This window comes from Drosophila obscura, unplaced genomic scaffold (assembly GCF_018151105.1).
Source record: "Drosophila obscura isolate BZ-5 IFL unplaced genomic scaffold, ASM1815110v1 contig_73, whole genome shotgun sequence".
Classification (NCBI taxonomy): Eukaryota; Metazoa; Arthropoda; class Insecta; order Diptera; family Drosophilidae; genus Drosophila; species Drosophila obscura.
In genome coordinates this window covers 508,669-716,662 of record NW_024542865.1, presented here as the reverse complement: position 1 = coordinate 716,662, position 207,994 = coordinate 508,669, and the positions used below count along the sequence as shown (strand labels likewise).

At 45.5% G+C, this 207,994-nt stretch overlaps 7 protein-coding genes and 1 long non-coding RNA gene across 10 annotated transcripts; 4 read left to right on the top strand and 4 right to left on the bottom strand.

Moving 5' to 3' along the window:
- Positions 1–11,683: 11,683 nt before the first annotated feature.
- On the bottom strand, positions 11,684–12,760 carry LOC111065045 (protein CWC15 homolog). The gene is made up of 2 exons (XM_022353002.1): positions 12,513–12,760; positions 11,684–12,417 (listed from the first exon to the last, which is right to left on the bottom strand). Exons 1-2 carry the CDS (start codon positions 12,641–12,643, stop codon positions 11,805–11,807), a joined length of 744 nt encoding a protein of 247 aa, XP_022208694.1. The 5' UTR covers positions 12,644–12,760; the 3' UTR covers positions 11,684–11,804.
- A 68-nt stretch (positions 12,761–12,828) lies between these two features.
- LOC111065043 (von Willebrand factor A domain-containing protein 8) lies at positions 12,829–17,820 on the top strand. Its single transcript, XM_022353001.2, has 7 exons — positions 12,829–13,180; positions 13,268–13,695; positions 13,773–14,093; positions 14,167–14,738; positions 14,821–16,938; positions 17,008–17,442; positions 17,519–17,820. Exons 1-7 carry the CDS (start codon positions 12,973–12,975, stop codon positions 17,616–17,618), a joined length of 4,182 nt encoding a protein of 1,393 aa, XP_022208693.1. The 5' UTR covers positions 12,829–12,972; the 3' UTR covers positions 17,619–17,820.
- Positions 17,821–18,131: 311 nt separating this feature from the next.
- LOC111065223 (palmitoyltransferase ZDHHC9) lies at positions 18,132–53,934 on the bottom strand. Of its 3 annotated transcripts, XM_022353279.2 has the most exons (11): positions 53,730–53,934; positions 52,423–52,969; positions 35,738–35,856; positions 35,515–35,672; positions 35,223–35,395; positions 34,903–35,097; positions 32,641–32,950; positions 28,166–28,428; positions 27,806–28,063; positions 22,659–22,930; positions 18,132–22,563 (listed from the first exon to the last, which is right to left on the bottom strand). In XM_022353279.2, the coding sequence occupies exons 2-11, from the start codon at positions 52,512–52,514 to the stop codon at positions 21,527–21,529; spliced, it is 2,877 nt and encodes a 958-aa protein (XP_022208971.2). In that variant the 5' UTR covers positions 52,515–52,969; positions 53,730–53,934; the 3' UTR covers positions 18,132–21,526. The 3 variants fall into 3 exon arrangements, with proteins under 3 accessions (XP_022208971.2, XP_022208972.1, XP_022208973.1); XM_022353280.2 differs by lacking the exons at positions 18,132–22,563; positions 22,659–22,930 and adding an exon at positions 26,598–26,694; XM_022353281.2 differs by lacking the exons at positions 18,132–22,563; positions 22,659–22,930 and adding an exon at positions 26,598–26,694 and having other exon boundaries at positions 32,710–32,950.
- Positions 23,622–25,723, bottom strand: LOC111065224. Its single transcript, XM_022353283.2, has one exon. It carries the CDS (start codon positions 25,173–25,175, stop codon positions 24,225–24,227), a length of 951 nt encoding a protein of 316 aa, XP_022208975.2. The 5' UTR covers positions 25,176–25,723; the 3' UTR covers positions 23,622–24,224.
- Positions 49,063–49,496, top strand: LOC111067514. The gene is made up of 3 exons (XR_002607123.2): positions 49,063–49,103; positions 49,228–49,272; positions 49,382–49,496. It is a non-coding gene; the product is annotated as an uncharacterized LOC111067514 (long non-coding RNA).
- Positions 53,935–54,450: 516 nt separating the features above from the next.
- LOC111065064 (ATP-dependent DNA helicase PIF1) lies at positions 54,451–56,853 on the top strand. The gene is made up of 2 exons (XM_022353028.2): positions 54,451–55,507; positions 55,573–56,853. The coding sequence occupies exons 1-2, from the start codon at positions 54,554–54,556 to the stop codon at positions 56,611–56,613; spliced, it is 1,995 nt and encodes a 664-aa protein (XP_022208720.2). The 5' UTR covers positions 54,451–54,553; the 3' UTR covers positions 56,614–56,853.
- Positions 56,854–57,084: 231 nt separating this feature from the next.
- Positions 57,085–58,463, top strand: LOC111065065 (B-cell CLL/lymphoma 7 protein family member A). Its single transcript, XM_022353030.2, has 2 exons — positions 57,085–57,678; positions 57,754–58,463. The coding sequence occupies exons 1-2, from the start codon at positions 57,387–57,389 to the stop codon at positions 57,870–57,872; spliced, it is 411 nt and encodes a 136-aa protein (XP_022208722.1). The 5' UTR covers positions 57,085–57,386; the 3' UTR covers positions 57,873–58,463.
- A 2,124-nt stretch (positions 58,464–60,587) lies between these two features.
- Positions 60,588–176,934, bottom strand: LOC111065122 (low-density lipoprotein receptor-related protein 2). The gene is given in 15 exon segments (XM_022353117.2): positions 60,588–61,435; positions 61,503–61,750; positions 61,966–63,335; positions 63,337–64,153; positions 64,237–64,549; positions 64,621–66,125; positions 66,410–66,816; positions 66,913–67,124; positions 67,189–72,843; positions 72,970–75,288; positions 75,392–75,646; positions 75,720–75,995; positions 82,402–82,533; positions 82,720–82,908; positions 175,780–176,934. Coding segments are annotated over 15 exon segments (14,328 nt in total). The 5' UTR covers positions 176,183–176,934; the 3' UTR covers positions 60,588–61,208.
- Positions 176,935–207,994: the final 31,060 nt, after the last annotated feature.

The following is a 207,994-nucleotide window of genomic DNA, read 5'->3' as shown; positions in this document are numbered from 1 at the left end:
GAATAGAGAGACTAATTAAGAGCAAAACAAGCAACGGGTATAAACCTGAACAACTGTTGAGTTAATTTTTTACTTAAATGCTTGTCAATAAAGCAGCTCGGGGTAACAGTCGAGATCTACATAGGCCCGTTATAGGCTAACTATGTATAACTATAGGCTAGTTATAGGTAACTTCTGTAGGATGCGCCTAGCAAGGCTCCTCCTCGACATTGCCATGCGTTCCTTTTTCGTCTTTCCTCTCACTCTGACTCTCCCTCTCCCTACCTTTCATAATGTTTTCCATTCATTAGCTTTTCTGCCAAAAAGTGGACCGAAACAGAAATTAGTTGAAAAGTTCCTCTCAAAACTTTCTGTCGTTTCTCTCCCCTTCCTTCCCATAGACCCCATCCATCTCGCCCTCTCTCACCAACTACCTACATATCTATACTTGGGTCCGTTTAAGTAGCGTAACGGAATAAGCCCAAATAATGAAAGAAACGAACGGCGAAGCAGCAAGCAGCAAACAGCGAGAAGAGGAGAGGAGAGCGAAGGTTGAGTTACTTGCCATCTCACTCTGCCACGCGCCAGTCAGGTTGGTTAGTTGGCTGCCGACGAGGAGGGAGCGAATGTTTTAAGCAGGCACAAGCACGAATGTAAATGTAACTGTAACTGTAACTGTAGGGGAATATGTACCGCCTAACTGTAACTGTGCCACTTTGAGCAGGAATTTTGCTACATTTACACTCCCCCGCCTGTTCCCTCCTGCTCCACCCCCACCAGAAAACACTCGACTAAAAACCAGTTTAAATACATTTTTTGTTTTATGATTTTCTGGTGCGTGTTTTTAACAAATAAACCAAAAATTAAACTGAGGAAAACCGACAGACAGCAGCAGCAACAATAGCGGGAACACACTCGTACATACATACATATGTACACAACAAGAGAGCGACGTCCGTCTCGGGATGTCTAAGCGCCACCCACAATTGTGCGCAGCCAACAAGTACAAACACAACAAACACAACAAAAGAAAACTGAAAAATAGAGAAAGAAGTAAACCAACAAACGACAATAAAAACGAAGCCGACAACGAGCGCCGCAAAGGTACCACCCACCGTAAAAGAGAGCGAGTCTGCATCCGAGCTGAAAGAGAGAACCATCAAAGAGAGCAGAACCCAGAGACAGTGCGCTGACAAAGAGCAAGCAAAGCAACGCTCAGTTGTATCCCAGGTGGGCTGCTGTACACTCTTTACCAACGGAATATCTAACCACCAGAAAGATAACTAATTTGAGAGGCCATAAGGCAAACAAGTAAGTACCGTACATATTCCACATCAGCATTAAAGGCCAAATACTTACTTTTCTGTAGATCCATCTCTCCGCCTTTTGACGCTCAGTTCACAGAGACTACGAGAGAATAGGAAATCGGATTTTGTCTACAGACAAGCATTGTACGGGGAGGTATTAGGCCATTGATGCTGATATATGTAGGTATGTAGAGGCATATATTTTATACTATATATAGCCAGGTACTTCTTGGGTACCGGGTTCAATGATAGATATATTGAATTATCCGCTTTTGAACTACCTAAAACCGGTAGAACCGTTAACTCGTCTCAGCTACATGTGCCGAGCTCTTTTCTCTCTCTCTCGCTCGCTCGCTCTGTTTCCCTTAACCACTTGACCCGTTCTCTTCCTCAACGGCGCTCTCGCTTACTGTTTTATATTCAGCATACGCTTATAACGCTCTCTTAAAGTGTGGCTTTTGTCAGCAAAGTTCCGTTGAAAAGCGAAATGATTCATTGGATCGCGGAGTATTTGGTCGATTTTTGGATTAGTTACAGCCAACCCCGATATACATATGTACATGTATATATGTCCATGTTTATATGTATGTACGTGATCCTGCCTTTGATCAGCTGGTCCTCTGCAATACTGGATGCTCTCGGATATGCAGATTGCTTGTTCGTCATCTGAGTGATCGGCTGAGCTGGCCGTGCGGCGCACGAGTATTATTAATAAATATCGTATTCAACTGACTTGTTTAACCCAGATTGAGGGCTTTTCCTATCACCAGACCCATTAGTGACACTCACTGGGGCAGATCTATGACGTATGCTCTGGCCATGCCACCGCGTTGAGGGAGCACCCCGCGTATGAGTGACGTGACCCAGACTAACCCAGACTTAGGGTCTCTAACCTTGCTTTACTGCGGCTGGATAGATTGGGCCATGGAGGTCGGGAGTGCCTCTGCACCCCTCCCACTCATTAGCCTGTCAAAGCTGGCGGCACGCATGCCGACCGTTCGGCCATTTGGCCAAATTTTTCGACTACCACTGCAGTGGTCGATCTCCGCACATATTTGTGCCCTGGTCCTTGGAACACCTGGACCGGCCCCATGTCCATGTCCAGGCTTCGATTTCGTATGTAAATTTTTGTGCCGCCTAATTTGCCTTTTTGACTTTTTGTTGGGCAGCAAATAAAAATTAGTTGCAACAACAGAAAAAAAACACTGGCACATAGAGCGTCTGGCAGAAGGGAAGCCTCGGCCCGGCAGACAACAGGGCGGTTGGTGGTAGAAGGAGGGGCCAAGGCGGGGCATGCCACGACGCGACTAATGTGTTGGCATGTGTCAGACACGCATCAAACACAGCGACAGCGCACAACAACAAAAAAAAACAAAATGCGCCAGCATCCCAAAACAGGATGAGATGAAATTTACACAGGAATGGATTTGGGAATGGATTGGCATGGCACGCGGAATCACAGGGAATAGGTCGGATCGAGATAGCACCGTGATTAGTGCGGAATGGATTGGGATGGAATGCGAACTGGACTGAGGGGAACTGCAAAACGGAATAAGTAAACGGCATGTAAGATACACCAAAAAGCTGAGATGGAAATCTACAAAATGTACTTTGGGATTGCATTAAAGTGAACCTGCATAGGCAGGATCGAATGGAATAATATTCCTACCCATCAGATGCAATAAAACAAGCAAAAAATGATGATTTAGCAAGATAGAAAACGAAATGCAATGAATCATCAGATATGGACGATTTCGACCTGAAATGAAATGAAATCGAACGTAGGAAACCAGGCCAATACATATGTGATAAAGCTGATTATGATGAATCAGCGCCAAGGCATATGGAAAATAGCAATTGATTCATAGATTAGTTACAAATCAAAGCCCGTGGCATACACTCGTATAACTAACTACTATTTATTCAAAGCTAGCGAGCCCTAATCAGATCAGGTAGCGCCTTGGCCATCTCTAGGGGCAACAACGCATCGAATCTCGGACGCACTCTATTGCTGTTGTGGCAGCCAGTGCGGGGTGAAAGTGCGGTCGCTGTTGCCTGTCCCTGTTCCTGTTCCTGTTCCTTTTCCCCTGTTCCCCGTTTCCCATTCCAGTTCCTGTCACACGCCACGCAGCAGCACTCGATGATGCGTTGATGATGCCGCACCAGCGTCCGCAGGCAGCTGAGTTCGGGCTGGGTGGTATGGTGGGTTACCTGTGAACTTGATTAGCGGTTTGTTGTGGCAGCATCCAAAAAAAAAAACACGTTTGCGTTGAGTGATTAGTGCTCTGCGATGGTTGCCACTGCTGCTGCTGCTGCCAATATGCCACATCATTATAGCTACTTTATTAGCCTTTTGATTATTTTAGCACCAATTTGTTGTTCCCGTTGCTTCTCTCTGCTGCTCTTTTGGTGTTGTTTCCGTGTTGTTTCTGTGCTGCGTCTACCTCTGCCTCAGCGTTGTAGTTGTTGCTGTTGCTGTTGCTGGCGCCCGACCGCATTCGCTTTGATGTTGCTGCTGTTGTTGCAGGGATTGCGAAACCGCTTATTAAATATACGCAATGCAAATAAAATAACAAGCAGCACAAAACAAAATACAGCAAGCCAGCAAAAAAAAAATAAATAAATAAATAAATAATACAGCAAAAAAACACACAGGAATGACCAAAATGGGATAAACAAATTTATTTATTTGTTGGCTAATTGAAAAATAAAAAATTACTGCGTTTCCCATATGTTTTTGTGCGATTGTATGTGTGCCAATCTGTCTGCATGGGTATGCACATATGCATATAAATATGTACATATGTATGTACAGATGAGGCAGGTGTACACCCAGGTGGTATGCGTACATATTTATGCACTCATAGAAGGAATAATGATATCTGATAATAAAAGTGATGTAAACATTTATTGCACCACGTAAAACACACTATGTGTACATATGTATGTGCACTGAACTACATATGTGCAGTATATGACCTACAACAAAAATGTTACAAGCATTTATACAAGCAACAAAACAACCGAAACAAAGTTTACGAAATTCGATCCCACAAATAAATACAATAAACTGCCACTGAGCATACTCCTTCGGTGTTTAGAGTCTCTCCCCTGCGCTTCGCCAGAGGTTCTGGGCTCTCCTGTCTAAAGTCTAAGTACACAAAAATTAAATATGCTAAGATTTGGTTTGCAGGGGAGAGCTTTTACAAGAATTTAAACCAAATCGAACCCAATCCTTAAGTACTTAGCCGAGGGCTGTAAATTGAAAGGAATTTTTAACGAATTTGTCAATCACTTTCGATTTCCATTGACCACAAATAATGCTATGCCACAGCGGATGGGAGATGGCGGATGGGAGATGGCGGATGGGAGATGGAACAGAATCCGAAACAGTTAGCTTGCTCTGGTCTGTGGTAAGGAAGGGAGCTCTGTGTCTGTATCGGCCGAATCTGTTGCACGTTTTCCAAGCGGCCCATTGGGGCAAACCCCAAAGCGCATCAGTTTTTTTTTTTTTTTGGCACGCTCATTTGTTTATATGGCAAAATCAGGCAATAGCAACAAAAATAGGGAAATAAATAGGCCAGAGTCGAATAGCAAATGCTCTATCAGAGAGGTTCAAATGGGATGACTTGAGATGGGGGGGATATACCTAACAGAATATGTGTGTATATATAAAATAAAGTACATATGTATGTACACTTGTATAAGGAACGCAAGGGGAAGGGGGATCTGCTGACCAAGCAACGACCTCCCCCAATACCAGGCCTGTTGGGTAGAGACGGCCCATAATAGACACACGGGTCTGTTGCGTTGATGTTACAGTGAATCATCAGCCAAAGCGACGACAGCAGTGATGACGATGACGATGGCATCGTAGTCGAAAGCCCAGCTGGTCAGCCCAAATAAACCGACAATCCATTGATCCAACGAGCCAGCGAGCAAGCGATCCGACATTAAATGCTGCACGTAAGCCAAGAGCGGCTGCCCTGAACTTGGGGCTGCCTCATCAATATGCGGAGCCAGACGCGATCAATGGGAATGGAAACTCCAAAGCACCAACAGTAATACCCACAACCCAACAACGGCAACAGTGTTGTCTGTTGCAACAACAGCAACACAACAACGGCAACAGCAGCTGCCACAACGACGAGCGAACGAAGGAACGAACAATGCAAATTAACAATTAACGCAGGATATTTGGTGCAACCGCAGCCAAAAGGAGGGTGGAGATGACGACGACGTCCACGAAGATGCCAAATAGAGATTGGCAATTTGGGGGGCACCTCGCCACACCTAACCCCCAACAAAGAAACATAAATCCATAAATGCGTCCACGCTCGCAGCCAAAAACCGGTTCAGGCCGTGCATATCGCGAGCTTTGATGGGTGGTTGGTGGGAGGGGAGGGAGGCTGTATAGGGTCTAATACTACATGCGAGTACTATGTATATATCGGGGTTTTTAGCGAGTCTATAACTGGGGTATGTACTGGATACTGGGTACTGGGTTGGGTACTGGAATCTGTCGCAGACACTTGCACGTGCCAGATTGAGTCATACGAGTGTGTGTATTTGTGTACGGGGGATTTTCGTGTGTGAGGTGTGGGGAAAAGCAACAAGGAAACAGTAATCGCAATATAGTCGAGCAATTGGAACCCACGATACCCGCTAATCAGAGGTGATACTTGTTTTTTGCACCATCGAAAGTCGAAAAGAAAATAATCCCAGATTCCAGAGAGAATTTTATTCGAATTATAGTGAAAGTAATGGGTGGGGATGGGGAGGCTTAGCAGTGGGAGTAGTTAGCACTGTCACTCTGTGAGTACTGGGTACTGGGTACTGGGTACATAGATACGAGTATTGCTAAATGTTTGCACAACTTTCGGAGCAACTTTGACTTTGGTTCTGGAATCTCTCGCTTGGTTTTTACGCTCAAACATTCGTGGAAGCGTGTGAATTCCTCGAAACTGGGCAGTAAGTACTCTATTAATACCCAAAGAGCAAAGAAAGAGCAACGCCAGAGAGGCTAATAGGGCGCAGCAGGGCAGGGCAGTGCAGAGGAGGGCAGGGCAGGGCAGGGCAGCAGCCAATAGCCCTCTAACCCCAAAGCTGATTGACCAAAAGGCATTTTTCAAATTGAAAAGTGAGGCCTAAACCGCAAAGTTCTTAACTACCTCTATTTATTGGCTCACATAATAGATGCAGGCGGCGGTCACAGGTCCTTAGGTCCTTGGGTCCTTAGGTCCTCTCTGTCCTAAGGTCCGTCTCCAATTGCTGGGCCAAGTGTGGCCACAGCTCGAAAAGCAGAAACTCACCGGATGCACCGGAGCTGGTAGAGGCAGAGGAACAGGCACGGGCACAGACATTGGAACATGCACATGCACCCATCGGAATGACATTGCACCCATTCCAATCCCCATCCCCATCCCCATCCCCATCTCTATCCAATCCTCATTCTCTGCCAGGCTGGCCCTGGCACCGGGGCCTGGCCGTCCAGCAATCGAGCAGACGACAACGAAACCTACAATTTGATTATCGCAATGAGAATTGCAGCACTTGGCAACGACAACGATTCACTTGGGATACACTCGACCTCGACGGTCCAGGCTAGGGACAAGGACAGGGACAGGGCCACAGGCACAGGCACAGGCACAGGAACAGGCACAGGAACAGGACTGGGGCCAGGGCAAGGGCAAGTCACCGCACCCCGAGCGGGGGTTAATGGTACCCCCATCCCTCAGACTTCGCGTTCGCATTTTGTCAACATGTGTAGCTGTCTGTTTTAATGGTCAATTTCTCACTCTAAATGGATGCATGAGCCTGCAAGGAAGCCCCAGGCTAGAAAGGACCCAACGCACCCTTAGCCATCGAAGGAATACTTTGGTTAGGCAATGGCACTGGTACCATGGAAAAGGTAATCCTCCCTTTGAATCCCTTTGCATGGAACTCCCTTATGCTGATGCCTACCTACCGAATTTACGATCTGGTATCCATCTGGTAGCGTATCCATTAGTCGTTGGAGTCTGCAAGCAGTCCGATTTGTCCCGTTTTTTCTTGGCTCTTGGTCGGAGGGGGTCACCACCCCCCCCACCCCCTGGTCGTGTATGTGTCAGCAAAGAAAATGCGAACGGAACGCATTTTGTGGCCAGCCTACAGGTTCCTCGGTCTATGTCTACGTCTCCGCTCTGGATGCTGTTGCGACTGCTACTGCTACTGCTACTGCGACTCCAACTGCATGCCCCAGCGCACGGCAAGGCATGGGGCTGGGGCACACAACATTTGGTGACTTTTGCCGTTGGCCGGAAGTGTGACAGTACTCGTAGCAAGGAAGTAGTTAGCTTGCGTGTGTGGGAGATGGGAGAGACTAACCATGGACCCGTGGACCCCAGGCAAAGGCCTCAGGCCTTAGCCCTCAGACTGCTGTTCCTCATCCTCCTGATTTTAATGGCAGCAAATCATTTACAGATGTCGCAACATTTTGCATAAAAATTTCTATCACAGACAACAAGAGGAGCCGCCGCCCGGTCGAACCGAGCAGAATCCGGTCGAGTGGTGCCGTTAGACAGTGCACCCCACCTCCCAGTTAACCCTCCCCAAAAACAGCGCCCACCGGCCACGCGGCCATGGGGCAATGGCTTAAACGCTTTTCCAAGCAGGAAATGCATTTTCATTTAGCAGCGGAAGTAGCTGCAAATGAGCTTTTAGTTTTTGCTCACCTTCACTCCGGTCTACCGGCTCCCAGCTCCCAGCTCCTGGATCCTGGATCCTGGCTCCTAGACCAAATTGTGCAATTTGCATTTCCGGCGAGCAGAAAAAGCCACCGAATCAGCAGCGATCCCAGCCCCAGCACCACAGCACCACAGCACCCCAGCCCTTCTCCCGCCACCTTCAGCCCCACCTGTTGCCGAGCTGCTCAAGTCCCGTTGTCCGGCACTAGTCCGACATTAGCGACCAGTCAATGCCCCCGTCTGGTCCATCGCCTTTCTGCGGAAATATGCGTCTGGTCTGCCACACGTCCGCAAAAGTGTGCAGTGTGTGAGGGCTGCAATGAGTGCTGTTGATGTCCGTCATTGGTGCGTAGGCGAAATTTGTTTATAATCAAATTAACTCCAACTTGGAATTAGTTTGGTTTGCAGCTCCATTAACACAAGCGATGCAAACGCAGAGGCAGAGGCAGAGGCAGGCGCCACCACCACCAGAGGCATAGATTGGACTGGCACAGCTTTTGGATTGATGCCAACACCACCGCCACCACCACCACCACCACCATCACAATGGAAACGCTTCATTGTTGCATTGTGGCATTGGTTCGACCGTGGGATGGCCACACGGATTTCATTGCGGCGTATACGTCTCCGATGCGTATACTTGTTAGGACTGCAAGCAACAAAATTAAACGGAACGGGAAGCGACTCTACAGGGTCGCTACGAACGACTGACGCACCCTGCACGCACTTCTCATTTTCAATAAAAAACTACACCCACTTTTACCACAAACACAATATGCCCCTCATGCCCCTCTTCGAGTACGGGTATAAGAAAGCGAGTAGGAAAGCTACAACTAGGTAAGCTTACATGTTTGGGCATAACTGAAGCATGCAACGACAAATATCAAAGAGATCTTTAAGTTTTCAATATTTTCAGTTCTAACTATCAGTTGGGGGGAATGTATTGAATTTTAGAATTGATTTACTGGCACTAAGAACTGAGTACAAATTTAACAAAACTCCTGTAGTCCTGTACACAGTAGCCATTCCACTCTCAAGAGGCTCGCCTGTGGCCTCACGACCTCTCACCAGAACTGCCTCCTAAACGTTAACTGATGAACTCGCAGGGGTTCCATATCCCCCATCTTTATTCTGTTCAGTCATGTCCTGCCCTAGTCTGGTACGGCCTGGCCTGGTCTGGTCCGAGCTCGAAGCTGTGCAGCGGAGACGATTTACAAATGGTCATTGCGAGTAAATATGTCAAGTGCAGACCCCAAAAAATACATACAAATAAAAATATTCATGCTCCATGCTTCGTTCCACACTCCCCCCCACACACCATGCACCGTACTCGTACGTGTGGCTGGCAGGCAGGCAGGCAGGCAGGCAGGCAGGCAGGCAGGCATTGGTTTGCTAGTGTGCGTGCGTGTGGAGGCCACAAAATTCATTGGCTTTTTTGGTGCATGCGTTTCCGGTTGCACTCAGTGAGTGGCAAACGGTTGCAGTGTAAATTGGTCAACTAAATTATGCAGCATCAGTTACAGTTCCAGCAGCAGCAGCAGCAGCAGCAACGGCCAAGCTGTCGAAGCCCCGCCTCCCGGTCCAAGTCCCAGTGCCCGACACCAGGCCTAGACGGGATAGGAAAGACCACGCCAGCAACAGCTGAGTCAAATTTGCATTCTATAAAATTTTAAAGCAAAATAAAGTGTTGCCTCCTCTGTGTGTGTTGCATGTAGTTAGGGTGGAATATGATCCATCGAGCAGAGATCTTGACTATGGCAAATACTTATCTATGGTAATGTTTGTTTTTGGTACTCAATATTAAATGTTGAATGAAGCCAACATCCTTCTCTTCATTCAAAGATGACCTTGCTGACAATTATAAGCTGAAGTTCCAATGTACCAAAGATGTGTTTTACGCGTATACGTATGTATGTCTGGTTATGCTTCAATATTTCACAGTGATCACCGATAAAGTTTCGACCAGCCCCACCCAGATTCCTTCATGGTGTCTCGTCCACCCAGCTGCGGCGTCAGAAACATATGTTCGCGGTCTTTATTTGGTGGTCAACTGGTCTAGTGCCTCCGCCTCCGCCTCCGCCTCCCTTGCCCTTGCCCATCCCATCCCATCCCATTCGCTTGCCATTCTTCCCTGCAACTCCAACGGCCATCGTTCGCTGGCTATTTGTCACTTGCAACCGCGACGGCCATTTCCGCCGGACAGTCGCCATATTTACGCAGTTGTTTTTGTTGCAAGTTTATGCAGTTGTAAAATTGCTGACAATTGATAGGCCATGGCAATGGCAATGGCAGTGGAACGCCACTCCACTCCCTGGACCGACTCCAGCCCCAGACCCATGTCCTCGTCCATGGCCCCTGCTCGGTGGCCACAATTTAGCGCGCGGCGACTACCGAAAAGTGCAGCGCAGATTGGCTTCGCTGGCTGGGCTGGCTGACTCTTGATGAATGCACAAATAATGGGGATGCATAATGCAAAACAGGAAATAAATTATTCTTGTTGCTGCTGCCGCTGCTGCTGCTGCTGTTGTTGCAACCCAGGTCTTGCCACTGCCACTGTGCTGTAGGAGGCGGACACAAGACGGCAGACAGAAGCGGCATAACCCGCAGCGTAATAACAACAATCATCATGATTCTTATCATCCTGAAACTCATGATCATTGTCAATCACAATCCATACACTGGTCAACAAATAACTAAGACACACACCCATGAGGGGAGCTGCATAAAAGAAAATAAGACTGCGACTATTCTGTTGGGTAAGCCTCATGTATATGCAGGATGTTATAATGTAGTTGAAATGTGTGTTTAAAACCGAAGCCATAGCATGGTGGCTAGTGTAACATGATCATCGCTCTTCTGGCTTCGGCGAGGATAATTTTGTTTGATTTTGATTCTGATCGAATTAGCGTAAAATTGAGCGTTCGTCAACTTTGGGAGCGGGGTCGCGACTGGTCGCTGGCCCGTAGTTGTCGAACCAGACACCAGACACCAGACTGGGTCCAGCGGGGTCCGCTGAAACGTGGGCTCATTGACAATGTTAGGGTTCAGATGGAGCAGAGAAGGCCGCGTGCGGGGCTTTAAAGAGGCGTGGAAATTGTGGGACAAGCCTTCTTTGCCCCCAAGCCTGCACTCCCCTGCAAGCTGATGATTTGCATTTGTTGCTGGAACGTTCGGGTCGGAGGATCGGCGTAATTGACCAAGTTATTTTGCGCTCTCTGGCTATGGCTCCGGCTCTGGCTCTGGCTCTGGCTCTCGACTCCTTTTGGCAAATTGATTTTGCTTCGTGCCTCATCAGCAGCGACAATTGCCCTTATGATGATCGTCATCTGCACCGTCTCTCAGCATGATTGCTGTTGCCACTGCCACTGCCACTGCTGCTTCTTATGCGCTTCGTGTGCTCACGTAGCTGGTGCCCCTCGTTCCACTTTGACTTTGCTGCTGCTTCCCCTCCATTCTTTCGTCCCCTCCTGCTCGCGGTGGTGCTGCTGCTGCTGCTGGTTCTTCTGCCACTGGCTACCGACGTTTTTTGCGGTTTCACACTTTGGTTAAGGTTGCCTGCCCTTCGCACTCGTCGGTCGACCGATCGATGGTCATAGCCGCTGCCGTCGCCGCGGTCAGGCATTGGGTCAGACTCAGAGAACGTAACAAGGAACGAACGGTAAGGGGTAAGGGGTATACAAAATGTCGATTTTAATTAATTGCCTGCAGAAAGCAGCTGAAAGTTATACAGATTTAGTTCTTAATCATTACATTTTCAATTAAATCCTAGCATGGTTCTTAGTTCTTAATCCGTCTATTTAATGTACTTGTCCATAAACTTCTTGTGGAAATCAGAGCGCAAGGCGTCGTTGACAAAGTGCGTTTTTTTTTCGGGCGCCGATCTGGCGCAGTTTTTGAACACGACATCGTCGTCCCAGCGGCGCTTGATCTTGAGGTCACCGCCCAGGCCAGAGGCCCGTCCGGCTGCGGAGGCCGCAGTGCCCGGCTCGTAGTTAATCAGGGGATTTCCGGAAAGAATGTTCTCCATGCGGATACGTTCATCCTCGCGACTTTTCTCGGCATCTCGTCGGGCTGTCTCCTGCAGGCGCTCGTGCTTAATTTTCTGCAGCTCGGCCAGCAGGGCGGCATCATCGTCGTCAGAGTCGCTGTCCGAATCGGAAGAGTCGTTGTCCAAGGCCTCGTCCGCATCGAGATTGGCCTGCTGTTGTTGCTGCAGCACCTGGCCATCAACCTTGGCACGCTTGTTGGTGCTGCCGCTGGCGTTGTTTGCCTCGATGGCCTTGCGCACAATCGAGGGTAGGGCCTTGCCCGAGGTGGCCCCAGGACGCGCCTCGCGCTCACGCTCCTCCAGCTCCTTGCGGAAGTCGCGGCTGCGGATCTCCTCGGTTGTGCCCTGTCCTGGCTCCCTGCGAATGATTGACGGTCCCAAATGTTAAGTGAAAACAGCAAATTGCAGACCCAACAGCGACCCATGGGTGCTTTTTCCAATGCGCTTGCTTACCTGTACTTCAGCTTGGTGTGGCCTGGCAAATCGCGACTCGAGTACTGTTTGCTCAAAGCGCTCAAATCCTTCTCGCCACGCCCAGAGCCACCGCGGGCGGGATCAAACGTGGGACGTGCGGCTGTAGTCATATTTCGGGTTTGTTTTTTAGCTCAGCGGCAGCTTACACAATTAATTGTAAATGTTTTTCCAGAAATGCGCTGCTCGTTTGGTTGTCACAGCTGCTTGCTAGAGATGCGTAAGATGGCGTGTGGTTGTTTCCAAGGGAGGGTATCGATAGTATCGATAACTGTCGAGAGAGCAACACTGCTCTCCCAGCTGTTGCTTCTTCGGCACAGCAATCGAATCGTTAACACGCGCGGGCTTACTATTTAACGCTTGCTTTGGCGACTTTTCCCCAAACACCCAGCTAGCCCTCCCCCCCGATCAACGCAAAACAGCTGCCTACCGTGGAGCTGCTATGCTAGCCAATTTACAGGTCCGCAGTGGCCACTTGTTGCGTCACAGGCTCCAACGGCCCAGCCACTGGACACGCAGCTTGGCGAGCACCGCGCCTAGAGGCGCCAGCGACCAAGCGAAGACACAAGAGGACGATCGTCTGACCATCGGTGATGTAAGCGTGCGTCTAACCAAGCCGAAGCAGCCGCACCTGGTGCCCCAGCAATACGGTAAGCATCAGATCGGATCGGATCGGATTAGATCCCACACCTGATCAAAGGTCAATTGGTATTTTATCTGTCTGTTCCATCTGACAGTGCAATACGCGGCGGATGGTACCCTTCAGCTGACGCAATCTGCCCTGCACCATCTGCGCTGGATGCTGCAGAAGGATGCTCTCAAGCAGGATATGTTCCTGCTGGGCCAGCCCGGTCCGCTGCGTCGCCAGCTGGCCATGCAGTTCCTAGAGCTCACACAGCGCGAGGTGGAGTATGTCGCACTGAGTCGCGACACCACCGAGAGCGACCTCAAGCAGCGGCGCGAGATCCACAACAAGGCGGCCATTTACCACGACCAGGGAGCCGTGCGGGCTGCCATCCACGGACGCGTACTCATCCTCGATGGGGTGGAGCACGCGGAGCGTAATGTGCTGCCCATTCTGAACAACCTGCTGGAAAACCGTGAGATGCATTTGGAAAACGGTAAATTCCTCATGGCGCCCGAACGCTACGATAAGCTACTGGAGGTGCGTGCCCAACCAACACTCGACTTACATACTTCCGCCACTCTAATGCCTGCCCACCTACCTTTTTCACTCTGCAGAAGCATTCGCGTGAGCAGCTGGATGAGTGGGGCCTCCTGCGCGTCTCTGAGCAGTTCCGAGTGGTGGCCTTGGGTCTGCCCACACACAAGTACAAGGGAACCCCCCTAGATCCCCCTCTGCGCTCTCGCTTCCAGTCCCGCAACGTGACCAGCTACTCCTACGGCGAGCTCTACGATGAGCTGCAGCAGGTGGCACCGGCTGTGCCTGGCGATCACCTAAAGCAGCTCCTCACGTTTGCCCTCACCCTGCAGACGGCAGATGACAGTCTCCAGCTGCCCGACTTCCCCCTGCACAATCTTCAGCTGGGCGTTCAGATGCTGGTGTGTAATTAGCCCATGTCTCAGGTACTTGGAGCTCCAGCTGCCATCAATTTCATCTCTCTTCCGCTTGCAGGAGGCCAATCCCGCCCTCAGCCTGCACGATGTCATCACGCGCATATATCCGTACCAGTCCATGCTGAAGCCCGACCAGCAGAAGCGCGTCGAGGAGCTTCTTACTAGCCTGCATGTGCAGCGCCTGCCCGGGCAGACCATCAAAAGTATCACAAGCAGCGCCCAGGCTGACCATCTCGTCACTCTCCAGCTGGATGACCTGAAACTGATCGTGCCCGGAGGCGTCACGCCTGCCACGTCGAGCAACTTTGTGGATCTGCCACACCAGCGGCAGGCCTTGGCGTCGCTGCTGCAGGCCTATGCCGTCGGAGATGTGTGTCTAATGGGCGAGAAGGGCGTAGGCAAGCTCACCCTGACCAAGCAGCTGCTTGGCCTACTCCGCCAAACTGCCGAGCCCATGATGCTGTACGAGGACATGACCTCTCGGGAGTTGGTGCAGCAGCGCATCACCAGCCCCCAGGGCGACACTATCTGGCGGGACTCGCCTCTAGTGCGAGCAGCCAAGGCCGGAAATGTGGTGGTGCTCAATGGAGTGCATCGCCTCCACAAGAGCACAGCTACAATACTGCAGCGGTAGGCATAAGACCCCCACAGACCCCTCGCAAATCGCTAATCAGCAAATGGAAATTCTCAACTCAATTTTTGTCTCCCGCAGCCTCATTCACGACCGTGAGCTGCTGCTGTGCGACGGCACCACCATGCTTCGCCCGGACCGCTACCAGGCCCTTCTCCAGCAAGGACTCTCCAGCGCCCAGCTGACGGAACGAGGTTTGCTGCCGATACACGAGGCCTTCCGCATTGTTGCCTTGGCGGAGCCACCTCGCCCAGGCAGTGGGCAGCCGAATTGGCTCACCCCCGAGCTGCTAAGTTTATTCCTCTACCAGGAGCTGCGTCCACTCCACCAGAGCGAAGAGCACGAGCTTCTCACCCAGCTCTGCGGCGGCCAGTTGCCCCCCCAAATGGATCAACTGCTGAAGCTGGCCCAACTGCTGCGCTCCTCGCAGGATCCGCTGATACAGGGCCTGGCCGGTACACTGTCCACGCGGCAGCTGCTCAAGTTGGCCCGTCGTCTGGTGGCCTATCCCGGCAGTGAGCTGAGCGACGTGCACGAGATGCTGCAGAACACATTCCTGGCCAGGTTCATGCCGGCTCTGTCGCGTACCGCCCTGGAGCAGGCCATGCAGCAGGTGGGCATCCATCCCAGTGCAGAGAAGAGGAGCAGGAAGAAACCCACCGGACAGATTGGTGTTGAAGGGAACACCTTGAGGATTGGGGAGACCCGGATGGAGCTGGGCAATCCCAGCCAGGCGCAAAAATCGAAGGTGCCGAGCACCCTGTTCTACGAGATGCCCCAGCACGTGGAGCTGCTGGAACGCCTGCTGCAGGATTACCTAATCGGTGAGCACTTGCTGCTCGTGGGCAACCAGGGCGTGGGCAAGAACAAGCTGATCGACCGTTTGCTGGAGCTAATGCAACGCCCGCGCGAGTACATCCAGCTGCACCGGGACACTACTGTGCACAGCCTGACGCTACAGTCGACGCTGCAGGATGGCCAGGTTGCCTATGAGGACAGCGCCCTTGTCAAGGCTGTCCGCTCCGGTCATGTGCTGGTGGTAGACGAGGCCGACAAGGCACCGGTGAATGTCACCTGCATCCTGCGCACTCTGGTGGAGAGCGGGGAGATGGTCCTGGCCGACGGCCGGCGTATTGTACCGCATGGCGCGGCTGGATCGGTGCCCAACTGCATCGAAACTCACCCAGAGTTTCGGCTCATCGTCCTGGCCAATCGTCCCGGCTTCCCCTTCCTGGGCAACGACTTTTTCGCCGCCCTCGGCGACGTCTTCAGCTGCCATGCCATCAGCAATCCCCAACCCGATTCAGAGATCTATCTGCTTCAGCAGTACGGCCCCAGTGTTCCCCCCAAGACGCTGCGTACGCTGGTGAACGCCTTCGGGGAGCTGCGCAGCTTGGCGGACGAGGGGATGCTCAACTATCCGTACTCCACCCGCGAGGTCGTCAGCATTGTGAAGCATTTGGAGCGCTATCCCGAAGAGAGCATAGCGGACGTGGTCGGCAATGTGCTTGACTTCGATCGCTACCAGCCGGAGGCGCTGCAGCAAGTCATTCAGGTGCTGGCAAAGCACGGCATCGAGGCCTACGCTCTGGACGAGGTGCAAATGTTGCGCCAGCGCAAGACACTGCAGGCATCGGTGGAGCGGCATAGCGGTCTCGGGGTCTCTGGCCCGAAGTTCGGGAAGATCGATCCCAAGAATGAGCCGCACGTGGGAGGGAACACCTGGGCTGGCGGTAGTGGGGGTCGCGACACTGCCGGATTGGGCGGCAAGGGCGGACCCTTCCGCCTCGACAAGGGACACAAGGTGCATCAGCTGAGCGACGAAGAGAAAGCCGACGTTCCCGAGGAGATTAAAAAAGCGGCCCGCGAAATGAACCGAAAGGCCTTCGCGGAGAAGCTTAAGGAAATCAAGATGTCCGCCCACGACCACAAGTTGTACGCGCAGTTCAGCGAACCCAACCGGAAGCAGGTGCAGCAGCTGAAGGCCGTCCTGGAGGCTATGCAGACCAAAAGCAAGGAGCGCCAGTGGCAGAAATATCAGACGCATGGCGAGCTGGACGACACACGCCTGGTGGAGGGCATCACTGGCGAGAAGAACATTTATAGGAGGCGGGCCGAGGCAAACCCTTGGGCCGACCACGTCCAAGAGAAGCCAAATCGTCTCAAGCTCGTTGTGGATGTCTCCGGCTCCATGTACAGGTAGAAAACCTCAGTGTTGACTTTTAGTTTGACTTTTGTCAAAACTTGTCGATAATTTCTTTGCTGCAGATTCAACGGATACGATGGCCGGCTGGACCGACAGCTGGAAGCCGTGGTCATGGTAATGGAGGCCTTCGAGGGCTTCGAGAAGAAAATCGTATACGACATCGTCGGCCATAGCGGCGAAGGCTGGGAAATACCATTCGTAAACGTGGGCAGTGCCCCCAAAAATGATAAGGAGCGCTTCGAGACCATCCGCATGATGCACGCCCACTCGCAGTTCTGCTGGTCCGGAGACAGCACTGTGAAGGCGGCGCGCGAGGCCTGCTCCACTTTGGGCGCCGAGGACGACTTTGACAACGCCATTGTTGTGGTTCTCAGTGATGCGAATCTCTCGCGCTACGGCATTGCGCCCAAAGACCTGGCTGTGGCCCTTAAAAGGGGCGAGCCCAAGGTCAAGGGCTATTCCATATTCATTGGCAGCCTGGCCGAGGAGGCGGACAAGTGAGTCGAGATTATTGTTTACTCTAATTAGATACCAAGCCTGATCATATTTTCTCTTTCTTCCCCGCCCCCGCAGAATCAACTCAGAAATGCCGGCGGGACAGAGCTTCGTCTGCATGGACCTCACCAAGCTACCTCACATTCTCCAGCAGATTTTCACCTCCTCGCTGCTTTAGGACCGGGTGGGTCACTTAGTGCAATTGGGTATCCCCAATCCCGAATTTAGGTAAATGTAAATGTTCGTTCTACTATTTGTGAATTATTCCCATTTCAGTTTTTACCATTGCTTAAGCTGAATTGCATCTGTTATAAATCAATTGTTGCGTATACGAGTGTGTAGTGTAAATATATAAAATACAGTCAATTTATAAAAACGAACTGGTAATTGAATTGATTGATGCTACAGAAGAGGGCGTAAGCAGATGGTTAGATCTTCTCACAGCATTCTAGTTTTGTTTTATACACCGTTTGATATTGCGCTCGTCTAATACTAGCTCCCAGGAATGACATTTTAATGTTCGGGTGTGGAGGGGGTGTATATGTACCTACATACATATGTATGTAGTATGATGCGTACTTATGCCGAGTACTTACGGCAGGAACCGTATCTGAAGTGTAAAATAAATACACGGTATGCATTTGCATTATTATTTGTATTATTTATTAATTGCCTTGCTGTTTCTGTTTGCTATTTGATTACTTGTCATATCATTTACAAATTACATATTTAAGTATTGAATACAAAAAAAAAATTCAATTTAGAGCTCGTGGATTTCCGTCAGCATCCAGGATCAGGTTCTGGATCAGGATCATCGTGCTTCTGCTCCGTCCTGGACGGGGACTTCTCTTTGAGCCGCTCTCTCTCGGTCTCTCTCTCTATATACTATTTTCCTACTAGCATTGCGGGCCGGGGAAGGAGGAGAGGGCGGGGGAAGGAGTAGGGGGCAGGAATACAAAAATGAAACAATTCACGGTTTCGCATTAATAAAATTTGGTATAAAAATCTAAAACAATTTCGTTCTCCGCATCTGTACATTTTACATTACTTATATTTTTCTTGGTTTTCGTTTTTTGATGTATGTATGTATGTATGTATATGCATTTCTGTATGAATATTAAATATTGTTGCAAATTCATGAATTAATATGTTAGCAAAAACGCTTAAAATATGGTATATATAGCTATACATACTCTTGATCCTTTATATAGTCTATACAAGATTTAATCCTTGCAAATTTTCATGATCAATGTGGTGAGTGGCAGGGAGGGGGTGGTTGGGTCTGAGGATGTTTCCTTAAACATCTATCTATCTATGTATATATGTGTATATGTATCTTTCGCCAAATGCTGCAGTAAACAAACAGAATACAAACATATAAGTAGATACATACATACAGTCGCAGATTCCCCTTGGACCAGGTGTGTGCTTGGCGAACTTTATTACAATTTCTAGATATCTTGAATTTGTTCAGATCTTTTAACTGAATCAAAATGAATGCAAATCATAAATAAATATATTGTTAATTTATAATGGAACAAAATAAATGGATCAGCTTTCCGCACTTGAAATCGATCTACACGGACACGACTGGACATACATATGTAATTACCTACACACAGATCGGTATAAAAGCTAAGTTATCTTAAAAACATAACAACAAAGTTTAACTCTATGTATATACATATAATCATGTACATATGGTACGTACGTATATATATATAGTATATTGGTACGTACATGGATAGTCTGGAAGCTTGAACCAAAGAATTGTGTTTGCACTCCACCACGCATAACATATCTCATATAGATACACAGTACATACACAGTACTGTTACGTATTACGTACGTATACCCCATAAACTTACATACATATGTACACGAAAATCAAAACTTATTTGAATTGGACGACATTAAAGTTACACACAGACCAATGCGGTTGCGGATTCGGGTTTTCTTAAATTTAAAACAAATTCAAATTATAATAGAGAAATTTAATCTGCGAGTTGGCTGTTACCATATACAGTGCACTTCAGGGCTGTAGGGAAGCTCAAATGTTTATTTTCAACTTTCTATGGATTGTTAAGATACATGTATGTACATATATCTATAAAGCTATAGATTGCATTTTGTTAGCGAAATCATTACTTTAAATAGAAGTGTGAAAATGGGTGTCTGGCTTTCTTATTGATAAAGTACTTTTCGAACAATGAAAGAATAGGAAATTTTCAGAACAAAAAACTAATAAAATACATTTGTAAGCTGAATGATATTTTAAAATCGAACGTCATGTATTAAATAGAATTAATTATGAAAGGAAGTTTAATGCAAAATAACTATTTTGAAGAGGAATCAATTCTTTGCGAAGTTTATGTAGGGGAGTGCAAGGTATGGTGGCAAACACTTTGTTTTTTGCATCTCTCTCTCAAAAATCAATATTTTTGATGGTGTCACAGTCATACGGCGCGAATTTAGAAAAATAATAATACTGCATATAAAATGTCAGCACGATAAAAGACATCGACCACAGTGGTAATGCGTTTCAGATGTCCGCCACCATACCTTACACGCCACGATACCTGACACTCCCCTACCAAATTAAGTTCCATATGACATTTAGTGAACATTTGAATAGAACAGTTTTAAAAATTAGTTGGTCTTCGAATTGGTCATTATCGAATGAAGGCTAAGCTATGCTATCGTATGTTGTGATTTATTAGGTGTAGTCAGGTATTGAAAGGGAGATTTGGAGGGGTTCAATTGGTCAAAATAAATCAGTTCCTTTCCATAAAATTTTGCGAGTGATGCCAATTTAAAATCAAGTTGGTCTGGTCTGAATCGATATGAACAGATACATACATACATATTGTATGTATGCATTATGATCAAATTCACAGAAATCACGCCTTTCTTTTGGGTATGAAACGCCCTGCACACTTGGGATACACAGATATAGTATAGACATTTATACTCTCTAGATTCTAAGCAAAAAACGGACTATCATAGCACATGAGTTACACATATATATTACTCCTATATATACATTATATGGCATACATATATATGGTATACATAGACTAAAATTTCTTAAGACACTGCCTTAAATATACGTAAACTTGCTTTTTCGTTTGGCGACTTTTAAGAGTATGTACTCTGTATTTATGTACAGTACAGATGTACAGTTCGCTACACAACCATATGACCAAGCAGACCAAGTTCTGAGAGAACCTAAGAAGTACCCACAGAGTTTAGTCTGCTTTTAGCCAGTAGAAATACGATCATCTACCTAATCTAATCGTTCAACATTCTCACAGCTATGAAACGCCCTGTAAAAGCCATACGCATACGTGTACAAAGTATCTCAATTTTAGCCTTTCTTTTCTTTTCATGTTCATGTGCACGTTCGTATTTTGTTTTGGTTCCTTTTTGATATTTCCTTGCTGACTTCCTACTACGTTGACCATATAAATGCTAAAGAATGACGAAAATAATCAATTCTCAAATGAATCGTGTAAAACCGAATAATCATAAAAACAGAGCATAGAAATACATAATAATAATAGTTATAGCTACAACAGCAGTACGCAAGCGGTCCATATACACACATATCTGGTATATATGTACATATGTATATAACTTAGATATATACAATTAAAAAAACAACGAAAAAAAAAACTGGGCTCGATGACCAACTCAAAAGAAGGTTGAAAATTTGCGTTTGTTCGGCATTTGAGGGTTCTGGTGGTTTTGGTTGTGAATTTGCTGCGGCTGCGTCTGCGTCTGCGGATGGTGTGGATGCTGATGCGAATTGTGATGGTAGCTGCCAAAGCCGTTGCTCTGCTGATTTACGGGCAGCACTGGAACCGAGGCATAGGCCGCCGGCTCCAACAATTGCTGGTGCTGGTGGTGGTGCTGCTGCTCCGGCTGTGGCTGCTGATGCTGATGTTGGCAGAAGAACTGCTGGTTGGGAGCAGCAGTTGGTTGAGCTGGGGCTGAGGCTGCGGATGCGATTGTGGCTGCAGCTGGGGCAGTGAGGTTACTGCTTTTGGAGGCGGGTGGCATTAGGAGAACGGGCACAACCACGGGTTATACGGAGATCTCGTAGTTCATGTCGTAGATGCTGGCCCGATCGGGCGTTGCCGAATTGGAGGCATTCTGCAGGAGATGCGCATTGCTTTGTGGCTGAGACGCGATGGCGGGTGCTGCCACGCCGCTGGGCAGGCCGCCGTTGTTGTGCTGCTGGTGCTCGAGGGACTGCATCTCCATGGAGTCGGTCATCTCGAGGGCGCGCACAAAGCTCATGGGCCGTGTCGGGGTCTGCTTGCGCTTGATTTGTGGCGAGGGTTGCGTCTGCAGGGCTCCCGCTGCACTGCTCACATTGACACCGACCAGAGGATTAGGCGGGAAGACGGCGACACCTCCGCGGAGGGCTGGCTGATACCCACCGCCCCCGACTGGCCCACCTATTGACGGTCCACTGGCCGAGACGCTGGCAATGCTACCGCTGCTGCCTCCGGCAGCTCCCCCGTAGCGCAGGACGTAGCCCGTTTGTGCTGTGGAGGACTGCGGCATGGTCGTGGGACTCGTGGGGTTCGAGCGATGATATGAGGCAGCTGCTGCCGCCGCAGCCACAGCTGCCTGTTGGTGCTGCTGCTGCTGTTGCTGCTGAACTGCGTAGTCTTGCAGACGCGAGTGCGTCATGATGAGCGGATGCGTCCCTCCTCCAGCCGTAATGTATTGGGCGTGCGGCACCACACCGGACGAATTGCCGCTGCTCGGCAGCGTGCCAGCACTGCTGCCAATGCCGCTGACCGTGGCCTGCTGTTGCTGTTGTTGTTGCTGTCCGACGGGCCCGCCGGCGCTGTTGCTGCTGAAACCTGGTGAGGTGTCCTTCCACATGTAGACACCGCGCTGGGGGCTCCCAGCCAGCTCGCGTATGTTATCCACGGTGTTGTTGGAGCGGGCGTAGGACAGCTCGTTGCCGCCGCCCTGTCCCTGCCGCACCAGTTCCCCTTCGGAGAGGAAGCGGCGCTGAGGGCTGCCCCCGTAGGCGGTCTGAGCCAATGCTGCGTGCTGCGGATGTGCCGCATGAGATGCAGCCTGCTGTTGTTGTTGCTGCAACGCTGCAAGAACATAGAGAGAGAGAGAGAGAGAGAGAGAGAGAGAGAGAGCCATATTAGTTTGCTGCTTCTTTCTATTGTGGCCAGAGGGTACTAACCTTGCTGTTGATGCTGCATTAGAACGCGCTGCTGCTGGAGCAGGAGCTGTTGCTGCTGCTGGATGGTCGGCGCCTGGGGATGCTGAGGCGGCAGTCCGCTGGTGTACTCGTAGTAGGCTGCCGCTGCAGCCGCCGCTGCTGCCTGTTGTTGTTGCTGTTGTTGTTGCTGCTGTTGCTGTTGGGCCGCTGCTGCCGCCGCTACTGCCGCAGCCTGGGCATTCAGGCCAATGAAATCGGGACGTCGCGGCTGCGTAGGCGTGCCCGGGTTAGATCTGGACAGGGATGTACATAGCAAACGTTAATTGCAAATTGGAGCACACAGGAGGGGCGCAGAACGCAACGTTAGACTAACTGTTAGGCGAACATGATCGATGGGAAGGCGACAAATGCATTATGGATGTACGAGTACGTGAACGCACATGAATCTTTCTCATCTTCAGGGATGTGTGCATATTTATGGGTGGGGGTACGTAAGTGTGAGGGCGTGGCAGGTCGAATCTCCTCCGCCAAAAGAGTTAGCAGCGATCATTAGGAAGGTTGGTTAACAGAACATTTTATTCGATTCGATTCGATTCGATATGATTCACACACTTTTGTGTTTCTGTCACTAGAAAAAAACAGTTTCAAGTACAGTTTCAGTAGGAGATCCAGTTAGTAACAGTTGCAGTCACGTGCAAAATATACAGAGAATTACAGCGAGAGATTGACACAAAAAATGGTTACAGATTACAGATGGCAGATGACAGATGACAGTTGACAGACTGCACAAGTCCAGTACGTACGGAAATACATAGCTTCGATCCGCAAATTGCTAATCTCCGAGTGGTTAATAAATTGGAGCTTCGTACTCTCAACTAATCATGGACATATGTATATAATATATGTACCAATCTGTGCGCTTTATGTTTTTATATTTATGCGTATTTTTCATTCAATTGCACGTGTATACAGTAGAGTAGTTAATGTGGATGGAAATTAAGCAACGGTTATTTATTTAGATCGCATTCACCAGCTTTGGTATTACCCCCTTCAGGTTACATAATGTTGAAAAACCAGAGACTGGCGAATGCACCGAACAGATCGAACAGACTGCTGCACACAAATGACATTCACCATCCGATCTGTTTGTTGGGTTTCGTAGGAGTTATATATGCATGTATGGTGGCGCTATAGTGGTATGTGTGAATGCATGCCTGCGTGATCGATAGGTTAATCGCACGTTAATCGATAAACACGGGGAATATAATATAAGTATAAATATGCCTGAATGGTGAGCTTTATGCAGTTCAGTATTTGTTTTTTTTTTTGTTGATATTACAGTTACACATGATAAATGTCAGCACCACCTCGCAGTTTGGCAATCGGCAGCCCAACACCCCCTGTGTGGGCTATGGTTTGGTGTTGGGTGTTGGGTGGTTGGTTTAGTCAATGAACAGCGATTCCCATTCCTCGCGATGAACCACAGCCCACACATTGACGACAGAGAAAGAGCGAGAGCAGTGGAACAGATGGTGGGCATACTTGAATCTGGTGTGTGGGACGGGCGGTCCGCTCCAGTTCCTCCAGCTAGGCGAAGCGTTTACTCCCGGTCCTTATGCCGGCAATGGTACCCTGGAGGCCGCTATGGGCCACGGCCTGAACAAAGTCAACCACAGTACGCGGCACATCGGAGCGCACCACCTTGACCGCGACGTGCAGAATGTTGACCAGACCGTAGAGCAAGATGGAGAAGAGAATGAGCGGCGCCAGGATGAGCTTGGTCTGGATGGAGTGGCGGGATTCGTCCTCGATGTCGAAAAACTCCAACAGGTTGTCGTGGCCCAGCAGGCGCCTGCGTGTCAGCTTCATCTGCTCCTTGAGCCAGCCGAAGAACCAGCACAGGAGGAACAGGATGTACGAGGCCAGGTACCCCAGTACGAAGCCGACCAGTGTGATGTAGTCCAGCTTGGACGTGGGAATGCCCCCTTGGGCGAACATAAGTCCTGGACTCACTCCACGTCTTCCGCTGTAAGCAGGCATATAAGCGACTGGCGCCTGCCCAGCGCTCTGATCCATTCTGTCCCCGAGGTCGTTGGCGTTCTGGTTCTGGTTCTCGTTCTCGTTGACGTCGTCGTAAGAATCCTCGTGGTTCTCTGATGTAGATGACGCCACCGCTTCTTCTCCCTGGCTTGGTTCCCAGCTGCTGCGGAATCCACCTCTAGTGTAGTGCGTTTGGTCCATTAAACTCCGCATCCACCTGGCACTCTGTCCGCGGGTGGCTGACTGCAACTGAATCAGGGCGTTGTTAAGCACTGAGGCCCGAACGCCTGGCTGAACTCCACTGTCGCCGCCAGCTGCCTCAAAGTCAAGGTCGTCGACTTCTGCGCCTCCGCCCTGCACGCGACCCAAATTCGAGCCAAGGCCGCCCGCCACGTGAGGGCGCCGGCCAGATAGGCTCCTGCCAAGCAGACTCAGGGCCCGGAGTCGCGACTGGTTTCGCCGACTGTCGAACGCGTTCGCTCGCTGTTCGTTGTTCATCTCGTGGTTCGATGGTTGTTTGGTTTGAGTGTATTTTGGATAGAGTAAGTGGCGCCGAATCCGGTTGTACGATTTACGCGGAAAATTTATTCAAACTTGTAGTTCGGTCGGGGAAAAGTGTGAAAAGCCAAATATGTAAACTAACAATTGGAAAAACTGGAATTTTGTTTTTGCGCAAAGTTTGGGGAGAGCTCGGTTTTGAGTTCCGTTCTGTGTTGAAAACTGTATGGAATAGCCAGCCCAAATGAAATCAGTTCGAGCGACACTTGGGGCAGTCGGACTAGCTCTCTGACCGACCACTTGGATCGTCCCAAGCGAAGGCCTACTTCTTGCTACATATCCTACGTAAGTACTTTGTGGAGTTATCCGTTGCCGATAGGTCACATATTTCTATTCAAGATGCTTTAAGTCCAACGAAATCAAACCCACCAGAATACCCGAATTTATGTACATGTACATGTACATGTATGTAGTATGTAGTATGCTTCGGTAACTGCAGCTGCAGGTACTTTTCAATTTACAGAATGGTATGCAATATGCAAGAAAGAACACGAGTCTTGCCATAGCAAGGCTACACATTGCGATTCAGCAATGGCTGCTATGGATGGTTGTTCCTGGTTCCAGGAAAACGATCAAAAAGAGATGAGATGGCTCTCCCTGCTGCTCGTGGGTTACATATACATATGTACATATGCATGGGGATGTGGGTGTGGGTGTGGGTGTGTATGACTAAGGGTAACAAGCGGACGCAAACAAAACAGAATAAAGTAACTCTGACAATATTGAAGAATCAACGAAAATGAACGAAACGAAACGAAACAAAATAGAAAGAAGAAAGAAAATCAAACTCACCTCACCTCACGTACGGCACAAGGAGTGTGGTAGTAGAAGGTAGTTACAGGGTGCAGCACGTGGCATTTGGCACGGGGCACAAGGAGTGTAATAGTAGAGAAGGTTTATACAGGGTGCAGCACGTGGCTCGTGTTGATGGTTGCAAAGTAGTAGTAGTAGTTGGTAAAACAAGTTGGTAAGAGCGATAAAAAGAGAAAGAAAGACGATGACCACGACGAAGACGACGACGACAACGATGACAACGGCTTTGACTTGTGGTTTGCTCTGTGTCTGTGTCTGTGTTTGTGTGTGTGTGTGTGTGTAGGAGCTAAGTGGAACCATATTTATATATGTATGTGTGTAGGTACCCCTGGAACTAGAACTGAGTTGTCCCAGGTTCTGGGGCTCAGTTGATCTTGATGTTTTTCAGTTTCAGTTATGTTTCAGGTATTTTCTGTGATTCCCTCAGCGTTGTTTCACCTTCCGCTTTCGCTTAGCGATATCATTTGATCCTTGTGGGGGATTTTACTTATCTTTTCATTGACGTACATAGTTGTATTAATATTAGATTTATTGCTTTCGTTTCATTGATTGGTTTTTGTTGTTTGTCAGTTGGTTTTATCGCGGTTTCGGTTCTCATTAAGCTTAAGCTTAGGAATTAGTACTGTTCTCAGAATTTGAGTATTGACTTCGTACACAAATATATGCACATACATTAAAAGAAAACAAACAAAAATAAAAAACGAAAAAGAAAAAGTTGGAAAAATAATTAGTTCATAAAGGTAAGGTGCACACAGAAAAATCATGATATAAAAAGTTGGTGAAAGAAACCAAATGAGAGTGAGAATGGGCACACGCAAGGGAGGATACAAAAGGGTGGCCTACAAAGCATGGGTCGTTCAACCGATGGCCATCTCTGTCGCAGCCATTTCTCAGCCGAATAGGAAAGAGTACAGCCATCTCGCTTCTTTCTATGTATGCCCACGCCAAGGCTCAACTAATAGCCCGATTTCATATCAGGGAAAAAGAGATATTTGATATGGATGCCGCGAATTACATGTTTAGACCATTAAATACCATACATAAATGGTACAGATGAATACAGCTGGCAAATTTTCAATAAGTAATACTTGGCTTAGCTTATGGAGCTCATGGGCATTTTAAGGGAGCCTTCCGCATTCATATGGGAATGCGCTGCTGTGGTGGAACCTTGGAATAATATTAAGTGCGGGAGGGCAGACAGAGAGCGATACATTTCTTTCGGGAGAGCAGAGAAGAGCGATAGGAGACGAACGAAATGAAGGCGGTAATGAGGCGGTAATCTTCAGCAAAGTGAGTTGCGGGAGAGGAGAGCCAGCGACTAAGTTCCGTTAATCGACGCATAGAAAAGAGTAAGCGGGCGATGAGCTGAGCTAACGGAAATGCATACCAAAGAGAGAGCGACAGAGCTTCCAAAGCTCGCTGCTTTTGTCAGTCAGTCAGTCGGGAGAGGAGTGGAAGCACAAGAAACGAGAGGGGCAAAGCAAATGCAGGAGCAAAACAAACGCGAATCGGCGATTGATTATCTGCAGCAACAACTACTCCAAGCACACAAACATACAAGCACGCACACGAGTCGCACACACACACACGCACGCACACGCACACGCACACGCACATCTGATTAAAGCGATTAAAGGGGAGCTTACATATAACAAGAACAACAACAAACCACAGAAGCAGAAAGAAGGGGAGCGAGGGGAGCACTGGGTGAGCGAGGAATAGCACAAGGAGCGAGAGGGGGGAATGGAGAGACTCACCTTCGCACTGGACTCGCCATCACCAGGGGCGTTGCTACGCCCAGCGGCTTAATTCGTTGCTGCATGGTGGGTGTGGCAGTTGTCGTCCCGCTGCGTTGATTTTGTGCTGCTGCCGCCGCCACCGCAGCCGCTGCCGCCGCTATAGCCTGTTGCTGCTGGACACTGACGCCGACGCCATAGCCAATGCTGACGCCAACGCCACCGGGATGATCCGGCGATAGAGCATCGCTCGTGTAGCCGCGCTGTGGTTCCAGACCCCTGGGGAAGCAACAGAAACAACAGAGATCAGTAGTGGCTCCGCAGAGAGTGAGATACAGATAGATAGACCACATAGTCCAAGTGACCAACCCAATTGCTCACCTGGGCCGCGCGTGCGGACTGTGGCGCGGATGGTAGAGGCGCATGTGTCGGGGCGAGTCGCCTCCTCCGCCTCCGGCTGTGCTCTGAGAGTTGGGCATGCCCGTGGCTATGCTGCCGTTTACGCCACCGCCGTCGCTCACCTGCGGCAGGTAGAAGTTGCTCGAGTTGTGGCGCTGCAGCGGCGGCGTCGGCTCGCAGTCTTGGCTCTGTGAGGCGGGTGGCGGCTCCAGATCCGTGTCGGAGCACTCTCGACCGGGCGATAGCTGTGGATTATCGAAGGGATTGTCGTAGAGACGGAGATTAGTTATTGATTGACAGGTGGCGAAAGGGAGCAGCAGAGATCGACACAGACTTAGGCCTACATTTAGTTGCGTTTGTTTCCAAACAAAACAAAAAAAATAATACAAAAAACGGATAGAAAGTAGGAGAAATAAACGTAGACGTAGATATAGATGTATGTAGATGTAGACGGAAATGAACGAAAAGAAGGAGATAAAATGAGGGAAACATAAAATTTGTACACAAAATGTAGGAATGAGGGATAATGGGGGTTGTGTCGGTGTGTGTGTGTGTGTGTATGTATGTGGAATTCCCGCCGCGGAGGGGCCAGAATGGAGGGGAGAGTCCCCTCCCCCAAAGTGTGCCCAAAAAAAACCGGAGAGAGGCCACGGTGGAATATCAGTTTTTACTTAGTTCATTGGGAGGGGGGAGAGAGAAAAAAGAAGGAGAACGTGAATGGGGAAAGTATCGAAAAAAGCACTGCAAAACGAAAACAGTCAAAAGGGAAATCGAGAATGGGGACGAAACGCTGATTACCCTTGCAGATTCGATTCCGTGGTAGAATAGTGTAAGGACAGGGGAAATTATCATTGTGGGCCCATCCTTGTTCCCTAATGGATTAATGCATCCCCTTTCCTACCAAAACCTATACAAGGAGTGCCTTGGCTAAGTTTCTAACGGGAATCTAGGGACAACGGCATCATGCTTGTGAGTTCTGGTGGAAGTCTACGATACATTCCTTACCATAACGAAGTCGTAAAATTATTATTATTATTTTTTTTATTATCAAGAATATTGTTTCAATTGTACGCTCCTTTTCTGGTGATCATATGCATCATAGCCATCATATTATGTGCGTTGACCAGGGAACCATCGAAAGGATGGATTCCTGCTGTTCTTACTGTTTCGAATTTGCTAGTGTAGTGAGAAAGTGAGAGAGACAGAGATAGAACGACAGAACGGTAAAGTTTGAGAGAGAGCGAGAAAAAGACTGGGAGTGCAAAGGAGGGAGAAGAGTACCAAATTTTGACATAAATATAAATGTATTTTAATGGAAATCATAAGAGGAATAGACAAGAAGTTGAAATCAATACTTCTCGGGGGCAAGTCAAGATCAATCAATCAAGCAATCAATCGATCAATCATGAATCAAAAATAAATTAGAATAAAATTTTTGTTTTGTTTTGTTTTTGGTTTTGGTTTTAGATAGTTTTTACCTTTCTCGGTGCTTGCAGTAAGTGTAGAGTTTTTTTGTTCATTTTATTTCATTGTCTTATCTTTTGCTTTGTTTCGGGTTTCGACCAATTCTTTTCGATATAAGTATGTATGCTATATGGTTCTATATATATTTATGTATGTAGTACTGATGTAACACGACAGTTCTCGAGCATGTACGTACATACATACAATACGGAGCGGGCCAAAGCGGGCCGCCCTTCTGGTAGAACACGAAACGGTAACAGAAACGGGTTAAGATGCCCAAACGGAAGCGGGTCAACTAAATATGTAGGTGTATATCGCAACGCAAAAATTACGGGATTACGGCAACTCAACAGGTCCATCCGCATGCATGCAATGGTGGCAGGTGGGGGGAAGGTGCTGGTGCTGCTAGGCGGTGTTGGGTGGGGATGGGGCAAGGCGGTGGTGAAAACAACAAATGAAAAAAGAAACTAAGTGAAAACTAAAACCGCTACGGCTAGCCGAAGTTATCCCTCTACCAGTCGAAACTTCTCGGAGTCCGATGAAAGGTCCCATGGGACCCAGCAGAAACTTTGACCTGGACTCTGGACGGTCCAGTCCGGTGTTTGCTTGGAGGCTCTCAGCATTTTCTGTTGATTGATACGCATTGATTTTTACACGGCAAATACTTCATTTTACTTTTCATCAAGTTTAAATCGGTAACTCAAGTTTATGCGAACGAAATTTTATTTCATTGCTTCACTATGCATTATCGGGTTTTCATTGCATGGATTTTCAACATTTCAGCGGTCGGCATATATGGCTGGGTGTTTGCAGAAAAACCTACATACATACATATGTATGTATTGCTTGTGTAACATTCTACCATACAACATAAAACATTTGCCCATGACTAGCATATTATTTATTTTAATATTGATTTTATTATAGAAAGTTTCCGATTCGATCCGTTTTAGTTTTGGATAATTCAATTGTAAAGATATTTCCAGCACAACTCTCTGAGCATTACTTCATTTATTTAATGAAAATGTTAGCTTTACAAATTGATGATTAATATTAGGTTCACTTTACTTTAAGAAGTCTTTTTTATATCCTTTGGTATTTGTCTAGGAAATCGTATAATCGTTTCAGATAGTATCAGACAGAAATTATTCCGACCAGTCACGGAAATTGAGGTGCATTCCAAATAATCCAGAAATATTATTTGTGTTAGGCGAGAAAAATATTCTAAAAATGGAACCAACTAAGTAGAGGACCAAGGAATTTTACATGGATGGAGGAAACATGTTAAGGTATTTTACAATGTTATGGTACATATAGGGGGAGGTACTATATATGTGGGCTTGGCTATATGCTCTTGCAAAGAAGGAGAGCCAAATCGAGAGGCAAAAGCCACAGCGTTAGCACGGGCAGAGGGCAGAGAAAGCAGAAGAAAGTAGAGAGAGCGAGGAAGGGTGTGCGGTGTGCGTGTGGAGGACTGGTCTTTGTGTGCGAATCATTTGGTCTTACAATGGTCCTGAAATGGGTGTGGCACTAAATAACTAATCGTCCGCCAAGCCTCCCCCTGGATAAGCAGCGGGAAGGGGCAAGTGCAGGAAGGGAACGAATTTGGTTTCTAGCCCAAAGCAGAAAGAAAAGCACAAAAGCAGAGAAACAAAAAAATACGAGCGTATGTGAGTGCAGCAGCCAACAAAAAATGAACTTAATGTTTGCAGTGTAGAGTGTTGGGAAACAGAGGGAGAGAGGTAAGGTGCAGGTCTAGCAATGGTGGCACGACACGTAGGGCCCCAAGGATATAATTACATACAAATGTACATCTTTTGTACGGTAATCCATCCATCCATATCCTGATTCACTTTGAAATCCAAAATACAGTCAAGCTTTTCAATTAAAAATCAACTTTGAAGTGCACGAGTTCCGTCATTTGTTTGTATTTTAGAAGAAAAAAGTACCAAGTCTCCGCAGTCTGCTCTAAATTCTCCCCTTTGTGCATTCATAGTAATCGATATCTTCTCGATTGGATTACAACTTGGAAGCAGATGGACGATAATTCCCCAATGAGGAGACAGCACCAATATCTATTATTATTACAGGGCCCTCGCACATAGTATGCATAAAACATATTGGAAAATGCAAGCTCTGAAAATCATGTAGCCTGCCGAAATTAGACAGGAGCACAATGCTGGTCGGGCAGTGGCTACTACCCCTGCGGACGACCTTGTGTTAAGGTTGCAAGAATTAAGGTTTTCCCGTTTTTGTTTGTGTTCAATCTGTCCGCTCAATAGAGCCTCACTGCACACCCGTAGTACTATATTTACACTCGTACACTCGAATCGATTTGGTAGTTATTAGTTATTAAAATAATTAAAAGTTGGTCTGGCTGGGGGTCGGGCGGTATGGGGATTAGAGCAAATGATAAATGAGCAACTAAAGGAGATCCAAAGTAAGAGAGAACAGGAAGGAGGCGGAAATCATCGAGCGCGCTCGAAGCGAGAAAAACAAAAACAAGAAGATACGGAAACAAACAAACAGAAACAAACAACAGTTAACGGTTAACGGTTACAGTTACGTTTTAAAAAGAATAAAAACACCAATTACGATTACAACAACATTAGCTAATCAAAATAACAAACAACAGGTGGCGCCAGCAATCCCCCATTAGCCATAAAAAGCTCAGAATAGGAGACAGAGATGAAGGGAGAAAGAGAGTGGAGAGTGGAGAGGGAGACATTTTTGCACCAAAGAGGGAACGAGTGATCGTTTGGGATTGCTGTCGCCATCTGGATAACTAGGGGGTATAGTATATATTGATATATATTAGGTATATTAGTTAGATACAATAGATATAGGATACATAGATATATGTAATGGGAATCTGTTTTTGGTTTTTGTTTTGGCTTTGCATTAATTTGCTTGCTCTTTTCAATGAGTTTTATTTGGTTTGAAGTTTTTCGAAGATTTTGTTTTGTTTCAAAAAATGTATTTTGTTTACCCACCTTACTGTAAAGCGTTGTGCTGCCCGACCGTTGATTATAACCATTGCCCTCGGCCATATAAGTCTTTACCTGAATTCCACGCTTCTCCCGACTTGACTCGTAGTAGGAGCGGGGCGAATACTGCACCGCTGTACCACGCATACCGCCCCCGGCACCGCCGCCGCCAGCACTACCGACAGCAGCAGCAGTCCCGTTGCCACCGGCACCACTGGAGTTGTTCTGTTGATTGGTCCGATCGTTGCATATCGTGCTAATGGCCTGATTCTGGGTCTGCGATCGCCTTGATTCGTACTTCTTTGGGTTGAGTAAGCTAAGAGGGTGAAAGAAAAACACGGAAACGCATATTGTACGAACATTATATATGTATGTATATGTATCTAGTATTATATGCATGCAAGATATTGTTTAATTCTCTTTTTATTGATGGTATCAAATCACGTTGATTGCACAAGCCGAACTCGCCTGAATCTCGGCTGAATCTCCGCGGCTGGCTCTGCTCTGCTCTCTGCTGTAGCTCTCCTTCTACTCTCTTTAATGCATTACATGCATTATTTAAGAGCGTAATTTAAGGTACCAAGTAAGTTATCAATACACGTTGTGCAGATAAAATATTTGATTGCTACTTTAGCAGCAGCTCCGGCAACAAAATTTGATATGATTGAAATTGACAGGACAATCCAAACGCTGGACAGTTTGACAAGTTTAATCTAACGATTTAAATAAATTGTGTATCAACTTGTATGAATGTACATATGTAAATATATACATATATGAATTGCAACATTTCAGATTGTGTTTTATATTCGGTACCTATGTACATATGTAGGTGTGGGTGGCTGCGTCGTAATTGCACACGGTATTCGATTATGGAATTTATTGCATGATTGACATTTGTGGCTACCAATAAGCAGTGCGCCAGAAAGACAAGTGTTTCCATTCAAGCGTTCAGTTCAGCAATTAAAATTAACAATCACAAATCGATATCATCTCGAACACACATTCCTTGCGAATGGCAGAACAAAAATCCAGAGAGCCCAGCCAAGCCACGCCACGCCACCAATAGTGGCACAGGGGCTGGGGGGTTGGTAAGTATGGGTAAGCATGTTTGTATGTATGTATGTATGTTTGTATGTATGTATGTATGTACGAATGTATGTTTGTATGTATGTATGTATGTTTGTATGTATGTATGTATGTACGAATGTATGTTTGTATGGATGTATGTATGTTTGTATGTATGTATGTATGTTTGTACGTATGTTTGTATGTATGTATGTATGTTTGTATGTATGTATGTATGTATGTATGTTTGTACGTATGTTTGTATGTATGTATGTATGTTTGTATGTATGTATGTATGTATGTATGTTTGTACGTATGTTTGTATGTATGTATGTATGTATGTTTGTATGTATGTACGAATGTATGTTTGTATGTATGTTTGTATGTATGTATGTTTGTACGTATGTTTGTATGTAGGTATGTATGTATGTATGTTTGTATGTATGTTTGTATGTATGTTTGTATGTATGTATGTTTGTTTGTATGTATGTACGAATGTATGTATGTTTGTATGTATGTATGTTTGTATGTATGTATGTATGTATGTGTGTGTCTGTGTATGTATGTACATATGTATATCGACTTACCTTGGATACTTACTCAATGCAGTTCTCTAGTACCGATATTTGTATGAATGCATGAATGTATTCATATTAATATGAATGTATTCATGAATGCATGAATGTATTCATATTCATATGAATGTATTCATATTCATATGAATGTATTCATATTCATATGAATGTATTCATATTCATATGAATGTATTCATATATGTATTCATATAGTGATTCAGTATCAGGATCGAGATCATTACTCAATGCAGTTCTCTGATACGGACATTTGTATGAATGTATTCATATTCATATGAATGTATTCATATTCATATAAATGTATTCATACATGTATTCATATATGTATTCATATAGTGATTCAGCATCAGGATCGAGATCATTACTCAATGCAGTTCTCTGATACGGACATTTGTATGAATGCATGAATGTATTCATATTCATATGAGAGTATTTATATGAATGTATTCAAATTCACATATATGTATTCATATATAGTACTATTCATATACATATGTATGTATTCATATAGTGATTCAGCATCATGATCGGTCTGAATCAAAGCTAGGATGACCTCCAGCTCATAGTTTTGCACACTTTCTGTGTGTATGTATGTATGTCCACTCACCTTGGATACTGTGGTCCAAACTGTGTGTAGCAGCAGTTGTGCCAGCAGCCGCGCGAGAACGGATTGTAGCCGCCCTTGAACTTGCCCGTGACCTGCTCGTTGGTCGTGCGACCCCGTGAGACCAGCACCATGTGGAAGCCGGTCAAGCCAAATATGGGTATCGCCAGAATGGTCACAAGGCCCATCAGTATCATGCTGTGGGAGATATCGCAAAAGGGTTAAGGGAAACCACACACATATCGGAGAGAAAACTGGAACTGGACATTCCCCAAAGAAACTCTGCATAGATATTAATTAATGTTTTGCTTGGTAAAGGATACGCTACAATGGGCGCCGTGTCCTTGATGTTGGGCATTATCTTGAGCACATAGACCAGGCACAGCGAGAATATGCTCAGCATGTGGATGGAGAGTGAGACGAGGAAGAAGAAAAAGAATCGATAGTTCCTCCGGCCAATGCAGTTGTTGACCCACGGGCAATGATGGTCGAAGGTCTGTCAGGAGAGAAACAAATCGGAATCAAAATCACAATTTTGGGAAAGCAGCAAAAGGCTGGGGTTGTGTGTGAGTGTGTGTGTGTCTGTGTGAGGTATGGGGCGGGGTATGTACTAACCTCTATGCAGTGATTACATACGGAGCAGTGGGAGCAGCGGGGCGGGCGATAGAACTTGCAGGTGACGCACCATTTCATCTTGACGGTGATGCCGTTGATCTCAGCATTCTTGTAGAGCGGGGCGCGCAGCTCCTCCTCGCAGTCTTCGTCGGGTGAGGCTAGAATGCAGTCGAAGTTTAGGCTGTGCGGACTAGCGCTGGCCCTCGCTTAGCACGCTACATACCTTTGGGTATAATGCCCGGGTCCATGAATGTCGCCAGCGTGAAGTTGGCCAGCACAAAGAATGTGATCACGCCCTGGTAGGCCAGCACCCATGGATGGCTCTTCACGTAGTACTGGCAGCTGAAAAAAGAACGAATCAAAACAAAACAAAGAAACGGTAACACAAGTTTATTAAGCAGCTTAGGATCTATGTATGTACAAAGTACATACATATGTATGTATGTACATATGTATATTGCAATGGGAACAATACGTAATCATTCAAACCTGTTACAGAACTCAAAGCCGGTCACTTATATTCATATAAATGTATTCACATATGTATATTTATTCATATAAATGTATTCATATACATATGTATTCAGATATATGTATTCATATGCACATATGTACATTAAATTCAACGCAGAGAAGAAAGCATGCACGATCCTACTAAGCATTAATATTGGGTAATATTGTCGCTATCTTTTCTGTTTACATATATGTATGTATGTATGTATGTATGTACATACATCCGTATTTGGTCCAAATCGGCTCGACTACTTAGCCAGTACGAGTAACTCTCCCCAAGCCCCAGGGAGATGCATCTGTTGCATCTGTTGTTGCAAGGGTATGTGTGGCTCTGGTCCCTGAAGCGAGCAGAAAAGGCTTTCGCATTGGCTTCAGCTTTCTCTCTGGCTTTCTATTATTATGTTCTCACTTAATCACTCACTTAGCCTACTCCGGACTTGCAGGCAATTGCCTGCAGGGAAAGCTTTCAAGTGCAGGCAGTAAAAGGAGAAACGAGACGGAACAGCGCAGGAAGGAAGGAGGAAGGAAATGGCGGGAGGCCTCTCGGGGTTTCGAAGAAGATTTCCAAATTTCGCTCGAAGCAATTGCACACAAAATTTCACACTTCACTATCGCCGTCACCTTCTCTCCTCCTCTTCCTGCTTACCGTCTTACCGGAACTGCTCCTCTTTTTTTGATTTATTTCTGCATTCTTATCGAGTTTTGTTTACCGTTAACAAATGTAACGAAACAAGAACAAAAAGCTTCCCCTCGCCCTGTTATTCATCCTCTCTTCCTACCAACCCAACCCAGCCCACCCCACCCCTCTGCGGAACTACGTCCCCACCTTATTTGCATAGAACTTTTACAATGCTCAAATGAAACTGAGGCTGCCGCTGCCCTCCGACTGACTGCTGCCACACAAAGCACGTGCCAGGGATTTATGTTAATCGCCATCCTACTCCCTCCCCACCCAACGTAAAGAAGAATGAGTCAGGTGGGAGAGAGCGAGAGAGGGGACAGAGAGCCAGGTAGAGGGGAGCATGAGAGTGAAACAGAGGACGGGTTTGCGGTTATAGGAATTCATGAAATGCAGGCCATGCAATGTTTACATGCCTGTACAGTGGCAGCTCACTCGGCAGACATCGTTCTCTTGAGCAGATATGCATCTAACGAGATTATTAGAAGTGCTCTTTTATCTGAGCTTCTGTCAATTGCTTGAGCCTGTACACAAGAGAACGGACTTGAATGGTACGAACGGAGAAGAATTATTTGCTGCGAGCGGGATTCGGAATTTCTTACGATGCAATACATATGTATGTATGTAATACATGTATGCGCATATGCATGTACGAATTTGTGTATGAAAGTGCACACAATAAGCACGAAAAATAACAATAATTTGCAAGGCATGCGAGTACGTACATCATGCATCATGCATCATCTCCTCACCTCACCCCCACCCACTTATAAGCAGTGTTTGAATTGTTTGAACACAAAAATGTTGATTGCACAATTCCCGGTGGGCTACGGGCCTGGTCCCAGGCCCGGCAATGTGTGCAGGAATCTCTAATCGTTTAATCGACTCGACTCGATTGAATGGAATGGAATCGAATGTCAAATTGACGGGCCTCTTCTCCAGCCTCTCTGTCTCACTCTATCCTCTCCTCTCCACTGCCCACCCCACCCCACCCACTTTTCTTACCTCAGACAACGAGGGGAATGCGGGAGGAACGTGTGGGCCATAACCGAGTGACGGCGACGCCATTTTGTGTGTGGAATTGCACAACAGTCGGAGATAAGGGGGAAAGAGTGATCTCTAATCTCAAGGCTGATGCCCGATTATATTTAAACTGTATTTATGTATATGGTATATGTATGTACATATATGTATATGTGTGTACATATATGTATCCCGTATTCCGTAGAGTAATTTGCTCTCGGGGAATGGTTACTCCTCTATGCACTCCCTTTGTTGGCTTTGCATTTCAATTTTGCAAAAATCTGATTGTGGCTAATCCCACTAGTCCTAGTCCTAGTCCTAGGCCTGGAAGGGAAAACAGACTTTCTACCATTTATGAAAAGTCATAAAAGCCCACGACAGCGAGAGAGAAAGATAGAGAGAGAGAGCTACAAAAATAGTTGACCCAGAAATGACTAGGGAACATACACCCAGAGAAAAAGTGCTGAGAATCGAGTTAACTTTTAGATTTAAAAATGTAAGGATTGTCGATTAATCCGGAGTGAAATATTTCTCACATACTCATATACTCACATCTTCTGATTAAATTTGAATGTGAAAATGAGTTAATATTCTCGTTAATAGCTTCATACCCAAATGGAATCTTATCTTAACCATCCGAAGCGGCCAACAGAAGTAAGAGTGTCGGTAAGAGCAATATACTTTTTCACTGTTCCAAGTACAAGGATGCAGGAGTAGCAGGAGCAGGAGCACGAGCACGAGTAGGAGTAGAAGGAGAACATAGAAGCTTGAGCTGTGTACTGCCTGAAGGATTTGCCGCTTTTTTATTACAAATAATTCATTTCAATTTCATCTTCATGAGTTACATAGATGGAAGATGAAGGGATCCTCCGTCTCCGCCTCTTACTGGACCACCCCATAAACTGACTGGGTCTCGGAACTGTAGCATAAACTAGGGAACAAAAATTACATTACTGAGAGGACAATAAAAACTTGCTCTCTGCTTGCCCGTAAGGCCCGGCAATATCAAGGATGTGGTAAGGATCTGCGCATCCGAATATGAGTGCTAACAGCAGTTAGCGGGGCTCGCCACTTTAAATTGAGACGAATTACGGCGGGGTGAGGCTGAATCGAAAACAAATGGAAATCCGCTCAGACCTGAAGGAAATATAATTTCTGGAAAAGGCAAGGATGCGACGTGGTGCTCCTATCAATATCAATATCCATCTCAATCGCTTGGCATTTACTTCTTGACGGAACGGAGATAATCCCTGAATTCAATGTGAGCCTTCCCTCCTTCTCTCCACTGCATTGAGAGACGAGAGATATACGAATACGAAGGTGGAAAAGCGGAAAGGCGGAAACTCAGCGGGTCGTCTGATTCTGCTCCTTCTACACACTGAGCCCCCCGCTGAGCGGGAAAAATTGCCATGAACTTTGCGTGCAGCATTTTTCAAGAGCATTTCCGGCGCATTAGACAACCTCAGGCGGGGCGATAGGGAGAGAGCGAGAGCTTACTTGCAGGAAATTGAATTCCTATGTTATGCCGCATAAGGCAACTAGGCACTGCGAGGGGCGTACAGGGGGGCGCTGTACGGTGCACGGTGCAGATGGCGCCGGCAAAATGTCATATCCAGACATCCTCATATTGTACCAGCACCAGGAATGCCATCATCCTGCGGTCCTGTGGCATGTCATAAAGATGGAAAGTCAGTTGGAGGGAGCTAGCAAAAAAAGGCACCTGAAGGAGGACGAGGAGGAGGAGGAACTAGAAAAGGAGGAGTATAGTACCGACAAGAACAAACAGCAAAAGCGATTCCAATCGCCGATTAATTGACTTGGCACATTGACACCTGAACATGGACATAGACACACACACACACACACACATACGTCAAATACAGTGCGTTTCACTGTAGAGTGGGGGGCAGAGTGCGACTGGGACTGGGGCTGGGGCTGGGTCTGGGTCTGTGGCTTCCCCTTTCGATGGCAGCTGCATTAATTAAAATCTACAACAATATGTCGGCGCCAAAGGCATAGCTGAGAAAATGGTTTTCTACACTGCGCAACCAATACGGGGGATTTTAAATATTTGTAATTGGATTGGAACAGGAATTGGAAAAATCGACAACTACGACGATTCTTACACAGGCACAGGATACAAGGTGTACCAAGCCCAAGCCATAGAGCATGTCCAGTTCTATAGATGGAATTGCAGATACATATGTACATATATTAAATTTGTAGAGAAGCATAGCAGTGTCCGGTGTTTATCAATTAAGGTTTATTCAAGGTCTCCGCAAATAAACAGTTCTCTCGGTTCATTCTCCGACTCTCTGTGACTAATTAATGTAGAGTAATCTAAAACCCTGTAGTCGAGTGTTGGGCTTCCGATGGTGACGAAGGCTACAGCGTCGTCGCTGTCGTCACATTGCACATTGGTCGGAAATGCCGCCGAAAATTGTGATGTAATATTTACATAATATTATTCGTGGTCGCATCGGACGGAAAATGAATTCGAAATTCACTTATAATATGAACAGCCAATACTCCAAGTTCCAACTTTCTAGCTTTACCGTGGGAGGTTAAGGCAAAATAAGAACGGAATTTTCGCCCACTGTGCATTGGCCGAAGTCCCAAAGTTATATTCCACTTTCCTCGTTCCCCTTCTCCACCACACGCCCACACACACACACACACATAGAGTACAAAAATATCCTACTATCGCAAAAACAAAAAAAAAACCAAAGCGAAACAGTAGTGGAAAGAGAGGGACAGCCAGGCAGGCGTTAGTCATCCGCATTCGAGAACGAAGCGAAAAAAAAGGAAAAGAAAAACGACAAATTCGGACATTGCGACTGTGCGATACCCATCGACTCGGACAACGTACACACAAACTTAAGAGCGAGATCCTGAATCCTGAATATTGAATTCGGTTTTTATGTAGAAACAATATAATAAATTTGAAATTAAATATAATTTACTTTTTTTTAAACACAAAAGTATTTAAATAAATAAAGTTACACACAAATTCGTAATGGCTTGAAATCTAATGAATATATGTATGTACATACACACTAATTCCATATACCCAAGGGCCTACGACTACCGGGGTGTATGAAAAGAATTTGCTTCGGCCATGGGCAGCCGTCGCCTCGACTTTGCCTCCGACTTATCTCTCTCACTCTCTCTCTCTCTCCCTCACTCTCGTTCTGGCACTCTTTCTTTCTATGCAAAGGTGGCACATAGCCGCAGAAGTGTATATGGGGGCGGTGGGGCGCTATGGGAAGTACGATTTGATTACACATGTGCGTTGTCTCATCCGCATAGTTGGTTTTTGCTTTTTGGTTGTTGGCCTCCAAATGGAGCGCCTAAGCGTCCCCGATATAAGGTGCCAGCCGATAAGAAGGGAAATCCATCGGCTGAAAGGGAGCTGGGAAGTCACTAGAGGCAGGAGCGTGGGAGTGCAAGTGCGAGGAAGGTTGTTAGCTTGGCCCCAACTTTATAAGCTAGAAAAAAACCAGTTGCACGTTCCCGAGCATTACCGAGCATTGCGTTAGCGCAGCTGCCAATAACCTCTTTTCCCTTTCCCCAGTAATTGCCACACGGCAGCCCAGGTATGGGATTAGGATTCATCGAAAAATCGTCAAATGGATAATAACCCACTTTTAAAAAATAAAGCATAACTTATTTGGGACATGACTGAAGAAGCTGCTGTCCATCTCGAGAGGGTGAATTAGAGCCCTGCATTGGATATGACTGCCAAATGTTTATTCCGTTTTTCTCTGCTTACGGGATCCACCCGAACGTCCATCTCGACAGCCTGTGGCTGCTGTGTGGCATCACTCTGAAGGGGCAGACCTGACATCATGTCCATAGTCTATCCCACAGGTAAAAATAAAAACTGTTGTGCCAGTTTTGCTGTTGGTACATCGTCGCCTCCTTCATACCCCTGCTCCTCTTCCGCCTCCCCGTCTGTTTTATACGCAAATATTGGGCAATCTTCAGAGGGGCGGAAGTGGAGAAGGAGTGCCAAATGCGAGAGTGCGAAGCGACAGGTGGCGGCAGGTGGGCTGTGGTGCCATTTTTATCCCAATACATACAAACAATACTTATGGGCGCTATGAATTGTGTGAGGGGAGGGGGGGATTGGGGAGCGTCCTTCAGTCCTTCAGTTTGTCATGCGCCCTGTCAAAAAATTTATGTAACTAGCGATAGGCCGATGGCACCCCCATCCAGAGGGAAGAACGAAAGAGAGGCGATGCGGAAGGAGGGAAGGGCCAAGGAGAAAGTCCGACACAACAAATTGATTTTTTGTTTTGTTTTATGGACAGCCGAACAAATTTTTGGAAAAGTCCACCAGGGTAGTGGCAGGAAAGGTGCAGGACGTGGCAAGGTCAATAAACTGTTTTTTTTTTTATATTCGATACACAAAAAGCGTCCTTGTGCCCGCTCCAGGAATTTTCCCAAATCTAGAAGCCAGACTTCTTGACGCACTTGTGCAAATGCCATGGAATAAGCCACTCTTCAATGCTGGCTGAGAAACGGTGCCCGGACCACAAAGTTCACCTGATCGAATTAATCGAATGCCAGAATCACCGGATCTCAGTCCCAAACATTCCCTTTGGGGGATCTTAAACAAAGGTATTGGTAGCTAGGACATAAGCCAAAGAAAAGAGATGATTTGTAGCAAAAAGTTAGGTCCGAATGGCAAGCCATTAATTCAACCATTTTAAGTTTTTGGGCCCACCCATGGCTCTGTGGTACTGGAATAGTGTATGTATCTGCAAGTATCTTGAATGATAAGACAACTACGTGATTCTTCCCTCTCCTCGTCTAACCCAATTTTTTCTTTGCCGTTCGTTCGCTGCTTTAAAAGTTTGTTTATTTTCCATCTGCGAGGAGGAGGCGAGTCGAGTGCCTGTCTGGTGTTACAAAATCATCGAGTGAAATATATTTATTTAAAAGAAAAAACACACACAGACAAATCGAAATCGAAAATGAAAATCAAGAGGAATTACTTAATGTATGTTTGCCAAATCGAGAAATAATCAAAGAAAGAATGGAATGCTTTTTCTTGTTCTGAATTTGGAACAAATAAATAGTTGGCTGATGTGTGTGGGCAGGGCAGAGTATGCCTCAAAATCACTATTTATCTATGGTTGATCGCTTGAGATATATGAATATATATTTATGTGTATGTATGTATATATATATTACAGATAGTGGAAACTATATGCAGTTTCAGAGTTGCTTTCCTGCAGTTAGCTACCTTAATGGCTTTCAATTAACGTTGATTGCATTTCACGCCGATTCTCCTGATATTTGTCCGTTTTTCTGTATTTTGGCTCAATTAAACGATTAACTTGGTAATCGCTTCACTTAAGATTCACTCAAATTGCAGACAATTTTCCACAGAATTCGTGGGGGGGGAACAGACTGCACTTGAGCTTTGACAAAATTCCTGTAATCTCTTCCCCCTCTTCGAGAAAGTGAGCTCCTGCTGGGATATGCTCTCGTCTGGCATTGCGTGACGGCATCTCTGCCGCAAAAAATAGAATTTCAAGTCAACGGAGCACTGACAAACATATTTATGTCTTGAATCATTTGCATTCGATATATTCCGATGTCTGAGAAATTCGCGGAGTTTCCAGTTGTCTTTTTATTTTTTTTTGTGTTTTACTTTACTTAGCTCCTGCTTAGTTAACCCTTTCTTTGGCGTTGCCTCTTTTTGTGTGTGTATTTATGACGGGGCGAATGAAATTAAATTTGGATGGATGGCCTCTAGGGCGTATGCGTAATATATTTGAGTGCAAGAGTGGCAAGGGAGGGTAGGCAAGGCAGATGGCCTGGGTTAATGTTTAAAGTGGGACCAAGGCTGGGGGAAAACAAACAGTTTTTGTGCGTTTGTTTTAGCAAACTAAAAATACAAACTTTTTCCCCCTCTTTGTCGACGACATTCAATGTCGACATATTCCACTTTGTCTCTCTCCTCTACACATCCACCACTTCCATGTGGATTTTCCTCCCATTCCTCCCTTTTCATTCCCTTTTTACCAGCCAACTCTCACGCTTTCCCTCTCCCTCTCTCACTCTCTAGTACCATCATCATCGCATTTGGCAAAGTTTCTTAAACTTTTCATGACATTTTCCCTCGTTTTTTGCCTAATTAAAAATTTTAATTAATATTTCGTGAAAAAAAAGATATAAAGACAGGAAGAAGGAGAGGGAGAAGTCAAACGGGAACTTGTATTCAACTGGAAAATACCAGGAAAAAATATAGTTCCAAGAACTGTCACAATTAATCCACTCAATAAACAGCTAAGTGGCAAAAAAAATGTACTCTCTTTTTTTTTGTTCTGTCTCTCTCTTTCTCATGTCCTTGCAACAACAAAAAAAACCAACTCAAATTTAATGGAAAATATTCAGAGTTTATTTCTGTGTGGAGGATAAATCATTGTAAATAAAAATCACGAGAGAGAAGTGCTGCAAAAGAGGGAGATACAGAGAATGAGGGAGATGATGATGGAGAGGGGTGGTAGCAAGGGGTAAACGTCACTGACATTGGACAACAGTATCAGCAGTGGGGAAGGAAGGGGATTGCTAGCTTTTAATCTTTTAACTGCAAATGAGTAATCGTTAAGAAGAAAACGGTAAATGAAATGCCCCTGCACGTGAGGGTGTTCGTGTGCGTGTATGTGTGTGTGTGTGTGTGTAGGTGCAAATCGACAATTGAAATTTATCGATTTCACTGCAGACAGTGGCAAAGAGACAGAAAGAGAGAGAGAGAGCGAGAAAGAGATACAAAAATGACTGCAGATTTATTGAAATTCAAATAATAAATACGGCAGTATGTGAATTATAAATATATTATCGATCCATCCATCGCAAATACTGTGTACTACTCAACTTCGTTACCAAACATTGAAGTTACATAGATACATATGTACATATGTAATCAATGGGATTATGTATGTAGGCTTTCAATGTACTCGTATTATTAGTCCAGGAGGATAATGGCTTATGGAGGACCAAGCATCACAGACCACACATAGATTTCAGTATTGCCAGAAGGGCGGGGGTTAGGGAGGGGACAATTTTTAAACAAGATTGGCTATCCACCGCGGTGGTCTAGTCGGATTAAAAATGTGGAAATGTGGAGTAAGGACCTTGGCACCTGTGGAGGTGTGGTGGAGGTGGATTATCCTTTGTATCATTATTATAACCTTAACTATAACTTTTCTTACACACGAGATGTACATACACAAGCAATGGAACTCGTCCAATGGACTCTTTTGCAAGAGTATGAGTTTGTTTAGGGTTTTCATATTAGGGCTTCATTTACATATTTTTTTGGAAACTACTTCATCACGCAGCAGATCCAACAGGTGACTAGAACCGACTGGAAAGGATTTAACAGTTTGGTTCGGGAACAGCAACAGCAGGCAGGGTGCCCAGAAAGCGTGAGAGGATAGAGAGAGGATGGCGGGGTATTCCGTTTGTTTTACGCGTAGTCGTTGAGCCTAGATAGACACAACGACAGAGAGAGCCAGAGAGCGGGCATGAAATGCCAAACCTCGCATGCGAATACACCTTGAACTAGAGCAGAGCATTTCAAGGCACAGAAGAGGAGGTGTGTGGAGAGTGGAGGACGATAAAGGCGTGGCAATGACACTCGGCTCAGCACAGCTCAGCTCAACTCGCCCCCACACCCCTCCCTCCACCTCTTATTCACCTTCTTTCACTTCCTCTTCTTCTTGTGCTTTTTTTCGACTGCTACTGTTGCCGCTGCGGCTGACGTTTGTTTGCGCTTAGTTTTGCTTTTCGGATACCCTTTCGTTATTCAGTGGAGAGAATATTGATTAATGTGAGCCGCTGGTAATTCACATAACAATGGAGGGGGGGCAAACTCCGAGCATCCCCTACTACCAAATCTTCACGGAATATTTAGAGCTTTTCCTGAAGAAAACGATCTGCAAGATGGGTTCTAACGGGTTAAGTCAGAATTTCTCATGGTTCATGGCACGTGCAGGGGTTTTGCTGCCAGGTAGGGTATACAAAATGTGAGTAGCTCTATTTTGTTATTTTTTCTTGCTTTTCCGACTTTTATGTTGTTGTTTTTTTTTTTTTTTTTTGCTCATTGCTTTTTATGGCAATGGCCGGCGGATATTATCAACGGGCAGCAACATCTACAGAAACGACAGACACAAACAAAAAAATAGAGGCACAGGCACATACCTTTGTTATTATTGTTATTATTTATCAGAGCCCAGCGACGGCGTCAGAAATTTATTTTCATTAACAAGTTGGACACAAAAAGCACCGATCGCATGGCAATGGAAACGCCATAGAAAAGAAAAAAACAAAAAAAACAATAGACGAACGAGTACTACGAACGCCCCACCGCCAACCCGCTCGCTCGGGTTCGCCTCTCGGGTGGGATTTTGTGGAGTAGTACTAAAACTGAAATGCGATCCACTCAAGCATGAAAAGTGTTTCTGGGAACTCAACGGAACAGAAACAGTATTTGTCTATGTGCTTTCATTTTTGTTTTTGATTAATCAGTTTAAAGATTGTCCCAGCGGCTTTGACTTTTTTAGGGAATCGAATACCTAGGATCGAATATCTAAGAATATCTTGTGGGCAAAAAAAAATCGCAACTTGAGAGTGTTTCGGATTCAAAATGTCGTAATACAATCGAGTCACGCAGGAGAATGGTTTCTAGGAAAGAACGATTCCAAAGATTTCAGAGCTCAACCGAAGGAACATACAATTGATCAATCGACACTGCTGGACAATGGAATGTGGCTCCTTATCGCCCTCTCTCCCTTAGCCCAAGCCGGTTGCCTGGAGCACACGCAGAGTACACCTAATTATAGTTCCATATGCCATGGGTGGGGGGAGCGTACTTTGGGTGTACTTTGCAACGCAAATTGCATACATTTATAGGCACATAATTGCGGGGTGTAGATGACATAAATATCGATACGTTAGAGATGGGCAAAACTCCTAAGCGAACGGGCAGCGACAGGAGCGAACGAAGGACAAGGCGACACAGAGAAGCAGATAATTTGATAAAGTCCTTCCTGGGCGGAGGGGGGATACGATGCCATTAACTCGATTTCGAAGGGTTACGTTCCAAGTATGTAATTTCATTACAAGCGGTTGGATCTGATTAAAATCGAAATGGATAAAATTAAAATTGAACGCGCTGCGCAGTGGGTGAAACGGCCAATCTAGCTCTCTCTCTCTCCAGGGGACGGGGGACACTGCCAGGAGACACTGAGAAATGGCTCAAACGAATTCAAATAAGGGATCAACTGAAAATATCTGTGCGAACATTTACCTCATCGAATATGTAATATGCCCCGGTCTTTGGCGTGCTACGTACTGTGCACCATCTATATTGTGGAAATAGTTGACGGGTTATTTATAACAGGCATGCATACATACATGTACATACGAGTTTACTTACATACATATGTTCATATATATTATTGCTGCGCTGTTGCTTGTGGGGGCGACAGGTAGTCGAAGGTAGTTCAGCATGGGCAAGGGGTGTGGAGGGTGGAAGCGTGTGTGGGTGTCTCTCAGGTGCAGGCAAAGCTGCAATCAAGCCCCGAGTCCCCCTATTCAATATGCAGAATATTGTCATGTATGTATGAATGTACATATGTTCTTTCTATGTACATTTCTAGTATATGCATAATTTATATCGCGTGGCTGACACTAATTCAATTCAATTAGAAAATCTCGAGGAAAATGCTGGAAAAACGAAAAGAAGGGAAAATATGTGTATCCAGGGTGCTCGTCCAGGGGTTGTGTTCGTGTGCCCTTGTCTAGTTCCGGTACCGAAGCTCTAATACCCTTTCAGATGTATCGGTTCTATGGAAACTAAATAGATACATGATACATACATATGTACTTACGTATGTACTATATATGTTTGCATATAGCATAAATAAATGTAAGCATACAATTCATACGATTCAAATCTGTGGCTGTGCTGTCGGACTCAACAAACCGTTTATCACTGGCAGACTTCAAAATGTACTGTTCCCGACTAATTGCACGAAAATGTTCCGAAATATTCAGAATATTCACAAAGGAAACATAACTCAAGTGAACGAAGTGAGCCGCGGCAATGGCAATGGCAAGGGCTTCCATATACTACAACGATAGTATCGGATATATGTCTGTAGGTTCAGTTCGATCTGAATATGTGCAAATGGGAGCTGTATGATATCCATCCGTGTCCTTGGGAGCGAGCTATTGAATGGCGGATAATTGTACAAGTGACGTTTCGTTTTCAGCTCCTCTGTGGCTCAGTGTAATTGGCAGTACTAATTGGTACTACATATAGCAACAGGCACACACACGGAGAGAAGAGAACATCGAAAGCATACGTTGGGGACTGGAAAGAAGAACATGCACCCCAGAGCAAAGAAACGGAGAGAGCGAGAGGCGGTGGGGGATATAGTCAAAGAAATATGAAAAAATTAAATCCTTGAAATGCTTTTAGCGCAAGCTGCAAACCGCATTTAATAGGATTGAGCGGAGGAGGAAAAGTGGAGGGAGCTTTACCATAGTGACCGCAAATGCCCGCTCTGCACACCTCTCACCACCCCCTTGCCCCGTAGCCTTCTCTTCATCTAGACTAGCCAAAGTGTTCTCTCTCCCTGCTTCACCCCCTCATACATTAATTATTATATTTTTTTTATTTGCTTTGAAAGATTAAACCCCGGTTAACGCTCCCCTTCATGCTGCCTTCCCTTCCTTCTGCGGCTCCTACCAACCTGCTCTCTTTCCTCCTCTCTCACAATTTCATTTTGATGAGAGTTGCCAGAGCAACAAAATGGAAATTAAATTACATGAAAATTTCGTAATGAAAGTAACTTTCACGTGGCCAACGCACAATCTCCGCTCCGCACCCAACTCCCTTCAGTACCCACCACCAAAAACTCATCGAACCAAAAAAGATACCTTTTCCTTCTGCGTTTGCCCCGGAAGCCCCAGTGGGGGTTAAAGTTGCGGGAAGAAGGGTTGGAACTAGTTCAGGTAAAATCAGGAAGAAACTTCTGTGTTCGCTAGAATCGTAGAATTGTATGTATAAATATATTAAATACCCTGCAGTACCAGAAGTGAGCGATGACAAATGTCAACTACGCGTCATTCAAGATTTTTTCTCTGCCGCTGCAACAGACGAGTAGAATATGACGTCGACGTCGCGATCGACGCGTCGGTCTGACAACTCTTTTTTTTTCTTTGTTTCTTTCTGTTACGACTCGTGCCGTAACAGAATTCGGTTTTGCCGTCGGCATCGACAACGTTGTTAGAATTATGCGGTGAAAAGTGAGACGCAGGTTTTGTTTATTTTGGGAAAAATTATTATCAGGTAAGTGCAGTGTTTCATTTAATTAAAAATAGTCTATTGTGCGTTGTAAAAAATGAAGAAAATGTGATAGTGCGAAATTAAATGCGTTTTGGACGAAATTTTTCATTTCCAACAACGAAAACAGAAAAAAAACCACCCGATTGGTTCTTGCGAGTCTTGAGTCGAACAGGTACATATCTTGGCGAGTGTTTTGTTTTTGGCGCAAATGCACTGCTGATCTACTGAGAGCATTGTTAACAAATTGAGAAATATTTTAATTAACCCATCTTATTTTAAAGGCGATACAGTTGAATGACCACGACGACCTTACGATCATGAGCAAATCAAAAAAACTAAAAAGGTTCTGTGGAAAAAAGAACACACAGCACAAAAATGTGAATATGTATACATTTTTATAAGAAAACAATAAATAAAAGAAATTTAATATTTTAAAACAGAATTTACCCATGCCTTTTTCATCAAAATATCAAAAATTTTTACTTAAATACATCACTTATTAGGGCCTTACTTTTTAAGGGAAATTCATCGCTTATTAAGGCCTTACTTTTCAAGGGAAATTCATCGCTTATTAAGGCCTTACTTTTTAAGGGAAATTCATCGCTTATTAAGGCCTGACTTTCGGCTAATTCTCGCTTACTATGTCATCGATTATGCTCCTAGGACATCCCTGTGTTAAAGTAAACAGCCCATCGTATGGCAGGTCATCGCTTATGTCATCGAGCTGCATGACGTTGCCATCGATGTGTGGTTGCTTACACATCGCTTACCCGTACTGCAGGGTATATACATATGTATATTGTATGTGTTTCTTTTACCATTCTCAGCAGCCCAGAACGATGAGTCTGGTGTTGAAGTTTTTTAAATTTTAAATTCAGACACCAACAAGTGCTCGGAAGGAGTCTCTCTTTTCCGTTTCTTTTTTTTACAATCCCAGAAGTTTAGTTCCTAGAAGTATGTACGTAGGTGTTCAATGATCCTCGTTCTCCCTCCACGTGCTCCCAAGTTCACGTGTTTCATGTTTCGTTTCTTTGCCATTTGTTCCACCTTGTGCTGGTGTTCTGGTGTCCACCGGGGAGACAGACTGAAGATGAGCCTGTTGTTATTGTTTTTGTTGAAAGCGAACGGAACGACAAAGCGAAAACGAAAAACGAAATAACACAGCAACCATCGCTCAATGGCGAAGGCGGCTCTTCTAGAATTTCAATGTGTCCCAGAGGTGGTGGAGTGTGCGAGTGGGCGGGACGGCGGGTGGGTGGTAGTTGTGTGCTTCCAATTGGGGGGGGGGGGAGGTCATCTGGGTGTAGGTGGCTAGGGTATATCTAAAAAAACTATTGTTCAAGCGGCTGTGACGCAATGACTGTCATGTTTTACTTAATTCTCTTTTCATTTCGATTCGGCCGGGGGAGGGGGCGTAGGCAGGAGCGTGGTGGAAACAAAGACAACCTGTGGCATTGAGGCAGACCCCAAAAAAAAAGAGAAACAGACAGACAGATGGAAGGAGGGGGAAAAGCGCAGAGAACTACAAAGAACAAAGAAAAATAGATAAATATATATATTTGGGGGGAGTGGGTGGGAAACCAGCAGAAACCATAATTAAATCAACAAATTCCCAAAAACTAGAAAACAAAGAGCGAAAATACACACACACACACACACACACACACGCACAGACAAAGGTGCAAAAACTTAAGTTGTGCCCCCCGCCATTAAGTCTGCTTGGGCAGGGGAGGTGAACACAGAGAAAAGAGAAGAGCTGGCTGGGGAGGGGCTGACGAAGAGGAGGACGGAGCAGCAGGAGAGCAGATAGCTGTAACTTAACGACAAAAGGAAGCCCGAAAAAAACCACAAAAGCAACAAGATGTGGTAGACGCTCTCCTTCGGGTGTCGGAGCTTTTGATACCCTACCCTCACACAGATCTCCAACGTTCCCCAGAAAAAAGCCCTGAGAATCAAAAAGTTAAATTTAAATGTAAAAATGTAACCCAATAGATTTGCACAGAGACAATGTATCTGGTCAAAATGATATACACACGTATACCCATTTGAAGGGTATCCAAAGAGCAAGGCCAGCAGTCATCAATTCTGTGCATTGTCCTCCCAGGATCGCAGCAGGATAGCAGGGCAGAGCAGAGCTGAATTAGGTGACAAAGAGACCAAACAGATTATTCCGTTAGGCCGAAAAAGGCTTCCCATTTGAGGGAAATGCAAATGGAAATGAAAATGGCAATTTGAACTACAATTGACCACGAATATGCGTCATTAGAGAAGGCAACAAGAGGGTGAAAGAGAGAGCTACGGCGACGAGTGGTGAGAGCAAAAGAGACAAGACGACAGCTTAATTGCTATTTTGGTTACCCGTTTCATGTGCTAATTGTGAGCACGACGACCACTACGCTCTACGGAAAGTTATTGCTCTGTCCACTCGCAGGAACTGCCAAAAAATCCAAACACGTAGAGGGATCTCGTGATTTGGCATTGAAAATGCACTTTATTTCCACAGTTGGGTCGAAGCAGTAATGTGTTCTGACAGTCAGATAAGGGGCAAATATTTTAGAACTAGCTTTAACTATGTATGTACGCCTTAAGCTGGAAAATCGAATAGCACCCGCATAACCGATAAATGTGACCAGATGTACTATCTTTTCGATCCATTAGGCAGCAAGCAGCAGCGAGTACTTTCAGGCATTTCATAAAGTTAGTTCTTTTTATGGCTAAAACACATGAACAACATTTTTCGGCCAAAATAAAAGCGCAGAAAACAAGAAAACGTCTCACAGTAAAAACAAATGGCAAAAGGAGCGGAGCGGAGCGGTTGGAGGAGGGAAAGTGGCCTCTGGAAGATGACTAAGACATGCACTAAGAGTGAGAGCCGTCCCACATAATGCATTACCGCCCCCTACCCCACCGCGCTATGATCCATGGAAATTCGGGCAGGAAAAGCACAAGAGTAAGAGTAGAGCAGTTTGGTAGCAGCGTAAACGTAAGTATTGTCCTGGAGCAATAAATATTCCAATTCCAAATGAAAATTCATTTTGATAAGAGCATTTTTATTGTTTTGCAAGGAAATCGGCGTCATAACCAAAGAGAACGCCATGGCCAAGTGCTGGGATCTTTCGTCTATATCTTGAGTTATCTGTGCCAACCTTTTGGGCTGTTCTTTCAGCCAAGCTTCTCCCCATACAGATACATTCCAGATCATTGTTCCCATACATTCCATGCACAATTTTAAATTGCAATTTTTCTTATACTAAGGGGAGGGGAAAATAATAAGTAAGAAAAACTTCTATAATTATATAGAGGAATCGAAGAAATTACTCACGGATAAAAGAAGAACAGAAATGTGGTCAGAAGCAGCACAATCCAGGCGAAAGTCGCAGGAATGTAACGCGTTTTCACATCGCATTTGGGCATTTTTCTTTGCTTTTCTTTGTAGCGGCTCGCTGCAGTCTCCCTCTTTAAAGCGGTTTTTTTTAGTTTTAGTTGTAGTTGCTGCTGTTGTTTTTATTGTAGCTTCTATGTTGCAATGTCGTTGACCGTTTCGTCAGTAGTTGGCAATGAAATGCGTTTTCTGTGTGTTGCTGTTGTTGTTGTTGTTGCTGTTGTTGTTTGATGACGGATACAGTTGGCGTGGTTTCTGCCTGGGCCCCTTGGCTGCTGCTGCTGCTCGGGCTAGTGGTGCATCAGAGGGAGATGGCGACACACGCACACACACACACATGTGAAGAGTGCGAGACGGCGAGACGAAGCGGCGACGCGTGAAATGGGATCGACGGTGGCGCTGGCGCTCACACATACACGCGGACACGGGGGGAAAATTCTGCTCTCAATTTGCACTATTTCAGTGGAAAGTCTTGGAGAAGTCGCTGCTGGTTTCGGGGGGAGTTCCAGAAATTAGAATTGCAGTATAAACACAAACACAGAAAGAAAAAGATAGACACACAGAAATACATTTGGGTAAAACTGCTGTTAGCAGAGCTGTCAATCTAGCTCTTAACTGGCAAAAAAAAACGGAGTTATCGGGTCTTTCTTATCAAGCTATACACACACACACACACCCAAATATTTTGGAGAACGGATCATGATCCATCTCTAGCCTATTCCTGTGTGCATGCGTGTTAGCCAATTTAAGATCAGTCAAAGACAAAAGCAAATGCAAAAAAAAGTCACAATTTTCATTCTCATTTAATATTTCCTCTCGTATTTTCCATTACAGATTTATTGTTTCTTTTATGTTTGTAAAAAAAATGCATTTAATTTTCTCATACACACGCAAAAGCGAGCGCGTATTGGCCTATCTGTGTGCTACCATGCGTGTGTTTGTGTGGGGCGCAGCAGAGGCAGCGGCAGCGCAGTCAACGTTGACGTTCCCTACTTTTCATGCATATTTTGTTGTATTTCCAGCCAGCGATGGAAACGGTTTCCCCCCTCGACAAGACGCTACGTTTCGGCTCGTTTTCTTTGGCTCTGCTTTCGTTCATTCCTTCTTTCTATTTGCCTCTGCTTCCAACTGCTCCTCTCGACTGCTGCTGCCGCTGCTTCCTTAGCCTATCACAAACACACGTTGTTTCTGCATTTTTTTTTTTTTTTCTTTCTGTCGTATTTTTATTTTTTGCGATATTTCCTTACGCCTGCAAAAAGAATTATTTTTTATTGGTAGCACGGTTCGCGGATAGCGGGTCAGTCGGGGCCGGGCGGGGCAAAGGCGGGGACACGATCTCAATCGCCTGATTCGGAAACTCCACTTTCACACACTCGACGACACTTGCACGGCATTCCCAGCGATTTATGCACTATTCTGGCGTGTCGATTACGAAAAAATAAATTAAAAAAAGAGTACCCCCAACAATCAGTGTGACAGTGTATCTATCAACTAAATATACCGGCAGACCCTCAGAAGTATATCGAAATATATCGTCTCATTTTCAAAATATTCCGTAAATATACTGACGGACACGACAAGATGCGTTGACATTCTTCGAAATTGATATTCGTTTTAAAATTACCAGCTAGTTAGCCCTCTCAGCTCTAATAAAATAATTTTATCCAATTCATCATTCATTCATTCGATAATATCCATTTTTCTAAGGTTGGCAAATTGTCATCATTGTACTTTAATATAATTTAAAAAATAGATTGGAACTTGATTAAATATACTTTTATATACCGAATCGGTGGATCGGTATTACCGATATTTTGAGCTCGATTTCTTCATATAAAACTAGAAAAAAAATCGATGATTTTTCTCAAACAAGGAGTTTTTCAGTTACATAGAACAATATTCCATTGCTTTTGCGCTTAACAGCACATTTTTTCATTTTTTGCCTAATGTTATTTTTGGCGGGAGGTGTACACACTTTTTCTTTCCTGCCACCGACGCGGCATGTGATTTTTGTTTTTTCTGTTTGAATACATTTTCAAGTAAAATTATAACTCAACTCCGTGTACACAGCATGGACCTGAATGATGCTGTGCTCACCTGTGCGGTAAATGTACACTGGGCCAACGCAGTGGGAATCACGGGCCGTAAGCTGGCTTATAAGACGGCCACCCTGCGCTTGGTTCGCAACGATATCCGGGAGCTGTTTGTTGAGATGACGCCGGAGAAACTGAAGCCCCTGAAGTTCAAGTTGAAGGATCTGATGGTGCACAAGAAGTTTATGGCCGAGGGCAAGGCCACGTTCAACTTCAAGGCGGAGAACTGTGCCCTCTATCTGTCCAATGCCCCGCCCGGCACCCTGATGTTCTTTCTGCGCACAATATTCATCAAGATGAACGGCGCTGGTGGGCAGCCGGACGAGGCCACGATGCAGAAGAAGCTCAGGGAGCACTTGCTCTCGGGCAAGCCCAGCAACTTCGAGGACGTGTCGCCCGTGACCACAGCGGAGATGATTTTGGCGCGCAAAAAGGCGGGACTTGTTTCCAAAGGAACCACCACCACACCCTCGCCACAGGGTGCCAAGAAGCGGCGCTTCGACGAGCTCAAGGATCAGGATCGAGAGAAAGGCACCGTGCCGGCGGCCAAGAAGCTGTATCAATCCTCGCCACTGGCCGGAACAGACGAATCGCTGCGCCTCAGCGAGGAGCAAATGGAAGTGCTGCGTGCCTGCACCACGGGCAAAAATGTCTTCTTCACTGGGTCTGCTGGAACCGGCAAGAGTTTCCTTTTGCGCAGAATCATCTCTGCTCTGCCGCCGGATGGAACTATAGCCACTGCTTCCACGGGTGTGGCTGCGTGCCTCATTGGTGGCACTACGCTGCATGCCTTTGCGGGAATTGGCGGCGGAGATGCCACCATGCAGCGGTGCCTGGAGCTGGCCTCGCGTCCTGTCAGTGCCCAGACATGGCGGAAGTGCAAGCGACTGATCATCGATGAGATCTCCATGGTGGATGGGCAGTTCTTTGAGGTATGTGATGACTCCTATCCTTTAAATGACTCCCTTTATTGGAATCTTCTTGGTTCTCCTTGCAGAAAATCGAGGCAGTGGCCCGGCACATTCGTCGCAATGAGCGTCCCTTTGGCGGCATTCAGCTGATCCTTTGTGGCGACTTCCTGCAGCTGCCGCCCGTGATTCGCGGGGATTTTGGTGCGGCTCCCAGCGCCACGCCCCAGCAGCGCTTCTGCTTTCAGTCCAGCGCCTGGGAGACCTGCATTCAGTGCGTTTACGAGCTGAAGCAGGTGCACCGACAGTCGGACCCGGAATTCGTCAAGATCCTGAATCATCTGCGCATTGGTCATGTGAATGAATCGATTACCACGCGTCTGGCGGCCACATCCAGGCAGAAGATCGAGGGCAATGGCATCCTGGCCACGCAGCTCTGCTCCCACACGAATGACGCCAATTCCATTAACGAATCGAAGCTGGAGAACCTCAAAGGCGACAAGGTGCTCTTCCGAGCAGACGACTCCGATGCCGGAATGACCAAGCAGCTGGATCAGCAGGTCCAGGCCCCATCCCAGCTCTATCTCAAGGTGAATGCCCAGGTGATGCTGCTCAAGAACATAAATATATCCAATGGACTGGTCAATGGAGCCCGCGGTGTGGTGGTGCGCATGGAAAATGATCTGCCAGTGGTGAGGTTCAAGAACAATGAGGAGTACGTCTGCAAGCACGAAAAGTGGATCATCAAGACAGCCACCGGTGGGGTGGTCACCCGTCGTCAGGTTCCGCTAAAGCTCGCCTGGGCCTTCTCCATCCACAAGAGCCAGGGCCTCACCCTCGACTGCGTGGAGATGTCTCTCTCTAAGGTCTTTGAGGCGGGTCAGGCCTATGTGGCACTGTCCCGAGCCAAGTCCCTGCAATCCGTCCGCATTCTAGATTTCGATGCCAAGCAAGTGTGGGCCAATCCTCAGGTGCTGCAGTTCTACAAGGGCTTCCGGCGACGCCTCATGGACACGACAATGATTCCCCTGGGACCCAAGAACAAGGACAAGCGCCCAGGCGATGCCAACAGTGCCTTGGCCAAGATCAAAAAGAGTCTGATGAGCAAACCATTGGTATCCATTAGCTGATTAGAGGATGGCACTCGGCTTTTTCATGAATTTAGTTAGGATTTGTATAACCTGAAGACTGCTTTTCTTTTGGAGGCTTTTCCACAATATTTTTAGCATATATAGAGCAACTATCGACCCAAAGTGGGGAATAATACGAACAAACTAGCATTAACCAATAAGCTGACATTAAAAACTATGTACTGCAATTAAACGGAAAACGGCAACAAATTCCTCGCCGAAATTAATTATACAACAAAACGAATCTTAATTGGGAAATTAAAAAAATAGATGACTGATTGATGCATAGACATGGATTTGAAACCATTGGCAGTACAATTAAGCTTTGTGCTTTTTATAAATAATTTTTTTAAAGCCAACCTCAACTTGGATGGAGACAATTTACGCTCTACCGACTCATTTTTGCGTTTTAATAATGAGCACAAAAATACTGCAGAAATACCGTAAATATACCGAGCAAAATAATATTACTCAATTTAGATATTCGGCAACACTGGCACAAGTTTTTCGCATCGCGTCTTTGGAGTTTTTCTTTTCCCGGTAAAATCACCTAACCGCAAGCACTGCCAGCGCCGTCCATTGAGCTGGTTGTAACCGTCATACAACCGGAGAAGCGGTCGCCAGCGAGGAGTGCCCACCGGAGCAGCACAGAGCCTTTTATGCTTATCCAGGATTAGGTCAAGCAGACGCCATCGCATCGCACCGGGTGGTGGCTAGACAGAGACAGCGACAGCTATAGCCAGAGCGGGAGTGAGCGAGCGAGCGAAACAGCCATGTCGCGAAGCGTGCGGGCGGAGACGCGCAGCCGGGCCAAGGATGACATCAAGCGGGTGATGCAAGCCGTGGACAAGGTGCGGCACTGGGAGAAGAAGTGGGTGACCATCAGCGACACTACCATGAAGATCTACAAGTGGGTGCCCATTGCCTGCACCAGCGAAAAGAAGTCAAAGCTGCAGCCCCTGAGCACGAAGCTGAGCGACAAGGAGAACTCGCAGAAGGGCACACCCACGCCGCCACAGATTACGCCCAGCTACGGGGGCCTCACCGCCGAGGATTCTAATACCTGTAAGACGTGGACGAGCCGAGTCCGAGTGTATAACAGGCTCCAACTAATGACTCCCTCTCTTTCTCTCTCTGCAGGTTTCTCAGTGGTGTCGGATAGCCAGGGAGCGGACTTTGTCTCCAGCATGCCCTTCTCGGAGGACTCCAACTCGCAGGGCAGCGACGGGCCCGTGAAGCGCCTGAAAACGAGCGACTAGCTAAACATTCACAGCCGCCACAGCAGCAGCAGCAGCCGCAGCAGCAGCAGCCGCAGCAGCAGCAATTAGTCCTTAGCCCAGCCTCACCTTCACCTCCAGCCCGATTCCCGCTTAAGTTAAGTTCGTTTATAATCTGCCTCAGACAAAGACTTAAGCAATCCTACTCCTATTCTAGAAGTATAAGTCCAACAGCTGCCCCAGCTACAGCCCCTCCAGCCCCTCATCATGCTTTGTGCGGCCGGAGCAGCTCTACCGCCTAGGTCCTAGGTCCATAGCATTAGGCCACGATTGCGACATTTTATTTATTAGCACCCACCTGTATCCTTCAATCGAGCCCAAGCCAGTCTTCTCTCTCCGTATTGTACACGTTTTTAGCTGTCAATTCTTTATGTACATAGGCATACATATGTATGTATATATGTTTCATGTTCCATGTTCCATGCTCCATATATAAATGTTGTCATTGTCAATCTTTATGTATTATATTATGTATGTAAACGTTTGTCCTGTTCGCACTTTATATGCGCATATATGTATGTGTATGTGTGTACATATGTATTGCGTTATTTACATAAATGTTTTGTCGCTGGCAACCCAATGTATATGTACTTTATAGACACTTAAGGGGAAAGTGGATCAACATATGGATAAGTATTTATAAGAACAGAGATGGTATATATAGAAAAGGATAGTAAGAGTACAGAGATTTAAGAGGAATAAGGATTTAAAAGTCTTTTCCATTTTTTGAAAAATTTATGGAATCTTGGATTTATAAAAACAATAATATATACAGCTAAAGATTAATAAGAATTAAGACTCATAAAGATGGCGAAAAGCATTTATATCCTTTGATAAGTAATTTATCTTATATTATCTCTAAAAATCTGTACACAGGGACACTGGGGAGATGCTCTGAAAGCCATACGAACGTGCTCCATATATAAATGTTGTCTTTGTTGGTCTAGATGTGAATACAAACATTGATACATACATATGTCTCTATTTCTATAAGCATTTATACATATATGTAGATCCTTGCTTGTATGCCACCTGCTTGGGGATAACGATAGAAATTTTCAAACTTTACAGCCCCTCCTAGCCCTACTACAATTCATATATTAACGATGAATGATAATGTGTACTTGTCGTTTATAGCGATTTTTCGACATTTTGTTGATTAGGATTCTTTATTCAATATTTAGTTTTAGTGGATTTCCCCCCTAACCGAAAAGATGTGTAATAAAAAAAGATTTATTCTTTCAACAAATAGTTTTCATTTCGTTATAAGTAGTTTTACTCTTATTATTTCTGGTTTCGTATTCATTATATAGCTTGACATTAAATATACAATTAACTTCACAAATATATACATACATATGTACATATACATATCTGTATATTCATATGTATGTATATATATAGATTTATTTATTTATAGCAATGTGTATGGCCCGACTGGCATATACAGCTAAGTTCCAACGATCCTCCTCCTTCTTTCACTAAAATTTATGCTAAAACACGCTTAAATGAAGGGAAGCACAGATTTTGCACAGAGAATGAACAGTAAAAAAAATGTACGGCTTTCGACGACCAAAAATAAATCGTAAATCATAATACACATTCATAAATCGATGATATAATTAAAAAATAAAATATATTTATATATGTATATATATATATAGAAAATATGTACACACATGTGTACAAAATAAAACACGCGCTACAGGCTTTTCAACAGGACACACACACACACAAAACGGAAGCGAAAGAACGAAAATTGGTAGTGTGTTGCGGGGGAAGAAACCAACAATAAAAAAAAAACAGAGAGAGAGTGAGAGAGTGAAAAGAAAAAGCTACGCTTTTCTTTGCTGCAGAGAAGGGGAGGTTGCCGGTTGTCCATGTGTGTGTGTGTGTGTGGAATGTCTGGTTTTGAACCAAAAAGATAGCCACAATCAAAAGTGAAAAGCAGGACAAGCAGTTCCAGTGAAGCAAGCAGTTGATCTCTCTCTTCAAAAGCAGGCTATCTTTCGGCTTGTTAGCACTTTCATGTGTGTGTGTGTGTGTATGTGGGTGTTTGTGTGTTTGAGTGTGTGCGGGTGTTTGTGTTGGTGTGGGTTCTGCTCATGAATAAATTATTAAATTAATTATTATACATATGTATATATAAATATACATGCATACATATATATGTGGGAATGCATTTAGTACATACATACATATTCATCCAATAAGTATGTTCTGTTCTCTATATTTTATTATTTTTGCTTGGCTTTTTGTATGTATATTTTTAGGCGTTTTTTCATTAACTCTTGGTTTTGTTTTGTTTTTATTTAGAAAAATATAGGAAATTCAAGCTTTGCTGTGTCTTTTTGTTTGTGGAATGTTGCTTTAGTCGCCTTCATATATGTAGATACAGATATACATGCATACAAATGTATTTGGTGCATATATATTCTGTCTCTGATACACATACATATATATGTACATATATAGTTAATATTGTCATTTGGCTTTCAGAAAAATATATTATCTATGCCTTAATTTGAGTTTCTTTTTATACAAATTTCAGTTTTGTCGCAAAAAACATTTCAAGTAGCAAAAAAAATTACATACATACATTTCTTTTTTTTTTGTTTCAAAAAAATTACAAAAATTTGCTTTACAAAAGTGTTTGTTGTGTGTGTGTGTGTTTGTGTGTGTGGTTCTGGCAGAGAGAGAGAGAGAGCGGAAAAAGAAAGAGAGAGAGAGAGAGTGCTGGCTAAGCGATTCAGGAGCACTGATTGGTTTAGCCAGAGTGTCTTTCTCTCGCTCTTTTTACCTTCTCTGATCCTCTGATCTAGCCATATGCTCCAAGTTTGTGTGTGTGTGTGTGTGTGTGTTAGGTTTATACATATATTTTTATAGTGGTTTTTTTTGTTTATATATAATAATAATTGCAACAGATTCTTGTTTTCACCACCTCTTATCCATCGTTTTGGGGCGCTCTCCGCTCCTCGTTACTTAGTGGCTTGGATATGTCCCTCTTTCGTTTCTGAATCCTTATAGCTGCTCCTCCTCCTCCTCCTCCTCCTCCTCCTACTTATGTGTGTGTGCGGCTGTGGATTTGAGTCAAGGCTAGACCTTGGTGGTAAGCTTGCCGGTGGCGGCCTGCCAGGATTTGTGATGTCTACTACTAGTGCGTCCCTGTCCCTGTACCTGTCCGGGCTGCTGCTGCTGCTGCTGCTGCTGGATAAGTCTGTGTTATGTGTGCAGCGGATAGCTGCTATCCGGCTCGTGGGGACGCTGCCGCTGTTGCCGGTGCTGCGGGACGACGGCAGCAGCTTGATGGGCTTGATATCAGCACTCGGACTTGTCTTCCTCCACAAGGAACTGCGTGTCCTTGCCGGTGTCGGCGGAGGGGTCCAGCTCCCGTGTGCGCAGCTGCAGTTGCGGCGACGCCTTGTGAGTGATGCTGCTTGGGGCAATGATGGCGGAGGCTGGCTCTGTGAAGGAGCCGCCGCTCGTGGCATGCGGGTGACCCATCGCCTTGGGCTTGCCCGGCTCTCCGGGGACATCGTAGATGCCTGCGAGGGGGGAGCGGGAGAAGGATTAGTCAAGCAGCAGGGTGAACGGCAAGGAGAGTCTACTCACCGGATCCATTGCCCATGCCCGGATCCGTGGTGGTGCCCGACTGCACGGCATCGTACATGGGATTGGCAAAGTCGCGGGCCTTGTTCGCGTTCACCGTCTGCAGGTTGTAGCCCTCGATGGGCGCCACATCAGCCGCCCCCGGCGCCGAGGCGCCCGGAAAGCCGCTCTCGCTGAACTCCACGTTCGAGCCGTGGCGGAAGGTGACGCTCTGCGACGACGTCATTGCTGGCATCCGTGCCAGCTTGCCACTAGAAGAAAGCAGAAGAGAAAGCAGATTTTGAGGTGAGACACACACTGCAACAGGCGAAGCAGCAAGAGAGCCCTCATTCTATATAATCTTCGGTAGAAATCTCCGTTTGGGGGCATTCAATTGGATCTATCTTCCTGCACAACTGTCGTCTGGTATACGCGAATCAAGAATGGCTCCCGAGCAATACAAAAAGAAAGATCTACGGATACTTACAATGGACGCTTGCGAATGACATACCAGGCCCCAGCGGCAGCCATCATCACCAGAAGTATGACCATGATGGGTACAACGACGGCGGTGACGTTGGCCCCGCCGTGGCCGAATGCGCCCGTGGTGCTCTTCTCGCAGTGCTCGCCCCGGAACTCGGCCAGGCACTCGCAGACGAGCTCGCCCTGCTCGTTCTCCTTGCACAGTCCGCCGTTCTGGCAGGGGCAGATGCGCGGCGCAGGACGCGGGTGCTCGGCGGCGGCGTCGCAGATTACCTCGGCGGTGCTGCGGTGGGAGGGCAGCGGGCCGGAGGTGTCGGGGCAGGCGCAGCGGCGGCCGCCCGGCACCAGCAGGCAGAGGTGGGAGCAGGTGGCGTTGGCGCAGGGGTTCGGCAGCGAGGTGTTGTAGCGCTTGTCGTGGTAGACCTTGAGGCCGGACGGATTCACCAGGTTGCGGTGGAGCACCACCTGGACGCCGCGCCCGAACTTGTCCTGGCGCAGGAGCTCGCCGGTGTCGCGTGTGACCCAGAACATGTTGGACTCGAAGAGGTCCAGAGAGACGGGGTGTCGCAGCTGATCGCCCTTGACGATGGCCTTCCGCATGGACCCATCGGCCCGCATCGACTCAATGGCGTTCAGCTTGGTGTCCACCCAGTAGATAATGTGGTCCTGCGAGTAGTCGATGGTCAGGCCGGCGGGATGCCGGATCTGCTCGGTAATGAGGGGTCGCCGCTTAGAGCCATCCATCCAGGAGACCTCGATCTTGGGCGCCGAGCCCGCATCCGACCAGTAGATGCGTCCCAGCTGGGGGTTCACGGCTATGGAGGTGGGCACCTCCAGCCCAGCGTTCACGATGGAGCGCCGATACCGTCCGTCTGTCTTGGCCACCATGACGCGTCCGCGCGGCTTGGATCCCGTGCGGTCCATCTCCGTCCAGTAGAGGTTCGAGGCGAGCCAATCGACGGCCACGGCCGTCGGCTTGGAGCCGCCCTTCATGTTCAGGTCCTGGGCGAAGCCAATCTTGGCCCGCCCATCGATGGCGTTGACCATGTAGGAGCGCTTGATCGTCTTGTCGTAGCTGTCCGCCCAGAATACGATCTGCTGCTGGGCGTCGTAGTCCAGCGCCTCGATCCGCTTCTCCGCGGCAATCACGTCGAACTCCTCGCGCTTCTGCAGGTCCAGGCCGCGGATCTCCTGGCCGTTGGCGAACACCAGCACAACGTCCTCCTTTTCGGCCCGGCACACGCCACTGGCACCGTCCGCCAGACGGAAGCCCTCGCGGCAGCTGCACGAATAGGTGCCGTTGAGGTTGTGGCACTGGTGGGAGCAGGTGTGCTGCCGCGTGAGGCACTCGTCAACGTCCGCGCACTTCTTTTTAGTTGTCGTGGGCGATGATGTAGCCCGGATAGCAGGTGCAGATGTAGCCGCCGTCCGTCAGGTTGTGGCAGTGGTGCTGGCACCCGCCGCGGGTCTGCTCCGAGCAGCTCGCCGTATGGTGGCAGCCCAGCTCATCGCTGGCGTCGGTGCAGTCATCGGAGAAGTCGCACACCTGCGACCGCTCGATGCAGTGCTTGTTCGCGCACTGGAACTGGGTGTAGAGGTCGCAGGGCTTCTGCTTGCTGGCGCACAGGGTCATGTTGTTCTCGTCGCTGCCGTCGCCGCAGTTGTCGACCCCATCGCAGATCTGGTAGCGGGCCACGCATCGGTGGTTGGCGCACTGGAAGCGCCGCAGAGTGTCACAGTTGAAGTCGCTGCAGACGTTCGGGTCCTCGTCGCTGCCGTCACCGCAGTCGTCGGTGCCGTCACAGAGGTCCGAGAGGGAAACGCACAGGTTGTTGTTGCACTGGAAGCGGGACTCCGGGCAGTAGCGGCCGCCGGGGAAACGCGGCGGACAGCCCACCTCGTCGGACATGTCGCGGCAGTCGCGGTCCCCATCGCACCGGAAATAGGAGGCGATGCAGTGGCCAGAGGCACACTGGAACGTCCCGTTCTTGCACTGGTAGCCCTCGCAGTGCATCTCGTCCGAGTTGTCGCCGCAGTCGTCCTCGTGATCGCACTGCCACCTCGACGAGATGCACTTGCCATTGCCGCAGCGGAACTCCGACTCGGAGCACTCCCGGTAGCGACCCTTGCAGATCGCCTCGTTCTCGTCACTGGCGTCGCCGCAGTCGTCCGCAAAGTCGCACATCCATTGCCTGTGGATGGTGGTGAAAGGCGGATGGGGAAGAGGTGAGAGATGAAGGCTAGGACTAGGACTAGGACTAGGCAAGTTACTCACTTGGGTATGCATCGGTTGTTGCCGCACTTGAAATCGGTCTCCGCTGAGCATTTGGGACAGTTCTCTGGCAGCTCATCGCTGTTGTCGCGACAGTCGTCCTTGCCGTCGCAGAAGAGCCACTTGGGAATGCAGCGGTAGTTGGACTGTCCGGGACAACGCTGCCAGCCGGTGGTGCAGTTCCTCTGTCGGCACATGTACGCGGGCTCGTCGGAGTCGTCGCCACAGTCGTTGTCGAAGTCGCACATCCACAGCTGCGGTATGCAGCGTCCGTTCTTGCACGCGAACTCTGTCTTGGGGTCACAGGTGCGCTTGACTGGGAATGGGATGGAGTGGAATGGAGTTCATGGGTTCAAGTGGTAAAGGATTTCCGTTTCGACTACTTACAGCACACGGCGGGATCCTCATCGCTGCCATCCTTGCAGTCGGCATCCCCGTCGCAGCGCCAGCTGTCGAGGATGCAGCGCCCGCTGGACTTGCACTTGAAGTCGGAGAGCGGGCAGGGCAGCTCGCAGTTCTGCTCGTCGCTGCGGTCGCCGCAGTCGTCGACGCCGTCACAAATGGTTGCCGAGGGCGTGCAGTTGGTGTTCTTGCACTGGAAGGTGCCGGCGCGGCAGTGGCGCGGGGCACAGGTGGCCGGCTCGTCGCTGCCGTCCTTGCAGTCCTTCTCGCCGTCGCATTTCCAGAACCACGGTATGCACTTCTCGTCACGGCCACCGCACAGGTGCTGGCCCGCCGTGCAGTTGGCGATGCAGGTCTTGGAGTCGCGTGCCAGGTAGAACTGGTTGGGGCAGGCACACTTGTAGATGGGTGCCCCCTCCTCGATGTATCCCTCGATGTTGAGGTACGTGGACTGTGGCGGCGGGGCGATCAGGCAGAGGTGCGAGCAGCCGCCGTTGTTCGTGCTGCAGGGGTTCGTGTAGGGCAGCTGCCGGAGCGGGTGGTTGATATGTATGTCGTAGGGTCGGTGGGTGGTGTTCCTCAGGACGGTGTAGTTGGCTCCGTGGAACTTGTTGGCCCGCAGAATGGCCTTCAGGTTCCAGTCGCTCCAGTAGATGAAGTCGTCGAACAGACTCAGCGCGAACACGTGCGGCACCCGGTTGCCCGAGAGCACCGTGTGCCTGTGGCGCCCCTCCAGATCGGCGTACGCGATGTAGTCGAGATGGGCGTCCGCCCAGTAGATGCGTTCCGTGAAGTAGTCGATGGACAGGGCATTGGGCCAGGCGATGCCGTCGTTCCAGTTGAGGATGCGCGTGAAGTTGGATCCGTCCATGCCCATCTTGGCGATGTAGGCCTGCAGGTGCCAGGAGGTGAAGTACAGGTAACCGATGCCCGGATGCACGACAATCGCCCGGGGATCGACAACGCCACTGCGCAGGGTTGTCCGCTTGGTGCCGTCCAGCTCGGAGACGTCCAGGTTCTTCGAGTGGCGGTCCAGCCAGTACAACTTGCGGCCCACCCAGTCGATGGCGATGCCCTCGAGCCCGTGCGAGTCGTGCCTAATGACGGCCTCACGTTCCGGCGGCGTCTCGTCCTCGGGGCCCGTGTACTTGGCCCGGAATATCGTCTTGGCCGTCACATCGCAGAAGTACATGTACTCCTCGCGGATGTCAAAGTCCAAGGCCACCACGTTCATCAGGTCCTGGTGCATCAGGTTGTACTGGTGCCCGTCCACGGACATGTTCCGCACGTAGTACTTATTGGTGAAGATCAGCCACGGCGGTGTGTTGTCCTTCCGCTTGCACGTATGCTCGTCGTTCTGCCGCTCGTAGTAGGTCTCGTCGCACTTGCAGTAGAAGCTGCCCGGCGTATTCGAGCAGTGCTGCGAGCAGGCGCCCGGCTGCTCCAGGCATTCGTCCACATCCGCGCACGCCTTGCCATCGGCCAAGAGTCTGGGGGAAGGAACAATAAAAGGTACACAATAAGTAACTCTCCTTTGACTCCTCTAAGGCTTCTCAGCCCTCAGAGATTTGCACCGAATTTAGCCACGTTTTAGACTTTTACATACACATGTATGTACTGATTGGAAAATAAACGAGAAGGAACGTGTGAGTCGCTTCTATGGCCGCGACTCTACTCTTATGCCTGCTACTCGGTACAATATTTACATATTTCTACGAGTACTGTGTATAAAAGCGAGACGTTAAAAATTCATCCCCCTGTGGTATGCACTCACTTGTAGCCTTCGTTGCAGTCGCAGTAGTAGCTGGTGAGGGTGTCCACACACTTGTGTCCACACTGATTGATCTCCACCTTGGCGCACTCGTCCACGTTGCAGTGGGCGGGCTCGTCGGACTCGTCCGAGCAGTCCGGATACTTGTTGCAGACCAGGCTGTAGTCGATGCACTGCCCGTTGGTGCACGCGAACTGACCCTGCGGACAGGTGACGTTGTCCTTTTTGCAGTTAACCTCGTCCGAATGGTCGCCGCAGTCGTCCTCGCCGTCACAGCGGTACTGGTTCCGGATGCACTTGAAATTCTGGCAGGTGAACTCCTGGGGCGAGCAGGTCTTGTACTTTGAGTTGCAGAACTTGCCCTCGTCGGTGCCGTCGCCGCAGTCGTTGTCGTGATCACATAGCCATCCCTGCATCAGACAGACAGAGAGGGAGAGAGAGAGAGAGATAGAGAGGGACGCTCAGGGAGTGAGTGGGAGGCGGGCAAAGGGCGGAGGTAGACTTACCTTGTTGATGCACCTGCCGTTGCCGCAGGTGAACATGTCCTCGCCGCAGGGCTGCTGGGTGGCACAGTTGTGCAGGGTGGTGTTCTCATCGGCTCCGTCCACGCAATCGGGGTCTCCGTCGCAGATCCACTTCTTGGGTATGCACTGGGCCCGCTGCCACGACTTGTTCTCCACGCACGTAAATTCAGTCTCCTCATCGCACTTGCGATCATCTGAATGAAGGGGGAAAGGAGGTGTAGGTATAGAGAGAGTCAGGGACTTTGGCACTCTACTTACTGCACTGATGGCGATTGTCCTCGTCGCTGTTGTCCAAGCAGTCGTTGTCCCCGTCGCATATGTAGATCCTCGGAATGCAGTTGCCATTGTCGCAGGTGAAGAGATCCCCGAAGCAGGTGCGCCCCTCGGACTTGCAGTAGTCTGGCGGCTCGTCGGCTCCGTCGCCGCAATCGTCGTCGCCGTCGCAGTACCAGGTGGCCGGAATGCAGCGATGGTTGGGGCACCGGAAGCTGTTGGTGGGGCAGGTGCGCTGGCCGCAGTGCAGCGGATCCTCGTCAGAGTTGTCGCCGCAGTCGTTGTCGCCGTCGCAAAGCCAGTAGGGCTCCACACAGATGTTGGTCTTCTCGCACTTGAGGTGGTTCGCCGGACAGGTGGTGTTCATGGGGCAGCGCTCGTGCGTCTCGTCGGAGGTGGCGTTGTCCTTGCAGTCGTTCACCCCGTTGCAGACCTGCGCCTGCGGTATGCACCGTCCGTTGCCGCAGGTGAACTCCCCGTCCACGCAGGGCGGATACGTGCAGCCCAGCTCGTCGGAGCCATCCTTGCAGTCGTTCTCGTGGTCGCACTTCCACGACTTGAAGATGCATCGCCCGTTGTTGCAGCGGAACTCGTTCGGCGAGCAGGAGTGGTAGGCGCAGTAGTTGGGATCCTCGTCCGAGTTGTCCCCGCAGTCATCGTCGCCGTCGCAGGACCACATCCTCGAGATGCAGCGTCCGTTCTGGCAGTAGAACTTGCTCGCCTCGCACGTGTTGTTGCGCGGCGCGCACATCCGCCCCTCGTTCACCACCTTGGTGTTGTCGTCGCACTTGCACTCGGCCTTGCCGTTGGGCGCCGGATGGCAGCTCTGGGCACAGCCGCCGTTGTTTATCCGGCAGGGATTGACGTCGCACTTCTGCCTGTCGGCGCTGTAGATGCGAATGTCGCGGGGCGAGTCCTCCAGCCGCTTCACCATCTCGACCATGCTGGCGCCCGTGTGCTTTTCGGCCCGGTACACGCCGCGCAGCTGCAGGTCCGTCCAGTAGATGTAGTTGCGGAACACGGTGATGGCGAAGGGGTAGATGGTGGCGGCCACCAGCAGCTCCCGGTTGTGACCCTCCAGGTCGCTGCGCTCGATCTTCTCGCGCACGGCATCCGTCCAGTAGAGGCGCCGCTCGTCATAGTCGATGGCCAGGCCGCTGGGCTGCGACAGGTCCTTGTCCACGATGGCCCGCTTCAGGGAGCCGGCCATCGTGGTGCGGAATATCTTGCCGGAGGTGCCGAAGCGTCCCCAGTCCGTGAAGAACAGAGTGCCGTTGCACGGGTCCAGGACAATGGCTCGCGGCCTCTCCACCCGGGCAATCATCACCAGCTCTGTGCCGTCGAGGTTCATCGCGTATATGGAGTTGTTGGAGCTGTCCGTCCAGTAGATCTTGTGCTGCGTCCAGTCGTAGGCAATGCCCTCCGGATTGATGCCCTTGTTGAGGACCACAGTGATGTCGCTGTGGCTCGGCTTGTTGGCCTTCGTGTAGGCGATCTTGGCCCACGGCCGGATCTGGGTGTACAGCATCCGGTTGTCGGCAAAGTCAAAGTCCAGGCCCACCACATTGGTGAGGTTCGTGAGCGGCGTGAACGGCACCTCCGTGGAGTGGGGATCTAGGTTGACGGCGCGGATCTCTGTGCGTGTGGCAAACACCAGATACTCGTTGACCGACTCGCACTTGCGCTCGTCCGCCCCCAGCTTCCCGGTGGCGCACTCGCAGCGGAAGTTGCGTCCCCCCGTGCTGGCGCCCGAGTCCGGGGGAAAGCTGAAGCAGAGCTGGTCGCAGCCGCCGTTGCCGAGATGGGCGCACGGATTGCTGTCGTCCTGCGGCTGATTGTTGATGTTGTATATGGCAATGTCGCGCAGCTTGTCGAGATTGGTTCGCACCCGCGTCACCACCGAGTCGTTGCTGTTGTGCTTGGAGGCCTTGAAGACGGTCATCAGGTTGCGGTCCACCCAGTAGACGTCATTGAGGTACACCGCAATGCCAATGGGGCTGGGCAGGTCGCGGTGTATCACCTTGCGGTTGGCGCCGCTGTACGAGATCTTCTGTATGGTGTCCAGCTTCGAGTCCACCCAGTAGATGTCGTGCGTCTGCATGTCGATGGTGAGGTCGCGGGGCAGCGATATGCCCGAGGTGACCAGCGGCGTCCACTTGCTGCCGTCGAGCAGCGCCTTGCCGATCCGCGGATGCTGGCCGTAGTCGATCCAGTAGAGCAGCCGCTTGATGGGGTCCACCGCCAGCTCCCGCGGTGCGTCGTTGGTCGTCTTCACGAGCACCTTGCGATTGCTGCCGTCCAGCCAGCTCACCTCCACGTAGTTCTCGTGCGGATAGACATTGGTGAAGTACATGTTGCCGGCCACCCAGTCGATGGTGAGTCCCCGGATGCCGTTGCTCCCAATGCCGTCCTTGATCACGTGCTGCAGATCGGTGCCGTTCGGCCGGGACCGGAAGATGCCGTTCCAGTAGCCGCGATTGAACTCCGCCCAGTAGATCCACTGCTCGCGGTACATGACGTCCACGTGGAGTATGTGGTGGCCCGGCCCGCTGATGGGGACCATCGCCTCGGCGCTGTCGCTCAGGCTGTAGCCGCGGATCATGTCCAGCTGCGAGACAACGGCGAATGTCTTGTAGGCCACGCAGTTGATCTCGTTCTCCTTGCGGTACCCGATGCCGCAGGCGCAGGTGCGAGTGGCCGCCGGCCCCGGTATGCACAGGTGCTTGCAGCCGCCGTTGTTCGTCTGGCAGGGATGCTGCATCGTGGCCCGCTTCTTGTAGATCATCATGGAGCGCAGATCGGGCTCGTTGTCGACGATGGTCTTGCGGTTGTCGCCGTTCGGCAGATCCACGCGCACGATCTTCTCGTAGACGGGGTCCAGGTAGTAGAGCCGGTGGTCGAGGATGCCCAGGCTGCGGGGCTTGGCAATGGGATGGCCGTCGGTCATGATGATTGTGTGGTCCTCCCCATTGTAGTCCATGGAGCCGATGACCGGCGGATTGCTCGAGCTGTAGTACAGCATCTTCTTGTCAATGTCCACGGCGATGCTCTCCGGATGGGTGAGGTCCTGGAACAGCAGCTGCGCATTCTGGCCGTTCATGTCGACGCGGCCAATCTTGACGGGCACCTCGAGCACCCCGTTGTCGATCCAGAAGAGCTTGCCCTCGCTGGGATCCAGTACGATCTGCTTGGGCCTGGACACCGAGTTGGGGTAGCCATCGTTGGCCAGGATGATGGTGCGGTACTTCTGCTTGCCGTCCACCCGCACCGCCTCGATGTTGCTGGCCACCCGATTGCCGATGTACAGATTGCGGCCCAGCCAGTCGAAGGCGATGGTGTACGGCGCGCCCACAATCCCGTTGTCCGCCCCCAGGAAGAGGGTCTTGTTGCCGCCGCCGTAGGGGGTCGTGTAGATGGTGCAGTTCTCGTCGTCGTCCTCCCGTCCCTGCACCCAGTACAGGGTCTCCCCCTTGCGGTCAAAGTCCAGTCCGGTGCTACTCTCAATGCCAATGACGGGGGCCAGGGCGCCGGCCCGCGCGTCCCCTCCATTCAGGGGCAGATCGACGATCTGCGTGCCCTTGACGACCATCAGGAAGGGGTTCTCCTCCTCGATGCAGCGCCCCTCGCTGAGCAGCTTGAAGCCGGGCTTGCACTTGCAGGAGTAGCCCTCGGTGACGCTGGGGCTGAGCAGGCACAGGTGCTGGCACTTGGCCTGGGCGCACGGATTCGGGTGCATGGGCTGCAGGCTGGCGTGGTGCACATGGATGGACAGCGGCTGGCTGATCAGGTGCGAGACGACCGTCTGGTTCTTGCCCCGGAACTTGTTCGCCGAGAGCACGCGGTTCAGCTGGCGGTCCGTCCAGTAGAGCGTGTCCTCGAATAGGGACAGCGAGTGCGGATGGAGCAGGTAGTGGCTGCTGGCCAGCACCTGCTGCCGCCCGGTCCCATTGTAGTAGCAGAAGTCGATAAAGTCCAGCTTCGAGTCGGCAAAGTAGACACGCTTGGTGGCTATGTCCAGGGTGAGGCCGTTCGGCCAGTAGATCTTCGTGTTGATGATCGTCTTGCGCATGGTGCCGTCCATGCCGATGCGCTCGACGCGCGGATTCTCGCCCCAGTCAGTCCAGAAGATCCAGCGCGCCCCGGGACTGGGATCGATGCACATGCCGCGCGGCTGGGTGATGTTCTCCCGCACCAGGACCAGTCGGTTCGAGCCGTTCTCGGCAGACACCTCGATGGTGTTGAGCTTGCTGTCCAGCCAGTAGAGGTTCTGCGCTATCCAGTCGTAGGCCAGGCCCTCGACCAGGTCCAGCCCTGTGTTGATGATCTCCTGTGGCTCCATGCCGCGGTCCAGGCGCGAGATCTTCTTCAGCTTCATGTCGCTCCAGAAGATGGTGCCCGTGTGCATGTTCGAGGCGGTGGCCACCACGTTCTCCACGATAATGGGCACCCGCTCCAGGCCCTGCTCCTTGAGGTCCGCCACCAGTATGGAGTGGCGGTTGGAGATGATCAGGAAGGCGGCCGTGTGGTTGACGGCCTTGCAGGTGTGCTTGTTCGGCTCCAGGACGTAGCCGTCCGTGCAGGAGCAGAAGTACGAGCCCTTCGTGTTGGTGCACTGCTGCGAGCAGAGTCCCGGCGGATCGCACTCGTTGGTGTCGATGCAGGTGAAGCCGTCATCGCCGATCTCCGAGCCGGGCGGGCACACGCACAGCGCCCCGTTGGGCGTCTTCTGGCAGAAGCTGGAGCACTGGCCCGTCTGGTGCTCGCACTCGGCCAGGTCACAGCCCTCGCCCTCATCGGCCCCGTTGGGGCAGTCGGGGCTGTCGTCGCAGACGGAGGTGATGTTCACGCAGCGCTCACTCACGCCCGGACACTGCCATTGGAAGTGGGGGCACTTGAAGGGCGGCGGCACACACGCGTGCTCCGCCCCCTCGTCCGAGTTGTCGCCGCAGTCGTCCTTGCCGTCGCAGATGTACGCCTTGAAGACGCAGTTGGTGTTGTTGCACTTGAAGAAGTTCTGGGCACAGGTTATCTGGCCGCAGTCCTGCTCATCCGAGTGATCGGAGCAGTCGTTGGAGCCGTCGCAGTGCCAGGCGATCGGTATGCAGAAGCCCGTCGACTTGCAGCGGAAGTGCTTCTCCAGGTTGCACTGGTTGGGCCCCATCGAGGGGCAGCCGACCTCGTCGCTGCCGTCGTTGCAGTCGGGTATGCCGTCACACTTGTACGACTCCTCCACGCACTGCCGCAGGTCGGAGCACTTGAACTGGTTCGTCAGACAGCTGATCGGCGGACAATCCTTCTCGTCCTGCTTGTCGAAGCAATCATCGTCGCCGTCGCACACCCAACTCTGCGGTATGCAGTGGCCCGTGCGCGGACACGTGAACTGGAAGTAGGCGCACGTCTTCTCCGCACAGAAGTCGCCCTCGTCGCTGCTGTCGCCGCAATCGTTCTCGCTGTCACACTTCCACATGTTCGGGATGCACCGCCCGTTGGCGCACGCGAACTGCGAGGTGCCGCAGGTCACGTTGCCGCAGTCCAGCTCATCCGAGTTGTCCCCGCAGTCGTTCTCCTGGTCGCAGCGGAAGTTCTGCGGTATGCAGCGTCCCGATCTGCACTGGAACTCGTTCGATCCGCAGGTCGGCTCTAGGTTTTCGGCGGGAAAGACAAGTGAGAATTCATTTAGAGTTTGTTTTAATGGTCTTTGTTATCGTGTTGGGTGCTGTGTTCAGGGTTCAGGGTTCAGGGTTCAGGCTTCAGGGTGGGACTTACTTGTGCAGTTCTGCTCCTCATCGCTGTTGTCCAGACAGTCGTCATCGCCGTCGCAGACCCAGGACTTGGGAATGCAGCGCTGGTTGTTGCAGGTGAAGTCCCACGAGTTGGGGCAGGGCTGGACGGGAGGTTCGGCACTGGGGTCGGGCACGCAGCTCATCTGATCCTCGGCGAGGCGCTCGCCGTAGGGGCAGGAGCAGCGCGCCTGCAGGCGGCCAACCGACGGCGCAATCTCCCCCCCGGCGGTGGTCGCATTCTGGGGGGCGATGGGCACGGCGAAGCAGATCTTCTGGCAGCCGCCGTTGTTGCGATTGCAGGGCTGTGTGTCCGCGATGCGCTGCACCTCGTGGCTGTAGACCTTGACGCCGTAGAGGCGGTTGGTCTGCGGCTCGCGCACCATCATCTCCTCCTGCTCGCCGGTGAGCTTGTGCAGCCGGATGATGGCGTCCAGCCGCCAGTCCGTGATGTACATCCAATCGTTGTGGATGACAATGGAGAACGGGTGGCGGACAAGCCGCGAGTTCACTGTCTTGATATCGGTGCCGTCCAGATTGGCGTGCTGGACATGGTCGAGCAGGGCGTCGCACCAGTAGACGCGGTCCTCCTTGAAGTCGATGGACAGCCCGTTGGGCCAGCCCAGGGTGACGTTCTTGAAGACCAGCAGACCAGTGCCGTCCGTGTTGGCGCGGGTGATGTTCGCGGGTCGGTCCCACTCGGAAAAGAAAATGAAGCCCCGATTCGGGTGGACGACAATGGCGCGCGGGCGCTTCAGGTTCTTGAGCAGGGTGCGGCGGTGGGTGACGTTGCGGGTGGAGAGCACGTTGAGGGTGCCCTTGCGGGAGTCAATGTAGTAGAGGTTCTTGGAGGCCCAGTCGACGGCCAGGCCCTCGACACCCTCGTTCTGGGAGGCCAGCACGATCTCCCTGCCAGTGCCGTTCCTGTGCACCCGGTAGATCACGTCCTGGAGCACGTCCGAGTAGTAGATGAACTCGTCGCGCGCATCGAAGTCGAGGCCCACGAAGCGGGCCCGCCGCGACACCACCGGCATGATGGCGTCGCTGAATCCCTCGATGACCGGCTCCAGCACCTTGCCCTTGATGAAACGCTGCTGCGAGTACATGAGGAACTCCCCCACGGGCTTGCACAGCTTGAGGTCCGTCTCCAGCTGGTAGCCCGTGGAGCAGGCGCAGCGGAAGCCCAGCCCCGTGGGCGCCCCCTTCACGGCGGTCACGATGCACATGTGGTTGCAGCCGCCGTTGTTGTTGCCGCACGGATTCGAGACGCGCGGCTGACTGAGCGCGTGCACCGCGATGATGCCCTTCGGCTCGCGGATATCCTTGGCCTTGTACGTCACCTGAATGGAGCTGGGCCCCTCGAACTTGTCCACGGACATGATGCCCTGCTTGGTGGCGTCCGTCCAGTAGATGCGGTTCTCGAAGAGCGCCAGGCGCGACGGACTCGGCACCTGCTGTCCCCGCAGCACCATCACGCGGTGGGCGCCCTCGTAGTCCACGGACTCGATGTAGTCCAACAGGGAGTCGCACCAGAAGACCCGCTTGCCAATTATGTCCACGGTCACGCCACTCGCCTTGTACGCCGCCTCGGAGACGATGGACCGGGCGTGGGTTCCGTCCATGTGGGCGCGCAGCACCTGACCTCCGTCGGCGACGAACATCAGGCCGGCGGTGGGGTCGAGCGCCAGATCGGCAGGGCTGGTTAGGTTCGAGCCCAGGACGACAGCGTGCCACTGGCCGCTCAGCTCGAAGACGTCGATCTTCTGGCCCACCAGGTCAGCCACATAGATCTTGTCGCCCACCCAATCGACGGCGAGAGCCACCGGCGCCCAGGTGCCGGGCAGGGTCTGGTCGAAGGGGGACACGGCCTTGTTCAGGGGATCCAGGGGCAGGGACTGCACCTTCCTCGTCTTGATGTCCGACCAGTAGAGCGTGTTGCGGGCATAGTGGAAGGAGACGCCCGCTGCAGCGGTGGCATTGGCCAGAATGCGGGGATCGGCGCCATGGGAAAACATCCTCATTATGGCCCGATCGTGGGCGAAGATCAGCTGCAGGTTGTCGGCGTCCGGGGCGATGCACTTGGAGTCGTTGATCAGCGTATAGCCCTGGGCACACTGGCACGTGTACGAGCCCAGGGTGTTGGTGCACAGCTGGTCGCAGTGGCCCCACTCCGCGCACTCGTCCAGATCCACGCAGGTGCGGTTGTCCGGGGCCAGGGACTGGCCGGGTCGACAGTAGCAGATGCCGCCCGTCAGCGAGGGTCCGCACTTGAACTCACAGCTGAGGGCTGGACAGGAGGCGATAGCTGGTCGGTCGAGAGGGGGGCGGAAAAGGAGAACGAAAATGGTATAGAGAAAAAGGGAGCGAGGGGGTGGATGGCGGTAGGGGCGGCAGTGAGGGGTACTCACAGCAGTTGGTCTCCTCATCGCTGCCGTCCTCGCAGTCGCGTTTCCCGTCGCATAGCTGCGACTTCAGGATGCACTTGGGGGCCCCATTGACGCCGCCGCGTGGACAGAGGAACTTGTTGTCCGGACAGGCGATGGCCGTGCAATTGGCCTCGTCGCTCTTGTCCGCGCAGTCGTGGTAGCCGTCGCAGTGGAAGTTGTAGGGAATGCACAGGGCATTCGTGCACCGGAACTGGGCGTGATGGCAGGGAGGAAAGTCTGAAAAGGATATGGTGATGTGATGTGATGTTAAAGTGTGACGGGGTGGGGTGGGGGGTAATGCTGCACTTACTGCATCCTTGCTCGTCCGAATTGTCGCCGCAGTCGTCGCGATGATTGCATTTAAGGGCCGCATCGATGCACTTGTGTCCGCTGGCGCAGCGGAACTGATCCAGGCGACAGGCCACGCCGCTGCAGCCGTCCTCGTCGCGTCCGGTCCGGCAGTCGAGATAGCCATCGCAGCGCTTCTCCTTGGGCACGCAGGGTCCGGCCAGGCGGGTGCCCTCCGCGGGCGCAGCACCGTTGGGGGCATTGCAGAAGACGTCCGTGTGCTGGCACTTGCGATAGGCTGCGGGAAATTGCGATTGGATGTAATTTAAGAACACTTTCAGTCGTCACTGCACTTATGTACATATGTACATAGGTGTGATTAATTGCCTTTGCATATGGTAAACAGGAAGGACGTGCTTTCTAGGCCAAGGCCACCACCAGCCACTCTCCACTCCCCATACCTTAGCCACAGCCACAGCCACAAAGTTTGTGTGGTGAAGTGAACCCATGCATGTACATATGTATGTACATATGTATGTACATATGTAACACACACTGCTTTGCACAGCAGCGATCTGTAACTTGAACGCAGATCGGCGGCATGTTCGTGCATGTCCATGCATGTTGGTCCCAGGCAGAGAACACGCGCACTAATACTTGTGCGGCGGTACTCTCTTCATACATACATATGTATGTATAATGCGTGGGAGAGCTCGCGCTCTCTCAATCAAGCAACCAATTGCTCGCTCTGTGGACTTCTGATACAACAATGGATTTCTAACATAACATCAGCTCCATTGCCCGACTCGCAGCCACCCAGTGTGGAGGCCATAACTCAGTGGCCAAGAAAGCGAAGGCACAGCGGGCGTCCAGGACTCAGGACACTCAGGACACTAAGGACTCGGCCATTGTTGAAACGCTCTCTCGAATTGTCGGCTTAAAAATGGGTGCCAACAAAACTATTTGTGCTGCTAAAGACATTAAATTTTGATGCCAGACATTCGGCAGAGAAGTATTGCCTCTTCTCTGATGGAATGGCTTGGGTTGGCTCGGGTTGGGTCTGGGATTGGGTTTTGGGTTCGGGATGGGCGCATGGCGTATGGTATACATAATGCATAGTTGCTGTACAAATGTCGGGCGTGATTGTCTGTCTGTCTGACTGCCCGGGTGTCCATGTCCGTGTGTCTCTCCATCTGTCTGCCCGCCCCCGGCCACGGCCCTGGTCCCTGCCCCGTCCTCCCCCGCATTGTGCACTTGAGTTGTGTCTGTGTTGGCAGGCAAAAGTGCTATAAATTATCGAGTAGTTGGTTGCAGGACGCACCCTTTTCTTTGCCCCCAACCACAGCGAAACACACACAAGAAAATGGTGGACAGTGAATAGACATGGGACATACCCAGAAGTAATAGCTTGCCTCAAAATAGGTGCCTTGGTGAAAGAAAAGTACCTCTCTTTATTTTCTCTATTTTGCCTTTGGTTTGAGTGCTGAACCACTTCATCATTTGCCCTTCGCTGCAGCAGTACAGGCGTGTGGACTTGGGGGGCGTGTGGGCTAACAAGAAAGAGGCAGCGGCCCTGGCCATTGCTCAGCCAAAGTCGTGCATTTGAATGACTAAATTAAAGCCACTGTCATGGATCAGGACCTATAGAATATGATATATGTATGTATATACATATGTGAATATTGAGGAGTGCGAGTGGAGTACATTTCCGCTTCCTGATCTTCATCTGTTGATTTAAAATCTACGCCCAAGTTTACGCGGAGAGCCTTTACTGTGCCTCCATTTAAGGCTGTCCATACATATGTACATATGGTATGTACATATACATATGTATGTATGTATGTATGTATGGTTGGGCTTTGTTGAGGAATAAAGGCAACGATATAGTCGAGTTAGCTTGATCTATGCCCCTCCTCGGGTCGTGGCTTTAGACGTCATAAACTTTGCGGCGAGTATTTTATGTCCCCGGCTATACTGCTGGCTGCTGGGTGTTGGGTGCTTCTGCTTCTGTTCATGCTGTTGTTGTTTCGGTACAGTTGCCCAGCCACATCAACTCCTGGAACATAAGCGCGGAAGCCCGGCAATGGCAATACTCCTAGGAATAGCAATAGCAATGGGACTGGGTTCGAGCCCCCCCCCCCCTGGAGGAGCATCCGAGTGTGGCAGAGCAAACTTAATTAGTGCAAGTTAAACAGGCCAAGTTGTATAAATATTCCCCGGCAGCGGAAACTTTCCCTGGCACAACAATGGAATGCTGCGTATCCCTGTGTGTTCCTTCCCATCCCTCCCCCCGCCTCTTCACCTGCAGTCCCTGACAACTCTGTCTCGCTTATTCTCCACGTCTCCCCTCCCTCTCTCAGTCTGTATTGACAAAGTGGAGCAACAGATGGATGGGATGGGATGGGCTGCCGGCTGCCTTCTCGGGCTGCCCTCGACTCTGGTAATCATAAAAATGTGTCACGCACTCCTGCATCCATGAACCCTCCTCCCTTCACTCCCCTCCCCTCCCCTTCCCTACCCACCCTATGGAATTAACATTCTCCTCTAATCCAAGTCCCGTTCCAGTTGCAGTTTGTGGGCGTGTGCCATTGGGCAGGGATTTACGCCAACAATTTGTTACAAATTCGTCTGGCATAGTCGTTGCTCTTTCCTCCTCTTTCCTCCTCTGCCTTCCCTCTTGTGTGCTCATTCCTTTTCTTTCCTTTGCATTAAATGAGAAGCAAATCATAATGACAAACAAGGGGCGGGGCCATCTGGCGATTTGCACCAGCAATTTTGGTGTTCTGCTTTGTATACCCTTGCGGAGCGTGCCAGGAACCCTACTGCACCATCCTATACCTACTTGCCATACCTACTACTATACCCACAATATATTTTCGCATCCTGATCCCACTGATCATTCATGCTGGACCAACTACAAAAGCGCAGCTCTGCAAGGGCATCCAGGCTTCTGAGCTATGTATATCCTCTATCTGTCAAGTTTGGTGTCTGCACAAGGTCATAAAAATAAAGGTTGCAACTGCTGTTTCAGCTTCATTTTTCACCCGGTTCCGTTGGAAGGCAAAAGTTCGGCATAAAACTTTAGACAGCGGAGAGCGGTTAGCACTCGAAAGAGAGATAGAGAGAGAGAGAGAGAGAGAGAGAGAGAGAGAGATGGCAGAAGGAGTGGAAGGAGGGAGCTAAGAGCAGGGCGTTGCATTGTTGGCACTTTATAAACACCACGGACGACAACAACTGACATAGCTTTATCCCGCACTTCCCCCCGCATATCGCCCTTCTCTCCGTGCACTGCTCCATCTGCACCTCCTGGCTGAGCTTTTTTAAACCAAACACTTTCTAATTGGGTTCCGGGCTCTGTGTTCTCTGCATTAACTTTTATTGCAAGCCAGGACTTTTATGTGTGTATCGGGGATGAGTGAGAGGGAGACCGAGACCGAAACCCGGTGCGGTACAGTGTACCACTGGGTGCTGTGTAATTACGCGCGACAAGTGCCACGCCCAGCCATCATGCCAGCACACCCGCCCACACCCATTCGCGTCACGTTTAGCTGCAGTCAAATAAACGTCAGCTGGAATAGTCGGTACAGTCACAGTCACAGTCATAGTCGCACTGGCACTGGCACTCTGGCACTCTGGCACCCGCACTCAAACCACGACTCGAGCTCAGCTAGAAGTACGGCAGATAGGGGAATAACAGTTTATGGACAGTTGAATGGCTGAAGGGTGGGGGATGGGGATGGAGGAACACTTAAGTTCTCTGCCAGGGAGACAGACCAACGAACGAGCGAGCGAGCGAGTTAAGCTTTCGGCTTCTCTCTCTTCCTTGGTTTGGGTTTTACGCACTTTTTACGCAGCAATATCTGCCTCATTAGACGCTGCCTGCAATTAAAACGGGAAATGTTCCCCTCTCGTAATCCGCTATTCCACACCACGGTGTGGGGTTACCCATCTGCTTTGAGTGCAGTCGATGGCGATGCGTGGGGGAGCGGAGCCCAGGTAAAAGTAAAAGATTCCACCTTGTTTATCCAAGCTCACCAAAACTTTGCCAAGCAGCAACAGCAGTCTAGCAAAAAAAAAAAAACAACATTTGGTACAGAAGGAGCACGCGATAGATTCGACTGTGAGATGCCTCGCAACGATGTACAAATGTGAGTTGAGGATTGATGTTATTTTTAATGCTATCACGATTCGAGCACGAGTCGAAGAATTCAACATGAATTGGATTTCTGATCTGGCGCTCCATGACGCTGCTCATATGTACACATGTACATATATAAATACGTATACATACATATGTACGTAACTATAATGTGTAAGGTATTTTGTTGCATGTATGAATCTTCCCATGAGGCTGTACTTATTTACAAGTATACATAAATTATCATATATTTATTTGTCATCTTATGCAAATGGATTATCTTCCTAGGCCACACACCCCCATCAACACTCCACCACCCCCTGTCAAAGACACATATACACATCCCTAGCTCCTACCACCCCATAGGCAGCCCGCACAACACCTGAAGTAATTAAATAGTTGAAATAAGGCCGCTCTAATATTTATATGCCATAAATTAAGCAAACAAAGGCACAGCGCAGACGACCCCCACCCAACCGAAGGTCGAGATGTAGTGTGAGGAGCGGGAGGAGCAAGACCAGAGTCAGAACTAGTGCCAGAGTACCAGAGAAAATAATATGGATGCGTTGGGAACTGGAAGGGACAGTCTTGTCACTGACTGCGCGTTCTGACGTTGAAGAAGACGACGAGGACAGGACGACGACGACGACGACGACGACGACGGCAAGGACGACAAGAACGACAAGAACGACGACGACGCGTTGACACGTACGCAAAATAAATTTGTTAAGAACGCAATAAGAGTGAACATTTTGCCGCCATTTAAGCGTGATAAATTATTGCGGAAGGGCACAGCAGACACGGGGGGAGCGAGGGAGAGTGAGGCAGCTCTAGCTCTCTGTACGCAACGTCTTATTAAATTAAAATGAAATTTAAACTTGATCTTGTGCGCTCTGCTCTGCTTTGCCAGAGCTTTGGGTTTCGGCGGCACGACAAAGTTTTGCGCCAAAGGGGTCTGAAGCCCATGGTGAAGCCAACGGCCGTCGGCCTCTGCTGCTCGCTCTCTGTCCCTCCGTCTGTGTGTGTGTCTGTCTGTCTGTCTGTCTGCCCGTCGACAAATTGCCCATCTCGCTGAGCACCGCACCCCTCCAACCGTCTCGACGCGAAGTGCCACAGAGCTTAGAGGGCTGGCGAGCGAGCTACCGAGGGAGAGAGAGAGAGGTGTGGTGAGGTGAGGCGTGGCGTGGCGAAGGGACGAACTGCAGCGCAGGACAAAGTTGTGCTGCGTTTGTCTAGCCGTCAGAGTCGTCAAAGCTTTCAGCAGAAGTTGTACAAAAGGCAGAGAACGTTGCTCAAGGGGTACTTAGGGAAGAGGGGAGAAATTGGTCGCCTCAAAGATATTTAAATATTTGTTTGAGTGTCGGTGTGTGTGTTTGTGTTTGTGTGTGTGTGTGTGTGTGTGTGTGTGTGTGCGTTTGCTTGTGTTTGTGCATACATAAATCTTAAATAACAAGCAATAAATGCTCCTCCACAAGTCCTGGGCACTTTCTGGCGATTTGCATGTCCATGCAGCCCGCCCGCCGCTGCATCGCTTGCGCTCTCTTCCCGCATTTATTCTCTTGCCAAACTTTTAATCAAAATGTGCGGCACACTGTCTGCCAGCTGAATGCACTTGAACTTTATGCTAAAGAGAGTAGAGCGTGGGGTGGCAGAAGAGAGCGAGAGCTCTTGAAAATGCATTTAATTCTTTGCTCAACGAGCAGACAACGTGCCCAGAGGAAGCAATGGGTCGCGGCCGGGAATGTGAGGCCATACAGCGTCAAAGTCTGTCAGTGGATTATCAGAGTCATCATCGCTACTTGCTACTTAAAGGATTGCTCCACGCACATATGTATGTACATACATATGTACTGGACTGGGCATCCATCCTGGAATGTTGATAAACGGATTCGGTATGCTTTAAAAAATAAGCAAAATATTCAATATAGAGTGCGGTATGCTCAGATAATACTCAGCTAACATAAAGTGCATACCGATATAAATCGTATTGGTTTGATCTGTTGAGTTTTCGGCCCAAGCCTATGCATACCTGAGCTCCGTCCACAAGGACTACAATATAACCAATTTGGGGGGTGGTACTATCTATCTAAACATTCCTATATCTACATATATACATATACATATGTATTTAAACATATGCATGTATTTTTGTAGTAAAGGTTAGCAAAAACCAAAGCAACACAAGAGCAGCGGCCTGGACTCGGAGCATGTGAATTTGTTGAAATTTGCATAAATAAAATTGGTATAATAAAATGTAAACATTTCGCTAAGCAAATTGTTGGTCCCCTTAGTTCCATCCACTGCCAAGCGGGCAAGGGGTTCGCTCCCTGAACCACCACCGCCACCATGGGGACGAGAACAAGGATGAGCTAACCAATATTTGTCGAGTCAACAAATTTACATTGAAAGCGAGAAAGGGCACGCTTCTTTCCTCCGCCGCTCCTGCCCTTGACTTGGAATTGAATTTGGCTGTACGCGTTCTTTGGGGGCTACACCATCCCACAATCCCACCATCCCACATCAGAGCCTTCCCACTCTGTGCATACTCGTATGTATATGTACTTACTGCACTGCGCCTCATCCGACTTGTCCTCGCAGTCCTCGAACATGTCGCAGCGGTAGTGCGGGGGAATGCAGTAGGTCTTGTTGAACACGTACTGTCCGCAGTTCAATTGAGGCGTCTCGCACTCGGGCGGGGCTGCAACCGAAGATCAAATTGAATTAGGGTTAGAGTTAATAGAGTTAGAGTTATTGTTCCCATTACAATATGTACGAGTAAATAAATGTTTGGGCATTCCATAACTATTTTTCCTCATTGGGTAACGAATTGTTACTACAATTGTATACAATTGTGCTTAGTGGCTATTTGCTGATGGACACTTACGACATGACTGCATCTCGTCCTCGCCGTCGTCGCAGTCCTTCTGGTAATTGCAGACCCAATGGTGCGAGATGCATTTTCCGTTGTTGCAGCGAAACAGATCCGTGGGACAGTCCGCATTGCTAACGCCGCTGCTGATGATGCCGTCCAGGGTGCCGCCGCTGCTGGTGCTACTGCTGCTGAGGCTGCCGCCTAAAATGAATCCAGATGGGAGAGAGTGTGAGAACAGAATGCATTTCCCTTTCCCTCTCTAGGGAAACTTTGTAATATCCCGATATTTTATAGCTTAAATGCTATCTAACTACATATCTACCCCTGGTACAATCTCTTTTATTTTCCACACTGGACTGGATCAACATCAGTCCGTACCTTTTTGATTCATTAATCCACTGAGTCAGTGGGATTGATTGCCTTTGGTGACTTTATTAATCCCGAAATAGTAGTCGGAATTGGGAATTGGTTTGGTTGGTTAGTTTGTCATTTGATTTAACCGCAATTTGCCCAAAAGTTTGCTAATAACGCACGGCTCTCACGGCTGACTGTTGCGGCCGACTGTGGCAGTAAACAAGCTGCCAAGTGGCAGCTGCTGGCAGCCATATAGGGAACGGCGGATGGGCCCCCGCCCATCGGGTGAGGGGCGGAAACAGACAACAAAAGACTGTCATAAAATGGCAGCTGCAAGGCGCTCGGGCCCACAACTTTTGTGGCTGCCAAGACGCCATGGCTAATGGCCTTGTCACACACACACACAACCACACACACACACAGCCATACACATGAGAGAAAAGCAGCAGAAGACGAGACGTTAGAACGCGACCGGAAATGCTTAGCTGGGATTTCTTCTCGGTTCTCGGTTGGGCCAGGACACGACGCCTTGGAAGGACAGAATGGTAAGGGAATGCAGGGGGGGAAGAATGAATCGGAGTGGAGCGGAGAAAAGGATGCGAGCACGGACAGGATGGGGTTGGGGTTGGGGTTCGGGTTCAGGGGGCCTGAGCGCTGACAATGTCATTTTTTCCGGCTACGTGCACTTTGCACGTGCCCAAGTTCTTGCGGCCAAAAATACCAACAGACAGAGAGGAAGAATGGGCACAGAGAGAGAGAGAGGGAGAGATGGATCGACTGACTGTTGCAATTGCTTTTCTTTTCATAGCCTTGAGGAGATTTACCCAGCAATTATTTCCGATCGCATCGGCGATTCATATTCTCCTGATGTGCTATAAATGCAGCCCGCTGATATATTCTCATCCTCTGTATAGTACAAATATGTGAAAGATCGGTCTTCAGGGTATATCCTCTGGTTTGCTTACTGGCTACTGATGCAGATTCTGTTTCGGTTGCCAAACAGAACTTATAGAATTATACCAAAGACTATACAATACAAAGATGTTGCACGCTGCTCCGAGCCGAACTTGAACTGCATCGAATTGTGTCGAGATAGAAAAAGACTAAGGAGAAAATTTTGAGGTGGTTTTAGGGAATTTCCAGGCGGATCCCAAGCGTCTAAATTCTCTCGCAACCACTGAGTTAATGGTGCCTAGAACTGAGTTCAAGAACAGATTAATATCGAACAATGTTGTATAGTTCGGTTGCCGTATGAGGAGGATCGACAATGACATTTCAAGTAAACCCCAGAGCTGAGTTGTCTCCTTGAGTTTACCAATAATACCGCAGAACGCGTCGCGGTGCGCCGTTCATAAAGCGACAGTTGCGAGTGGTTTCGTGGTTTGGTCTGCCTTCTGCTCCGCCACACAAACAAACAAATATACACACACACACACACAGGACACACGTACACAGAGTGTTACTTCGCCCGTGGGATGCACTGAACAGCACGGCACGCCCAGGCACTCCCAGGCACGCCCCCTCGCTCTGCCTGGGCACAAACTTCAGGTCTAATTATGCATCTAATTAGTGAGTGCATTCTCCGTTTGGCAATTCATGCCGAAATTATTTTTGCCGCTTCTCTGGAGTAATAAAAGGCAAACCGCAGACGACAGCCAACACTCCCCTACCCAACAATAACATACCCATACCCATACCCACACCGCACCACACCGCACCACAGCTCGCAATTGAATTCAGAACATTTTAAGGACTCATCGCATGCCTTCATGTTTTATCACTGAATAAAATTCACATTTCAGGGGATTCCCCCATAAATTCACTTGGCGCTCGCTTATAAGCAAGTTGTGATCAGGGTTGAAAGATTTGCTTTTAGGCATTTATACGACTAGGCCTCCATAAGCCCCGCTGGGACAAGGAACTGTAAATCGTTAAAAAATTACCTTGTACTTGAAATAATTTTAAAGGATTATTTGTCCCGTGTCCAGGGTGTTCAGGGTACACTTCCGTGTGCCTGGGACGAGCCTGCATCTGTTTTGCACTATGTAGATATGTGTGTAAAACGGTATAGAAACTTTCGACTGCTTTGTGCTGTTTCGTGCTATTTTCTTCCTGGCTTGTTTCTTTGTTGTGGGGAAAAATCCTCAACTTGGAATAGTTTTTGGCTGCTGCCGAAGAAACTATTTGTTTGGTGGTCAGAAACACCCAGAAACTCCGTTGGATGCACGTTTGCCACACAAACACAAAAGTTGTCTGGAACAGCCCATTATATTGGTGGAAAGGAAGAAGAGGGGCGACCAGGAGTCCAATCACAGGGACTAAATCTTAGTCCCTGTTTCAGCAGCATTTTGCAGCTCCCATATCCAGCTTTAACTTTCGGCATTCCCCTTCAGCCACGACAACATTACAATGCACGTTATTAAGTATTATGTTGTTGGTGTTGGTTCTATTTGTTTTTACTGTTATGGGCCATGTTATGGCATGTCCTGGCTGCTGGCTGCTGGCTGCTGTCTGCTGTCTGCCCGCCCCTGTATCAACGGTTTTAAGAGCTTACAAAATATTTTGTAATTTTGTCACGTTTCAACTTTGGCGACGTCACTTAAAATTACTTTTAACAGCAACAAAAAATACACCGAAGAGGAAATAATGTTTGTCTGCGATTTTTCTTTGCTTTCCTTTCTGGGTAGCACTGGACTGGGGTTAGTATCTCAAACGTAGATGAATGTAAAGACGGATGCATAGATAGATGGATATTTGGATGGATGGATGGATGGATGGATGGATGGATGGATGGATGGCTGGCTGACTGCAATGATTTCCCTGACATCCTTCGTGTCCCTGAGTTTGGCACATACTGCAACCCCAAATGGGGGGAGCAGAATGCGTTTAGAGAATGCCCGGCTGCAGGCCAATACGCTGTCTAACAAAAAAGCTCGCTGGCAATCTGAAAGGTAAACAAAATTCGGAAAGAGACCTGCTCTTGCGTATCCCCTTGGTATGCCTTTTGACATACTTTAACCCTCCTGAATCGTCTGTCTACATACTTTCCCAGTCATTTAATGGCTCTAATTTAGTGCCCCCTAAGCCAACATGCAGTTGGGAGTTCCCTCCGCAGCCACACTCTTGAATAGTCGCCCTCTCTGAAGCTTCTGTGGCAGAGTATTTCAGAGACAGGCAGGCATAAATCAACGATTTGACTGGGAGCAGAGAGGAAGGATTTGAATCAAAGTATTCATTGAATCTATCCCTTCAAATAGTACCATTACATCTCTGATACTGTCTGTGCCCTCGGCCAGGGCTGGGCGAGAGCGGCAGAGGGCAGTGGGTAGGGGGCAGGGGGCAAGGGACAGGCGACTGATGCCACCAAAAAGTGCAAGCCGCATTCAGATTCCCTTTGTGTGCTTTTCCGCTTTCTCTGGGTCTCTGTCTGTCCCTGTCTCCGGCTCTGTCTCTGTCGCTGGCCCAGTCTGGATTTTCCATACATTGATTACCATGAATTTCCATTACTCACTTTAAGGGAGAGACGGGGTAGCTGGGACGCGGGGCAGTGCCGCAAATATGGCAGTCAGACAAACGCATTATGGCCATGTACATGCTCGTGGACTAGTAGGGAGGCGTGGAGCGGAGTGGACTGGAGTGGAGTGCAGAGGAGGACTTCTCGTGGAGATTCATCAATGAATTTATCAGTTTTTATAGGCAATTTATTATTTATTGATGGCCATGGAACGAGGAGGTGGCAGCTGGCAGCGGGACGGGCAGTGGGTCGCAGAGGGAGAACTCGAACGCGAAGTATCCATCTCCAGCCTCATATCCCCCGTCCATAGCTTACATTCAAGAGCGAGACAATAACTGGCAACAGCTTTTAAAACTCCAAACGATTCTCTCTATCCAAACCCTGCTTCCATCTGGCTGTTCCCTTTTACCCCCCTCGGCCAGTATACTCTTTTTTTCTGGGTTTTGAATAATGGCGAATGGCAGGCAGTTTGGTCGGGTGGAGAGTGCATTTGGCAGTCCTAAAGGAGAGGCACACAGCCAGCCAAAAAAAAACAATAAGCCAGAATCGCATACAAGAGGCGCACCCGACCCGACCCGACCCGACCCGAGTTCGAAATACAGTGATGGTAATGTGAGGTACAAAGGAAATTTAAAAAGCAATAGCAATTTCTGTTTAAGTTTGTGCTTGAGTAAAAAAGACAAGCAATGATCTGGTAGGTCTAGTTTGCTACATTTATCCACATGGAACATTAAATATTAAATGGGGCTAGACCGAGAACTAATACATAAGTTACAGCCTAAAATTGTGCAAAGAATGTAGAGCAGTTACAGCCTGCCCAGAGATTCAGATCAAGGTTTACCTACAGGCATATATGCAAATGCACAATGTTTTTATTTGGATTGCAATTTGTTTATGTATCCCATTTAGTGTCTCATTATCATTGTGTCATATATGTATTTACTCCACACTGGATTAGTAGTCTTGGCCACATCTCAGTTACCGGATGTTTGCCAACGGGAAATTGTGCCACATGCGGGTATCGATGACCACAGCGATCGATGATGTAGGCAGAGGCACAGGCAGAGGTACAGGCAGAGGCACTGGCAGAGGCAGGCCCCGCTTAACCCCAGACTGCGGCACTGCCGCTGCCGGACCGTGATTTTCGTACGTGATTCGATGGGACGGAAAATGTACAGCACAGCTGGGACAGATGAGGCGAGCAGCGTGTGATTAATTTATAATATTAAATAAATAATTAATTGCCCTGCAAAATGCGCCATAAAATGCATATTCCGGCATTAACTTATAAATAAATTCGTGACACTAAATCACATGACAAATTTTCCAGCATTGAATGTGATAAATTTCAAAGTGCCACAGCAACAAAAAGTTTCAATAAAAATCGCACCAATATTTATGCAAATGCATGTTAAAAAATACACAAAAAAAAGAAGATTTTCAGTAGCAGAAGAAGCATACATAATACTAATTTATATACATACATACATACATATGTATAAGTGCGCATTAAAAATGTAAATAAATAAAACATTTGTGTGGCTTAACCTGGCCAAAGACCAATCAGAAGCCGAAAAAATAACCCTAAGAATAAAATAAATATAGATTATAGTCAAGCATTTCGACAACAGGATACCCGCTAATCACATTATCATGTCACGAAATAAATAGTTACTTCTTTAATTGCAATAAGAGAGAGCCTAATGAGCCCAATGAGAGCCTAAAACGAATGTGATTCCGCCGACTTGAATTTGTTGGCCCAAACCTTAGTTTCCCCTCATTGAAATATTATTAAAACTATTGAAATATCATATAAGGTTTCTCTATGGATTTTTAGCGAAATTCTGGAATACAAAATCTCCCAAGAAAATAGTTAAGTTTTTTCCTTTCCCTTCTTGTCTTATGGCTATGATGGTTCCTAACAGTTGGATAAATAAATACAAATTTGGATATACCTTGCCAGGGAGATTTGGAAGCGCTTCCCGTTGAGCGTCTCATCCACGTGCGTACGCGCATACAATATACCCCTTGTTTACCAGCATCGACAATACGACTAAAGAGATAAATAAATATTGGGACAAAGGACAAAAAAATAACAAAAAAGGACAACAGCAAAACTTGCAACTTGAACAAATAAATAAAATGGAAAAGGACCTAGGGGAAAAAAAGATGACAAGTGGTAGGGCGGGCGGCTGTTAAAAGAGGGGCGGAGTGCCCCGAGGGTGGCAAAGAGATGCCGTTAATTATGCCACCAAAGTGAGATTCCTTTTTTAACGAGTAAATTATTATACGCTGTCATGCAAATAGTTGCAATAAAAAAAGGAAAGCTCAGACACAGACACAAATACACACCCACATCCACATACACATAGACACACACACATATACAGAGGCAACTAAAAGTGCATCCAGGCGCCAGAGCATGGCCATAAAAGAAAGGCTTGAAAGGTGCCAGGGGCGAGTGGTGGTGGCCCACAACTGGGATAATTGCATGCTCAAACCCAGCCCTGCCCAGACCAGACCAGACCAGCGCAGACCCAACCCAGCCAAGCCACATCAAACCACAGCCTGGTCTCTGCCGCTCCTGCTCCTGCTGTCGCGGCCACTGCCACTGCCACGTCCTGGGACTCATTTGTATGCACACAGGCGGCCTATTATTTTTAGCGCTGACGTGGGCGTCGTCGCTTACGCTTCGCCTTCTGCTGCTGGTGCTGCTGCTGCGGCTGCTGCCGCTGCTGCTCTTGCTGGCGCTGGCGCTGACGACGACCACCGAATGGCTGTGAAGGGTTAAGTCGACCGCCACAACAAGCCAATGGATGCGGATGTGTGGAAGAACGACGCTGACGGTAACGGTGACGTCGAAACGAACAGCGTCCAGACCGCGAGGGTAGCGATAGAAGTTCCAGACAGGGAAGACAGAGAAATGCATTTTTGGATCGAAACAAATCCAACGACCAAATGCTATCACATGGTACGACATACTCGTATATTCCATCAATATCGTCAGATTTGTGGGCATGTGTTAGATGGATTGTATTAGTGGAATTTATGAAATTGCTAGCGATGGATCTGCATCAAGAATTTTCGACATAACGCATGGCTGTTGCAATTAAATTAAATTTATTTTTTTATTTATTTCGACTGAATATATTGGTTGTCTGATCTTTGGGTAGCTGTCGATGGGTATGGGTAAGGCTAAATTCTGTTATTTTATTTTTCAGATACATATGTTAGCCGAGTGCTGCACAACCCCCCCTCGACGGCACCCGTCCCGCCCACACAATTTATTTTTGATGACTTTACGCACATTCAATGGGCGAAAGACGACTGAAAAGTACTTCAAAGAACCTGGAACTGGTCCTGGACTGGACCAACTCGACCAACGCACATATTAATAATAATCCCCCCGATCCGCGTCACAGCAGCGAGTTAAAAGCTCGCATAATTAATGGAACGCCACACGTAAAATACGGAAAACAAGAGAGCAACGAAAAAATGTTTCCCAAGAGAATACTGAAGGGAGGGCTCCATTTAAATGCAAATAATAGCTTGATTGTTGGTTGGCGGAGGAAGCGGAGGGACACATAGGTAAGTGAGAGACTTTTATCCAGATCTGCATCAGACATCGCTCTATGCCACCAACATCAACATCCACATCATCATCATCATCATCATCATCATCATCGTCATACAGTGGTAAAAGCTCTAAACAATTGCGGCTTAATTTGTTTGTCAATGACTCTGCTTCCTGCAGAGCCTTGACAGCCAATAAGAGGAGGCTGCAGCAGGTGCATGAAGCTACAAACTTCGTGGAGAAAGGGGGGGCAGCAAGGAACAGCATTGGCTCTACGTGCTGCTGCAGCCAAACAACTCTCAAAAGTGCCTCCATAAACACGTATAACAACGAAAGCAATAAACACGACATCCAGAGCAAAAATGAAACGATAGGTTGTCTGCGGTGCCCAAAAACTCTTCCGAGTACTCTCTTCGCGGCCTGACAAAAATCTGGTCAAAACCAGAATACCCCCAAGCACAGGGTATGGCAAGGAGGACGAACACGGGACCCGTTATGTGACACACGGGAGAAATTAATGCCTGCCAAAATGCGCGCCATAGCAGGCAGCCGGCTGCTCTCATTTCGAGCTCTGTCTCGCCCCGCACTCTGCAGCACCCGCACCGACTGTCGCTCACTTCGGCACGTTCTCCAAACAGCCGCCGTAGGGATTGGGACGGGCAGGAGGAGTCAGGCGGCGAGCCAAGGCCTCTGCGAATAACGTGTTAAAAGGAGAATAGCGCCAGCAAAAACAAAATCAAAGCGAGCTTTCGCTGCCCAGATTTGTTTTGGCAGCCAAACAACTTTAATGTACTGTAAAACAACGTAGAAGGAGAGCGATAAAGAGGGACATCATCTCCGATTTAAAATTTTATAGAGGGGCAACGATGAGCATGGGGCAGAACAAAAGGAATGCACCCTAAGATGTCAGAATGCCTAAATTATAGGGAAAAAAAGTCGGAGAAGCAACTGGAAGTAAACTGGGATGGATCCTATGCTACACAAAATTTCGCGTATTTACTCGTAAATTTTAAATATTTGTTTCCAATTGCATTGTTGAGATTTTCAGGTTTTAAAGTAGATTTAGTTAATTGCAGGAGAATTTCAGTCCCGCGAACCTTTTTTGTATTTGCATCTGCATTTTCTTTTCTGCTCATTCAATTTGTTTTTCTTTTGCCCCAAATTTAAAGTTGGCACAAAAGGAATTTTGCTCGCTTTTATTTCTGCTTGGGCTTACTCCGCGCTGTTGCTTTTCTGTGGCTTTCTGTGGGTTTATTACGGCTTCCTGCTGCCGTTGCTGGTGAAAATCCTTTTGTGCTGCCCAGAGAGACAATGGCACTGGCACTGGCAGTGACTCCACTCGGAGCTGCATTCGTGTGCATACTCGTATATCCAAAAACACAACAGAATTCAAGAAAACTGAAACAACTTAAAGTGTGACAACGAATGGGCACAGATCTTGGCTCCAATTCGCCTAATGACCTTCAGACGGGGCCTGCTTCCTGGCATTGTCTAAGAAAGTCCTTAGAACTTGGCGAACTTTTAAGATGAGCAAGAAGCCCGCGGAGGCAGATTCAAAAGAGGATCAACCTTTAAGTTTGAAGTTTGAATATTAATCAATCAATCTATATAGATTCTATCTATCTTTAGGTGAGTGCGAGTTCCTTGTCTCTGCTCGTTTTCCCCTATGTGGGCTCTCTCTTCTTTCCCCCTTTAGTGCACCTTCTTCCCCACTGCGTCTGTCGCTGCTGGTTCCGGTTCCGCTGGAACATTTGTTGCGACAATAATTTGAATTCGAAACGCGTTCAAAATGGAATCACGCGCACTTTGTCCGAGAAGGATGCAGTGAGGGGGGCTGGTGTGCTGGGTATGCTGGGTATGTTATGGGGTGGAGGGAGGGTGGGGACCATGGTATGGTGTGACCAGCCCTGATGTTGTTTATGGTGGCTGACCGCGCGAAATTAGCATTAGGCCAAAGGACGGCAAACAATTTTGCCAGCTTTTTGCGTCCGGCCTGGCGAGATGGAGTGGTTCCCAGGGGAGTGGGGCGGCGACTGAGGGCCGGGCCCCGTGGCTATTGGCCACTGGCCACTGGAACTACTGGACGACCCTTCTCAGAGCCGTGTTGCAGCATTATTGGAAAATGCAATTCGCCTTTTAATTGCCAGCAATTGATGATGGAAATCCTGCCGGAGGACCAACGGCAAAAGTTTAAGGTTTAATTCGCGTTAAAACCGAGAAGGGAGAACCCTGGACCCAGGACCCAGGACCCAGGACCCGAGGGTGCCGTTGGTCAATCCAAACCAAATGTGGGCCTCCCATTCCCCTCCCCACCCTTACGCGTAAATCATGATGGAGTTGTCACAGCCGCTGCAGCCACGCCCCTCCTTTTAACCTCATGCCTGAACTCTGCTCCACTCTCGCGCGCTCTCCCTCTCTCTCTCTCACTCTGTCTCTGTTGGCCGCTCCTCGGCAAGGGGGCGGGGGCCAGCGGTGTTAATAATCGATGACTGCAGCAATGTCAAATGCCCCTGAAGGGAGGCGGGCCGACGGGATGTGTAGTGGCAAGTGGCCACAGAGCAACTGTTGCCAGCGAGAGGCGCTCGGCGCTTGGCACTCGGCACTCGCCACAGCCGTGGCTAGTGATTTAGGGTCAACAGCACACGGCCAAAATTCAATGCATTCGGCCGCAAAATACAAAATGCGACCAGTTCCCCTTCCTTTTCTTTCCTTTCCTTTCCTTTCCCTTCCCTCCCTAATCCCTCGCACAGTTCGCACAGTTGGCCTGGATACTACGGGGTGGGGTGGGGTGACGTGGATCGGTCTTGTGGATGGGTGAGAGTTAAGAGCGAGACGAGGACGAGGACGGGGACGGGGACAGGGACAACCAACCAGCAACAATTACCAACGATTGCAAGAACAACAGCCGCGACAACAAAGTGCAGTAAAAGCTGCAGTGCCAGAGAATGAATGGATGAAAGAATGAAAGAGGAGAGAAGAAAAGGACTCCTTATAGTGGGCGCGGGGAGCAAAAAGAGAAAAAAAAGTGCTGATTGAAGGTCGCCGCTCGAATACCCTGCACTGGAAGAATGCAGTGGAATGGTTCTTTTACCATTCATTTATTTGCATAGTTTTCGTTTTTTCCTGGTTCAATCTTTTATCTTCCTCTCTTTCACTTACTCCTACAATTTGTTTGTATTTATTTATTTATAGCCCCCTCTGTTCCTTCCCATTATACATACTTTCTGGTCATCACTCATAGAGAGCTTCCCCTTGCATCTTCCTCTTTCCTTAGCATTAATCTGGCAGCTGGTAGGGGTACGTACGGCGAGCTATGTGGCATACATGGAAAACCTACTTGAATTGTAAACCTGCTGGAAACACTCGATGGCGGAACTTTTTCGAAAGGATTGCCTTTCCCGTTTGTTTTTAGATTCTCTCAAGGATCGCTGTCTTCTATTTCGGTTGGTTGATTTGCGTATTTCTGAATGTTCCCCTTAAATGCATAAATTTTTCTTTACCTGCAAAGAGAGAGAACGCAAGGGATCGATAAGTACTTAGAACAGTTGGCATTTCGCATTAGTTGTGGGCCAATTTGTATCTTTCCATATTGATTACAGATATAACGAGTCCCTTTCTATCAAAACGGTAAGTAAGGTGTTGCGTGCAGCCTTTAAAAGCTTTAAATTTCGAGCCTATGCAGAGAAAATGTCTTGCATCTCTTATCTCAATAATCTACTCTTAATGAGTATAATACATGCAACGATAGTTTTTGGATCTCGCGACATTCATTCGTAACTCATCGCAAACTGAGGGACTGACTGATACGTCAATGCTGAAGCTACAATTCCTGAGGATTCCCAATGCGTACCATCTCAACCCATATTTGTCATGACATTTTTCCCTTGAAGAGCAAATACAATTACTTTTCGAGTTGCAAAAACTTTCGATTGTCAATTGCATGCCGCCCAAATAAATAAGTGAAATGAAATAGCTCTGAGTGGACTAAAAGGAAACCTTTAATTAAAAACAAAAACAAATTGCTATGAATATTTTGTTGATGGCCAAATGAAATGTCCAAACACACACACACACGCACTTACAGACAGAGAGAAGAAGCTCCTCTCCGGAGAGACAGAGGAGGACTTACAGCTAACGCCATACGCCTCCTGCTCTTTGGCCATGCATTGTTGCCTGTCCGAGATTTCGGCCATCATGAAATATTCAAAACGCTTGAGAAATTTTCTTCCTTATTTCGTTCATTCCCCACTCAGTCTGTGTTACACCAAAAACAAATAACAGAATTTCACTTAAACTGCGCTTTTAGTGTAATTTTAGGCAAACACAAACATACATACATGTATGTATGTGGATACATTGAAACGAATTCATCTTCTTCTTCAATTTCACCATCTTGTGGCCATTTACAAAATGTCACATAGAGAAAAGAAACTATGTACAATTGAGGATGGAAAAGATGGAATTGAATTATTTGACAGCTTTTCATTTCTTTGACTTGCAGAAGTTATGTATAAAATATTTCAATTACACTTTCACAAGTGTTCACAAATTGTGAAGCTATCGAGTTATGGAGTGAACAACTTCGACCCTGACCCGATATCATTTCAGATTTGCCTCCCGCGCACCAATTGCATGCAAATTTACTTCGAATTGTGAAAGCTTGAAAATTGAAAAAATGAAATGGGAACCAAAATTTTACCAACGAATTATTAGTCTTTGTATAGTATTATGAGTACCTCCCAGGATTTTATTCAATGACCAGCTTGTCGCAATAGGGAATTGAGTTACAGAATGTTTTGCAGAATAGTTTCCCAAAGGTTTTTCCAAAAGATTCGCCAGGTATAAAACCACTCCAATGTTTAATGTTTAATGTTTTTCCACATTGGACTATTAAATATCTAAATGCAATATCTTAATCCAATTGCTGGGGGTCTCTGGGCGGAACTCTGCCAGGTCCTTTGGGGTCGATATTTGAACAACAATCGGTTCATGAGCTTATACAATTTTGGTATTTTTCGTGCATGCATATATCTTTATCTATAAATGTGCAAGGAAATGTGGTAAATAGGTGCACACACAAAGGGTGAGAGAGAGAGAGACAGAGAAAGAGTGTGAAGGAGACAGAAACTGCCAGAAGCAGTTCATAAACTTTCAAGTAAATTGCAAACTTATGCACTTTGCCTGGCACCTTTCGGAGTTTGTTTGCATGCAAATGGTGCCCAGACCCAGACCCGGACCCGGGCCCGGCTACCTGCTTACCTTTCCGCTACCCGATACCCTTTTGGTTCCCGGTTTCACTCTGCCATGTTTTCCATCGTCTCTCGAAAGTTTACTGACTAGTAGCTACTTTTCATATGTCGCTTCGTTTGTCATGCAATGCTCAGGGCTCCCTCTGCTTCTCCTTCTCTATCTCTCTCTACCTCCATTCTTCTCTAAATATACTCGAATGACAATATCCGAAGCCAACCCCTCTTGCAAATGCATTCGCCCACCTCCGCTGACTGCATTTCTATGCATAACATCATAATACGGCAACGATTCTATCTGAGCATATAAGCAAAACTAAATAGAAACATTAGCAAACGGTTTTTGCTACCCATACCCACCATGTCTGTAGGGTAGGGTGACGGCACCGGGACGCCATGGCAAGGGAGCGCAATAAAAGTTAAGTTGCATTTGTGGCTTTACTGCAAAAATGCCAGGGAACATAAAATGCAATAACAAAACTCAATTCGAGTCGACATTTTTATGCATATTTATGGCTGGCCCAGGCAGCCTGGCAGCCAGGCAGCAGTACTCGTAACACTCGCAACACTGGGTTGAGTGAACAGCGTACCTAATTTTCCAAGACGTGACTTGAGCAGTGTAAATGAGTGGGAGAAATTACCCAACACTGTTAAATACATAAGTCCAAACTGGCAAGTATAGTAGAGAGTATTGACAGTAGAACTGTCCTTAATATTGCCAGACATTACTGTATGTTAAGGCACTGTTGGCGACGTGCTTGTGACTTCTGTTCATGACTGTAGACTGCACCACTGCATCTAATTTTGTCAGACATGACTGTTATTCGGTTGTTGTTGGCTTGAAATGTTGTATTGAAAGGTGGACAAATTAGTAGAAGACTCTGCCCTAATACCAATACACCAAAGGGAGTTTATTGTTGTTATGTGTCGGTACTAGCCAGGGTTGCCCGACAGTGTAGTGACAGCGAAGCTGTTACATTTTAGTGCCCAGTACTGTGTGTAAATGCTGTTACTCCTTGTTGTTGAAACAAAACCGGTTTTACTTAAATGCAAAAAACTGAGTGCGAACAGTTAGAAAGAGTGCACCGAGCGAGAAAGTGCGAGAGAGCGAGAGAGAGGCCAACGATAAACGCTTAAGAGCGCGGCGGGCGGAAACAGCCAGTGGAGCAAAGAGATCCTTGACACAGAATGCACTGAGCGACGCGACTGTTGCTGCTGTTGTTCTCCAGGGCAGGCAGTGCAGTGCGCGTGCGAGCGAGCAAGAAAGCAATAGTGAAGGGAAGAAGAAAATTTCAGTTTGCCCTCTTTGCTGCTTTCTGCTTCTCTTTTGGAGAGTGTGAAGTGGAAGGGAAGGAAGCGCGGGCGGCAAATGAGTTTATTTATTTTTTTTTTACGATGTCACACGCCAAACAACAGGTACAGCGGCGGGGAGGAACACAGCAGAAAGTTAACAGCAAACGAAAGCATTAAGGACACAAGGAAGCTCCATGTATTTAGGTGGCCGAAGTCATTGATACCCTGTAAATTGATCTTTCTCACGGAAACTACCTCATATATGAAGAAGCTTCGCCTTATGCATATAACACTCTCCCTGCAAGGGTATAAGAATATGCAAAAAAGCAGCGTGAACATTGAATTTTCTTGCGTGGGAACGGGCTTAGGTGAGGCTTGGGGCTGGCGTTGCGAAACTGCTTCTGTCTTCTTTTAGTGTCGTTGCCTGTGTTGGAAACAACACAGTTCTGTCACCTCGACTCGGAATCGGCGGGAGAAGCCTTTCCTGGGCCCACGTGACCTTCTCAGCCCCACCTAACTGCGGATAAGGACTCTGCCGGACTCTGACACGGACACGTACCTTTGCACACTTTGCTCTTGCGGTGGGGAGTTTTTGGTTACAGCACTAATAAGTAAAACCAATACCTGTGCATTATGCGTAGTACTAAAACTAAGCAATGGGATGCAAAGAAGTTGAAAAGAAAAATACCTAACCTCTTTCTGGGAAATAATTAATGTCGCTTTGCCATTCAAACATGGAAAAATTTACGAAGCTGAAAGATTGTGGATTTATAAGTACGTAAATTAATTGTATTTCGGTTGAGGGTATCTCACTTCTATTCAGTTTTCGTTTGCTTCCAGATTAACTGAAATATATACATATGTACATACGAGTAAGGATGCATGTATTAATGTACATATGTATGTAGACAGTAGACTGCTGATGTTCATATTATATATTAAAAATATCCAGAGGAGCCAGCGAGAAATTACATCCACACTAGTACACCCAATAATCTGGAGGCTTTCCCTGTTCGTGTGACTTGACCCGCACCACACCAGAGCCGTCATTCACCTTTAGCCACATTCTCTCACTGCAATCTCTGTTCGTCTGCCGCATTGTTTTGCTAGTGCGAAGTTTGCATAGTAAAAATAATTGAAAACTCGCACAAAAAAACAAAGCAAGAAAAGCGCACTGGGGTTGGGGTGGGGTGGCTCTGTGTATGTATGTGTTTGTGTGGGTGATTTGTATGTATACATATGTATGTATGTATGTTGTTGTGTGTGGCTGTATTGTAAATTTCATTTAACTTCAAATTTCATTTGCTGGAATTTTGAAGCGTGTTCTTGCTTGTGGTTCAGTGCTTCTCCCATTCTGTCCATTCTGCCCATGCACCCCCTCTCTGCTATGTGGCATATTATACTTCTAAGCAAACACCTGTGTGCCCTGGGGGCGTGGCAGTTGTTAGAAGTCCTGGTGCACGCTTTTTGTTTTGTTGGTCGAGATTGGAGCGCGCTTTTGAAATATTTTCGCATGCAAATTAAGCCGAAAAACGGAGGGGAGCAAAGAGCAAAATGAAATGAATTGAAACGAAACAAAACAAAACAAAACTACAAAAAAATACAAAATGGAACATAGAGGAACATATTTACATATATGTATCTACTATATGTATGTATGTATGGATGGATGTACATATATGGGGAATACTCTAGGTAAAATATGTATAAAAAAATATACAAAATAAATAAAGAAGAGGGTATTTATTTATTTATCTGTTCCACGATCGTAAAGGAATGAACATTAAAATGCGAATTTTTAGAGATGAAAAGTGTCCGAAATGGATATGTGCAGTGTACCAATGCATGTATGTACATACATATGTATGTATGTATCTATGTAGGTACATACATATCTCCGGTATCATGCGGGTGGTTCACTCCACACTCAAGTAATTTACCAGCAAAAGATACTGATGGAAAAGGAACTAGCACACGCATATACAGGGTGCGCCAAATTTGAGTGCTGTGCTCCACGTAAACATTGAATGACTTTTCCATTTGACATAAATTTATGCAAATCGGATCACAAATGTCAAAGTTATTCAATGCTTACATGTTTACACTGAATGTTGGCGCACCCTGTACTCATCCATATATCCAGGCACCCACACACACACACACACGCAAATAAAGTGCCCACCCACAGTAAATGCTTTGGTTTTTGGTTCAATTTCGGGAGGGGGTTTCCAGGCTTTTAACAAATCTTCTCAATCAATGGCTACGTGAGTGCCAATTACACACACGCACACGCACGCACACGCACACACACAAACACACACACACTCTTGCAGTCTCCCCCCACACTCGTGTACAAATAGTCAGAGTGACTAAGCAGCTGTGTATCAAGCAAGTGCCTCAGTGATGTTGGTAGTTGTGATTAGGCATTAAGCTTGCCCACAGAACCATATACATATACGACCACTCTCGCATATGGAAGGCTGGTGGCGGGGGGACAGGGACACATAAATAAATTATGGAAATTAAACATGAAATTGTACAAAACCTCGACACGAATGCGACAGCCAAAAGGAGCAGGCGTGCATGTGTGCGTATGCACTGAAAGAAATTACAGGTAATACCCAAAGAAATAAATTTCTCTGAGGTCCCTAAAACGGGGGGTTTTCTCTTAAAATCTTCTCCAATGGATTTTTGCCTGCCTGACTGCTGCCTTCTGCCTGCTTTGAGGTGGATATCTACGCGACTACGGGGACCAGGGAACTTTTGGAGCTTCAGGGTTCATATGTAAATGCTTTCGACAGTATCTGGCTGCTGCTAAATTTCTTCGAGTGTTTTAGCCTAAGGCGGCATCTTAGACTCCCAGATAACGTTTGCAAATTGACGGAAGCAACACATTTGCTGCAAAAACAAACGGGGAAAGGGTAAGGGCAACGGTAGGGCAACGGTAGGGCAATAGGGTGACAGGAGGCAGAGGAGAGGAGGCTGCACTGCATCAACGACTGCCAGAAGCCAAGGAAAATGCATGCAAAGCAGCTGCTTCCCCACTACCTCTGCCTCTGGCTCTGGCGGCTCTCTGCCTTTCTTTCTGGGTCTGGGAATACCCTCGACTCAATCTCCTGGTAACTGCTAACAACTTTGTCAATGTGGCAGCACATCTGTGACCAGGCACACCAGAGCAGAGCAGGCAGCAGCAGGCTAGGCAGCAGCATGGAGCAATTGAGCAAGAGCCATTCCTCCTCCATTTTACCCGTCTCCAGTTTCTACTCCTTCATTTTCTTCTTCTTCTGTTTGCTGGCCCTTTTCTTTGGCCGCACCACAGAACTCCGTCAACGTGTTGACAGCAATGATGATGATGATGATTATGATGATGATGAGTGGAGACTGCCTTGCCTTGCCTTGCCTCATGCTCCCTGCCTCTCCACACTCTCACTATTTCTATCTCTCTTCGCACCATGTTAACAATGCACGACAAAAGCGCATTAGAGGAATTTGTGTATGTGTGTGTGTGTGTGTGTGTGTCTCTCTCTGTGTGCCTCTGCGGCTGCGGTGCTGCCCAATGGGGATGGGGTTGGGTCTGTCAGGGGGTTGCAGACCTTCGGCCCATATGTTGTCGGCGTGGGCATGGTCCGCTTGGTTGGCTGCATACAGCATGTCGCAACGATTTTTTGCAAATTGTCACACACACAGACACACAGCCACACACACAACACCGTACATGATATGGGGTTGCTGTGCAGGAGGGGTAGGAGGAGGAGGAAGGGGAGGATGAGGAGGGGGAGTGTGGTTTATTGCCACCTCGCTTCTGTTGTTGCATTTAATTACGCGTGTCTGCGCGCCAAAGTTTACTTTGTCTCGTCATCACACACCCACACACAGAAAGCGAGATGCACGTGCAACGTGAGGCATGAAGTGTGTCTGTTTGACTTTATTAAACATGCGCCAGCCACAGTCCACACATCCCGCCATCCCGTCATCCTGCCATCCTGCCTGCACTCGCAGAATTTCTTTGTGCCTTTCCTTTGACATGAAAATCCCCTTAAAAATTCTTTCAGCCACACTCTACGGGCAGCCCAAAATGAATGTCCGAATGCAGCCCCTACATGACACTGTTGCACTGCATTCAAAAACACTCAGTCTTTTGACATCTGTTGGGAGTGTCTACATGGGATCCGATCCTCTATCCAATTTTTTACTATTGAAATCGTTGGAGAAAAGATCCCATAATATTCATCAAGCTTTTCCTTGGTTTCAGTGGTGGGATTGTCCTCATAAAATAATGCTTAATCAGCACAAGAAATTCACTTTTTTCCTCTTTTTCTTCAAATGCAAAGGTGACCAAAATGATCACGGTTGACAAAACCGACTGAAACTTATTCAGCAATTAGCTGATAAAAAATACTAATCGAATAAAATATTAATGGGTGTATTGGGTATTATCAGACCGCCCTCCCGCACTCCATGGCGGGAGTGAAGGGTAACCAACTCACCCAACTGATCAGTTCAAGTACCTTGAAGTACATCTGCTTAATCTGCACTAAATACTCTGTATTTCCTTTGAGTGCAACAGATATTTCCACAAGAGTACTCTTCATATATTTCTTCATGTGCTCACACCGACTGTGGCTTGTGTGGGGCCCGGACCTAACCAAGAGCGGTGTGCGCCAACCGCCTTTGAGTGACAGCCTAGATTGGAGCCTTGTCCTGGCTCCGGCATTATCCTGCCGCCTGTCCTGGGCACGTACAATTGAATGAAATTGCCTGCACAACAGGGCGAAATGCCTGCCTTTCGGGACAGGACGGGAATGGGGAACGGGGACAGAGACAGGGACGGGGACAGGGACAGGGACAGAGACCAGGACCGGGACAGCAACACAATGTTGATGGTTGATGTGTTGCAAATCAAAATTAAACAAGACAGATGCGATCCATAGACACCGACCCGACCCCTGGTCTAGACTGGTCCAAATTGTGCAGTTAATTTAAAATGTCAGATTAATTAAATGCAAATAAATGTCAATCGTGACCAGCCGCTGCCCGGGCCAGTGCCAGTTCCAGTGCCAGTTCCATACTCGCACCTTTCGGTCGGGGCGGGTCAATTACAATATCCCTCAATAATTTAATATCAGCACTCCCTTCCATATCTGCCCCTATCTTGGGCCTTGGGCCATACCCTTACGACAGTTGTAAATTAAATTTGGCGACTGGTCAATGGGCCATAAAATGTGTCAAAGAGGGTTGGGTGGGGGGTAAATTATGATGAATGCTCCTTTTGTCAGTTTGTCAGTTCATTTTGTAATTAACGCAAGTTGGCAGTCCTTTTATCATCATCTCCGTTTCTCTCTCTTTCTCACTCTCGCTGTTTCTCTCTCTCTCACTCTCGCTGTTTCTCTCTCTCTCTCGCTGTCTCTATTTCTTGGTGTCACACTCTTGGAGAGCATATTTCAGCTGCTATATCTGTGCCTGTATCTCTAACTATCTATCTCTGCCTCATTCTTCGTTGTGGCCTCTGGCATTTCTCATTAGAGTAAAACATATTTTTGTTGCATAACTCAAGGCGTCCAAGCAGAAACATTGAAATATGCATGAAAGCGGGACTGGGACTGGGACAGGGACAGGGACAGATACAGAGCTAGAGATTGGAGCAGAGCAGTCGGGCAAGGCGAGAGACAGAGAGAGCATTGGCGGAAGAAATGTTTTTGCATACTTCATGGCTTTGCAAAACATTTTTTTGCTTTAGCTATATCTTTTTTATTGCATGCCCCATGGCGGAACGAGCACAACATAATAGCGATGCGAGCAGAGCAGAGCCGAGCAGAGCAAAAACAATTTATGACATATTTTTATCAAAATTATCGGCATAGATAAAGTTCTGTTCTGCTGGCCAGCTCCAGCATCCAGCATCCGACATCCGACATGCGACATTCCCGATGCTTCTTCCTCCATCCTTCTTCTGCGATGTCATTGCAATAAATAATAATTTGCCGCATAAAATCTCATTTTGTGTAAACATTTTGTGTTGTCGGTGGGCAAAGTATTTCCCAACAGCGGTGGCATGCAAAGCGGAATGCCTCAAAGGCGACCGCTGGGGGGTGTCCGAGGGAAAACAGCATCCCCAACAAGCCCGAAACAGGGGAAACTTTTTGCGTTACCCAGAAAAGAAAGTTACCTCGAATGTGAAAATACTCTGCAAGCAAGAGTCTAAAATTTCAAACTGAAAATGAATAGTAATTTACATTAACATATACTCGCATATACTTAGCAATACTATGTGTGCACATACATATGTTCATATGTATGCATGTACATACTTATCTATTCTCAGCTTTGTTTTAATGATTGAACTGGTATGCCCAAATACTAATAGGTATTAAGTGTCTTAGCTTCACTTGTGCGATTCTTGTGAGTTCCCCTTGGGATTCTTAGTGCATTTGCTGGTATATTCTGAGTATTTTTGTGGTATTTCATTGCCGTTACCTTTCAGCAACATTCTCCATGAAATGCAGAGCATCACACGCAGCCGAGAGTCGTCGGCAGCCCTGCGAGTTATGCCGAAAGGAAACACAGGGGGAAAAATGAAATATTTCCCCACCAAAAAAGTTGTGTGAAACTGTTGGAATGCAGGTCAAGCCGAGGCGAGCCAGAGCCAGAGCCAAGCATACTTTTAGGCGTTCGTAAAAACGCGCAGCATCCCAAAGAGGATGTGCCACCCGCATTTAAGCGCGGTGTGGAAATGAAAATGTCGCGGTCTGGCCAAGTGGTCAAAAGTTGTACCAAAAAAAATTCAGACCCGAAAACCAAACAAAAAAAAAAAATACCATAAGCCCCAGCAGGGGAAGGGTGTCTATCGTCGCCTCCGCTGGGGCAGAGAGTAAGGGTAGCCACGATTTATGGTCATGTGGATTGCTTAAAACGCTTGCCGCTGACCAAGGCCATCAACTGTAGATGCCTACGACGCCGACGACGACGAAGCAACAAAAATATGTTGTGAAATATTTTACAATTTTCGTATTATGCCAACCCTCTTCTGCCGTACCCTTTACAGCCGCATAGAGAGGGTATCATTTGGTGATGCTGTCGGGCAATACTTTTGCTTTAAGGATCAGCCAGGTTGTACACTCGATCTCCGCTCCCCTCTTCCGTTCTTAACAACCATTGTAGGGTATATTCTTGGTCGATTTTCGTTCTGTCTGCCCAACAAGTGTTGGATGTAATGTATGTTTTATGCTGCAACGCCAACTGCCACCATGCCATGAAAAAGATGCTCAGTGGGCGCCGACGGTGGTGGAGGGTGTGTGGTGGGGTGGGGTGGGGTATGGCCACTCGGGGCAATTGAAATGAATGTTTGCTGTGTTATCGGCTGCGATTTTTTTGTGAGCCTACTATGCCCTGCTCTACCCTGCTTCCTGCTCAATGGAAGCGCAGCCCTCCATTTGGGAGCCAGCTTATGTGCGGCAGTCGGAGTTGTGTAATTAACAGAGAGCATAGCTCTGTGGGGGGGTTGCGAGGATATCGGAACTGTTTCGGGCCAGTAAGCCAGACAAATGGCTTATTTAGGCAGACGCCTCTCTCCCTCTCTCTCTCTCTCTCTCTCGCATAGAAAGAACCGACTGTAATCTCTGCCAGGACGTTTTCACTATTTACCTGCTATCTATGCTATCAGAGCCTCCTCCTGCTCCTGCAGGGCTGCCTCTGAGTTTTCAATGGAATGTAAGCCGAAGAGCTTCCTAATCAAGTTGGTTCTATGAACCACGTGCGATTCATAAAACTACAGAGACGAGAGACTCGTACTCGTACTCGGAGAGACCGGAGAGACGGGGGTACATACGGACAGGGAGCGTTAGTGCATAACATAAAATTGAAATAAACATAAATACATAAAGCCAGTAAAAAGGCCAATTCCGGGCCGAACAAGAAACCACTGTGGGAAGGGAGGTGGCGAGGTGGCGAGGGGGCGAGGCCAACTCAGCATCCCAGCAAAGACCCAAAAAACCATAAATTCAATTTGAAAATTTACTGTCAAATGAGATCAAAGCGGACAGAGACGGAGATGTGGATGGGGATGCTGGGGATGTCTGGGGAATTTTTTGGTTGATGAGCAGAAAACGGTTCGTTCCGGACTCTATGGCTGTCAATACTGTCAATGGTGGTGGTTGTTTGCTGGTGTCGTTCCATGTTGCTGCGGGCCATAAAAATTTGGACATTTCAAATGCGACACTCAACATCAGCAGCAGCAAAATGCACAGCAGCAGCGGCAGCGGCAGCGGCAGCAGCCACAATGCTCGCACACTAAATATAAATTGATACAGTGGCTGAGTACAGTGGGCATGCCGTGTACAGGGAACTCCCATGGAGGTGGGACATGCGGAATCGCTGGAAACGGGCCACAGCTAAAGAGAGTATCTTCTGCATTTTAGTGTTGCCACATACAGCTGCGCGCCCCAAAAGCGATCCAATGCTGGTCTACTTTAGGATCAGCTGGCAGCAGCCATGATTTAATTTTGGTATATCGCCATTTCTGACATGGGCACGAACACGCAAAACTCCTTCATACTAGGTCTCGGACTGTGCGGCGGCGAAGCGAAGCATAAAATGTCCAAAAAATGTAGCTCAATAAATTTCAAAAAAGTTGCCCCGTTCCACCCGTCTCCCGTCCAGTACGAGTACTCGTACTCGTACTTCTGCAGTTGGTGTTGGCTATTCTATTTTTTGTTTGTATGTTCTGGATGAATTTACTGCCCAGACCTCAAACTGGGCAAACTGTCGGCTATAAAAGCATCGACTCTGTTGGGCTGCCCATTGACTGGCACAAGTGGAGACACGGAGAGCCTGCGGGGAGAAGGAGATAGCTTACGAATGTTTTAGCATGTTACATCGGTGGGTGGATAGAAGGGGTTGGGGTGTGGGGTGTGGGGTGCGTGTGTAACGTTGAATGGTTTGTCTGAATCGAACTTTGTCAACTTTTTGTTCCTTTTTTGGGGGTTATACTATATTGATATACTCGTAAATTCAGTCTGAACATATCAGCTGGCCTGTTCTGCATTCATTTTACCCACAAACATTTTCCAAGGTCTGATCTTTAATCAAATTTCATCCGCCTTATTTTTTATTATTTTTCCACAATTTTCAAGAAGTGGGATTAAAAATTAATAAAAAATAAAAATAAACCCATGAACGTGTGGGAGGCGGTGCGACCATTGTGCTTTAACAACAAAAGGTGGGGGCGTCCTGTCAGATGGCATCCTGCGTGTACCCGAGTCTACCTCTACGCTCGTTCTTTCACTCTGCTCTTTTGTCTGCCAGTGTCTACGTCTCTGTGTATGCAATAACAATCCGACAGTTGACATGAGCGTGACATTGCATGGTAACATCAACGCCATCATCACATGCAATCATCAGGAGCAGCAGGCAGGGCCTGCTCCCACGGAGGAGAGGATGCCACATGGCAAATGCCAGAAAGTGTCTGTTCCCTCACTTCGCTTACAAAGGACCCAACAACCCCCCACCAAACCCCAAAAAAAGTGAGAAATAAGTGAATGAAACACATTGAATTGTGCGTGTTGACTCTATGGATACCCTGGAGCCTCTAAGCTGCATTCAAATATATGGAAAGTGTCCCAATACAAGACTGACGCATTATAGGAGCAAGGTACCTAAGCAATGCCTTTCCTGAAGCACTGATATACCCCACCGTGCCACAGGCCAGTGTGCCACAGCAGCAGCAGTAGCAGGAGCAGCAGCACCAACAAAGCCGAATACTCACAAAGGACGAGCCCAAAACTGTTTCCTTCACGCGTGTTCTTCTTGAGTTTCAAGCTGGTTTTCAGTAGAGGATTCGGGCTCAAATTCAGGTTCAGGTTCAGGTTCAGATATCTCCCCTTTTGTTCCAGCCTGGCCAGCCCTTGGGCTCTCTGACCTAGAAATGGTTTTGCAGGCCATTTCGACTGGCAATTGTCATTATTCATACGCACTGTGGCACACAAAGTTGAAGCGCCACCAACAATAACAGTTACGGTAACAAATCGCTTTAACTGGGTTGAAAATTGTTTTTTCTATTATTTTTGTACACCCAGTTGCTGGTTGGTTTTTCCTGTGGGGGGATATCGCGAGTGTCTTAAACATTTTTCACTTTTTGAACCATGGGAAGATCCCTTTGTTGCTTTTTGAATTTTCCCCTTAAAGCGAATCTTTTATGTGCTTATTGTGCTGGCCCCCCACTTGTGTGGACTGAATAATTATGAGACGGGGAGGCAGACGGGCAGAAGGGGAAACTCCGTTTCTCTGTTGAGCTTTGCTGTCTGGCTTTCATGTCAAGAGCAGGACAGCTCAACAGCTTCTGTGCTGTGCTCTCGTCCGGGCGTGTCCTCTCCTGTACTGTCCTCTGCTACACTTCCTCTTTCCTTCCAGTCCATGCCCCGCAATAGCAGCAAAATCAAGATGGAAAAAAGCAGAAAAAAAATGTCCCTATTGGAGTCGTCCAGGCGAAATCAGAAGGCGAATGATTTGGAGTGAAGGGAGGGATGGGGCAAAACAAACTGGGAATACTTCGCATTGACCAGATGGGAGGAACCCTTTGGTTTGCAGAGCCCATGCACTTCTCTCTCTCTCTCTCTCTCTCTCTCTATCTCTTTCTCTGTCTCCTGGCTGTTGGCCATGTGACATTTGTTGCCATTACGGCTAAATTGGCTACCAGGATTGTCTCATTCCGTTTGAATGGTAAACGCTCTGTTATTGTTATTTTTCCCACTCTCCCAACTTCTCCCATGCTGTCGTTATCGTTGTTGACAGTAGTATCTTCCCTTTACCAGCCCCAGCCCCAGCCCCAGCCTCAGACCCATTATCCTCGTTCCCTTCGCCATTTCTCTGCAGAAAAAAAACTAAACAAACGACCTGTGAATAAATTGACAATTTCATCAATTTGTCGTGTAGACGTGTTAACCATTGAAGCCCTGTCCAGATGGCTCTCACCTAACCTCAATTTTAAGCAGCTATACCTATCTCTCTCTATCTCTCTCTCTCTCTCTCTCTGTATTTCCTTTGTGTGTCTGTCTGTCTGTCTTTTCTTTGGTGCACTTCTGCACACACATTTCTGACTTACACTCCACTGAGACCATTTAAGTTGCTGACCAGCTGAGAAATGCACTGGAAAAAAATGTTAGTCCGACGCGTAGCTATTTGAAATATCCGTAGAAATATGTCCCTTTGTGTGTGGAAAATTATTTGAGTTGAGTTATATTTTAATACGAGTCTGTGACCTTTCCTTCCCGCGTCCGTTGTCTGGAGAACACCACAATTTTCTGTTTGTGCTGAGACGGGGAGGAAACTAAATGCCTGACAGATTGCATAAGCCCGCCTCGACTGGTTTGGATTTCCGTTTGTGATGCGAGTCTCTAGTGCAGATTGTCCATAAGTCATGGCCCCAACTTTGTCAGCAGCAAGTCGAGTGCCGTCAATCAGGAGTTGGCTGAACTACATACATACATACATATATACATATCATCTCATGCACCATACACCATGCACCATGCACCACATCGTCGGACCGGACCGTTGTTCATGTCAATTAAAGGAAAACATCAGGTAAGCTTCAGGCAAATGTGCCCTCTATGATCGAGTTGGATGGGGTGACGGTTCCCCAAAAAACTGCTTTCAATAAAAAAGTTCAGTCATTTCTTTCACGGTTGCTTTCCCGATTTCTTTATATTTTATCCACAATTAATTGCCATTAAAACTCCTCATCTGTGGTCCGAGCATCGTGTCACGCCATCATAGCTTTGCCCGTGCCATTAAAAAAGAGGTCAAATCGCGGCAACGGAATCTGATGGCCGAAAACAAAGTTTGTGGGAAAAGTGTGCCGGAAGGAAGCCGCTGAGTTTTCCGTTGTCCCCATAAAATGTTATACATCCTAAACTGTGGCGGGGAACTGTCTGCATATTTAGCCAATGAATCTAGCTATCTCTCGCTCTCGCTCTCCCTCTCTCCCTCAGTGTGCGTGAGTTTTGTGAGTTTAAAAGCAGTTTTTATGACCCTATTGTACTTCCGTTTTGTTTTATTCATTCGCGCGCAATTTGCGTTACATTATTTGGTTTGTTGTTCAGTTACAAGCACACAAATGCGTATATGTTTTACATATACATACATATATTTAATTTACAGTCGATTTAACAATGGCGACAGGGAGTGAGAGAGAGAGTGAGAGAGAGAGAGAGAGAGAGAGCGGGCGCTACACCTTTTGCAGTCTGAAGGCAAAGAAGCACCGCTTCGTCCTTTTCCTTTCCATTCTCTTCCTCCTCCTCTCCCGCTGAAAGGTCAATTTTTAATTTTTATATTAAATGCGGAAAGGAGAACAGATGGAAGTGAGAAAAGGGAAAAAAAAAGTCCAAGGGGGCACTCAATAATGATGAGAATCAAGAGAGGTTTCCTTTTGGCTTTTGCAGGTGCAACCTTCCAATGACATCCAATTATTATTCACTGATCCAAACTTGTCATCTGCAAGTACATACATATATCGAAACAGATCTACGCACGAAGAACACGGCAGAGATTCGTTATGTGCTTCCAGGCAGCTGCTGCAGCCGTGGCGCAGCGTCGAAGCTGATGCTCCAGCTTGCAGCCTATGGAGATTGAAAGTTAGAGCTAAATCATTTACCAAGCTGCTCTACTGCCCAGCTGCGCTAAGATTTAAGGGACAGGGGACAGGGATTCCAGCAACGAACGTCGCGAGTACAATGGCGTCCACTTGAATGGGTGCACTGGGAGAAATCGTACGGAACAGCAGTTAGGAACAGATGAAGAGGATCCGAGTACAATTACTTTAAAATTTAATTAATGTGGAGGAGCTTGACAGGAAACTTTCCAGCTTAAAGTTTACACCTGCCATGCCCCACACCCCACACCGCCGGTTGCTTGTGTCTTTTTTGGCAAAGTTCCATTACGTTGAGTGTCAATTAAGTAATCGCTAAATTGAAATCTCATCGGAAGTGATTTTGTGCGCTTCGCCGGCATTTCTGGCTTTGGCCTCATAATGGGCCACGTTCCCGGAGGCGGCTCTAGTGGGGCAACGGACAGCGTACCGGGGGAGGCACTGTGCGAACTGCATTCCAACAAACTTCCGTTTCCGCTTCGCACACCTTCTCGCATAGACAGGTACACACACACACACACACACACACATAAAGATTACAATTCAATTTGGCGACATCAGCGTGTCGTCTATGAAGCCTCCGTCGCTGGCTCCCTGCCTCTCTGCCTTCGTCCCTGCCTCTGATTCTTTCCTTTTCAGCTTTTACCAATCGCTTCCTATAAACGGAAAATACTTTGTTAGAGACAACCACCTCCCTTCCCTTCCCTTCCCTTCCCTTCCCTTCTCCTACCCACCGTAACCATCAGCGCAAGCCTCGTTCCAACGTAAAATCCTTAATCCCCATTCTTTCAAAGGCAGAAACGAGCAAATTACCAACTTTGGCGGAAATTAAGTGGCACACTGACGGCAAAAAAATTGAATGAATGGAAAAACACGTGAAAGAAGGGGACCACCCCCCCACCACCCCAGCCACCGCCGAACCAGAGATTGGGAAGAGAAGGTAGAGAGAGAAATGGAGATGAAGAGGCAGAGACAGAGGAAAGAGACAGCTCAGCGATGGGGAACTCAAATTGACAGGCTTTGGGGAATCGATCATTAAAATTGGCCGAAAAACTGTTGAAAAACTGAGCAGGAAATGCTGGATAAAAATGTTCAAGATGAAATGTAAAATTTGCACAACGAAAAAAACAGAGAAACAAAGGTATGAGGAATTCGAAAAATTAGAAAAAGCACCATGAATAAATCTGCAGAAAATATTATAGCCCTTGAACCAAGTCAGCCGGAAAGATTTCAAGTTAATAGAGCATTTTATAGTAATAAGTGAATTAAAAAAATCCAATGCTAATTTAAGGAATGCCTTTCATACAAAAATTACTTGTACTCGTATTCGATTACTCGTTTATAGAATATTAAACAAATATAGAAAGGAAAACGATAAACTGACCACAGCGGTCAGTTGGTACTTGAGGGTTTCTCGGATTGATCAACAATGCCGAAGCTTTAATATCGTGAAGTCGCTTCTGGAGGCAGCCGATAGATACGAGAAACGTAGCGTCATTGAAAGGTTTTTAAAAATAAATATATTTTAGGGCTTTGCAGGCTGCACCTCTAGAGCTGTCGCCCAAGCACTTTCAATACAACGTAAACATGCATCTAATTCATATGTATACATTGTATCATATGTATGTAGTGCATAACGTTAATCTTAAGTCGAAGCCACCTGACAGAATCAAAGGGCAGTCTGAAAGTAACTGCGCTGCCGAGCGAGCTCAATCCCCGCTAAGCAACATGGATGAACCGCAAGTCCAATCCGAACCGAATGGTACCGAGCCGTGGAGTGGTGAGGGAACCGACTGCCACAGGCGCTTTGGGGTACCCCGAAGGTCTCCAGCCCCCCTTGACCTCAGGCAGGCAGTCAGACAGTCAAGGGAATTTAATTTTCCACACGAATGCGGCAACTGAGAGCAGGCAGCGGATGCCAAAACGAAAACGAAAACAGTTTCGGAGCGTTAAAGAGAGCGATGGCTGGAGAGAGCGGGGGCGGGAGCGAGAGCGAGAGGCAGGGAGCGGTTGCTGCTGGCATGCGTTGATTACAAAAAACCAAAGTCATCGTCAACGCAGGCGTTGCTCCAGGCGTCAGCTGCGGAAAAGTAGGCAATGGGAAGAGAGATGTCGCTGCTGCAGCGGCGATTAGTCTTCTCTCTTCTCTCTACTGCTTTTCTGCAGAGCTTTGAGTACTGTCTAAACGAGGCGGCAGTCTGCCTTGCACTGCTTTGAGTGAATAGTGTGGAATATCTAAAAAAAATAGCTCAGGGAAAGCAGTACATGAAATATGTGTACTTGTACCACTAACCATCTCTGATTAGGAAGAAGCATTTTTGATATTTTAACGAGAACTGGTTCATGGTGCGGAAAGAGTTGGAACAATCCCAAGACAAATTACTAGTATAAACATCTGACGCTGCCTTGTTTGGAAAGTACCTAAGCGTGGCTTTGTGGATGAACGTGGGTGAATTTGTGTGAATTAATGCATTCCCTGGCTCCTCCTCTGTCACTGTCTCTGCTCCTGCTCCTGCCTTAATTCATTTCTTTTCTTGTAGTTTTGTGGCCAACGCTTTGCACTTGCAACTTTGGTGGCACGCCCCCAGCTCAAGCAAGCACTTAATTTAACAATTTCCTTTTGTTGCACTCGCCAACCCCAAACCCCAAACCTCAAGCCTCCCAAGCACCAAAAAATGGGCACCTGCATCAATAGGGAGAAGGAGATGGATGGATAGATAGAAATGGAAAAAAAAAGGGAGACGCAATTGGTTGTTTTTTCCAGCTTTGGGCCAAGGCTCTTCAAGGCTTATGCTTTTAGGTTCAAAGTGCACTTTGGACAGGCAGCTGCCTCTCTTCTTATGTTGCTTCTTCGGCTTCTACTTTTCTCACCTCGAGAAGCTACTTCTCTCTCACTCACTCCCTCTCTCTCTCTCTCTCTCTCCACTGATGCTGGCAAATGCCTTCCATAGGGAAATGGTTGGTGTTGTTTCTGTTGAACTTTTTGCACCATTAAGGCAAGCAGTTCGTCTCAAGGGCTATTCCCACCTCTCTAAAATCACCCAACTCCTTGGCCATGTTCCTAAGCCTTGCAACACTAACTCTCCCCCTGCCCCTCCCACTACCGACAAAGCAGAAAACTTTCGAAAGGAAAGGCGTTTGCAAAAGTCTGTGGCGGGCCTCTCATAAATTTTAATAATATTTGACTTTGTTTGGGGACCGGTGAAGGGAGGATGAGAGGAAAGTAGAAGTATAAAGATGCGAGCGCTGAAGCAAAAGTTAATGAAATTGTTTAATCACTTTGCACAGGCCAGCGGCAATCAGCCACCGTGGCCAACAATACCAACACTTACGAGTGCGAGTAAACCAACGGCGCCAACAACAGAAACAGCAGCAGCAGCAGCAGCGGGAGCGGCAAAAGTTGCACCACAACTCAAACAAATCGTTGCCCCTGGCAACGCTGGGAAAGGGGGGGAAAGTTTCAATAATACACTAATTAAAAGGATATTTAATAGATGGATTGAGCATTAAAATTAAACCTCAATTAATTGAAATTTTCCTAGAGAGAGTCAAGAACCTCCCCGGGCATTAATCCAACAACAGCAACTGCACCAACAAAATTACCAGACTATTATTGGCCCAGACGCAACTTAAGCGAAAACCTCCCCAAAGAAAAGGAGAGCTCGTAGTTGTTCACACATTTAGTACACAAATAGTATTAATATTCTATATAAAAAGATTTAATGTGGGACTGCTTCGGGAGATTTTTTTTCCGAGGTGAGAGCACTAAATAAACGGCCAACAATATAATAAAGTTACTCATAATAGCACGAAAATTAACATAAGACATGGGCATTGGGGAGACAACAGCAAGAGCAGCAGCAGAAGCAGCGGCAGCAGCAGCAGCAGAAGCAGCGGCAGCAGCAGCAGCAGCAGCAGCAGCCACACAACGGACAGCAGCAACAAGAGCAGCAGAGCAGACCGCTGAGTGTGTAACAGCACCAACAATGGCAACAATCAGGAAAGCAACACAAACAACAACTGTGCAACAGCATCCAAGGAGAAACAACATTGGAGACTGTGAAGCAGCGGCAACAAAAGCGCAGCAGTAACAGCCAGAAACACTAGTGCCAGAACAGAACAGAACAGAACAACAGTGGCAACTTCTGGCTGGCTGGCTGGCTGGCTGGCTGGCTGGCTGGCTGCCTGGCTGGCTGCCTGATGGTGCCTCGCCTCGGTTCAGCATCAACATGAGTTAACTGTAGCAGCAACAATAACAGCGGCAAAAACAGCAAGAACAGCAGCGGCAGCTATCTTTCATCTCTCGTGCAACATCTGCAACAGCACCAACAATGCGAGTAGCCGCAGCAAGGAGACAATTTTTTGCCATTCCGTCCAACACGCAGAGCAATGAAAGGTATGAGCATTAGAGTGGTCTGAAATTCCAAAGTTTTTGAACATTAAGTCGGCCCGGCAAAAGAAAGTTGTGTTAAGGGATTCCAAGAATAAAACCGTCGCGCATATTTTCGAACCGATGCTCGAAAACAAACAACTTAAGATTAAAATATTTGTGGAATTTCAGCCCACTCTAATGAGCGTGCCGCCACGCCTTCAGAGCACCGTGCTACAGACAAAATATGCGGCAGGCAGCAGAAACAATAATGCGTATACGCCACGTGGGCAAAAGGCGGAAAAAACAAAGGAAAGAAATTGCCAACGGTTGCTGCTGCTGCTGCTGCTGGCTGGATTTTTATGTCCAGGGCCAGGGCCAGGGTTGATTTTCCTTTATTTTAATTTTTAAATATCTCTTTTAATTGATTTGCCTGGCGGCAAGCAGAAGACGTGGGAAATGAGAGGAGATGAGCACTGGATGGGACGGAAAATGTCTTCAATTTTGGTGTGAAAAGAATCGGTGGTTCCGTTTTGATGAAATTAAATCTCCTTTTATAGTTTTATTTTGCTGGATAGAGCGAAGAGTGAAAGAGTTTAGCGAAGTAGAGTACAGTCTGGGCAGTAGGCGGCGCACCGAACCTTTCCTCAATCAGCAGTAAATGCGAAGAGTAAACCGCAGCGACCGTTGCATTTGCAGAGCCAGCTGCCTGTTACTGTCGGCAGTTACTGCTGCCAGTATCCGCAGTATTTATGGTTGCCAATATTGATTCGTTCGGCCCGTTTCGTGCTGGCTCAAAGGGACCTCGGACCACACACTCCAATCCCCCCTCCCGCCATTCAGCGACCCTCCCTCTCTCTTATTGGCTTAAAGTTTTTTTCATTAAACATAATTAAGTTGGGTTTTTCTCCGCCATCAGCAGTTGAGAAGTGCCCTACGATGCTGAAACTTCAGCGAGACAGGCAAAAAGCAGACAGAAGCAATGGCTAACGAGGGCCCAAGCCCAAGCCCAGGCCCAGGCCCAGGCTGCGTATGCGTATGCTTAATGTGTCTGGGAATGAGTCGTGGAATTTTGATTGCACGCCATTGCCAGGCACTGAATACACAGTACAGTGAAGCTGCTTTGGCGTGAACGTGTTCTTTTTTTTTGGTTTGAAGATGAAAACATTTTCTTTAATGCACAAAAATGGTTTCATGCAAATAAAGATCGATGCATGGATCTACATACATACATATGTACATACGAGTATATATACATATGTACACTTACACATGCATGTACGTATAAAAGGTAGAAGAAAACCTGAAAACTATTTAAATGTTTATTCTGTGTTCTGTTTTCCTTGGGGACTCATTTTGACTCGAATTGATGCGATGGCATTCTCTGGTCTTTAGGGCCCAAAGTCTGTCTTTTCGTGTATATCACTTCTCCACCTAAATCTCTTTCGCTTTCGTTTTCGCTTTTGTTCTCTGTCTCCCTCTGTGTCTGTTTGGCAGTCTCTTTTGGTGGCCAGAACTCAATAAATCCGGCAATCAGTGCTCCAACTGCAACTGCATAAGTTCAAATCCCACATGCACTTTTAGAAGCTCTCGGATTCGCTGGCCCCACAGTTACCCCCAAAAAAACACCCACCACTTTTGCCACTGGAAAATCCCTTCCTACTGTCGCCGTCTACAATTGTCGTTGCCTCTTTTCCCGCTTGGTTTGCGGGAAGGAAACTTTCAAGTGGCAGAAATGCTTGCACCATCTCTGTCTCCATTTGTATCTCTGGCTCAGGTGCGTCGCATTGTGGCATTTGAGAGGGACTTGTATTTGTCCCCAAAAAAAAGAAGCGGAGAACATAGGAGAAAATGCATAAGAAAACTTTCTTTGAAGATGAAAATGGTTGTCGAAAGAGCGGGATTGGGATTTTAGGAGGGGAGGGGGGAGCTTGGATCAGGGTTGATAGTTGATAGTTTAGGGTTGAGGGGTTGGCCAAAAGGAACTCGAATTTGACATTTACACGTTCGCTGGCTGCCTGCGACACTTGTTGCCATGGCTCTGATGTGGCTCTGGCGCGACCCTGACGTTTAGCCCCGTCCGCTCATAGCCGCTCATAGCCGCTCATAGCCGTGTGGATAGCATGCATTAGCTTTATGGCTTGCACTAGCCAACTCCCTCTTCCTCCACCAGCCCCGGGAATGCTTCTGCATACTGTCGCACCCCGTCCACCCGTCCACCCGTACATCCGTCCACTCGTCTACGAAGCAATTTACAGGGCTTTTTATGCACTTAAACGAGACATGTGCGTTCCGTGGATATGGGTCACCGACGACAACAGGGGTGGGGACGGAGAACCAGCGCTATTGACAGATACCGTCGACGTCAACTGAAGCCACAGCCCCTGCCTGCCCTTTGCTGCTGGCGGGGACTGAGCGAGTGCCCGTTATTCATGTGAAAACACGAGGATGTCCTCGTTCCTTCATTGGCTCTTCTTCAGTCTATTGCCAAGGCATGCGTGCCAAGAGGAGAAATAAAAGATGACGGAAACAAGCAAAAAATGGAAAGCCGTTTACAAACAAAAAAGCGGACAAGTGGGGGCAGTGGATGCTCTTGCCCTGACTGCAGGAAAAGAACCCAAGAAGTCACGATAAACACATAGAATAACGAGTATTAACAGAGAGAGTATAATCAATCGATAAGATGAATAAAATCACCAAATAAATACCAAATCTTGTGACATTCCCAATAAGTAATCATACAATTGCGCATCACATAATAAACCACAAAATATGCCTAATAGCTGTGGTAATACCATCTCAAGGAATATTTGGTGAGAACTTCAAGGCAGTCTGCTGCCCGGGATTATTTGGAGTATTTTGATGCTCGATTTCCAGTCCTTTCCGATGTTTGTCATGTTCGAAGAGAGGCGTTGCCCATTCCCCCTGAAGCGTCTTGGCCATGCCCCCATCTAACTTTATCCTTCATTACTTTTGTGGCGTAAGGCGTAGGGATAAGTTTGCTTTTGGCTCAGGCCAACTTTTACTCACAAGTGAATAAGCCCAGCGACGACAACGATGACGAGCAAGAGATGCTGGTCTACGTCTCGGATCGGATTGGGGCTGCAACTGCAACTGGAACTGTGGCTGGGAGTCGGAGTAGGAGTTGGAGTTGGAGTGGGAGCAGTCGTTGTGGAGGACAAGAACGTATCTCAAATATTTGCACACGCTGCCAATATTTACCTGCAATGAGAGAACGGGAGAGAAGAGTTAGTGACAAGCAGAAAGTGGAGCGATGCTGTTGTATTGGGGGAGCATTTAAAATTAAATTACGCATACGCATCGTGCAACGAGCAACGAGCAACGAGCGACGAGCCACGAGGAGCATGCCACATGCAACTCTTAGGTCCAGGGCTCGCTTTAAGATCATTTTACATTTCGTTTCGTATCTTTTTGCCCGCCTTCTACTTTGGCTGCTTTAAATTAAAAAATGCCTGGCAGCTGCTACCCAATGATGATGATGCTGCTGCTGATGATGATGAGGGGCCACCACCCACCGCCCACCGCCCCCCGCCCCAAGATAAAAAGCTGCAGCTCGCTGGAAATTCAATCGAGAGCGGAGGCAGCCGCAGGCGAAGCAGGTGTGTCGTCATCGACGTAGTCGCTCCCCAGCCATCCGCCAGCTACCGTCCGCCGTAGCGCGGCCTTTGAGGCAATGCGCTCTGCTCTGCCATCACGTGCCGGGCCAGTCGCACAGTGGGACCAAACAAACCTGGAAACTTGGAACATCATTTGAGAGATATTTTTAAAACAAAAGGATGAAGGCAGCAAGAATTGAAGTGTCTGTACGAGTGGCCTTGCTTAGTGGTTAATAAGCCAAAAATATACATGAATAAAATTATGAATCTCACGTAGAGGATTTGAATGTTTTCAATTAACTCGTGAAATATAAATTTTATTTCCTTCGTCGACATGAAAATAACAGCGAACCACAGTGTCAGCCAGAAATGAGCTGGCTGATGATGCGAAGGGGGTTATGCCTGTGGCAGGGGCCAAGGAGAAGATGAAATTGGCGTGGACGGCGGGGGAGGAGGGTGCCAGGAAACAGCGAAGGAAGTGAAGCACATTCAAAAATTCGTTTTGCTGAAAAAATATCAATTCCAGTTCATCGTAAAACGTTTTTACCTCGCAAACGTGAACCAAAAAACGTTGCCCCTTGCTGTCGTCGCCCCCCACTTTCCTTTTATCCCATTCCCCGTCATCCTCTTGAAGACTACGCAACATTTTAAATGAATATTTAGAGGAGCCAAAGGGGCTGTGACTGGGGCTAGGGCTGGGGCAGTAAAGAGCATGACGGTCCTTCAACATTGTGGCCAAAGTTTTCGTTATATTTTCGAATTTGTACCTCTTCACCGTAAAAGAAAATTCTATCGTGCTGACATCGATGTGTTATCATAGGTAAATCCATCGAACGGAGGATGGAGGCTGATACGGGTATTAATGTGACTTATGTAATTTCCTTTTGTATTTCAGTTTAAACATAAATCTTTTCTTTGCCCTTCGACTTTCTTTACTCAAACTCTTTGGGGAAATTAAAATGTCTTTGGACACTACAGCGACACACTTCCCAGTGTCAATGCCCTTCTAAGTTTTGACTGAAGTTGGCTTTGTGGGCTACAGCTGCCTTGAGGTTTAATTGAAATGGATGCCAATCTTCGAGCGTCCATCCCACTGCTGCTCCTGCCCAACACTCCCTTTCCATCTGTCAGACGGGGGACCTATGAAGCGAATGTGGGCCAATAAAAATGGCACTACTGGATTCTACCACCCAATATCCTTCCTCGGAGAAAGAGTGCTGGATATATATTTAAATCACTTGAGTTTCTTGTGGCTGCTGATGCACCATCATGATGGTCCATCATCAATACACTGCCACAAAAAGACACACACACACACACACACACACACACACACAGATGCAGACCCATTTCCGCCAGTTGACGACGTTGCCAGCTCTCAGTTCAGTCTGTTTGATAAAGCGTATTACGCTAACACAGCATTGCCATCCTACCCAATCGCATCCCTACCCCATCCTCCCTATCCTCCCTTTTGGCCAGGATGCACACACAAATCGAGCGCAAGGGAATACAAAATACAAAATAATGGAGACCGAGGGCGAAAACGAAACCAATGTAAAAAATATCAACGGAAGAAGCTATGGGAAAAGAAATCGGGAGAAATAGCCGAAAGAGAGAGAGATAGACAAAGAGGGAGCCACATACAGCGGTAAGTCCGGCCAGCAAAAACCAAATTACACGAGAAAAAAGGTTTTGAATATTACGCGTTGATTATGGGGATACTTTTTGTGCAGGCTCGCAAAACGGTGCACGCCATGGCACGGAACGATTACAAGATTTATGGTGTTTTCTTTAGGTAGTCTCCTTCATCGGAGAATGCAAGAGATATTAAGGAAAACAGGATTATTCCTGTGGGATATTTTGCAAAAGAGGGTGCCAACTGTCGAAATAAAATTTATAAGTCTGATCGACTTTCATATTGCTATTATAAACTCATATCAAAAAACTAAACCAAAAAATATTGTTTCGGTTGGAAGTTATTAATTATTGCCACAAAAAGGGGTAACATTTCCCATAGTGCACTGTATGTACACTATGTACGTACGTACGTATGTATATGCTGCGCTTTTAAGTAGGCAATTCATTTGTTTACTTAATTAATTTTGATATTTTCGCATAGAATTACCATGAAGACATGTTGTATTTTGTGTGCTGTTTATGCTTTCGGAGCGAAGGGAAAACAAGCTTTGCATATGACGATGTTGCTGTTGTTGGCGTTGTCGTTGCCGAGAATGTTGACGCAGTGCAGCAGGCGACACAACAACGAAACAGCGAGTGCTGCAGGCAACAATAAAAGAGCAGCCACGGAGCGAGGCAACAGCGATGGAGCGGATGATGGTGTGGGCAAGATTATCAATAGCGCTCATCATACGGATGCTGGGGTGGGCGTGGGCACCGCGACGGGGACGGGGGGTACTGCCACATACTCATATGAAACGACAAAAAAAAAGGAACATAATAGATACAGGGGAGCCAGAGAGGAGAAATAATAATGCGCTCGAGTGGAAAACGTAGCCCAGCAGCAAAGTAGAATTTCCCTTTTATTTCATTGTTGTTGCTGTTGCTGTTGTTGTTGTTGTTGCTCCCGGGATAGGTACGATGCCATAGCTATACACGAGCATTCTCCATAATGATGTGGATGCGCCTTTGTTGTCGTCTGGCCCAATTCGCTGCAGAATTTCTGATACCCTTGCATACCCTGTTAATCTCGTATAGTCCGGAGGATCTGCTTGAATCTGCCCTTAAAGCTTATTCACTCAAAGATTTGCTAGAGCATGACCCGGTCATCCCGGAGTCCCAACCTCCAGTCCCATGAGTCCCATGAGTCCCATGAGTAATGTGAAATTAAATCCTTTCCTGATTATGATCATAAAAACAGAATAAAAACAGAATATCCTGTAACATGGGTATTTGGAGCTTCGATCCGCTAAAGCTGGGCTGGGCTTGGCGTCTTTCTTGTTGTGTCTGGAGGTTGACAATTTTTTCTTCTGAACGTAGCTGATGCTGCATGGAGCGACTGCACAGTGCTTCAAAATTCGTAGCGCAATTTATGAATAATGTTTCCATTTAAATTTCGGTTTCCTAATGAATTCACAGCCACATCGTTCCGGGTAACATTTCTATCAGAGATTCGGTCACACAGTGCCGGTTGGTTGTAGGGGGTGGGGAGCAGAGTGCAGCAAACCTGTAAAAAGTGAATCTGACGATGGCTCGGAGCTGTGCTCCACTCTAAATACAAATGTGAAAAGCAGGATTTTCCTCACAATGCATCGCTCGAGTGGGGGGAGATGGGGAAGAAGGTAAACGCCGCCCCTCGACATCCCAGCAACCTGCGGCACATCCTTGCTTCAGCAGGACCAAAATATGCTCCCTTGTCAATATTTGTGTGTGTGTGTGTCTGTATCCTGTAGAAATGAAAATGCCAGTTTAATAATGCTTTGGAAACAAAGCATTTGCAGATTGCTTTCCCCCATTGATGTTCCATCGAAGTTGCCTTTCCTCCTGACGGACGAGAGGCATTAGATTCGTTGCTCGCCTGCTGCTGTTGCTGCTGCTGCATTTTGCATGCCACAAAATTATGCAGAGGGATGGAGCGCAGGGGCAAGGCCAGAACCAGAGATCTCTAGTTTTGTTTTTGCTTCTTTTTTGTTTGTTTGTTGGCGTTGCAACGCCCGCATTTCCCCATCGATTGGTGGCCAGCAAAGCTGTGTCCACCCAGAGATGCACAATATCTGGGTGCAGGGGTAGACGTGTGGAATTGGGATTGTGATTGGAACTGAGCTGGAACACTGAACCACTGAACCGAGCATCGCAAAGAGAGCCGCTGAAACTTTGAGAGATGATCGAACTGTGCAAAAGGTGGAGAACTTTTGATTGGTTTCAAAAGGAAGCTTATCCAGCCATGGTTAAAACTCGGTTGTGTCTTGGTTCTAGCCCCAAAGTAGGCCCAAGCTTGCCCGAACTGAATGAATAAGAGACCTTGCCCCAGAGGAATATTCGGGAATATTGCATGTGTTTCTTGGAAGCCACCGGACCAAAACTGAACCACTGAACCGAATCACTTTAAATTGATCCAGCATGGAAAAAGTCTCTTATTAATTTGAGTCACATGCGAAGAAATATTGATTATTTTCTCGGGGGAGGCACTCACCTGAAGGCGGTTCAGCTGCACTGCTACACAACACAGAGGAGAAGAGACCTGAAGTGAAGAGAAGAGAACCGTGGAGAAGAGAAGAGGGAAATGTTGAATCAAAGTGAACCACTGAACCGAACCGTTTTGCCAACATTTTGCAGCCATAGTTTGAATACCTGCATTGTCTGCTGCAGGAGACAAAACAAAAGAAAAACCAAAAGAGAACGAAAAAAAACGGAGAACAATTCAAAATGCGACACAAATATGCCAGCCGTGGTCCATCCTTTTTTTTTTCAATGGGATTTATACAGGGTTTTTTTTTGTACATATTTCTACGAGTACGTTCCTTCGATCGTCAGACTCTTTATGTACTTTCCTTTATGTACTTGCCACTTTGCAAATCAATTAAGTCCCGCTTTTGCCTAAGACTATGCCGGCCCGCAAAAAGCTGGCCAAAAAAAAGGCAAGTTTTTGCATGTGAAATGCGGCCAGAATCTTGTTTCACCCTCCCAAAGTTTTGCCAGAATGCAAACGAAAATTTTGCCAGCATAGAAAGGAGAGAAAAAATGAGAGTAAAGAAAGGAGTAAAAAGGGGTAAAAGGAATCAGCAATGCGAAGAAAGAAATAAAACCAAACACACTGGTAGAACTCTCTAGTCGGTATTCCGACAACTTGGATACGCTGCTTGGACGTGATCGAAGCCGAATAAATACCAAATGCATTTTCTGTAGATCGCATGGACTGGTGAATAGTTTTCCGATTGCTTTTTTTCATTCGCGTGTCTGCTAGATACATGTACAATTACAGTGTGCCCCTCTCTTCTATTTGAAGAAAGAAATACAAACACCAACATGAGCCGGCTGTTTTGTGGAGGCTACGGGGGCGGCCATAAAGGAGACAGCAAGCTAAAACTTTGTTTGAATGTTCAGTTCAGCTTCCACCCATCATTCCTCCCATTCTCAAGTCCCTGCAACCACCTAAACTAAGTCTGGCCGCACCTGCTCTCACGCTCCCCGGCAGACGGGGCAGTCTATAGACACAGGCACAGACACAGACACAGACACAAAGGAAACCTAACCGAACCGAACTGAACAAACTTGTGTATTAAATATATTTTGTAAAATTGTTTTGCGGCCTGTAACAGGAAATTCTCCCAGAACATTTGCCCTGGCCGAGTCGAGTCACCTCCTCACCGTCACATAGTCACACAGTCACACAGTTTACTTTTCCCAGAGCCCACAAAACCCCAATAGCAAAGAATGCAGAGTGGGGCCGGCGGTAGGGGATTGGGTTAGGTAAGTGTTGGGTAACAGAGCGAGGGCACCTGAAGCGGGTCCAATGAGCTTGTTAGGAAGTTTGCCACTTGGCACTCGAATTAGATTACAAAGCGGCTAGTAACAGCACAGATTGTGCAGGAAGTGGCGGTAAGGAAGGGTTGAGGGTTGAAAGAAACAAAAGGCGGGGCTTGAGTAGAGAAGAATATTTATCTCCATACATTTGAAGAGTACTTCGATTTGGATTAATTGTTGGATGATCCGTAGTGAGCTCATGTGGGGTGGGGGAAAAGCGAGAGAGAGAAGAATGCGATGCCACAGAACTCTGGATGATATCTGTGATATTATTAAAATTCTATCTGTGCTTTAGGAGTTCTGAGTAAAAAAGAATTCCAGATATATCCATCAGCACATTAACTAGTATAATGGCTTTCGGGAGAGTATTTGGAATGTATATTTAAGGATCTCAAACGTTTGAGCCGACATTTTCTTTTCTCTTTAATTTCTTTCATTCATTACTTTTCCAGGGTTTTTGCACTCATTTTTGTTTGTGTGTTTTCCGGTTGTTTAATTTACAGTTTTTATTGCCGTCTGCTCCCTCTTCTGCTCTCAACCAAAAATATTTTTTGCTGTTACTTTTTCTGTGCTTCAGTATTTTTTGTTGTCCAAAAATGCATTTACGTGCGTTATTTACTTATGCAATTCAAGAAAGTTTAACAAAAAGCAGAGAGAGTCAGACAGAGATATATACATATAGAGGAGATGGGTAGCCAAGGCGAGGGAGGGAGATGGACGTACCAAAGGAAACAAAACGAAACGAAACTCTAATAAATTGCTGGGCATTGCTAAACGGGATAACCGAGCTCTAACCCGACTCTCTAACCAAGTTAAAGGCCAACGCAGGAGCAGGAGCAGGACAGAGGCCTCTCCTTCTCGGTGAACCCTTGCAACCCCACTGTACCCCACGTAACGAGTACCAAGTGCAAATGAAAGTTTTGCATTTTTCAACAGGCCAAAAGAGCCAACAGCAACAAACCCACGAGCAGTACGAGTGTGTTCGTAGCATTGCCGTTCTCATGTGCCCAGTTCCCAGTTCCCATATCCAGTCATTTCCTCTCCTCCCGTCCTCGCCCAGTCCAGTCCACTCCTGTGTTTTTGTGGCTGTATGGGGTCCAAGTGAAGCTAGCTATCTCTCTGCTCATATGCCAGAAACGGAAGTGCAAGGAAATGAGGCTTAAACCGCACACAGACAGCACTGGACAGCGGATAGCGGGAACCAAACGAATGAACGAATCGCTTGGCGGACAATTGAAATGTGAGACGAAACGAGATGAGAATGACAAGAATGATGCCAAGCGGTCGGTCAGTCAGTCAGTCAGTCAGTCAGTCAGTCTGTTGCTGAATCCACTGGTGAGTCAGCTGGTGGGTCTGGAACAGCCCAAAACCCTAAAATAGAGATGGCATTCGCCTCATCGTTGCTGCGCTATAAAGTTTGAGCACCAGGAAGATGATTGGGTTTCATTTGTGATATTGTCTTATGGTACTACATACATACATATGTGTGTACATATGTACTTTCATAGAGTCAGGAAGTTGATTGCAGCGGTTGGGGGTGGTTAAACAATGCATGTCGAACAGAAATAGCTTGGGTGTAGAAATCGCCTGAATTATAAGCTGGTTGAAACTATTCACAGCAGTCTCCATCGTTGAGCACATCCCTAGTACTTGGTTGAAGTCCGGGGACTGCCAGAGAAAAAGCCGCAAAATGATGCGGCTGCATGGAGGTCCTTCTTCACATCCTTCCGCCATGTCGCATCAAAGCTGGTGGCATGGCGGCAAGCTCGCTACCACACACTAAATGAAAATGTGTGAAAAATGTATGAACATTTTCCTCCTACACCATTTGCAACATTTTAGCATGCCAGCCATTGTAATTATCCGAATTCCAAATAATTACCAAACATTTTTCCACGTCGTCAGGATCTAATTGTACAAAAAAATGTTCTCAGAACGAGAACAAGTGCGGTGCGGTGGGGTGGAGTGGGCTGGAGTAGAAAAAGCGGGCGAGCAGATGAGCTAGTGGCCTGCCAACTGAGATTTTGGCAGCATATTGCGAGTGAATTAGCGTGGTGGGGGGGAAGAGTGGTAGTGGAGGTATCTGGTACATTCGTTGGGCAGAAAAAGGGAACAGAAAAAATCTAACCAGAAATAGATGGATTGCTGGAAAAAGGAGTGAGACAAGGAGCTATTAAATGACAGTGTAATCTCTGCTTAAAGAGAAAAAACTTAATACTGATTAAAATGATTGGGAAATACTCGAATTTATTAAGGAACTAATGAATGCATGTATGTTACTCCGCTGATTGAGTCCCTTTTCAACTAGTTATACTTCCACTAATTGATACATTTTATTATCCCCTTAAAGATAATTCGTACAGTACTAAGGTGGGATTTTGAAATTGTGGAATTAAGTTACATATTTTAATAATTTAATAAATTATTTCATACGTAATTTTGCGATTCATATATTCCAAAAACTGCAATGGATAATTTACAACTGGCAAAAAGTAATGTAAATATTAGGGTCCAATTTGTAAGTAAATTTTGACGAGGCAAAGTTAGTTCGTTTGGATATTGCAATATTTTAAATAGTTTTTTTTTGTCTGCAAGATTTAAGTAGAATTATATTTATTTTTATTTCACTTCAATTTTCACTTTGTGTACATACTCCTAAATCGTAATGCCTTTGTTTTCCTTTGTTATTTTTGGCATTCAGAGTTTTCAGCTCAATTTTGAGGAGGATATTGCCTCTGTTGACTGTGGTTCATTTTTTCACGAGATTCCTATTTAATTTCCACTCTTTTTTTGGGCCCTGCCACCGCCACAAGATCTTTTGAATGCCAAAACTAATATTACGCATACGCCATGGAAACCGCAGAGAGCTTGATGGAGGAAGGGTGAAAATGCATTTTTGGAAGCATTTCAAGTTGACTAAAAGAAAATTACAGCCTTCGCAACTCCCCATAGAGAGCGCGGTGCAGTGAAAAAAGTTTTTTCCTCGGGCATTCCAAATTGGAAGAGAGGGAAATTCGCTCTGTGGCATGCCTCCCCACCAGAGCACCTGAACGAACGTTTTCACGCTAAAGCGCTTTTCCGAAAGTTCTTCAAAACTCAATTCGCGCTCTGCCTCCTCACTGTTCCTCTCCCTCTCCACACCATACCACCCCACCCCGCCCCGATTGCAATTCTCTGGCAACAGACCTTGAAGGTGTTTTTTTTTTTTTTGGCAGCGGGAAATTTAAAAGGAAAAAAAAGTTTAGCTTTGGTTTTGTTGCTGCTGCTGCGGCTTCAGCTGGCGCTGCACGGTCTGCCAACTAAGCCACAGGCATTTAACATTGGCTCTGCCCCCTCATTCTGCACATTTTGTGCTGTAGCCCAGTCACCCTCGAAAGCCTCCAGAGCATCGATAGCATATCCATGCATATATTGGGAGCGCAAGTATAGCGTAAATATTTCAAAACATTTTCTGATGAGGTTGCCAAATTATACAAACAATATTAAGAGAATAAATGGCTGAAGAGCCACACATACCCTTCCAGGTACCTGTGAAAACTCGTTTAATGCCGATCAAATTCGTCAGGATACTGTTATTAATCCTTTCAATTTTAAATTAATCTATGCCACATATTGAACTATTTATCATAAAATTTAACATCAGATAAATTGATCATCCCCATTTCATCTACTCAAACAATCTCAGAAATCGATTCAGCTTATCCTGTTAAACATTTGCTCTTTGGCTTTGAGTTTAAGTTAAACTTTATGCTAGATAAATTAAAATCAATGCAATTTAACTACTGTTTAGCTTAGAAATCTGCCGAGTGATGCGAATGCATTTTCGCTTCTTATTTATTTATTTGCTTTGCAGAAATATAATTTACTCTGCCAGATTAGCAAGAAAAGAAAGGGTATTTTCCATATTTACTTGCCGGACCAAGCACTCTTCACCTTCTCCGTGACACACACCAATTTTAGCCACAGAAATTCAACAAAATCATTCGCAACTAATCAAACGAGTTATCGGGCAAAGGCAAACCGAGTTTCGGCTCGCGTACACCGAGATAATCCTCTGGCTCTGTTCTCCTACCCCTGATACAATTCCCTATTAAGATGTTGTAATTGTGGCCAAAATCGCTGCCAAGAATATTCCAGAATTGGCAGCAGTGCGAGAGGGTGGCTCGGCGGTGGGCAACATGCGGCCAAGTGGCGAGCCAAAAGCATGTTAGCCAAGTCAAACGGTGTGGAGGGTGGATGAGGGTGAAAGAGGGTGAAAGAGGTGGGTGTGACGGGCAGGGTGCAATAGGAGCTTCTCTTCAGCAAACAGAGCCAATCTGCGTGCCTTTGTGGGCATTTGCCAAGATGAAATCCGTGAATCCGCCCCTCTCCACCCTTTTCTCTACGACCAGGCCGACCAGGCGCGGGCGTGCGAACATAGCAAGCATGTTGGGCCTTGGCAATTGCCAAGAAAAAGTCCTCTATTCATATAGTTGGCAGTAATGCCAAGACTTCAAAATAGCAGAGCCTTAGCAGATCACCAACGTATACAGGAATTGAACTGTCTTTTGGGAGATGAACAAATATATTCCAGCCCAAATATTCGCCACATCATACTCTTTGATATCCATCGGTAGTTGGACCTAGAATGTTGCAGGTAAGAAGACTGCTCTGACCTGAATCCTCCGGCCACACTCCCGTATCTATCCCGTATGTGGCTTTGCCTCTCTTGGGTGCTCCTTTAAGTGGTGGTACGTTAAAGTGTTGCCACCTGTGCTCCCTGTGCTCTCGATGCCCTCTATGTCTTTCCTCTCATGCCATTTATCCCCACCGACCAACGAACAAAAGAACAAAAGCTTTTTGCAACGTTTGCAACGTTTGCATATTTTTCAATAAGAAAATATTCTTTGATGCATTTTATATGGCAATCTGAGAATTTCAGTTCACCGCTGCAGATATACGAGTATATGTACATACATACATATATGCTATGCATCTGTGTACGTGTGCGAGTGTGGCCAAATCAGTTTATGCTGGCTTACACGCTTAAGTCTCTCCGGCACCCTCAGAACTGACTCGTCTGGCTTAGCCCCCTTCCCTTGCGTAGTTCCCCTGAGGAGGATGAGCCCGGCTCAATGTTCTTTTCAAAAAATCTTTTTGAGTGGCAGACCGAAGTACACACACAAACACACACAATCCTAAGCGAGTATCTCTCTCTTAAAATAGAAAAAAAAAATTACAAAATTGAAATTGATTCGATACAAAGTTTGCTTTACTGTATCCGAAATGAGACAAAAAGTGGAGGTGGTTGGAGAAACGGTGAACCATTAAAAAGCTAGTAAAACAGGATTGCCTTGGCCATTTCTGCAGGCCGGCTGCTCTGACCAACACAATTCCGCAAACAGAATTTTAATTACAACAAAATCTGTTGACTCCTTTTCGAAACCAACACACATAAAATGCTGCCAACAACTTTATTATTGTCATAAATTAGCGCGACAGAAGCGCATAAGGTAGGACAGGGATAGGGATAGCTTTTCCAGGTTGCTGCTGTTGCTGCTGTTGCGGCGCGGTTGGTGAACAAAATAATGCGGTGGGTATGGGAGCCCATAATGTGATAAGAAATGTATTTATAGGCGAAGCAAGTGGATTTAATAATGATATTTTCAGCCAACGGCCTGAAAAAATACGCAATAAAAGTGCAGTGCGGCAGAAAGGGATGCCAGGCTAAGTTATGATGCCTCTCTGCATCGCTTCTGGTTTGTGTTTTTAATGTTTATTGCCACAGCGTCACCTGATTAAGTAATTATAATTATGTATTTTCCTGTGTCCCCCCCGTGGACCACTCACTGGCCATCTCTCTCAGGCATTTGACTGCATTCCATTAATGGAGTGCATTGGCACATGGATAATATTTGATAAAATTAATTGTTGCCAGAAGCACATTTTTCATTCTTTTGAACAAAATAAAATACAGAAAAGGAATGCCACAAATTCTTTTCGAATGGCAAATGCATTGTAGCCACATTTCACTTGACAGTTAGCTTCCCGTTAATCCAGCACAAATTTCATAAAAGTCTGGGCTGAAAAGAAAAACCCCATCAGTCGTTTCAGCTGTTGCCACGCTTCAACGCAGTGGATCCCTGTACGGTTGCCAAACTTCACAGGAACAAAATATTTTACGTTCACCACAACCACAACAGATCGGTTGATTTTCCTTCTTACTTCTGTTCTGATCTGTTCTGTTCAATCATTTGATATATCATTGATTTTCTTCGATTTATTTAATGTTGACAAAGATCCATTTTAACATTTTAACTCTTTTATTTTAACTATTTCCTTTTGGGTAAGACTGCTGACAGGTATCGTGGGGCTCACATGCCTGTACATGTCGCGGCAGGGGCACAAGAAAAGACTTTTGATACACAATACAATATACCGTCCGTTTAACTCGAAGGGATCCGTCCCATATGGCACTTGCTCGTTCCTTTTTTGGGTATCATATTTAAGCAATTTAGTACGCCATTGAGTGGCGGTGTGTGAATGATATGAAACTCAAACAATGTAGACAAACACATTAAGCGAAAGAGACAACTATATGCAGATACACAGAGAGAGAGAGAGAGAGAGAAAGAATTTGGTAGCTCTGAAATGTATGCTGTAAGCGCCGCATGCAAATAATGTTAATTTAAATTCGAGTATCATCGTCGGTGGCAGCCTGCAACACCAGCAGCATACTAACACACCGACACATCGCACACACACACACACATAGATGCATGCATACATACATAAACAAACACACAAACACGTGTGTACAATATGAGTTGACAGTCAACAGAGGCAGCAGAGGCATCGAATTCCCAATGGCCAACTGGAGTTGTTCCCCTTTGCCGTTGCCGTTACCGGGCAAACATATTGTCCCCAGAAACCAACGACTACGAGTATTACAAATTTCGGCAGGGAAGAAAGCCTCTTCAGAGTGTACATAGCCTGAAGATAGGTGCAAGTTTAAGTGGGACATAAGGCCGGACAAGTGAAGCCAATGGGACTTACAGGACGTCTGCCTGCCAATTGCTACTTAAGGAATCATCCAAGCGTTCTTCTGCTCTTACACATGCATTTGTACATTGTACACACATACATACATCAATATTACTGCATATAGCTATTAGCCTGCTCCGTTCCGTGTCTCAATGGAAAACAAAGCAAAACAAAACAAAGCCAAAGCATAAGCCTCTCGCTAAATTCTACAAAAATTGCCTGGTTGAAGTATAAATGAAATCTATCGAAATTAAATTGAGAGGCATATATTTGTAGGGAATTCAAAGAGTCGTCTCTCCACTGTCGACTTTATCCTTTAGTTTTTTTCGGCCTCGTAAAGGCGGCAGATGTCATTGTGGCTGTTGTTGAAGCGTTTCACTCGTTTATTTTAAAGTGCTTTGGCTGGAACACTCACACAAACATAAACACAGACACAAACACAGAAACAGACACACACAGCTACCCATGCACGTACATGACACCGATAGAGAGCAGTAGGGGTGAGATAGAGAGAGAGTGAGAGAGACGCAAACAAATTTAAAGCGCAATTAAGTTTTGCGGCATAGACAGACAGAAGTCAGTTTTCAGTAATAAACTGCGCCGGCCATTTCCCAGCCAGGTGAGAGGACACCGTGGACAGAGGACAGAGGACAGAGGATGGGAGACGGAATGTGGCAGGATGTGTCAGGTGTGTCTGTGCCTTTTCCTGCGTCTCTCCCTCCCTGAGATAATACACACATACATATGTACATATGTATGACACATAATGTGCCCCTTGATTGCTGTTCCTGTTGTTGTTGAGCGTTGCGATTAAGCCGATAATGATGATGTTGATAACGTTGATAATGACGTTGATAATGACGATGCCGGAGCAATAGTGCTTCGTTATTAATGCTTCATTATGAAGCCGCCCCCAGCCCACCCTGCCGCCATCCATCCTTGGTTTGGGCAGGGCTGTGTCTGTGTCATATGGGCAACTCGAAGAGCTAACAGCATCTCAGAATCTAAGGGATAAGGCACACGCGACTGTGGACAGCGAGTGGCTGAGATGGGCTAATGGGCAGAAAGCAATTCCATGTGAGTAAATCTTAGAACATGAAATGTTTCCCATCTCCATCCACAGATGCAGTTGGTAAGCAATGATCACAGCTTTGGATATCCTTGGAACTCGGTTTATATTTAATCATGGGCACAGAAAGTGTTCCATTATTCCACTCTGTTAAAGTCAAATTTATTTACTGTACTGTTAAGTTCCTTCAACTGTGGCACAGTTTATCCCCAATTAATAAGAAGATTCCTTTTATCCTCCCTAATTCACTTTCTTTAATTTTCCACTCCATCATCATATTCCCCTCTCTCCCTCTCTCTCTCTCTCTCTCTCTTTCGCTTGTCAGTGCACACTGACTGACAAATAATTACTGTTATATGTACTCTGGTCTGGCTTCACCTCACTCTCACCTCACTCCCCACGCCCCACGCCCCTCAACTAGCATAACCGAACCATTCTCTCATTTGAGCTTAGCTCGGCTCAGAATAATTTGCGACTTTTTCGTTGCTTTTTTGCCATTCTTCTGATTCTCCTGATCTGATGTAGGATGATTCACCAGATTCGGTTGTTGGATTGATTGCTGGATATACTAATTACATTTTTCCTGATTCTCGGCTATTTTTTTTTATTGATTTTGTATCTATTGTTCCCACGTAATCGGTACTTTACTGATGTTTTCCTTGTTTTACGTGAATTGTTGATGCTTGTTGTTGTTCCTGCATTTATTGTTTATCCGGGCGCTCCTCTTTTTGGAGGTGTTTCTCGTGTTGTTGCCCCGATTATTGCTGCTGGCGCTTATGTTGCAAGTGTTGCTTCCGTTGTTACATCGGTTGTTGGTGCCGTCACACCTTTTGTGGCTTCTTTGCTGGCTTGTTCCTGCCGTGGGTGTTGTTGCCATAACTTTAACGACATATGTATGCATATTGCTATTTGTCACGAAATGCCCACAAGTATGCAACTATTCCAGGCACACACATACAGGGCCCTACAGGCACATACATGTCGGGAAACATGTCTGCGAAAAATGCATAAATATTGTAAAATAAACTAGCAAAATATGTATGTATGTGTAGATATACATATATACACATTTCTCCTTAGTTAAAGGCAAAAGGTAATAGCAGTCTAGGAGTCCCAAGAAAGTAGGCAAGAGAAAAATCTTTAAGCTTGTACAGCCTTGGTGGTGTGTGTGTATGTGTGTGTGTGTCTTTTATGCATTTGTTACTTGTCATGTTGCAGAAGAGGGTTAGCCTTTTTGGAGCCCTCTGGCTCCCATGGCTCCTGCTCTGGCTCGAATATTTGGTATAATTGTTGCTGCTGGTTTTGTTGGTGCTGCCCAGTCCCTTCCCGCTTGGTTTGGCGGTCTGCGGTGGGCCGGACAAACCCATGGCCGAAACCCGAAACCAAAACCGAGCTGGGCCTTGTTGTTTGGTTTTGCTAGTCAAATTACCAAAATAGCAAATGTGAATCGGTCAGGACAAGAACATCAAGGCAGACAAAAGCGCCAGCAGCGCCAACAGCAACAGCAACAGCAACAGCATGACAGCCAATTCCCTGTCTCCATCTCACCATCTCTCTGCCGGCGTCCTGGCCCCTGCTGGAAGAGCGCTATGTGGCTAATTACTTTCGAAAGTCAAGTTATTAGCGTGATTACAAAGGCATTGCACATGAGGCAATACAACAGCAGCAGCAGTGGCAGCAGCAGCAGCCTCAGTAGCAGTAAGGAGCAGCGGAAGCCAAAGGAAGCACAACAAGAGGAGGAACAAGATACATAGAGGAAGATAGAAAGAGAAAAAGGGGCACAGACGGTGAAGAAGAATTAAAAACAGACAGAGAGAGAGAGAGAGCTAGGAGTACGGCATAGTGGTGAAGATTTTGCACGAAAATTAAACAAATCAGAAAGAAAAGCTCCTAATGCGGGAAACACAGCTACGAAATGCCGCAAACAATTTAGTTCTCATTTTCTAAATATCGGCACATGCTCGGATTTATGTACTTAATGGCTGCAATTCTGAGCAGTGGAAATTTTGTTTAGCCCCACAGTGCAGTGTCCTGGCAAGACAACGACAACCAATTCCAACGGCAATGGCAGCGGCAGTGGCAACGGCAACATCAGCCAGGCGCAGGGCTTACATGAAAATTAGCCAAGCGAGGGCCATTCGAGAGACGAGGTCGAGGAGCAAGTGAAGCTGGCGGTGCGCAAATGTGGTTGGTGGCAAACAGCAAACAGCAGCAAAGGCTGCCCACCAAGAGGCGTTTGGAGTTGGGGTTAGGGGCACAAACTCGTAACAAGAAAAATAATCATTCAGAGGCGACCCACAGGAAGGCGGCTGGGATTAGTGCGAGCTTTTTTTTGGCTGCCTGTTGCAACAACAACAACACCAACAGCAGCAGCAACAACAATAAGTGTAATTTCCGCGGGGCTGAAGCTAATGTTTCTGATGCCATTTGTTTCCATGTTGCATGGTAAATATGCATGTATGTGTTGCATGGTAAACGTTGCTGCAATCAGACCCATCATTATCATTATCATCATCATCATCATTACCGGCAACAGCCATTGTGTTTTGATTTTCAACGCTAATTCAGACGCCGAAACATTTGCATTATTTTTTGTGCAACTTTCGAAATTGGCGATTTTTATTTTTGGTCCTCTTTACATATACATATGTACGAGTCTGTTTGTGTGTGTGAGTGTGTGCGTTGGTCACATTTTAATTAGCATGGAAATGAATTGCCACCAATTAAGGAACAATTTCAGAGAGAAAGCGAAATGGACAGCACTAGCGCCAACAGAAATGTGGGAGGGAGCTACAATTTGGCTAGATTAAATGTACATTGTACATATGTATGTACATACATATTTACATATATTTTGTAACCAATTTTGCTGCATTTCCTGTTGCTCTCTTTTTCACCAGTATCTAGTTGTTCATAATTTATTATCATGCAGCATGAAATATGTACATATATACTCCGATGATGCATGCATCCTCATAGTCAGGAAACTGAATATGTAACACTATTTATTGCTAAATTCCCACTCTATAATTTGGAATCTTATTCAACAGTCTGACCTGTTTGATTGTTTGTTTTTGGTTCAGCATCAGCATTTTCCAAAGTATTCGTGGACGTAGCTTGATCCTCCGGGGTGCACCGATAGTAGCGGCCCTTGTGCCGAATGATTTCCCCAGTACGGACGCCTATGATCACTATGGTCCTGACGTGGCACTCCATATGAATCATACCGGAGAGTGGTGGACCCACCTTCCTTGCCATGGCGCGGACAATTTGCTTTAGAGTGGGACTGCCCAGATCTTGAATAACATTGTAAACATCTTCGGACTGCATTGCGACTGCTTTGTTCTGTTCTGCTCTGCTCTGTTCTGTTTTGATATGCAAATTTTACTAACGAAAATGCCAAAACTGTGAATTTTCAGTTTGTCGTCTAACTTGTGTCTGTTCGAAAAATGAAGTGAGGAGTAGATGGAAAGCCAGTGGAACGGAAAACTTCTAGCCAACTACTTGATGAGGTGAAAAAGATGCTGAATAGATTATAACAATAAAATCGAAAAATCTAATAATAATATAATATTATTGCTGTAACCAAAACACAACAGACCAACAGACATACGTATACGTATATGTACGTATATACATTGGTTTCGTAAAGATTTTACTTAATTTTTAACGATGCCATTTTGGGTTCTTATTCCAGCTGTTAGCTCTAATTGGGCTCCTCCCTCTCTCTCTCTCTCTCTCTCTCTCTCTCTCTCTCTCTCTCTCTCTCTCTCTCTCTCTCTCTCTCTCTCTGTGTGCCTGAAGTTCGTTCTTTTCTTCCATGTATTTTATTTCAGTTGGTTCTCTTGTGTTGTTTTTTTTTGTTGTCTTTTTGGAGCTTTGTTTTTGTTGTAATTAAATTAACACATTCTGCTTGTTAACAAACAACTTTTGCCGGATGCTAAAAAAAAAAAACCGGAGCCCCAGTACACACAACCTCTGAACGAACCGGCTGCCCCTGCTTTCTCCTCTGGGCAACACATAGTTGGGTACTTCAGGCAAGTGCCAGTCAATCAGGCAGCATAATGAACTAATTGAAATAATTGCCAGGCTGCAAAAAAAAAAAAAAAAAAAAAAAAAAAAAAAAAAGGAAACAAAAAAAAAAATGTATGTACGGCAAAGCCGATCCGCTCCCGCACACTGCGGACCGGCTCCGTTCCCTCTCCTCGACGACAGACTGTGTGTCTGGAGCAAGTTTTCGTATCATACTTTGCAGCGCTAAGCTGAGCCAGCAGACAAAGAACTTGGAAATTCATTTCATTTAAACGTTTTCTTTGGCCTAAGCCAATGAAATGGAAATGGGTAAGGAGACATGGGAAAGGGGAAATTGTGGTGGGGCTACGAATATCCTCGTGTCTGGAGCTGGAAATAGACAGCCAGGAAGGGGACAAAGCAACTACATTGAACGGGCCCAACAAACATTCAACTTCTTTTCGCTTCAAGCTGCAAGTGGCAGCAAGGCTGCAGCCAAGTAGGTGCTGGTTGGCGGCGGGGAGTTCGCTGCACGGCAGCTTAGGAGTTAAGGAGCCGTTGACGCAGGCCGCATTGGTGCTCAAGCCGAAAACCTTTTCAACAAAAACATAAAAAGAACCAAAAAACTTTTCTTTCTCCCCCACCCAACATTCCACCCAACAACGAATGGTGAAGGCGGGCAGGGCAGCCAAAACTTTTCACAGAAATCTATCCGTTTATGCACTTGAAAATTCCTGTGCACCTATGGACAGTGAATGTCCAATATATTGGAATACTCTCAGAAGTTTCCAATCACGTCCAGTACTGTTAGCTGCCTAGCCAAACCAAATACAAAGGGTGAGCACTTGGCAAAAATCAACCAGACTGGATCTGGATCTAAAAGTTCTTATGATCAGATCGGATAAGCTCACCAGTGGCCCCAAAATAGTATTCCTTTAGCCAGAATTCACTGTAAAAATGTTGCACGGAATGTACGATGGGGTGGGGCTAGGAAAAGGTCGTCATGGCCTGAAGGGGTCAAAGCATTTCAGGCACTCAACCATCAATACGTGATAAAAGTTTGCTGCTGCTGCTGCTGCCGTTTCTGGTTCGGCCAGGAAAAGCCCAAAAAAGCCAGTAAAAATTCACTAAAATATCACAAATGTGCGTGTGCCCCTGCGCCGCCACCTTTCCCCTCCCGATCACTGAGTTGGTAGGAGGGAACTTGTTAAAAGGTAATTGATACAAAATGACGTTGAAATCGAAGTTGAGTTCGAGTCCTGCCACATATGTCCATCGCCATCTCTCTCTCTCCTTTCTCCCTCTAAGAGTTGGTCAGTCAGGGAAAAGTTGCATTTTGGGAATCGAACGTCCGCAGCAATTTTCTATTAAGCCAAAGAAATTTTCACAAAGCCATTTTAAGTTATCTTAAAAATAAGGAAGGGAAATGCAAGGCAAGGAAAAACGGGAAAAGTAGAAAAAACCCTCATTCGATATGTTGAGAAATTCAAATTTAAAGCACTGAAAACAATAGACAAACAAATGAGAAAACGCAAGCCCAGAAATTTTCTTCATCCTCCCCCCTTTTCGAGGAGAAAGAAAGGAAAAACGGAAAGGCGAGGCAGTTTTGCTAATAAACAGAAATCGAAGTCGGATATTTTCAGAGTAAATTGGTTTGGGATGCGATTGGATTTTGTCTGAGCTGGGGATAGAAATAGAGTTCGTGCTGAGTTTGTAAGTGGAAAGGAGAAGCAAATCAAAAGCCAGGCACACTCTGAGAAAATTGTGTAAAGTACCCCAACAAATGAATATTAAGTGATCTACTGGCAAAGGATCACCGATCTGGATCTAGACAATTCCCAACTTTCTTCTTCCACATCGATTTCTCTATCGATTTGCGCGCCACTAACGATTGAGAAATGGCAGCCAAAACAGGTTGGGAATATGAATACGAATGTGTGCTTTATGTAAATCGCTTCCACCTTTCGTTACTGTAGCCCAAAAAAGTTTCCCCCAGTGTACTGTTTCACAGGTATACAAAAGGAGGCTAGACCAGACCAGACCAGACCTGGATCCATTTCATTTGCCCCTATCCCCAGCAGCCGTCGTGGGTCGCCGTTGCTCAGACAAGCGGAAGTCCTTTTCATTCCAATTTTTACGGAAGCGGCCATATTTGTGGTAGATAATCGGTTTGTATCGCCATCTCCGACTTGCTAGTTCTTTCTCCTCTTCTCCTACGAGTGTATATATATATTTTATATACTTGTGTATTTATCCATCTTTTCTTATTCTTATTTTTCTTCTCGTTGCGTTGTCGCTGACGCAGCTGCGGCCGTTGTTTTTTTTGTTATACGCGTTTGCTTCACTGAACTTTGACCGCTCCAGTATTGCAAATGAGCAAAAAGCCGAGTCCGTAAAACATTTCTACTGATGTATGGGCAACAATCTGGGTGTTCCTTTACCCTTCGGTGCTCAGGGAATCTCCGATTGGGTTGCGTTGAAGTAAGCCCCAATTGAACCCTAAGCAAATACTTAGCCGAGTCCCAATCATTCGAAAGCCTTCTGTGTGGGCTTCTGTTCCTTCTTTGTGTAGGAATTTAATCGAATTAATTGCATTTAACTGAAGAGTTTCCCTCTGAGGAAATGTCTGGAGACGGTTCCTTTGCAAGGAGCCAAAGTTTGTTATGAAATTGAAATTGCAGCTGAATGATTTTCATTATGCTCTAGGTCTGAGCCAGGAAATATACATACGTAAGAGGAGTCAGCGCCACAAGCAGAACTTGTGGACGAGGCAGCCCCTTGACCTTTTCCGATGAAGTGGCCATCAATCAATCCATTAAATTGATTTGTTGTGCTTGCTGCAAGATTTTCTTTAATTGAATTACATTGGAAAAGTCACAGAGATGATGCAGAGCAGCAAGGACAGCAGCGTCTTGTTGTTGTCTTAACTTTTTAACATATTTTCAGGCAGTAAAATAAGTGTTCTATGTACATTATTTAAGAAGCAAAATACTCATTTAATAATCATAATATTTATAATTTTTAAGGTGTAAACAAATTTTAGAGCCAGAAATTAGAGCCGGGCATTTTATTGCACTTGCGACTCGACCTGTGGTTTTAATTTCGGGAAGAATTTTTCATTGTAGTTTCCACACAGTTTTGCCCTTTTGGTTGAAGTAAATTTAAAGTGAAATGTTACCATTAGTCAAGGCCTCAACGTCAGGTAAGCCTAGGAAAACGAAACGAAACGAAAATAGGAGAAAGCCACACGGGAATCACCCACAGCAAAAATTGCATTTTATATTTTAATTCGCACATTTATGGTTTGGCATGCAAAAGAGTCCACGAAGAAGCAACAAAACAAAACAAAAGTTGGCAGCACAAAAAACCCAAGGCGGATCCTGACTAGAATCCTTTGGCTGCTGCCGCTCCGTTGCTGCTGCCGCTCTTCAAGTGCATTCCACACACACACGCACATGGTAAATGGAAAATTATTATAGAAATAATATGCACTTTGTGTGGCACACACAGCCACAGGTCGACTGACTTCCAACCAGCCCCAGCCCCGATCCCCCTTTCGGAAACGAGGCGAAAGCCAAAACCAAAGCCAAGGGCATCGCAGGACCATCCAGGATGTGCACTCAGCACGTGGGAGCATGTGAGTTTGTGTATGCAAGAGGATATGGTGAAACGTATACACATGCACAAATACATATTCACATTTAGGTGTGTAGATGTGTGTCGGATTGTGATGTGCTTTAGACATCCTCGTGCTAGCCGAGCTGACATTTCCCTCTTTTCTTGGGGCACTACTATGACCAGTGGGACCAAAGCTCAACAAAATCCTGTCCTTCCTATGGAAAACTGGCTAGAAATCTCACAATCTCGCATTTACGTTGAGAACAAAACATCAGTGCATGATTTAATTTTAGTGTTAAGCGTATAGCAGTGATCGGCACCAATACAATATAATTACGGATCAACCAAATTACGGAAAAATATAAATGCTATTTTTGTATCATATGGCCACACTGTCTTTAAGTGCTCTATTTTCTGCTTCTTGCATGTCCAGCACACTCGGGGACACTGGCAGACGTGGGGCTTAACTTTAACAGTTATGTGTTTTTGCTGCTACTGCAAGTAAATTTGCATGTGGAACGGTCAGTCGCCATAGTCCCACCTTAGTCTCCCCGTCCCACCAACGACCACCCATCACCCCCAGCTACCACACGTGACCAGGCAGAGCCAACAGCTGACAGACTCTGTGTGAAAAATGTAATTTCAACGTTATCCTGACGTAATGCCAACGTTATCTGCTTGCACACGCCTCTTCACTGCACTGGACTGCCCCGTAACGGGGAACGGGAACAGGGGGTGACAGAGTGCTAGACAGAGAGCGAAAGAGACCAGGTTATGCATATGTTGTTGCTGCTTTGTTTGCTAGTTTTCGTCCTTTTCCGTTTCGTTCCGTTCCGTTCCATTCAGTTCTCTCCTCTTCTGCACAGTGTTTGTGCTGTGTGCTGTTCACTTTGCAGTTAACTCAATCACGCATGCCATCTCTTTCTGTCTGGATAGGACCCACACCCACACCCGGACACCTCCCCACCCCACCCCACACACAGCACATCATGCGGCTCTCATCGGCCATCTCTGTCACATTGTTAGATACAAATTTTGGTTTGGTTTATATTTATTGCATAAATTTTGATGGTCATAAAATGGAATTTCCAGGAACAAAATTGTTTTCAATTTTAATTTACTTGTCCGCCCAGACAACAGGAGCCACTGTCAGCAAACAGCAAATTTTAGGGCGAAAAACAGGTACAAAAGGGAATGTACTAATAACCGAAATGGATTTGAGGCTTTCAATTCGTGAAGTCCCCGCGTTGGTGTTGGTTGGGGTGGTGTGTCAGCCTCCGTCCGGACCGTTATTAATTGCCAATTGTGATAATGCAACAAAATGAGAGATGACTATGGGCCCCACAAAGCACAAAGGAGACGACATAAAAGATAGAAGACATGCAGACAGACAGACAGGCAGACAGATAGCGACTCTCTCAAATGCCAGGGGCGTAGACGTAGACTGGCCCTATAAATTTCACTTGGGTTTCGCTCAAAATAAATAGGGAAAGACATAGCCAAAGGAAAGCAGGAGACGGAGTTAGAGTAGAAGAAGGGAAAATACATATTTTCTCTTTTGTCCAATTGAAGCGAATATATTCGATTGTGAGCACTGTGAGAAATATACGTATGAATATGTCAATCAATAAAGTCAATCAAACACACAAAACAAAACAGTTGTAAAATGTTTGTATGTACATATGGACATTAAAAAAATAATAAAATTGAATCAAATTTAAAGAGCTCAAGAAAAATGGGTCCAATGTGGTACAAAAACTTCCCGTTCAAACTTTGGTTAAGACATGTTAAGGTTTAACTAATTATTGGGATTACTTGTGCTAAATGATAGTTATGTACACGTATGTACCACAAAAAAGATTGATTCCATTCAATTTACTCACTCCACTGAATGCATTGCCTAAAACCTTTTTCTGGGCAGGCCATGGACCAATTTCTACTAGATAAACTTTTCTTCTTTCGTCGTCTTTCTTTTTCTATTCGGTTTTATGCTGACCCTTTTTTTTGCCGCGTTGTTTGCTTAGCTTTCGGTCAATTCAATTTGTAGTTTATTTATATGCTACATCTTCACACGTCCATGGGGCATGCATCCTCGCCCCACTCTGCGCCACTCCTACCACAACCACACTCAATTCGCAATAAGTGCTTATACCCGGTACTCGAGCATACATATGTATATTATATTAACGGTGACTTTGGTTGGCTTGCTTACAGGGTTTCTGTTGACTTTGACAAGCTTTCCCTCAAAGGCGGCGGCCGGCGATAAGTTCGACAAATCACTCGCCAACACTTACGCTCTCTCGCACTGACCCTTCAAGCTTCCCCTCTCTTTGTGATTCTCTCTCCTCTCGTTCTCTTTTTGTGATGGTGTCAAACGAAAAGTCAACCACTTATGTTGATTCCTCTTTCACTAGCCAGCAACGTCGTTCTCGATATTGCCGTCGCCGTCGCAGTCGCAGTCACCAGCAGCGTCACTTTTAGTTCTAAGCAAATTTCGCAGTCAAGTAAATTCTGGATGAAGAGGGAGCAAGAAGAAACGGCCGGAATGCAATCCATTGATTTTTGTCTCCGGCTCCCTATCGCTCTTTCACGCTCTCGTTTTTTGGCGCAATTAAAATTGACAGGAAATTCGGTTCAAGAGAGTGAAAGAGATCGAGCGAACAGTTGCACAGTTAACTGGTTCATTCGGGATAATCATCTCGCTTAGGAAGTTGCTTTGTGCTATGAAAATCGCATTCACTTACCTCGAACAGAACACATTTAAAGCTCTACCAGTATTTATATATTTATATACATATTTTATCATTGTTGTTACCTGCAATGAAAGGATTGATGGAAATTGAATATTTGGTTTAATTAATGCAAAAACATTGCGATGATTAAATTTGACATCTGATAAATGTAACATACAAAATTATTGTCAATGGAAGATTCCTGAATTTTCATCTGGGAAATAGCATTTACACAATTTCTTAGCAAATAATCATAATAATTTGAGTTAAATATTTGCATCAGAATTGTTCTTTGAGGGAGGAGATGAGAGTCCTGCTTCCATTCTGGGCTTAATTTTCTGTTTTCAGTCTCCCACTATCCCACTATCCCTCTCTCGCTCTCCTTCTCTCAGTGTCTCGTTGTCTGCATAACTGTAATTAGTTTGCTCACTGACCAATAACAATGGGAACCACAGTCAAATCTTTGATGCCTAGCCTCAATAATCCACATAGAAGATTACATCTTAATGGATGGGGATAATAGGTAATAATGGACGGAGTGGAGGGGAAAATATGTATAAATATGAGCAAGCAGATAGGTGGGGGTATGTAGTGTAGTGTAGAGTGTAGAGTATTGCCATAGAAGTTGTGGTTAAACATTTTGTTTTACTGGTACATCTACTACCATAAAAATGTCCACAAGTCGGCATGACAGTCAGGCCCGGGTCAAGTGAAAGCTCAAGTAAGCAGTGCATACAAATAAGCAGGAAAAGTATGCAGCAAAAGATTCGAAACAATGGGAATTCGTAGCGTTTGATGTATCCTCATGGGTCCGAGCTTATAAAAGAATATCTGTGTATGCAAGCACCCATAAATTCTTTTTATTTATTTGAAATATTTTGTGATTTACATTTGGGTACATATTTGGAAGATGTCAAAGAAGTCCCGTCCCCTAATGACACTAACCCCGTATGGCTCATGTTTGCACATGCCCTTACATTTTGGCTTTCTTTTACTGCAGTTTCGGCCATATTTTGGTGGTAGCCACTGTACCCACATGGACATTCGTCTGGGACCAAAATGGCGCGCTTGGCTGCACTTGAAATGCAGTGTTTGTGTGTGTCTATCTACCCCCTCGCTCTATCTGTGTGTGTGTCTCTACTTCTTCATTTCTCCCTCTCCCATTAAGCGATGTCTGTGGCCTGTTTTCTTCATTTGTGCCCCTGTGTTTGTGTGAGTGCTTTGAGCTGGATTAAATATTTTTCTGCTTGCATTCAAAGAAATTGCTGGCTGCTTTTCATTTGCAGTCACCGTACTGCACTCTGCCCATACTATACTACATACATGTGTATATGTATATATACATATATTTCTGTTTAACTGTGTGTATGAGTGCAACTAATCTCATAAATCCCAAAGGTAAATATACACAAACAAGGAAAAACGTTTAAAAAGAATTGCTCAAAACTTTTCTTCTTTTCAGTCCATGTGTGGGTGTGTGTGTATGTGTGTGTGTGTGGAACTGTCACATCATTCACTGAATGATGGCGGCCAGAGAGGGGGGAATGTTTTCGCCTGGCCCGGCTGGTTTCTCCCCCTCATCCTGAATGTCACTTTATATGTATGTATGTAAATAAATATATTTACAGTCCACTTTTTTTTGCTTCTTTACTTACTTTTCTAGTATTTTTTATGCCCTCAGTGGGAATGCATTTTATTTCCATTTAATTTGTGGTTTGAAGCGCATTTCAACTAAATGTTTCGACTACGGACACATCCTTATTACTTAACCGCAAACAGATACGGATGTATGTATATAGAATTTGAGAGAGAGAAATAGATAGACAGAATTATTGGGAAAGAAGAGTGCGTTTCTCTTGGGAATGCCTGCCCGACACTCACACAAAATATATAAAATCTATATAAATGCTCAATATCAGATGCAAACAACCAAAATCTACCAGAACATTTGACTATTGAAATGGTAAGAGTTTTCGTTTACTTCTTTGCACAGAATCGAATAATTTTTGACTGCAGAACCGGAGCGCCGCGCCGAGAGATGGCTGGAAGGAAAGGCAGTGAGGAAGAATAGATTTGGCCGTAATTGCCTGGGGACGATTGGTACAGCTAAGTGGCACAAGAAGCAGCCTCCCTTCAAGTCATAGGCCCACTGGGAAGGGGAGAGAGACTAAGGGAAAGGTCTGGAAGGCTGCATATGTTTTGTAGAAAAACGTTGCACGAAAATATGGATTTTCATGGACGTTAAAGCAGCACGTCTCTGTGAGCGAGCAAGCGAATGCTTTAAAGGGGAATGGTAGAGAATTGCACAAACTGCATACATGTCGTTTATATGATGGGGCAGATAAATGCTCGAATTGAGTTTATTTAAGCGATCGTGAATCGTTTAATGTACAGGCTCAACGAAAACAAGCGATAAATTTATCGATTGATTACCCCCACTCCACAGAAACAACACGCAGACAGCAAGGCATGGCATAAAAACAACCAAAGACCATCAAGGCAAGAAAGTCCAACTAGCTATCGATTTATTTAGTGCTTTAAATTATATTCATCGAACGGCAGCAGCCAGGAACCAGCAAACAGGACCCTGCCACCCATCCAGCCCCAGCCATCCTTCTTTTCCGAAATTCCTCGAACAGGAAAGGCACAATCAGGTAAGTTCTTCCCTTTATTTTTCAATTTAATTTTATTTTTCTACTCCATTTGTTTTTCTTCCGCCTTTCCTTTTCGATTGAACAGCACTCGATTGGCGGCGGGTCTGGTCTTGTGGGTGTGCGCCTGTACGAGTGTAGCAGCATTTGTGGCACCGGCGCTTAGTTTTGGGCAATGTCAACACCCTTCACCTGCCCCCTCCCATGCAGGGCTGTGTGTGCGAGCTACGAGTACTATTTGCTGAATGAAACACAAATTCGATTCAGCGACAAACGCCTGGACTTCGACTGGCCTGGCCCCATGCCCCAAGCGCCGCCAGGTGGGACGAGTGGGTGGTTGGCCAAAGATGTTTTAGTTGTTAAGCTGCTTTGGAACCCTGCCTTGCCAACAACTTACATGCTTGAGCCATGCTGAAAGTGGTCAAGGGAGAAAGTGTCCTCGGGTCCTTGTTAGTTGTCCATTTCGTTGTTTTCCTTTCAATACTTTTTTCGGCGTCTGTCTGTCTGCCTTTTTCATGTTGTGTGTGTGTGTGTTTTTGTATTTTTGTGCAATTTTTATTATGTGATACTAAATTTTCCCCCTAACAAAAACTGCAAAAAATGATCTGCAATGTGCAGCGTCATTTTATGGCGGAGCACATTTGGTATTACAGGGCTGATGAAACTACAGGAGGGGAGGAGAAATTATAAAAACAGGAAATCGATCTGGACAGTTTCCCTTTTCGAGGTATGTACGGGCTGGGACGTCCATTAAATATCAGGACAAGAATAAATGAATAAAATGAATAAATGTACATACTTATTTATGTACATATGTATGTAAATAATGCATCCCTGGTAATTTTTTTTTTTTTGAATTTTTGGATAGTTAACACAAACACAAATATTTATGGCAATATTTTTATATTTTTCCTATCAGTAGTCAAGCAGCTGCAGTAATTATTGCCTGCCAGATTGGCGGAATCGACCACTGTGCCGTGGTCCGCTACCCCTGGTTTGACCAACCACTCTGGCCCTGACTCTGGTCCTTTGACTCTGTTGCTCTTTCGCGCCTGTGTTTCTCTTTTGGTTCGCCTTTGTGCGGATTTTTATTTACGGTACACTCGTCATATATGTATGTATGTATGTACATGTGTATGTACTCGTATTCCGTTGCTTCTTGTGCTTTCTTGTCTACCGAATTATTTGCTTCACATGGGGGGAGACAATCGCCATCCCACTCGCTCTTACTCAGTCGCACAATATAGCACTATTATGTGGGCCACACTCTGCTCCTCCTAGTTTTCATTCACCATAGAGGTTGTCCTTCAGCCTTCTCCCTCTTGGACTGCTGCGTTTCGTTCACTTTCTCACTCACACACACATCATAAATATGCTCACCCAGAAGTACCGTTTTGTCACTCTGCCTCTGCTTCTCCCTGTCTCTCTCTCTCTCTCTCTCTCTCTATCTCTCTCTGACACTTTCTGCTGAAGTATGTATGTATTTCTTGCTATTGTTTCTGTTGGCTTTGCATAGAAATTACTTTTACTATGGAAATGGGTTTTTTGTTGCTGTTGCTGTTGCTGCAACACTGCGGCGATTATGCGACGCCAAAGCAATTTTTGGCAATAGCAATAGAAAGAGAGAGAGAGAAAGCTTCTCAGCAAGACAGTGATAGCGCATGAAAAGGGGGAGAGAGAGAAGCTTGTGCGTTTTAAGTGTGGAAAGCATTTAATGTCTTTTTTGTACACTCTAGCTAAGAAGAATTTTATGATTAAGAGGGGGAAAAGCCATCAGCATTCATCATCATATCTGCAAGGTTCGAGTCTTCTCCCGCTGAAGGAGTATCCGGATCCGTTTTTATCCTGTTTATATTTATCAGCATTCAATTTCCCCTTCTTTGCATTTTTAAGCTCGCCCAACCCAAATATGGAAGTGGTTTTCGTTGCGATCAATTCGATCAATTCAAATACCGAAAAAGTGAACTTTTGCTTATTTAAATAGGTTTTAACATCAAAGCTAATGATATTATATGTCAATTGGGTGAACTAGTTTTCGTTCATTAGACTTGGACTATAATATCGCAACATAATTATATGGAAATATATATATTATATTATATGGAAATGCAGCACACGTTGCGTATGCGTGATGTCAGCAATGACATCGCGTAGCTGTTAATCCATTAAGTACAGTCAGAAATGGTGCAACTGACCAACAGGCCGGATCCCCTACGATCCAAAGTGGAATGGTATTATATTGTCAAATTGGTTTACAATTAAGGTCGCAGCTTTAAGTCGATGTCGTTAGAAACGTAATCATCTAAATGCTGAATGTGAGCCGCAACAATAATGATATGCTCAATGAGTGTTTACTGTGCTCAAACTAATTAGGAAAGCTCCTGAAAAATCTATACTGCTGACAAAATACCCTCTAAGTGCGTGTGCGTGTGTGTGTGAAATTGAATAATTGAATAAAATTGAATAATTACATGAGGTACAAAGAGAAAAATATCATCCGTAAGCTTGTTAAGTTTCCCACGCTTCTGGACAAAAATGAAAAAGGAAACTCTGGGTAGTGGGAGTGAGAGTGGTGGTGGGTGAAACGGGCCAAGACACCATCCAGAGTCACGCATTTAAACAAAATCATGATAATTGAATCAAGTTGCATGCAGAGAGGCAACTTTATATAGAGGGAGAAATGAACGAGGTAGGAAGAGTGAGAGCGAAAATATTTGTTTCGAAAAGTAGCAGAGAAGTGCACCAACTTCTTTGTGTGTTTCCCGCAATCGATTTCGGCACCCCATACCCCGACCATACCAGTACAGCAAATATTGGAACATAGATTTCAATTTTCTTTATTCTGGGCCCAGCAGCTCTCCGATGTTTGTGCATTACTTGAGCATATCAGTTTTTCGTCGAGAGATTAAATAAACATAAAATGTGAGCGAGAACAAGCAAACAGTCTGCAAGAGTCGCCGAGCACAAGCAGCTAAGATCCCCTCAAAGTGCATTGGCATATTAAGCGTCTGTCTGCAGGGCAGAAACAGGCAAACGTGTGCACATTTTATATTATTTTTATGATTTTCATGTCTGACAGACTTCTTTCAGCAGTTGAGTGTGCAGCGGGGAAAGAAACAGGCACAGCACAGACTTTGACTACAAACAACAGGCAAAAGTTTCAATTTCTGCAATTGTTAAATTTTTGCACGCACAAGAAATAAAGATGAACAAACACACCCATGCCTCCTCCTCGGTGTGGAGAGGAGAAGAGAGGGTGTGTTGCCGGTGTGTCAGAAAGAGATGCAGGGGAGCAGCACATGCAACGATAATGTGAATGACCAGGGACCAGGGACCTGGGACCAGAGAGAAATAGAGAGACGAGACCAAAGACTCGTAAGTACTGGCACATCGACAACGAGATTCGTGACGAGCGGAGGAGCGGAGGAGCCAAGACGATATATTGAGTCAAAGAGACGTGGTAAATTACACACCAGGGCACACTGGAGCAAAGCCTATTTGCAATTGATATAAATTACACATACGTATATTCCTTTTGAAATTTAATAAAAATTCAATCATCTACAAGATCCTTCCTTGCCCGTTCCAGGCATATTCCAAGTGGGTTGCTGCTCTTGGAACTGGATACTGTTAGTTGCATTGGCCATTGTCCGAGTATGTGCTAGAAGTGCGACAGTCCGCGACATAAATGCTCGACTTGCCTCAGTACGAATCCATTTGGTTCGGTTTCTTGTGCACGTCTAATTAAATCACCCGCCCGATGGATGGGATGGGATGGGGTTGTTCGATCGGTCGGACGGTAGAACGGCGCATCGTGGAATCGATCGTGTCCCAAATTCAATTGGTTCAACGAGTTGACTCCACAGACAATGTGTCAAATTTGATGTGCTCAAAAGCAAATTTCAATTGAATAAAGAGATCACAAAAATAAAGACGGATAAATTTTACGTTTTATACATATGTACATACATACATTTATGTACATATGTATATGTATGTACATCCACCACCATTTTGATGTATGTATATACTTTAAGTACATATATTGGGTGGGTTGTACTGCCAGTCAAGGCCAGAAAAGAGAAGCGAGTTCAAATATGAAGTTGGAAAACAGGAAACAGGGGACAGGGGAAAGGTACAGGGTACACTCTTACCTATCGTACGTACACCCTTGACGGTACTCTATTTCGTACATACATATGTACATATGTATGTAGTATATGTGTACATAGCTTGCATACATATGTATGTATAATATATAATGTATAATGTTTAATTTAAGCCAAGTCCTAATCCCAAGGTACACACATATATCTGTGCATATTTTTAGTTGACCCAGCCATTGAGGCATTTTTAAATATATTTCTGCAAAATTAAAATAATTAATAATTGCATGGGAATAATTCTAAAATTAATTTCAAGCCGACTCTCAAAACTTACTCCTCGTGGAAATAATTTCCACTGTGTTGATTGTCCGCCTTTAACTGGTTTTACTGTAGCACTCTGCTGTCTTTCTTTGTCTCTGTTTCTGTGTCTTTCTCGGGATCAATTATGAGTCGTCGGCTTTTCTTAGCTTGGAAAAGTTAACGATTTCCGCTCTTTGTGAATGGGGAAAAACTAGTTTTTCGTGACTGCGACTCCTTTGCCTGGCTTTCCTTTTGGGACGATTGGTTATTAAAGTGATGACGGCTATAGCTGCTGGCCAATGCATCATCGCACGCTTCCCCCCGCTTCCTTTGCTATCATTTGGTTTCCCTGTATTTGCATTTGGCCTTTTCTTTTTTCCAGTCCCTCCCCGTTCCCGTTCCCGTCCCCAGAAAAGTGCAGTAGCAGTAGCTGCTGGACAAATCAATTTGTCTGACAACCACATGCAAACACTCACAAAACACACATATGTATACATACATACATACATACATGTACGATAGTAGATGAAATCGAATTGAGTGTTGATTTATTGGCCATGATCTGATTTTGAACAAACAAGAAAACCCATTTAGCGACATGTCCAGGAATAAATAAACCCAACATACAAATACGTACATACATATGCACATGCATACATACATACATACATACATACACAGATTCAGACAGACACAGAGGCAGAGACAGAGCATGGAGAGGGAGAACCATGTCAAATGGCGCACATAAATCTAATTGAATTAGCGTACGAAAATCAAATCAAAAAGGAGAACAGGGTGCCCCAGAAGAGGGAACCCGAAATTGACACTTTAAATCGAAAGATGACAGTGGCTGGCTTATGGTGAGAGGTGAGTGGTGAGGGGAGGTAAGGTGAGAATTGCAGAGTGTGGGGCGGCGAGGAGTACAGTACAGTTCCCCAAGTGTGAAGACACAAAAAGTTGAATGAACTCCTCTCTTGATAGCCAATGGATCGGATCGTTGACTTTTTCTGGTGTGGAGCACGAACGGTATACATACCAATACCAATACGGTACGAGTTAAATACTTTATATTTTATTCCACATCCACATGCAATTCTCAATTAAATTTCGGTTCTGCATCTTCTACGAGTATCTTCAGCAGGTTGAGGCGCAAAAAACTCAAGTTGGAGCACATCGAAAACAGGCTTATCCGCTAACTTGTATCCGTTCGAGAATAAATACTCAATCTTAAATCATCTGGTGCGACAAGTCGAATGGAAAATGCAATTGCATTTTTTTTTTTCGCCACGACCATTGACCAACCCCAAACTCAAAATCTGCTACTCTTTCTTCTATTTTCACCAAACCGGAGCTGTCGCAACTGATTTGCACAATAAGTATTTATTTGTGAGTTTTCTGCAATTCTCTCAATGTCTCTCAGTGCCGTCTAACTGTACATTTTCCAGTGTGCGCTGCTTCCACCCACCGCTTGGTTTACCGCACCGCAACGAAGCAAACAAGCGAAGGAATCGGCTCTCAGATCACCATTCCAGACATCTGCTTTAAAGCGTCCTCTTCTCTCTCGCGCAGTTAAATGTATTTTGTTTTTAACTTTCTCCCTTAACTTTCAGCCCTTTGGAAACATCAGTGCGGCTCAATTAAATTGCTCAAATGTTCATAAAACATTTGACTGCACACACAGCACAGTACGGACACGGCGTTTACGTCAACCCACGCATTTATGTACATATGTACATACATATGTATATATGTAGTGTGTATGCATATGTAAACACAGTACGTACAGTAGCTGCTTGTTGGCTGTGATAAGTATCCGAACTATGAATGATCGGTGGATAATAGCTAAGTATGTACATATATGTATGTACATATGTGTGTATGTAAATATTCATGCAGGCCTTTAAAAGCTCAGCTGCCCGAACGGTGTCACATTAACACTCTGCTTAGCAAGTAGGCAAACACGTATTTGCCAAAAGAATCTTCTCGCACTAAACACTAAAAACTCCTCCCCACCACCCCTCCCCTGACCAACACAACTATTCCCTCCACAAGCTCTGCCATCAGTCAGTCACACTTCTGCTCCCACCACTCACTCCCTGCCATCTCTTCTGTCATCAACCTCTTCCCCTTCCCACATACATATGTATGTATGTATGTACATTCCCAGAGCTGTGGACAAAAGTAAATGCTTATAGCATGGTAAATTTAATTTTCACACTCACTTTGTGTGCGTGTGTGCCTGTGTGGGAGCGAGAAATCATTTGAGTTCTTCTTCGGGTTTTGGCTTTAATTGAATTTGTAGCGTTTTTGTTTTGCTTTAGCTTTTGTTGTTTTGTTGATACCCTAACCCTATTCGGGACGAAGGTATATTGTATTCCTGAAGATTGGCAGGCAAGCAGAATCAGCCCAAAAAAATCAATCATGCTTTGTGCAAAAATGTATGCCTAAGTACATACATACCTATCGAGTCCATTAAAAGTCTTCCCCTTTAGATATTCGATTAGAAGTGAAATCAACTCAAAAGAATGTAGAAAAAAATATATGTACATATATACATATATGTATGTGCTTGAAATTGTAGATTTGCACATCGAAAACATAGGAAACCCATGGTGCGGGAATATCGACCCGACTTTATAGGGTCGGTAGTGCGAGAGTTCAGGCATTTCTGCTTGTTTTGTATGTAAAAACAATTTTGCGCTCAATTATGCGAGCGTTTATTTAATTTTTGAGGCAAGCTTGCCATTTCGTTTCCCTCATCCTCCACCACCACCACCACCACCACCATCTCCCCCCACCAGCCCCCCGGCCGGTGCTTTTCTGCCACTTAGTTTTATGTTCGGCACAGTACAGAGTCGTTCTCGTTGTTGTAGGGTTCGAGCTATTTCGCTCTTGCTTTTGTTTGGCGCTTTTTTGGCGATTTTTTTGGGTTTGTAAGAGCCATTTAAGCCGACGGCAGCTGTCAGAGTGCATCTGTGTCTGCCGTCTGCCCGTGTGTATGTGTGTGTGTGTGTGTGTGAGTATGTGTTCAGCTCTATCTATTTTAAATGTGTGTGAGTGCTGTATTAGCGGAACGTCCGTGGCAGGGACCGGCTTTTAATCGCTGGACGAGGAGCCAGCACACAGAAGAAAAAGCGAACAAACGAACGAACGAACAAAAAAAAAGAGTCCAACATACATAACATTGCATATTGTCCAATACACATTCGTTGGACGCCCTAGCTTCCATACATCTCATACCCATACCCATCGACCCCATTCGTTCTCTGGACTATCTCAACTATCTTTCGGTGAAAGCCCCTGTTACAGCATTGCCACCCAGCCCCAGCACCAGCCACAGCCACTGCCCTTGCCCACTCTCACACTCTGATCATTGCTTCTCGACTTTTGCGTGCTTAAAGCTGAATTTTGCCCTTGATTAAAACTCGCTTTGTCTGGCATTTAATACAAGTATCTGAATCTCGATTCTTGAATCAAGATGCATTGAAAAAGCATGGCGGAGGTCCCTAATCGAGAACATAAATAAAAAGTTGATGTGAAACTGTCTAATAAAATGATAAATAAAATAAATAAATTTACATACATATGTATCGTTCGTAATAATTGGATCAGCTTTGTTCAACATTTTAATCGATCTGCATCGATAAGCCAATCGACTTTACTGATTTTCGTAGCCAGCAGTTTTGTGTCCAGCTTAAATTTTTACTTTTATAAATTTCCTTTACTTCTTATCTATCACTCTCTTTCTCTCTCTCTCTGTCTATTTTTCCAGACTCTAGCTGTCCTTTGGCTTATCCTTATGCTGTCTACTGGTGTTTTTTTGTTTCATTTTAGTTCACTATGTGTGAAATAGTATCTGTGTCGTACGAGCATGTCTGTGTCTGCAGCTGCAATTCTGTTGTTGGTGGATGGTCAACCTGACATGTGGGCCACAGGCACGAATACGCTGATTGTTGTTGCTGCTGCTTCAGGCCCTAATGCACAAAACCCAAACCAGAGACATTAAACAGCAACAGCCACAACCGGATAAACTCATACTGGAGAGAGAACTGGTTAGAAAGAGCTAAAATCACATGTAGATCCAATAAGAGGCGAGAATTTCCACATCCGAAGAAAACTGATGTGGCATAAGAAGCTACATTTGTACATACATACATAAGTATATATGTATGCATGTATAAGCCGTTCTTGTGTGCCTGCCCACCCCCGTCCACCGAATGATCAAGGAGCGATTGCAGTTTTTCACGACCAAAGCCAAAAGATGGCCGGAGGAGGTCAGGAGTCAGAAGTCAGACCAAAGGAGAGGCTTTTTGTCGACAGGAGACTGAAATCGAATGCGTTTGCTGATGGGTTATGTTTTGGGGCGACACTGATGTGATTGTTCGCTCCATCTATAGCCGGTTTTACTCTCTCCCACCCAAGCGCAAGCTCCCTCTGTCTTACCTTTCTTTCTGTGTGTCTGTTTAGTAGTGTGTGAACAATGTGCGCCGCAGCCAAACAAATTAACAACACTTGCCGAACGTTGAAGACTTGGTGGGGGTCTTCTGCACACACTCACGTACATAGACACATATACACATGCTCGTGTAAAGAGGGGAACAGGAAGAGGACAGTCAGAAAGCGAGAGAGAGAGAGAGAGAGAAAGAAAGAGGGAGCTACAAAAATTGTTAGAAATTGGAACAATGACCGCCAAGTGCTGCCAATGCGGTCTCTCTCTTCCATCATCACACTCCTTCACACAAGCCATCCAACACCCGTGCCGATGTTCATTCACACATTTTTGTATTTTTTTTACTTACTTACTTCGTTTTGGTTTTTTTTTGTTGGTTTGTGGATATTTAAAAACTTAAATTTCACGGCTCTCGTATTACAAAACCTTTTTTACTGGTGTGCATTTTCTTTCTGTGTTTTTTTTTTGGCATTTGGCACATTTTTTGTACATTTTTCAGGTGTTCATCTGGTTGAAATGTTACGAAGAGATTTAAAGGTTGGAACAGAAGATGCGAACATTTACAGAAATTAATGGAATGGAATCAATGGAAATAAAATATGCATCTGTAATCTTTTACATAAAAGCTAAGGAATATTAATTTGCATGAAGAAGTTTTAAAGTTTTTATGTTATGATAAATAATATTTTCTTTAAGTTAAAACTAAATTTTCAATATTTTTCGCACAAGAAAAGCCCTAATTATTCAATTAATTGTAATTAAAAACAAACATTTCTGGTCGAATAAATATAATCAATTAAATGGGAAGGGAAGGCACACATGTGAATGCACATTGTTTTATACTTGATTGAAAACGAATTAAGTATGTATAATGTCATATAATTTTGTCGTTCTGTGGCAATGCAATGATTTGGCATTCACACCAAACTTGATTGAATTAGGAAACCTACTAATTAATTGTAGGCAAAACAAAAAAAACGCAATCGTTGTTGAAAAATAAATGATTAAGTTAAATTTTTATAATATAATTAGATTTCTATAAAAACGATATTAATTATGAAGGGTCATATATCAGCCTAAGAACTTAAATTTGTATATGATTAAGGAAAAAGTAAGTATACATATATGCGGACTGTGTTTGCTCAATTCCAACATATTTAATTTTAATTTGATTTGCCATTTGAAAGGAAAATGATTTATTAAATACATGTGTGCTGTGTGCTGGTACTTTTTCACTATAATTTTAGCCAGTGTTTCTTTTGCCTTCTGTTGATTGCTATTGTAGTTTAATTAAAATGTTTATTGTTTTTATTTGTAGCATGTTTTAATAAAATTGTAGCGAATTATTAAAAAAAAAAATGGATGTACATAACGAAATCATGTTCGATTTTTATCTGCTGAGATTTAACTGTCAGTGTGAAATTATAATAATAGATTATATTTGTTGCACGGATGGGACTCCCACTGGGCTCCCACTTGGCATACAGTACCTATCTAGTTAAAGGTCATATATCTATGTACCTATGGAGGAACCTGACGTCAATCGGATTTTCGCCTAGGGACAAAGTTGTACATAGCTTTATATAAATTGTGCGTTTCTATTCCATTCATTTAATTGCATATACATAAATCCATCCAGTTTTATTTTTTACTGCATTAGTCTGGTATTCAATATATAGTTATAGTATATGCATGTACATATGTATATATTATTAACTGAAACTGAACTCTCTATTGCTTTGTGCCACTGGCCGCTCCCGGAATCGCTGAAAATTTTGGATTTTGCGGTTGCCCGAGTTGATTGTTCGTTAATTGGTTTCAATGCCTTGCAACCGCATTTGGGCTACGTTTCCATTTTCCAGGTACCCACCGCTCGTTCCGGTTCGTCTCGGCCACATCCTGCCAGTCTACTCCTCTCCTGATGCCTACCCCTCTCACAGAACTGGTAAATTTATTGCACTTGAAGTGCTCTGTCTGCTGTCTGCTCTGTCTGCTGTCTGCTCTGCCTGCTCTGTCTGCTGTCTGCTATGTCTGCTGTCTGCTCTGTCTGCTGTCTGCTCTGTCTGCTGTCTGCTCTGTCTGCTGTCTGCTCTGTCTGCTGTCTGCTCTGTCTGCTGTCTGCTCTGTCTGCTGTCTGCTCTGTCTGCTGTCTGCTCTGTCTGCTCTGTCTGCTGTCTGCTCTGTCTGCTGTCTGCTCTGTCTGCTGTCTGCTCTGTCTGCTGTCTGCTCTGTCTGCTGTCTGCTCTGTCTGCTCTGTCTGCTGTCTGCTCTGTCTGCTGTCTGCTCTGTCTGCTGTCTGCTCTGTCTGCTGTCTGCTCTGTCTGCTGTCTGCTCTGTCTGCTGTCTGCTCTGTCTGCTGTCTGCTCTGTCTGCTGTCTGCTCTGTCTGCTGTCTGCTCTGTCTGCTGTCTGCTCTGTCTGCTGTTGCTGTCTGCTCTGTCTGCTCTGTTCTGTCTGTCTGTCTGCTCTGTCTGCTGTCTGCTCTTTCTGCTGTCTGCTCTGTGCTGTCTGTCTGTCTGTCTGGTGTCTGCTCTGTCTGCTGTCTGCTCTGTCTGCTGTCTGTCGTCTGTTCTGTCTGCTGTCTGCTCTGTCTGCTCTGTCTGCTCTGTCTGCTGTCTGCTCTGTCTGCTGTCTGCTCTGTCTGCTGTCTGCTCTGTCTGCTGTCTGCTCTGTCTGCTGTCTGCTCTGTCTGCTGTCTGCTCTGTCTGCTGTCTGCTCTGTCTGCTGTCTGCTCTGTCTGCTGTCTGCTCTGTCTGCTCTGTCTGCTGTCTGCTGTCTGCTGTCTGCTGTCTGCTCTGTCTGCTGTCTGCTCTGTCTGCTGTCTGCTCTGTCTGCTGTCTGCTCTGTCTGCTGTCTGCTCTGTCTGCTGTCTGCTCTGTCTGCTGTCTGCTCTGTCTGCTGTCTGCTGTCTGCTCTGTCTGCTGTCTGCTCTGTCTGCTGTCTGCTCTGTCTGCTGTCTGCTCTGTCTGCTGTCTGCTCTGTCTGCTGTCTGCTCTGTCTGCTGTCTGCTGTCTGCTCTGTCTGCTCTGTCTGCTGTCTGCTCTGTCTGCTGTCTGCTCTGTCTGCTGTCTGCTCTGTCTGCTGTCTGCTCTGTCTGCTGTCTGCTCTGTCTGCTGTCTGCTCTGTCTGCTGTCTGCTCTGTCTGCTGTCTGCTCTGTCTGCTGTCTGCTGTCTGCTCTGTCTGCTGTCTGCTCTGTCTGCTGTCTGCTCTGTCTGCTGTCTGCTCTGTCTGCTGTCTGCTCTGTCTGTCTGTCTGCTGTCTGCTCTGTCTGCTGTCTGCTGTCTGCTCTGTCTGCTGTCTGCTCTGTCTGCTGTCTGCTCTGTCTGCTGTCTGCTCTGTCTGCTGTCTGCTCTGTCTGCTCTGTCTGCTGTCTGCTCTGTCTGCTGTCTGCTCTGTCTGCTGTCTGTCTGTCTCTGTCTGTCTGTTGCTGTCTGCTCTGTCTGTCTGTCTGTCTGTCTGTCTCTGTCTGTCTGCTCTGTCTGTCTGCTGTCTGCTCTGTCTGCTGTCTGCTCTGTCTGCTGTCTGCTCTGTCTGCTGTCTGCTCTGTCTGCTGTCTGCTCTGTCTGCTCTGTCTGCTGTCTGCCCTGTCTGCTGTCTGCTCTGTCTGCTGTCTGCTCTGTCTGCTGTCTGCTCTGTCTGCTGTCTGCTCTGTCTGCTGTCTGCTCTGTCTGCTGTCTGCTCTGTCTGCTGTCTGCTCTGTCTGCTGTCTGCTCTGTCTGCTGTCTGCTATGTCTGCTGTCTGCTCTATCTGCTGTCTGCTCTGTCTGCCCTGTCTGCCCTGTCTGCTCTGACTGCTGTCTGCTCTGTCTGCCCTGTCTGCCCTGTCTGCTCTGTCTGCTCTGTCTGTCCTGTCTGCCTACATATTTTATTGCGCGAATGGGAGATGGCAGTGTGTCCCGACGACTAATAAAGAATTCTCGTTGACTAGCCTTAACGTGATTTGATTCTCTATTTATGTGTATGAATATATTAGAGCTGTATAGAGCTCCAACTTTTGTATGTACAAGTGTAATTCTAATTTCGCGAAATTCCTTTTGTCATCAGTTCACGATGTCATCTCTAGAACCTGTACTCTTTCTCTGCCTTTTCCTTCGCTTACCACTCCACCAAGAAGAACCAAATAAATTAAGCATTTTCGCATAATTTATTTAATGCTCTTTGAACGCTTTCGGAGGCAAAGTTTCTTAAGCCTCGCATAAGATTTCATCGAGTGAGAGGGACAGAGAGATTGAGCCGGAGAGAGCGCGTGAAAAAGCTGTCTCGAAGTGATTATTATATGGTTATTTTCGCTTATTGTTGCCATTCCCATTGCCATTGCTATTGCGGGTAGACGAGTACGAGTACGAGTTACGGCGCATCGGACAGAGAGACAGACGGTCGAGTCGTTGACTTTGTCCAATTGAGCACAATGAGTTTGTTAATTGAAATGAAGCTTAAGAGACCCGACCCCCAACATTAACTCCATCCCCATCTGCGTCACCCCACAATTATGTTGATTATTGGCATTTAATATTAAAAACAATTTTCATTATTTGATATTGTTGTTAATATTAAAACGTTTTCTGTTGCGATGGAAACAGGCTTTTTTGGCCTTTGAGTGGGCCAAATATTTGTGTGTGCGTTAACGACAACAGCAACATTGACTACATGAAATTGCAATTAAAAGCAAAAACCCAAAGGCATTTTATGCATGAAACACATCCAGGCACAAAGGTTGCCGAGGGTATCGAGTCGCGGATAGTTAGTACAAATTTACAAACATTACAGCACATACCACTATGCCTCATGTAAATACCTTGGTTTCCATTAATACACTTAAAGAGCCCAACGTCTATGATACCATTAAGAATTCATGTAAATAGTTTCACTACCTGTTTGACGATGACCGAATGAGGCTCACTAAAGCTTGTTCGCTCCAAGATCGGAGCAAGTTCAATTTAAACTTAACGTGAATGAAGGGTCTATGTAAAAATAAGACAGAACAAATCTACAAGCCGTTCTATAAATTAGACTAAAGCTTCTTTTGTCACCGAATGTTTTAGAAGTCCAATGAACTTTCTTTGGACGCCACTCTACTTTTACAACCGTACTCAGGCAGTACATTTTTAAACTTATGATTTATGTAGAATTAAAAAAAATTAAATTAAATATTCATAATAGCTTGACTTGTCAAAAGGTGCTAAGAATTATCTATCAGATGTACCCTTCGCACGACTACGACTGTTTAATCTCTACCCCATCACCCCCAATCGTCCCTTACCAAGCCGCAACCGCCAAACTTTCAATTTCCGAACTAAGAAAATGGAAAACCTTAAAGTCAATTGCACAGCAGATGCTCAGCTGCCCTCTTACTCACCCTTCCAGCACTTTTCCGCATTTACCTTTATAACTTACTCACTCTTTCTCTGTCTCTGTCTTTGTGTCTCTCCCTCTCCGTCTTTCGGCAAGTACACCTCTAGAGGCACGAAAAACATGTGAAAATTGACAAAATAGACGACATTCGAATGTTTACACAGAAAGGAAACGGACAGTTGATACTGGGAATCAAAAGAGCAACGGGAAGACAGTGAACACTACTCAACATTTTGGCTCATATCATTTTGCTTTGCCTTTTCTTTTTTTGTTGGTTGTAATCAAATAATTATTTGCATATTTATTTGCTGATGAGGGGCCATGACAGCATTTTCACATTTTTATTGTCACAGCAATCAAATGAATTAGTCAATTATTTTAAAAACAAAAGAACGAGTCAAAATGTAAGCTCAAAATACGAGTATAATTAAAAACATTTTTATGACCAGAAAAGTTTAGCTGCGGCAAATTAATTTGATTTTATGGGGCTAAGCAGAACAAACGAACTTGTACGACGGATAAATGAGGTTTTGTTTCATTCAAATTTATACTATGATTTTTATTCAAGCACTTCCTTGCTCGAGTAAACTGGATTAAGAAGCAGGGGAATGATCAGGACTGAGCTAATCCGTCGATGGTGAACTCCAAAAAGCCCGCAATCACAGATACAATCCAAACACCGTCCATTTTTTGGCTGAAGTACAGCTTTGCATGTATGTATGTGTGTACATACACATATAATTGCTGGGTGGGATAGGAATACGTAGAAGATCTTTCCTAATTTCTGAGGAGCAATATCCATAAGTTTTTGCTAGGCTAGGGAATATTTTTATGGCATTTAGCTGGTTCAAGCGAGACCTCTTATAAAGACAAAAAAAATCGTTTGTAAAATTGGATTGCAATTAAAAGTCTCCCCCGTTTGAGCTGGTTCGTTTCCAGCACCCTACATCCTTATTACCATTCCCAACCACTACCTCAACCATTGATACTCAATCAATCTTCGATTAAGGAACAAAGCTAATGAAGTTTGATTCCTTTTTGTGTTAACTTCAATTCATCCTTTTTTCTCTCTCCATCACACGCAAACCCACACACAAGCACACAAACGCACGTCAGAGAGCCATAGAGAGAGAGAGAGAGAGAATGAGAGGGGTAGAGTCTGACAGTCAGACATCTTTGATTTTAATTGCATTTCCATTCTGTCCTCGATTCAATCGTCACTGACATTCGACTTCGATACTCGATGCTCGTAATTCAATTGTCCAAGTTCAGTCAAGGCCCCCCTCCACGCCAGCATACCCCATGCAACCCCAACCTCAACCCAAACCCCAACCCCAACCCCACTGTATCGCCCCTTCCCATCGTTAGGTGAAAGAGAGACAGAGGGCCAGTCGAGTTTGTCGAAAATGTTGATTCAATTATTCAAGGTGACGACGACGTATCTCAAATAACTGAGTTTCGCTTTTATCAATTTGCTCCGTTCATTTTTTGTTGCCCATTTACAATTTGATTACGTCAACTTGGCGGCGTCCGCGTCCGCGTCCTCTCCCGCCCCCGACCCACCTGCTGCTGCTAATAGCAGCAATTCCCCCTCGAAAGTGCAACATTGTAAAGTGCATTTCAGAATTGAGTGACACGTAACATTGACAATTGAGGAGCAACAACAAAATGTTGCATGCAAATTGTTGACAAATCAACAAAAGCACAAGGAAAGAAAAAAGAGCAAAGAGGCCTCAAAAAAACATAGAAAATTGATTTCAAGTTGAAATTATTTATATTGGTGTTCAAAAATAAACACAGATATTGTAATTCAAGAACAATATTCTATGCCCGCTCATTTCTGGAACAGAAAACTAATTCGTAAATTTATGTAAGAAACACATTATATTATTAATTTATGACCCTCGGGTGTGACTGGATAAAGAAACACAAACTTCAAATTTACTTATCCAGAAGTGGATCCAAAATACTATTCCTATGGCAGCTATGTAAATATGTACATTGTACATATAGTAATATACTCTACATACAGAGCAGATTCTGTGCACAGTTTCAGTCCATATCGAATCGGCTGCTTATGATGGTCAGACACAAATGAATTTTATTTGCTCGGTGCTTGGTAAACCTCTGGTCGAAATCAAAACAAACTTTTCCTATAAATAGAGCAAAACAAAAATAACAAAAGCGAAAACAAAAACTAAAACAAACAGCAACAGCAGATAATGTCAATTATTATTAACACAAAAAGCGCACGCACTTGATCACCCATTCCGCCAGTCCGGCACCAGTCCGCCCGTCATCCAGCAATCCCACCACTCTGGTCCAGGCCAGTCCAACCTCTTTGGTCATGCATGAGCAATTTTCGTGGTCAATGGCGCTGAACAACCTTTCCCACAATCCCGCAATCCCACTTCCTCTCCAACTGCCCCCCAGCGCCACCTGTCCACTGGCTAAATGACAACTATTCGCGGGCTCTGCAGGGGCAGTCTATGGCGATACAATTGGCCACAATCGGTGACCGGCACCAGGTAGCACAAACAGCAACAACAGAAAATAGCTGAAAATGAAAAATACGTTCGGGATTCAGGTGTCGAAGATTCAAATACCCTAAATTGGAACGATTCGATTATAGCAGCTCGTATTTACGAGTACATGTATCTTTCAGCACACACCTGCTCGTACATACATATGTAAATGGACGTGTACATATGTATAAACTAAATATTGTATTTGGCATGGAGGCCAATACGAAATTTAATTTTTTCATTTTAGAATTTATTTTTTATAAAATGATGCAAGCAAGGCGGTGGAAAATTTGAGCAAATATGTGCCACTTTTGTTTTGATTGGAATGGTTCCAGTCATCGGAAACTGCGATTAAATCGTGATAATAACTGAACCAGACCAGACCGGTCGATCTTGTTAGCATCGCCAAGATCCTTTTAGCAGGAGATTCTTCATGTTAAGCACAGACTGAAGCTAGCGTTTGCTTACAAGCGACTCGAAATATCCCATGAATAGACCACACACGTCAGACAGTAGTCTTATCGGAAACTGAGGTAACTGAGAATATTTTGTGAGCTTTCCTCCCCTCTATCTAGTTCGCTCCTCCGTTCCCCTTTTGCTCATCACTTTGCTTCATCATTTTTGTTGTTTAAATAGCTGAAAATTGGCAGCAATTAAATGCAGCTGAATGGCACGCCCATGTTTTAGCCGCTTATAATGGGGGGGTTGGAGTGGCGGAGACGGTAGGGGTGTGCGTGTGTATGTGTGTGTTAGTTAGTTCAACTTTTGGGGCTAATTAATGGGCATATTGGCATGTAGCCAACAATATGCGAAATCTACATGGCTACATGGCAAGCTCTTTAACAAACTGGCCGCAATCAAATCTCGTCCACCTGCTTGCCCCTCCTCTCATACATACATTCCTGCAAAAGTTTGTTCCCCTCTTCACACGAAATGGATTTGGTATATGCTGAATTTTCGGTTGGGTAACAAAGTGCAGGGGGCTCCCCCACTGATAGAGGATGGTTTTCATTTAGTTTGATGTTGGATTTTAATTTAAATGTTAGCCAACAAATTGGTAAAACGCTCATAAGCAAATAAGACGCAAAGAAGATTTACATTTCCTTGAACTCTTGGCCTGTCAGAGACTGCCAGACAGCCGGCCTTCCGAGCTCCTTTGATGAATTATTAACTAAGCAATTGGGAAAAAAAACGCAATTTAATTGTGAATAGGGGAAATAAATTGAATCCGCCTTAAACAAAACCCTCATCGCATCGACAGCTCAATGCGGCCTCAATCAAATCAAAGATTTATGATCCCCCAAGAAAAAGCAATTCTAGGCAAAACAATGAATATCAATTAGAGAGGGGGGACTGTGCCTATGCTGCAAGAGGCGGGACCGAGTAGAGGGAGAACCTGCAGTTTGATTAGATCAGAGGAAAAGTAAAATGAATAAATTTTGTTTGCTGCTTGTGCTGGAGCTAATTGACGTAAATTAATAAGCAGCCCCCTACAAAGAGCGGAAAAAAACAGAAAAAAGTCCCTATCTAATATTAATGAAAGTCACATTCAGAGCCCAAGAAAGGTCAAAGGGGCATCGTCATCCCATTCTCATGGAGTGTCGCTACCTATAGAGAGCCCCCCCGCCTGGTTCAAGTTCCATCAATGTCATTTTCTTCAGCGATATTCCAGAGTGTGCAAAGTTAGGGAAAACCAAGGAATTAATATTAAAAAATGTAAATCGTTGGAATACTCATCCTCCGCCGCATGAACTAGCTTAAATTTAATTTTATTTTCACATTTTTAAAGAATTTTTAATTTTTAATTTGTTTCTTTCTTTGTTGATTCCTCCCCATTTTTATTTTTCTTATTTTTTATTTATATATTCTGTTTTGCCATTTTTCTCCTCTCTGTGGGCTGTCGGAATCATTAAGTCAGCTTTGTTACGCCTCAATGTCCCCCACGCAGCTCCTCCCACACCTTCCTCCGGGCCACCCAAAACACCCCTAAATTTGAATTAAAGTTAAAATTAAAACAAAAGCAAGCTGCAGAACAGCAAACGCAGGCACAAAATAAAACAAAAAATTAAATAAAAACGAAAACTGTGACAGCAATTAAAGTGGGCGATGACTGTGGAGGGGGTGCTTTCCTTTGAAATCTCTACGCTGCTTAGTGGGGGGCGGAACAGAAGAGCCTTACGGGTGGGGTAAAGGGGGACTCGCTCTGTAGCACCACAAAAAAAATATGGAAAAAATTGCTAGAGCTACGCGACTATTAGATCCACTCCGCTCGAGAAAATTCGTTGCAATTGCTTCAAATGGATTACTTTTTAATTGGAATACTCTTAAGTAAAAAGTTCAAGGCATTAGAAAGTAACTCTATTTAAATTATCGTTTAAATCATTCGCTTCTGAATCGGTCAGATTCTGATTGTTTTCAAATTTAAAAACTCACATACTTATTATGTTCATGTTGGCTAAACAATAACTTTTTCTCAATTTCTTCACGTAATCCATTAAAATGTATTTAAGCTTGCGTTTTTTCAGATCTTTGAATCTTTACCTCTCCACAAACTCATTTAAATTCTATTTCCATTCCAATGTCCGACGATCTTATGAACCAAATCTAGTCCCATAATCCCCTATGCTCTAGCAGTATCACAACTTTTGTATACCATAAAAAATGCATTTATTTGCTTATGCGAAACACGAAGAAATCTTTTAGTAACTCCACAACCCATCCACTTATTCGCCCATCCCCCACCAAACATTTACTTCTTAAGCATGAAAAATTAAGCAAAAAAACACAAGAAAGAAGATAAAATGAAGCAGTAAAAGAGAAGAGGGGCAGAAAAGAAACTCATAATTGCACGCTAAACGCCATTTGAGTGGACACTTTCCTTCGTGAAAAACAACATCAGCAACAGCGTCAAAGGGGAGAGGGGTCGGCTGGCGGGTGTGGCCAGAAATGTGCAGCACGGAATCTTAATGAGTGGGTGGCAGGAGCAGGAGCAGGTGCAGGCGTTAGTCGTCAGTCGTCAGGAGGGAGCGTTCAGACAAACCAAAATCCCAGCCAAAGGTGGGCACAAAAAAATAGTGATCGCACCATTCCGACCATGGGACTAGCAGGGAGTTCTAGTCGTATCTTATCGGACTTGAACGGGGTTGGGAGCTATGGCAATGACAGTAAGTGATTCCACTGGACACCATACAACTCTACTAAATATTTCACTATTTTTCTCTCTTTTCTTCTAGAGACACAGTTCGAGTATATACCCCTCCATTACTCATTCGTAATAGGTATAAAACGTAACTGGACCAGCTGCAGTGACCGTCATAAAGGTTAAGAAGGGGGTCAGGATGGGTCGTGTCGGTTCAGGCAGGAAGTAAAGAGAGAGAGAGTTGGGCCTGGGGCTGGGGTTGGGGTTGCGCTTTTTTGGCAGAAGGTGCTGGCATCGGGTGGAATGCGAGGCCAATTTAATTTATATACGCTAAAGATACTTGAGTGACTCAGGGATAGTCCACTGATAGCAATAAACGACAAGAAGAACTTGGGATTAAAACAAAAGCTCAGATGAAATACACAGTAGCAGATGCAATGAGGCAGGAGATGAACTGGCCTCACCTTGACTGCTATCATTGTGTAATCAATCATAGAAGTCCTCCGTTCTTTTCCAAAAAGAAACAAAAAAAACAACAACAAAAGGATTTAATCAAGGTTTGTGGATGGGGAGCTGAGCTCCCAAAGTCTGCCAAGTAATTAAAAACTTTTGTTATGCGACAAAAGAAAGGAAAACAATATCGGAAATGGTAGACGCAAACTAAGACGATACTTTATGAAATATTTTAATATTTAGTGGCAGATATTATAGACACATCTGCTCAAATAATACCTATTCTTAGATAAATGTTGTATCTTGAAGATGGTGCTGGGGGTACCTACAACATTTCATTGAATTGAAGATTTCAACACATCCAGAACTTGTCTTCTTGCCCAGCCATTTAGTTCCATAGGCGTTTGGCATTTTCGATTGGCATTTTGTAGGAAAATCTAGGATTGAGCAAGTCTCTAAGAAGGCTGGGAGCCTTGGAGCCCCACAGCGGGAGCATCGATAGCAGCCGGTCAAGAGTCGGCCGAGAGAGCAGACGCTTGTTAATGGCTTTGGCATATATATGTAGCATCAGCCTTCTTCCGCACCCTCCCCCTTCCCGCCATCAGTGGCAGTCTGCAAACCGGAAAACTCAACAAGCTGAATTACCACAAAGACCTCACACATACATATTAACATATGGCTATGTGTTTACCTGCTTGTTGCTCTCGTGCAACTGGCATGAATGAAGTCCAAGTAGGAGCTGAAGCTGAAGCTGAAGCAAAGGCCAAAGCAGCTAATGGTCATAGCCAAGCTTTAACTGAGCCCCCAACTGGTTCTGTCATCATCATAATCATCATCGAATCTCTTTCTGTTACACTGCGATCAGTGTTCTTTTCTGAAAAATATGCTTCCATTGGTATATTCTGAGTATTCCTAAAGAGCCAAAGCGGACAACTTTCAGAACTTTCCATTTTTTTTTCTTCCTATAAACAAAAATTGAAGTCCTAGGAAGGTTCATGGCTTCACTCCAGCTTGGATATAATTATTAAAAATATGTTCCAATAGGTTTCAGGTTCTCAGTTTAATTTCAAAAGAATCCCGTTGAATATTTGATAGTGTGAGCGGCTTGAACTAACTGAACTAAACTGCATTCAGTTTAAATATGTCACACACACACACACACTGCTCCACAGCCATATCGGGACACAGAGACGGAGAAACTAGAAGAGACTCTCTCCGCGGCAGCTACGTGAAATTTGCAATGCAAAGTCGCATTTCTACTCGCACGCACTTCCACGGGGTATAACGATTCTGACGAGATGTTTGCATTTGCACCGCACAAAAGGAATCGAGCATCGAGAGCTAAACGTTTCGAAGTGGTTTATATTCTCACAAGACTTAAATAGATATTATCTGTAGGCACGTTCGGAAAGGGAATCCACAGCTTCGTCGGTAGATAGACTCACATTTTTGTTCATCGCTTTACGGGCTTTTATTTTATTTTTTCAGGTTTTACCGGAAGGCGAAAATGCCGCCGCTAGATGTCGCCACTCATTCCTGCCTGCGCCTCTCTGTATCACATCCCACTGCGTGTGTCGAGTGAGTGTTGACTTTTATGGTCATTGACTTCTCTGTCTCCCTCGCTCACTCTCTGGTGGTATTTGTGACTGTGACACATAAAAACATTGCAGGCCTGCTGCACACACACATGCACCGACCCCCTCCTGCAGCCAGGCCCCTGAACCAGCCAGACCTTCTGCAGTCCCACCTGCATTATACAAGAGTTAATCAAGGAACTCCCGTGCTGCACCACTTATTCAATAATGCAGTTTCAAGTCCTTTTCGAATTTTTGAACATTATTTCCTGTTAACTGAACTCAAAATAAAAATATTACCCTGCAAAAATCACAAATCCTTGAGTTTTCGCTTATGCCTGCCACTTTGTGCCACTTTTGTCACGTGCTGTCCGCTTGGCCCCATCAATCGCTAGCACCGATAAGCCATTGGCGACCTAGACTGCGGGGTAATTTCTATTGGACTCGTATGCAAATTTAAATTGTGCTCAACTATTTTCTTTTCATTTCATTTTTTTTACCATTAAGAGAATTACGGGAGTAGACGGTTGAGTGCTGGGAGCTGGGTGCTGGCCTGTCCAGATGAAGTGCAAAAATAACGTTAAATTTTTAAATTCTCGCATTTATTGCAGAGCATTGGTGATTCAAATTCATTTATGCAATCCAAAAAGGGAGCGTCCGGAAGAGTGTCCGGTGTTGCAAATAAAAAAATTAATCACAAAAAATCACGACCCAAATGGTTTTTCCTTTACTCTCCAGCCCCATTCCCCCACTCACCCATTCCCCTCCCTTAAGGCGACAGTACACACGTGTTGATGCATATGTACATACACACATACATACAAGCGTATACACATGCATATGTATATGGTGGGAAATTTTTTGCACTTTTCATGCAGAAAATTGTGCCATTCAATTAATTTTGCTGCTGTTTGCCATACAGTCGTCCGTGCGGACAGTGCGTTTCGAATATGTCAGACCCTGAAAGGTGTTGACAACGAGTTTCAGTTTGTTTATTGTATCGATTAGGATCGATTAATCGATACATGTGCATAAATTGTTGCCTTACAGCAACCATACGCACTGTTTCAATACAAATGTATTTGTTTGTTCCAGCCATAAATTGATTACGGAACAAAATGAAAAATAATTTCATTGAAATATTCATGCACTGACGATGACGAGGAGGGATCCACAGGTGGATCCGCCCCAAACCTGCCGCTAATCAATTTTTCATCCATTCCATTTCTCTTTAATTCACGAGGCGCATAAAGAACTTTTCATTAGGCAGATACTCGTTTGTGCTGCGCGTACTCGCCGAGTATTCTCCGTTTTTCGGCAAATTAAATTCATTCCACTTTGTCTGGGTCCCAATTTAATAGTTGATTAAAAAAAAATAATAAACAACAGCGACATCGGCAGAACGAAAGAAATGAGTGAAAACTGCGGGCGCAATCAGAGGAAAAAATCGATTTAATCCCCCTTCAGGCCCAAGGGCTTTTTCCAAACTATTTGTTCAGTGTTCCCATCAGAGGCTTTCGCCTATAAACAAAAATAAATATAAAAATACAACAACAAAAACCCATACATAAAAGGGAATATTTTAAAACTTAATATTGTTTGGGGATATGGCGGAATAACGAATGACAGGCCTTGGCCCTGTCCCTGTCCCTGGCCCTGGCCGGACTCAATTGAGTTGCCATCAATTAAATGGGAAGCGAGTTTTAAACGTTCCTCTAGGATACGGGAATGGAATGTTGCATGCACCGCTATGCTGGATGCTGGATGCTGGACGCTGGTAAAAGATAGCGATAACAATGATAACAATAAACGAGCCGTAAAAACTATTTGCTTCTGAAGTGATAAATGATATATAAGAATTCTGATATTATTTTTGGAATATGTATCAGAAATTTATCATAGACTTCTGATGATTATTTTCATCAGCTTAAATCACTCAGTGTATATCCATTATGTCCACCTACGGGTGCGCAAAAAACTTTCCAATTGAAAACTGCATGTCAAAAGTCCCATCAAAATCTCATTATTGACATTGATGGCTTACAATCGCTGCCTCTCGTTTGATCGTTCGTTCCGTTCCGTTCCCTATTGTTTGTGTCATCATCATCATCATCGCTGTCGGTTACATAAATTTCCATTGTTGCTGTTGTTGCTGTTGCTGCTGGCTCTCTGTTGCCGCGCTGTGTGTAATTAATTATTCAAAAACAATTAACTTTACCAGCAGGCACACCCACACAGAAGCTCATACCCTGTACACGCGCACGCGGACATCGAGGACAGGAATTAGAAAGCACAGTTAGAATGCATAAAATATGCGACAGATGTTCTATGTATGTATGTCGGTAGTACAGGTTTGCATGCATGCCCCAGAGTTTTCATATTATTCGAATATACATATGCACACATATGTACATATGTATGTTTATAGATACAGCATATCCACCCCCCACCCACCCACAGCCCTTCTAAGCCACACAACCTAACCACCACTCCCTCAACCCTTTGCAGGCACCCCCGATGTATTTGGTGGATGGGGACAAAATAAAGTTTTCAAAATGTATCAACATTTTGTGTTTAAATTTCAATTACAAATTTTTCAAGCTTAATGTGCCAGTTATGTTTAAGTTGAACTTTGAAATTTTCTGATCTACATACATATGTATATTTTAGAGCTTTGCCAGCTACTGCCCCTTTAATTTGTAAGCCAAAATAAGCATTAAAGCAAATATTATAAAGAACTAACTTTACAAGATGAATCACTTACATTACTCCTTCAAGACCCGTTTTGGATATGTCCTAATTCCTGCAAAAATCTTGTATCCTTCGTACCCCTCAGAACCCCCTATCTTTGACAATTCAACTTACAACAACGATTTATTTATTTATCAAACATGCTTGTTGCGTCTGCGGTGGGAGATGACAATCGTAATGCGATTCCAGGCATTTCATTTATTTATTATTACAAAGTTGTACGTGATCTGTCATTGAGCTTAGGACACTGAGGAGTGGTGTGCCATGAATAGGAGAGGGGCAGCTGAATTAATTTGAAAAATACATGCATATACATATGTATATATGTACATATTTACATACATATGTACATATGTATGTATGTATACGCGTACCAGGGAGAGATTTTACCCGAGACTGATTTGCCTGTCAATTAAAGAAGAATTAATATTGCCAACAAATGTGGAAAATAATAGGAAATTGGAAAAAAAAAAAGAGGGAGACAAATTGAAATAATGGAAAAAACGTTTCATTTTCTATTTAAAATTGCATGGCTAAGCGGTTTATGTATGTTTGTAATCGAAATTTTAATACATATGCATCTGAAAACAAAGATTGGTTACTTTTCTTATTGGTTTCCTATTCTATAATTGAAATGCTATCGATCCAGCTGCGTATTTTATTTAAATTAAAGTTAGGAAACTACCAAATTCCAAAACGACTGCAGGTGCTCCTCCTCAAATGAAGCAAAAAAAATTTCCATTTAGATGCGCGACATATGGGTTGGGTTCGGTTCCACTTGCAATTGCAAATGTGGAATACAAAAAAACACACACACACAAAATCTGAAAAAATTAAGCGAATTCTGTGCAGCATTTCAGAAAAATCCCAATCTCTCAAAACAGACCAATAAATAAAAGTAACCTAATCTGCCGCCAAATAGCAATGGCAAATACGAATATGTACTACATGCAGTTTCCGTTTTGATAACTTGTAGGAATTCGTGTTTTGTGTTGTGAAATAGTAGCTACACACATACAAACATTCGATGGGTTTTATTTGTGTGCAGTACAATTAATGAATCGTCGTGAGTCATGAGGAGAATAAAGTAAGACGCGACGAAGGGTACAAGCTTATGGAAATTTACATCGCCAGGTACCTGTAATGCGAGCGTTTAGCAAGGAGCATTGATTATATTCTCAATGCAAGTACCCCAAGAGTCAGCAGTATTTATATTCTCATTTTCTGTCCAGAAATTCGAACTTTTCTGAAATTGCAAACACCTGAACAACAAAGTGGTTCTACTTTGTGAGAATCTACTGTTCCTCCAAAAAAAAAAAAAAAACATACCACGAAAATCCCGCCACTTAATATCTTCCCTGACCTGACCCCATCGAGATGGGGATGGGCATGGCCGGACCGAGACGCGGCCACCACGAAATAATACTGAATCTCTTAAGCTCTGATCTTCTGCAGGACACCATGTTTTTTTGTGAAACAGCTGATCAACGCCATAAAATGGATATTGCACCATAACGATCAGGAAATTAAACTTTCCATACATACAAATGTATGCATGTATGTATGCACGTGTGTGTATACCCCACACACAGCGCGCACCCACCCCACCCTTCAGCAGACAGACTCCAATCCAATCACTCTTTCCCTCTCGCACACGGTTTCCCCACACACTCTCTCACGATGGTGGTGCTGGTGCACATGCACCGCTTGTTGCTGGTGGCTGTGTTGTGTTGCTTGAAACGGTGATCGCCGGTGCCTGGCACCGAATGCTGTGCTGCATCACGAGAGGGAAATAAAGTAAAACGGAATGAAAGAAACAGCGACAGACAGCGACGACGAACACACAAAAGCCGCAATAAAGAAACAACAACAGCAAAAGATACGAGCAAAAATATTGTTTATGGAAACAACAACAAAGAGAGAAAATACCTGTGAGCGAGAGGAAGCGGGACAGCAGTAAATGGGACATGTGATCATCGGTGGAGGTGTAGACGGGAGGAGAAGAGACAACGACAAAACGACTGACCTATGATGATATTACCGGCTCCCGCTGCCTTACCCTCCCCCCCACCGAATATTCGCTAGCTGACCCCACTCCACACTCTAACAATTCCTCTCTCTCTCTCTCTCTCTTTCTCTTTAAAAATGGCGCTCTACCGAGTTGAGCGAAGCGAAACGCAAAACGTATAAGCTGAGAGAGAGAGAGAAGGATGGTGGCAAAACGAGTGAGCGAACCATCGTCAGCTCAGCAGCAAAAGCAGAGGCAGGGCAGCGACAGCGACAGCAAGAGCCACAGAGCCGGCCGGCTAGAAAAATAGCGCAGTCAAGCGCAAAGTCGACTGCAGCAGCGACAGCGACTGCATTTGGAGATTGCAGTTTGAACTGGTTTCACCTGACCGAAAAGCTCAGACCCAAAGAAGAAGAAACCGCTAAATCTAGCTGAAAATTGACTCAAACTTGAGATCACCATCGTGTGTTCTGGATGGGAAGAGGAGAGGTGGAATCTAAATTTTAGACATTTTGGGATTTTCCCCAGAAAGAAAGGTCTACCACGACTTAAAAAGTATTAGTAAGTTACTCCACTAAGCAAGTGGTGTTTGCTTAGTGGTTACTCCCAGTTTTCGTTTGCCGAATTTTCAAAGAGAACTCTTTTAAATGAATGAAATTAAATAGTTGAATTCTCTTCTCTCATTAATGGCGATACTTCGGCATTGTACAATCGTACAAGATTTAGATTTACTTTTATGTAACATCACGTCTCAAAAGAGCGTCATGTTTATACAAATCTACAAACCTACTTACATGTGTATGTACATATGTATGTATGTACATAAGTATAAAATAGATTGGTATTGGTATCCGTACCTTAAATATGGGTGGTATGCCCTTATTTGCCCTTAACTGAAGTTATGAAGTCTTGTTATGGAAAACAAGTTGTACTTGACTTTAGTTTGAGTTTCAGAAAAATTCGCATTCGGAAGGTTGGAGCTGTTCGGAGCCAGAGTTGGAGTTTTGTCCCAGGTTGTCCGATCAACAGGGCTCTCCTGTGACTCCATGTGTGTCCGTGGGGCAAAGTTTGGTTTTCCGAGTGGCTTTCGGGCTGGTCAAAGTATTAGCAAAGTTATTTGTCCGGAACGGGGCAAGCGACCGCAACAGCAGCAGCAGCTGCAGCAACAGCAGCAACAGCAGCAACAAAGGGGAACTGCAACACACACTGCAATTAACTTTGCGGTCACCAGCCACCCACTGGCAAACTGCCTTTGTCTGTGAATGTACTTATGTTAGTGAGTGTGACGAAGAACAACCGGCAGAAGTACGAGCAGAAGCAGTGGCTATAGCAGTGGCTTTGCTGCTGATGCTGCGGTTGCTGTTTCTGTTTCTGCTGCTGCTGCTGCTGCTGATGTTGCAGCCGTCGTCTGTGATTAAAGGCCACATGACAACAGCAACGAGCAGAAAACAAGAAGGAACAGCGGAATCGATGGCGGATCGACTAAGGAATGCTCTTTCTCCCAAAAATGTGTCTGCTTTTGGTTTATCTGGATCCGAAATCACTAATGGATAATGCATAATGTAATGCATAAATGGATATTTGTAAGTGGAACCAAAACAACAAACCATAATTTAATATAATATTTAATTTCATTATTTACCATTCTTTAATCTACAGTGTTTCTATATATCTTCCTGAATGTAGGGTATATTCCTGGGCATCAACTGCATTGCTTGGGCTTTGCATTGAATGGGTGTCGCTCTGCAACTAGCACATTCATAATCATGATGATGATGATAATAATACTCGTATATGATAATGATCATCGGGATGACGCTGATTCTGACTCCTTCAAACTGCTGCAGCTTGTAGCTGCATTCTCATCAACATCCAGCATTGCAGGCATCGTCATATTGAAACTGGAATTTGGATCCGGTTGCCGGTTGATATGACTCTCCTCCATCTCCATCTCCATGGCACATACCCCGTCCCGCCCCACCCCACCACTGGGTCACGCTTTGTCTGCTGCCTGTTGTCTGGTGCTGCTGCTGCTGCTTCGGTAGGCGGCGCTGCTGCAGGGGCTAAAATTTTGTTTGGGCCATGTTTATTAAATGCCATTAAAGCCATTTCTCTGGTTTTTGGCTTTTGCTCTTGCATTGTGGAGAGGGGTAAAGAGGAAACGTCTGTGTCTGTGTGTGTGTGTGGCCAAGTTGCATTGTCAGCTGCACAACAACAGCAACAAGAAAATTACTCCACTCAAATGTCAAAAGGTACAGTAGCAGAAACAAAAACCACAGGATGGGAAATGCACCTTTTGCTGACCGATGATCTAAATACCCTTCCGACACTCAGACATCCGATTTTGATGAAAAGCGGCTAAACCCTAAAGAAATACCTCAGAACCGAAGGCTCAGACTGATCAGATTTTCTATGGTTACTATTGCTATTGGCATCATGAAGAGTCCGCCGAAACTTCAATCCAGATACCCTTTGGAAGGGTACAAGCAACGGAGTCTCAGAGGCAGAGGCGCAATCAGCAAATTGCATTAAATGACTTTGTATTTGCAATTGCTGTTGCCCTTCGCTCACAGATTTATTCCCGGGAAAGAGACTCAACTAAGTCGGAGAAACAGAAAGAGAAAGAGAAGGTGCAACTGCAACATCGATTGTCCGTCATGTTCGTCAGTCAAATGTACCTATGTACTGAGTACATATGTACACAGCTCTTTGTGCTTGAAAATTCGACTTGAAGCCTAGAATATGGAAATGGATCTCCACACACAGCGACAAGGTGGCTCCCTAAAAGAGACAGGAATAGCCTGGCGTATAACGTACAGCGCATTTCATAAATTATGTATTCGCATTAGTTGGTGCTCACTGTAAAACCCAGTCAAACATTTATCAGGCGTTCCTTTCCATCTGCCTCTCCTCCACAGAACAGCCGCCTTATTTAAGCCCCCCTCCCATACCGACCGACTGGTCGGTCATATTTCATTTGCTTTAATAAGCAATTTGATCGCTTGTCTTGACATTTACTGTTTACTATTTTGTACAGTTTTTTTCTCTAGTCTGCTGCCCATGAAATTCTGCTGTCCTGACCCCCATCTCCATTGCCATCTCCGTCTCCACCTACATCCCTATCCCCGCTCCATCGTTTAGTGCCGCCTGCATGAGGGGCGCGAGCAACCGAGTGGGGTGTGCTGGGGGGGAAAACTGAAATCTGAAAATCTGTGGCGCACATTAAAACGTTTCACTTAATTAAAATCAACGGCAACAACTGCAGAATGACCGACCGACCGCCCCCATATACTCGTATTTATTCCTCCACATACACATACACATACAAATGCACGTACTTCTATGTACGCTATTAGTCTCTGCTGTATGTACATATGTACAAAAACAGCAATAACTATTGTACAAAAACTACAGTGGCCACTACTACAAACTACGTTCAACAAGAATAAGAAAGACATACATATGTACATATCTGGGAAAAGAGAGCGAGCGGGCGGGCGGGCGGTTGATCGGGCAAACTTCCAGCATTTTTACTTTGTGTGACTAACGACTTGAAATTGCGCTTATTAAGACTTCCTGATTCATAATTTCTGGCATCAGCAGCAGCCACAATAAATACAATACAATGTATGTATGCATGTATGCACATACATATGTAAATACATGTAAGACAGCGGGAAAGACTGTCCTATAATATGGGATCGACTAAAAAGCGACCCTTTTAGAGACTGTCCAATAATTCTGGTACCAAGAGATTGTCCAGTCCATTTTGTTATTAAATGGATCCCTATCGGTTTTGGATTCTTCTGTATATTTTGTAGTAACTTGTTTACACTTTTTATGTGTACCAAAAAAATTAAAAATCAATAACAACGAAGTTCCACAAGAGTATGTCTCGATATTATTTTCAAAATGCATTGACATATAATTTCGTTAAATTAATGTAAAACGCTCAAAATTCTAGAACAAGTCACAGGAAAATATTGCCTCAGGTTCCGCTGGAATTAGAGCTGGAATCGTTGGCTACGAGAACCATTAATGTTTTTGCCCTGCGCGAATGACTTGGTTTTAAAGGAATAATCTCCCGAAATCAACATTATCCCCAAATTTAGTTCTAATTAAGCGCTTTATGTTAAGCCGTTAGTTAAAATACAATTTTTTACATATTTTCCGTTCTTGCACTTTAAATGTTTTCGAATATTCCATGAGACGTCATGAGAATGACAACAGATACCCTCAGCTACCCTGGAACGAGCCCAGAGCGTACAAAACTCAAAGAGCACTTGGCGCACTTTTGCACCATCGACTTTTGCCGCGAAGAATTTGTGGCGCATGCGGCGAGGGATTTTCCTTTCTCTTTCACTATTGTTGTCTGTGTGTGAGTGTGTGTGTGTGTGTGAGGCTTTTGTTTCTGGTCTGCAACAATTGTTGTAATTTTATTAATTTTCTCCTCCCTCCCTCTTGAGCATAATCTCTGTCCCTCTGCCTTCGCTGCCTCTCTGCCAACTGCTTTCCTTAGTTTGTCTTCCTGGGGCCCTCACCCTCGCGCTCACCCCTTGCGTTGTTCATAATTTTTGTAGAAATTGAGCGAGGGGTTGGGAAATGTTGGTCATGCTGCGGGCAAGATTTTCAAGTGACATGAACAGTTACCGCCACTCACTCACACGCAGGCATTCCATTCCACGCCACGCAACTACCCTCCACCCCATTCCATTCCCCTATTGCCATGGCGGTAATGTGGGTGGGTGGTGTTAAATCGGGAGTCGCAGTCGTAGTCCCAGTCCCAGTCCCATTCGAAGGCTCAACAGAGAGACAAAGTTCGCTTTGTGAATTAATTTGGTGTCGTGAAGTGTTAATCAATATACTCGTGGTATGAAGGCGATGTGAGATTAAGGAAATGCAATTGACGCGCTGTTGGAGTTGGGGCACCATTAGCTGTGGGAGGGATGGGAAAAAGTCACAAAGTCTTCCTAATTTATAAATCAAACATTTCAAGCATAAATTGCTTGGGGACTTAGGGTTTGGGGTTTGGGAAGCCATTCCTCTAGCGGGGGATCAATGACACTTTTGCGGAGTCGAAGGATGGGAGTTACAAAACATAAAATGTGTAATATGTATGGTGAGAGTTTCGGACCCTGGTTGGGTTTCAAGTGCTTTCATGTATTTCTTGCACTTGCACTTCGTTATTTACAGCTATGTATATCTCATTTAGGTGGACTCACCTGGTGATCCATGACGTTGACGCGCCCCTTCGATCCGCGTGGCCGTTACCGGTGTCCCCAGGATCAGACTATCCAGATGGCTGAGGGCCACGAATGCCATTAGCAAGATGGCCAGGGTTGTCAACTGGGTTTGTTGGTGGCGGTGGTGCTGTTTGTGGTGTTGTTTTTGATCCCGATGCTGTGGATGGCTGCGGATCCTCGAGTGAGTGCTGTCCTCACTCTGTTCTTGTTGGGCTTGGTATATTTCGGTTGGTTCCGCCTCGGCGGTGCGTATGTCGCTCTCAAAGCCCTGGTGGCTCAGGGCCACCGCTAGGGGTTGGGGTCGCCAGCGGGAACGCACTTTTGGCTTGTTGGGCGGCTTGTGACCAAGCCCGAATCCAATGCCCACGGGCGTCGGATTCATTTTGGTTGGTATGTCGTTCACGCTCGCCGGTTTTTCTTCCCCTATCCGTCGGTTTATATCAATTTTGATTTCGATATTTTATATGTATGTGTTGGTTTGCCCGACACTCGTGTTCTCTCTTTCCTTCACTCCTTCTCGGGTATTTTTGTTATTGTCTGCTCTCTTTTTTTTTATTTGTATTACTTTATTGGTTGCTTTAATGAAATAAGCGAAAATTAACGCGTTTAATTTTTATAATTTATTCCTATAACTTATGCGTCGACATGGCTGGCATGGTAGGCACTTCAAAGAGCAATTAATTAAATTGAATTCCTCTCCTCTCTGCTGCCTCAGTCACTTGTCTGCTGTACGCTGTCCCTACACCCCCGTCGCGGTGGTTCTGCTCTTCTGCCCTTTTGCCTGTTTTGCCACCTTGCAGATGAACTTTTTTGCTTATGAAAGATAATTTATAGCTGTCTCGCTCGCACCCACCATCTACCTCGCTCTTGAATCTTTTTTAACACTTTTTTACAATAATTGAAAACCTTTTTTTCCTTCGCCGTCTTTAAACTTTTTCTCTTCTCTTCTCATCGCATTTACTTCCTTTTTGTTATTTGTATTTGTATTTTTTGTTGTGATATTTCAGACACTTGAAAAACAAAAATTAATATTGTTCCAGGGTGATGGAATTCTCGGAAATTCCGTTTTCTTGTTGTTGCTGCTATCCCTTGCGTTTGTTAAGAAAATTGCATATCCTGTGGAGTTTTCACTTTGCTTTTCACTGGAGCTCTACAAAGAAATAGCGAGAAAAGAAAGTGCAAATTTTAGTAAAGAAAATGTGGGTAAAAACAGTATTTAAATATTTAAGACAAATATATAATGCTTTGGGAACTAATTATTGTACAAGAACTAAGATGAACTTCACAAATATAAAATCTGTGCATGAATTATTCCGATTACGTTCGTTTATGGTCGATGGTTATCTACCACTGGATGGATATGATTTGTCCATCACTCTCTTCCATTGTCAAACACTGGGGATCTATGTCGTGCTTTTCTCCCACTCTTCAACTGTACATGCATACAAACATCCCCAATTGAGCGCCAAAATAACTATTAATTCAATTTGTTGTAACAAAAGGAGCCGCTAAGCATCAGATAAAATTACCGAATCGAAAACGAAAGTAGAGAATGATGATGTAGGCGAAGCAGACGACCAGAGTCACGGAAAAAGAAAAAATAGAACATTAAACAGATTACATTAAATTAAAGCACAAATGAATTGCACAACGAAGCGAAAGCGAAAATATGAGAGAAGAGAGAAGAGAGAGAGCAAAAAGTGGAAGAAAAAATAAATAAAAAGTTAAGTATTAAAAAATGAGCCACAATCAAATACAACGGCAACCGAAGATCATAATAAGCGGGGGAGGGTGTGACGGTGACTGGTGGCTGTGGGAGGCTGTGGTCTCTCGGGGGGTTTGCTTGGGGGAGGTGATGCAGGGACAGAGATGCCTCCACATACAAGTGAAAAATAGTATCAGCTCCAGGCATGGCAAATGAGGCCTGGGGTGGCAGCAGGCAAGACGCAATGACAATGAGCAGTGAAGGGTGAACGAGGAGCAGGCCCGCGTGTGAGAGTGGAGTGTGGTTAGGTCAGGTCAGGCCGGGGTAGGTGGGCCCAGCGAAGATGGCAACGAGTCAACAAAAGAAATTGCTAATGTGGGCAAATAAAAATGGCACAAAATAGACACCGAGCACCTTCACCCTCACACACACAAACTCAACTCGAACAAGTAGCGGAGCGGCATCCAGTGCCAGTGTTAGACAATTGAAATTAAAAATCAGTGAAACCTGTTTTCACACACAAAAGCTCACGCACGACAGCCAACGACAACAGAACAGCGTCGTCAGCGTCGTCAACGTCGCCAGAGCTTAGGCACAGGAAAATTGCACAGCAAAAGAAAATAATGAAGCAAAACAAGACAAGCAAAATAAGAGAGTAGGGGCAGGGTAGGGGAGGGGTAGGGGCTGGGAAGAGAAATTGGAAAACAGAAAATGGAAAATGGAAAACAAAAGAGGGAAAACCATTGAGAAGTGGCAACGCAAGGCATCCAAAAGTACGAGTAAGCTGTCGAATGGCGAAGGCGAAGGGGAAGTCATTGTAATTGTATTGTCTTCTCCGTTGATGCTGAAATGCGCTTGAAACGGAAACACGAAACTGAAAAAAGGCCACAAAAATGAATAAATTGCTCAAATATGGTACTTTAACTGAGATGTTATTCCTAGATTGAGTAAATGGACCCCAATATATAGAATCAGGTGGAACGATAGATACGGTTCCGAAAATATTGCTCTAGCTGGTATGGCCGCTTTTTATGGGCTGTCTGGGCTTCGTCAATATGATGCAAATCCTTTCTCATTGGAGCTAAGCCACGAGTTTTTCCCGACAAGAAAATCTCTTATACTCGTGCATACATAGATGAGACTTCAACTAAACTGCAGCTCAATTTGATCACAGAATTTAATAAAAATATCTGCTGAAAATGAGAGTTTAAAAATTCTCTTGTGGCGGCGTCTTGGTCTCCCCTCACTTTCCATTCGGTGGTGGGAAAATTTCAGTCGAAATCCTGCATCACGGGCCATGGGCCATCATCACCATAAGAGCAACTAGCCCATGGACCATCGTCATCTGCGACATTTCGCTTCGCAAATGAAAAGTTACGCGAATCAGCGGCAACCCCAGGGGCAGGGGCAGGGGCACGTGGGACACATTGATGGGAGGGGGTGGGGTGGTGTTGGTGGTGTGGGTTGGGTTGGGTTGGTGCGGCTAGGCTGGTTGGTAGGTTGCTCCGAGCCGAGCCGAGCCGTGTGCCGTGCACACCTGTCCGTTTTCATTACGCGGCAACCAAGAAATTGCCAAAGCCATTTTCGAAAATGGACGCAGGAGGGTGCAAGGGAGAACCGTGGACAGAGACAGGCAGAATATCGCCATAACTTGAAATTGAAATGGGCAATGTGGGGAAGGAAGTGGGAATGGGAGTGGGAGTGGGAGCCACAGCAACAGCAACAGCCACCTCCCGCCTAACGATCCAATCACGCGGCCATCTCTAAGCTCGACTCCCACTCGAAAATCATTTGGAATCGGGATTTATTGCACGGCCTACTCAACTCGAAAACGAAACGCAGAATGCCGCTAATGTTCGCGCTGAAATCCCCTCCGAAAACAGGGCCTGCGCTGGGGCCGGTGTCTGCGCCCGGGGTCTGGGCCCGTGGATGGATGGCCGAGTGGAAGGAGAAGACAATGGGAATAAGAAGAAGCAGACAGCACCGCAAAATGTTTGGCCAATTGGCCACACTCGGCGGCTCCCGCTCCTCGTCATCAGGTGCGCATTATGTCAGAATATGAAATATGATAACCGCAACAAAAGTGAGTACTCGCATAAATGAAAACACACAGCGGAAAACGGAATAGCGAAAATTGAAAAGAGAAGCGGAAAGAACCTGAAACCCAATAATAAATAAAAATAAAAATAATAACATAAAGTAAATACACTTCAAGCTGAAAAGTTTACATACAGCAGCAACAGCAACAACAATAAAATACAGAGCGGAAAAAATATTTTCATTTTGTTTTACATTATATTATTGAGAGGGCCCGAAAAAAAAAAGAAATAATGCGGAAAACAAATGACATTTTGAAGAAGAGCTGGGCGCCAAATGGATACCAGTATTGTCCCGTGAATTGGTTTAAAAAGGTTTTAGGTGGGTTCGGTTAAAACTCGTTCTCGGGAGCCAGGAACAGTGGGGATGGGTGGGGATGGAAGATCTTGTTATTGTTGACAACATACTGAATTTTTAAGGGAACTGTTTGAGCAATGATTAAAAACATTCTGAATGTTGATCCAACCAATTTTAGGACAGTTTCTGTTGCAGGACATAAAATAGCTAAAATTAAATTTAAAATGTAGACATTCGAAAACCAATTGAAAGAAAAGAAACCGTTTTCTGCCTTTCATCGGCAATAAATTAACTGAGTTTTCAATCGGGCAAATCGTGACGATTTTCCGCCCAAGCACTCTCACTTTAGACGTCTCTTCCCACTCTTCGCGCGTTTGGACTACTTTGACCTTCTGCTATTGTCAACCAAATGTTGATTGAGGTTGGATACGTACCCTCAGCACCTCACCCCACCCTACCCTTCTTAGCTCTTCTTTTCCCCCACCCCGCACAACAACTGTGCCTTGTGCTTTGTGCGTTGTGCTTTGCGTTTTCCACCAGCTGGGCAGCAGCATAAACTAGTCAGCACTTTTCAACTCCACCCACCGCTCTGATCCATGCACCTTTCTTCTCATCGCCACTCTCGTTCTCGGTTTCGTTCTCGTTCTCACCTTGATTCATCATTGTTTCGTCTTTGATATGGCTTTCAATGCGAGATTTCTGATTTCTGTGCGTGGTGTTGTGGGTATGGGAGGGGTGTGCGGTGTGTTGGCTTCTCTGCTTTTGACAAATTGTGCTAAAAAATTCAATGGTTTTTATTTACTTTTTTTTGTTTTCTTCTTTTTTTTGCATTAGGCGACAAAGCAACAGCAGATGATGACAAAGTGGTTCTGGTGGTGGTGCTGGAGGTAGCGCAAGGGCAACGAGAGGCACAACAAACAGGTAATGGGTCCCCCCTACAACCTTTCCCTAAATGCTCTCTCTTTCTCTCTACGTGGGCTGAAGCTCATAGAATTTATTTTTTATTTCGTTTTGATGTCCTTCCGGGCAGAACGAATCGAATCCCTTAGTATTGAAGCTATCCAACTGAATCAGCTGCATCACATATGTATGTACATATGTACATGTGGATGTACATATGTATATTCCATAGGAACGATCGGTGATTTTCTGGGTTTCATTCTGAAGAGGGTATTTAAAACTTCGGCCCTTGTTCGTAGCTCATTCGTTTTGCCGAGTTCATTTCTGAATGCTGCGGTCTGCTGTTGGGGCTTCTTCTGTCACGACTTTGCTCTTGCTGCTGCTTCATTCTGTTGTTCTTCTGCAGCGCCGCAATTTGTTCTTATTTTTACCCGTATTTATTTTGTATATTTTTTCCCCTGCTCTCTGCTCTCTGTTCTCTTGTCTCTGCTCATTCTGGCGGTGGTGGTGGTCATGCGGTTTTAACTGTCTTCTGTTTCTTCTGTCAGCGTTATTTGGGTTAAATATCTTCGACGCGACTTGACGCGAAAACTGTGTTAATGGGTGAAGTTTATATGTACATATGTATGTATGTACACATAATAATCATCGTACGAACGCATCTGCATGTTATGTACACTTTTAGCTGAGCTTTGCATTTAGAAAACGAATTTCTTCAATGTTTCAGCAGAAACAACATTCAGCAAAATGTTCGCTACGTCCGAAAGTATTTATTATAGACAAGAAACTGACTCATTCACATAAATTTCCCTTCCCGATGCTGATGATCTCTTCAACTAGACTTATCACAGACGTTACCTGCCATTTCATACCCCCCACGCGACGAATGGACTTGTTTCTGGCATCAGATAGCCAGGATTGCCATTGCATGAATATAGGGAAAATAAAATTCAGGAAAATTAATACATTCTAATTGGGATATAATAATAATTCCCTAAATAAATCAAGTTACTTACAGGGGATTTTTATGGAACATAATGCCACATAAATCAATTGTCTTCTTCTGTTTCACTTTAGTTATGAATATTTATCCGGGCATTCAAGAGGATCTGGAACTGAGGTTGGCTCCTGTACCCTCAGTACACCCTCAGTACACCCTCTTCACCCCCTACGTGCTACGTCCCCTGTCCTGCCTTTTCAGCCATGTCCCAAATGGGGGAGAAGCTCTGCGCCCAAATTCCGTTGAATGATTTCCATTCATTCAGCTGTGCGACGAGGAGATTTATAAATATTTACAATATACCATTGCAGGGGGCTCGCTCCCTGTTCTTCTCCTGTTCCCGGAAGTACATATGTACGTAGGAACATATGGAAAGAAATTGCTGCCCGGTAGCGATCGGTTCAGAAATAGGTCTTTGGAAAAAGATTTGCTTTTATTCATGAAATTTTCAGCAAAGTAAATAAGCTGTAATTCTATTTGCCTCACTGTATTTTATGCAACTGGGGTGACTATAGCACTTAGCCCCACTTTTTGCAAGGGTATCCAAGAGCTCGAAAGCTTCTTTTTGCTTTTCCTCTGTTTCGCTGTTTTTGCGTTTGCGTTAAGCTTTCCATTGGAGACCCTTTGGAGACCCCTCCCTTGCCTGAATCCACTGCTTTGTGGATTCGATTTCAACTTTCGGGCCGTTGGGCGGATCAATTGTATCGGAAAGGGGTATCGGGTTTCGGGGGAAAACAACGCGGCGAAAATCCCTTTTGCCACTTTTGGACGTTGACATTTCCCGTAGCAATATCCACATATGTACATATGTACACATACATGTATGTATATATACACATATATGTATGTTAAACAGATATTTATATGCTACCCTATAAATGGTATAAGTGGTTTTGGCATCAATGTACATATGTACGCCTGGAGAAACATACATGCATGTATGTATGCGTATGTAATTAATAATTATAGGTATCTAATCTTAGAAGCTCTGCTGCCTTTCCCAATTTCTCTCTTCTGGTGCATGCCGTAGGGTACTGCTTAAGTCGTTCATCTGCTACGCAATATTATAAATATTCCACTTGGGGGTTTTTCTGCTTCGTTTTTTGTGCCGTACCTTTTGTTTGTTGCACAAACAAACACATTCTTCGGCACCCGCCTTTGAGCAAGGCATCGAGGAGAATGGCGTAAAAATTCCAACCAGGATTCGAAGATTTCTTCTTATTCTTGTTGCACAGTGAGAAAGAGAGTGAGGGAGCAGGGTAACTGATGGGGAAACCCCTTTTGGGGGCTTTTCGGCACGATTATCCCCCTTCTGTGCACTCAATTTGTTGCCCAATCCGAACAAAACCCACTCACTCACTCGTTGGGTTTGAATCCATTGAGGTGCTTGTGCACTTTGAACTTTTGAACTGACTGACTGACTGACTGACTGACTCACTGACTGACTGAATGACTGACAGCCCGCTTGGGTCGTGTTGCTGTTGGCATTAACTGGCTTTTGTAGCCTTAAGCTACAGAGAGTTTCGCTTTTGTTTTCACACGGCATCTGCAACTATACATTGTATCCATCCAGATACATATCGGGTATCCATATACACACATGTACAAGCACATCATGCGATATGCGATGTCTAGCCATAGATTAGGAGAGAGGGTGGGAGAGTAGAAGAGTGGGAATAATAGATTCAAAATGCTGTTTAGCCTCATCCGCTCCGCTCCGCTCCGCTCCCACCAACCCCACCATCGCCACCATCCCCACCAGCGAAGCAACAAACCAACGAACCAAATCCAGACAGACTCGTTTTAGTGGGTCACATGGCCCAGAGCCCTGAGCCCAGAGCCCATTAATCACCATCAGGAATCGGCTGGGCTCTGTGGGCCAAATCATGCCAAACAGCAACCAGATTAGTGCCAATCGTAATAATAATAATAATAATAATAATAACGGGAATAATGGTTCGACTGTCATTCGATGGCACCCACCCCCCAATTACAAAGAGGATTGTGGGATGGGGCAGTGGCATTTCTTTTCCATTTTCCATTTTCAATTCTCCATTTTCCGTTTTCCCTCCCTTCAAATTTTGTAGCGGAAATTTACGCACCAACTAACATAATTAATGTCTAAATAGAATCGCAAAATGACAAAAAGATTTTTAGAGGAGAAAACTGCCGAGCGATCAATCTAAAAAAATACACTGAGAGAAATTGGTGAACTGTTCCGGTTTTATTCCTCTGGTTTTATACTGAACATTCGCTGGTCTTAGCTAAATTTTATTATAAAACATATCGGAGATTTCTCAGAGTATAGTTTTGGTATTGCCCAAAGGTCAAATTTTGGACATGCCGCCCGTTTTTTTTGTTAAAAAGGAAGTTGCAATGATGCGGGCCACGGGAGATGATGGAAAATGTATAGAGAGAACGGAGAGACACGGGCTGCATCCGGAAAAATAAGTGAGCGGAAAATGGGAAAAAGTCTGCGTCCAAAGTGAAAGCCAATAAACACACAGAAACGCGCGCGCACACACAGCTGCATGCAGTCCGAGAGTGATTAAATGGCACGGACTTGCTTTGACTTGACTCGATTTGACTTGAGTGGAGTTGACTTGACAGAAGGCTCAACTGAAGTGTCGAATTTTAGCTGGAGCTGCTTTTCATTTCAGGCCTGTTGTTGGCCGTTTCAAGGTGCGACAGGCGACACAGTCGACACAGCCGACACACCCGAAAAAAATACAGCCCAGAAATCAAAATGAAGATAGACAGTAGCCCACCAAAGCGGAAATATGCTGCAGAGAAGTCTACTGTCGCTCCCTTTTCCTTCTTTTATTCCCCCCAATTAAAGAGGAGGAGCAGCCGCAGTTCCAGCCAGCTGCGCCCAATTTCAATTTAAACTTCCCCCCCGCCATCTACGCCTTTTTTTTTCGCAAAAATAACAATTTTCAATAACAAAAAAAAGAAAAAAAAGAATCGAGGGGAGCAGCAAACTGATTGAATCAGGAAAAGATTGTGGAGAAATGGGACTTGCAGGTGGATTGGCGGGATTGTGGAATTGTAGGATGGGATGGGATGGCATGGGTAGGTGAGATGAAGATCTATTGTTCAGTTGACCATGGACATCGGACTGCCACAAAAGTCAAGCTACTAACACTTTGAACGAGCACAGACGACAAAACAAAGCGAAGAAATAGTACATAAAGATATGTGCACGTATGATATGAAGCATCGGGGAGTCGGGGGCAAATAGTTGTTGAATGGGTGGACCCAGGGGTAGTGCACTCCCTTTTTGGGCAGCTGACACTCAAACAGGCAACAGTAAAACCAAATGTACCCAAAAAATAAAAGAAAACACTTGAGATGTGTATTGATGAAGGAAAGGAAGTGCAAAACAATAAAAAACCAATAGTGACTTAACTCTTAACATGGAATGCAATATCTGATACCACTGTGCCGATGCCGAGGCCGGCCAATCATTCCGTTTCGGCAAACAAACTTGTTGGCCATTACTTTTTCTGTTAGGTTTGTTTGTTGTGTGGCTGTTGTTTTGCAGCATTGAACTTGAATGGCAATCCATTCAGCGATTCAATATCAAATTCATACGAGTATTTCTCTAACAAGTATTCCCATGCCGTGCCTTACTCATTTGCACAAACAAAATCCAATCAAAATTGCAGGTACGCAAACAATCACACGGAGTGGATACTAAAACCGAAATCGAAACCGAAACCGATACAGATACAGATACTGAGAGAGCGGGACAACGACAACGAGAATCCCACAAAATCAAATCAAATCAAATCCATTAGAATGCCATGTAAGCGATTTGAAAAATGCGTGCGGATACAATTAGATATTTTTGTTGTTCGTTGTCTGTCTAATGCGAAGGGGAGCCGTTGCTGTGCCCCATGCTGGGGCTCCTTGCATTCAGTTTATCACGGCTTGCCGCTACTACTAAACACATATACAAAAAAAATGACAGCTGAAACCACTCGCCCTCGGCATATTGCATGGAAATCTACTACGAATCTACATATACTGTGTGCCCAGATGTCCAGAGTCAGAGTCAACAAATATCTACATATTTGCGGTTAGCAAATCGCGAGGGGTATACGTATACCCCTAGAGATTAACAATTTGTTTGTTCAAATACTGAAAACTACTGCAAGGGTTATCCATGCAAAGTCTCGTTCAGTGCGGAGTATGGGTTCGGTGGAAAAGTTGGTTAAAGTTAAAGTTAAAGAAAATAAGATAAGATTAACAACGAATCATAAAATGAACAATAACAATAGAAAACTGGGATTGAGACAAATCATAATTTAATACGAGATAGATAGATACATATGCATGTACATATGAATAAGAAATGAATATTTATTTATTATATAAGATGGAAAAGTGAGACCAAGTACACGGAAATTTCTAGTTTTCCAGTTCAGATGGAACATTGACCCAAATACTCGTATTTACTTGTGCCAGTCAGTTTAGCCCCTTGCTTGAGGGCTGTAGAGTATTGGACAGAAGAGACCAGACCAAACATCAAGCGAGAAATGAAGGCAATGAAATAAATTAATTATATCGTCACATGATCAGAGTAAATTTCTGTTTGTTAATACATACATACATGTGTACATATGTAGGCATAGTTTCGTAATATTTTTATTTTGCTGTTTTTGTTTCTACCTGAGTGCCGGTTTGCATATTTACTCACTTATTTATTTCAATGCATTTACGGTGCGGTCTGTTGGTAGAAAAGCAACTGGAAGTTTATATTTATTGACTCTGAAGTCCCGCTCGAAATATTATAAATGGAAAAAAATATGTGCGAGTATTTCTGGCCGGACAGAGCAGGGCCCAGGAGAGTGAAATTTATTGCCAAAATGACCAAAAACCGAAGTAAACATGAACAATATTCGTGTTAATTCTATAATTTCAAGTCACGTTCGCTTATTTGCTTTGTCTTTTGCGCAGTTTACGACTCTTCCAATCGCCCGAGAGTACGTTCCGTTCCGTTCCGTTCTGTTCTGTTCCTATGGGAATTAATTATAATTAGTCTCGCTGTGTTGTTGTGTGTGTGTGCATGTGTGCGTGTGTGTGTGTGGTTAACCCAGTTTTGAGGGCACTTTAAGGAAGCAGTGCGTACAATATGCATCAGACGAGATCTGTATCGCTTTACATTATGGGTTAAGCATATCGTACATATGTACAATATCGTATGTACATATGTATATATGTCTGTATATAGAATCTGGATCCATCCACAGGAGGGCACACTCGTGTGTACCGACAACTCGGTAGGTCGTCAAAGTACATGTTTCCGTGATGATAGGACCTTTTCTTTTCTTGGACCTTTATATTTATTGAATGTGTCGGACTTGGGTTAATACTTCCACTACGTTCACAGTGTTGTTCAGTCAAATCTCCACGCAATAAGCGAATCTCTCGGCGGTACGGTGGTGAGGGCCCAAAGACAACAGGGATAATACACTGAGAACAATCAAATAGGGAATTGCTAAACAACAGTCAGTCCGAGATACAGATAGTATTATCATACATGTGTATACATATTCAGTTTAAATAAATGAAATATATTTTTAATATATTTCTATACTGTTCTATGCATTGTCGCGCTTTCTAGTAGCAGACAGCCACAATTCTAAGCCCAAAGCACATGCAATTTTTCCGAATTCCCCTCAAAAGCAACTATGTATTTCTATTTGTTTTCAGCACAATTTAATTAAAGTAGCTTTACGCTTACGGTACCAGGATTCCACATACACACACATATGTATATGCCCCCAACTGCGGCAACAAATATTTTCTGCGAAATGTGAAATAGGAAGCCATAGAAAATGATTACAGGCCAACTGCATCGATAATTATTTTAATAGATCACCCCATCTGAGTCCACTCCCCCGCCCGCCCGCCAGGCCCAACCCTACGTGGCTTCGGTGCCAGTCGCAGGTTGGGTCTTACCTGTTGCCCCTCTGCGCTAATGTGTGGTTTGGTTTCAACTTACATACGTAGAGCTTTTCGTAATTTTCTATTATTATTCCCTAACCAAACAAATGAGCCAAGTGGGAAGCAAATGAACGGACGGACGAGCGACTGCGACTGCGACGAATGCGGCGACAAAGAAACTTGGAAAATCTGTGCACTGTGGAACGGAAAAATGCATGAACCGAACTTTATATGCCTTCCCATATGTATATAAGTATGTATATACGTATGTATGTAAATATGTATGAATATTTCTTAGCATATTATAAATTATTAATTAATTAAATATTAGAGTCCTTACGAAAGCAGGCGTTTTTGATCAAGGTTTGTCCACAACTATAATACTCTCTCTCTCTGCAAGGGTATATAAATACATACCACACACACACACGTACAGCGAACAGCGAACCGGCGAAAGAGCCAATGTAGGAGAAGATGGCAACAGCAACAGCGACAGCAACTGAGACGTCGACGACGACGACGACGACGACGACGACGACGACGACAAAAGGGTCATTCACATTGCGGTGTGCGTGGCCTCTTCTGGCCAATAGAGACAGACAGCGAGAGGGAGAGGGGATGGGGATGGGACGGGGCTTCAAAGCAACAGGCGAAACAGCAGAAAACCCGCCAACAACTGACAAGTATCTGTATCTGTGTATCCACGTTTGTTTCGTGCGATATCTTTTGAATACATTAGCGACTAGCTAAAAAAAAATACAAAGCCAACCACCACATCAAGAGACTGACTCTTTCAAGCCAAACATGTGCGAAAAGATGTTCAAGGGTCAAGAGATAGTGCCCAAACCTGCATCATGATGGGGTCTTTAGGTGGTGGGGTACGAGTACCCCATAAAAATCAAATCGTTGGTTATATAAATACTCATCAGAAATATTGGGATTTGAGATACGTACAGATTTCATATACTCTGTCTGCATCTGTGGCATCGTTCGAGTTCATAAATTCGAATGGATATGTAGGGTTTGTTAATTTTGTTAATCATATACTCACAGATATATCTATGGTATATATGGTATACAGATGTACATATATAAATACACATTCCCAAATAATATAACCAGACGATTCTTCCCCGTCTCTCAGAAATAAACATTTGTTACCTATATGGTATTGATGCATTCGAAGTTCGAACCTCTGGGTTTCAGTTCCTTTAGTATTAAATGACCGCCAATAGCCCTTATTTATTCTATTGCCATGAATACGATCTCTTACAAAGGGGGGACATATGTACAAGCATCGTTCTTTCTTTTATTCATCCATTTGATTTTGCTCTCTCTTTTGGTCCCTTTTTTTTAATTTTTTTCTGTTTAATTTTGTTGGGGATTTGTAATTGTGGCCGGCGATGAGTATCTGGGTATCTAAGTATCTGAGTATCTGAGTATTTTATGCCTTGTACTCGTAGTCGTGTACTCATGCGGTCGACGCTTTCTTTTTTCGGACACTTTAATGAATACTACAGGAAACGGAAATCATTTTGTAAGTGGCTGTGTAGCTGTTTTTTTGTGTCTCTGCCTGTCTGCCTGATGTTTTGGCCAAAGGGAAGAGGCGACTTCGGGCTGGATAGAAGACATTTAAGTCGCCTCTGATTATGCCCCGGCCTTTGCAAAAATTTTCCATAATTTACCTTTCAAAAATGTTGAACAAAAATATCAAAACATATCTGTTTTATGCGAAAACTTTCGAGTGCAGCCGGGGAAAAGCTGCAGGCCAAAAAAGTTGATCTCCTCATTGTTAGTTCTTCTTTTGTTTAAGCTTTTTATTAATTAATTGCATTGGATTTTGGCTGTGGCAAACGATCCAGCACCGTCCTAGCCGTCCTGCTCCTGCTCCCCTCTCATTTAGTTAAGCTTTTGTCTGCCAAAAGCCATACAAAAAATTGGGATAAAACTATTTCCAACATCATAAAAAATAAGTTGAACGTGGAGAGCATTTTGTTCTCTTTTTTGTTTGCTGCTTGGGGGGTAAAGCACCGCACCGCGAGCGTTTACCGTGCATACTAACTGACTATTAATGCGAGTAGGCCAGCAGCCAGCAAGTTGGCCCGCAAGTTGGCCAGGCCAGCCAGCGGCAACAGAAAAACTTTCTGCTCCATATGGATGGAGATGGACCAGTGGCAAGGCAAGCCAGAAAGAGTGCGAGCCAGCATATGTCGGCAGTAGCAGCAGCAGCAGCACCAACAAGAGTCTAGTAGCGAAGAGTAGCAAAGAGAAGCGCAGAAACAGCAGCAGTAATTAGTAATAGCAACAGGCAGGAGGAACAGTCCCAGTGGCTGTTACTGTGTGGCAGCTACATCAAGCGAAATAACAGGAGACAGCTGCAACAAGACACAACAGCAACAGAAAATAAAAATAAAAATAAAAAACAGTGAGTGTTCGTTCTGTTAGCGGAAACCTCAGCCTGATCAACAGCTCTCAGTATAATCAGTTGTTGTCAGTTTCTAAGAGAGAATATTCGATAAATAAATAAAATACAAGACACGACGGTTTTTTCATATTTTCTTGTTTATAGGGAATATTTGGGATTGGCTGTCAATGGGTGGAATCGGGTACATGGGATGTCCTTCAAGAAAGTGGGTACACAATAGCAGAAAATGGAAGACTGAAAGTGCCAAGGGGAGATTGAGAGCGCGAAATACACAAAGAGAGCAAAGAGAGAGAGAGAGAGAGAGAGGGAGATTGTTGATCTTCACTTGAAGTCTCTGTTGACCTTTTCCCTACTTTTCCCTTGGGGGAGTTTTTTCTTTTCGTTGAGTCAAAAAAATTTGCACTGAAAACAAGGCAGCAACAAAACTGAAAACCAAAGCAAAACCGAAACGAAACGCAAACGCAAACTGGAGACTGAAGGTAGCCAAAAATTTAAAATGTTTGCCTTTGGGCCATAAACAAGAAACAATTGTTTTTTCGTCGAGGGGGAGGCGGTGGCGGTGTCGGAATTTGGATGTCTCTGTCTCTGTGTGTGGGAGTAGAGGAGTTCGGTTCGAGTAAGAGGGGCATGGCGAATAGTAGTTCCTACCCTCTCTGGCTGTAGTAATTTTGCTACCTTTACTCGCTGCTGCTGCTGATGAGGATGCTGCTGCTGCTGCCAGCAATGTTGACGGGCGTCTCCATCTCCGTCTCTCTGCTCCCAAGCCCATTAAAACTGAACGTAAAACAAAAAAAAATTAGGTTGCCTCCAGACACACACACACACACACACACACACACACACACACACACACACCCAACACACATACAAATACACAGAGGAAAAATACTCATGAGGAGTTTTCGGTGTGTAGAAAACTTTGACTCACTTGAAAAACTTGCTGGATACAGGGCAGCGCCATCAACTACAGTGAAACTTAACAATAATGGAAGAGGCAGACCCGTTCCATGAGTGGGATAAGCAGCAGAAAATGGCAGAAGCAGGAGGAGGAGGACACCCGCACCTTTTTGCCCGCTCAGATAGCCGAAAATAATGGGGATACAAAATTTATGTAACACTCGGGCATACAGATGTTCATATGTATATACAAATAGTGTGTGTGATACACAGGGAAAAAAAAGGGAAATCAAAAGTTCGACAGGAAATAATTTGCGGGAAAGTATTAAATAATCCGGAGAATTTTTGTTTTCTTTAATACTTGAATTACATAGATATTATGGAAATGCTAGCTCAAATATTCGATTTCAACCGTTTCCGAAATATATTCAAAAACTTTTAGTGCGTTTCTATTTTGTTTTATCTAAGACAAAAAAGTGGTACGGTGCTTACACAAATTCGAGCAAGAAGTCCCAAACCAATCAGGCATACAGTTCTCTCCCAAAAGTGAATAATCTTTTCGAATGTGAATGAGTGCAGTCGCCTCTCCGGCAATGGGGCTCTTTTTCCAGATTGTTTGATTTTTGAAAAAAAGCAAAGCAACTACTACACATTCTCCATAAAAGTAAATTCTCTCAGTCCAGTTTTCAGGGGCAGTGCAAACGCGTTTCTAGTTTCCGGGGCCTCCTAGATACAATTGCAGATGGAGATGCAGATGCAGAGGGAGGCAAACGATGATGACGATGATGATGACTGTGATGACTGTGGCATCGCATCGTCCCATCGAGGCCCCACCATTCGGTCTGTCCACCTGCCAGTGTCCATCGGCGAACGCGTATTCATAATGAGCCTCCAATCTGACGGCTGCCTCTCCCTATTCTCCATACTCGTCGTACTATGCGCAGATAAATTGCTAGAAGTAGCTACTAATTTGCAGTTAGTCGTTCCATAGCAACAACAGCAGCAGACAGCAGCAGAGAGCAGCAGGCGGAGGAAGGTGGCAGGGAAAATTCCAAGGAGAAGCGCAAGTACAATTCCAAACAACAGCCAGAAGAGAGGGAGTTCGTTGAAGGGTTGGAGTGGAGTGGAGCAGAAAGTGGAGTTTTCTAGTGAGCATGGAGCATGGAATGGCCAGCCAGCATTTCTGCTCCATGCCGTGCGCCTTGACTGCATCTAATGACACTAATAAAGTTGCCCACTGATGATAATCTGTCTCTGGCACTCCCTTCGACCCCAAAACAGACACAGAACCAGCCAGAACCAGCCAGAACCAGCCGGAACCAGCCAGAGCCAAGGACCAGAAGCACAAACAACAACAGAAGCAGCAGGATATGACTACAACAGATATCAGAGTAGCGAGAAAAATAAGCACGAATAACATAGAAGACTCGAAGGACAAGGAGCAAGAGAGGATATTCGTGAAAGTATGTGAAGGAAAGCAGCTCCGGGTCTGCACTCTGCACTTTAAGCGGTCAGAGGCAACGACTGCCTGCTGCAGAGCACTGACCAACGTACGGAGGAACCAACTGCTACTGAAGATGTTCAAATCAAAAATTGAATGATTGGAACTGCTGGCACACTCATTGAAGAGGTTTCTTCCACCAAAAACTACTTGCTAAGACACTCCATAAAAGCCTGTCGCCATATAGATACTTCAACCACAGTTCCATGCTGCGTCACACGCCTCGAGTCCCACCCAACCGCACAGGTGGGTGACTGTGTCCCCATTGTCTGCAACACCCACATCCCCCCTTCCGCAACCGCGCCCCGCACGCCGAGTGGGGGCCAAAAGAGTTTTCCCATGCTGGAGGTGGGTCTTCGAGAGGGTCGTCTTGGATGCCGCAGAACAATTTCAAGGTGCACTGACTGTAACAAATATCTTCATTTAACTTTTTTTGTACACAAAAAACACACGAAGGGATGGGTCATGCGGGAAGGGAGGGGGAACATCTGGAGGTCTGGCCCTGGTCTCGGCCTGGTCTTTGCTCGTTCTTCAGAGAGCGCCTGCCACATTGTCTTCCATCTTGTGCTCCTCCAGCTGCTGCTCATTCTTCGGAGCCAGACCTAAAGCTTTCCGCCGTTATTTACATTTTATGGCACACATTTTTTTTTTAGCTGAAGCTGAAGCTGATGGCTAATTTAAGTCTGCTTTATTCCCTGGCTTGGCTTTGTTTGTTGTTTAGGAAAATATTTATGATCGACTTTTATTTGGCACTCGAGGCAAGGTCGATGCCGAGACCAAGACCGCGTCCATGGAGCTAGCTGCCGAGCTGCCCGAGCTTCATCTTCCCCCTGGCCTTTGACATTTTGCTGTGGCTTGCTTTTTTCCATCTCTCTTGAGTTTGCTAAAGTTCATTGTGGTCTGCCTCTCCTCTTTCCCTCCCCTCGCCGACCCGCTTCGATGATGCACACACAAAATTCGTTCGTATCGGCCACAGTTGTGACTATATCTGTAAATTTGTTCGATGTATTTCGTACCTCGCTGTCGTACTTTACAGCTTGCCCCCATCGGGGTGTTGTGTTCCCTTACGAAATGGTTCTGTATACCAATTTTTCCGATTATTGCAGCATAATGCATTATGCTATTATTAAGAGAACTAAAACCCTAAAATTTTAACATATATGATCATTTAAATATGTTCCGTGAGTGGAAGAGGTAAAAAGAAGTTCTCCCTTCCCTTGGACTGAGGCGATCCGAATGGGGGGCGAAAGGCGAAACGGTGAAACTTTTTAGTTAACTATCTTTTTAGTATGACCAACGCCCCGCCCCCTTCCCACCTGAACACCCCATGCATTGCTGAGGGTATTGAGAGAGGGCCTCTCTCCCCCCATTTTTCCTTGTTACTTTTTGGTACTTTTAATTTGTGTGTAAACTGATGCAAACCAATATTTGAACTTTTGCCATGGTTGCTCGCGCTGTGTCCCCGGCCCCAGTCCAGACCCATCCCTAGCCACAGACCCAGCCAAAATGTCAGCTCACTCATTAACTTGCGCAAAAGGTTTCCAGGTCTCGTCTTCCCATCCACTCTTTTTCCATCAATTCCCATTCCATCCGCCAGTAATTCAAATCCAAATGGCAGGCCACCATAGTTCAGATTTTGTCTCTCGAAATACACATATAAATACTGCAGTGCAAATATATACTCGTACATACATATGTATATGCATACGTATGTACACACATTTATACTATAGCGTTCACCCCAAGAAATATATTCAATTACTGAAAGGGTTGGGGTAGCCAGAAAAAGTTTGTGACATCGAAAATGTGCTAACAAGGCGAGTTCTAATTAATATGAGGGAACAACTGAATGGTATGGCAATGGCCCAAAGGTGGGGTTGCTTGGACAGAGGAAAGTCCAGTGCAGTCCAGTCCAGTCACAGTAGATCCGATAACATGTGGCGGCCAGCTCAACTGTCGCTGTCTGAGTCAGCTGCAGTCCATTGGGGTCTCGGGTCTCAATTGGTTGAATGGAAAGAGGAAACTCATTTCAACTTCCGATATTGTATTATTGAGACTTTCAATCAATCAAAAATGTATTCCGTCTTTTAATTGCACAAGAAATGGGTCATATTAGTTACATTTATTCTAAGTACTTGCTTTAGTTTAGTTTTCCACCAAGAAACAAAGGAAACTCGTTCTTCATTCATCGAAGAGTATAAATATAAAATACAATCGATAATCGCAGGTTGTCATCGTCTGACTAATCGTCTCACCTGGGACTACTGAAATCGAGCTTGGATTTTCCCATTTGATGACAATTTTTCCGCAGCGAGAACTCGATCAACCGGAGCGTAAGTGAGTGTCCATTTGAAGGGAAGTGTTCAGATCATCTTCGCGGCCATGGCCAGCAACAATTACGACGGATATTCCGACTCGAGTCGCTACGGGCACAAATAGAATTAGCATAAGCTATTCACATGACAGCCAGCCGTTCCCGCTTTGTTCTCCTTCCCTACTCCTAGAGCCGTAATCAAGGCCCTGCCTGCCAATCAGTCTCCCTCTCTACCGCCCATCCGTTTCCATCACCAAGTGTAGTCAAGCGGCTTTTTATAAACTTTTGCAAGAGAGCGAACGAACGCCACGTACCCCCTACTCCAGTGTGTGGATGTGATGCTTAACATTTCCAGATTTCTAATTTTTATTTGCCTGTTGTTGTTGTTATTTCTAATTAAGTTTTTTCCTCCTTTGTTTTTGTGTGTGTTTCGCTGAAGCGAGATCCCGAGTCGTCTCGAGACCTGTTTGGGGACCTAGAACCGCACAACAGAGCCGAAACCCCCGCCGAAGAGCGGGCGAGAGCGAAACTGGAATTATTTTGGGCTTGGGGGAATTTCTGCTACTCACCTATATATACACAAAGTTTTATTATTTTTTTTTTTTTCTCGAGTGTATTGTATAAGCACATTATTTGCAATATGTGGCTTTAAATAATTAGCAAATAAATTATATACTGTACGAGTATTCCTGGAAAGCAATCTGACGGATGCTTCACGTGAGTGTCAGCCCACCAGTGCCAGAGTGCGATTGCAGTTGTTAATTAATAAAATTCATTTGCCTTTTGCTTACTATAGGTTTTTTGTTTTATGGTTTTATTGTTGATATATTAAAACGGAGCTCGATAGAGACGAGTCTATTGGCCAGCTCTGAGCCAGCTCTGTACCAGCTTTGAGTAAGACAATAAATGGTCTTGGGTCGGGGTCACTACTTCGGACGGTACTGTATCGAGAAATGGCCCTTGAAAAAGTTTTTTTGGTGAGAGGATATATAATACAACAATTAAAGAGGTAATAACGAATTTTTGTTAATGTTTTAAGAAAACTTTCGCGACCCACACGACCCACAGCATGGTCTGTGGTGTGAAGTTTCCCTCAGATGCTTCATAAATTTCTCCCACATTTCGCCAATTTGTTTAAAACTGTGTGTTTATTTATTTCTCCTGAGAGAGAGATGCCAGTTCATTCAAGAGGCAAAAAAAGTTCATCCAAAGTTCCTCGGCTATGATCTCATCTGCATCTGCGGCCAGAGTCGAGTCCAAGGCCAAAGCAAAACACAATAAATAATATCAAAAAAATATATGAAAATATATCCGAAAATAGCATTACACAAATCGACACGTTTGCTCGTTCCACAAATTGCTGACAAAAAATGAGGCAACATCAAATCGGAATACAACAATCAGCATTTAAGAGATGCGCCGCGTTCCGATGATGATTAACGTGATGGAAATCAACTGCGGAAACGGAAAGTGGCTGACAAAACCTTGATTAGCATGTTTTAGCAAAAATACAATTACATATATGTACATATATACACGTATTAGGTACATATATGGAGAATGAATGTCTGGGCATACGGGAAGGGAAATATTGGGAATTTCGCAATTGTAAGTGGAATTAAAATGAGAAGAGAAATCTGAACTTCTAGCTGTGTACTGGAAGAAAACATTGATCGGCGATCCATTCAACAAGACTTTGAAATTCGTTTAACTAAAAAAATCAATTCAAAAATCAATCAAATACATCACTACTGTAATTACCGCGACACTTCATACACTCAGACATATTTATAATAAATCGATTATACTCGTATGGACTCGTATTTGAGGCATTTCATGTGAGACTCATGTGAGATTAATCAATACTGATTAGTCGATCAGCAGCTGATGATAATCGTGCCACAATCAAACCATTTAAAGACTCAAGCTAATGGCAGCAATAAGCCAATGCCAATGCCAAAGCTAATTGGCCCAGAGACTCGACTTACAATATCCTAATTATTTTCAAGCTTCAATTACTGTTGCTGTTTGCCAGGTGGAATTTCTCTCAGTGCATTTAGGAGGAAAAAAATGATTGTCATGCAGATTACCTGGTGCTGCCTGCCTGCCAATGGCATTTGCATATGGATTTGGGGATTTGTGAGAGCCAGCCCCTCAATCAGCATCCAGCCCCCCTCCCCCACATATGTATGTTAGTTGGTTGGTTGGTTGGCATTGCAATTTGTCAACATGACAAATACCAAAAAACTGCAGTCGAGTTGAGTCGAGTTGGTTTGAGTCGAGTCGAGTGAGTCGGACAGAAAGACACTCAGTCCGACAGACAGGCAGACAGACAGATAGATAGCCAGATCGCCAGACAGTGGGGATGAAACAGGCAGGCATCAAGTAGCGGCGGCATCGTCTGATTGGCGAACGTTTGCTAAATGTATGCATGAAAAATGCATTAGAGCCCCGCCGCACAGAAACAGAAGCAAAAGCAAAAGCAGGAGTCCCCACTCCTGAAGAGGTTGGGGGTGGGCTGGGCGGATAATCGAGTTGTCGAAGCAGCAGCATCCCAGATACAAAGCGAGTTTATAGTGCGCTTGCATTCAGGCGACAGCTTCCTAATGATGACATGCCACAGAGAACAACAAGTAAGAGGGCCTACGTATCCCATAGATCTGCCGACAATGGGGATACCCGCTGATGGAAAAAAAAGAAGGTCTTTTTCATTTTTCTGGCCTTGATAACTTTTGGCCGATGACCAAATATGGCTTTAAGCCTTCTCATCTATTGCCTATTTCGACCATCCTAACGAATACGAGCATCGATATACCCTTGGACTATACGATTACTCGGTATTAAAGGAGGAGAGGAGATGCTGCAGCTCCTCTTCTTCCACTGCAGCAGCATTTCAATTGCCATCCGGCTGTGGGGAAAATGCATTGGAGCTAAGCCTGGGCTGAGACTGATTCGTCCGAAGGGCTCTCGGGGTTTGGGGGCTGCCATGTGAAGTGAGCAAAAGACAATTGAGTAAGTAGGTCTGCTGCTACGGAGCCACCTTCAGGGGGCGAACGGTCGGGGTATGTGCCCGATTTTGAGGATTAAGAATTTTGAATAATAATTCAATTTTATATTGGCGGATGGTTGAAGATAGACAGAAGTCACTGACAGCACAGACGTGGATTAACGGGGAAATTACAGTATTTATTTAATAAAATTATGCTCAATAAAAATACTGAAAATTAAGAGATGGGTTCTAGGTCCCACTGAGCTACTGAGATGCAAGGATGCCTAAGGAACGGCTCAGATTTTTTTCTAGCGTTGTGTCCATCTACTAGAGGAAAATGTCCCTTTGGTGGATTCCAATCTGGTATAGCTCCCGCATCAGGCATCAACATTAAAACTTCTGATTACAGTCTCCCTTAAAGATTCCAAAAACTTTTTCAAACTAAATTTTCTTTCACCCCCACCCCCTCATTTGTGCTTTTGTTTAGGGAAAAGCAGGGTACCGCTGAGCGGAGCAAAGTGCCGCAAATTTAAAACGAGATAAATGCTGCCTAATTGCACAGGGAAAGAAGATAGAGATAGAGAGAAAGAGAGAGAGATAGAGAGCTAGAGGCCAACGGGTAGTGGCCGTAGTGGGTGGCGAGGGGGAAAGCGATAGCACATCAAATATAAACGAAAGTTCTCAAACAATTTAATCAGCAGCTAAACAACAAACACATTTTCACACATACATACAGTAGAAAGAGTATGAGAGCGAGAAGGAGTGAGAGAGAGAGTGACCAAAGGGAAGTCAAGCACAAGAAAAAGCAGAAGCAGAGATGCTGGCTGGTTCTTGTTGCTCTCTTGCTGCTGCTGGCTGCTGGCTGCTTTTGCTCCTCTTGTTGTTGGTGAAAAATCTTGTTAGATCTGGTTCCAAATGCATGGCCATGTCAAGAGGAAAAAGAAGAAGACGACGGAAAACAAGAAAGAGAAGAAGAACAAGCAAAAAGCAATGAGACAGAACTCTAAGAGAACGCATAGAGAGAGAGAGAGGCAAAATGAAAAATCACCGATTGTAACAACCAGCCACAACAAGAGGGTGGTGGTGGGGGGAAGGGGTGCAAATGCAACCAAAGAAATTGTGTGTTGGCAGCCACAAACTGGGGGAAAACTTGCTACCAAGAGACCCAAACATAAGAGAGGGAGCTGGAGCTGGATCTGAAGGAGAGTGGAGGGGCCAAGGGGTAGACAGCTTCATTAACGTTCGACTGGCAAAAGGATTCAACTAAAATTAGAGTAAATATATTGTTGCTTCTCTTACGCTTACCTGTCACCCAGCAGGCAGAGCAGCCAGCACTCTCTCACTATCTTCTCACCTGCCTGCGAGGGAGAAAGAGTGTGTATGTGGTGTGTTATCCAGTGAGAGAGTGAGAGAGAGAGAGAGCGTTGAAGAGCGGTAAATGATGAGGAGTGAAAAAATCTGTTTCTTTTCTTCCGCTGATGTGGGTTTTTCCTGCAGGTCAGGTCCAGGTCCGGGTAAGACCAACAGGTAACAAACACTCAAACATGAACAAAAAAGGCACAGGCAAAAGGGCAGCACCACCGCACCACAAAAAAAAAAATAATAAAACAAATCAAAACAACACAAATTTTGAAACACGAACAAAAAAAATAAAAACACTGTCCAAACGGATTTTTGTTAATAATCAAATTCGGTCATACAAATATTGAGCGCGCGCGCGAAACGGCTCTTGTTGTGTGCGTGGGAGTCTGCGTGGCGTGCGTGTCTGACTGTCGTTGCTTCTCTATCACGGGTGGGTCGAACTGCGAACGAAAACCAACTGAGCAACTCCGCTGTGGCGCCGACGCAGAGCGGCAGTAGCAGCAGCAAGCAGCAGGCAGCGAATTCTCTCCGCTCCCTCGCTCTCACTCTCACACTCTGATTGTGAGACACGTAAGTTCCCCGTTGAAGTCTTTCGTTATTCCGCTGTGTACGCTGTTGTTGCTTTTGCTGTTCTTTCTGTTACTGTTCTTGTTCTGCTGCTGCTGCGCGGCTGCCGTTGCGTTGGCGCAAGTGTTTGACTGAGAGTGTCAGAGAGAGAGAGAGAGAGAGACTGAGAGACTGAGAGTCAGTTGAATTTCAGGTGTGGCAACCGGCAAAAAAAAAAAATCTTATTTCGTGTGTCCACACAGACAGTGAGCGAGAAGGTGGGAGGGAGTTAGAGAGAGAGACAGAGAGAGAACATCATCATGATCTGTTGGGAACCTAATGAGAACATTTTTACATACGAAGATTACTCTTCTGCCGTCGTTTTTGCATTCCTGATTTCTGCCTACCATACTTGCTATAGCTAGTGTAAAGATACTAGCACTAGCTAGCCCAGCAAACGTTGTTCGTTCCAAATTCTATTGGAACGGAGCAACACGACTCGAAGAGGAGTTTCCTGAATGGCGATTTCCTATTCAGAAAGCTCTCATTCTGCTGAGCAACAAATGTATCTTGTAAGTTCACAATAATAGAGATAAATGAGAGCTTGCTTATAGTTCCAACTGAATTTCTTAGAAGTTCCCTTCCCTTGTTGTCAGGATGTCAACTGAAGCGGTTATCAAATTCTTTGAGTCGGATTAGGCATAGAGCCAGAAAAATCAATTGATTTTTGGTAAGAGAAAAAATTGGTGAGCAAATTATATTTTTTTAATTTAGCTTTGAGCACATCTATGAATAATACTCTACTACTGGAACTCTCAATTTCTAAGGAGCGTTACATACTCGTGCATAAACACATATGTATGTACAATTGTGTTCAATGAAATAGTAGTGCCGCACCTCATCACTTTCAAAACTCTTTTTGAGACACTTCCAGCTATCCAAATTGAACAAATGATACCTTTTTAAATAGACTGGACTGTTACCATTAGAAAACCGAAGAAATGTCAATTCATTTGAATTCCATTTTCTTGTTTTACATGACATAAGCCGAATACCCATGAAATTTGCTGTTCAATGAAATAGTAGTGTTTTTTTAGAACATTGAAAAAAACAACGAATCTCAAATAAAAACATATATTTCATGTTATTCATGTTTCCTGAGCTTTAATATATAGTTTTTAATCAATTTGGTTTTCATTTCGAGCTTGCACCACCCGGATATGGGTCATTAATCTCTTGCCAACGCTTCAATAGGATTTGAGCCAATAATCCATGAACCACTTGCTAAAACTTGGCTCTGGTTCACGGATTTGCAGTTGCAATAATGTATTTGGTATTCCCTCATAAGATTTCGATGAGATTAATATCCAGTTGGACAGTTGGCCATGGAAAAACGTCGATCTTTTCCGATAAAAATCAATTCCTAGCGAGCTTTTATGGGTGTTTCAAGTCATTATCTGGTTAAAATATCCTTTTAGCAGGAATTTTTCAACTGTAATATGAATGTAATGTATTCTAAAGTATGCCTACATCCTCAGTTTTGCTCAAAACCATACTATACTCAAACGCCAGGCCAGAAAGTACTAGCTCATATGAGCTGGGCCCCATAAGGCTCAGCCTAGCATGCCCAATGCTAATTTTTTCATGATTTTAGGTGGTAATCGGATTTCTGTGAATGCCAAACATAATCTTTTGAGTTTATCTTACCATATAATACAACTTTACTATCTTTAGTCAAAAGTATTTTTGTCACTGTGACACAGGCCATTCCACATGCGTTTTTCCAAACTGAAGTCGTGCACCCATGTACTCTTAGACCCAAACGCGGTGCTTTCTGGGACTTCTTGCATTCAAATAATGTGTAATCAACCGTCTAAGAACCGTCACATCACTGACAGAGCGATTTAAAATTTTTTTCATAATTTTTGAGGATATTAAAGGCCTGGTCTTGCCTTCGACCATCGCCGACCATCCTCTAAAAAATAATTTTTTCGCATACAAAATCGATTTCCAGTCTACTTCTTTTAGTTAATTGGGTTAAATGCAATAGTGAGAGTGCCTACAACTTAGTTTTCAATCCCATTATACCTCCTGCCTTAAGTTTTTAGTCTAACTCTTAGGTCTCCTCTTCTGGACCGAGCAATGATTTCTTCAACGCCTCAAAATCAAAAGTACCGCTATGTCCAAAACTTTCTTTCATCAAATTATTCAATAACCAAATTGAGCTTACGGATGGTGACTTATTTAAATTAATTTGCTTTGTTTTTTCATTTTTAAAAATAAATTTAACCCAGCACTACTATTTCATTGAACAGCAGATATCATGGGTAGTTGTCTAAAGTCATAAATAACAAGAAGATAGAATGCAAATGTAATGGGGTTTCTTCAAGTTTCTAATGCTTACATTCCAGGCTTTCCGTAAAGGTATCACTTGTTCAAATTGAAAGACTAGAAATATCTCAAAAAGGGTTTCGAAAGTGATGAGGTGCGGCACTACTATTTCATTGAACACAACTGTACATATGTACATATGTATGTATCTGTACTTATGATTTCACTCAGTCTGGCTGGAGCCTGTCTGTCTTTAATTTTAATTTGTTTGTATAGTTACTCTGTTGTTGTTGTTGTTGTGGTATTTTAAACAGATTTGTAATACTTTTTGAGCGCATGTCATGGATTCTTTCTTGGTTCTATTGGCTGTCTCTCTCTTTCTAGCGCTCTTTGAAAATCGGGTCGCCTACATTGACGTCGGCGGACGGCATTGCTTACTTATTCCACACAGGTGTGATTGTAAGGGTACATTGGTGTGTGTGTGGAAAAAACAGGTATGTGAACAGACACACAAACACAGCCACGGACACGGTCACACACAGTCGTCGTCGTCATCATCATCATCATCATCATCTAAGCCAAGTTGCCTCTTTTCACCTTTCCTTTGGCCATCAAATTCGGCTCTCTCTCTCTGTCTGTCTTCGGTTGAGTGTTTCATGATCGCTTGTTGGCAGTGGCGGCAGGCAGGGGGTAGAGTGTTTCTCTGTGCCTTTGTGGTCGCTTCCTAATCCATTAACTGGTCTCTCTCTCTCTCTCTCTCTCTCTCTCTGTTTCTTGGCCACTTTTGCTGCTTTTGCTTACTGCAGCTAGCCGTCCCGCTTGCACATGATGACGACGCAGTAAAGCGGGTTAAAAATCGAACATTTTTTACTCAATAGTGTGCTCAAAAGGGAACAAAAAATTCAGAATTTTGATTATAATTCGATTAATCATATTCCTAAATGAACGAACGGCCTGGTATCATGATGAATGGGTGGATCTCGACGGATCAGACGATCACAGCCAACCCATGTGACTTCTGGGCGCTTACTCTCCTCTCATCTCATCTCCTCTTTCTTTCTCCCTCACTCAGTCACTCTTTCTCTCCCATTTTCTCGGACTTTTTTAGTGCTTTCTTAGACCTTTTGCCACATTTTTGCTTTTGCAGACTTTCATTTTTGCCCCAAAACTTCTATTGGCTCAATAATGGGATTTAAAGCACGGTTCCGTTTAATTTTTCTCTGCATATGTACATACATAGAATCATATGTACATAAGTATGTATATAGAAGTTATAGCAGTACATATACATATACTATGTACATAATACATACATACATACATATATACATATGTACATAAATATATACATTTTTCTGCGACGCTCAACGATCAGTGACAACAGCTTAGAAAATTAACCGGCAGGCACTGAGCGAAGCAACAGATCCATGGCACTGCAAGGGGGCCGGGGGCAGGGGGCTGGGGCTGGATCGTGGAGTGGGCCGACGCCGACGTCGACTCTCCCCTTGCTTCTGAATATCTATAATGCAATTTGATCTCCCTGGCATAGTCTAGATGGCCGTCGGATTGCTTTGGATGAATAATTGGATCGAAAAACTTCGAGAATTATACAGTCTGGAAATGGAACTGCAGAAGCGGGAGCCCCATTGTTTACAGTTTATTTGGGCGTAGCTATTTGTTGTTGTTGCAAATTTTATCTATTTGTTGTCGCATTAATAATCCACCAGATATGGCTAGAACTTTTCTTCTCTTATTGACATGGCTCAGCTGGAGCTTATATGGAATGTTTTTAATCATTTTTCATTAAAAAAACAGATATTTATGCTGGAACAACACTCATTGTTTACAGTACAATTCTAGAAAGATGCTCGAGGTTGGATGATAGATTGGAAAGTAGTTCCCACAACTTAAAACCGGTTCAAATATGCAGCGGCTCTCTGGTTGCTTTCAAGCACTAGAGGTATTTTCCATATCACAGGTGAAACAAGCCAAGAATTCAAATCAGAACTCGTTCAAATAAAGTTTGTTCTGGCCACAGAGCAGAGCCACAGCAGAGTCAGGAGCATCTTCCAATTGCTCGATAATTGCCCGAATAGTTTTGGCATTTTATTTCGAGTCTTGGAGGTCTTAGAAACAGTTGCCACCACCTTTTCGCCAAACGACAATAAGCTACGGCTGTTTCGGTATGCTACCCCATTATCCCATCTTTGTTTTGCTCGGACTCGGAGGTGGGAAAAGGAATGCCATTGCCTCCCGAAGAGGTCCTAGTCTATTCAGGGTCTTCATTTTTTTGTAGTTGTGGCAAATATGTACAATAATCGTACATATGTACATATATAAATTTGTGAAATTGTCAGTGCCGCCACAAGCAGAAAATGATTTACCGCCTTGGGGGGCTGGGGCTCCGTTATGCCAGCCGGCGACTCATTTATCAAGCAGAAAATAAAGAGAACCCAAAATGAAGAGAATTCTAAGTTTTGCATGGGGAAACTTTCACCAGTAGAATACGTTCATCGTCGGAGGGTGGTGTGGGGCGGGGATACTGCTTGAGTCACACTTGAGGATGTCTGCTGGAGAGGACTTGCAAATCACTTTGGGGCCTCATCCTTTCAGCCAAACTCACATTTTCTGCTGTTTTGTTTACGTTTTGATGTTTGGTATGGCACCGGACCGAATCTGACACCGGGAACGGGACCAAAGCCGGGATATGGACTTGGGCTGTCTGTCCGCCTAGGTCTTGCTCTTGCTCTTGGTTGTGGTCGTGGTCGTGGTCGTTGACGGGGTTGGGACTGAGTACTGGGGCCTCTCTTCTGGGCTTTTCAAGACTGGTTTTGTGTGCAGGCTAAAAAAGGAAGTTGCTCGTAATGTGGCGAAAGCCGCTCCGCCACTGACCGACCCAACAACAGCAGCGACAACAAACTGTTCGTTCGTTCGCTTTCTTTCTGGCAAATCGGTTGGTTGGCTTGGCTTGGCTTGGCTTGGCCTCCAAACTTCCTTTTCTGGCTGCCCCTTTGAGTGGCCTTAATTTGCGGTTTCTTTCTTTCAATTGCATTTGTATATATTTTTTTAGTATTTAGTTTAGTTTAGTATAGTATATATTTCGCACAAATTTTTTCTGTGGAATTGACACAATTTTCTTGTTTACATTTCTGCAGCACAGCAAAAAAAAAAACGGTGACATTAATTTTCACAAATATTTCCCGCACACTCACTTGAAAAAAAAAGAGCAAGCCAGAGATTTCTGGGATCTACGTTATGCTTAATTTTCGCTATTTTCCTCAGATTTGCCTCGAATTTTGCAGTTCGTTTCGGCTTTTCGACACACGTTGAACGAATCTTTGCGTATGGAGTTACTTTGCCGCTCTGGCTGACCGTGTTCACGACAACGCTCCGGAGCGTCTAGAGCTCCAACCGAGTAAATGGGGCGGCAAGGCCTTGCATTTCAGATACGCCCGCTTTAAATGTTGCTGGTAGCCCCCAATGTTGCTTGCAAAAATGTTGCCCAAATCGTTTACATGTTGCCAGAAGGTATACTGCGGCTACGTAAAAAAGGTATGGACAACAGGTTAGACGCCCTGCAAAATACTACGTACCGCAAGCCCCAGCTCACCTTATTTCTCACATACATATGTACTTATTGTGATTGGGACAGACATAACAGAGATCAACAGGTGAGGAGAGGTTCGTATAGCCAGTGGCGAAGCTAGGCAGCCAAAAGGGGGGTCCTACGATTTTATTATGTTCTTTAGCACAATTTAGGGTTTGCCGGTCAGAGTCCGGGACCCCTAATATTTGGGTCCCCTGAGCTACGTAGCTACACCAGATCCGTTAATGTTGCTGGCCATTTTTCTCCATAACATTCTATAACAAAGAGGTTCGGGTTCGGTTTGTTCGAACTCTCTCAAGACTCAGTTTTGCGTTTGAAGTATGAGTTTTGAGAGAGGATTTTCCTGTGCCGTCAAGCCCCGCTCGAGACGCAGCCAGCCGGCTCGCAGCATGTTCGAAGGTTGTGAGCAAGCCAGCTCAAAGCGCAGTGGCGTGGTTAATCTATAATAACAGTTAATCTATAATAGGAGTAGCCTTTGGATGAGTGGCATTGCCCTCGATCATGGCTGAACTAGGACCTCTTTCTATTTAGACTTGAATTATCCAGTACACATATCCATATGTATATTGTAAGGAACCAACCAAATTGAGATGCATACTTTTGTGATGCCAGCACAGAAAGCAATCAGAAAGAGATCACAACATTCTTAAGACAAAAAAGCACATATGTATGTATGTACATATGTCGATGTCGAATATATGTATGTATGCACATTAATATGGTTGTACATATATATTTACATACATACATATGTATGTACATATATACATACGAGCCAAACGAAGCACGTTGTACAGCGCTTAAATTGTTGGCCTTGGCAATTCAGGCCGAGAACATGCTCAACGAATGAAACTATCTTTGGACTGCATATTTTAATTTTTGTCCGTTATGTTTGTAGAGGTCACGCTCACGCCAATTACCTTTGGCCCAGCCCTAAAACACGGTAAAATACGCGAAAATTTATTGACAAAGTTTTGTTACGTAAAAGTAAAAGCTGTTATTTCTTCAGAACATTTTAATGGAAATGTGTTCCTGAAAGGAGTGCGGCAGAGTGTCGCCCAAGTATTGAGCGATAAGAAAACCGAAATTTGTTTGTAGCTGAGCTCTGTTTTTGTACTCACGTGGATAGTGTTTTTGATTTCAATGGAATCAGTGACCGTTGGTGATGTCGCTGAAAGCGGATCGCTTGTGTCTGGCATCGCGTACAAGCAGTTTTTTTTTTCCATTACCCTCAGAGTTCTGGGCCACCCGATAGGCGGAACAGTTTTGTGGGGAACCGCTGATGGCGAGCAACAGTCCACTTCTACGAACGTATAAATTGACGAAACAGCTGTTCAGTCGGTTATACACTTTATTCGAGTTTTGTGTGACTCCCTGATTATCCAACGATTTGACGGTCCGTCGTGTAGCATCTGTAAAACGTTCTCCACCTTCCTGTGCCCCGAGTGCATTTACTATACTTAAATTATATTAAATTAAATTGTTGTTTTTTAATTTTTAATTAATCTTTTATCTGTCTCTACCTGGCAGTAGTGTTGATTGGCGTAGGTCATGCCATGACTCACATCCCCCAGGCCACAGAGTTTTTGTTGGCCAAGCCAAGTTGTTGTAAACCAACCTGTAGGAGTTTTAACTCTGCGAGTGGGTGCCATCATACCAGGCTCGCTGTCGAGCACGCTGCATGCGATGGGCTCAACTTCACTTTATTGAGATAACAATAAAATCAACAAGTTGCTCTCGCAAACTCTTAATTGTGACCAAGAGAGAGAGAGAGCCAGAAGAATGCGCTCCAACATAGAGACGCAACAACGTCGAACCATGACTGGCAACATCAGCAACAATTGTCCGAGACAAAAGCACATCATGCAACATGCTATGCTGCACACAACACGTATTGCAACACGCTCGCCCAGGGGTGTCGTCCGCGCCAACATCCGAAGGGGTTTGGGTTTCGCATCCGATTTTTATGGAATGCTGGAATATATATCTCACTGCACACATGGTGCTTATGGCGGGGCTAATGTTAGACCCATAACTACACTACTATCTGCACTGTGTTTTCTGGCTCAAATATAAAGCTTTTTTTTCCATAACCCTATCCCGGCGCTGGAGATCGAACTGCAGACCGGCTACTGGGACAAGCCTAAGCTCTCCACCTTGACATCAATTGGCCGATGAAGCTGATGATGAATGAGCTCTATCCGAGATCTGGAAGGGATTCATTTACTATTTCCTTTACTATGTGGATATTAAAAGAATAGTTACTTTATA

Bases quoted from the DNA above. Each gene is read 5' to 3' on its own strand.
- LOC111065043 (XM_022353001.2), top strand. From the start codon at position 12,973: ATGCTAGCCAATTTACAGGTCCGCAGTGGCCACTTGTTGCGTCACAGG. The intron at 13,181-13,267 runs GTAAGCATCAGA...TCCATCTGACAG, and splicing joins CCTGGTGCCCCAGCAATACG to TGCAATACGCGGCGGATGGT. The intron at 17,443-17,518 runs GTGAGTCGAGAT...CCGCCCCCGCAG, and splicing joins CTGGCCGAGGAGGCGGACAA to AATCAACTCAGAAATGCCGG.
- LOC111065045 (XM_022353002.1), bottom strand. From the start codon at position 12,643: ATGACTACAGCCGCACGTCCCACGTTTGATCCCGCCCGCGGTGGCTCT. The intron at 12,418-12,512 runs GTAAGCAAGCGC...AATCATTCGCAG, and splicing joins CACACCAAGCTGAAGTACAG to GGAGCCAGGACAGGGCACAA.
- LOC111065064 (XM_022353028.2), top strand. From the start codon at position 54,554: ATGGACCTGAATGATGCTGTGCTCACCTGTGCGGTAAATGTACACTGG. The intron at 55,508-55,572 runs GTATGTGATGAC...TTCTCCTTGCAG, and splicing joins TGGATGGGCAGTTCTTTGAG to AAAATCGAGGCAGTGGCCCG.
- LOC111065065 (XM_022353030.2), top strand. From the start codon at position 57,387: ATGTCGCGAAGCGTGCGGGCGGAGACGCGCAGCCGGGCCAAGGATGAC. The intron at 57,679-57,753 runs GTAAGACGTGGA...CTCTCTCTGCAG, and splicing joins CGCCGAGGATTCTAATACCT to GTTTCTCAGTGGTGTCGGAT.
- LOC111065224 (XM_022353283.2), bottom strand. From the start codon at position 25,175: ATGAACAACGAACAGCGAGCGAACGCGTTCGACAGTCGGCGAAACCAG.
- LOC111065223 (XM_022353279.2), bottom strand. From the start codon at position 52,514: ATGCCCAAATGCGATGTGAAAACGCGTTACATTCCTGCGACTTTCGCC. The intron at 28,064-28,165 runs GTGAGCAATTGG...TTGCTTCCCCAG, and splicing joins AGTCCGCACGCGCGGCCCAG to GGGTCTGGAACCACAGCGCG. The intron at 22,931-27,805 runs GTGAGTCTCTCC...ATCCCTGTCCAG, and splicing joins ATGGCGAGTCCAGTGCGAAG to ATCTAACCCGGGCACGCCTA.